This window comes from Peromyscus californicus, unplaced genomic scaffold (genome assembly GCF_007827085.1).
Source record: "Peromyscus californicus insignis strain IS unplaced genomic scaffold, ASM782708v3 Scaffold_23__1_contigs__length_62951481, whole genome shotgun sequence".
Classification (NCBI taxonomy): Eukaryota; Metazoa; Chordata; class Mammalia; order Rodentia; family Cricetidae; genus Peromyscus; species Peromyscus californicus.
The window spans coordinates 38657147-38945504 of record NW_026294534.1 but is presented as its reverse complement, the minus strand read 5'-3'; the positions used below and the strand labels follow the sequence as shown (position 1 = coordinate 38945504).

The 288358-nt window shown below is 45.8% G+C and overlaps 3 protein-coding genes across 4 annotated transcripts; 1 reads left to right on the top strand and 2 right to left on the bottom strand.

Annotated features, from left to right (window-relative positions):
* Positions 1–56145: 56145 nt before the first annotated feature.
* Wwc2 (WW and C2 domain containing 2) lies at positions 56146–237106 on the top strand. 2 transcript variants are annotated; one of them, XM_052752268.1, is made up of 24 exons: positions 56146–56670; positions 127815–127924; positions 147979–148182; positions 149372–149448; positions 161241–161320; positions 165805–165934; positions 169718–169864; positions 171313–171386; positions 174639–174881; positions 180630–180719; positions 182187–182803; positions 183745–183849; positions 186663–186792; positions 187514–187594; positions 187667–187753; positions 189732–189924; positions 191965–192129; positions 204751–204881; positions 207271–207448; positions 214453–214617; positions 215780–215872; positions 218797–219039; positions 230939–231066; positions 235003–237106. In XM_052752268.1, exons 1-24 carry the CDS (start codon positions 56540–56542, stop codon positions 235067–235069), a joined length of 3669 nt encoding a protein of 1222 aa, XP_052608228.1. In that variant the 5' UTR covers positions 56146–56539; the 3' UTR covers positions 235070–237106. The 2 variants fall into 2 exon arrangements, with proteins under 2 accessions (XP_052608228.1, XP_052608229.1); XM_052752269.1 differs by lacking the exon at positions 183745–183849 and having other exon boundaries at positions 56147–56670.
* Positions 237107–237338: 232 nt separating this feature from the next.
* LOC128119106 (claudin-22) lies at positions 237339–240158 on the bottom strand. The gene has a single exon (XM_052752270.1). It carries the CDS (start codon positions 239411–239413, stop codon positions 238754–238756), a length of 660 nt encoding a protein of 219 aa, XP_052608230.1. The 5' UTR covers positions 239414–240158; the 3' UTR covers positions 237339–238753.
* A 188-nt stretch (positions 240159–240346) lies between these two features.
* Positions 240347–241737, bottom strand: Cldn24 (claudin 24). The gene has a single exon (XM_052752797.1). It carries the CDS (start codon positions 241669–241671, stop codon positions 241009–241011), a length of 663 nt encoding a protein of 220 aa, XP_052608757.1. The 5' UTR covers positions 241672–241737; the 3' UTR covers positions 240347–241008.
* Between the last annotated feature and the right edge of the window lie 46621 nt (positions 241738–288358).

Sequence of the window (288358 nt, the reverse complement as noted above, 5' to 3'; positions counted from 1 at the left end):
TATCGACAAATAACTTTCTGATAAGGGTTTTAAGACAGGGGAATGGGGGAAAGACAGTTTCCAAGAAAAGTACTAGGAAAGTGGATGTGTACATTCAGAAGACCCTTAACAAATAGAGTGCACAAAAATCAACCTGAAATGAATCAGAGACCTAACCTATTATAACACTCATAGTGATTATAATAATAAAACAAGAAAGCAAACAACGAACCAGGAACTGGAGAGATAGCTCAGCCATTAAGAGCACTTTCTGCTACTCCAAAGGACTCTGGTACAATTCCCAACACCCACCAATAGCCATCCATATCTCCAGTTCCAAGGGATCTGACATCCTCTTCTGGCCTCTCTGGGCACCAGGCACCCATGTAGTGCACAGACATACATGCAGGCAAAACACCCATCACACATATGCAAAAAATAAAACAACAAACAAACAAACAAATAAACAAACATCAAAATCTTCATGGATTTAATTTGGACAAAGATGTCATGTATATGTCACTAAAGCATAGACAACCAAAGGAAAAATCCAACAAGTTCAACATAAAAATGTGTGCATCAAAAAACAGTTCCAACTGGGCAACAGTGGCGCATGCCTTTAATCCCAGCACTTGGGAGGCAGAGGCAGGTGGATCTCTATGAGTTCAAGAGCAGCCTGGTCTACAGATCAAGTTCCAGGACACCAGGGCCACCAGGGTTACACATAGAGAAACCCTGTCTCAAAAAACCAGAGCAACCAACCAACCAAACCCCAAACAACCCAACTCACAAACAAGATGTACATGAAAAGACCCTCGGCACTATTGACCATTAAGAAAATAATGAACACTGAGGAAACACCACTTCTTACCCATTCAGTGGCTGCTATCAAAAAAAGATGAGCCATGCCTAGTGCCACAGGCCTAGAACCCCAGCTGCTTAGGATGCTAAGGCAACAAAACTACAGATTCAAGGTGTGTCTGAGCTACAGAGTCAGTCAGTTCAAGGCCAGCCTGGGCAGCTAAGTTAGACCTTATTTCAAAACGCATACCAAAAGATAAGGTCGGAATACAGCTCAGTGGTAGAGGACTGGGCTAGCATGCTTGAGCCCTCGTGTTTAATCAATGCTACCACAAATAATAATAATAATAATAATAATAATAATAATAATAATATTAAATAAAGTGTTGAAGTCAGCTTCAGTTGCCAACTTGACACTTGGCACCTTCCATGGAGGAATGGTATCTCTTGGATTGGCTTGAGGGCGTGTCCGCAGGGCAGGGCATTTTCTTGATTGCTACCTGATGCAGGGGGGTTACACTCACTGTGGATGGTGCCATCCCAGGGCAGGTGGCCCTGGGTTGTGTGAGGAAGGTGGCTAAGCAAGCCAATGAGCATTGTTCCTCCATGATCTCTGCTTCAGCTTCTACCCCTGGGTTCTTGCTTTGAGTTCCCACCATTGCTCTCTCAATAACAGACTAGAACCTATAAACCAAATAAACCCTTTTCTCCCCAAGCTGTTTTGGTCATGGTGTTTTATTACAACAACAGATAAGCAAACCGGGACATTAGAAGAGCAACAAAAATTTTAAAAAAATGAATGACCAATAACAAGTAGGGTTGGAGAAATGGCTCAGTGGTTAGGAGCACTGACTGTTCTTCCGGAGGACCTGGGTTCAATTCCCAGCACCCACACGGCAGCTCACAACTGTCTGTAACTCAAGTTCCAGGAAACCTGACACCCTCACACAGACATACATGCAGGCAAAACACCAATGTACATAAATTTAAAAAAATTTAAAAAGAAAAGAACAAGAATTGGCAAAAAGGTAGAGAAGCTGGAACGGTGTGTATTGTTATATTGTTACTTCGGAATGTGAAATGGTGTATCCGTTGCGAAAATGGTGGAAATTCTTCAGAGAATTAAACAGTACGTCACTCTCTGATCCAACAATTTGAAAGGAGGTGCTCAAAGAGTTGTTTGTTCATCTGTGTCTGTGGCAGCATTATTCACAGCAGCGAAAGGTTAAGAGCAGCCCCAGTGTCCACTGAGGAAGGGAAGCAAAGCACAGCATGATAGAAAAGTAAGCCACCTTTCAAAGGAATGGAATTCTTGGCTGGAGAGGTGACTTAGCCGTTAACAACCATTGCTGCTCTTCCAGTGGATTAAGTTTGGGTCCCAGCACCCACATCAGACAGCTCACAAATGCCTGTAAGCCCAATTCCAGGGAATCTCATGCCTCTGGCCTCCTTGGGCACCTGGACTCATATGCACCTACCCATACACAGGCACATTTAGGGACACATAGTTTTACAAGTGAAAATAACTATTTTTAAAAAGGAATGGAATTCTGGCATTTGCTATACTGTAGGTGAACCTTGAAAAAAGTCTGCTAAGTGACAGAAGCTAGCCACAAACATATAAATGCTATGTGATCCCACTGACAGCAAGTACTTGGAACCCAGGCATGAAGACAGGGAGTAGAATATTTGTTGGTAGGGGCTGAGAGGCAAGGAAGAATAAGGGAGTGTTTAAGGCCCAGAGAGTTTCAATTTTACAAAATAAAAATGGACAATGGCAATGGTTGTAGAACAGTATGTAACAGCAGCATTTAATATCCCTTAAAAATGGTTAAGATGGTATGTGTACTTTAACACAATAAAATAACAGAAACAATAGAAAAAAGCATCCGGATACATACTACAACACGGATGAACATTGAAACCATGACAACACAATTAAGCCAGACACAAAAGAACAATCACATGTTCTCGTTCCCTCAAGGCACCTGGAAATAGCTTCATGGGATGTAAGTGGAACAACGGTTCCCAGGAATGGAGGAGTGAGGGGGGAGTTTTGAGCTAATATTTCTGGTGGGGATGATGAAAAGTTCTGGAAATGAACGGTGGGGATGGTGTCATAAGTAAGTGTAGGGGTAACTGTCTGTACTTTACCCTGAAGCATCACCCCTACTGAAGCAACAGGTAACTGCTAGGTACCTGCCCCCCCCCACTCCCGGCGTGGCCCAGATGGGGACCCCTTAAGACCTGGGAGGAGTACCTGTTCGCTCTCTCTACACAACCTCATGGTCTTGGAGGCTGGTGCTGCCGACCAAGGCAGAGCTCTCCTGAGAACCATGTTGGACCGCACCCCACCCCGCCTGGATTCCGAGACCAACTCAATTATTCTTGTTGTGAGTTAATTTCTGAATAAACTCCTGTGACCTTCAAATAGACTCCGTGGAATTTCCACATTAACGAAGTGTGCATACTTTCTTTGTTTGCACCGTGTTGCCTAGGCTGGCCTCGAACTCACAGCAATCCTCTTGTCTCAGCCTCTTGTCTGAGGTCAGATTACAGCCCTGTACCACCGAGCCTGACTTCTAAGTAAATGTATTTAATATCACCAAGCAGTGTACTTAGATCTCATTAGAGTGGTGATTTTTATGCTAAGTCCATAATGAAAACAAGAGATTTCTCTATAGGATTTAGAGTTGGTATGTAGAAGGTATGAGAGAATAGCCAGGCTGTAAAGAAGAGCTTCCTTCTAAAGAGACAGGTTTATCAGACAATTATGTTGCTCCTTCCTATAAAAGCCAGGAAGGAACTGATGTGGGGATGTGAAACACTCTCACCAGCGTGGTGGGACATTACAAGGAAGTCACTGTTATCTTGATCCCTGTACCTGAACAAATCTTCCGCTCGTGTTTGCCGAGACACTTTGATGTCTGCCCTCAGCCAGCAAGCCCTCCATGGCTGTGTAAACTTCTCCTCTTGCCCTCCACCCCGGGGGTGACCCAGCACGCTAGGGACTCCTCACTGAGGTAAATGATACAGCACCGCAATAATGGCAACAGCTAGATCTTTCCCTTTCATCCACCTCCTTCCCCTGTGAAGTGATTCTCTCTAACTCCCTCCTACCAGGTATCAAAACCCCAGATGAAGAAGAAAGCTGTTACCTGAAGCATTGTGTGCCTCCTGTAAGAAATCCAATTATTTATGGTCACAGGAGCCATTTTTTTTTTTTCAAGCGCGTTCGTGAATGACCTAAATGGACAGTTTTCTTCCTGCGATCAACAGCGGTCTTCCTTTATTCTGAATTTACAGTCTTATCAATCCCTTCCCTCCTTCAAGATGAAAATAATGTTGGACCTGGTTACAATCTCAGGCTAGGCTCAGGACTTCTCTTCCTCAGGATTTCCTTCTTTTATTTTTTATTTAATAGTTCCTAGGACTCTAGCTGATGCAACTTTTTTTTTTAAAAAAAGATGGCTATAAATAAGACCATAGTTCCCAAAGATTTCTGCCTTGTCTGTGTTCTGTCAAGGGTAGGGAAATAACAAAAAACAATTCCATCGTTGCAGCTGCTATCACTGTCCTGTGTATGTGTCACAGGATGGAAGTCTTGAGTTGCAACGTATAAAGCCTCAAATGTCACATGAGTGGAAGAATTCGTTGTGTTTTCTGAAGAGATGTCACACTGCCCTACCCTGGTGCCAATGACACCCCCACAGCTGGAGCATTCTACACATGACCTGCTCCAACGAGCTCCATGAACAAGAGAGATGGCTACTCTTTTGAGTCCTTGGAGGAAAGGGCCGCTGTTCGCTTTCTTGAAGGCTTTCTGCCATTCCTGTGTGTGAGACAAATCCACCAAGGGATCCTGAGGAGTTAAAGAACAGAAGATGGAGAGGAGACTTGGCGGTAGGTTATGTCTATTAGGTGTCGTCTGTTCCTTTTCTGGACTTCCACATTCAGGAAGAACAGGTGGTGCCAGGAGCCCTATTATAGACCACACAAAGAGGGGGTTGGCCAATTCACTTAACAGCCACTCCTGGGAGAGCCAGGATCTTCTTTTTCCCTTTGCCCGACAATGCTCAGCCTTAAAAATAAAGTTAACTCCCACTATCAGAAGAAGGTTCTTAGGCATTTCCCCCCAAAGACTCCCACCTCCTGTGAAATTTCAGTGCTTCCAGACTACTGGATATCTCTATTTCTGCTCTATATTAGTGCTTCATTACAATGCTAAGATTTCTGCATCTTTCCAAGAATCAATTTTAGCCCCACTGAGGACAATGTTGTCCCCACTTGAAGGTACTTAGAATAGATGTGATGAAGATGCCGATATGTGGCATCTTCCTGTGGCCAGTCTGGCAGAATGGGAAGGCACACTGACTCTGGGCTGGAATACGCCAGGTTTCCGTACAGGTTCCACTCCTCCCTAGAAAGACCAACTGGCTAAATTCAGGAAATGTCACACTTTCTCGAGGCTCAGCACGCTTAGCTAGAAGATGGGAACCGTGCCCCTCTTTCTTCAGGATTGTGATGGCATGTGTATTACAGCGACATGCACTTGTCTCTCTGAAATACGCTTCCATCTGAAACACAAAATTCTGAGCCTAGGGATGGAGTCAGTGGAGTGCTTGCCTAGTGTGCATGAAGCCCTGCGTTTGGTCCCCAGCACCACATCAAACTAGGTATGGTGGTGTACACAGCCGACCGCAGCCCTGGAGGGGCAGGGGCAGAGGACCAGACAAGGTCATCTCCAGCTACATCGCAAGTCCAGCGACAGTCTTAGCTACATCTGACTCTGTCTCTAGAAGAAGGAGGAGGAGGAAGGGGAGAAAAAGGGGTGAGGAGGAAGAGAAAATACAACATGCTGCTTTATGAGATTTGCTTCGTGTTCTTAACGCCATTCATTTCCTTTCCCAGAAACACATTGGATTGAAATCTAATTTACAAACGAATGTAATGGTGTGAAATGTTACATACCAGGAGCGAATGAGCATAATCACGCATCAGGGCAAAATAAAAAGTTACACACGTGCTCAAACTTTACGACTCACTGCGATTCCTCTGCACTCGAGAAAATCCAGACATTAATCACTCTCTTCTCCGCACTTTCCTTCTGTGATCGAGTTTTATTATTCTTTAGTTACAGCTCCATGGTTAGGATACCAGTGAGATAGAAATTGGTTTGTTTTCTTTTTTTTTCTGAGAGAAGGCTCCATCAGGCTCCATCAGGCTCCATCAGGCTCCATCAGGCTCCACGTAAAAGAAATTTAAACCAACCTAGCCTCCTGGGTGAAATTTCAAAGATGACTGATTTCTCTGGTCCTTTCACCTATATGTTACTGTCTATCTCTAAGTCGGGGTTAGTTTTCTTCATAGTTTAGCCTATTGATGGTGACGGTGTAAAGCATGGGAATGTTTGAGGCAGTCAAAGTGAGACAAGAAGGACTTCATGAAAAATACATACGTATGTATGTATGTATGTATGTATGTATGTATGTATGTATAAAACTTCAAAGCAATGTGTTTCCAGGATATTCACCTCCCAGGGAGTACAAAATGTACTTTCATACATGCTCACAATGAAGAACATCAGAGTCATTTTACGTAAATAAATAGTCAAGATTGGATGACACTAAGAATCAAAAGCTAAGCTGAGCTTCTGGCGTCACGGCCCATGCTTCCTTCACAAGTGTGGGTGGTGAGTGACAGGTGTTCTTGAATTGGGTTGTCAGGAGCCTTTAGACTGTGTGTGTTGTCTGCCACCACCACCCCCCCACCCCCACCCACCCACCCACCCCTGCCCTGGGAACACTGAATGGTGAGCCAGAGTCCCTCATGGAAAACATGCCCCCCTGAGAGAAAGCGCACAAGTCTCCTGTGTGGTGGTATTGTGTTCCCCAAAATATTGTGCACCCTAATAAACTTATCTGGGGTCAGAGAACAGAACAGCCCCTAGACACAGAGGCCAGAAAATAGTGGCACTCACACCTTTAATCCTAGCATTCCAGAGGCAGAGATCATCTGGATCTCTGTGAGTTCAAAGCCATACTGTTAACAGCCAGGCGTGGTAACAAGAAGCTTTAATCCCAGGAAGTGATGGCAGGAAGCAGAAAGGTATTTAAGGCATAAGGACAAGGAACTAAGCCTGATTAAGCTTTTAGGCTTTCGAGAAGCAGTGCAGCTGAGATCCATTTGGGTGAGGACTCAAAGGCTTCCAGCCTGAGGAAACAGGATCAGCTGAGGAACTGGCAAGCTGAGGTAGCTGTGGCTTGTTCTGGCGAGGTGAGGTAGCTGTGGCTTGTTCTGCTTCTCTGATCTTCCCGCATTCACCCCAATACCTGGCCCTGGGTTTGTTTTTATTAATAAGACCATTTAAGATTCATGCTACACTCCTGTGTCCCTTTGTGCGTCCTAGGGCCATGATGTGTATTGATGTGTGGGTTTGTTCTTGCCCTAGACAGAGATGAGCAGTCTTCAGTGTGTGCAGGGTGTAAGAGCAATGACTGATACTAGAGGATATGACCATAAGGTTCATTTCCAGTTCCCACACAGTCCAGTATGGACTCAGTGACCATCCAGGGCTGAGTCTTCCACGCCCTTACACCAGGTTGTTTACAATGACTGATGGAACCTGTTACACCTGCAACTTCAGTTCAGAAGTGACACCCATCTCTGCTTCCCTTCCGCCTAGAACCAGTCGCTGCCCAAGTGGGTGGGGGACTGCCCACTGTGCAAAGGAGTCTGAGCGGCCAGCATGGTCCAAAGGTGGGTTCTTCCTCAAAACCCTGGGGGAGGGACTAATTGCAACCTTTTAGTAAGGGTCTAGAGCCTACTTCTCCTCAAATGTACAGGCATAAAACCATTTGTGCCCTGTCTGCTTTTGAGGATAAACTCTGCACTCTTGGCTCCAGCAGTAGGAACTATGAGATTAGAAAGCCGTGGTTCTAGCAGATGGCTGTAAGCTGGCTCCTATTTAAGGGATAAATTTTAAGCTTCAGAGGCCAGTCCATACTGCTTGATATAACAAATACTCAGCGCTGACCACTTATGCCTCTTATCTACAAATGACTACTCCTTTTTTTTAAGTATTTCTGGAATCAAATAGGATTTTGTCTCCCCGAACTGCGCTGCTTTTGGTAAAGGCTAATATCCAAATCCAAGATTATCTGGAACGTCCAGGCACCTGGGACCACAGATAGTGACAAATGAGACTGTCCCCGTAAGCGCAGATGGCTGGTATAAGCTTGTGGTACCAGGGACTCGTTTTCAGGTATGTGATCAGGCATGATGGAGCCAAGTTATTTTCTTTCATGAACTTTTAATGTTTTTGGCACACTTGAAAAGTGCAATAAAAAAACGGGAAAAGCATTCATCAATATTAGCAGATCTCGGTAATCCTACCGTTGCATAGTAATATCATCAATTATGTACGGTTCCCACAGGGCAGTGGGTTTCAGGGGACTGAACATGGAATGCAAAGACTTCTTGCATTTTCTTCAACTCCCGTCATTAGTTCCCCAGCATGCCCCACCCCCGTCTCTGCCTGCTCTCAGCAATCTGCTGGCAAGCTGAGGCGCTAGACCTTGAAGGACTAGGTGGGCTTCCTCCAGTTCCTGGCAAGCGATGCGTGGTCTTTTAAGAGGTGACTTGGTCCAAAATAGCCACTTGTTCTTCGGCCCATGAAGCACAAGTTTGTTTTGAGTGTGACATACGTGTTTGACCTTTTCCCCCTTTGGTCTGATAGAACAGCTTGACATTTGGGCTACCATCACACACACACACACACACACACACACACACACACACACACACACACACACACACAGAGTGTAGAGACAGAATGAGACAGCCAGCTAGGAGACAATATTGTACTTTTGCATCTGGGCTTCTCCTCAGCAGCTGGGCTCAGGTCTTGACACGTCCTGCTTTATCACGCCCTGAAGGCCAGACAGCAAATGGAACCGGCTTGCAGGGCTGTCTCTCTCCTGAAGGTGGCAGTGTGAGAGCCTCAGCCTGAGCAAGAGACTGGCCTGGCATGAACACTAAGACATGTAGACCAGTACTGGTGGAACAGGACAGGATGGGGGAAAAGAATAGTGCTGAGTCCTCTTGCCTGTTGTGCACAGGACGACCAGCCCTTGTGTGCACGTGGCTGGTGGGTTCCCACATCACCGAGCCTGTTCCCAAGCAGCCCAGGAGCACCTTGGAAATTAGTTGTCCCCCACCCCCACATTCTTCTCAGACTTTCTTCAGGTTTTAGCTCTTTCTCCTTTCTGATGAAAGCATCTCAGGTTCCTGGTGGTGGAAGTGTGTGTGTGACACAAAGGATTAGGAATTAGAGACCCCAGACCGGAAATGGGCAGCGATAACACACCCCCAAGGACCTGCCGCCCAGTGGCCCACTTCCCTCAGGTGGACCAAACCTTCCAAAGCTCCACAGCCTCCCAAAACAGCACCGGCCGCAGAAAGCAAACCACACAAAGCATGAGCTTATGGGACGTTTCAGATTCTTCTACCGAAGCATCTTTTCATCGTCTGGACCACACTCCCAGTCAGCTGGATTGGCCTGAGGGCAGCACGGAGGTTAGGAACCCAGGCCAGACTTACTTCAGCTGTGGCTGAGATCAGCCAGGCTGGGAAGGACTCGGGGCCAGATTCATAACTAAACGTCAATAGGTGGTCAAATCAGGCAAGGACTCAGCGTGGTCTTACAGCTCCTAGACACTGGTAGAAGCTTTATAGGAATCATCATCATCATCATCACCATCATCACCATCATCACCATCATCATTATCATCACCATCATCATCACCATCATCATTATCATCATCATCATCACCACCACCTTCATCATCACCATCATCACCATCATCATCATCACCATCATCACCATCATCACCACCACCACCACCATCATCATCATCATCATCATCGTCATCATCACCATCATCATTTAAATTTCCCAGGACACTTAGAGCACTGGTTTACACATTCAGAGTGACAAGGTTTCTGCAAATGGAAATCTTACAAGTTGCCCTCATCATTCAATGCATTTTGCTGTTTTATTGTTAAGTAACCAACCAGAATGAATCCTCCTTACAAGAAGTTGTGAAAGGTGTGGTGCCAGGTAGAATTCTTACCAGCCAGTCCCACAGCAGAGGGACCCAAGCTAGTCAGACCAGGTTAAACTTATCAAATGACATCATTGACGGAGTCTCCTGTGAAGACACTGAGCTGCTCTGACCCTGCTGGCTGGTGTCTCTGCTGCATCCTCTGGTCTCTAGTCTTCCTCTCTGTGGTTCTTTGGACAGAGCTGGCTGTGTGACATGATGAATTTGGACTCGGCACACTCAGCAGTTTCAAACGTTTCCATTAGGTGGTGACATTCAAATATCGTGAGACCTCTTTTTTTTTTTAAATCTAGATTTCCATCTTCTCATTTAAAAAAAAATCAGATGTGGAGGTGCACGCTTGTGATCTCAGCACTGGGGAAGCGAGGCAAGAAGGTCGGGATTTAGAGGTCAGCATGAGCTGCACATAGCTAGCCCCTGTCTCAGAACAAACAAACAAAAAACCAGAAGCTACAATATCAGTGTTCAGCATGAATGACTGGGGGCAACAGGAAGCACACAGAGTGACCATTGGTGGTTTGGGTAAGAACAGTAGGAACAGTCAATCACATGGTCACAGCCCCTGTGAGATGTTTAGAGTATTTAATTCTCACTCCATCCCTACGAGGTGGAGGTTCATAGCATTACCCTGTGACAGTTTCTGCTTTGACTCTTTTCTCCCCAAAGGAAAGAATTCAGCTGAGAGACAAAGACAGTTACGGTAGAAGCTTATTTAACAAAGCAAAGTGGATCACATACTCCAGAGAGGTTGGAGAGCACTGTCCAGAAAGCAGGCGAGTAACACCGCGGGTCTGTGATGCGGGTTTTTAGGGTGTTTATGAATATTTATGAGACGAGTGGCATATTCGTGGAGTAAGATTACTGTTTCCCTTCTCAAATCGCAGTGAACTGAATCTCACTTTTAAGATATTTCTTCCCATGATCCTCTTGACAAGTCCATAAAAAACAGGGAAGGTCAAAACCGTGGTGCAAATGGCATCGGAATAAACGTGGGGCTTTTTGAGGATGAGGACCTCGGATTAGTACACGTGTGTAACTGAAAAGGTGCCCTGACCCCTTGATTCCTGAGGCAGTAGGAAGAAGCAAAATGAGCTTCAAGGATATTTATCCTACAAAGGGGCATTCTGAACATCGGGAGATACAACTACCAAGATACAGCTGCAGTCACCTTGGTCCCTTCACATCGAACTCCCTGCCTAACCGGAACGCACAGCTCCCAAGATTTACCTGCCATTGTCCTTGAGGACCTCATACCCAACTATTTGCCTACCCAAATCTCAGTCTGACAAATACCTCCAATTTCTAAGTGTGGCAAAGGCACACTGCTTTCAATGGCAGAGCCAAGATTCCAGCCAAGCAGAACCAAGTGGTAAGGACCAGTTAGCAAATATGGCCTCCCAAGTGATACTGAGTAAGAACAAATGACCATTGGTATGTGGAAGTCTGGGCACACGTGCCTCTGTAATTAACCACACAGTTCAAGATAGTAAGGAGTCTGTGCTCAGACCTTTGAATGTTTCTACGCCTTCTACAAAGGAGGACAATGACCCATGTCCCTTAGATATTCAGACTCTACACAGCTCAGTGAGGTAGTAAAATATCATACATAGAAATGCTCAGTTGGGGCTGGATGGATGGCCCTGCAGTTAAGACCATGTATTTCTTTTGCTAAGAATCTGAGTTTGGTTCCCAGCACCCACATCAAGTGACTCACAACCACATGTAACTACAGTTCTAAGGGATCTATCTGATGCCCTGTTTGGCCTCCAAGAACACCTTTTCTAGTGCATATACTCTCATACACACACACACACACACACACACACACACACACACACACACACACACACTTAAATAATAATAATAATTTTTTTTTTTTTACAAAAGAAATGCTCAATTATATTCACTGTTATTCTGTCAGGCTTGCTCAGACTTTATTGTGAAAAGTCTTAAACTGATGCAGTACACTTTCTCAGATGTCTGCCACTTTTTAATTTTAGATAGACACTGGTTCTTGGCCTCATTAATAGTCCTCAGCAAAGACTGCTTAACTGGACGGCAGCATTATATATAATCAAGCTACGCTTTAGTTTTGGTTTCTGTCCTTTGGCAAATATCTACTGAGCATCTATTAGGGTATATTCATCACAGTAGCTAATGCTTTTAGCTGGTTTGTCGTAGGCATTCACATAAATACACGCAGAAAGGCAGAGGTAACTTCTGTTGGCAGGAGGTCAGAACTCAGTGTGAAAATCAGTTCAAGTAGAGTCAGCAAACCAAAGCTTATCGAAGACATTTTCCTTGTTCAAATCAGAGAGCATCAGCACTAATGAAAACAAGATGCAGACCACGTCTGACATATTTTAGACCATTTAAAGGCAAGCATTTGTATGCTGCAAGCTACAAATGAGTTGGTACTCCAATGAGGACTTTACAAGCCATCTGCTAGTCGCCTAATGAAGCTAGTAACTATCATTGTTTACAGTTAGGCACCAGGGGTCACGGGTATTTGTTTATAATGAAAGCTTCAATGCGTCACTGTAGACGCTAACGGAGTCTTTCTTCACCAAGGCTAATTACAGATATAATAAAACATGTTTAAAAATCTCTTAGAGTCCATAGAAGAACCTGAGTTGGCACAAGTACAAACCACAGTACTCAGTCTGTTTTCATCTAGTGAATCCTGATTATGGAAGCCATCCATATTTAGCCACTAACAGTCCCAGGCTACCGACGGGTCCTTTGCTCCAGATCGCTTAATCACAAGATGCTTTGTGAGCCATCTGGATCCAAGGATGTTTGCACTGAAGATCTGTGTGTGGAGTATGCAAACTCTCAGCAAGGCACACAAGAGGTTTTGAGAATGCTTTGCTTTGTTTCGTTAAACAAGAGGGTACTTGAAAGTTCTGCTCTCCCGGTACCCAAGCCGAACCTTCCGGCTTAGTTAATTCAGAAAGAAAAAGGTGGCACAGGAGAAACACTTTGGCTTAGGATCATAGAAACAAAGAAATTGAAGGGCCAAATCAAATTTGACTTTTCAACCAACATTAGAGACCTAAAGATGTAATCCAAATTACATTGGCTTTGGTCTTCACACAATGGCAGTATCTCCACGGTCCATTTGGAGGAAAATTGTGGCCTGTTGCATTAATAGATGGCAGCCTCCTCATTGTGGCATCGTAACTAGGAAGCCTTAGCCACAGTACGTTCATACACGGTTTACTACCGGTCACACTGCCAAGGCCTGAGGTGTCACAGATGAGAAAAGACTTTCTTCTTCGTTATAACTGCCTGGGGGTTGGTGATGCAGTTCACAGGTATCCCGTTCATAAGCACCCAGGTCTGATCCCCAATACTATGAGGGTGGGGGGGAGAGAGAGAATATACAGCTATTAATAGGAATAAGAAACGACCACAGGAAGAAAAAAAATATCCGTACTCGTGAAGTGTTTTTTTTTTTTTTGGTTTTTCGAGGCAGGGTTTCTCTGTAGCTTTGCGCCTTTCCTGGGACTCACTTGGTAGCTCAGGCTGGCCTCGAACTCACAGAGATCCGCCTGGCTCTGCCTCCCAAGTGCTGGGATTAAAGGCGTGCGCCACCACCGCCCGGCATCGTGAAGTGTTTTTCACTTATTCCAAAGCTTCCTTCGCGTGTCAAAGCTAGCTCACAAAATATATCCACGTCTTGGGGAGGAACAGGAAATTTGAAACTTTGAAAATAGAGGCAAAAGACAGGAAATAGAGCCGGCGTAATCCAGGGCTGATCTAAGGGGTCCTCCAAGAATGTACTGCAGACACAGAAGACAGTGTGTGTGATAAAGCTGGTGTTTAGATAAGTGAAGAAAACCAAATTATTCAAAAGTAATGCTGATTATATTCATTTTCAGGGAGAAGCGATATCTTGGAATAGTGCGTTAAAATAAAATCTGAAGAACTTAATCATTTAAAGAAAAAAACTTGTAAAATCCTGGGCTACTATTTATACAATCTAAATATCCCTTAACTGAAATACCTGATAATAGAAGAAGTTCAGATTTTGTGTATTTTTTGAATTTGGGAACATTTGGCACATACAATGAGCTATTTGGAGAGTGAAAACAAAGTATAAAACCCAAATTAATTTATGTTTCACATTCACCTTTTGAATATACCCTAAGCATAATACTATACAGTATTTTTAACCATTGAATACAGGCAGTTTCTTAGGGTAGGATTTTCCACCTGGGGGCATCGTCATGTTGGAGCTCAAAAGGTTTCAGATTTTGGAGCATGTCCAATTCTTAATTTTCGGATTAAAGGTGCTCAGTCTTTATGACTTCTGAAGATGACAGAAACCACAGGACAGTCTGTAATTCAGACCATAAGTCACTTCTAGAATTCTGTCAGGCTACAGGCAGCTACAAGCTAGCTCACAAAACACAAATTTAAAGACAAAAGAAAGACTACAATTTTCACAGAAATGCCTAAAATCGATGGGGTTTCAAGACTGCATGTAGCTATAAGCTCTGTTGATCATTTTGATGGATATTAATATCCAATAAATATGGCATCCAGTTTTCTGGCTTATGTGCTTCCAATTAACTTACACGATACCGTTTATTACATATGCTTTTTAATTTTAATTCTTGCCGTCCATTTTACCTTCATTTCACGAAAGTGAGTCGGTGGCCCAAAATGGTCTATTGGAGCATAAGAAACAATAACGGAAACATGCCGTCCCTATTGCAGTTCAGAATAGCACCCTCCCTGTGAGTAATCAGCAAGACTCTGGTGCATACGCTGGATGTGAATTCGTGCAAGCCAGGGCAAGGGACTCTGACGATTCACACAATCACAGAGAAGGAACAGGAGGATAGGATGCAGGATGACAATTATCTGAAAATTAGATTGCATCCAAGCAGTCCTGTCACTTTTTATTTTTTCCATGTATTGTCTGGATCAAAATCACCTAATGACACAAAACAATCCAAGCATCTGCATCATGTTCACACAAACTAGGTGGCCTTTCTAATACCCGCAGGAAGTTTTCAGACGTAAAAATTAAGTAGTGTTTTCCAAGTAGGAGATAATCAATTGTCTTGTGGAAAGCAAGGAAGAAGAAATATCAGGTCAGGGTTATGACAATTAAAAATCAGGGTTGGAGGGATAACTCAGTGGTTAAAAGCACTGGCTCTTCCAAAAGACCCAGGTTGGATCCCCAGCACACTGTGGAGTCTTACAAAGGCCTGGAACTCCAGTTCTAGGGCATCCAGAACCACCTTCTGGCCTCCGGAGGCACCAGGCATGAACACAGTGTGCATGCATACATGCAGGCAAAACACTCAGACTACTTTAAAAAAATGAATAAATAATTTTTAAAAGACAGCCTGAGTTTATAGGAATATGACTTAAACAGACAAACAACAACCAAAAAACAAAACAAACAAACAAAATCGAGCATAAAGCCGGGGTCTGTGAGATGGATTAGAGGGTAAACTCACTCCACAAGCCCAGTGACCCGAGTTAGCATTCCTGAACAGAACCCACATGAGGATGGAAGAAGAGAATTGACTCTGTGAGGTCGCTCTCTGATTCCCACATAGGTACTGTGGCATGAGAGCCACATACACACATCATACACACAACAACAATAATAAATACAACTTATTTTAAAAGAATCATGAAGCCAGCTCTGAAGTTCATGGCTGACATTATATCCTAGAAGCAGAAAGCGAACAACTTTTGGCAAAACATCTGTATCAGAAGCCACTGGGTGAACAAGACATGGAATGGTGAAGTGAGAGTAATGAATTCCACGTTCTACTGCGACAGATCTTACTCCTCTCTGTGAGAGAAAAGGGGAGTTGAGGCATAGGACAGGAACCCTCTCCTTGTATATATATATGGTACACCTCAGGAATCTATGGCTTTTAAATGTATTTATCCCTAAAGATCCATGTTATATAACGCAGACATTTTCTTGTTTCATGAAGGGTTATTTGGGAAGCTGAATGGTCTTTAAGACCACAGGCATCAAAGCTGATAGAATACCAGATGTGCATGAACCAGAGAAGCGATATCCTAGGATTCCGAAGGGGTGTACCCAGGACTGGGGCTGTGGCTCGGTGGTAGAATGCCTGCCTGCCAGGCAGGAGGCCTTGGATTTGATCCCTAACCCTGCTAATGAATAGAAAAGGAAAGAAGCACCTCGAAGCTAATGCATCCACTGTCTTAGTTATGGGGCAAGTGGTTGAACAAAAGCTATTGTTGGCTCCCAATGAGAGTTGAATGAAATAATGGACAATGTCAGCATAACCAAACTGTCACACTACCTGTCCCCTGTGTGAAGAAAAGGACAGTGAGTAGGGCCTACTTTTTCTTTTCTTTCTTTTTTTTTTTTTTTTTTTTTAAGATTTATGTATTTATTATGTATACAGTGTTCTGCCTACATGCATACTGGCAGGCCAGAAGAGGGCACCAGATCTCATTACGGATGGTTGTGAGCCACCATGTGGTTGCTGGGAATTGAACTCAGGACCTCTGGAAGAAGAGCCAGTGCTCTTAACCACTGAGCCATCTCTCCAGCCCCGGGCCTTCTTTTCTAAGCTGAGGAAGGCTGGTAACTTGGAGAAAAGATGACCACACAAAATTTCAGCCTTTGGACAACTTTGATAAAGTCACTGTCATCCATAATGACCCTTCTGTGCTTGGCAGGGACTTCCTGCCAGTACTTCAGTGGGAAAACATTTGCTAGATCTCAAGTCCAAACTCTCTGTCTTGCAGCTTTGACTTGACATAAGTGTTGGCTTAGGGTTCTACAGAGCAGTGAAGACACACTGTAGCCAAAGGACTCATCATCTTTTCAAGGATATCCCCCAGCATGCAGACCAGCCGACAAGCCATTAAATACTCCCTGACATCCTGGGAGCCGGAAACACAATAACAATACACTAGCCTGTGGGGACATTGCAATAGGGTGAGACAGCGAAAGTGGACTCTAGGTCACTCCCTCACAGGTTCTCCTTCCCGGTTGGGTTCCAGATCAGTAACTACCGACCACGTGCCAGGTCGGGGTTACTGGGTTCTGATAAAGACATCGGAGCCAGAACAGCAACTAGAACTGAGTATGGCGTGGCTGCGTTTGTGACTGTCCGCTGCCACGTGCCACGATTCATTCATATTCATTTTTACTTTCTAGGAGCCAGAGCGAAAAACGAGATGGCATTATGAGGAGCCCGTCTTTGAACCACATAAATTCTGAAGGCTGTCACTAATCCCGGCTATCTCAGTCAAGAGAGAATCGTGTTAGGAGCATCCATAGGGCTCTTTCTTTTCTATTTAATTTCTCTTTTTTCGTGTGTGTGTGTGTGTGTGTGTGTGTGTGTGTGTGTGTGTGTGTGTGTGTAAACCACACAGATGTGAAGGTCAGAGGACTGCTTGCCAGAATTCTTTCCTTCCTTCCACCACGTGAGTTCCAGGGCTAGAACTCAGGTCATCAATCTTGGCTGCAAGTACCTTTACCCACGGAGCATCTTGCTGGCCCATGTGGTTTTTTTCTACATAAATATTATTCTAGGATTCAAGAAATTCTTGTTCACAAAACTGGTGACGGGACTCTGCTAGCTCTCTGGCGTGATCAGTTTATGTATTATGTATTCTAGAACCAAGGCAATGACACCTGGGATTGGAGGGGGCCAGGATCAGTAGAAGAATGTTTCTGGAGTTGATAGGACCCAAGGATTCAATGTAAGATGTTACTAAGGACCTGTATGTATGTATGCATGCGTGCATGTGTGCGTGTATGTGAGAATATATGCTTATACATATGGAAGTGCCTTATGGAGGCCAGAAGAGAGTGTTGGGTCCCCCAGAGGTGGAACCATCAGTGGATGTGAGTCGCCCAATATGGATGCTGGGAATCAAACCTCAGCTCTTTGGAAGAGCAGCCAGTGTTCTCCACCCTTCAACCATCTCTCCGGCCTCCTGGTCTTGGTTGTTTTGTGAGTCTCTTATCCTCAGTGCTGTTAAATGGACGAATTCTATGACACCATCTCATGTCATTTTGGACCTAAGAAACAGTACACTGAGTTTCTTGATGGCCCTGGTACCCTCACCAGGGCATCCACATCTCCTTCATAAGTGAAGTGTCTTCCCAAGACGCACAGTCAGCTGCTCTCACAGAGAGGCCTATGCTAGCTCCTCTATTTCTCTGAACCTTTTGTTCTTTTCTCAGAAGCCTCAAAGGCTCTGTCTTAGCGTCACTTCAGGTAATCCACTGCATTGTTCTGAGGTACAGAGTTACTCAAGCAATGTGCTAGACCCGCTGCCTGGGACTCCTGCTAGGGAGCTAAGTCGTCAACCTCCTTCTACTCCAACACTTTGCTCCAGCACTGTCGTGTTTATCAACCAAACATACTCTCCACTTCCAGAGCGTGCTAGACACAGTCTGAGCTGCTCGGTGTCAGCTCTTCCTCCCTGAGTCGGGTTACATTGACATTTGACCCTGATTATGGGCCTGTAGCCAGTAGATAGATATGCTGGCAGATTCCACGAAGGACAAACACTTTCCTGGAAGGTATTGTCTTACTCCAGACTCTTCAGAAGATGGGAAGCTAGTATATTCTAACAAGGTAGTGAGGGCCACCTCTACAGCTCCAGAGTCTTTAATACAGCAATTCAGAGTTTTCACCTAGAACCCAAACATGAGCCATAAGGTCCTGATCTTTGCCTATCGAAGTCCTGAGTTCACCATTCCACCACATCACCTCCGCTGGTTCTTTCTCCTTCAGGTCATGAAAAGAAGCCCTTATGAAGCCCGGGAGCCGGGATGCTGAGGTGTAAATGTGACTAGTGTCTACCTACTTTCATGAGACTTCAGTGTACATTGGCAAAACAGAGAGTGCACATGAAGATATATAAATATTGGGGTGATATGGATGGACTAGCAAAAATCATCCTGAATGAGGTAACCCAGACCCAGAAAGACAAACACAGTACGCACTCATTCATGAGTAAGCATTAGCTGTAATGTAAAGAAAAACCAGGCTATAATCCACAGCCCCAGAAAGGCTAGATAGCAAAGAGGGCCCAAAGAGGGATGGATGTGATTCCCTGAAAAGAGGAAATAGAAAGGGTGTCCTGGGTAAATTTGGGGTTGGGGTAGGAAAGGAAGTGGGGGATGGGAACATGAGGGATTGGGTTGGTCTAGTTGGGGGCAAGACAGAAGGGGAGAGTATTGAAAGAGATATCTTGACGGGGGCATTTTGGGGGTTAGGGAGAAACCTGGTACCAGGGAAACTCCCAGGAGTCCACACGGATGACCCCAGCTGAGACTCCTAGTAGAGAGGGTGCCTGACTGGCCTTCTCCTGTAATCAGATTGGTGACTACCCCAATTGCCATCATAGAACCTTCATCCAGTAAGTGATGGAAGTAGATGCAGAGATCCATAGCCAAGCACCAGGCTGAGCTCCAGGAGTCCTGTTGAAAAGAGAGAGGAAGGATTGTAGGAGCCAGCAGGGGTCAAGGTCATGACGGGGAACCCACAGAGACAGCTGACCTGAGCTCCTGGGAGCCCACGGACTCTGGACCAACAGCTAGGGAGCCTGCATGGGACCAACCTAAGCCCTCTGCCTGTGTGTGACAGTTGTGTAGTTTAGTCTGTTTGTGGGGCTCCTAGCAGTGGGATCAGGACCTGTCCCTGGCACTTGAACTGGCTTTTGGGAACCCATTCCCATGCTGGGTTGCCTTGCCCAACCTTGATGCAGGGGGAGGAGCTTGGTCCTGCCTCAACTTGATGTGCCATGCTTTGCTGACTCCCATGGGAGACCTGCCCCTTTCTGAACAGAGACAGAGACAGAGGAGAGATGGATGCAGGGACGTGGGGGAGGGAGGAGATGGGAGGTGGGGAAGGGAATGAGAGAAGAGGAGGGAGAAGAAATGGAGGCCGGTATGTAAAATAAATGAAAAATTTTAAGAAATAAAAATAAATATTGGGGTGAGGTGTAGCTCAATGGTAAGAGCTTTTGCCTGGTGCTGTGGTCTACATCTAAAATGTCCCCTCAAAGCTAAAAGCTTTGTACCTGATGGTGGGCTTTGGAGAGTGATTGGATCATGAGGAATCTGATCTTATCAATGGATCAGTCCACCAATAGGTTTGTGATTGGGTTATTGCTGTTTGTTTGTTTGTTTGTTTGTTTGTTTGTTTGTTTGTTTGTTTGGAGGCACAGTCTCATACATCTCAGGCTGACCTCAAACTCCAGCGCAGCCTAGGATGACCTTGAACCTGTGATTCTCGTTCCTCCACCTCCAGAGTATTGGGATCCCACCACTCCTGGTTTTGATGAGTCTTTAATTTGCCTGACCATTGAGGAGAGGTGGTAGAAACTACAGAAAGTGGAGCCTGGGTGACCTTGGAGACCATCTCTGCTCCCCCTCTCCATCTTCCTTCCTGCTTACCAGGAGGTTTTTCTCTACACCACCACCATGATGCCGTGCCCTACAGCAGCTCAGAAACCATGGAACCAAGCGACCATGGAATGAAACCTTCCAACCATGAGTTAAAATCAACCATTGCTTATTATTTTTCTCGGGGATTTTGTCACAGTGGTAAAAAGCTGATTAACACGTCTGCTATGTTCAGTATAGTGCATAATAGATGCACAGATAAATACTACACAGAGAGAGAGACAGAGAGACAGAAAGAGAGGGAGAGAGAGAGAGAGAGAGAGAGAGAGAGAGAGAGAGAGAGAGAAAGAGAGAGAGAGAGAGAGAGGAAAGAGAGAGAGAGAGAGAGAGTGTTAAGGCAAATATCTTGTGAAGTCACAGCCCGTTTCTACAGCTCACATGGAACACTCCTCAAGGAGCACAACATGGGTTTCAAGGTCCCGTTTCCTTTCTCGGTAGCTTCTCCCTTGCCCAGTCCTACTTTCCCATCTCCAGGCCACAGACTGTGCTGACTGTAGAACAGCCACACCCAATTCGCTGTGGCTGTTCTAAGTATGACCCTTCTGGTCATAACTGCCACTCTCGCACCGTCTCAGCTCAAATCCTGGATCTGTGAACTCTGGAGCATTCGTCTTTAGCTCCGGACACCTTGGTCTGGATTTGATAATAATAAACTCAGAACCAGAGAGCCAGCTCAGATTCAAAGGAGAACAGACACTTAAGAAGCCAGAGCAACCGGGAGGTGGTGGCGCACGCCTTTAATCCCAGCACTCGGGAGGCAGAGCCAGGCGGATCTCTGTGAGTTCGAGGCCAGCCTGGGCTACAAAGCGAGTTCCAGGAAAGGAGCAAAGCTACACAGAGAAACCCTGTCTCGGAAAAAAAAAAAAAAAAAAAAAGAAGCCAGAGCAAGGAAAGATGAATACAAATTCTAGGCTGGTCAACACAGCCAACCAAAAGATGCCTGTCCCCAAGTAGAGGTGAGGAGCGCCACATTGATGTGGATGGTCCTGCCTGTGGGTGCTATGAATATTCCTTGGTGCTCCTGGGATCTCCTCCGGCCCGGTTTTCTACATCACTGGGGGCAGGGGGATGGTAGTCTGGCTCCTTCTCTATATTCCACATGCCTTGAGAGCCAGAAACTCTGTTTATGCACCTCCCCATGTCCTCTTGACCCCACATAAGGACTAGATATCCTCCTTATGCAGCAAGGCAGGAAACGGTGCTGACTGGGAGTATCCGTGGCTCAAACCTACATGACTCCAGGATTAGCCAAGGAACCAGGCCAAACCAAGAGAAGCTGAAAAGTAGAATATTATCTGCCAGACAGCTCCAGGAAGCTGCCTGAACGACAATGCTCAGAGAGAACTGGGCGGGGACTCTGAGTTCAAAACCAGTATGTGTTCAGGAACCCACAGATTACAGTGTCCATAAGGACACTGGGGTCCGGCCTACCGCTAAGACCCTGTGCCCCGAAGGAAGAGGGCTGGAAGCCCCACCACTCCAGGTTTGAACCAGTAGGATTTGGTGTTTCCGAGGAACTCAAATATTTGCAAAGGACCAAGTCTCAGGACTGTGAAAGTCTGTGCGCCTCTACTATGCAAGTACTTGCATACTTTCTTTGCTGTTATTTTTTTTTTCATAACAGAATAATATAATGGTGTCGTCTTTTAAGTCTCAATCCCCCAAAGCGTAGCGCAGTGGCTGAAGGAGGCACAGCTCAGCATACTTTATTGAACAAAAGAATGTAAGTTGTTACCCAAGATGCTTGAAGGTTCGTTTTCCTTTGTTTGTTTTGTGTGTGGGTTTTTTTCTTCTTGTTGCTGTTTTGTTTGTTTTTTTGTTTGTTTGTTTTGTCCAGTCTCTACGTCATGTGGTTTTGGAAACATTATTCCCAATGTCCGTTAGAAATCATTTTTTTTTTAAAGATTTATTTATTTATTTGTTATGTATACAGCATGGACTGCAGGCCAGAAGAGGGCATCAGATCTCATTATAGATGGTTGTGAGCCACCATGTGGTTGCTGGGAATTGAACTCATGACCTCTGGAAGAGCAGCCAGTGCTCTTAACCTCTGAGCCGTCTCTCCAGCCCCTAGAAATCATTTTTGCACCCGGCTTTGGTGGACCCGGCATTGGTGGCACACCCTGTTAATCCCAGCCCTCGGGAGGCAGAGGCAGGCAGATCTCTGAGTTCAAGACCATCCTGGTCTACGGAGTGAGTTCCAGGACAGCCAGGGCTACGCAGAGAAACCTTGTTATGAAGGAAAAAAAAAAGAAAAATCATTTTTGCTCCAAGTCTACCTAGAAGGCTTATGTGGTACTGGGCCTAATTGCTTGTGAGAATGGAGTCACTCCGTCAAGTTAAATACCATTTTCCATCACACTGGCCCCATAATTAATCAGGAGCTCAGGGTTAAGGATTTAACTGAACTGAAAGCAAAAGCATGCTAAAAAACACTGAGGTTTGTGGGGAAGAAGCCCTTTGACAACCATTATTGTCTCAGATCCTCCAACAATGCAAGGGTTTCAGTCACTTTCTCCTGCAGCATCTTGGTGACCAGTATGAGAAACCCTGAGTGTCACTGGGGTCCTGAGAAAGGTGTCAGCATCAAGGGAACCCTGGGAGAAGAGAATGCTGCTGAGAGGATTTCTCTCGGGCCAATGGGAAGCCATGCTCAAATGGGACATCCTGCCTGTGTGAAACAACAGGATCGCACCTCTGTGGAAATAAGGCATTATTTTCTCATGGAGCAGGTTCTAAAACCTACACCGACGGTACCGCAAAATCCAGGCCTGCTTTGTAATAATCTGCCTCACTGCTTTATAGTTTACCTGAAGAATGGTTTATGTCATTGTATTAGCTTCCCAACTTGATGGGTGGATCTGTGAACCCAGGTCTTTTCCTGGTTAGAATGGGTGTCTGTAGAGGGCACTCAATGTGTGCTTAATACATTGACTGAGTAGAAGTTAAATGATGACCAATTACATGAGAATAAACAAAGGCCATTAATTCCAAGGTTGCTATAGGCAGGAGTCACCGCTGTTGGCTTGCATCTTGCAGAGACTCCGAGGCAGAAAACTAAAGTAAAAATGTTATAGTGGGAAAAGAGAAGGCCTTGGTATGCCTTGCTTAGGCCTCTTGGCATGGGAAGCTGCAAGCAGGCTAAGGAAAATGGGGGCCTCCTCTGAGTTTGCTCAGAGATGCGTATTTGACTTTTTTGTTGATGCTACGTGGGAAGTAGGGATTAAAATTAAGGACACTATAATTTATTAATCACATCTTGGCTATTCAGGCCACTAGTCAGAGAGGTTATGGTTTGGCTCCCTGGATTGTAAGCAGGTACCAGTTGTTAGCAGTTGACTTTCTGGTAGACTATTTTGTGGCCAACTGGCTTCCTAAGCTAGGGCTACAGTTACAATTAAGGTGTTCTATCTATATATGCTCTACCCTTGACTGCTTAACTAAGTCTCTTAATTAAATATTCTTTTCCCCAGCTTATATCAAGGAACAGACTTCCCCAGAATAGTTGGGAAATTGTCATTCTTGCTAAAACTTTTTTTAAAATGTCTCTAGTATTTTTGTTGCCTTGAGGGCTGATTCAAATCCAATCTGGGTTTGGAAAACCATATCCAGTCTGTGGTGATATTTAAGACAGGTTTCAAAAAGAGAATAACAACTATACAATAATCAATTTGGAGGCTATACCTGGTGATAAAAGAAAGCTAGAAACTAGAAAGGTGTGTCTCAACCTGTGAGGTGCATCCTGCGGAGTTACTTCATGCAAAATTGGAATCTTAGTAAGGATTAGGAAGGTAATCATTGGAAAAGTATTGATAAATTTCACATATTAAATAATGATAAATATGAAATAATGACTTAGGTAATAACATTTATAGGTATTATTATTCTATACCTTTTAATCTTAGTATTAGTCTTAATAATTGTTATTAACAGTTGATATTAATTGGTGGGATCCCATTCAAAAAATTATATATATAAGTATGGACAAATAGAGCCATATGGTCGGTTCTGGAGCCTTACGGCAGAATTTGAGACTTGAAAAGTGCACAATAAACTTAGCAAAAAATAAGACTCTAGAATAAGTGTATGACCTTTGTTAGGTTTGGTGGTACACATCTGTAATAGAGGCACTCAGAAGGCTGAGGCATATAGATTGAAAGTTCAAGGCTAGCCTGGGGCTACATGTTAAGTTCCAGGTGCTGAACTACATGGTACAACTTTGTCACAAAACTCAAGTAAACTAAACATGGAAGACTTGCTGTGTGTAGTAGTGCCTGTCTATAATCCAGCTCAGAAGAATGAGTCTAGAGGGCTAAGAGTTTGAGTCCAACCTAGGCAAACAGTGAGACTGTTTTGGTTTGAATGAGATATCCGGCACGGTGTAGGACATTTGAATAGTAGATCCCCAGTTGATGGCAATGTTTGGGGAGTCTTGGGAGATGTGGCCTTATTGGAGGATGTTTGTCACTGGAGGCAGGCTTTGAAAGCGATAAGATCCATACCATTTTGAGTTTATTCTCTCTGCTTCACGATTGCTATTCAAGATGTGAGCCCCAACTGCTGCTCCAACAACTGTGTCTACTGTCACACTTCTGCCAAGATGGACTCTAGCCCTCTGGAAACTTTTGCCCCAATAAACTCTTTCTTCTATAGGCTGCCTTGGTCATGCATTTTATTACAACAGTAGAAAAGGAATTAATACAGACCCCATTCAAAAAATTAAATTAAAGAACAAATAAAAAACTTATTAACAAGAACTGCTCCCGATCATCAAGCTGACAGTTCGGAGCTACATCTTCACAGTATATGTTCATAAACTTTAATTACTACTATTAAAAGGGAGCGCCACATATGGTTAGACTACCCTAAACTGTAAAGTGACAGATGTCTATAAATATTAAAATCCTGTAATTATCAGGACAGTTCATTAATTATCTGTCATTTGGATCTTACTTAAAAATAGGACTGATATTTATTCCCAAACATTCAGCCATTTAATGAAGAGGCCCTGTGTGAGGGAAATAAGATGTATCGAGCTGAGGCCTCTTTCAGGTGCTATCTCACTTCAATAGCCAGAAGTATTGTGTTGATTTCGAACACACCTTCCTAGTTTAAATACTGAAAAGCAGAATTTAACCTGAGCGGAAGTGCACTTAAGTCCTTTTTTCTGTAAGTCTGTCCTTCTAGATTCAAACTGCCATGTGTTTGTTCCTATTTTCACTTCCATTATCCTCTCACTATTTCCCCATTTTTTATTCCTTGTAAGCTTTCATCTTTCCCTTTTCTGTTTCCCAAACCTTTGAACTGTTTATTGCCCAGTCCATCTCTAACTGTGAGGGCAACGGGAGCCTCCTCCTCCTATTCTGTTCCTTACCCACTCAGAGGCTTAGGGATATGGAATAAGTGAAATAAAGTAACTTATTAATAAGCACTGTCTCTGCCGGTGGTGAACTTGGAACATTTCTGCATGTTCTGCACAAGGCCTTAGGAAAATGGGATTAACTTCAGAGTTACTCTATCAGAAATTTAGATAAAGATTTGCAGTTGATAGATTGACATCTGTTTGCTGATGGCCTCATTATAGTCAAATTACGTTTTAAAAGTTTGATTTCTGAAACATTGCCCAGTTTAAGTATCAAAGGGAGTGTTGTGGGGGGGCATTTCAAATGCATTAAAGTGAATGGCAAATTTTTTTTTAAAATTTCATTACTGGGGCCAGTGAGATGATTCAACAGCTGAAGGTGCATGCTGCCAAGCCCAATAATGAACCTTCAGAGCACTGTCGTATATGGACACCACACAAACACACACACACACACACACACACACACACACACACACACACACACACACTAAATAAGTAAATGTAAAAGAAACAACTTTAAATAAAACCCCATTATTCGGTTAATCTATTTACATTTTTAAATTTACTTTTTAGTTTCTGCATACTTATTAAATTTCTGGTGAGGTGTGATGGTAAACACCTTTAATCCTAGCCCTTAGGAGGCAGAAGCAGGATCTCTGTGAGTTCAAGACCAGCCTGATCTATATAGTGAGTTCCAGGATAACCTGGACGACACAGAGAGATCCTGGTTTTTGTTGCTGCTGTTATTTTAAATTAATCTTTTTCTTGAAATAAAAAATCCCTTTTGTCAGCTTTTAAAAAAAAATTTTTAACAATTCTTTCCTATTCTTTCTCCAGTGTCCCATCTTATGCAGCATCATTACCACTTCCTGTATTATTTCAACTCTATTTCCATTTAACATCTAGATTGTCTAAAACCAAACAATACAGTTCTATAAATGCTACTGCAAACTCTTATCCCTGAAATTTTCCTTGTCATCTCCTCAACTTTGCTTTGGATTCTCATTTTTTGTAAGGGGGGGGGGGGGGCAGGGGAAATATCAGCAAAGGAAGTCCTTGTCACAATTTAGTTGAAACAAAATGGTGCCATGAACTAATGTTTTTGATTTTATCAGATACTGTTTCTGAATGTTCTGAGATGCACTCATTTCTTCCCCTATTAATATGAAAAATTACATAAACTCAGTCTTCTCATCTCAGACGGTCTCTACACTCTGGGACAAGTGCAAATCGTCCAGGAAATACTTTTAATTCTGTGTTGCTGGACTTCATCTGTCAACATTAATTAAGGTTTTGGTGACTATTCATAAGTGAAATTCATTTATCATTTTTCTGTCACTGGCTATCCTGGTTACTGGTATAGTTCATAAAGTAATTTCAGTAACTCTCACTCTTTTTTATTTATTTTTTAATCTTAAAAACAGGTTTAACCAAAAAAAAAAAAAAAAAAAAAAAAAAGCCGGGCGGTGGTGGCGCACGCCTTTAATCCCAGCACTCGGGAGGCAGAGCCAGGTGGATCTCTGTGAGTTCGAGGCCAGCCTGGGCTACCAAGTGAGTTCCAGGAAAGGCGCAAAGCTACACAGAGAAACCCTGTCTCGGAAAAAAAAAAAAAAAAAACCTAAACCAGAGAAATACAATTGGTATCAGCCGTGATGGTGCACACTTTTAGTTCCAGCACTCGGGAGGCAGAGGGAGGTGGATCTCTGTGAGTTTGAGGCCAGCCTGGTCTACAGGAAATCCCAGGACTTTGAGGACTACATAGAGAGACCCTGGAGAGAGAGAGAGAGAGAGAGAGAGAGAGAGAGAGAAGGAGGAGGAGGAGGAGGAGGAGGAGGAGGAGGAGGAGGAGGAGGAGGAGGAGGAGGAGGAGAAGAAGAAGAAGAAGAAGAAGAAGAAGAAGAAGAAGAAGAAGAAGAAGAAGAAGAAGAAGAAGAAGAAGAAGAAAAGAAGAAGGAAGAGAAGGAGGAGGAAGATAACTGCCATAATCTCTACTGAGGAGAGTTTGTGTGTCCATCAAAACTCACAACTATCCACACCCTTTGACTTAGCAATCCCACCAGAAACTCTAGGGATTTCTTGGAAGGTGACATTCCCCATACCATGACTTGTCTTAACTGTTGCTTATTTTGTTTGCAAGTAAGGACATTTTGTATAACTGCATCCTTGGAACAAACAGAGTTCTGAAAAGGTGACGCTCCTCAGAATTCTCTGAGTGTTGGTGGATGTGTTTGTGGCATCTTTGGGGTTTTACAAGCACCACTGCCTGAAAATGCTCTACACTTGAATCCCCATTTAAATGCATTGGGAAAAAATCACATTATTTAGAGTGCATGATAAATTACTCTGGGAAGTAGCAAATATTTTTTTCTATTATAAACAAAATAGCCACTGATTTATCTGTTTTTCAGTTGCAGAAAATGGCCTCGCTGAAGTAGTCTACATTTCTAAAGCTTTTAAGCTATTTGTTCAAATTCAGAATAAATTCTTCCCCCAAACAGTTTTATTACTAATGATTATGTTCGCAAACACCCTTAAGAAGGCTGATTTAATCCACAGTGAGTCGAAATGATTTGAATATTTATGATAAAAATAGTAAAAAGCAACATTTATTATTTCTAGAAAATTGAAAATGGAAGAGACCAGTCAATCTTTTTTTCTTCTATGTCCGTGCCTCAAAACAAAGTGTGTGGAAGACGCGCAGGCAACACGGCGAGATGCCAAGGCGAAAAGAGGTTTCTGGAGGCGAATTCTGGAGTCTTCTGAGGCGTTTAGAAGTTAACGGGAAAAAATCATAAAGTTTAGGATTTTCGTTGGTCTGGGGAACTGTCTAGCAGCATAACAACACTTATGCTTTAAAGTTGTGGGTAGTGTCGCTGATGGCACAAAAAAAAGGAACCTCGAAAAAGGAAAAGGCAAATTAGGGAGCCAAGCAAGGATTGGAAAAGACGGTGGGAGAGGGATTAGAGTGTGAGTCCCAAGAGCGGAACTGTGTGGGGAAAAATAAACTTGACTGCAAACAGTCAAAGAGAAGGTGGCATGTATGTTCCCTGACTAATTGTCGCATCTCCTGGCCTTCCTAGGAGTTCGGTAAGAGTTCATTAAACAGAGCAGAACCCCGCTGAACTCCAGGTCGGATGCTCCCGAGGGGTTGGGGGCAGATGTTAGTTACCCATATTGACCACCAGGTGGCAGCAGCAACTCATGGCCCCTCTGTGGTCCCAGCTAAAACCTGGGCACGCAGAAGCCCTCCTACAAATAAATACTCCTGACTTAGGAAGGACTGGTATGGTTTTTCTCTCAAGTAACCTCGTTAGTAGAATTTGTTCCCAGTGCAATCGCCACATCCTACCTACCCCCCCCCCAAATATTTCTGCATCTTTAATTATTAATATCAAGCTAAACACACGTGGAATTGGGTCAATGAGATGGCTGAGTAGCAAAGGAGCTTGTCCTCTAAACTGGTGACCTGAATTGGATCCCCCCAGACCTACGTGGTGGAAGGAACCAGTTCCCAAAAGTTGTCCTCTGACCTCTACAGGTGCTCCGTGGTACATGGGTACACACACACACACACACACACACACACACACACACACACATACACACACACAATCACGCACGCACAAACAAACACGTTTAAAAATTGAATTAAAAAGCACATGGAATGGGTGAGACAGCAACCGTTTTGAGGGTCAATGTTCAGAAAGAACTATTGCGACACCATGATGACTTTTAATTGCAGCCATGAATTGACCTATTTCCCCAAAATACAATTACTCCACGCTTTATTAGTTCAGGCTTAGTCACATATGAATATTCCTCTAGGTATTGCTAAAATAAAAAGCAAGTAAAGCAGATTAAAAACTATACTTACCAGCCCCCAAAGGAGTCCTTTCTTTAAAACCTTCCTCCCAGTCCATGCTGAAGGAAGGCACCAAAAGAGTTTGAAAGTTGAAGCAAGTAAAGCAAATTAGGAAGCAAAATGAATCATTCTCAGGGCAGGTTGATGGAGATTGGCAGAAGCCATTAGGAAGACAAGAAACACAACCTGAGAAAGTGTTGTGGTTGTTTTCCTTGTGTGTTGCTGGGGATCAAACATATGGCTTCACACATGCTAGGTCATTTCTCTACCAGTGAACTGCACCCGAGACCTGGGTGTGTGGCTTTTGTTTCTGAGTGAGCTTAGTGTTAGCCGCTGTGAGCCTTGTTCAATGCAGTCGTGATGACTTTCCATATTCCCCATTCTCTATGTTCAAGCACTCCCTTTCTCCTCTCCATGGCCAACTGTGTTCCCATCAGCAGGGTTCCATCTATCTCTTGACCACGGGAAGCTCTGGGTGCACAGCCCACACCGATCTCTCCTTCACCAGCTCAGCCCTCTGTCTACTGAACATCTGTGACGACAAACGTGTGAACCCCAGGGCTCCCAAACCTTTCAAAGTAAGATTCCATTTCACGTTCATGTGGCTAAGGATGCCACACAAGAATGCTGACAATTTAGGCACAGGCCATCAGCCTCGCTGGACGTGCATTTGATCGCAATGGATTAGTTCGTGTGCTTCTGAAAGCTTTATGAGTGGCCCTTGACGTGGACCATTAGGAAAGGTGAGGAGAGGGCATGGCAGCCTTGACGTCCTAAGCCACGGTGCCCACGGATTAAAGACACCCAGGTGAAAGTCATCAACTCCACAGCCATTGTATAAAGCTGATGAGAGTGAATGGAGGGAAAAGCAGTGTCTCTGTGCAGGGCATGGTGATACATGCTTTTAATCCCAGCACTCAGGAGACAGAAGCAGGCAGATCTCTGTGAGCTCAAGAGCAGCCTGGTCTGTATAGTGAGATCCAGGCTATTCACAGCTACAAAATGAGACAGACCCTGCCTCAAAAAAGAAAAAAAAAATAGCTATCTTAGGGTTTTATTGCTATGATGAGACACCATGACCATGACAAATCTTTTTTGTTGTTGTTGTTTTGGGGTTTTTTGTTTTGTTTTGTTTTGTTTTGTTTTTCGAGACAGGGTTTCTCTGTAGCTTTGGAGCCTGGCCTGGAACTCGCTTTGTAGACCAGGCTGGCCTCGAACTCACAGAGATCCGCCTGGCTCTGCCTCCCAAGTGCTGGGATTAAAGACGTGCGCCACCACCGCCCAGCAGACCATGACAACTCTTATGAAGGAAAACATTTAATTGGGCCTGGCTTAGCTGGCTTAGAGTTCAGAGTAAGTCCATTATCATCATGGCAAAGAGTACGGCAGTGTGCAGGCAGACATGGTGCTGGGGAGGGAGCTGAGAGGTCTGCATCTGGATTGGCAGGCAACGGGAAGAGAGAGTGAGCCACTGGGCCTGGCTTGAGCTTCTGAACCTTCAAAGCCCACCCCCAGTGACATACTTCTTCCAATAAGGCCACACCTACTCCACCAAGGCCACATGTCCTAATCCTTTCAAATAGTGCCACTCCCTATGAGCCTAGGGAGGCCATTCTCATTCAAACCACCACAATAGCATTTGTGTAGAAACTCAGAATCTCCTTTGTTATATTTACCATATGGATACAGTTTGAAGGGACATCTTGTCATTTGCAAAAAACAAGGACAATCCATTCATAGAAAAAAATGGTTACCATTTGCAGGGGCAGCCACCCCACCGGCTTTGGAATGTCTTTCATGGAAGCAATGTAAAGTGCCTGGGGGATGACGTAAAATCAGAATTGGTTTTTGTTGTTGTTTTAGTGTGTGTGTGTGTGTGTGTGTGTGTTTATGCGAATGAGTGTTTTGCCTGCATGCATGTATGGTGGAGACAGGGAGAGGGCATCAGATCCCCTAAAGTTGGTTGTGAATCACCATGCAGGCTCTGGGAACTGAACCCAAGTTCTCTGCAAGAGCAGCAAGTGCTCCCAACCCCTGAGCCCTCTCTCCAGCCCCATTGTTTTACCGGTTTTTTGTTTTGTTTTTTTTAAATATCCTGTAAAGCTGAAAAGGAAGGGCATTTAGCAGATCATAGGAAGCCATGAGTACCAATGGAAGTAATTCCAGCCTTCCCTTGTAAAATTAGGCAAAGAGTTACACCAAATTTCAGAGGGGAAAATAATACAATTTGTGCTTTGGGGGAACATTTCTGAAGGGTGGAGATTTAAAACCAAAGATAAAACAGGACACAATTGCAGACTATTGAGCAAGAGGTGCTGAGGGTTGGATCCACGCAGTAACTGAAAAATGGGGAAAGGTGGAAATTGAGAACTGAAAAAATGAGTTCCATATCGTAGTTAGGGACAAGAGCTGATGAGGGAGGGTCATGAGAGATGACTGAATTTCATAACTTTGGTCATTAAAGGAGTATGGAGCCGGGCGGTGGTGGTGCACGCCTTTAATCCCAGCACTCGGGAGGCAGAGCCAGGTGGATCTCTGTGAGTTCGAGGCCAGCCTGGGCTACCAAGTGAGTCCCAGGAAAGGCACAAAACTACACAGAGAAACCCTGTCTCGAAAAACCAAAAAAAAAAAAAAAAAAAAAAGAGTATGAGAAATAATGACTGATTTGGCTGCTGTATTGGCTGTAACGTACCAGCTCTGGTGTTGAACTTGGACCCTCACACATCAACATTGAAGAAGGTATGCTGAAGCTTTAAAAAAAAACAAGCTGATGCAAGCTCTATATGCAGATTTCAAGATGACCCAAACCAGAGCTACAGGTTTAGGGTTCCTTGGCATAGAGAGGTCAGTGAAAAATAGTATGGGAAAGAAAGAAAGAAGGGAAGAAAGAAAGAGAGAGAGAAAGAAAGAAAGAAAGAGAAAAAAGAAAGAGAGAAAAGAAAGAAAGAAAGAAAGAGAGAGAGAAAAAAGAAAGAAAGAAAGAGAGAAAGAAAGAAAGAAAGAAAGAAAGAAAGAAAGAGAGAGAGAGAGAAAAAAGAAAGAAAGAAAGAAGAGGGAGGGAGAGAGAGAGAGAGAGAGAGAGAGAGAGAGAGAGAGAGAGAGAGAGAGAAAGCAGGCCAAGAAAGGGCTTAGAGAGCCCAAGGCCCTCCCACCCTGACTCCACCTACTCTAATCTGACCTCTGGTGTTTAACAGGGCAGGTCCTGGTTAGTATTTAGACAGGCAAGCCTAGGAAACATTTGATTCTGGGTCAGAAAGTGGCAAAGGGACCAGAGACATAGCCTGAGAAGAATCCAGAGAGAGAGGAGAATCAAGCGTCCATGGACAAGGAACCTAAGGTCAAAATCCGTGGTTGCCAAGGTGTTGGGTTTACCAAGTCGGACACAATGAAGGACCAAACCACGAGTCACTAAACAGAAGTTGACTGTCTTAGCATTCTGGAGAGAGAGGTCCATGATCAAGGTTGCTTTCTTCTTTTTTTTTTTTTTAAATTGAATAATGTATTTGTATGTGTGTGTGTGTGTGTGTGTGTGTGTGTGTGTGTGTGTGTGTGTGTGTGTGTACTAGTGCATGTGTGCCACCGCATTATGCAGAGGTCGGGACCAACTTTTGGAAGTCAATTCTTTCCTTCCACCATGTGGGGCTTGGGGATTGAACTCAGGTCGTCCGTCAGGCTTGGTGGCAAGTACATTTTCTTACAAAGACATCTTGCAGACCCAGATTGGCTCTTCCCAAAGGCCTCTCTCCTAAGCTAGGTGCTGCCTTCTCTATTGTGGTCTTCCTGGTGTGTATGACAGCATAGGAACGCCTCCTCCTAGAAGGAAACCAGCCATATTGGATTAGACTTTTGCAGTGGTTCTCAACCTTCCTGATGCTGCAACCCTTTAATACAGTTTCTCACGTGGTGGTGACCCCCAAGCATAAAATTATTTCCATTGCTACTTTGTAACTATAATTTTGCTCCTGTTATAAATCATAATGCAGATATCTGATATACAGGCTATCTGATGTGAGACACACACACCCCCCCAAAAGGGTTGCAAACTGCTGGATTAGAATGACCTCATCTAAGCTTAATTTCTTCTTCAAAGATCCCAAATGGTCCCATTGTGATGCCCTGGTGATTAGGAATTCAATGTGTGGACTCAGCAGGGGACACATTCACAGGACACATTCACACTATGACAAGTTATAATGTCTAGAAAATCCTCTCTGGTCAAGCATATGGGTAAAGCAGCAACAGCTAGCCCTTTCTGCGTAGACTGAATGCTGGACCAAGTCACAAGTACTTCACGTAAGCTAAATCACTGAACACTTGCTATAGCGTGGGTATTGATCAAAGGCTTGTGTGTCAAAGGCCAGATCCCTAGCGCAGCGACTGGATCATGAGAGCTCTAGTCTTGGGAATGAATTCGTCCAGTCACAGGGTCATAGCTGAACGGGCTTGCATGGAGGGTCTTTGTTACCCATGGGAGCTGGCTCTCTTGGCTTCCTCACTGCTGGAGGTCAGAGGTTATCCTCCATCACGAGCTGACTTCCTACTCACATAAAAAACAACCAGGCCTATGGACAATGGGCCAACATCTCTAAAACCATGGGTCGGAATGGACTTATCCTCTTTCAAGTTGATTTGCCTGGAGTATTTTGTCACCATGACTGGAAGCCGACCGCCACAACACTCAACTTCATGAAGTAGGTACTGTCGGGTTCAGCACATCCTCATCCAGCAGAGGGCACAGAGGCACTGAGACCCTGAGTGACATCTCCACTGAGGACACCCAGACAGTAAGTGGCAGAATCTATCCACTCAGCTTCAGTCCCTGAGTGTGCTGTTCACAGCAGAGCCCTTGTCTTAGTTAGGGTTTTTATTGCTGTGAAGAGACACCATGACCACGGCAACTCTTACAAAGAAAACATTTCATTGGGGTGGCTCGCTTACAGTTTCAGGGATTCAATCCGTTATGATCGTGAAGGGGAAGCGTGGCAGCGTGCAGGCAGATGTGGTCCAGGAGCGGAGAGTGCTTCCTCTTGCAGGCAACAGGAAGTCAACTGACTGTCACACCGAGGGAAGCTTGAGAAAAGAGACCTCAAAGCCCGCCCCCACAGTGACATACTTCCTCCAACAAGGCCACAGCTCCTAATAGTGCCACTCCCTTGGGGGGACATTTTCTTTCAATCACCATGCCCTGAAGGCACGATGTGACTGAACACTAAGTGGACAGAAGCCACTGACTATTCACACTCACAGGTTTTAAGTGAATTATGGTAGATAATATGGCAGCCTGAGGAGAAAGGGGGGAAAAGATGAACTATTATTAGATGGTCCTAATGCCCTGTTGAAAAATGAAAAGAAAGCAACTCTATTAGTACATACATTTACTCCAGTTATAATTCTAACCTTTGGAGTTGAAGACCTCCCCAAAGATACAAAATGCAAAGAAAACATTCAACAACACATTTTTAATGCTTAAAATAAAGATTTTCTTTTGACTCCGGGTTAGCCTCAAATACAGGCCTGAAGAGAAGGCTGCTCATACACAGACAGATACACAACACAGACAGACACACTTACATGAACCTCCACATGTATGCGCAGAAGTAAAATGAGAGGAAAAGAAATGAAACCATGCATGATACGGGGCTGGAGAGATGGCTCACTAGTTGGAATCACTGGCTGCTCTTCCCGAGGACCCGAGTTCAGTCCTCAACACCCACATCAGGAGGCTCACAACCACCTGTAACTCTACAGTCAAGAGATCAGACACCCTTGGCTGGCCTCCTGGAGCAAGTGCAGGGCCCACTGCTGAGCTCCGGAGAGAAGCCTGACACTCCGGAGAAACATTGTCGGTCACTTTTATCAAAGACAGAAAAATTCTCAAGAGAGTAGCACAAAAGCTGGGAAGTGGTTCTAGAAAGGTCCGAGACACGCGTCACGTCTTAGATCCCTCTTCCTAGAGAGACAAAAGGCACATAAACCTGGCTGGGCTTGTCTGCGGACAAGCGAGGGTCTTCTGCAAAGACAGAGGTGAACGCCCACGGTGCACAGGTGGGCGTGGCTGCGGCCTTCCTCCCCTGGGCCATCGATCACCCATAGGGAGTGCTGATTGGCTGAATCCCGTTCAGTCTCACCCACGAAACATCCAGTTAGCTAAACTCACATCCCTCCCTGCTGAATTCCTTCTCTGTTTCCTCCCTTCCTCAAGACTCCAAGGTACTCTTATCCCAAGCTTAAGAGCCAGGAAACCAGCTTAGATGTTGGGAGGAAAAAGAAGTTCTTTATGATTTTCAACCGTTACTAGCCAGAGTGGTCCAAGACACCTGGAAGTGAGCATGGCCAGTGGAATCAACTCAGCGGGCATCATGGGGCTCACCGAGACCGAAGCGGCCATCGTGGAGCCTGCGTGGGTCTGCACTAGGTCCTCTGTGTGTATGTTATGGTTATTAGCTTCGTGTTTTGGAGAGACTCCTCACAGTGGGAGGAGGGTGTCTCGGACTCTTTTGCCTGCTCTTGAGACCATTTTTTTCCTCCTACTGGGTTGCTTCACCTAGCCTTGATTAGGAGGGTTTGTGCCTGGTCTTATTGTGTCTTGTCGTATCGTGTTCCATTGATGTCCCTGGAAGGCTTACTCTTTCCTGGGGGGGAGAGGCGGGGGAGAGGGGGTATGGATCTGGGGATCCATGGAAGATGGGAGGTGGGGAGGGGACTGGGAGGAGTGGAGGGAGGGGAAGCTACAGTCAGGATGTACTTACTGTGTGAGAGAAGAATAAATAAAATTTTTAAAGAAAAGAAATGTTGCTGGGCGGTGATGGCGCACGCCTTTAACCCCAGCACGCGGGAGGCAGAGCCAGGCGGATCTTTGTGAGTTCCAGGCCAGCCTGGTCTACAGATCGAGATCCAGGAAAGGCGCAAAGCTACACAGAGAAACCCTGTCTCGAAAAACAAAACAAAACAAAGCAAAAACAAACAAACAAACAAACAAACAAACAAAAAAGAAATGCTGAGAGGTTCTATGTCATGACACTTCTGAATTAAAAAAAAAATAATTAAGACAAATTTTTAAAAAAATATGTTGCCAGTGAGATGGTTCCGTGGACAAAGGTGCTTGTCCTGAAAGCTTGGTGATCTGAGCCCAGCCCCCAGAACCCAGGTAAGGCTGGAAGGAGAGAACTGAGACCGCAGAGTCACCCGCTGACCTTCCGCCTCCACGCATGCCCATGGTGGCACACTCACCTCCACACACAGTAATAAAGAAGATTTCAAAACATACTTTTCACCTGAAGCTACTGTAAATGCCATGTTGGGGTAAGGAGATAAACAGAGGGGTGGCAAAGAGAGACAAGACTGTCAGAAGACTGTCAGGGGTGTGGAAGGTGAGGGCAAAGAAAGATGGAGGGGGCCACCCAATTCTAAATGGTGCCTTTGGTCAGGCACACCCAGACACGTGATCCCAACACCCACATAATCCCGGAGGTGGCTGATAAAAAACTGGGAAGCAAGGTGACTAGCCACTCAGCTAGTCTAGTGGAACCAGGGACCAAACAAAGATCTTTGTGACCCTAGACTCCAGGATCTTCCCTAAGCACCAACCCCAGTGGGCCATGGTATTGTGTCACACAATTGAAGCTTAGGAGTAGGTAGGCATTGTGGAAAATGTGGCAGCCTTTAAGTAAAAGGTTGCTGAATACACAAAAACAAACAAACAAACAAACAAACAAACAAAAGTGTAACAAAGCTGAGATGTGTTCTCGCAGGGCTTGCCCGTGGTGCACGGTGTGACTTCACTGCAGCCCTGATTCCGGACTGCACGCTAGAAAAGCGCATTGCGCATGAGTCGCCCCTAGCATTACCACTGACTGCTGCCTGATGCAGTTCAGCTCGCACTGGACCGTTGAACGTCATTGGCTGCAGTGTTTTCACTGTGTATGGAAAGTTCTCCGCTCTCACAGGAGGAACATAAACAATTTCATTTCGTTCATTTCAGAAAACCACGCCTTTCCTCCCTACACATCACTTCTTATTGGCATGTAACGAGTTAGGGTATTTGGGGAGTTGTGTTGTGTCAATAAAAGGTTTTGTTGTAAAACTTGATCTTGGAGCGGCTGATTGGAGTTTCATCTCAAAAATTATGAAATACATTTTCTCTTGAGATGAGGACAAAATTTCCAGTGATGTCTGAATGGCTCTGAATATACTTTTGGGGTTTTCGTGCTATGGATTTATGCAAAGTGGTATGCTCAACATTGCCAGTTATAACATCAAACTATCAGCCAACTATGAAAAGTGTTGACGGTGCTCTGCCCTGCAGAACCCAATACTCAGCTAAAACTTCGTTCTTGATATAAAGCTAAATGGACGTCTCGTTGGTGGACAGATTCCCTTTAATCATGAACAAGTGGTAAAATTATATGTATGCCAACAAGTTGTTTAAAAATAAATTTCTGTATGAGTTATTATCATTGTTTAATTTGTATTTCCTATAGACCAAGGGTCATATAAAAATTCCTCAGCTACACAGGGTTACTCAATATCTCCTTAGAAAAAAATTGTTGGGCACATGTGCAGAAAAGAAAATACACCCAGAAAAGGAATGAAAGGGGAGACTACACAGACATACATTTCTATGTGTTCCAAATGTGTGTGTGTGTGTGTGTGTGTGTGTGTGTGTGCGTGTGTGTGTGCGCGCGCGCGCGCGCGCACGTGTTACCTCTGTGTCATTAACAGGGAAAGAGGAAAGGAAAGGATATGGCAGGCTTTGAAATAATGCTCAGGCTCTCCAGCTGGTCTCTGAGCAGGGCTTCAAGAATCCGGATGTCAGCCCTTCCTGTGGCTAGTCAACTTTACAGAGCTCTCAGCAGCATGCCCGCATCATGTGGTGGTGGAGCTGCACACTCACAGAGACTCACAGATGAGCAGTGAAGGCAGAGGGGCAAGGTGTGAAGCCCGAGTGGCAAAGGTCTTCACCACTCAGAAGCAACGGGGTCAAAGGCTGGACTTAGCTGACAGGTCTCTTCCTCTGTGGTGAGAGTCTCTAGCTTGCACCTTGAACTTTTCAAGAGGCCAAGAATTCTGCCTGCTAAGAAGGAACATGTAGTTGTTTCTACTAGATCTCTTCTCCATTCTTTATTCCCCCCCCCCCCCACTGGGTAACCAAAGCAAAACACACCAGTGAATATTGTATCCATCTTCCTCCAATGTACAGTCAGATTGTGAAGAATGTGACAGTGATTGGATGGCTGTCTCTGTGAGTGACAGATGCTCGTGGCCACTCAAGAATACACATGAACATGAATTTGGAGGCCAGAGGTCAACCTCGGGTGCCATTCCTCAGAACCTGACTGGACCTCTCCCCAGTCCTCCATAGCTATGGTTTTTAATTGCACTTTTGCAAACGTTCTTATACATTGCCTTGTATGAACTGGTATGCAAAACGGTTTTGTTATGGGCAATCTCTATACAAGGCAGTGAAAATTAGTCCTGGTGCTCTGACATGTGTATCTGCTCTCTCTCAGTAAGCTAGAAACCTACCAAGAAGTACAGCTGATAGTGGATCTAGTGTACCATTAGTCACAGACATCCCAATCTGAGACTTCTCCGGGCATTGAGTCCAAATCAATTCTGTGATGCTCAGCCTCTTGCATTTGTTTTATTGGATGCTCCATAAATTCTTATTCTTATGGTCCATGATACTTTGATAGATCAAAATATAAGAATGGACCAACATGGTGGCACGTATCTGTCATCTTGGTATATGGGAGGCTGAGGCAGGAGGATCAGGAGTTCAAGGTCATCTTTGGCTGTACAGTGAATTTGAGGCTTTCCTGGTCTGCATGAGATTCTGTCTCAAACAAAACAAAATGTATTTTTCATTATACATATATAATATATATATTCATTTTGTGTATATATACAAATATATTTGTGTGTATGTCATAAAGTTATGTATTATATTTCTATCTATCATCTATCTAAAGCATAAGATTATAGTTTACAATCACAATAGCAGAAGATATAATTTTTTATTAGTTACAATATAAGAGCCAAAACAGACAGGAGGATTTTCTGGCCTTTATGGCAGGTCATCGGCCATCTGTTTCCTCTGTATTTAGCTGTCTGAACAGTTGGACTTTATTTCCTCTGCATAATGCTTAACTTTTAAGACCAAAAAGTTCTATCTAAGGATGGTGCACAGATGTGCTGCATTGCAAATTTAAACAGGCATTTATAGGCGCCTCAGTTTTATGTCTGAGATAGCTGATGGAATTTGGTCTAGAATTATATTTTTGGATCATTTAACCCATAATTGTCCCCAGCTTGATTAATATACTGTGTAATCTTGCTCAAAAAAAAGCTATTTAAGAATACTGGATTTTTAAAAGATATTATCAGCTCATACAAGCTGTAAAAACAAACAAAATTATTTAGAATTAGTACTATTAGATTTTTTTTCTGGGCTTGGGATGTACTTCAGAACACTAATCTACTATGGCCCTGAGGTTGACTCTCAGCACAATAGAGAAGAAAAAAACATTGTCTGTGTGTATAGTCTGAAACTCTAATAACTATTGTTTGACAAAAAAAAATGTTATTTAATGAGGTCTGTATACAATACAATAAAGATTATTGTTGCATACTAAATAAATAATGATGTTTCAAAGTAGCCTGTGTGACCTGTATTTTTTGGTATTCACCTGTGGTGGTTTGAATGAGAATGCTCCCCAATAGGCTCATGTGTTTGAATGTTTGGTTTCCGGCTGGTGAACTGTTTGGGAAGGATTAGGAGGTGTGGCCTTGCTGGAGGAGGTGTGTCCCTGGGGGCTTTGAAGTTTCAAAAGCCCACACCAGGCCCAGTCTGGATTTCTTTGCCTGCTTCTTGTGGATAAGATGTAAGCTACTGTTCCAGTGCCTGCTTGCTACCGTGTTCTCCAGCATGATGGTCATGGACTCACCCTTTGGAACTGCAAACAAGCCCCCAATTAAATGCTTTCTCTTGTAAGATGTCTTAGTCAAGGTGTCTCTTTACAGAAATAGAAAAGTAACTAAAGACATTACCGATGCTATATAAATTGAACTCAATCGAATGCCTATCAAGGCAGAATCATGGGCCTTGAAGAAATCTCAAGAAACAAAGGCCAACTTCATCACAGGTGAAAGAATTACCCTTCTCCTGAAAAGAGAGAGAGAGAGAGAGAGAGAGAGAGAGAGAGAGAGAATTATCTTCATACATTTAAAGATATCTTCCAACAAGGAGGGTTCATATTGCATCCTTCTTAGGCTGGATGGATGTTTGCTCTTTTGAAGAAGTTGTCTCCTAAATTATTTTCCTTTAGAGAAGCCTCTATTAGGAATAATTTTGTATCTGTGGTGAATGGTGTGGAATGCTAACACACAAGCTTCACCCAATCCCCCATAATATTAAAAGCCTTCAAAACCATTTGTCCCTGTAAGAAAATTAGTGTTTTGCCATCCACTAAATTCCAGTTCAGGGAACATTTAGTCCTCAGACCACCGAGTCTACTCTGGCCTTGATGGCTCCTCAGCCTCCTCTGTTCTTTCCTGACTTGTAGGCTGTTCCTCAGTCTGGGCTTAACTGAAGTTTTCTCATGGTTAGATGGAGTCAGGGACTAGGGGGAAGTACTCAACAGGATGGACTTCTCTTCCTACCATCGTGTATCCGGGGACTACGCTAGCCATGTATGACTTCTCACTAGTCATGTTAACCTTGATCGTGTAGTTTAGGGAGTGTTTGCCACTATGAAGTTACCTCGTTTTAACGATGGTGTCACTACCTCCAGGCCATACTCAAGGGGTGAAGGATTAGGACTGTTCCTCTCCTACTCATTCATTCATTCATTCATTCATCAACCAACCAACCAACCAATCAATCAATATTTTGCATTTGTACTCATGTATAATTTTATTTTGTATTATAATCCAGTATGTCTGGGGTTTTTTGTTTTGCTTTGTTTTTTGTTCAGACAGAGTTTCATGTGGTAGCCTGACATAGCCTTGAGCTCATAGTCAAGGATGACCCTACAATCCTGCTTCTGCCGTCTCCCCCTCTCGAGTGCTGGGACTATAGCTTGGTTTATAATCCAATTCTACGTTACTTACTCTGTTTCTCAAAATATCCCAGTAGTGAGATGGTTTAGTGGGTAAAGTGCTCCATGTACAAGCGTGAGATGAACTGGGGGCCCTGGATCCCATGTAAAAGCCAAGTACAGAAGAGGTATACATCTGCAAAGGCAGAACTGGGAGGGGGAAACAGGCACGTCTCTAGAGCTCACTGGCTAGCCCGTGTAGCAGAAATGGCAAGCTCCAGGTTCAATGAGAGACTGTGTCTCAATATACAAACAAACGAATGAACAAACAAATAAAAAGGGTAAGTATATAAATAATAAATAATAAGACAGTGGTAGATAAAGACACTCAATATAACTTCTGGCTTGCACACATGTACACCCAGGTACATGCACCTGGACACACACATGTGTGCACACACACATGCACTCACACACACAATAACATGAAAACACAATAATTATGGTGTTTTCACACCTGTACCCAACATGCTTCTCTCATGTCTAGCTCCATGACTATGAAGCCCTGCAACATTGCTCATCGTTACCCTCCTCACCTGCCGCTCTGCAGAGACGCAGCTAAAAACACAGCCGTCTTCCAGACCGGTCCCTTGACTTGAGTCCTGGCTTCATTACTCACCAGCCCCATGACTTGGGTCCACAAGTTCAATCACCTGTGCTTCAGTTTCTTTGTGTCCCCAAACAGTTGTGCCCAAGAGGCGGAGGCAGGTGGATAGCCGCAGATCCAAGGCCAGACTGGATCATACAGTGAGTTCCAGGACAACCTGGCTTAAAGAATGAGACGCTCTTGTCTCAAAAAATAAAAAGAGTCCAATACTGACTAAATGAGCTTATACAAGTCGAGCACATAAAGTTGTGCCCTGCTCACAGTGAAGTGCTCAATAATTAACTTTGTAAAAAAGTCTCCATCAGATTTATTTGACAAAAATAATCAATAGCCAACAGGAGCCTGATGACTAAGTTTTAAAGGTGTTTGTAAATACTCAAGAATCGTTATACTGCATAAAAGAAAATCATCCCAGTATGGAAAAAAATCCATTCATTTATTATTTATTCTCCAAGGGTTACTGTGTGCCTCTGTGGCAAGTCTTTTAACCATAGCGTCTCCACACTGCACCCGTCCTTCAAGTGGAATGTGGTAGGGGCTGCTTTCACTCCCTCTTACCAATATTATTTTTTTTTCTGCTGCGCATATCTTCTTTATGCTTGAAACCTGAATTTTTTAAAAAAATTTACGTCAAGTCGGATCTTCCTCTGGTTGTGAAGTTTTCATTTTACTGTGTAGCATTCCATCATTTTAATATTCCCAGTGAGAAAGCGGTGCAGCGGTGTTGGTATGCAGCTTTGGCATTTTAGGAATATTTTAAATCTTTGAAGTGACAGTTCCTTTAAAAATGGAAAAATATCTGAAATATTTAAGCTTGACAAAGATACGAACGATCTGTTCTGAACCCATCATTTATGCTTATCTCTCTGGGACACTCTGCAAGTTCTGTAGGGCAGCCTGTGCTACTTCCTTTGAAATGTAAGCCTATTGGTTCACAGGTAAATGAGGTCTTACATAGTCAGGAAAAATTAAATTATTTCAGAATCTGGAGAGAACATTTAGAAAACCCTCTCGACCAAAGAAAGAACGTGGAGTGTCTTAAGTTTGGTTTCTATTGCTGTGATAAAACACTGAGACCAAAAGCAACTTGGGGAGGAAAAGGTTTGTTTCGGCTTACAGTTTATAATGAGTGAAAGGTGGGGCAGGAGTTTAAGGCAGGAACAAAAGCAGAGGCCACGGGGGAGTGCTGCTTACTGGCTTGCTCTCCGTGGCCCACTCAGCCTGCTTTCTGATACCATCCAGCACCGCCTGCTCAGGGGTGATGCTGCCCACCTTGGGTCGGATCTTTCCATCAATTATCACACAAGAAAATGCCCCACAGACCTCCCTACTGGGCAATCTCAGGGAGGCATTTTCTCAGCAAGGATTCCCTCTTCCAAGATGACGCTGTCTGGAGTTAAGCTGGCCAAACAACCAGCCAGCATGTGGATCTTATTCTAGAAAAGCTAAAGGCCATGGCTAAATACGTAATCTGACTCTCTTTCCCCAAATCGTCTAATGTAATAACCCAGGCCTGTGACGAGGCATTTTAAACAATGATTCCAACTGACTTCTAACCAGGCAAACGCAGGGAAACTGATACAATGTAAGACCTGATTCTCTGCAAGGAAACTAAGGCCCACGGTAAGATGATCCACCCATCCCTTATGTGTTAAGCCCCTAACTTTCTAGAATACTGGGGAAGAATAACAGGACTGTACCCGAGAACTGGGACGATGCACTGAGCTGTACATGACTGGTGGGGTTATAAATTGGCACAACTCTTCTGGCAGATAGTTCGGCAATGCATGTCATAGTCCTAAATGTCCTTATTTATTTGATTCAGTAACTTAGGATGGAAAAGGCATTTATTAAAAAAAAAAACAAAAAAAAAAACCTCTTTAACATTTGTTTGTTTATTTGTGTGTATGTGTGTGCATGCAAGATCAGGTCTATGGAGTTCAGAGATTAACTCAAGGGAGTTGGTTCTCTCCTTGTACCATCAAATTCAAGTCATCAAGTTTGCCACCAAGTGCCTGGACCTGGTGAGACATCTGTCCAGCCCACAAAACTGTCGCACTGACCACTTGAATCAGAAGCACCCGGGGTTGCTGGGGAGGAGGCCGACCTCAAGGCTCCACTCGGATCAGCTGGAGCAGATTCTCTGGGGTGGCATTTGGCAATCTGCATTGGTAGACGTTCGCCATGAAACGTTAATGTTCACTAAGGGTTAGACAATGCTGTCCTAACTAACAGGTGAGCCGAGCCTTAAAAAGGGGAGGGGGGGTAACAACATAGAGGGATACCCTGGAGCGGATATCAGAGTCCGTCTGTGTGGGGAATGAGATAACCAGGGTAAAGACGGATTTCTTAGAGAAGAGCTTTGGGTAGAACTTCAGAACCCAAGAAGATGACAGGATGAGGGGACAGGATGCCCTGGTGTGGGGAGTTTGACTCGAGGGGTGGAGGGGACCCCTGTGCAGATGTGAGGAAGGTTTTGATGAGGGAGTTGGCCTGAGTGAAGGGAAGTGACAGTTCTGGGAGATGGTTCTACACAGAGGCATTGATGCAGGCGTAAGTGCATTAGGGTGAGGAGGGTCAGTTTCCCACTGCTGGAGAAGGCGTTCCAAACGTGGGAAGGAAACAGAAGCGCACTGGTACTGAGCATTGGGTTTGAAGTAAAAGAACTGTGTGGTTTAGACAGTCAGACAGACAGACAGACAGACAGGCCTGCAAACACATCTAAACACCACAGTGCATCCGCCTGGCTGTCCAGCCCTTCTGTCTAAATATTTTTTCCCTCTCAGAGGAACCAGAGTCCTTAGAGAAATAGGTGATGTCAGCTTTGGGATGGAGGAACTGAAGAGGAGTGTATTTGTTACTTTTATAGTTGCTGTGACCCAGTGACTGTCAGGAAGGTGGGGTGGGGTTTGCTCCGACTTACACTTTGAGGGGACAGAGTCCATCTTGGAAGAGATGGCAGGGTAGCAGGAGTGTGAGGTGGAAGGCCACGTTGCACCAACAATCAGGAAGTAGAGAAGAAACAGAAAGTGCCACCAGTCCCACCATACCCCACCTCCACCCCCATCCCCCACCCCTAGTGACCTGCTTCCTCTGGTAAGGTTCTACTTGCTACATAGTCTAAAACCTTTTGAAACAGTGCCATGAAGCAGGGGTCCAAGTCTGTAGGGGGCATCTCACATTCAAAGTACAAGGAGCCTGGACCCTTTCTCATTATTTGAAGCAGGGAGATCCCACCACCCCCAAATGTGAGTGGACCTTCTGGTGGAAGCCCAGATAATGGACATGGAAGAAGGAAACTACCTTTTGAATGCTTGTCTTCACTCTTGTTGACAAGCTCACCTCTCTTATTTCTGAAGCATTCCTTCACTGACGTTAGAACCTACTTCCAGCTGGGCGGTGGTGGCGCACGCCTTTAATCCCAGCACTCAGGAGGCAGAGCCAGGTGGATCTCTGTGAGTTCAAGGCCAGTCTGGGCTACAGAGCGAGATCCAGGACAGGCACCAAAACTACACAGAGAAACCCTGTCTCGAAAAACCAAAAAAAAAAAAAAAAGGACCTACTTCCAGATACTTGCGGTAGCACCAGCCATTAATCTCAGCTCTCAGGAGGCAGAGGCTGGAGGATCTCTGTGAGTCTGAGGCCAGCTTGGTCTACATAGAGAGTCCCAGACCAGCCAGGGCTACATAGCATAGTGAGACCTGAGACCTGAGACCTTGGAGAGAGAGAGAGAGAGAGAGAGAGAGAGAGAGAGAGAGAGAGAGAGAGAGAGAGAGAGAGAGAGAGGGAGGGAGGGAGGGAGGGAGAGAGGGAGAGAGGGAGAGAGAGAGAGAGAGAGAGAGAGAGAGAGAGAGAGAGAGAGAGGGAGGGAGGGAGGGAGGGAGAGAGAGAGAGAGAGAGAGAGAGAGGGAGAGAGGGAGAGAGGGAGAGAGGGAGAGAGGGAGAGAGGGAGAGAGAGGGAGAGAGGGAGAGAGGGAGAGAGGGAGAGAGGGAGAGAGGGAGAGGGAGAGAGTTCTTAAGGTTTCCATTGTAGACTGAAGACCAGGACTGTTGAAACATCCAGCCTCATGGACTGGACATCTGCTGGGTCCTTGGCTTCTCTTCAGTATGAGACAACCGTTGTGGGACTACCCAAACCATATCCTGTAAGTCAATCCAATAAATCCCCTTTTTAATGTGTGCATGCACACGTGTGTATGTGTGTATGTGTGTGTGTGTGTATGTGTGTGTGTGTGTGCTAGTCAGGGTTCTCTAGAGCAGCGGTTCTCAACCTGTGGCTTTTGACCCCCATAAGTGTTGATATCAGATGTCCTGCATATCAGATATTTACATTACGATTCATAACAGTAGCAAAATTACAATTATGAAGTAGCAATCATGCAATTTTATGGTTGGGGGTCACCACAACATGAGGAACTATATTAAAGGGTTGCAGCATTAGGAAGGTTGAGAACCACTGTCCTAGAGGGTCAGAACTTATAGAATGAATCAATTTATCTATCTGTCTGTCTGCCTAGGTCTATTTATCTATCTGATTATACATAAAGGGGATTTGTTAGAATGGTTTACAGGCTGTGGTCCAGCTAGTCCAGCAATGGCTGTCTACCAATGGAGGATCCAAGAATCCAGTAGCTGTTCAGTCCATGAAGCTGGATGTCTCAGCTGGTCTTCAGTCTACACTGGAATCCCAAAGACGTGGGCTCTAATGCCGGTGAAGGAACGGACTTGCTGGTGAGATCAAGAGCAAGCAGGTAAAGGGAGCAAGCTTCCTTCTTCTACGTCCTGATATAGGCTGCTGGCAGAAGGTGTGGCCCCGATTACTGGTGGATCTTCCCACCTCAAAAGGTCTTCCCGCTTTAGATGATTTAAATAAGACAAAAACATCCCTCACAGGTGTGTCCAGCCATTTGGGTTTTCCTTAATTCCAAATGTAGTCAAATTGACAACCATAATGTGAATACACACACACACACACACACACACACACACACACACATCAGTTCTGTTACTTTAGAAAACCTGACATTCATTTTTCAAAGCAGGATAATATTCAAATAGAAAGAGACTAAACACGTGAGAACAAAGAGCCATGTGACAGTCTTGACTGGGCCCTGTTTCTAATAAGCAGCAAAGAGTTTCAAAGGAAATTGTCTGTCTGTCTGTCACATGCTCGGATGTCTCCTGTGGATGCGTATAAATGGGAGCTAGGAGAAGACGTCAGACATTCTCCTCTATCGCTCTCTCAGGTTGCTGCCTCTTTCAGGGTTGCTCAGTGCTGGGGTTAGAGGCGTGCGACCACACCTCGCTTCTTTACTTGATGGCTAGGAACCGAACGCGGATCCTTAGGCTTGTGAAGAAGTTGCCGCCACTACTGGATGCCAGTGGGACAGGTAAGGCCATTTGTAAACTAAGGTTATTTAGTAGTTAGATAAAGTCTATTTATTTATTTTACTTACTGTAATCCTAAGATTTAGGAGGCTGAGGCAGAAGGATTGCTATGAGTTCAAGGCCACACTGGGCAACATGGTGAGTTCTAGGATAGCCTGGGCTACAGAGCGAGACCCTGTAGCTCTGGTCTGGGCTAACAGTTTGGAGAGATTGAGCTTTCTTTTGCAGCATTACCATGAGTGGATTTTATTTGTCTACGTGTACCTATCAACTAGCAAGAGAACTACTGGATTCTTTTTAGAAGAATAATCTTTAACAAAGTATTTGCCTCTACACTAAATGTGCTAACGGTAAGCACAGTTTCACTCATTAAAGCATGTTTCCCCATGTTGGAATAGGTGTTCAGCAATCTTCACACTTTAAGACAATTCTGTAGCATTTGTTTGTGTGTGTGTGTGTGTGTGTGTGTGTGTGTGTGTGTGTGTGTGTGTGTTGGGTGGGGGGTGGCCAGTTCAAGGCAGGAGCCTGGAATTAGGAATTGTGGAGGAACACTCCTTGCTCTCTGGTTCCCTAACATCTTAACCAGTATCATTATACAGCTCAGACCCATCTGCAAAGGGATGGTGCCACCCACAGTGGGCTGGACCTTCCTGCATCAATTAACAATCAAGAAAATCCCCACAGACATGCCTACAGATGGATCAATCTGTTCAAGGCGTTCCCTCAGTGGAGGCTTTCCTCTTGGATGGCCCTAGCCTCAAACTGACAGATAATAATAACTAGGAGAAGCACCTTCCCATTCTAATTGGCAAAATATTTTCCTCTTAACTTGACTGTCTCTCAATCAAAATAAATTTGGGAGATTATACTATAGCTAGGTTTCTTTCAATTATGTATTTTGTTGTTGGTGGTTTTGGTTTTTTCTTTGTGGTGATGGTGGTGGTGAGTAGAAAGTCAGTGCTTTTTGTAGCCCAGGCTGGCCTTGAACTTGTTATGTAGATGAGGATAACCTTGAACTCCTGACAACCTGCCTCTATCTCCCCAGAGTTTGAGGTCATGGGTATGTGTGATGTTGTTTTCGAGACAATGTCTCCTTATCTTAGGTTGTCTTAAAATCTCAGGTTTGTTTTGGTTTGTCTTTCTTTCCCATCCCCCTCATGACCTCCTTGCTGGGTTTACAGGCCTAGGCCACACTTCTCTTAGAGATGGGTTCACACCATGAAATCAACATCAGGAGAGAGACAGAGACAGAGAGAGGAGAGACAGAGACAGAGAGAAAGAGAGAGTCTGCTTGTCTATTTCCCAGCTTCCGGCAATGTATTTGTCAAGAGTTCCTCAGTGGGTTTTGTGTGGCTGTAGTTCAACTGTCTACATTGTATTCCATTGACAGAAAGACAAGCTCACATAGAGTAAGAATATATATTTATTATTACATTTACATAATGTGTGTAGGGGTGGGGAGTGACAGCTGTCAGAAGAGAGTGCGCTGGAGGCTGGTCTCTCCTTCCACGGTGTAGTAGTCCCTAGGAATCTAACTCGGGTCATAGGCTTGGTGGCAAGCTTTACAGGCTGAGCTTCCTCATTGGCTCCAAGATAACAATTTTAGGGAGAAATTCAGAGGGAGAAAAAAGAGGCAAAATAATTTTAAAAGACTGAGATGAACCAGGTGGCAGTGGCGTACACCTTTGATCCCAGCACTCAGGAGGCAGAACCAGGCGGATCTCTGTGAGTTCGAGGCCAGCCTCGGCTACAGAGCAAGATCCAGGACAGGCACCAAAACTACACAGAGAAATCCTGAGATGAGGACACACAATTTCAGTGTGTGTGTGTGCATGTGTATGTGTGTGTGTGTGTGTGTGTGTGTGTGTGTGTGTGTGTGTGTGTGTGTGCACGCGCCCATAGGGAGGTCAGAGGATACCTTCTGGTGTGGATCCCAGCCTTCCATCTTGTCTCTGGCTGGGCGTGGTGGTGCATGCCTTTAATCTCAGCACTCAGGAGGCAGGAAGATCTCTTTGAGTTAAGTCTAGCCTGGTCTACACAGAGAGTTCCGGGACAGCAAGGGCTACATAGAAAGACCCTGTTTTGAAAATAAAAGACAAGACATGAGATCGAGTCTGTTTGTTGCTCATTGTTGCATAGGCCACGCTGGCTGATCTGTGAGCTCCAGGACAGTCTCCTGCCTCTGCCTCCCACCACCAATAGGAGTATTGTGATTGTGTGAGTACAGACATGTGCCTGGCTTTGTGTGGGATCTGGGGATTCAAACTCAGGTTCTTTTGAGTGCATGGCAAGGGCCTTACACAATGAGCATCTCCCTAGCTTCTACAATCACATTTTTTTTTTGGGGGGGAGGGAGTGTTTGAGATAAGCTCTGTGTAGCTTTGGAGCCTTTCCTTGAACTCACTCTGTAGCCTAGGCTGGCCTCGAACTCACAGAGATCCACCGGGGATCTGCCTCCCGAGTGCTGGGATTAAAGGCGTGCGCCACCACTACCCGGCTCACTTTTTTTTTTTTTTTTTTTTTTTAAAAAAGAGGTTGCTTTTCCATACGGATGAAAAGCTGCAAATTCAGCCTGGTAAATATGAAAAGAGAATGCCGCACTATGTCTACCCCAGAGTATGCACATGGATCTTCTGACAGCCTTACACAAGCTCGTGACATCTGAGCAGCTTTTCTTCGTAAGATGAGTTCGTTTCGGCTTTCGATGGAGGTGAGGGTTCTCTGGGTGCCAGGCAAGTACTTTACCATCGAACCACACTCCCCACCTGAGACAGGGATTCTTGGTCATCACAGAGCCTGCTCAGTGGGGTCTCCTGTGAGTGATTAAGGTAAAGCCATTACCTGGCTGGCGTCGCTTACTATTGAGTCAAAAATGACTGTTTTGGCCTAAGGTGTTGGTACAATAATTAACCAGAAGAGAAGTGGTTAGTTATGGTAATGAGAAATTCCAGTTTGGCCCAGCACTGGGAGTTTTTAAAGATCAGCATACTTAGCTTCTGAAAGACTTTTTAGATGCTCAAGTTTAGGAAATGTGGATTAGGTTACCTATTTATAATAACTAAATACATTATTTAACTAGTTTGGTTGCATAAGAATTTAAAAAAAAGCCGGGCGGTGGTGGCGCACGCCTTTAATCCCAGCACTCGGGAGGCAGAGCCAGGAGGATCTCTATGAGTTCAAGGCCAGCCTGGACTACCAAGTGAGTTCCAGGAAAGGCGCAAAGCTACACAGAGAAACCCTGTCTCGAAAAATCCAAAAAAAAAAAAAAAGAATTTAAAAGAAAAAACCTTATAAGTTTGATTCAGAAAAAAAAAAAAAGAGAGGGTGAGCATGTCCTCTTTATTTAGAATTTCCGTTTATATAATCCTTGATCTCCTTGAGAAAACAAGGAATATTAAAATATTGAAACCAGTTCATCTTGCCTTACACAGAGTCAATTCACTAGCAGAACAGGAAAGGCTGTGGACAATGGTTCATTCGAAGTCGGTTTCCACACTAGCAACTAATTCTTACACACCTCACTGGAAGTGGAGGCCATAAAGAAATAAACAAAATCGTATCACATTACCGAAGAGGTCCAGGCCAAGAATAGGATTATGGACAAGCTACTTAATTCCGTTCCACTCACATTACTTCCTCCTCAAGACTCAATCCTGTAGCTTCAGCAATCTACAAACTTCCAGCAGGTATTCGAAGTCCTGACCTTTTCAATGAGCTCTACCTTCTTTGCCAAGTATCTCTAATTTCTAAACTCAAATCCTGTATCAGATTCCCCTGGGGACTTCCTCATCTCCCCTCATCCACAGTTCTGGGTTTCTTTCAACTGCCTAAAAACTTGGACGCATCCCAGATTCCTCCTTCCAGTCTCCACTCACCTCCCTCTTCTTAATCTAATCAGTTGCAAATTCTTGCCAGGCCGTTCCTTTGCATCCCCCGGAGCCTTATTCCTAATCCTAGCTCTTGTCTATCTCAAATGTGCACTATCGCCGTGACCTCCCTAACTGGACGGCTCCAGCCAGTCTTGGGTTCCCTCATGCCAGGTGCATTTTTGAACTGGGCTTGTCCGTTTCTTTCCGCAAACATGTCCCCGCCGTGCCTGTCCATTTTGGTATCACATCTTGTGCCCTAACCCTTCTCATGATCATTTACCTCCTCTATGATTCTGTGATGGGATCTCCCGGACCCTTCTTCTCTCATGACAATCTGCTCTTCTGACGTGGAGCTAGTGTTTAGGAGACTATGGGGGTCTTTACCTTTTCTCTCCCCAACCCCAACCGCATTATAATGCCACTGAAGTCACCTAGCAAGTGTCTTTTTGCCTCTTGATTTTTCCCTCTACTTCTTATAGCTGGGGCCACTTTCCTTTTAGATAAGAACGTAGTTGTGCTTATCTGATGCTTTTAAAATACTTGCTGTATATAAATAGTTACTGACGGCCGCCAGTGGGCTTTTCTGGTTTTATTAGTGTCAGGTAACTTCCAGTACACATCCTTGTACACCTTTGGGCGCTTTAGACTCCATAGACAGATATCACTGCAGTGGGGTGGCTGGATTCAAATTATGTCTATTTCAAACTTGGGTGGAATGACAATTTTTGAAGTATTTTAATATTTATTTATGTGCTTCCTTATTTATTGTGTGTATGTGCATATACGTACATTCCTGTGTGTGAAAGTGGGTACATGTGTAGAGGTCAGAGGTCAACCTCGGGTCTAGGTCTATGTCTTTTATCTAATGTGAGACAGTCTTCTTGTTTTTCTTCTATGTAGGCCAGGCTAACTGGTCCAAGAGTCTCCCCTCTGATCTCTTGGGAGTGCTGGGGTTACAGATGTTCAAGCCCGCTAGCTCTGTACGTGGCTTTTTAAGAAGATGCTGTGTATTCGAACCCATCTTCACATTTGTGTGGAAAGCACTTCTCCCCATCGGACCAGCTCCACAGCCCTCTTTTAAAATGTGTGCCACCACGTCTGATTTCATATGGTGCTGGAGACTGAGTACTGGGCTATGTCCGCCTGGGCTAGATCCCTTTGTGTTTGTGGTTTGTTTGCTGGTTTGTTTTTGCTTTGTTTTTGAGACAGAGTCTCATGCAGTCCAAGATAGTCTCAAACTTACGATGTAGCCAAAGCTGGCCTTCAACTCCTGGTCCTTCTGTCTCCTAACTACTGAGGTTACAGCCGTATACCACCCTCCAAGTTTCTTTATTGCACTGCATCCCCACAGACTATTAACTCTCGTGACAACGTAAAACCAAGAGAAAGAGAAAGTGAATAGACTCTTCGGTGGGCAGTTCACGGTAATCTGGCATTCCCCAACGCAGCCTGCACACCTTTCCTTGCCAAGGATCGTCTGAAGCCCAAAGCCAACCGAAATGTGCCCATCCCTGAAAGGGGGTGAGCTGTAAATTTCACAGATGTGACGTTTCATTGCTTAACCCTTAGGGAGTCTCCAAAGGAATTAGATGAACTCAGAACTTGCTCCAAACAGAAAAGGCCCGAGAGCCTAAGCCATCCTCTCTGTCATTTCAACATTTTTGCCTGATGTCTCCTGGGCCAACCATTAGAAGTGAGCCTGTTTCTTCTTGCTTCGAAGTTTTGTTTATTTAGTGTGTCTTTTTGAAGTCTGATGATTAATGGGACAATAAATGCCACCAAATGCTCTGAGCCACTTTGGATTCCTCCCGGTCTTTTTTAGAAATTGAATAATATTTAGCCGAAAGCTTACCAAACTTTCCTGGGGACTCCTGTGCAGTATCCGTCCCCGGGAAGCAAACTGAACAACCCTAACACCAGTGTGCGCTGCTTTTACTTTTGAGGTATAAGGTGTTGATGTTAGTTTTTCGGCTGCGTTGTGTTCTTACCCTGCAAGGAAATGCCACGAAACACGACAGAATCCGCTAACAAGAGTTTTATTAAAGGGACAGAGAGTGAACAGGCCTGCGGGAAACACGTGTGTGGAGAAGAAGGAGGAAGAAGAAGAAGAAGGAACCGGGAACATGGCGCCGGATTTTAAAGGCTGGGCGTGGACAGATCAGCGTCACTATTACACGCAAGCGCGTAGATCACATGGCCACGTTGCGCGCCTACGTAGCCAATGGAACGTCACGGATCTTGGTCACGCAAGATGCCCTGACCCGGAAATGGCTATCCTGACCTGGAACTGGCTAGGTGGAAGTGTCTGTTGGGCATATGCGAACACGCCCGACCGTGGGGGCGTGTTGTAAACCTTTCAGTTGACACTCTAGCACAATAAATACTTCCAAATTCTTTAGGGGAAGGGAGAAACTCACTGAGCGAGACTCAAAGGAGGGTGGTTGGTTTTAGTTGCTGATTACATTTTGGCCACGCGAATGGGCCAGTAGGGATAGAGCGTTACACCTCAGTAGGGTAAGAGGTTAATTTTAGACAAGCTCCCTCTACCCAACAGGATGTCATTCCACTGAGGACTAGAACCTTGACCGACCATCTCTGGATTAATGGGCCGAGGCAGAACACAGGTTAGGGAGTGGAATCTTCCCTCAACAAAGCACAAAGCCCAGCTTCCACAGGCCTTGGCATGGGGAAGACTGAGAAAGATAAAGTGAGCTGTTTTTCTTGGGAACCTCTGTTCCTCTCTGGTTGTCCTTCCAACTCAGTGCTCCTGGCTTTCCCGTTTCTAGGGGATTTCAAATTTCTGCTGGTGCACAAACTGCTTCATTCCGATTCCTAAGATCCCCTCCAGGGATGTCCAGTCCCCTTCTGAAAGCTTGTTTCAAGCCTCGGCCCTTACCGTCTAGGTCTATGCTCAACTTCTTCAGCAAATACCCAGACACAGAAAATGTCCCGGCTGACTCCAGATCTCGACAAAATGAGAAGTTGTTACATTAGCAGGTTATTACATTGTTGTTATATCAGCACGCAGGATTCACACCACGGGACTGAAGAATGCCTGGACTCTGGGGCCTTCCTTCCTAAGGTGCTGCCATTTCCAAAGAATCTGCTTAGGGACCCGGGTGGTGGCGCACAGCAGGCTGTAAAGGTTTAGGGGCAGAAAGGCTGAAGGACAAGGGACCTTGCAACCTTAGTGTCCACTCTGCCAGGGCTTTGTCTTCTTAAGAGTCTGATGGCCTGCTCCTTCCTACTCAGTGCCGACCAGCACTTAATAGCTGAATAAATAAATGCTTGTGAGCGACCTCCATCTCAGACCAGATGGACCCTTGATCAAGGAGAGGGTGGTCTCTGCCACCATCCCCGGCGCCCCCAACTTCTTCCCTTCGGGTGATAGTCAACCCCTTCTGGGCCCCGTCTGGGATCGAGATGGGGAACTTCCCGGGACAAACAGCTGGAAGGAAGGGACTAGAATACTGGACGCGGCCATGTCCCTTGGCCTCAAAGCCAGCCGGGGATCGCCAGATGCAGAGGGCCCTGGGGTCCCCGCCGGGTGCAGCGCCCCGACGCGGCGGGGGTGGGGGTGGGGGAAGGCGCTGGTGATTCGGATCCCCGGGGCCCCCGCGCGTGGCGGCGGGGTGGCCCTGTCGCTTCTTAGGATCAAGCCACAGTTCCCCGCCCCACCGTGGGCCCTTAGGGCTGACGTGTCGCGGCGCTCACGGATCGGGGAACCCGCCTTTACTTTGCTGCCCGAGGCCCCGCGAGGTCCCTGGTGAGGTCACCGAGGGCCAGGCTCGCAGCAGAGGGCTGGGGAGTGGGGGGTCGGGTGGGGGGGGCACCGCGGTGCCGGGACACGCCCCGGACACACTCCCAGCGCTTTTTGCACACTCGCCCACCACCGCCGCCGCGGGGAACCGCCAAAGGCACGGCGGGGGGGGGGGGAGCGCAGCATGGGGCGGCGGGAGGGGGGGGGTAGGGGGGAGTTTCTGTGCCCTCGCTGTTTGTTGGGACTTCTTCCCAGGACAGCACGCCCCACCCTTTCCTCTCGAAAGTCTTGTGGTTTCCCTAGAAGACCAGGGAGAGAGAGAGAGAGAGAGAAGTGGAGAAGAGTTTGCAGACTTTTTCTTTCTTTTGCCGTCTTTCTCGTTCCGAAACTCTTAAAAAAAAAAAAAAAGAAATCCCTAAAGGGTCTGTCTGGGCCGACGGGAGATAAGTCCGGGGTGCTGGAGAGGAGGGAGCAGAGCCGTGCATTCCTTCGCCCTCCCGGCCTCCCCACCTGGCCTCGCCGCTCCCTCCCCTCCCCCGCGCGGGGTGGGTGTGTGTGTGTGTGCGTGCGTGCGGGGTGTGTGTGTGTGTGTGTGTGTGTGTGTGTGTGTGTGTGTGTGTGTGTGTGTGTGTGTGTGTGTGTGTGTGTGTGTGTGTGTGTGTGTGTGTGTGTGTGTGTGTTCCCTACCCCCTCCACACACCCCCCGGCAGCTGCAGGGTTAAGCTCAGGAATGTGGCGGCGAGGAATGTGCATGCAGATGAGGCGAGCGCGGGGCGGGGCCGAGGGGGCGGGGCGTATGCTAATCGCACGCAAATGAGGAGGCCCGCCGCTGCCGCCGCCGCCGCCGCCGCCGCCGGGCCGTTGCTCCGCGGAGCTTCCCGGATCCGAGCCCAGACGGCGTCGGCCGGGGCAGCCTGGGCGCCGCGACCCTCGGCGGCCGCAGGGGGACGGGGAGGAGGAGGAGGAGGAGGAAGAGGCGGAGGCAGCGGCGGCCAGGAGGAGGAGGAGGAGGAGGAGGAGGAGGAGAGCTCGCTCGCCCGTTCCGACGCAGACATGGTGGACTGATCCCCGGCAGGGCTGAGAGCAGGGATTCCCGAGGCTTTTCCCTCCGCCCCGCCGCCCCGCGCGTGGCCCGCGCCCCGCGCCCCGCGCCCCGCACGCCCCCTCCGCCGGTGCCCGCGTTCCCGCCGCGTCCCCGCGCCCGGTCCCTATGGAGGCGCCGCTCGCCGGCGAGGCCGCCGACCATGCCTAGGAGAGCCGGGAGCGGGCAGCTGCCGCTACCCCGGGGCTGGGAGGAGGCCAGGGACTACGACGGCAAGGTCTTCTACATCGATCACAACACCAGGAGGACCAGCTGGATCGACCCCCGGGACAGGTGGGAAGCCGGGCCGCCCCCCTCCCCTCCGGCTAGCCCCGGGGGTGGGGTGGGGTAGGGTGGCGTGTGTGTGTGTGTGTGTGGGGGGGGACCCGCCTCGGAAGTGTGGCGGCGGCTGTTGTCCGGGAGACCTGGCGGGGCGCGGGGGGCGTGCGTGGGGCGTCGCCGGCCTTGCACCCCTGAGGTCTCTAGGGTTAGGCGCGGGACCGCCGGCCTTAGGCGCGGCTCTATCGATCTGCCCGCCAGGCGCCCCTTCTTGGGGCCCCATTGCCCACTGCCTTCCCCCACGCCCCTCCAGGACTTGTAAGACACTCCCTGCCCCCAAGGGAAGGGCTGGATTGGTGCTCTGGGCTGGCACCCCAAGTCCAGTTAGCCGGCTCAGGGTAAGGGATACTTGAGTCCTCTGTAGACCTCCCGTGCGCTTTAAAGTTGGTCGGATGGAGACAGAGGGCACCTTTCGACCTCTGCAAAGGCGCTCTGGGCTTGGGGCCTCCCGGAGGCCTAAGTGCACAGTGAGCCACTAGCCATCTGGGCCACCTGTGGCATCTCTCCAGCCATCCTTGCTTGGCTCCTGAGCTTTGACGGCAAGTTTTTGCTAGGACGCACCCCCAGCCATGCCCTAGGTCCCCGAACATGGAGAGGGGTCCCAGTCCTGGCTGGACCTTCGTGGCTTTGCCCCTCGGATTTTCAAAGCACTGTTTTTGGAGTTTTACTTCTCATTCCTCACCTGATAACTTGGTCAGATTTCCTTGTTGAAGTGGAGTGAACGAACCCTAGACCTGAACCTCGGCCGTGGGTAGCCCGGACCCGAGCTCAGACCGATTTTGCACAGGTCTCTCAGTACAAGCGTTTCGTTCCTTCCTTTTACCTGGAGATCTGAAGCAGCAGACAGACATCGAAGAAGTTCAGGAGTTGAAGTTTTGTGGAGTGCTCCCAAAAGTTTTGTCTCCCAACTTTCTTTTCACTCTGAGGAAGAACATTTCTTAGGATTAAAGTTGTTAGAGGACCACTAGGAGGGCGTGGTGTGTTGTCACACATCTGTATAAACTCTGCACGTGGGAGGGGAAAGGAGAAGGAAGATCCCGAGTTCAAGACCAGTCTGGGTTATGGGAGACCCTGTCTCAAAAAAAAAAAAAAAAAAAAAAAAAAAAAAAGAAGAAAAGAATACTAAGGAACACTTTTACCTGTAAATTTGAAAACTGACCATTAAGGAGCTATTCCTTTTTGTTTTGTTTTATATTTCTAGACTGTCTCATACTGTATGTAGCTCAGGCTGGCGGGCTTGGAACTTATTATGTAGCACAGGCTGGTCCCAAGCTCACAGCAATCCCCCTGCCTCAGCCTCCACAATGCAAGAATTACGGGTGCCAGCCACCATGCCGGATTAATATAGCCTCAGGGATGCCCCTGTCCTGTGCAGTTTTATCATTTCTAGAAGGTCTTACTGGCTTTTTATGCAATGGGGTCTGAGGCAGTTACGGCTGCTTTTCCTGTTAAACAGCCCCCCCCCCCAGTTTGAACTCGAAATACTTTTTCACTTAATATTCCCAATCACTCTTTTTCTAGAACTATTGTATTTGAAAACTATTAAAGAGCAGTTATAAGAAAGTCCCAAGCAGCATACATTTATGGAACAATCCTTGTTAATTATCCATGAAGATACGGGTTCAGATTTCCCTCCTGCTGAGGGAAGACACCTGTACCCAGGCCCCACCTCCCCACAGCCCCACGGGCCAGTGCTGGCAGATGAAAGTTAGGACAAGAGTCGAGCCTTCACAGTCTCTCCAGGCACACCAGTTGTCATAAACTCCGTGCCCCAAGCCGGTAACTTACACTGTTGCACCTTGAAACTCCTTAACAGATAGTAAACGTCGGTGCCGATGGTGTGCACACAACAGCGGTTTGTGAGGCACCTGTATAAATATTTGACTTTTACGGTTGTGCGTCGGGCAGTCCGGCAGTCCGGCAGTGCTCCGCTCTCGGATACCGGGAGTCTCAGGTTAGCTGCAGCACATGCTTGCTCTTTCGAGGCTTTCCACATCCTCTGCTGCCTCAGCTCACAAATGTTTCATTACTTCATCTCACTTGCCCACCAGAGGGGATTATAAGAATAGGCTGGGTGAGGCAAGTGGGAAGCGGGGTTTTAGGACTTGGCTTCTCTGTATTACTACTTCTTACACAAGCCAGACATGCCTTTTCCTTTAAACTGGAATGAATCGTCAGTTGCTGGGAATGCATTTTTTCCAGAAAGTGGGAACCAAGGACTATATTGGGGACAAACAGTTTTGACTAAGTTGAATTGTTTTTCCCATTTTCCCCGCAGCTGTTAGGTCTTTAAATACTTGGAGATAGGCATTTGAATTACTGGAAATATTTCTGAATTTTGGTATGAGAACTTTAAAATCAGCCACTGTGACATGCTTTCTTTTCGTGCAACTAAGCAACAGTATGTCTTCCGACATAGTGTTAGAACCGATTAGGAAAGATATTTGGAGTAACCACTAACTCTTGTTAATTTTGCTACACAGCAAACCTATAGAAAGACCAGTAGGGAGTTCATGGATTCTTCTGCACCATCAGATTACAAATCCTGAAAGAAAAAAGAAAAATAACTTGCGATACTGTGGGTCCTCGGCGGTTTGGGATCTTTAAGGACACTTAACTAAAGTGGTTGGAATGATTTCCCCATTCATTGTTGTGATTTTCATTCCGTTAAGAGTGAAGATTTCGCTCCTGATAGTTCATCATAATTTATCTGATATTTTCTGGTTGGACAGAGAATTATGCTGAGTGAATGGGAGGAGGCTGGGGGATTTTACGGCAGCATACTTCCAATAGTCCAATCCAGGAGTACTGGAGCTAGAGCACGGGGACCGTGTTTTCAGGTACTTTAAGCTTTTGGAGCTAGGTCACATGATGCAGACTTTGCTGGGATGTATTAGACCTCTTACTGCTCTGTCATGTACTAAGTTGGACTGAGTGTCTGCGTCAACTCTAAACTGTGGATAATGTCACATCCTCATAGGGATGTTTTCCGGCTCATGGGTAGGACTCAGCCATAACACTTTTTTTTTTTCATTAAAAAAAGTGTGTGTATGGATGCATTATCTGTTCCACGAGTGTGTAGTGCCCTTGGAGGCCAGAAGAGAACGTCGGGTCCCCGGGGGTTGGAGCTGCTGGTGATTGAGAGCTGTCCTGTTGGTGCTGGGCATTGAACCCTGCCCGGGGTTCTTTAGATCAGCCAGTGCCCTTAACTGCTGAGCCGTCTCCAGCCCTCTGTTAACACTCTAACTCAGAGACTGGGCTGTAGTTCTTGGAAACCCTGCTAACAGTACAGACCGCATCACATTTACTAGGCTCTGTGAAGGTGATCTCATTTGATTCTCCCATCCATCCTCTGAGGTAGGTTTTCTTACCTCACAATCATAGATGAGGAACCAGAACCAGAGAAGTGTGGAGTCAGGATCTGGTACTAGACAAGGTGATTCTGTAGAGCAGTGGTTCTCAACCTTCCTAGTGCTGTGACCCTTTAATACACTTTCTCATGTTGTGGTAACCCCCAACCATAACATTATTTCCCTTGCTACCTCATAACTTTAAATTTGCTACTGTTATGAATCTCAATGTAAACACCAGTGTTTTTAGGTGGTCTTAGGTGACCCCTGTGAAAGAGGGTCATTCAACCTCTCACAGAGGTCAAGACCCACAGGTTGAGAACTCTAGAGCCTGTGCCTTGTTCCTTGGCTTCATGGAGGCTTTGCTTCCTGGGGGTGTTATTTTGTGGGTTCTCTCTCCCACTCCCCTCTTATTTTGCTCACCGTGAACACTCTTTGACCACAGTAGCTAGTGTTTATGGTGGACCATAGCTCATGGCCAAATGGGCCGGTGTTGTAGAACACTACATTCAGCACAGAAGAAGGGATGGGAAGGATCCATTGCCTGTTGAGTAAGAGGGCTGAATGAGCAGGCATTATGGTTTTGCATGCTTCTCGTCCTTGTGCTGGATGCTAGCCAGAGGCGCAATAAGTGTTGTCCGGTGAAGCTTGCAGGTTGCCATGCAAAGCAATTTTGTGTGAAGGCTGATGGACCCTACTCTGTAGCTTATAACTAGGGTCATCTGATACAGAGCGATTGTAGCTTCGAAGTGAAGAGAGACTTGTGTGGTGGTGTGTGAACGGAGGAGGAAGAAGCCCTCGCTGAGTGCACCATCGATGGTAGAGCAGGCTGTCCTTTGCACTCGGTCGGCACACAGTTAGGATCCCAGGAACTCTCTGAATCTCCTTTGCTTTCAAATCGGACGAAACAAATGGACCAACCCACTGCGAACATGTAAATTTCTCAAGTCTTAATTTCACATTACTGCCTTATGTGGCCTGTGTGTGTGGTAGATGTGAACTGAATTTTGGTTAGGTCAGTTAATTGAAGGCCAAAAAAATCAATGAAAGAGTGTAATTTGAGCTACTCTCCTATTTTAGTTTCTTATTGGGCTTTCAAAAAAAAAAAAAAATTATAGCCTGAGCTACCAACAGCCAGAGACAATCAATTTTCCAGTTGGATTAGAAATAATGAGAGAAGTGAGCTGCTCCATTTCGAAGAATAATACACATATGTGAGTTACTTATTAGAGCAGAAAACCCACTGTCAGCTCCGCAGTCTTGATTGTCCTGCCGTGGTCACAGGTGCTGGATAGTGTCCCATCCCAGCAGGCTCAGCGTCCGTCAGCCATGATGCCGAGAGTTAGCTGAGTGGTTATGGTGTTTGAAGTTGTGGAGGGGTCGCAAAGAGTTTGGGTTTTAATCCCTCGAGGAAGCGTTAAGCCAAGCTATGAGGTCTCTCAAGAATCCCCATGGAAGTATTTCTGGTTGTCAGCACAGTTTGCTAAGATGCTTGCCAGAGTGAGCAATGCTTGCTTGGAATATTCGAATGACCCAGGTTTCTCCTGTGGTTTTAACGGTCTGCAGTTTGCAGTTTAATTTCGCTGTGAGATTCAGGACAATAGTTGGTTTTTCTAGAAAGGCTGGTATTTATAAACACGCTATTTGTTTGGAGCTGAAAATTGCTAAGTTGTCAGAGCTCCAGTCAGCCACTGTGACATGTGGTCTCCAAGCAAGTGCTATTTAAATGTAATGAGAGGAAGCCTGGTACATTGCGAAGTGTGGAAGCTTCCTGCAGGCCCTGCTGTGCCTTGTAAATGGGACTTTCTTCCCCTTCTTGGTAAAATCCTGTATAAAAGGAGGCTTTCTCAGTGTAGGGGTGTGACCAGCTTCACGTTGCTGATGTGGGAGTTGGTGATACTGTGTATCACCTCATGTGTTGGCTTGAAACCAGCGGCAGTCCTGGGAGTCTGGTCGGCTCTACAGGCCTGAAGTAGAGATTATTTTTATCGTATGCAGGTATGATAAAGGTTTAGTTTGGTAAGTTACCAAATACTAGACACCTATCAGATTTATTTTTTTATCATTGGTATTACCACTACTACTAATGTATTTATTTTGGAGACAGTCTCTAGCCTCGTTTGGCATTCAACTTTCTGTGTAGTTGGGGATGACCTTGAATCTCTGATCCTCCTGCTTCCACTTCCAAGTCTGAAGAAGAAAGAAGAAGGAGGAAGAGGAGAAGGAGGAGGAGGAAGAGAAGATTGATGATGATGATGATGATGATTTTGTGTATACACATGGGTGTGATGTGCGTTCGTATGTGTGTGTTTAGTGGTGTGAGTGCACTTGTGTGTGTGTGTGTGTGTTTGTGTGTGTGTGTGAAGGACTAAAATTGATGTTGAGTGTCTTCCTCCATTGCTTTTCACCTTATATACTGAGGTGGGGGTCTCTCACTGAACCCAGAATTCAGCAATTCCAGGTAGTCTAGCTACCAGAAACTCTTGGGACTCCTGAAGTAGGCTCTAATGCCAGTGAAGGAATGAACTGGCCAGGAAGAGTGAGGGCCAGCAGGCCAAGAGCAGGCATGTCCTTCTTCCCTGTCCTTTATATAGGCTGCCACCAAAAGGTGTGGGCCCAGATTTAAGGGGGAACTTTCCACTTGAAAAGACCTGGTGTAGGGTGGGTCTCCCCATCTCAAATGATTCAATCAAGAAAAATCCTTCACTGGTGTACCCAGGCTGCCTTGGGTTTAAGTTAATTCCAGATGTAATCAAGTTGATGACCAAGAATAGCCACTATACCCTGTTTCCGGGTGGTCTTCCGTGTCTACCTGCTTTCATGTGGGTTCTGGAAATCCAGTCTCTGGTTCTCACATTTGCACGGCAAGTGATTTTTACCCTCTCAGCTATCTCCCAAGGCCCTTTCTATTGATTTCAAAAATTTCAAATTGTAATGCGTGACACCACACACACACACACACACACACACACACACACACACACAGAGTCTTGGATACCACAGCCTCAGTGTGGAGGTCAGAGGACAAGGTTTGTGAGTTGGTTCTCTTCTCCCATTGTGGGAGCGGACTCTGATCATCAGGCGTGATTCTCTGGCCATCTCATTGGTCCACTGAATTTTCTCTGTGGGACAGAACCTCTCTCTGTTAGCTCACGGCTGCTCTGACCCCTTGATTCTGCTACTTCACCTTCCCTAATGCCGAGAGTGCAGGTCTGTACCACCTTATCTGGCCTTAGAAAACTTGTAAAAACAAGCAGATCTCTGTGAGTTCGAGGCCGGCCTGGTCTGCAGAGCGAGATCCAGGAAAGGTGCAAAGATACACAGAGAAACCCTGTCTCGAAAAACCAAAAAAAAAAAAAGAAGAGAAAAGAAAACTTGTAAAAAGAATCTTACATAGGAATATGAGAAAAACATCCAACAAAAAAATTACCAAAATTTAAAGGCACAATAGCAATTCACTGTAGGAGCTATAAATATAGTATTATGTCTTGATATATGGAAATACTAGGTTTTTAAGTGTGTGTGTGAGAGAGATGCATGTGTGTTTGTGTAGATATACATGAACGTACGTGTGTGTGTGTGTGTGTGTGTGTGTGTGTGTGTGTGTGTGTAGGCTAGGGGGCAACTCTGGCTGTCATCCCAGAAACACCATCCACCTCTTGTGAGGCAGAGTCTCTCGGTTGGCCTGAAGCTCAGCAGTTAGGCCAGATGAACTGGGCTCTGAGTCCCAGGGATCCTGCTGTCTCTGCTTCCTTAGGGCTGAGATTATACATGTATAACACATATAGCATTTTACCTAGTGTGCTGGATAGATTTATGTCAGTCATCTGAGAGGAGGGAACCTCAATTAAGAAAAATGTCTCCATGAGACGGGGCTGTAGGCAAGCCTGTAGGCCGTTTTCTTACTTAGTGATTGATGGGGGAAGGGGCCAGCCTACTGTGGTCGGTGGGTGATTGATGGGGGAAGGGCCCAGCCTACTGTGGGTGGTGCCATGCCTGGGCTGGTGGTCCTGGGGGCTATAGGAAAATAGGCTGAGCAAGCCACAGGGAGCAAGTCAGTAAGCAGCACTCCTCTGTTGCAGAAAAATTGTCCGTACAGACATTCCACTGTGCCAATAAAGCAACCTTGAATCTAGGACGGAGTTAGCGATTGGCTGACTGGGATTAGCCATAAAGTTCTTGGAGGACTTTGCAGAGCAGCTAGAGAGGGCAGGAAGGGGACTCAGGAGGAGTTGGGCAGGGGGCAGTTTCTGGCACTGGAGGTTCCGGAGAATGTGGAGAGAGGGTCCGCCGGTTGCTCTGCTTTCCTTGGATTCTTCGGGTCTTTATTTCAATTTCTGACTCCCGAGTTTTTATTATACTAGAAGAAGTGAGGTAATAATTTCACCAAGCAGATACACTCCTCCACGGCCTCTGCATCAGCTCCTGCCTCAAGGTCCCTGCCCTGCTTGAGTTCCTGTGCTGACTTCCTCTAGTAACGAACAGTGGTATGGAAGTGTAAGCTGAATGAACCCTTTCCTCCCCGAGTTTCTTTGGTCATGGTGTTTCCTCCCAGCAACAGTTACCCTAACCAAGACACGTGGGTTCTGACCATTGAACTCAGGATCTGTTGCTTGCAATGCAAGTGAAGTACTGAGTGAACTCTTCTTTAAAAATTAATATAAATATATTTATATCAAATATAATATAAAAATATTAACTTTCTATGGAAGACTGGTATTATTTATACCAGTCACAAGCTGGTGATGATGTTCAAACAGAAAATAGTCCCATCTATTAACCCTGCTATGTACAGAGCTGCAATTTTTATAGTCAAGGGTGTCCCCCATATACTGTATTTATTTTTGTTTTGTGAGTAGTTTTTCATGTATTGTTAGCCTGCTTTTAGTACATAACTCATAGTTCCAAAAGTATTAGTGAGAATATTTGGGGGCTGGAGAGATGGCTCAGTGGCCAAGAGCACTGGTTAATCTTCCAGAGGACCTGGGTTCAAGTCCTGGCACTCACTCGGTGGTTCATAACTGTCTGTAATGCCTGTCCTAGGGGATCTGACGCCCCCTTCCGGCCTTTGAGGGCACCGTATGCATGTGGTACACAGGTTGCAGTCAAAACACTCACACACATTAAAAAAAAAAAAGTGAGAATTTTTGGAACTAGAACTACCTAGGTCGTTATAGGTTAGCAAAATTAAGCTTTGGGGACTGGTTCTTCACCCCATAGCTTATGAGGAGTTACAGAAGTCTACTCTTCTCTGCCTCTGTGTGTGCAGAGGCTTGCCTTTGTGTGCCCTGGCCTGTGCTGCTTAACAGTTCTGAATGTGAGCATAGGTAGCAAATGTCGAGCTGCAGAAACTCGTGCCGTAAATTCCCGATTGAAATTCTGCCTAGCTAATAGACCATTTTATTGATGTTTCTCTGTTATATAAGAAGGCCGTTTTATTAAGTGGCAGTGATCCTCAATAAAATTTGAAACATTGGTAGGCAACTTTTACTGCAGAAGATTTGAAGGACACACAATTTCATTTAGTGTAAAACTCTAATCCCCCCGTTTCCTTTGCAGGTGGTAGTCAGCAGAGGTAGGAGTTCAGGTTTTTTCTCCTTTGAAACTGGGAGGAGAATGAATGGTTGTGTGGAATCTGTGTGGTCACCGTACCGGCCAAGGTGAGGTTTTGGATGGTCAGTAATCCTGTCCCACACTGCATGTTTTTCTTTTTCCTGATTATCAGGGAATTTGAATTTGATTCAAACAGTTCTTAATTGCTTTCCTCTCTGCCTCCCTTCGTTTCTGCTGAGCGGTGGAATTTATGACATTTCTCTTTAGGCAGTAAAAACGTGAGCTGGTATTTGACTTGGGAGAATGTCTAGTGCCCTGGTTTGCTATAGATACCCAGAACCGGTGTGGGTGTCTGACTCAGGCCTGTCTCCCCTCTAACAGTACGCCTGGAGGATATGTGCATTCTTGACGGGTTTCCTAATGTCTCAGATGCACGGAGCACACCTGCGTGTCTGCATCACTAATGATTTCATAAAACCCATTCCTGTCCACTGAGGATAGAGACCTGCTTTGTATGGGTACCACCCCTTTTTGCTCCTCCGAAGGTTACCTGTGCCCACCGGGCACAGCACTGCGGAGCTCTGGATCCACACAAATGAGATAGAAGCATTTTGAGGGCCTTTGCCAAGATTTTCCAAGGTGCAACCATTTGCCCCTGGGGAGTTTATCTGGCACGACCCCGTCTGTAGTCCTTGACTCACACATTCACACATTCATCAAACATGCATTGAGATCGCTCTGCAGGCACAGAGATCATGGGACGCAGCGTTGAACAAAACAAGTAAGGTCTGACTTGCATAGATTTTCGTATTCTGGTTTGGGGAGGGCAAAGGAATTATAGCCTCAGCAATGGTGAAATGACAGTGGTGTCATTAGAAGCTGCTTTGAGCTGGGAGGGCCTTCGCTTTTGAGAATCTACATTTAATTAAGATCTTTCATCCACTTGGAGATCTTGGGGGAGAGTAAATGGTGCCGGCCTAAGAAAAGGCCCCGCAACCACAGTTTAAGTGTGCCGTAGACCTGGGTGCAGATAGAGAGCATTTCCTGCAGTTTAGAAGGTCCCGTCGGGCTGCCTTCTCTCAAACAGATGTAGTGGTTTAAGAAGCTGAGCTGAAAGACTGAGACCGAGGGAGAAGGGATCTGACCATTTCCGCCTTGTAGAACACCACACTTCAAGCTTTTTGGGAGTCCTTAAAAGTTGGAGAGTTTTAGTTGGGCATGGAGAGTGCTGTGATCCCGCCTCTCAGGAGGCAGGAACAGGGATGTGAGCCTGAGGTCAGCCTGAGCTACAGGCAGGTTAGTGGTAGAGCTCTTGCCTAGCTTGTACAAGACCTTGGGTTCAATCTCCAGTAAGGGGAAGACTGAATAGAGGTCTGATGAGACCCCCGTGTTTTATATGTAAAGGTGGCTCAGGAGGAAAAATCACTAGCCTGATGACCCAGAACCCATGTATCTGCATTTCTTTTTTCTTTTTTTTTTTTTTTTTTTGGTTTTTCGAGACAGGGTTTCTCTGTGTAGCTTTGCGCCTTTTCCTGGAACTCACTTGGTAGCCCAGGCTGGCCTCGAACTCACAGAGATCCGCCTGGCTCTGCCTCCCGAGTGCTGGGATTAAAGGCGTGCGCCACCACCGCCCGGCTGTATCTGCATTTCTAATCCCAGCACTCCTACTGCGAGATGGGAGCCAGAGACAGGAGAATCACCTCATGCAGCCGGGGAGGAGAAACAGGATGTGCATGAGGTGAGGTGGAGGGCGGGAACCAACTCCTGACCGCCCACTGTATCGTGTGCGCGTGCCTGTGCGTATACACAATACGTGAAATAAATACAAATAATTGAAAGAGACCACTCCTCTCTGGAGAGGGGATCGTGGATGCTACTTTGGTGAAGAACTGTTGGAGCTTGAATTAAAACAATGGCTTTTGCAATAGGAAACAGTGAATGGATTTCTCTGTTTTCAGGTTAAAAGGCCCGAAGCTTTTCTGACTTACTGTTGGGCAAAGACCAAGAGGGGTATGGCTGGCTGTACCGATTGCATTGGAAATCAGAGTTCTTTTTTGGGTGTCTAGGTCTAAGGTGTTCAAAAATGATAACCTAGTGGACATCTGGACGTAGAATCTGGACTGTTACACAGAGAACCCTGTCTCAAAAAACAAGACAAAACAAAAAGCAAGCTAATACACCTCCAATTTAGGAGCCGGAAGCTTACAAGGTTGAGTGTCTTGTCTTGAGACCGCAAAGCTCTGAAGGGGTGGCAGAGTTAGACTTCAAGGCCACACTTTAGCCATATGCTGTCTACAAGTTACTCCTCGTACGGCCTTTGCCCTCCTGTCTGGGACTTGGGAGTCATAGCTGCTTTTCAGGACTTAGCCTAAATTTCATCATTTGAAGCGTCCTCCAATCTTAGCCCCACGTTACGTGGCAGGATCTTAACTGTTGGACTTGATTCTAGCTTCGGTGATGTGTACAGTGTTTGCTGCCTCCAGCTGAACTCCAGCCCTCTCAGAGCGTTCCCCAGTCTTCCCAGGTGAGTGGGTAGGTACCACTGAGTCAAACCATGCACAGCATCACTTATTTATGTCCCCCTCAGGGCCCGTAGCAAGATACCCTGCGAGGATTAGTTACACAATTTCAGCCTAATTTGGTTCCGTCACTTCTGCCTTATTCCAGTGTTGAGCTTCTTTCAGCGGCTGAGATCTGACATGCTGTAAATCTGCTTTATCCCTGACATCATCTGGTCCTAAAACCCCGTTGCCCTTGGATCGCAGGCTCCTCCCGACTAGGCTCAGGAACCGCTTTCCGCCACCTGCACCCTCCAAGCTGTGCCCTCCCTAAACTGTCATGGAGCAGCCCTTGTTCTGGTAAAGCCAGAACTGCTTCCGGTCCTTCCTTCCCTGTGCAGCTCTTTTTATCAGTTTCAAACCCGGTGTGATCTGCTGTGTGAGCGAGCCTGGGTCCCACTCCAGAAGTGTGAGTTACAGACCTTGATTGGAATGCCTTTCTACCCTGTCCTAAATCTTGGGTGGGGTGGGGTAATGCCAGCATATTGTTCATCTCAGCCATGTTATAGTATGTATGCTATAAATGTCTTAGATTTCGATCCACAGTGAAGAGCAAGTGGCAGAAACTCAGTTTTTTTTTTTGTTTTTTGTTTTTTGTTTTTTATGGTGTTTTTGCTTGATTTGCTTAGCTTGGTCCATATGAACCTCACCTGGAAGGATCCATTTAGAAAGATGGTTGTGTATTCCCTTTTCCTGTCCCAAACTGGACTTCGTTTGGTGTTTGTGGTTATTGAACAACATACCATATATCTGCTTCTCTTTGGGCATCTAGTGTTTCTAACGCTTCTATTGTTTACTTCCTCAGAGAGCCAAGTTTGTGAACTCTAATTAAACGCTTGGATTATGCATGCAAAAAAATCTTTTGTTGCTCTGTTGCTATGAGCAACAGTTGGAAAAGTTAACCTTCCCTTTCAAAAGAAGTTGTAGACAAATATGTGAATTTTAGCAGATTTTTAAGAAGTCATCCTTCAGTGTCGGGAGTTTTACCTATGACATAAACTGCTACTGGACCATAATTATGGTGAAGGAAGAATGCAGTAGATGTGAATATTGACAGAACATTCCTAAAATACTATTCAAATGAGGCGAGGCTTTGCTGGGTTGTGGCAGAGTAGCCAAGCATTGAGTATTTTAGCCACTTGTCTGACTGGATTTGCTGTTGTGGTCTAAAAGAAGCCTTGCGCTGTGGTTTGCCTGGAAAGACCGTGTGTGACTTACCTGAAGTCTCTTGACTTATTAAACAGTCTTTTCCTTTCTTCCCATACAACACTGTCTCCTTTTCTCTCCTTCCCGGCTGTGGTTGTCAGCGCTTCCACCATCTGGTCCAGATTTGACCGACTCCTTTCTGATGACTGCTTAGACTTGTTATTTGATTCTGTTGTGTGATTTTTTAAAAAAATTATATTTCTTTGTCCTTTTTACACTCACAGTGTTTACCTAAATTAGGGTCGGTAGTGAAGAATGCAGATTGGCCCATCTGGGTGAATGCCTTGAACCCCGCCTTTGAACACGGATAGGTATTTATGTATTCTCTCTCCAGAAGCCACTGGGAATTAGGCTGGACTGTGGAAGTCAGGTTCACAGCAGTGAGGAATACCATATAGTGGTAATGTGATGACTTCTCTGTGCCAGGATCCAGCACTCACTGGAGGGGAGCATTTTGCCCTCTCCCTGCATGCTGTCCTCTATCCTGAGAGCAAACCCTGAGCTGATAGTCTGACATCATTTGTGAGGGATTCTGGAAGGGCCAGCTGTGTGTCCATCTTCAGGACTGCTGGCTCTCACACTTGTTGCTCAATGGAACTGTAGACTTTGCCCATGTGTGTTCCAGGGATTTAGAAAAAAAGTCTTATTGTTAAGGTCAAATACTTAAATTACATTTTGCATATCTTAATAAGATGGTAGTTCCCCCCACCCCTTTTGGTTTTTTGAGATAAGGTTTCTCTGTGTAGTTTTGGTGCCTGTCCTGGAACTAGCTCTGTAGACCAGGCTGGCCTCAAACTCACAGAGATCTACCTGCCTCTGCCCACCAAGTGCTGGGACTAAAGGCGTGCGCCACCATGCCCTGTCAAGGTGGTAGTTTTTAAACTACAAGGATAATCTTAGTTGTTAATTCTAAAAGACTCTGGATTATGCTTAATTGACCGTTCAGCAATCCATCCATTGATGCTTGTTGATGGGCTTTTAAAGAAAGGAGATCGCAATGGAAATGGAGACATCTGATTTCATCCAGATGCCAGAAGTGATGTTCTAGCTCTAGAAGAAACATCATTTTTACAAGTAAAGAAAGGAAGTTTTGCTACTTGTGATTAGATCATTCCAAGTTAACCAGCAATTTGGAGATTTAAAAAACAAAACAAAACAGGAAAACTGGTTTTTCTTTTCTGGTCTTAGGACAATGAGAAATCAGTTGGAAAACCAGTTAGTTATCTTAAGAATTTTAGGGTCAGCTACTTGAAAGAGTGTTTATTTATACATTTCATTGAAAAACTCCTGTATTCATGTTCATGAAATCATGGCATAAAGAATGACATATTATGAATTGATAATGAAAAAGATATTTAATTCTGAGATACAAAGATCTCCACTGTGGTTTCATTTGGGTTAAAACAAATGCATAAAGCCATAGCTTCTGACATTTGTAAACTAGTCATTTTGAACAAGGAATCTTTATTAATGGCTATTCTGGGAGGACATAGAAGCAGATTTCAGGAAGTTGAAGTTTATTTAATAGTTATAGAGGCCATTTCAAATGTTTTTTTTTTCATTTTTCTTTATTAAGAAATTTTCTACTCACTCTACATAGCACCCACAGATCCCCCCTCCTCCCTCCTCCCAGCCCTCCCTCCCTAACCACCCCGCATCCCCACATCCCCCAAATCAAGGTCTCCCATGGGGAATCAGCAGAGCCCGGCACACTGAGCCTAGGCAGGTCCAAGCCCCTCTCCTTGAAATAATTCTGTACATAAATGAATAGAACTGTGCCTTTACAAGAAAGAAGAAGTTTAAATATTTCAAGTTTGTAACTGAGTGCAAAAATATTTAATATTCTCTAACTTTACTGTGCTTTTATCTGCATAGTAATTGTCTGACCTCTTCTGGTGCAAGATAGACTTGACTATATAAAATACATGAGCATTTGTTTTTTATAGCATTGGAAGCGGAACCAGGGCCACATGTGGCAGGCAAGCGCTCTGCCTTGAGCTGCCCCACGGTTCCCAAATCATGGTTTAAACAGTGACGTTGCTGGAGACCGTGATGAAGCCGTGGATGTGTTAATCTCTTGTGATGACTGTTGACTAATGCAGAGGTACGACGTAGTCTGTGGGGGCAGGACTGTCAATGGAGAGGATGCGTTTCGTTTCTCTGTCTTTTAGTTGTGCTGGGTTAAAATGGCACCACTCGGTTCCCTGATTTAGTTAAACATTAGTCCAAGTTAAAAAGTTTTATGCAGGTGAAGATCATCTAAACTGAAAATACCTTGCTTCTTTTTTTCCAATGACTTGAAAATGCTGTGGAGTTCAAACGTTAGCGTTCATAACAGAGCCCGCTCACTCATTTACAGCGTGCCTGTTTTCCCACTCTGATGGCAGAGCTCAAGAGGGACAAGAGAGCATGGCCCACAGAGGCTAAATTAGTCCTCGGGCTCTTTGCAAAGACATTTAGGAAGCAGCCTAAAGAGGAAAGGGCTTATTTGGCTCACGGTTTGCAGGGTTATAGTTTATCATGTTGGGGGAAGCATGGCAGAGTTCATGCTCTGTGTGTGTGTGTGTGTGTGTGTGTGTGTGTGTGTGTGTGTGTGTGTGTGTGTGTGTGTTTATGTGTGTGTGTGTCCTCACATGACTCCCAACTAGGAAGCAGAGAGAGAGAGAGAGAGAGAGAGAGAGAGAGAGAGAGCTAGAGGGAACCAAAGGCAAACTCTTAAGCCTCAAAGGCCCACCTCAGTAGCTGTACCACAGCAGAGTCTCAGATAGCATCACTGGGACCAAGTGTTCAAACACAGTGGAGGACTTTTTAGAACCAAACTATTGCAGTGGAACCCCCCCCCCCCCCCCACCACCACCACACACACACCTTTTTTTTTGTTTTTTGAGACAGGGTTTCTCTGTGTAGCTTTGCGCCTCTCCTGGAACTCACTTGGTAGTCCAGGCTGGCCTCGAACTCACAGAGATCCACCTGGCTCTGTCTCCCGAGTGCTGGGATTAAAGGCGTGCGCCACCACCGCCTGGCTGCAGTGAAGCCCCTTTGAGATACTGCTTCTCTTAATAAGCTGGCCCACCTCTAAGTAATACATCCCACGGTGTGGTGTTGGCACCCACGTCAATCATTGGCCTCCTTGGAGCCTTTTTCCGGGCACCTGCTTTCTCTGCCCCGTTGGTCAGTGTGTCTGACTTCATGCATTAGCAAGTTCTCGGACTAGCTTTATCCCTGTCAATGGGAAAGCAGGCTTGTTTGGGTTAAGGACAGTGTATGTGTGTTTTCTGTGTCTGCTGGTAAGTTATAATTTAAGTGAAAGTGGGCATGGATTTTGTGTGTGTTTTCCTAACGCCTTCACTTAAAGGCCAACTAGGAGTTGGTATATATAATGAGTGTAACCTCAGTCATCTAACATTTGCAGTAGCTTTTCATTCATACAAATGTAAACAGTTATCTTGTCCTTAGTATTTTCTATGAGCCATGCATTTTCTAAGCTTCCACATACACTTTTTTCATATAATTCTTTTAAATTAATATTTTTATTTTATGTGTGTGTGTGTTCCACAGGTCGACTTCAGCTGTCTTCTTTACTTGCTCTCCACCTCAGTTTTGGAGACAGATAGCGTCTCTCACTGAACCTGGAGCTCGCTGATTGGCTAGGCTGGCCGGCCGGCGAGTCCTAGAGATCCTCCTGTCTCTGCAGTACCCGGACCATAGGCACGGATGACTGCAACCAAATTTTTATGTGGGTGCTGAGGATTCGAACTCAGGGCCTCATGCTTGTGTGGCTAGACTGACTGAGGCACCTTCCTGCTTATCTCACTTAATTGTTAGCACACCATCTTGAGGTGGATATGTTCAGTTGCCCTAGGGTTAGACTCCCAATTTCATTGCCTGTTGTATTCATTAAACAACAACAAAAAAAATTCTGTTGCTTTATTATTTCTGCTGACTCTCCTGAGCTCCGAAGCTCTCTTCTTACCATGGTACTGTCTTCAGAGCACGGTGAGATGCGCCCTTTCCCACCCCACTCCGGAGTGGAAGAGGCTCTGTTGTTCCAGCGAGGACAGGTTCTGCCCACCACTCTCTTCCCTTAAGTGAGTTTAAATTTATTGCTTTTGAAAGGGTGATAGCTGTACAGGTGACACAATTCCAATGAATAAGGGCATGCTGCTGCGACTCAGACCTGGCTTCAGCGAGTCTCCCCAGGGCTCATGACTGTGGCCGAGATCTCCAGTGTGGCTGTGTTTTGGGGTAGTGGGACTGTTCAAAGGTTCGAGTCATGGGAGGTCCTTGGGTCAGGGGGACGCTGCCATCTGAAGGGAGTAAGGTAGTTCTTTTGGGACCTAGTAGTTCTTACCAGACCGAGTGGCTACAGAAGCGGGAGCTCAACCCTGTCTTTGGTGGCTTCCTGTCTGGCCCTTCCTCTCGCCCAGGCTCCTGCCATTGTGATTCTGTTCCCGTGAGATCCTCACTAGGGCCCAGCTGATGATGATGGCCTTGAACTTCTGAACCCATGAAGTGTCTAAACCACTTTCCTTTATAAAGTTTCCCAGGCTCCGATATTTCATTAAAGTAATAAGAGTTGTACTAATTGATATATTCAATGACAAGAAATCTTTCTTCCGTTGCTCCTGGAACCCCATTTTTCTTCCCAAAGGAGCCACATATGGTCGCTTTCTTATGTGTTCCTCCAAAGATAATTTCTGCATATACAGATCACATGTATGTGTGATGTGCATGCTTCTACTTGCAACTTAGCTGCAAAAGTTGTTTTTTTTTTTTTTAACACAACTGTACATTATTTTCCACTGACTTTTCTTCTCCTGGTAGGTCATAGAGATTATATAATCTCTTTGTATATATAGGTTTGCCTATAATATTCTCATTTTATGAGTGTACTGAACTTTAAAAAAAAACACTCATTTATGAACATGTCCGCTTCCTTTTTTGCATTTATTTATTTATTTATTTTGTAGCACTGCGGATTGAACTCAGGGCTTTATACATGCGAGGCAAGTGCTCGGCAGCGTCCCCTAACCTAAGGACCTCCCAGGACATGAACCTTTGAACAGTCCCAGTCCTTCAAAGCACAGCCACACTGGGAGACCTCGGCCACTGTCACGAACCCTGGGGAGTCTCGCTGAAGCCAGGTCCAGTCTGCGCAGCAGCAGACCTTTATTCGTTTGAATTGTACCACCTGTACTGCTATTACCCTTTCCAAAGTAATAGAGAGGTGGAAGCTGTGCTCCAGCCTCCGGTCTTTATTTTTCTTTTCTAAAGAGGCTTTGTTGACACTGCCATGTGTCTCCGAACTGCAGATCCGGGTCTAGGCTTGGAAAGGCTGCCCAAAGATATGTGCATTTTAAGTATTGATACGTTTCTTGCTGGCGGTTGCTTTCCATGGAAGTCGTATCAGTTTCTAACCCTAGAAACCTGTGAATTAGTGCTCGTTCCCCACACTTCCACGTTTGGGAAGATTAGATGTTTGTAATGGATATGAGAAATACAAGCACTATTACAGTGAAATAGCATTTTTCATCTTTTATGAAAAAATGAGTGAGGTTGAACTTTCCCCTCACTTGTTAAAAGCCATTTATTGAGAAACAGAGGAGGCAGGAACTTGAGGTCAAGAAACAGCTGGGTGGGTACCCGGGGTGGGATTGCCACCATCCAGCTGTTAGCGCAGGTCCTGGACTCTGCAGCAGAAGGGTGGGCGGGACACCTCTGGTGTGAAGCTGGGGGGAAAGGCAGGCTGGAGACAGGCTGATGAGGCTGAGGTGGCCTCCTTGAACTGTAGGATCGAGCTGGTTAAAAAGGAGCCGGACTCTGTTCCAGGGCACCTTGCCCCTGTCCTGGAAAGCTGGAGGGAGCGGGAAAAGCTACATCTGCCAGTGAGAGAGGCATGAAGGTCACTGAAAACCCGGCCCTAAAAGATGCAGGGTGAGGGGCGGCGGTGGCGCAAGCCTTTAATCCCAGCACTCGGGAGGCAGAGCCAGGCGGATCTCTGTGAGTTCGAGGCCAGCCTGGTCTACAGAACGAGTTCTCGGGAAGTCTCCAAAGCTACACAGAGAAACCCTGTCTCAAACAAACAAACAAGATGCGGGATGAGCTCCAGGAAGCTGAACTCTGAGCAGCTGAGCTCAGTGCAGAACAGGTGACTTGAAAGTTGGTAGTTAGGATTGTTGAAGGAGACCTAGACCCATGGGAAGGGTGAGGTAAGCTGGCAGACCTGCTGTGGTGAGCTGGATGAGCGGATCACACTGATGGACAGGACCGTCTGGGCACTGCTGGAGAGGAGGATCCCCCCAAAGAAGACAAGTAGTAGGGAGAGTTAAAGAGCCTGACTGATGGACTCAAGGAGGCAGAGACCCCCACAGGGCTTGCCGAGGGTGTGGCGGCCACTCTGGAAAAGATGACTGATGGTTTGGAAGATAGGCACGGAAGAGGAGCACCCACTTCCATTTAGGAAGGATGCTGAGCCAGGCTCTGCTTCCCCTCCCCCTGACCACGATCCCTGAGGCCACACTGCTGGAACTGACTTTGGAACTGAGCTGATCTCTTAACTTGATGCTTTCCTTTACCTCTCTACCCTCCACCCCTCCTGTCTTTCTGACCGGCCTATCTCTGCCTCTTTTTAAAGAACCCGCTGGGCTGGAGGCCGAGCGCATTTGGGAACCACACTTAAGAGACTGTGAGCAGCCTGTCAAGTGTCTGTAAAAGCATGTTGTGATGTCCGTGGCTTGTAATTACTTTTTGCTGCTGTAGTAGCAGCTCTTTGCAGGAGACCCCATGTAATCGCACGGCTCTTGCAAACAGCAATCTACTTCCTGCGGGAAGGTGGCTTTTTATACCAAGTGCCTTCTGCATAGTGGAGGAAACTCAGGCTATGGAGCTGCCTTGCTGAGTTCCAGATAGAGCCCAGACAAAGACTTCACCAAGGGAAAACCTCTTTAAACTGTTCCCAGGTACCAGTCAAACCTGAAGGAGAGTCTAGGAGGAGTTAGCCTCCCCCGAAGAGTAATAAAATAAAATACTGCACTGGGAAGGTTTTTAGCTGTATGCATCTTTAAACAGCTTTACCTTTTTTTTTTTTTGGTTTTTCGAGACAGGGTTTCTCTGTAGTTTTGCGCCTTTCCTGGGACTCACTTGGTAGCCCAGGCTGGCCTCGAACTCACAGAGATCCGCCTGGCTCTGCCTCCCGAGTGCTGGGATTAAAGGCGTGCGCCACCACCGCCCGGCACAGCTTTACCTTTTGATTGATTGATTGACTGGGGAGGGACATGCAAAATGTGCTTTGTCCAAAAAGGTCTCTAATCCTTCATGTTTCCAAACCTAAAAGTAAATGGCGGAATATCATTACTTAAATCCTGGTATTATGGACATGGATTTTCATTTGTCTTTATTTTTAAATAAATATAAAGCATGTATTGACTATTTTTGCATGTTTCTCCCTATGTAGAGATAGTTTGTGATTTAAGGCATCAATATGATAAATTTTACTAATAATAGACTTCCTAACTTTGAATTTGGATCTGAAGCTCATTTAGCTCTTTAGAAATGTGTATGGCTAGATCCTGTAGGTTCTAGGGCTAATGTTTTACGACTCTCTGTAACACAAATTGCTAAACAGTCTTATTAATTAATAAAAACCCAGGGCCAGATACTGGGGTGAAAGCTGAAAGATCAGAGGGATAGAACAAGCCAGCCACAAGTTCTTACTACTGAGAAATCCTCAGCCCAAGAGAGAGCTACTTCCTGTATACTCACACCTATATACTTTTCTGTGCCCTGCCATCTCACTTCCTCTCTCCGCCCAGCTACGTCACTTCCTCTTCTCGCCCACCTCTATCACTTCCTGTCAGGATAGACCTCCAGACCTCTATGGTTAACTAGTGCTGGGATTAAAGACATGTGCCACCACATCTGGCTCTGTTCCCAGTGTGGCCTTGAACTCACAGAGATCCGGATGAATCTCTGTCTCCCTCCTGAATGCTAGTCCCTCCCGAATGCTAGGATTAAGGGCCTGTGCTACCACTGCCTGACTTCTATGTTTAATATAGTGGCTGTCTTTTTCCTTTGATCCTCAGGCAAGCTTTATTTGTTAGAGCACAAATAAAATATCAGCACAACTCCCCACCCCCACCCCAGTGTGGAGGACCAAATGTAGCAAGTGCTTTACCACCGGGCTAAGTCCCCAAGTACATACATATTGGTAATAGGTGTTTCTGAGACGGGTCTAATCCCGCCACACCTCCCTGTGCTCTGTCCACCAGATCGTGGTTGTGATTTTATGTTTGGATTTTTCCATCCTTCTCTTGTTTTGGAGTACTTGCGCTGTTCCTTGCAGTCGGGTGTACCTGCGATCGGGTGTCCCCATGGTCGGGTGTTCCTTGCAGTCGGGTGTCCCCGAGGTCGGGTGTTCCTTGCGGTCGGGTGTCCCCGAGGTCGGGTGTCCCCGAGGTCGGGTGTTCCCGAGGTCGGTGTTCGTGCAGCTGGTGTTTGGTCTTGAACTCGTTAGGGTCGGGGGAAGATTCCCACTCTTTTTCTTCTCATTGAAGCGGCTTGTCTCTGGCTTTTCCTTCCCCCCTCGGCTTACGTAGGTTACTTAATTGTTGAGTTATTTCTGTTATTGTCCCCTAACGTAGCTGCTATCTCTTGGATATCTTGGTACTAATAACTTTTTAAAATTTTTTTCCCCAGACTCAATGATTTTTTACTTTTTGCCTTTAATTTTTTGGAGACAGGGTTTCTCTGTGTAGCTTTGCGTCTGTCCTGGATCTCACTCTGTAGCCCAGGCTGGCCTCGAACTCACAGAGATCCGCCTGCCTCTGCCTCCCGAGTCTGTGATTAAAGACGTGCACCACCACCCAGCCTTCTATGTTGACTTTCAGTATTTGAAAACTTGATGTTACTTTGAGATTTTGTTTTCATTATTACATTTTATTCATTTTAATTTTAATTATAAGATGATTTATTTGTTTAATATGAAAAAAGTTACTTTTATTGTACTTCCAAAAAAGCTAGATTTATTGTTATTTTATGTGTAAAGGTGTTTTGCCTGCTTGTGTGTCGACGCAACACACGTGTGTCTGGTGCTGGCAGAGGCCAGAGACAGTTTTGGATGCCCTGGGACTGGAGTTGCAGATGGCTGTGAGCTGCCCTGTACGTGCTGGGAATTGAACCCAGGTTTTCTGGAAGAGCAGCCAGTGCTCTTAACCACTGAGCCATCTCTCTCTCTAGCCCCTTTACTGTACGTTTTAAAAGATTTAGTTTGTTTTCAATCGTCTATATCTGAAAATCTGTCTAATTGACTCTGCCTTGTTTAGTGCTCGTGTAAAATCTTGTGCGTCTGGTTCTCCGTGCTCCCTCCCTTCCCCAGACAGCATCAAGCCTGTTGAAAATGTTCGATGCTCAACTTAGTGTGCCGTCTTAGGAACCGTTTGAATTTCAGAATAGCAAGCTGTGCCGTCTCTGTCGGTGTTTTATTTACCCCTGGTGGTCCCGGAGAATCCGGAAGGATAGCCCCGTTCCCTGTTCCTAAGGGCACAGTAGGGACATGCTGACTCCTCTGTGTGTGCACGCTGCCGGTGGGATAGAAAGTTGGCCTTCCCGGGGCTGGTCCAGGGAGAGACAGGCAGTTCTCTGTCACTCCTGCGGAGACAAGGTCAGCACTGCCTGACTCTTAGAATGGGGGTTCCCTGTGGTTTTGGGGGCCCAGGGTCCAGGTTTTCCTGTTCCAGGTGTTGTTCATCAGGAACCACACACCTTGTTTTTTTTTTTATATAAGGGTCTTCTTCTGGGACCTGGGGCTCCCAGATTAAGCTGGGGTCACTGGCCAGTGGTCCCCGGATACCAGCCCGTTCCTGTCTTCAGGACTGGGATTATAAGCATGTGGAACTGCCCCATTTTTAAGTGGCTTGTGGGGATTGAACTTGGGCCCTTGGGTACTTTACCGTCTGAGCATCTCCTGAGCCCCCCCCCCGGGTTGCATTTGCGTTATGTACAAGATTGCATGGTACATGTATGTGGTGTGTGTGCTAGTGATTGCTATGTGACAGCGAGCTTTACCTCGTGGCGTCTGTAGGTTCTTACTGGCCAGATTCTTTCACACTGGAATTTCTTCAGAATGCTGTACCCCATTTATCTAGTCCGAGTGGCATTCTCAGTGTCTGTGGAACTTCAGGCTTTCCTCTCTCCCCACCTGCAGCCTGCCCCCCTTCTGTGGCTTTAAGACAGACTGAGTTCTTCTCCACCTTCCTCTGAGCTCAGTCTTGTTTCCTTCACTGTGGCGCACATCGTCTGTTTCTGTCTTTCATGATGCCGGCTGACGATTCTGACAAGCTAGATCAGCATGTTCTGCCATGTGGGTTTGTCTGATGGCACCTTATGGTTTGATTTTTTGGTCATATATCTCACCACAGCACTACGTAAAATAAATTACATCCTCATGTACCACATCTAGGGGCACGCCATGTTCCTCTGCTCTTTCCTGGATGACGTGTCTTTTGGTTGCCCGTGAAAGATGTTTCGTTGTTTTACATGGTACAGTTACCATTTTTGAATCTTCTAACTCAAACCCAGTGCTGGGGGCTGTCAAGAAGCTCAGTGGTGACAGCGTTTGTGGTACAAGGCTGAGTTCTATCTCTGGAACCCGTTTAAAAAGATCAGTGGCACACATCTACAATGCCAGCACTCCTACAGGAGAAACAAGAGAACCCCCACCTCCACAAGGTGGGTGAGAGCTGACTCCCAAACATCTGTGACTTCTGTGTGTGTGCCACAGCGTGTGTGTGCTCATGCCTCACACACACCATACACAACCCACATACACACTAATGAAAAATAGAGAATTAATAACCCAAATCAGGGACGTTTGATAAGTGGTATTATTTGAATGAATTAGTGAATACATTTGTAAGTGTATTTTTGTCCTTTCAAATACTTTCAGGATATTCTGTATTGGCATACAGATGTCATCTTCAAACAGCATGCTTCAAAATAATCTCATGCAATTGACATAGTTCACAAAATGTGAACATCTTAAGCATTTTTGTCGAGCATGTTAGTAATTGACCTAATTGTCTTGAGTGCATGAATTCCTAGTGGAAATGCGAGGAAAAAGATTGAAAAGTTTGAATTCTAACTCAGACTCCACCTGGGTAAAAGATGTGACATGGTTTCTGCTAACGTGATCTTCTGTGACCAGAGGAATAAATCCTGCATTTTCTTGTGACCTTAAACCTGGAAGGTCACTTTCAGGTCAGGGACACTAGTTGCTTAGAACTCATTCAGAGCAAGGACTTAGAGGGTTGGTGTGAGGCTGGAAAATCTGTAGCAGGAGGCGTGGTTGGTGAGTGTTTCATGAAATGAGGCACTGTTTCAAAGGGGGGGGTGTCTTATAACTACATGATTTTATACACACACATACATGTATATATATATATATATATATATATATATATATATATATATATATATATATATTTCTTTTTTCTTTTGAGACAGGGTTTCTCTGTGTAGCCCTGGCTGTTCTGGAACTCACTCTGTAAATCAGGCTGACCTTGAACTCAGGGATTGCCTGCCTCTGCCTCCTGAGTGCTGGGATTAAAGGCGTGCATCACCACCATCCGGTGATGATCATGTATTTTACCACCTGGGCTAAGACTCTTCAGGAGTCTGGGATAAAGGCATGTTGATAATTAATGTTGAGATCATGTGCCTAGGCTAGGATTAGCCTAGATTTTTGAAAGTCTGTCATGTGAACAAAATACTAGGTTTCATCTGTGGGAGAGACAGGACCAGAGGACACAGAGAAGGAGCACACACTTGCTAATAGTCTTCCAGTTGTTGAAGAATGGAGTGGTGTGCCTCACAGGGTGATGTGCGCTTCATCACTGTGGATGCCAAGACCTTGCACAGTTGCCTAAGGCTTGATACTGTGCAGGGTAGGCGAGCCGATCTATCCCAGTCCATCAGATGTTTGTGTGGTCTTTCCACGTGTTCCGTAGATGTCCATTTTCTGGTTAAGTGTAGCCCAGCCTTCAGTGTAGCCCAGCCTTCTACTACCGAAGGTTAGAATTCACTTCTTTGATAGCTTTCATGAAAGGCCTATCTCCCTGGTCATCTGATCTCTCGTACCAGCTGCAGCATCTGTCCATTCTGTATTATGCATAAGCCCTGCCTCCTCATTCAGCAGACTGCAGGGCTGTCTTTTTTTTTTTTTTTAACCCTTTCCACACGCTTGTGCTCTGTTCTTTTCTGGGCATGTCTCCATACAGGCAGGACCCCGTCTGCTGCTGCTGTATGGTCTGTTAACAGTCCCCTCTCACGCGTCCTTCTTTGTTACTTTTATTTTAGTGTGTGTCTCTTTCCTGCTCCACAAAAGGTGTTTTGCTTTCCATGGCAGAACGACCTTTGAAATTGGAAGGGATACAAACTTTGGGCCCGCCCACTTGTTGCTGTAGTAATGGTACCGGTGGCCATTCCTTGGCTTCTCCCAGGCACCGATGATCTGTTTGATTCCTGGGTGTTTTGTTTAGCTCTTTGTAGAACTCCAAGAGTTCTACAGGCATGACTGTTTGCATTTAACGAGGAGGTGTAAGAAGGTTCAGTGATCTGTCTGAGGTGACCCAGTCGGTAGGTGTCGACCTGGCTCCAAGCCCAGGTCTCTCTCTGTGTGTGCAGGCACTCATTCAGCTGATGGCTGGATGCTGGCAGCCCGCCAGACATTGTGCCCGATCAGGAGACGTTACCTTTGCCTTTCCCCACAAATGCACATTCTAGTCATCTGGGGCAGTTTTCTGTTCTCATGGGTGCCATCCTACACAGACTGAGCTACACCTTGTGGAGTCGGGAGTCTAGTTGGACAGAAAAACACAGTAGTTCTGCCTTAAGCCTCATGAATATTTAAAGGGGATGTAATGACAATGTGTTCGGTGGCCCTGGAGTTACTCTTGGAGTCCGGGAAGCCCTTCTGGGGATCGACAAGTACCATTTACAGGGGCTGGAGAGACGGCTCAGGGGTTAAAAGTATACTATTCTAGTAAAAGATCCGTCTATTTTTTCCAGCACCCACATCAGGTGGCTCACAGACACCTCTAATTCCAGCTTCAGGAAATCTGCCATCACCTTCTGACCTCCTTGGGAACTATACTCATGTGCACCCCCCATACACGCGCACGCACACACACACACACACACACACACACACACACACACACACACACACACACACAATTTAAAAACAAACATTAGGTCCTAAGAAATAAAGACGAGTTCACATGGGAACTTGAGGATGGTAGGAGGGAGCTGGAAAGAGGCTTGGACAGGACCATTTCCAGGGTCTGAAGGAACGACCCTGTGTAAAGTCTGAGTAGGGAAAAACTTCATGCCTTGAAAGTTAAGAAAGGGGTCGGGGTGGGCAGGCAGGAAAGCTTGATCTTAGATTGGACACATTGGCAAAGTTAGCTCAAGGTCTTGATGATTTATCACTGCAACAAGATATGTCTTTCTTTGCTTTTGTTTTTCTTTATTGTTGACTAGGTGTTGTAATCATTCTGTTGCTGTGATAAAACACCAACCAAAAGTTCCTTGGGGGAGGAAAGGGTTTATTTCAGCTTACACTTCTAGGTCATCATTCATCACTGAGGTAAGCCAGGGCAGGAGCTCCAGCAGGAACTCGAAGGCAGAAACCATGGAAGCATGTGGCTTGCTGGCCCATTCACAGGTTCATGCATAGCTAGCTAGCTTTCTTCTAGGACCCAGGATTAAATGCCTAGGGGTGCTGCCTACAGTGGCCTGGGCCCTCCAACAGCAACCAACCATCAAGACCGAACGCCATAGGCGTGCCCACAGGCCAGTCTGGTGTAAGCAATTCCTCAGTGGAGGCGTCTCTGAGATGACTGGAAGATGTGTCTAGTGGACAAGCAAGGCTAACCGGGTGGGACACTAGGTAAAACAGTTACATAACTTGATATTCAGAAGCTGCTAATGTGTACAGCTGTGCTACAGACTTCCTCTGTCTCCTCCTCATCAAGTTCCTTCGCCTTGAGGTAACAATACTTCCTTTTCTTGTGTGGCCTCCCATCGTGATTTTATAAACTGACAGGTAGACACAAAAGTATATATTTTTCTCACCTGTTAAAGACCCCAATACAAAATATTGAATAGTTTTTCTTCACTTTTTTTTTGACTTAATGTATTTTGGATACCATTTCATGTAAATATAAAATTTATTTCATTCCTTTTTATGACAGTATTATATTCTTTTATAATTATGAATTTTATCTAATTTATCAAACCAATGTAGTATTATTTACTTAATATATCCAATCAGTTCATGGGACATGGGAATGAGCTGAGGAGGGAGGTATAGTCTAGTCACTAGACTCTCGTGGGAGATAACCACTAAGTGGTCAGTAGCTCGGGGTGAGTGGACTTGAGTTCAGATAGTGCAGTGGAGGTGGGTGGGACGTGGCTGTCTATAAAGAGGGTTTAAGAGGGAACTGCTGACTGCTGAGACATCAGGAGTGGAAGTGATAGGCGACTCCTAGGCTCCCTGGCGTTAGTATTTGGGAAGATAGCGATGTCATTTGGCAATTTGAGTTTAAGGTATTTGGGAGGCACTTGGGTGGAGGTGCTAGAGGGGTCATTTGACTTGCTGTCCTGAGCTCAGGAGACAGGATACAAATTTGAGAGGTGTCATGGCATGGTTAATGTTCATTTATAATAATAGTAATTGAAATTTTGGCTCAACTGTGGCTGTGGTAGAATGTGCCCGGAAGCATGCCTCCACTTGTTTTTTAATCTTTGAGAAAATGATACATCATCTACAGTAGTTAGGAAATTCTGCTGGATCCATTTGCCGAGGTTGTTATTTGATAACAAAATTAGCATATTCATTTGTTGAGTATTCTGCCAAGATGTTGACTGCTGGACAGCTTAGCATAGTGTCTTTTTGCACACACACACACACACACACACACACCAGATTGTGGAGTTCTGCAGTTTTCTTTCCCTCCTGCATTTAGTCATGAAACGCACACCGTTGCCCGCCTTCTCGAGGGCAGTGTTCAGGGGCAATGTTTGTGTTTGGAGTAGTCTCTGTTTGCAGTTCCTTCTCTTGAGCACGGGTGATTAGTTTCAGTTACCTGTTGTGTCTGTCATTTAGTTCTAGGCTACTTTATTAACTCAGTGTTGTCACACACACACACACACACACACACACACACACACACACACACACTTACAAAAGTGTGTTTAATCCATACTTTCCCAACAACAAAACTTTACTTAAACCTGGAAATTGTGCTTAAAATATGAGAAACTGCAGGATGTCATACCATATGCCTTTAATCTCAGCATTCAGGGGGCAGAGGCAGGTGGATCTCTGAGTTTGAGGCAAACCTGGTCTACATTGTTGAGTTCCAGGCCAGCTAAGTCTACATAGGGAGGCTCTGTTTTAAAAAAAAAAAAAAAGGAAAGGAAAGAAAATCCGTGTATGTTTATTAATTAAAATATTTACTTACAGCCAGGCAGTGATGGCTCACACCTTTAATCCAAGTTCTCAGGACACAGAAGCAGGTGGATCTCTGTGTGTTTGAGGCCAGCCTGATCTACAGAGTTCTAGGACAGCCTTCAAAGCTACACAGAGAAACCCTGTCTCGAAAAACAAACAAACAAAAAGTACTTACATACATGTATGTATATATACTTATCTACATATCTGTGGTTTTGTATATGAATATATATATATGTATGTATGTATGTATCTCCTTCATAGACTTTTAAACTATAGCTGTTAGTACTGATTTCTTATACCACAAAAAGTAGAAATGGTCAGGTAGGTGGGCTATGAGGCATTTAACTCTTTAAAGTAGAATTCAGTCAAAGAATTTTTGACCCAAGCATTAGCTTAAAACAATGTATGCCCCTGTCCTCGGACATGTACTTATTGAGGAAAGATGGAAACAGAGCAAAAACATGATAGTAACCACTGGAAACTCTGCATGCTAGCAGGACATACTGGTAAGTGTGTCAGAAAAGCTGTGTGGTAGATGCAAAGCCTAATAGATGGATTCCTTCTATTTAGATTTCTAATTTAATAAAGTCCTCTGTTTTAACCTCATTAAAACTGAATTCTTTTCCACAATTCAATCTTAGGGGAAAAAAAAATCCATAAAAATCAGGCACAAGATTTGGATTGATTCTTGACCCAAGGGATCCACTGATGGAGAGTAAATGTATGTTAGCTGTTCAGCTTCTGCAGGAAACCAGCGTGCTATTGGGAATGAGCGTAGCTGAGCTCTGGTGATGGAATGTGCTCCTTCCGTAGGGAGGAACTGAAGAAGCCCCAGCACAGTGTGACATGGCCGTGTCAGTAGGTGACTTAGTACACCTTTACCACTCAGGCCAGCTTTCCACTCCAGGGCTTTCTTGGAGAGAAATTGCAACATAACCCCTTCACTTAATGAATAAACAAGCTGACATTTCCACAAAGGAGCAAACTACCAATGTATGCAACAGTGAGGATGAATCTCTCCATTCTGCTAAGTGTTTCTTACACCCACACACACACACCACACACCCTGCCTCCCCACTCCTCACCCTCTGGTCCTTTCAGATACTTCTTCCCCAGTTGCCCCTTCCTCTCCATGGAATTTGAACACTACAGATACATAACTCTTTATGGTCTTTGGGAGGATCTCTGCTGATGCAGTATCTCAGGCGTCTTCAACTCTATTAACTAGCTCGTCTTCCTGGAAGCAATATCATGCTCCTTCCCCCATTTAGGATGCCTGGCATAAGTGAAGGACCACATTCAGGTGACTCCATAGGGTATAATTCAGTATATATGGTAGTCTTGAAAAGCTCTAAGACAGATTTGCCCCATAGAAGGATGCATGGACTTTTGGAGATGATGGAAACTGTCTTACTTTGGGTTTCTATTGCTGTGAAGAGACACCATGACCACGGCAACTCTCATAAAGAAAACATTTCATTGGGGTGGCTCACTTACAGTTTTAGAGGTTCAGTCCATTATCATCATGGTTGGGAGCATGGTGACGTTCAGGCAGATGTGGTGCTGGTCAACACAGCGCTGAGGTTGTGAAGCCCGGTGGAGGGGGCTTTCCGAGCTTAGGAGGGGCCTGGGTTTGCCGCAGCACTCCAAAAACTAAAGACAACCTCCAGCCAGTCTCGGAGCGGTTCTTATGCGTAGAGACATGCCGAGTCACAAATGTATATGATGAGCAAGTGCCAACCAACTGGAATGGAGAAAATAATTTTATAAAGGAAGGATGAAGCTGGCTGGATTGTACTCTCCAGTCATGATTTCTATTTTCAGAAACAGTAGCAGTCAGGATTCTCCAGAAAAGCACCATGTACATACAAACAGAAAACGTGTGTGCATGTTTATGCACTTGGACCACAGGCCTGTGGAGTGCGGCGTGTACAGATTGACAGTTAAACAGTTGGGACAATTGAACAGAGACATCTGAAAAACATGTTCACATTGTATCCAGAAATTAAAACAAGATGACTCCTAGCCCAAGACATGAAATTATAAAAAATTGAGAGGAAGTATTTATGGCCTCCTATTGTGAAAAGAGTTCTCAAATATGCCACCAAATGCCTGATTCTCTTAAAAAAACAGTTTTCGGCCAACTCGAATTCTTTCAGAGGGATTCTGCTGAGGAAACGAGGCTGACCCACTTTCCTGTTCACAGCCATTTGGTTCTCTTTCCTTTGCAATTCCTGGCATGGCTTGTGTTGGCTCGTCCAGTTACTGGCCAGACTTTTATTGATCCTTAGAAGTTCCTTACATAGTTTAGAAAATTTCCGGTGGGTTCTGTGTGTATCAAGTACCTTCCTAATTTCAGCTCCCTTTCCCCCCTTTCCTCCCTCTCGAGCTCAGTTCCGTTCTCCCTCCCTCCCTCCCTCTCTCCCTCCCTCTTCCTCCTCCCTCCCTCTCGAGCTCAGTTCCTGTTCTCCCTCCCTCCCTCCCTCCTTCCCTCCCTCCCTCCCTCCCTCTTTGCCTCACATCTTAATGGAGTTAGATTTTAGTCTTTAGAATTATTTATTTTATGTGTATGACTGTTTTGCCTGCATGTATATCTGGGTACCATGTGTGTGCCTGGTGTCCACAGAGGTTAGAAGAGGTTGTTTGATCCCCTAGAACTAAAGTTAGGGAAGGTTTCGATCCACTGTGTGGGTTCTAGGCCCTGAATTGAGGTCCTCTGGAAAAGCAGCGAGGACTTTAAGCCACCAGCCCTCCCTCCAGCCCTGAGGTGGTTCTGTTTTTACACGCAGGGCAGTTCTTAGTACAGGCGGATTATCCAGCCTCTAATTTATGATGGTGCGTGTTTTCTTGCTCAAGAATCTTGTGTTTTTTATCTCTTTGCAAAGATTTGGAGTTTTATTTTTCACGTTTGGGTCACTAACTCTGGAGGACTTGGTTTTGAGTGTTGTATCGTGTAGGTAATGGCCCCTCTTCCTGCTCTGTGGCTCTTGGTGCAGCTCCATGTACTGAGATGCCTAGCCTTGTAGCTAGGCATGATGATGCCCTGTGACACCAGTTCGTACAAGTGTTCATCTGTGTGTGTGTGTGTGTGTGTGTGTGTGTGTGTGTGTGTGTGTGTGTGGTGTTGTTGTTGTTGTTATAACTTCCTTTAGTCTGTTTAGTTCAGTCTTTTGCTAATGTCATGTTTTCATCAGTATTTCGGTTTTATTAGAAATCTTGACATTTGGTAGAGAAAGTCCCCAGATCATTTATGTGACGACAATAATACCATTTAAGAATAATGGCTCCTTGTTCTTCCTTGCTTTCCCTTAGTCCCTTTATCTCTTTTCGTTACCATACAGTTCTAGCTCAGAGTTGGAATACAGGGTGGAACTGAACTAGAGATAATGGCCGTCTTTGTTTGGTCCAGATCCCACAGGGAGAGCTGTCCACCTGCATAGGTAGTGTAGACATCCGTTATCAGGCCAGGGAAGTTAGCGTCTGGATGTGAGGGTGATCTGGCTGTGACAGCTGTCACCCTTTTTATTGGCAGGGTTGATTCAGTTGACCTGTAATGTGGGGATTTATCATGGCAACTCCACGTAGTTAAAAAGGAGGTTTATTTTGGGGTAACTTACATCCAGTAAAGGGGTTGGTTACAGGATCTGGGAGAGGTGAGGTGCAGTCCAGCAGGGTTCTCTGGAGAACTCTGACGCAGTCTGTTTTCCAGCATCCAGGATCACCAGGAACCAAGAGGGCTGGCACATCTGGATCTCAGGTCTTAAGGGCTCTGTCTTGGCCCCACCCCAGGGGCTGGTCATAGGTAGGCGTGGTAGTTACCAGAAGCCTCACTAGGGGTAGTACTTCCAGGCCAAAGCTGGAACAGCTATCCACTACAGACCTGTCATCAGTACATGTGTCCTTCTCTGGGAGAGAGGGTGCCCCTGCCTCAGCCTCCAGCAGGCTGTCATGACCGACATTCCCTTCTGTTTACAGTGCACCATGGACATTTCCTAAATAAGCAGTTGCTGAATTTTATATTGAGGTTTTTCTACCTTTTGATATACTCACATGGTGTGTGTGTGTGTGTGTGTGTGTGTGTGTGTGTGTGTGTGTGTGTGTGTGTAGAGAGAGAGAGAGAGAGAAGCCCAAATTAGTAAATACATGAATTCATATTCCAGTGTTAAGCTGGCCTTGCATTCTTTGGACAAATTTGAATTGGACTTGAATTGCCAGTTTTTGTCGTATTTACTAGGCTTCAGTTTGCTAGTGCCTTATTTTTCCTTACTTGAAGTAAGGTATATCCGTTTTAGGAATACACCCCCCCCCCCAACACACACACTTTAAAGTGGCTAATTATAGTGTGCCATAGATTATTAAGATGAATTCTGGTTTCAGAGTTGTTAAGGTGTTTTAAGATGTATGTCTTAATGCCAATCAGGAGTTTTATTGTTTTGTATTTTATGTTTATGAATATTTGCTTCTTGTCAGATTTTGTCATTTACTTATATGCATATGTGTGTCTTTGTATGTGTGTGGATGTGGTGGTTTAAAAGAAAATGGCCCCCAAAGGGAGTGGTTCTAATGGGAAGTGTGACCTTGTTTGAGTAGGTGTGGTCTTGTTGGAGGAAATGTGTCACTGTGGGAGTGGGCTTTGAGGTCTCCTACGCTCAAGCTACATCCAGTGAGACAGTTCACTTCCTGTTGCCTTTGGATCAAGATGTGAGGACTCTCAGGTCCAGCACCATGCCTGCTTACCTGCTGATTTGCTTCCCGAGATGACGATAATGGACTGAACCTCTGAACTGTAAGCGAGTCACCCCAATTAAATGTTTCTCTTATAAGACCTGCTGTGGTCATGGTGTCTCTTCACAGCAATGGAAACCCTATCTACGACAGTAGGTATGAATGCTGTGTGTGGAGATGAGAAGTCAACCTTGGGTGTCATTCTTCAGCAGTCCCCCCACACCCCAACTCCCTTGACCAAGTGTCACGGGGATCAGAGGCACTCTAACTAGCCTAGGCCGGATGGCCTGTCTCCACCTTTTCACTTCTGGGATGTGGGGCGTTTACCTACCAACCCCACAGCTCTCCAGAGTTTTCTTGAGTGTGAGCAGCAGGAAATATTAGATAGAAGGGTTTATTGCGGAGAATCTCGTGGAGATAAACAGATAGAAAATAAAGGATAGCCTCGAGAGGGCCTGGAACCTTTTCCAACGGCCCCGACTGTCTCTGCCCCAGGGTTTTTATAGAGACGCCAAGGGGTGGCGCAAAAGACCTCCCCCAGCACAGCCAAGTGCAGACCATCTCAGACACCCGCACTCAGGCCCGTGGTCCTAATCATCCTCTATGTGGACCTGCTGGGTAAAGCCACGAGGAACCCGAGAACAGGCTCCCACACTGGGATTACAGGCACATGCTATTATGCCTAGCCTTTTACATGTATGCTGGGGATTGAACTCAGGTTCTCAAGCTTGCAAGGCAAACACTTTACTGACTGGGTTAGCTCCTCAGCCCCTGGCCTCCCACTTTTCCATCCTCCTGCCTCATCCTTCTGAGTGTTTGAAGTATATCCCACTGTACCAGGCTGTACTGTTGTTTTCAATGAGACTCTGCACATTTTAACTTTTTGAGGTCTGACAAATGAGGTTCTTTAAGAAAAGATTTCTGGAATCACATTCTATAGTTGTGGGTTTTCTCATCATTGTTGTTGGGTTTTTTTGCTACTATCAAATCAAACCAAGGTATTAGATCTGTCTGAAAATTGTATTAATTATTGGGCGTTAAGTCTCTCCACTTGGTGCTTAAGTTTGGGATAGTCTGTTCCTTGGCTGCCTCTTAAGGGTCTAGGTAGGGTCACTATCAATTTGTTCTTAAAAAGAGTCTGGTCTTCAGCATCCAAACTTAGTGGCAGGGTTTTGCTGTTAGTTCCTAACCTTAGTCACACTCCGAGTGGAGTCCTACACTCACCTTGGTCACACTCCGGGTGGAGTCCTACACTCACCTTGGTCACACTCCGGGTGGAGTCCTACACTCACCTTGGTCACACTCCGGGTGGAGTCCTACACTCACCTTGGTCACACTCGACTATAGAGTTCTAGACTCACCTTGGTCACACTCCGGGTGGAGTCCTACACTCACTTGGTCACACTCGACTATAGAGTTCTAGACTCACCTTGGTCACACTCAGTGGAGTCCTAGACTCACCTTGGTCACACTCAGTGGAGTCCTAGACTTATCTGGAAAACTCATGCTTAATTCAGGACTCAGCAGAGTGGTCTGCAGACCGAATTTGACCCAGGCCCTTCATTTTATAAGTGGCATTTTAATGGAACACAGGAGTCCCTGATGTTTTACATACTGCCTATGGCTGCTTTTGTTCTTCAGCTGCAAGGCTGGGTAGTTGCGACAGCATTCAGGGAAAGCTGAAGATACTTGTGTGGTGAAATTTGTTGACTTCTAACTCACTAATTTCCTGATACCCTGTTAATGTGAATACCTGTTTTCAGGCCCTACTGTCTACACTCTTTCAGTTCCTGGCCCAAATCTTTCTTCTTGCTAGCTCAGAGACAAAGGTTTTCATGTGGTAGGAAATGGTCTCTGTGTATGCATATTCTACTGTGGCCGCGGGACATTTCCTGAGGTCCTACAGTAGTGGCTGGCCGCATGAATTGACTCAGTGGTACCTCGTGTTCCTTGTATTGTGACTTGGACATGGGACTAGAGAGTGTGACAGCTTACTGTAGTTGGGGTTATCACAGTAATGGGGGACAGTAATGTAGGAGTCTGAGTGAACACAAGCAGATGTAGGAGGGCTATGTATGTAATCTAGTTTTAGGATCGGAGTCATGACTTCCGCTACCTTTCTCTAATGAAGTTTCACTCATTAGGAGTGGGTGGCTCAAAGTTCAGAATCCTCATTATTCCCATATAAGCAGGGGAAGAAGGGTGAGGACAGACGTTCCTTGGTGGTCTTAGTTACCTGGAGGTTTTCATGTCATCTCTGTCTAAAGAATCTACAGTTTACATCATTGGCTTAGTCTCTAGACTCTGACTCGGGAGTGAGAAAACTAGGGTCTGCTGCTCAAATCTCACTCAGTGCTTTCCTACATATGAAAGCAAAGCCTGAATGGAGCTCAGCGCAACCTTTTGACTGTGTGCTGTGCAGCCAATAAGAGTCGGGCGGTTGATGCTGTCCCTTCCCTTTGTACAGTAGCCCTCATCCCTACAGTGTCCACAGCTGAACTCCAGATTTGTTTTTTCTCTTAGTAAATACCAACTCCATTTCCTAATAGGCCGGAAAGTATTTCTGCTTATTTCCGGTTTCCATCGGCCAAAACCCCTAAGTGATGACGGAGTACGAGGCCCCGTGCACGGGCTGTAGTGGACGGGGGTAAGAAGGGACCGTGTCCTTTTTAGCTGTTGAGATTTTATACTTGCTTCTGATCCTGGAGTAGCCTATCCTGCCCTAGCCAGGGCAGTTTATTATGCCGTGTGTACTCACACACAGCCGTCCACACATTTGTGTGCCCCCATGTGCCAGTTGTGAAAACATGGCTTATTTTGTGTATGCTGCACTCCCAGGATATGTAGGTACTCAATAAGTTTACAGAGGTGAATTGTGGAAGTTGGAGCTGCTCAGGAGTATACAGCAAAGAGGCCCAACCCGCCTCCGAACCATCTAGATTACTGAGAGTGGGCGTTCTGTGTCTTACCTAAGACCCACAAAATCGAGATTTCTAAATGTAGGGTTGGGAATCTTCTTTTCAAGCAGTTATTGCGGGGCTTGTCAGGCTGCTGGCTGAGAAAGACGCCCTGCCGGGTGCTGGTGGCGCACACCTTTAATCCCAGCACTCACGAGGCAGAGGCAGGTGGATCTCTGTGAGTTCGAGGCCAGCCTGGTCTACAGAGTGAGATCCAGGACAGGCACCAAAACTACACAGAGAAACCCTGTCTTGAAAAAAACCAAAAAAAAAAAAAGAAAGAAAAAGAAAAAGAAAGATGCCCAAGCACAGATTTCCTCATTCCTGTGGTGGTATACCGTGGAGCACACCTTTCTGTGGACTGTGAGATGTTTAGCATGGAGGGGTGCAGTTCTGATATCTTCATGAATTATACAGGATGTTCTTGGTAAGCAGCCAAAGAATGGCCCTTAATGTTAGAGTCATAGTTTTTGGAAGTGCTCAGTTAATGTTTGGTTTTACTCTTAGATAGTTGAATAAGCAGCACCGACTGTTTACAATAAGCAAAATTGTCTGCCCCAAATAGACTTTTTGTTATTGGACATCCCTCCTCAGGCTTTAGTCTTACTCTGTGCCTGTGAATGGATTAATGATGTCGTTGTAGAGTTTTCACTGGAGCATCTTAATGCAAAGAGTAGTGAGCCCACAAGCCGTGTGTGTGTGTGTGTGTGTGTGTGTGTGTGTGTGTGTGTGTGTGTGTGTGTGTTGTGTTCAGGCCCTTTCAGATAAATGACAAGCTTTTTAGTACTCTGTCTTCCTGTTCTAAAGATTCACCCCAGTTTTGTCTTCCTTTAAGTAATATACGTGTGCTTATTATAATACGAAATGATATCTAAGAGGTGACTTGGGCAGTGTGCTCTCCCTGGTTTGTGGGTGAATCCCTTCCCCTGGACACACTCCTGGCCTGCATCAGTGTGAGGAGCCCTGGAATGGAGCCACGTGGTATGTGTTCTGGCTCAGCATTCAGCAGCAGGCTGATGTTACCCAAGGGGACTAGGGTGTGGGCTGGGTGGTTTCACTGTTCGTATCCTGTGAGGCAAAACACAGAAATGTTCAGTTTCCTTCCATAAATTATATGTGAAGTCAAAACCAAGAAAATGCCAGTTTCTTCCCAGAACGAGCACTATAAAGAGAAGCATAAGAGAAAATTCAGTATCCAGGCCAGAAAGAGCAGTGAAATTCATCTTGTCATCATCAGAGGAGGAACAAAAGTTGGAAAGTACGGTGATAATCCTTTCTTCAAATCACACTTGTATTTCATTTTGAAATTCTTTAGCAGGCCGATTTCTGCTGTCAACTGTGTTTTATTGGATAAATATTCCATCAACTTGGTAGCCTCTGGTTTCCACGAAGTCTTCATTAATAGTGAGTGGGTGACTTGGCCATGGCATTTGGGACCAGAAGAGAGACATCCTCACCACATCTAGCGGACAGAACACACTGCAGTGGATGGCGTAGACGTGCAGCCTGGGACTCAGTGCCTCTTGGCTTGCATTCTCGTGTGTCTGTCTGCTGCCCCAGAATCCTGCCCAACAGTTCTCTAAGAAGTCATTACTAATTAATTTGAGTTGCCTGGAGATGAAATGCGTTCGGTAACTCCATCCTGCTAAGCAGAGATGAACTTCATTTGGATAATTGGGAACTGTTTATAGAGTAGTGAGTTCTATCATTCTTGGAGGTTTATGTATTTTTAATAATATACAAACATTTTTAGGCAAGTGTTATGTCACTTTATTTCTAGGTTATTAAATGAAATACATTTCAAGTTTTACTAAAATTGAAAGTGGTGTATGTTTTGAGTTAAGTGACGATTTTTCATCGTTTGGTGTTCCTAGCTTGAATTCTTTCTTTTTTTTTTTTTTTTTTTTTTTTTTTTGGTTTTTCGAGAAAGGGTTTCTCTGTGTAGCTTTGCGCCTTTCCTGGGACTCACTTGGTAGCCCAGGCTGGCCTCGAACTCACAGAGATCCGCCTGGCTCTGCCTCCCGAGTGCTGGGATTAAAGGCGTGCGCCACCACCGCCCGGCTTGAATTATTTCTTAACAGCAATACCAGGCAGCGGCTAGGGAATATGCTGGAACCTCTGGTGGGCTCTCCTTTGCCTTCAGTCGTGGGAACAGTTGGCAGGCCACTGCACATCTTCAGAACCAACCCCAGCACTTTCTCCTCTATTTGAATGACCTCATATCCGAAAAGGGACAAAGAGAAATTCCTTTTAGATAGTAGGTGAGTTGATTCATTAGTATCCCATTAGTTGACTCAGTTTCCTCTGCTGTTCAGACAGACCCAGAAAGGAAGTGGCTGTAGAGACGGTGTGAGGTGGGAATTTGGGGAAATATGACTATTTGGGTGGAATCTTTGGCGAGCACTTACTAGGAAACTTTAAAAGCCGGGCGGTAGTGGCACACGCCTTTAATTCCAGCACTGGGGAGGCAGAGCCAGGCGGATCTCTGTGAGTTCGAGGCCAGCCTAGTCTACAGACAGAGATACAGAACAGGCACCAAAACTACACAGAGAAACCCTGTCTCGAAAAACCAAAAAAACAAACAAACAAAAACCAAAACAAACAAACAAACTAGGAAACCTTACTGTTTGTCTAGCATTCTGTTTTGGAATTTGAGTTGCCAGTTGAAAAGGAAGTTACAAAACTGAGAGCATCTTGATGGAGCTGGATACTAAGATGTACATCCTGGGGTCAAGAAGACTGCTTGACATTAATACCGAGTCTTGGAGCGTTGTTCAGTCATTCATTTGAAGGTTAAAATTAATATCTGAAAGCAATAATTAAGTCCATGACTGCCAGGACTAATTGGAGAGAGAAAACGTGTGATCCCAGACGTCATTACTTATTCCTGGTCTGTCTTCCTAATAAGAGGCTCTGGTTTCTGTTGTTTTCATACTAATTGTTTGGAACAGGACAAGATGTGTTTAATGAAGCTCATTGTACATGGAATGCTATTCACTGTAATTAGACGATAACAACCAAACAAACATGATTATCTTTAGCAATCGGAAACGGGCTTGTCTCAATAACATCATTTTTGAAGCCACGGCGCCTCCCCTTTCTCTTCCGATACTGCCTAGATCTGGTTTGGCTTAAGTGACAAGCCCTGCCAAGAGTAAAACCCCAGGACGATGGCAACAGGAGATGCCGTGCCCCATAGTTTCCCAGGGGTTCATCTGCAGAGGAAGAGAAGGGCTAGTCAACTCAGACATGCAGTAGAATGATGAACGGTTCAGGGCAGGGCTTTAAGCTTGGCACTCTGCATCACACTGTGCAGCCCTGTGGCAAGGTGCTGCCCTCTTTCTCCCTCAGCTGTATGTTATTTGAAAAACGTTTAAAATCGTAGCTGCCTCCTAGTGAGAAGTGGCTTAAAAAATTCTTACCAATATTGATTTTCGTTATTTGGAAATAAATCGGACAGGCTTTTTTTTTTTTTTTAAATTCCTGGTAAAATGTGTGTGTGTGTGTGTGTGTGTGTGTGTGCACGTGTGAGTGTGTGCCTGTATGTGTGATTTGTATAAGTGTGAGTACAGGTTCTATGGAGGTCATAGGACAACTTTGGGAGCCAGTTCTTGCCTTTCTCAGTGTTGAAGCTGGGTCTGTCTTGTTTCTGCTGTATTGTGTACTCAGGCTGTCTGGCTGGTGAGCTTCTAGGCAATTCTTATGTCTTCATAAGCACAGACCAGAGCATCTGGCTTCTTCACATGGATTCCAGGATCAAACTCAGGTCTTTAGGCTTGAGTGACAAAGACCTTTACCCACTCAGCCATTTTGCAGGTCCCAGAATTTTTTTTTAAAATTGTTATTAAAAACAAGATCAGCAATATTAAAGAAATTTAAAAGTAATTATATTTAAAAATAACATTGTGTATGCCTTCTGAGTATAATTTATACACATGCATATTTGATATAATTAAAATATAACATATGTAGCATTCACTATGGGCCGCTGAATATGATTTCTCAGTCTTGGCTGGATGCTGAGTAGGCAATGGGTTGGACATAATGGTCCCAGTCACAGCCATGTGGGAGAAGGGAGGCGGGCTTCCCTGAAGAAGAGTTGGATGCTTAAACTTTGAAGCAACAAAAAACTTCACTATAGTGAACGTGGGATTTCTCAGGTGTAAACCATCTCTGTTGGGTAGGCAGAGGAACTGGCCAGTAGGGATTCAGTATTGCAAAGGACTGTTCTTTTCAGAGAGTTGACCTGACTCGTAGGAACTTGGTAAAGGAAAGAAGGAGTCAAGACGTGCATCAACCTGTTTCCTTTTCTAGATCAGTGGTTCCCAAACTTAAGTGCTGTTGGGGAATCCCTGAGACAGTTTCCTGGGGCCATCTGCAGCTCTTCTCGCGGACTCAGTTGCTCTGGGACCATGCCACAACTTGGTGTTTTCCACAGACCCAAGGGTGATGCCAGGCCTGCTGGTCCTGGTTTGTTGGAGGTTCACTGTACCCCAACACTTTCCCAACCCAGGCCATCCTAACATTGCTGGGAAGCAAGCCAGCGGCCACTGGGATCCTAGGGACACCGCTGACTTCTCGTGAATGGTACAGGAGAGTTTCCACGAGGCTGCTGAGATCCAGATAGGCCGAACATCAAGGCTGGTACAGCTGGTTTTGTTTGTTTGTTGTTTGAGGTCATGGCAAACCACGGGTGTGATCCCTACTTCATTTATCTACATAGCAGTGTAAAGCTTCTGGTTGCGGAACCCTTCACACAGTTAGACCACTTCATCTAGTTATCATTCATCACTACTATAGATTTTTAAATTTAGCTCCACCCAAGAACTCGGCCGTTGTCCTGAGTGAACGTCAGAGGCTTACAGTTGCTAAAAGCATTTTACTTCTTGCTTCAAGTCCATGAACACAGATACTGGAAACTAATGAAATTGAACATGTTTGGGATCGTGGAACATGGGACACAAGTTTCTGGCATATTTCACTTAGGATTTCAGTTTACATTTATTTGGTCATGAGCGATTTTGAGCACAACAGGGTTGTGACACTATTTTGAGTTCGGTGTATTCAGACGTAAGGACACTGTGAAAGCGTCTCCAGGCCAATGGGAAAGCAATCATGAGACATGCTTTTCTTGGTAAGATATTCACTGGCACATGGTTACATATGACATTCTCATTGTTCAGTATGAATGGGAACAGCTTTTATAAAATACATAGTGACTGCCGACCCTAAAGCAGGCTGTGGGAAATGTTAGAGCTCCGGGAAACTTTAGCTCTGCAGTAGATGATCTTACAGAAACCCCCCTTAAGCTCTGCTTCACCTCCCCGAGCACAAACGTGGACGTACGTGTGAGACTGACTCTCCCACACGGCTTTAGGGGTGCACCTTTCAACTACATCTATAAATACCTGTACTTTGGTACTTCTCCCAAACAGTGGGTTTTTGGAAGATAAAATACTAATGAAGAAAACTGTTCAAAAGTTATCCAAGGATTAATCTGGTGGTATTATCCCGTTTTCATATCGCTCCTAACGAATCTTGAATTTTAATAAGCTTAGAGTAAGAAGCATGTTTAATGTCTTTAAATTAGATCAGATCTTAGCCATGACTGAATATGGTTTGGCTTGCATAGTCTCCCATTTAATATTGTATAAGACATTGCATAAGGAACAGTGAGGCCCATCTCTGATTTCCTTGGTTAAGCTGGCTGAATGATCACTGGACTCTGTATGTGTGGTGTGTGTTTCTGCATGTACCAAAGGTGTTGGTTTTTCTTTTTCTTTTTGAGATGAGTTCTTGGACTGTCTGTAGCCCAGGCTGTCCCGATCACCCACCTCTGTCCTGTTCTGTACAGGAATGACAGGTGTGTGCTGACATGCCCAAGTTGGTACTCTTCCTTTCTTAAATTGATACTGGCTTTCAGAAGATGGACACGTTTGCTTCTTTCTAAACATCTGGCTGTAGCTGTTAGCTATTAAAGTGATCATCCACGTTCGTGTACAACTTCTGGTCCCAATTTGTATCTCTGCCATGCAGAGTATGGCAGTGCAGACCTGTAGTCCTAGCAGCAGGAGGCTGAGGCAGCAGGATTGCCAGTTTGAGGCTAGCTTGGCCTACATAGTGAGCACCAGGGTAGCCTGAACTACATAGTGAGATTGTATCCGTTTCCTTTGGTTGCTGTGATAAAAGACCATAACTAAAAATGCATAGCTCCCCTGGAGCTGGAGTTATAGACCGTGGTGAGCAGCCTGAGCCACGTGACCTGAACGCTGGTCCTCAGCAAGAGCAGCGAGTTCTCTCAGCTGGGAGCCGTTTCTCCAGCTCCCGATTCTCACCGTCTGTCTTGTGGGTTCTGATGACACTCGGGTCATCAAACTTGCCAGCACACACTCTTGCACTCAGGGCCATCTCTCTGGCCCTGGAGTCTTTGTTTAGGACTGAATTAGTAAGTACATAACCAGAATAGTTGTCCAGTACCCTTTAAATTAGACTACACCCCCCAAATTAATCTGGATGGATGCAATTAAAATACTGTATTTGGGGGGAGTTCCTAATTTATTTGTCCTTTTTAGGACCACATTTGTTTTGTGTAGTGCATCACAGTATAGACTGTGCAGACAAACTCCTGCTGTGTAAGTAACTCCAGCCTAGTCAGTCCCCCCGGGATCAGTTTCTTATACAGAAGGAGTCAGAAGTACCTCATCCAAAGGCTTATTCAGATTCACTGATTTGATACCCGCCCAAGATACAGTAGCAATTGCTGACTGTCTTCAATTGGGAAAAGTGTATTTAAGTTCCATGCCGTTCTTGAAAATTATGGTTCCCAGGGAATGTCCTGGAATGAGTGAAGCCTTTGGATGTAAAAAGAGGAAGGAAGGACTGGGCACAGCCTCCAGGTTTCTCCTCCAGGATTTCGGTGTTCATGGTGTGCCCACATTTTTACAATGGCTGTATCTTCCAGAAAGATTCTTCTTCTTCTGTGCTTTGGACCTGTCCAATGATGGTATTTAAATGATTTCTGTGGTGGTGTTGTCTGCTCATCATCCGTCTTTCCTACCCACCTCTTCTGCTTGTAGAATCAAGAAAGACAGTAGATATGTTGCCAATGGCAATCAGTGTGTTGGAAGCACAGCCCTGCAGTGCGGGCAATGGACTCAGAACTGTCCTGGTGCCCTGGCCTCGCATGCAGAGCACAGACACCAGGCTTCACTTTTATAATTCCCCCCCCCAACTTTCATTCCTTTCTTTCTTCACAGCTACTATATCCCATTGTATTATAATAAGCATGTGCATAGATACCTGAAGAACAGCAGTAGTAAGAAGAAAGGACAAAGGAAAGTAAATGACTAGAAGGCATGTCATATGTGTTTTATATGTTAATGGCACAGTAGTTAACTGATACTGATAAAAGGAAAAATTAGGACTTAGTGGGACAGCCATTCTGTCTGTCCGTCCATCCATCCATCCATCCATCCATCCATCCATCCATCCATCCGTCTCATCTAACTACCATGGAAAAGGAGGTACTTGAGCAAGTGAGAACAGGCTTCTTGAGTCATTGGATCCCTAACTGGGCTTTTGAGTTCACTAGGGAAGAGCTGGGGTCAGCATAGTCATGGTAGCTGGTTTTAGCATAAATGAGATTTGAGAACCAGCAGAGGATCTTGGATATTATAGGAGATGTCTGATCCTCATTTTTTATGTTATTAACACCTTTAAAATGGTTTTGGTGAAGGGATGGTAGCATGGAAGAAAGATCACAAGGGAGGCTGGGTGGAGGGAGGTAGACTAGCTTGGACAGTAATAGTGTACCCTATGGGAGGTGAGAGTGTCTGTGTAGTGTTGTTCTCAAGATAGAATCGTCTGGTAGAATTACTACGTTATGTTTTCCTCTGTTAGCAGTGTGGGCTGGAGAGTAGCAAGAGGGACTTTTAGAAATGTCACCCCCTCACTTGGTGCTTCTTGTGGGTGTTGGGGACCTATTTCCAGTCATTGGCACAAGCGTGTCTGGTGAGGGTAGGCTGAAATAGCCTTTCCTGCAGCTTGCTGGCAAAGTTGGCGATATAAATCACCAGTTTTCAACCTCTATCATGGAGCCAAATTCTTCCTGTGTTTGTCACCCCTGCCTGAGTTCAGACTTAAAATGGTGTAGTAATGTTTTTTGGTTTTTCGAGACAGGGTTTCTCTGTGTTGCTTTGTGCCTGTCCTGGAACTCACTCTGTAGCCCAGGCTGGCCTCGAACTCACAGAGATCCGCCTGCCTCTGCCTCCCGAGTGCTGGGATTAAAAGGCGTGTGCCACCTCTGCCCAGCTAGTAATGTTATTTATGAGTGTACAGTTCTCCATGTCATTTGTTACCTTGATTCTCTTCAAACCTTTAATTGACAAATAGTTTTGTTAATCCAGCCGATACTCCAAGACGTTATTTCAGCTTTTAAAGTTTCTTGTCATCAGTGGCCTTTCAGACAGGTGATTGAGAATGTGCATTTCTGTGGCTGAACTTTGGAAGAAATACAGCATTTTTCATACATTAGAAAATATTCAAGCACCCTAGTGGGAAGTAACCATGTAATAGATGCAGTGTGGCAGGAACTTTGACCACGCTGTTCCGGTAGCATCACCAGATTTGAACTGAACGTCTCCGGAACTGTAGAGGGAATAGCTGCCTGCAGGAGCGTTGCGTGGACACCGTTCCAGACCCAGAGCCACAAGAACTTAATGAAGGCAAGCTTTTCAGCCTAAAACGGTCTCAGAGGCAGTGAGAGGACCGAGTACGTTCCTTTAAACGGGCGTCTTAGACCTCATTCATTCTCGAAAGCACCAGGATGAAGCTGTCAGCATCCAGTCCAGACTAAAAGGGAGGGTTGCGGCTCCCCAGGGGTGGGATGCGGTGGGGAGGGGGTGCTCCTACCCTCAGGCCTGCAACAGGAAGGAAGCAAACCTTCCTTCGCTTGTTCCTTTTTCTAGAAGAAGTAAACACTACTTCTCAATGCTTCTAATATTTTAAACTGTAGTGCGCCATGCTGACTCCTTGCTGTGTTTTTACTTGCTTAATAAATTTATAGAGAGTTTTGAATGCTTTGTTGGAGATTCCCAACGGTCACTGAACAGTTTTAGTGTCTTCTTATCAGTTATTAAGGTGACTCTGTGTAGCCTCGGCTTGCACAGTCATTTGTGCAGTGCTGCCGTGTTGGACGGGTGGCGGTTCCTCACTGCCATCGCTGTCCTCAGCAGTCATTATCCACTGTTCTGTGTCTCTGTGTAGCTCTGTTCCTGGACTTTCGGTGACGGGATTGCGCCGACGCCCATACATCCTATGCCGCTCTCTCCGAGCTTCTCCCCAGCCCTTCCTCCTGGACTCCAGCATCTGCTCACAGTTCTGAACTCCCGAGCTTTGGCGCCTTCCTCAGATCCTCCCCCCTCTGGCATTGCCTCTGTTTCCCCAGATGTGGTTCCAAGTTGAAAACCTGACAGCTGGTTTAATTTGTAGAAATTTAAGTTGTCAGTTTGCAAACCAAACTAGACCACAGTCTAGCCGTGTTGTCTGTCCCGTCTCTGTGTCCCCGTGTCCCATGCCCCCCAACGGGGACACACACACACACACACACACACACACACACACACACACACACTCTCCCTAAGCATCATGAGATGTCTGCCCATCTACTTACTAGAGGTCAGTGTTTGGTTTCTGGAATGTGTGCATGGCATCTTCTCTGCAAATCCAGGGTCTGATCAAGTCCTCTCTTTTTTAATGTATTCATCCCAAGAAACCCTTAGCATTTCCTGTGTTCTTCTTGTTTCCTTTTTGGTGGTGGTTGTTCTTTTCTAGAGCACTTTGGTGGGTTGGGATGGACTCAAAGGAGTGAGCTCTTTTACCAGTTTCGCAGTAATAATTCTTTTTTTAAAAAATTATTTATTTATTATGTATACAATGTTCTGTCTGCACACATCTCTGCAGGTCAGAAGAGGGCGCCAGATCTCATTACAGATGGTTGTGAGCCACCATGTGGTTGCTGGGAATTGAACTCAGGACCTCCGGAAGAGCAGCCAGTGCTCTTAACCTCTGCTTAAATATCATGGTGGTGTGTGTAGACATAAAAAGAGGGGACAGCGGAGCTGGAGGCCGTTTCCTCGGTGGCTCCTTCCAGAACCTCGCTGGGTGCACGAGGAAGTGGACAGAGTGAGCAGGAAAGGTCAGAAAATGAGTGCCTGGGGAGAGGTGAGCCGGGCCCACTGTGAGCAGAGGGTCCTGGGGACTGCTGGTGGCAGGGGCTCCCTCTGCAGCAGTTCTTTAACTCCCTTGGCTTGCTTCTGCCCAAGGTGCATGGTTTACCACCCTTCAGTGCCCTGGAGCAGGGGCGGGGGCCGGGAGGGCCGGGGGACTGGGGAGGGCTGGGGAGGGCTGGGGGGCTGGGGAGGGCTGAGTGTCAGCCTACAGGAGAGGCCTGGAGCCAGCAGCCACAGGGACTAGCTGTTTCATAGTCCTCCTGCCGGTCAAAAACAAAACAAAAAACATACCTTGTGTAGGGAGGACACAGGGCTTATCTCTGTGGCTTGGCTTGGGGCCGATCTAATGGAGAAGCTGAGGGCTAAGATGGTATTTTTGGAGCGAAGGCCTGTCAGCTCGGGTGTGTCTGCTTTTCCTTTATTCTTTTTCATTTTGATTCTCTGACTTAACCCCGTGAGGGGCCATTGCTCCATTACTTTGGAAGTTCCCCTTACCTTTCGCTACTCCATGTGGATGGTACTCAAAGTTATTAAAAATCAATTTAGATACTTTTCATTCTATGAAGAGATGGTATTTTCTAGGTCACAATACAAAAGTGATTTGCGATCTCGCTTTTGGGTGCCTTATAATTTTATAACTTAATTATAAATAGAATTGAATTATCAAATAAGGTGGCAGGTGGGAGTGGCTTGCTTTAATGTTCCAGGATGTATTAATTTTAGATAAAATGAAATTAGTATTCCTATGGACAATTGAACGAGGTTTCTGAATTACTCTATTCAGTTGGGATTGACTCAATTTTGCAAAATGGTACTTTTAGAGTTTTTGCAGCTAATGAGAAAATGGAACTGAAATTAAAATTCTCTCACAGTGTGGGCAAAATAATTTCTGTGAGCTGCAATTAAGAAGGTCCACGGAAGAGTCACGTTGTGCTCTAATTTCTTTCTGTCAGATTACATGGTTTTTAAGTTTCTCCTTACTTTATTTGGGCAATATATGACTTTGTACAAGTCAGGTATTCTGCATTACATGATTTTGCACTTTTTTTAAAAAAGTGATTAAAAAATCTCAAAAGACAGGGAATAAGACAAATTCAGTGATTTCTCTTATTTTCTTAATTTTTATTTTTTCAAGACATGGTTTCTTTGGTAGCTTGACTGTCCTGGAACTCTCTATAGACCAAGCTGGCCTCGAACCCAGAGGTCCGCCTGCCTCTGCCTCCTTAGTGCTGGGATTAAAGGCCTGCGCCACCGCCGCCGCCGCCGCCGCCGCCGCCACCACCACCACCACCGCCAGCTTTTTTTGTTGTTGTTAAATCAAGAATAGCTTGAGAAAGCTTTTAAGCCAAGTCTACACTGGGTGAGAAATCTTGTCGTATGCCTGTCTTTGGAACCAGGAGACATAAGCCCTTTTGGTGGGTGAGGGTCTCAGAATGGCTTGGACTGAGGCCAGCTTGACTCACTATTATGAAAATACTCTTTGGTGGAACCAAGAAGTTCCTGGACATGGATTGGCTTCTAGAAGCATGGGCACATGTTTTCAAGTGGGGAGGCCAATTTCAGCTGTCTGTGGGCCCGTTCTGTGTGACAGCCTCCAGGGTGATGTACCCATAGCCCAATCACCATAGTAGATTTTTGGGGCCCTAGATTTCTGCAGAAAAGGCATGTTCGTAGCAATTCATAGAGAAAGGCACTGCAATCCGTTACCTGGTGCTGGAACTGAGGTGCTAATGACCAAGAGCTGCTTGGCTCCCTGAATGCTGTACTGTCTTTACCTCTGACACACTTCAGACATTCCTGGGCCCGTACACTGTACATTCTGTTCGTTTCGGTCTTATATTGACGGGGTAAATGCCTACGGGAATTCAAGCCATGGCTGGGCAAAGTTGATTTGAGGGTAGGTCAAGGAGTGGGGGCTGGGGTGGTGGTGGAAAGGGGTGAAAGGGCCTCTTCTGACTTGGGTGTTCCCCCACATTCATGTCAAATGTTGGGAGGGCCTCTCGATCAGGGTTTGGTATGTGGAGAATGGGAAGCTGAGTTGGTAAGATTTCTTCTTTCCCTCCTAAATTCCACCCGATAACACCAGAAAAGCATATTTGACCTGTGTGGCATTGAGGTATTTGAGCATTGTGAGTCAGGTGCTAGGCCCGAGAAGCTGCTGAAGTCGGAAAGGCAGCTGTGGTGTTGATGTGGTGTCTAACGTGACTGAGGAGTAGGTACACTGTTTTTTTTTTTATTAGTAACTAAAGTTTACTGTTTGAAGAACACAACAGGCCTTTTGAAAGCACTTTAAGGAATGGGTGTGGAAGGGGGTGCGGAGGAAGGAGATCTCAGCAGAATGCTTTAGATATTTCCTGTTGTATAAATGCTACATACTTCTCATGCCTTCAGACTCCTAGCAAATGGGAACAGAGCCCACTGAGGCTTAAATTTAATTACTGTTACAAAGAATGTAGAAACTGACAGGTAGTAAAGGAACCTTAAAAACTGGCACAGAATGTGAGTTTTAATTTTTCACCACGTATATGTATTTGGATGTAGTATAATGAAGTACACTTGGGCCCAAAGTGTTTGATTTTTAAATTGCTTTTGTTTAGTTCACAACTTTTAGTAAAAGCCATAGAGGTTGGACACATTCCAGACGTTAACGTGCCTTGGTTATAGCGTCTCCAAAATACCTTGGTCATTGCAGCATTTTAATTGTCAGTTTTTTGTTATTAATTTTTTTATTATGAAATGCTGCACATTTAATAATGAGGAAGAGTCACACTGTCAGAAGCTCTTTTAGAATCTGCATTTAATCTAGTAAGCTGGGTTTTGTGTTAGAAGCTTTCTACTTCTAACTTCCCAGTTCGCTAAACTCTCCCGACCCCACACCTTTCTCTCTGTGGGTGAAGCTCTATGCTTTACCTATCCTGTGCCTGAAAAACAACAGCCAATGAAAGCGTTTCTTTTAAATCTCCCTCGCTTTTAATAAACAAAGTAATAGAATTTGGAAAGACATTTGGTACAGTTATTTTAAATATTTTCTTTAATTTCCTTTTTTTTGGGGGGGGGGTGGTGTTTCAAGACAGAGTTTTTCAGTGTAGCTGTTGGAACTCACTGTGTAGACCAGGCCAGCCTGGAACTCAGAGATCTGCCTGCTTCTGCCTCCTGAGTGCTGGGATTAAAGGCATGCACCACCACTGCCCAGTGTAAATATTTTCTTTAGATAAGTGCCACACCCATTTAGGTCATTGCTGTATTGCTGGGTGGGTCAAGCTTGTGTTGACTGGTGGGCAGAATGTTTGGGTTCCAGAATAACTACCCCTTAATAGCTCGCTCTGAACAGTGCTCTTTATTTCTGTGGACTGTAGTGTTTTGTAAACTCATTATTTCTACCTCATAGAGTTTTGTATATTGAGGAGCTGGAATAAATAAATGAAGCAGGGCCGAGGTGGTGTCTATTGGAAGCATGCTTCAGCATGACCAGAGAATTTCTCATTTCCGTCAGGACGCAAGCTCGCATCATTTACTCACAGCTTTCAAAATTAACTCTGAGTATTCATCAAATATTTCTGGTGTTTATTATTTATTCTGTGTGCTCTGCAGGATGCAAAGGTCATTGCAGACAGATCTGGATCCCCAAGTCTTGTCTCAAGTACATAACAAAAAAATGATCAATGGCTTATAAAGAATACAGATTAAATATCTTGGGCTCCAGGGTAGTCAAAACTGTTGGATACTAAGTAACCCCCCAGCCTTCTGTCCAGAGAGCTAATGTTCTCTGAAGCTCCATTAAGAGCAATGCTTTCCATGATACATCTCACGGAAGCCCAGAGTTCAGTTTCTCTGGTATCAGAACTTAATACTGTCATCGTGGCTCCAAGGGACTGGGTGATACGTTTGTGGCCTAACTAACATCATGTGACCAAGGAAGTACGTCATAGTGAACACAGGACATCACCGAAGGAGACAGGTTTGTGATGTAGCCAAGAAATATGGTTTCTTCTTTTTTCTTTTTGTTTATCCGTGTGTGTATGGTATGTGTACATGCACACCTGTGGAGGTGCCTGTGGAGGCTGGGGGTGGATGGCAGGGAATCTTCCTCCGTTCCTCTTCGACCTCATTCATTGAAGTAGGGTCTCCCAGTCAAACCCGGGACTAGCCATTAGGCTAATCTCCCCAGCCAGCTTGCTCTGGGGATCTCGTGTCTCTGCCGTCTGGGCTGTAATTACAAGTGGGCCACCGTGCTCCCCTGACAACTGTGGATACTGGGGATCTGAACTTCAGTTCTTCTTCTTGGGCAGCAAGCACTTTATCCGCCCACCCTCAGCCTCTTGGCTCCTGTCTGTGTGAACTGTGTTGCTGTTCAGAAGAAGTGTCCTAACCTTCTGAAGTCAGGCGTACTTAGGAGATCATCCAGCCTACTACATACTAAGCGTTGACGGGAGCGTAGTGTTGAATCACAGCGTGACTCAGACTGTGTGAAGCAGAAGAGACTTTCCTACACATTGCTCAAGTGTGTGGCAGAAGTAATAAGTGAAACGCAATACAAATGTAGCAGAAGGCCCGGTGGAGGGGTTTGTTTCCTTTGAAGTGTGAATTGGATGGGTTTTCTGTGGAGCCTTTCCTTTCCCAGTCCGCGAGGGCAGCTCTCTTCTGGTCTGGTCATCTCACCCCATAGACGTTCCTCTCAGGGTCAGAATTGTTCCAGTTGGGATGATAAATTGTGTGGGCTCCTGAGAGTTAGTCGGTCCTGAGGTGTTAGTGTGGACTAACTAACAGTCTAGCTAATGATAAGTACTGTAAGTTACACACACGGGCCACAGGCAGCTTCAGGGGCTTAGGGAAAACATTTTCAGTAAGACCGTGGCTTTGGGAACAGTAAAGGAATCTCTGGAGATGAAAATTGGAAGGTGAGTTGAGGTCAGAATGTTAGCAACCCGAAGGCTAGACCTCACATTTTATCTAGTTGGCCATGAGTGATTTTTTTTATTTTTTTTTTTTAATTATTTTAAAAGACCCATGTATTTCCTGCCAGATAATACTAAAGGGTTCTTTTGGGGCACAGAGGTTTAAAACAAAATTGTTAGAGCCTACTGCCAATTAAAAGAGGCATTTAGATTTCTGTAAGTCAGTGAAAAAACATGACATGAATTACTACAACCTGAAGAGAACCTAAGAAACCATTAAGTTTTCTAGCATGAATTAACCTCTGCGGTTTGAATCCGATTCTATTGTTTTGCAGATGAAAACGCCCCCGGCAGTTGGACATTGTTCAAGGGCAGAACCTCAGGAAGTTTCAGGGAGATGGAGTTGAACCCCACCCCCCTTTTATTTTAGTTTTTCGAGACAGGGTTTCTCTGTGTAGCTTTGGTGCCTGTCCTGGAACTCACTCTGTAGACCAGGCTGGCCTCGAACTCACAGAGATCCGCCTGCCTCTGCCTCCCGAGTGTTGGGATTAAAGGTGTGCGCCACCGCCGCCCAGCTGGACCTTTCTTTGACTTCACTGCAGAGCCTTATTTTGGGAACTCTCAGATTCACTTTGATTCTGTGTCTTGGCTTTGTTGTGATGAAGATATATCTGCTCTATTTAAAGGACGATGAAGCTTAGGAGTTCTGAGGACAGCAGACACGAAGGGAGCATGCAAGGTTGTTCTTGTGTGCCCTGGAGTGCCCCAGTGGATACTGGGGGGTAGACGTCATTAAGAGAACAATGGAAGCCGGGCGGTGGTGGCGCACGCCTTTAATCCCAGCACTCGGGAGGCAGAGGCAGGTGGATCTCTGTGAGTTCGAGGCCAGCCTGGTCTACAGAGCGAGTTCCAGGAAAGGTGCAAAGCTACACAGAGAAACCCTGTCTCGAAAAACCAAAAAAAAAAAAAAAAAAAAAAAAGAGAACAATGGAAAAGAGAGGCCATAGATATCATTCCCACACATTGGAAAGGGCTTTATATTTTGGCATGTGTTAAACAATTTCAAGATAAAAAACTGTCTTTAGGCATGAAATATTTTATGGCATGAAAGAGAGAGTCTATGTATTAAAAATGGAAATAATGACTATAACAAAATGACCAATTATGTGCAAGCTTATAAATTAGCATGTGAGGAGTTTATTTTACTGAATATTTATTGAAATATGCATTACTATAAAAGTTTTAAGGTTTGAGGAAGACCACACAAATGTAACTTACATGTTTTTATGCTTTTATGGACAGTATTTAACTATTATCTTTTAGGTGGCCGTCGGAGAGACACAGTTTAGAATGCCCATGGAGTGCCCATTGGTGGGATGAATACTTTATACATACTTAACACTGTTTACATGATACAGTGTTACGCTAAAGGAAGCAAGTAATTTTGGGGATTCAAGACAGTATGAAGAAGTATTATACAAAGTCTTAAAACTTTCCCCTCCTAAACCAGCCAATTACTGTCTTCACAACTGTATTATTAAAAAAAAATATTTAAGAAAATTTGTTAGGTTCCAGCAGCATTTTAAAAAGCCTAATCCCGTGTTACTTAATGTCACTGAGAGGGGAGACATTTACCTAAGTTGACAAGTTCCTATAAAGTCAACACTTTCTCATGGACACTAATTTGCGCTTCAAAACAGGGTAATTAAAGGATGATTGCTTTCTTTGGGAAACAGTCTCACATTATTTAGAGAATAGTAGGTGTGTTGGGCCAATTGAATGTAAAACTGCCGCAGAGGATTAACGTTCCAAATGCTCATTAACCTCAAAAGACAAAAAACGTCAGATGAATGGTTGCTGTGCCCTTGGTCAGATTCCTTCTAGAAAAGACCGGTTTTGGTCTGGCTTAAAAACAGCTTTAGGGTGCAGATGGCTAACAACTCAACGGGACCGGCTCCCAAGCCAGCTCAGAGCAGAGACAGCATTCAGGCTACCTGCCTGTGGTGGGCAAGGCTGGAAAGGAGAAGAGGTTTGGGGATTTGTGGACTGTGTGGTAAGGTCTGACAGAGGGTGGGTGCTGGAGGTGAGACCTGTGGGTGCACTACAGGGGTCTCACTCTCGCTATTCTGAGAGCAGGGTGGACGGAGAGGTGCTCATCATGGACTGCCGTCGGACGGCATTTGGAAGGAGTGGTTGGCTTAAATTAGTGTTTTTGCTTCTTTCTAAAATGAGGAAAAGTGGCTGAGAGTTCCCTGGGCCGGCCACTTCAAATACAGCCACTGGGACATTTTCCCCACCAGTCACCTCCATTTCTTCTCTGCTGCCTTCGAGGTGCCCAGCACCTCCTGCCTGCGTTAGAAACAGTTTTGGTATGCTTTGTCTTCCCAGTGGACTGTAACCTCCTTGAGGGCGAGTTCATGGGTCTCTTAACAGGATGTTGAATGTAAAAAGACATCTCTCAAAAAAGGCTAAACAGCTAAGGTTCCAGCATTTTAGAGGCTGAGACAGGAGGGAGGTTGATGAGTTTGAGGCCAGACTGGCCGGTTTTGCAAAAAAAACAAAAAACAAAAAAAACAAAAAAGTAAAACCAGGACTGGGGAGATGGTACAGTGGGTAGGAGTGCTTAAGGATCTGTGTTCCAGTCTCCAGCAAAGCCGGGCGTGGCTACATGCTCCTGTAATCCCAGAGCGAAAGGCCACCGAGGCTTGCAGGCCACCCAGACAGTGGGAAAACCGCAGACTCCAGGTTCAGTGAGAGACCCTGTCTAAGGAAGGCAGAGACACGCAGTAAAAGGAGGCAGCAGCACAGTGGTGGGGACCCGTGGTCTCGTTTGCGCCCATCCACATGCAGACACCACACACGGAAGAGCAGCAGAAGAGGGAGGTGTGCCATTTATATTAACTATTAACCGAAACCTCACTAGAACGTACGTGCCTTGTACTCAAAGGCACGTGTATGTTGCTAATATCGTTATGTTTCACTTTTTTTTTTTTTTTTTTTTTTTTTTTTTTGGTTTTTCAAGACAGGGTTTCTCTGTGTAGCTTTGCACCTTTCCTGGATCTCACTCTGTAGCCCAGGCTGGCCTCGAACTCACAGAGATCCGCCTGGCTCTGCCTTCCGAGTGCTGGGATTAAAGACGTGTGCCACCACCGCCCGACCCTATTTCACATTTTTGTATTATTTTAGAGTCCTGGAAACTATATTTATATTTAGGAAAATTTTACCTTTAAAACTTTCTATGAGACTTCTTTAGGGATGAGTTTGCAGCCAGTGAACAGAGGCAGCAGGAAGTTTGACTTTAAAATGAATGTTGGGGAATTATTTTTGAAGAAAGATTTTACCGTTTCCTATTAGTTGTATCTGCACATGATGGATGTGCACACAGTGGGTTCCTACCATAAGGTTCCTACCCTACTATTTGTCCTCCGAGTCTTTCTCGGCAGGGTGACCACATAACATACGTGACAGGTACTTTTAGTGTTTGTCTCTGTTTTTTTTTTTTTTTTTTTTTTTGGTTTTTTGAGACAGGGTTTCTCTGTGTAGCTTTGCGCCTTTCCTGGAACTCACTTGGTAGCCCAGGCTGGCCTCGAACTCACAGAGATCTGCCTGGCTCTGCCTCCCGAGTGCTGGGATTAAAGGCATGCGCCACCACCGCCCGGCGTTTGTCTCTGTTTTAAAGTAACATTTATGGATTGATTTCCCAGTGTTAGGGCTTTAAATTTTTTTTTTTCCTACTTGTGTATGGAAGTCAGAGGTGTGTGTGTGTCTGTGTGTGTGTGTGTGTGTGTGTGTGTGTGTGTGCGCATGTGTGTGGGGAGGTCAGAAGTGTGTGTGGGAGTGTATGAATGTGTGTGGAAGTCAGGGTGTGGGGGGGGGGAGTGCATGGGTGTGTGTGGAGGTCAGAGGTGTGTGTGTGTGTGTGAGTGTATGAATGTGTGTGGAGGTCAGGGTGTGTGTGGGGGAGTGCATGGGTGTGTGTGGAGGTCAGAGGTGTGTGTGAGGAGTGCATGGGTGTGTGTGGAGGTCAGGGTGTGTGTGAGGAGTGCATGGGTGTGTGTGGAGGTCAGGGTGTGTGTGAGGAGTGCATGGGTGTGTGTGGAGGTCAAGGTGTGTGTAAGGAGTGCCTGAGTGTGTGTGTGTGTGTGTGGAGGTCAGAGGTGGAGGGGTCAGTGCATGAGGTTGATATCTGGTGTTTTCTCTTTTTGCTCTTGTAGGATTTTTTTTTTTTTTTGGATAGGATTACTTTGACTCGAGTCTTTTGTGCTTTTATATGAATTTTAAGATGATTTTTTTTCTGTTCCTGTGAGGACTGTCATCAGTATTTTGATGGAGATTGTGTTGAATCTATAGATGACTTTCAGTCCGTTTCACGGCATTAATTTTGTCAATCTGTGAACATGGGATGGATGTCTTTCCATGTTCGAGCCCCCTCAGTCTCTTTCCTCAGTGCTCTGTAATTACTGTTGGTGCTGTCTTTCACTTCGTTGGTTAGGTAGTGTGGTGGTGAGGCTCCTGTGAATGAACTGTTTCCTGATTTCATTCTCCTGGAGTTTATTATGGGCCTGCACAAAAGCTACTGATTTTGTAAACTGATGCTTTGCTAAATTTGTTTATTGGCCCCAAGAGCTTTTTGGTGGAGACTCTGGGTTCTCATATAGAATCATATAGTCTGAAAATAGGGATAACTAATCTCAACAATCCTGGTCCTTTTTTTTCTGGTCAGATCCAGCAATTAGCTTCTTTTCTTACCCGTAATTTACTTTGGCCAGTGGCTTGAGAGCAGAAGTGATGTGTGTCTCCCTCTCTGATGTCTGATGCTTGTGCTGGGTTGGAGACCTTACACATCTCAGATGTAGTCAGGGATGCTGAGCCCCACTGGGGGCTGCTGGAGAGGCATCAGGGATGCTGATCCACACTGGGGGCAGCTGGAGAGGCATCAGGGATGCTGAGCCCCCTGGAGGCTGCTGGAGAGACATCAGGGGTGCTGATCCACACTGGGGGCTGCTGGAGAGGCATCAGGGGTGCTGATCCACACTGGGGGCAGCTGGAGAGGCATCAGGGGTGCTGATCCACACTGGGGGCAGCTGGAGAGGCATCAGGGGTGCTGATCCACACTGGGGGCAGCTGGAGAGGCATCAGGGATGCTGAGCCCCACTGGAGGCAGCTGGAGAGGCATCAGGGATGCTGATCCACACTGGAGGCTGCTGGAGAGGCATCAGGGATGCTGATCCACACTGGGGGCTGCTGGAGAGGTATCAGGGATGCTGATCCACACTGGGTGCTGCTGGAGAGGCATCAGGGATGCTGAGCCCCACTGGAGGCTGCTGGAGAGGCATCAGGGATGCTGAGCCCCACTGGAGGCTGCTGGAGAGGCATCAGGGATGCTGAGTCCCACTGGGGGCTGCTGGAGAGACATCAGGGGTGCTGAGTCCCACTGGGGGCTGCTGGAGAGGCATCAGGGGTGCTGAGCCCCACTGGGGGCTGCTGGAGAGGCATCAGGGGTGCTGAGCCCCACTGGGGGCTGCTGGAGAGGCATCTAGGACAATGTTGGACTTGCCTTGAGGGAGAACGAAGTGAGGTTTGGTGTTTTTGCTGCAGCGTTTCGTTACTTGAAGTATCATGGCACATACAGCTGTTAGTCATATTTAAGAAAGAGGCACAACTTCAGAAGTGTGTGGCAACCATGTACTAGTGAGTGAGTGTGTGGCAGTGATCAGGCACAGCCTGTGTATCACTAGGGCACTCCCAGCAGTCCGCCTTTCCTCTTGGCCTGGTTAGCACTCCATGGTACAGCTCCACCAGTCACCAGCCTGACATGTTAGCCTAGTTCGCTGGGTTCTCTGCAAGTGTTAAAAAGGGCACCGGGGAAGCTTGCTGGTCAGTGAGTTCATAGTCCCTTCATTTTTATCTCGTTTTGTTTTTAACAAGGTACTTTTTTGTTTAGCTGCACGGTGCTTGTCTTAAAGTCTACAGTGCCTCTGAGTGAGCCTCTGTGGAGAATCAGTTTTTCAGTTTCTTCCAGGATTGGGTTTGGCTGTCTCTTAACAGGCTGCGAGGGCCTGCTTCACAGGCACAGCCTTCTGTGAGGTCTGTGACGCTGGAATCCCATTCCAGGCTGTTGCAGGAGGGGTTGGTTTGTTTCTGGGCTTTTTCTTTGGTGACTTGTGTTCCTCATTTTTCCCCTAAAACGTTAGTGTATATATACTATGAACAGAAGTATTCTCATAGAGAACCATGTTATCATATAGACAAATTTTAAAAATGGTCCTATAATGTCATCTGACACCTGTGTGTAAACCAGTCATTTAAAAACTTCTAATGTCATTTTTTATTTCCCTTAATAAGTTTGTTTCCCTTCATAGGTCAATTAAAGGGAGTGGTGGTGCGCACACCCTTAATCCTAGCACTGGGGAGGCAGAGGCAGGTGGACCTCTGAGTTTGAGGCCAGCCTGGTCTACAGAGCGAGTACCAAGACAGTCAAGAGAGACCTTGTCTTGGGCAGGGGGGTTCAGTTGAGTTAAACACACCTCAGTTGACATTTGCTTTTTGAGCAGAGCAAATCCTTCAATCTTTTATTTCATTGTGTTTTGATTTTGGGGACTATTTAATCTTGAACATACCTGCACCTATAGAATCGGCTTAATTCCTAGAGCTGTGGCCCTGATAAGGAGGAGCTGGTGAGAGCACATTTTATTGTACAGCAGTTATAGTGGCTTTCGCCCTAACTCCTGAACTGCCAATCCAGAGCTCAGCAAAGCTCTGGTCTCTGTGGTTCATTGGCTTTTCTACTAGAGAAGCAGTATTTCTGTTAGCAGTGATGGAGAAGTATATTTAGAGCTCCCCCAGCCTAGCCCGTGTCACCTTGTCCCCTTGGCCAGCCTTAGGTCTCATGACTTTTGTTTGCCTCAAATTGGATCTGAGGCTAAGCTCAAAGGGCATGCATTTGTGTGTGTGACTCAGGGCTAATCTCTGGAGTTATCAGACATTCCTCACATTCCATATGTCTAATTTTTAGTGCTTGATGGATCTGGTGGTATACCAGAAGAAAACAGGCTAAGAGGAGGAGGAGGAAACACCAGAAAGAAAGTCTCCACAGAAGTAGAAAGATCCAGCCATATGTTTAGCTCGCAAAGCGAGCTCATGGTATGGAATTGATTTGTAGCATGTTAATGCCATTCCTTAGGCTGCTCAGGAGCATTGCTCAGTTTTCTGATATTTGATTCTTGAAATTCCAATCTAGGAGCTTTAGAAAAGTCTGTGATTCTTTCCATCTGTGTGTGTGTCGTACTCAGGGCCAGCACACGGAGTTTTAGTAAAATAAATACTTGCAAAAGCTAGTAAGTATTGTGGGAGTGACTTAGTGTGACTGATGGGAGCCGTCAGTACAGATGTGGTCAGCAGAGTCAGATGCGTTGAACATACTGAAGGCATACCAACCGCTGTTTAGTCTTCCCAGGACTTGGGGGGTTATAGGGGGTAACAGGGAGGAAGACGGTATTGGTAAGACATGAGGGGTTCTGTGACAGACAGCACACTCAAATTGGTCAGAGCTGCTAGGGAAATAAGCAACTCGTAAACTCCAGTGACCTCTTGCCCATACAGTAAGTCGGTTGATGATTCAAATGGGGAAGCACTCATGTGAACCACGAGTGTCAGGGTTGGGGATCAGACATGGTCAATCAGTCACTAGAATGTGTGTTAAAAACTCAAATCTGATGGGGGGTGGGTTGGGGGAGAAGGCTGGGGGGCGGGAGGAGGGAGGACAGGGGAATCTGTGGTTGGTATGTAAAATAAATAGAAAATCTCTTAATAAAAAAATTATTAAAAAATGAAAAAAAACCCTCAAATCTGTCTTGGTCAAATATTTTGCATCTACTACAAGGATGTCAAATTAGATTCTCATGTTGATAACTTAAATATAGATTTTGTAAGTTTAATAGGAAATCATTTGAGACACAGACATTGGAGGATCCCAGTCAGAAACTTTGAATGTAGGTTGTCTCCTTTGTTCATCAGGATCCAGGAAATGTAAATAAGTAAGGTATCCTGTATAAAATATGTGTACAGACGTTCTGTAGATCTGAGTGTAATATAAATATAATATAATTGCATTATATCTAAATTTAAAAAACTATCCGGTGTTCCTAAGAAAACCAGTAAGTACCATGTACGGGTGTAGACATCATTTTCTGCATGTCTATGGTCTTTGAAGTAGTAAGCACGCGCTGTCTGGATATGAGAAGCTGGAGGTGTACAGATGTTGTCCGACTCACTTACCTTCTCACAGCTGTCTTTGGAATAGTCAGACTGGGTTTGGTTGTCTAGGAATCTGCTCTGATGCCTCTGTGGCCTTCAGTGCCGGAGTGCCTGTATCTCGCTGAGAGGTCTCTGCTTCAGGGCCCAGGAAGGTCTCTGGACACCAAATGCTCGATGAGACGTATCAGTGGAAGCTCCGGCTTTGCCCACTGCTGCGCTCCAGCATGGGAGGTCTATTCAGGAAGTCTGACAGGCGGGCACCGTTACTGGAGCCAGACCAGTGGGTGCAGAGTTGAGATTTGCTGAAACTCTAGCTGTACGTTGTGGGCAGTGAATTCCAGTTCACTGTGAGATTTATCTGCTTTGTCTCTGAAGGCAACAGCAGCCGTGAGACCATGAACAGGTAAAAACCATGGAGTGGAGTTGAAAGCTCAGACGCTTCCCCGGGGTCATCAGGTCTCAGCTCTTCTGGCTCTTTCTATGCCTTTAGGCTAGGAGCCCTGACTAGCTAGATCTCTATGATGTAGTTGAGCACTCCTTTCAGAAAGAAAGGCTTTCGGGCTGTGGCAACCCGGAACTTCCCCAAATCCAGCACCTTGCTCCGGTCACTGGCCCGCATACTTTGTGGTGTGTGTAGCTGTGTGGCAGGAGACACTCTTCTGAGGTCACCTTTATAAACCTGCATCAGACGCCATGCTAGTCAGTGTCTAACCTAGAGCTTATCAAAGGATACTTGATACGGTATTGTTTGGGAACAGTTAAAATTCCCAACAACACCAGATTGTGCTGGAACTACCAGAGTCTGTGGTCTCAACAGTGAAGGAGATAAGATAAGACGTGGAAAGTCTAAAGCATATCACTGGGTGAAAAGTAAACTGAAGTGTGTTGCTTATGTAAAAAGCATACCATGTGTTTTCCCGGCTTCTTGTAAAGTCTAGAAAGACAGGAATTTGTTGTAGAAGGTGCTTTCTAGGAGAAGAATGTGGGAACTTAAGTATTAGGCACAACACTGCAGTGTTTTACAAAGATGATGTATTCTTTTAATTTCCTACTTACATTTTGGTTTTTTTGTTTGTTTGTTTGTTTTTTGAGATAGGGTTTCACTATGTACCTCTGGTTGTTCTGGAACTTGCTTGTAGACCAGGCTGGCTTCTTGAACTCACAGAGATCCACCTGTTTCTGCCTCCCAAGTGCTGGGAGTGAGGGTCATGCCGGGTTCCTACTAGTATTTTGCATAACAAGAGCTTCAAAATCGTTTTGAAAAGCCTCAGCTGCTGTGTGGAGAAGTTGGCGCAGAGGGATGGGGATGGAAGCACACTAAGCCTGGGTGGAAGTTCAGGCCGCACACACACCAGGAAGCTTTGATTAGAGAGGCGGTGGGGGGGGGGCAGACAGCTGGATGAGCTGTGTCTGTTCTGGAGCGGCAGCCTGTAGGACTTGGATGAACTCAACCAAGGGACATTGGGCAAGGAGGCCCCTGGAATGCCTCCAGGGTGTGACTTGAGCATCTAGGGTGGCGATACTACCACCTTCCAAGACTGGATTATGTGGAGGGAGAGATAAGGTGGAGGGATGCAGTTTTGGAGGGGAAATCAAGTACTGCCCTTTGTGGGAGTTACATTTGCTGTGGTACTAGACAGTCGCGTGGCATGCTGTGGTACTAGGCAGTCCCGTGGCGTGGCTGTAGTAGTAGACAGTCCCATGGCGTGGCTGTGGTACTAGACAGTCCCGTGCCGTGGCTGTGGTACTAGGCAGTCTCGTGGCATGGCTGTGGTACTAGGCAGTCCCGTGGCGTGGCTGTGGTACTAGGCAGTCCCGTGGCGTGGCTGTGGTACTAGGCAGTCCCGTGGCGTGGCTGTGGTACTAGGCAGTCCCGTGGCGTGGCCGTGGTACTAGGCAGTCCCGTGGCGTGGCTGTGGTACTAGGCAGTCCCGTGGCGTGGCTGTGGTACTAGGCAGTCCCGTGGCGTGGCTGTGGTACTAGGCAGTCCCGTGGCGTGGCTGTGGTACTAGGCAGTCCCGTGGCGTGGCTGTGGTACTAGGCAGTCCCGTGGCGTGGCCGTGGTACTAGGCAGTCCCGTGGCGTGGCTGTGGTACTAGGCAGTCCCGTGGCGTGGCTGTGGTACTAGGCAGTCCCGTGGCGTGGCTGTGGTACTAGGCAGTCCCGTGGTGTGGTGTGGTACTAGGCAGTCCTGTGGCGTTGTCAGGTGGAAACAGCTGGCTGGGAATCACACACCCATTGTTTTCCCTTAAGGTATGTCTGTCGCTTGGCAAACAAAGATGAAAAACCAGTAGGACTTCTGTGGATTGAACAAACCAAGAAATGCAAACACTGAAATACCTGAATGGGAGAATGTTTTGTGAAAGCTTATAAAATGTCACTAATTAGTGTCGTCGCAGAGATGAGGATGGCTTCCTCAGCAAGCTGTTTAAATTAATACTAAGGATAATATTGAATCTTAAGGGACAAACGTGGCGGGAAAGAGAAAAGGGCGGAATATTGGAGAGTGGGGGGAGAAAAGAGGCCGCTGTGAGGAGACCTCTGTCAGGGAACCCTGCTTTTGCTGCCTGCGTCTGAGGTTTGCTGGGTTCTCTTGGCCTCTTCTGGGCTCCTTATTGGTAGACTTTCCAGTAGTTGGCTTTGTGGATGTCTGCTCCTGAGCTGTGAAATACTGGAGTATTCCTGTTCTTTGTGGTCTTATCGCATGCTTCTCTGCTGTTAATGAAGGTGTCTTGTGGGAACTAGAGGATTTTTCTTCCTTCCCTGACATTGGATATTTGTAGAACCCTATGCCGATACTTTTTGGCAGCCATATTAAATGCAATGTTAGAATTCTTAAATGGTAACATGACTAGTAATGGGCCGGACCAGGAAACTTTCTTGTAGGTAGAGTCATCAGGTGGACTTTGTGTATGGAAGGTGCCTGGGAGTGTGGACTCGGGCAGGTAGATTTCCTTACCTCTGAAGATCACTCCCCTTTAACAAATATGGAGTCTTCAGATAGGTAAGAGGAAAAATCAGTGATGTAGCTTTTAAATAGTGTTCTGTTTTCAAAGGAGCACAGATTAAGCTCACTGTCCCTGGGAGTTTCAGCACATGGCTAGCTGACTGTTGACTTTAGGAGCGTGGCAATACAGGAATACCTTGGTGAACGGTCTGGTACACGTCAGGGCTCACTTCATGGCAGCTGGGAAGCAGAGAGGAGGGAAAATGGCTGGTTTTGTGTAGGATTCTAACACTGACACTGTGCCTTTATAATGAAGATTGTTTTGTATTCAACCGAATTACCCACCTCCTTCCACCCTCCCCATGACTACCTCATGGGCATGACATGGATAATTTTCTGATAGTGTGATAAGAAGATGCAACAAAACATCATTTGTTTCCAAAGTGAGCATGTAGGTGCCACTGTGGAAGCACTGTCCACCAGGAGAGGGTAACCGCCAGAGGCCGCCATCGTATACAGGACAAAATGCCAGAGGGGAGAACCGAACTCTGTGTGTCTTACATCTTGGTGCCGCGGCAGAGGGAGCTTGCTTCCGGCTTCTCTAATGGAGTAGGTTTCTGGGAGAGGAACTGGATATTTTGCATCGCCAAACAGTCCAACACGCAGAGCTGCTAGACTCGGGTTCTTCCGTTAACGGCTACTGGGTTCTGCCGTTCCCTGCTGCAGTCCCAAAAAAAAAAAAAAAGGAAAATCAGTGTCTGTTACTGGTCAAGGAAGTTTTATTTAGCCTCACAACCATCTGTAAATTTTATTTTGTTTGGGGAGTCTTTAAAAAAAAAAAAAAAAAAGATTTATTTATTTATTTATTATGTATACAGTGTTCTGTCTGCACATATTCCTGCAAGCCAGAAGAGGGTGCCAGATCTCATTACAGATGTTGTGAGCCACCATGTGGTTGCTGGGAATTGAACTCAGGACCTTTGGAAGGACAAGTAGTGCTCTTAACCTCTGAGCCATCTCTCCAGCCCTTGGGGGAGTCTTAAAACTATATTTAGCTGTTTAGTGTATGTGCACATGTGGAGATCAGAGGACTATTGTAGGAGTCAGTTCTATCCTTCTACCATGAAAACCTTGGGAATTGAACTCATATCATAGGGCACAGTGACAGGAGCTCTCATCATTTGAACCACCTCACCAGCTCTGTGGTCTTCTGTGCTCTAAGACCTTGTTCTGCAGCATGGGTTTACTGAAACAAGGTTGCAGTATAAAATAACCTACAGTCATACATTTGCCCTGTATTTCTTTATTTTATCCCTTTTGATAAGCCAAGGAGAAAATGTGTTCCGCTTACAAGCCTTGAATACCTTTCTAATACTTATTAATTACCTTCTTGGCTGTAGCAAGGGGAGAAATGCCGTAAGCTCGAGCCCCTGCTGAATCCTAGAGTACGGTTTTGTTTTCCCCGTGTTTCCTTTCTGTGGCATGTGCTGGTGAAGGACAGTCGTGGGAGCACCAGGGTCTTTCAAGGGTTCTTTAATGAACTTTCTCCTAGTAGGGGCACATTCTCACCCTCTTCCAGTCAGGTTCATTTTTTTCACGTGACTTGACTTACCTGGAATTAATTCTGCTGTAAGGAAGAGTTAGGATTTAACTTTTATCCTCGCTGACTGGCTAGTTAGCCTTCCCAGCATTTTAAATTAACCATCCCAGCTGGACGGCGGTGGCGTACACCTTTAGTCCCAGCACTGTGGAGGCAGAGGCAGGCGAATCTCTGTGAGTTCGAGGCCAGCTTGGTCTACAGAGGATTTCCAGGACAGCCAGGACTACACAGAGAAACCCTGCCTCGAAAAACCAGTAAGTAAGTAAGTAAGTAAGTAAATAAATAAATAAATAAATAAATAAATAAATTATATATATATATATATATATATATATATATATATATATATATATATATATATATATATATATATAAACAGCCCTTCACTCATCAACAAAGTTAGGAGATAAATAGTATCTTCATGAAATACTTGCAACTTCAAGAGATTAATATTCAAAATGTGTAAAAAGCTGCTGTAGATCAACTTTAAGAAGAAGAAAATCATTGGTATGTAAAATGGACAGAAAATTTCTTAAGAATAAAAAAATTTAAGAAGAAGAAGAAGGAGGAGGAGGAGGGGAAGAAGAAAAAGAAAATGAAAATCAAAGGCTGAAGGAGCTGGCCACCTCCCTACAGGTGCATAGTTCAAGTCTGAACTTGCTGCAGAATGCTGCAGAATCCAAACGCTTGTGAGCCTGGGACATAACACCACAAGTGAAAAATTCCACACCATGAAATCTTATTTCATGCATGCAAGTATTAAAATTATTGTATAAAATTACCTTTAGGGTATGTGTGTAAGTCGCATATGAAGCATAAATGAATTTCATGTTTAGACTCGGGTCCCATTTCCAGACTATCTCATGTACTTTCAATATTTAAAAAAAAAATCCAAGCCAGAAGCAGGTCTGGTCTCAAGCATTTCAGATAAGGCATCCTCCGTGAGTAGTAATTAGATTACCCCTACCCTAGACGATCTTCAGGCTGGTGGGGTGTGGAATGTGGGTACACATGAATTCTCTTCTGTTGTAGGAACAAGTATAGTGAGGATATAAAGGGGGCTTTCTCTTTTAAAATGTGTATGGTATTTTGCCTACACGTGTGTCTTGGCATCTTGTTCATGCCTGGTGTCCTCAGAAGCTAATGGACATTGTCTGATCCCCTGGGACTGGAGTTACAGGCAGTTGGGAGTCACCGTGTGGGTGCTGGGAATTGAACCTGGGTCCTCGGGAAGAACCATCAGTGCTCTTCACCACGTAGCCATCTCTCCATCTCCTAAAGGATGTGTTTTTAAAGTCGAGATTCAAAACTCTGGTGTATGTATAGTTTATTTAGTATGATCTCAACTTTGTAAAACCTATGTATTTTTAATATTTATACGCATGTATGTGATTATTTATAGTAAACAGCCTGAGGAAGCATCACATTGTTAACTGAGATTACTCTTCTATAGTAAGGATAAAGGGATTTAAAAAAAATCCTCTTAGTTCTGCAGTTTTGGTAAAAGTCACACAAGTCCGTTTTAGCCATTTCTCAGCCTTTTTACAGGAGGTGTAGCAGGAATGTCTCCAGATGGACAGTGGGTTTGTGTTGTCCCGACAGATCCCCTGTGTGAGTGCTCACGCTTCTCCATCCACTCTTCCTCCCTGGACAGTTCTTACCTGGATGGGCTCCGTAGTGTGGCGTTGAGCCGCAGGTTGCGGGAGGAGGCCATCTTGGCGCACTTCCGTTTGTCTGGACAGTGATTGAACAAGTCCTCTTCATCTTGCTGACGGTCCTGCCTTCTTGGCTGGCACGGCCACTTACATTCACGAACCATCTTTCAAAACCAAGTCATCTGACAAGCAAATATTTCTTGGCTCTTAGCGGAGAGGAGAGGTCAGGTTAAAGTGTTTGCTTGACCAGTCTGCTCTCTTCCTTCGGTGGAGTAAAAGCACAAGAAAGATCAAAAGCACTTGCTCAATTACTGGAACCCCCAGGACACATTTTGTTATGTTTTCAAAGTTTTCTGTTTTGCTTTTCATTCTGATTTATAATATAACTATAATAAATAAAGATAAATCACAAATTTTGATGCAGTACTGGAAGATTTCCTCTCTTCTGTCCCAGTTCAGGCCATATATCGAGTGTCACCTTGACGCCAGTCTTCTTATTGTCATTTGCTCAAATGCACTTACTATTAATGTGTCCAGATGGACCTTTAAAAAAAACAAACAAAACAAAACAAACACAAAAAAACCAGGGTCTCTCTATGTTTCCTTGGCTGTCCTGAGACTTGCTATGCTGATCAGGCTGGCCTCAAACTCGCAGAGATCCTCCTGCCTCTGCCTCTGCCTCCTTCCCAAGGGCTGGGATTAAAGGCATGTGCCTGCTGTACCCAGCCATAAATGGAAATTTTCAAAAAGGATAATTTATAATCCCTAATCCTTCCTTTCTAAATGTCATTTATTTAACCAGCGTTTATTACATCCTGACTATGCTCTGAGGCAGGCTCTGTGCTTAGGGACACGGGGCAAGAGCAGGGCTGAGGGGGACCTGGAGCACAGAGCGTGCTGTGGGTGGTAACTTCTGTACAGGTGAGCAGGTAGCCGAGGATTCCTGGTCTGCAGAATGGCATGATGGGGAAATTAAACCAACATTTAGAGTTTTTTAAACTTTATTATTGAATGTGTGCAGAGAGAGAGAGAGAGGGAGGGAGGGAGGGAGGGGAGAAAGGGAGGGAGGGAGGGGGAGAGGGGGAGAGAGAGAGAGAGAGAGAATGAAAATGAATACCACGGGGCTCCTGTGGAGATGTGGAGGACCGAGCACAGTCTTTGGAAGTCGGTTCTCATCTTCTTCCACCAAGGGTTTCAGGAATTGAACTAAGTCGGCGGTTGTGAACCTGCGAAGCTACCTTGCTGACCAATTCTTTTATTTATTTTTTTGTTTATTTGCTTTTAATACTGCCAAATTGTTTCATAAAAGCATTGCATTTGACTGAAGTAACTGATTTTTTTCCTATATTATCACCAGAACTGAGTTTCCTCATGCAGACAAAACAAAACCAAGCCAAACCTTGATAGCTTCATAGGCTTAAAATGCGGCCTCAGTATTGTTGCACTTGGCGTTTCTTTTTATTATTAGGGATGTCGAATGTTTCCTCGTTTTTAATTATTTATTGTCTCCTGTGAAAGGACTTTATTCATTTGGAGTCTTGGCTTTGTTATATACTTGTTACTACCCTTTAAAACAACTTATTGAGGCAACCTTTATGTAACATGGATTAACAATTATTATGTGAACAATACAATGGCATTTAATACAGCCATAGCACTGTGTCACCCAGACCTGTATTTAGTAAGGTTCCCATTTCTCCACGGGACCCGTAAGGAGTCTGAATGTTCCACCCTCTCCCTGTCCTCTGGTAACCAACTGTTAGTCTATCTGTATTCTGCTCTTATGGATTATGTATTAACTGTATGAGATGGAATCATGCAATGTTACTTTTTGTGTTTTTCTTTCACGTAGCCTAGTGAGATTTGTTTATTTTGTTTTTGTAGTAGTACAGTTACTATAGGCAAAAATTTACCCCTTTTTTAGACATAGAGACTTTGTTAGGGTCGGGGGGGGGGGTGTGTTTTTAGACCAAAGGAAAGACGTTACTCGTCTATCACAGTGATTGTCCATTGTCAAGGTAGCAGGAGGGCTGTCGACTTGAGTTTTGGATGCTTGTCCCTGGGGATAGTACTCTAATCTGATGGTTCAGTCTTTAGACTTTGACATCTGTACATATATGCTTAGTGGCTTCACTTATGGATAGAGTACTCAAAAATTATGCTGTACAGACGCAGAAAGTAAAGCATGACATTTACTTTTGAAGTAACTGTAAAGAAGATTGTGTATTAACTTTTTCATGAATGAGAACTTCCGAAGGACAGGTTCTCTGAGTTCACGGTCAAATTTATACCTGTCAATGTCATTCTGCTCCTACAACGGTGGCAGTTAAATACGTGCATATCAACCAGTTCAAAAGGAAAACGCAGAATTATTTGTAAATGTTAGCGACGTCATCACAGCTTGTGGTCACAGCACACTTCCTGAAACTCTTGAATTTTTTCGAGAAATGACTATATGCGTGCCATACTCAGGCTTACATGTGTCGATTATTTGGTACCAGGTATAAGACCTTCCTCTTGTCACTGAGCCTTGCCTCTCCGTCTCCTTCCTCGTCTCTTCAGGCCGCAGTGTGCCATGACAGCCTCCATTAGATGGCAAGGGACGAGAGTCCCCAGATCGAGGTGGACAGCGCACACAGGTGCTCTGGACACACAGCTGTGTGGAGGTCAAGAGGCGTTCTTTAGGTGGTGGGCGTAGACACGGTCTCTTTCTTTGGCACGAGAACTTTTGATATGGTATATAATCCCTTTATCAAAAGAAAAATGTTATTTTCCTGGGCATAAGGCATACCTTATGACATAAGGCAGATTTTGAGAACAAATCGAACAGCGTGATTTTTTAAAACTCAAATTGAGTCCAGACTTCCTCTGTGATTATACAGTAAGCTCGGCAAATGGTTGCATTTGAACACATTGCTTTTAACATCTTTGAGATTCCTTTAACTTAACACAGTTTTACTGTTCACCGGGCCCTATACTGTCTAGCTGTCTTAGTTAGGGTTCTGTTGCTATAATTTAAAATACGAAGAGCAAAATTAGTCGGGGAGGAAAGAGTTTATTTCAGTTTCCATTTTTTCCCCCTTCAAGGAGAATCACAGTCCTCCATGAAGGGAAGCCAGGGCCAGAACGGAACCTGGAACAGGGGCTGATGCAGAGGCCGAGGAGGAGTCTCGCTTACTGGCTTGCTTCTCCTGGCCGGCTCAGCCTGCTTTCTTACACTCCCAGGGTCCCCAGCCCAGCCGTGGGGTGGGCCTTCCCATATCAATCATCTGTTAAGAAAATGGACCACAGGCTTGCTGCCAATCCGGCTGGTACATTTTCTCAATTGATACTCCCTCTTCCCAAATGACTCCAGCTTGTTTCAAGTTGGCATAAAACTAACCAACACACTAGCCCTTGTTTAAATTTTACTTTCCCCCCCCGATGTCCTTTTTGGGGAAAATAAATAAAAATAAAAATAAATCAGAGACTGGGGCTCTTGCAGTAAGTAACTTGCCCCTGGTAGTATAATGAGTTTGTTTCAGGACAAGGATTTGGACCCGGATCTCTTTGGTGCCATATTTTAAGCTCTTAAACTTCTAGATGAGAGGCTCCTAAACTTTAGCATGCAGTAGAAATCCCTGAGCGAAATCCCCAGAGAGTTGCTAGGACCCAGAGTTTGTAGATCTACCACAGAATCCAAGATGTGTGTTTCTGTTGATTGTGCTGGTCCTGGGGGCAGTGTTCAATAGCTTGATGATTCGGAACACAATTCAGTGCCACTTAGGAGCAAATGGGAGAATTCATGCCAGCTTGTGTCCATACCCACTTACGATAGTCTGGATACCGCTCCTGTATAGTCCTTTCTGTCCTCACATGAATCTTAGGGGAGGTAGTTAGTTTCAGGAAGGGTGTGTGGAGACAGGGTGATTACCACCTTTAGAGAGAAGTCAAGGAGAGAGAGAGGCCCGGTTAGGAAAGCTCTCGGCATGGCTGTGTTAGAGCTGGTTACCCTCAGTATTGATTTCTGTGGGCCTCAGAGGCCAGTGCTCTCGAAGCCATTTCCAGATTTCATGCCACAGTAAGGCTGAGTGAAAAAGGTGTCGGGGCTTTGTGTCCGTGAGGGGCTGTTGGGAATTCTCATGCCATTTCCCCAGCTTTCTGAGGCATAGATGAAGAGCTTTGCTGTTCTGATAGATGAACTGATGGGGGAAATCATCTGTCTGAGGTTTTGCTTCCCCTCAGCATGGGGAGAAGGGACCCTGACTGATTTCATATGGAAGAGCCATGCCAATGCCGTGAAGTCATACTCAGTCAGAAGACTTGGTGACCGATGGTGGCTTTCCCGCAGCAGGGCGGTCCCAAACTGCAACCACAACCTGCCATGGCTGCTTCGGCAAAATGAGGGCTGTGAGGGCAAAGGTCAATCTGGAATTGTCTAAACCCCGATCCTGCGGAAAGAAGACTATATAATCTCCCCCATCAGCTTTAAAGAGAGAGGCAATAAGGCAGAGCTAGTCTTAAAGAGATTATGTCTTGAGAAAGTCCTCTTGAGAGAAAAGCGTAAGGCCGTTTTGAAAGGTGACACCATGTTGGCACATGTCTGAATACCGGATGTGCCTGGTTCCGTCAGATGTGTGTCCTCCCTCTCTGGAAGACCTTACAGCAGATGTCACAGTTAGACATTTAAATCAGTCAGACCATCCGAGTCTGAAATGGGAGTAGCCTGAGATGTATGTACAAAGAGAGAGGTCACCACACACACATACACACACACACACACTCACTCACTGTGGTGTGAGTGTGTGTTTGCATGCCGGCATGTGTGTGAAGTGTGCATGTACTTATGTGTACACGTGTGTAGAGGCCAGAGGTCTTTCTCGCTTGTTTTCCATTTAATTAACTGAGCAAGGACTCTTGTTGAACCTGGACCTCGTCTATCCCATGGTCCAGCCAGCCAGCTTTCCAGGGGAGTCCCTCCCTCCCCTGCGCTGGATTACAGGTGGTCTGCTCCCTCCTCAGTTTCCATGTGGGTGCTGGGGATCTGAACCTCACCAGTGTTTTGTCCACGGACCATCCCCCCCAGCCTCTTGTTGCGTATTTTTGTTTCAGAAGTGCTGATATCATTTCTAGAATGATAGCGTTTGGATCCTGGGGCAGCTTTTATTTCTGTTGGCATATCTGCGTTGCTCCAGTGTTCCCTCCAGATTCCAGTTCCCCTCACGCTCAGCTTGGGATCATGTGACTGAAGATGGCCTGCTTCACCTGTAGAGATTTATCTTCTAGTTTTAGGAATGATCTGCTCTACATTTTTGAATATTTGCTTCTTTTATTTTGTTTTTGAAGAAAAATGAGACAGTCCAGAGGTTAAAAAGCATTTGTAGCTCTTCCAGAGATCCAGAGTTCGGTTCCCAGCACCCATGTCATTTGGTTCACAACTGTCTGTAACTCAGCTCCAGGGCAACTTACCTCCACACTCACTCGAATGCTCCTGCACACGTACACAAATAAGATTTGGAAATAAATTTTAGATGCAATAATGCAAATTCTAGGGACAATTGAGAACTCGACGAAAATGCAACCTGGACGCTTAATTCGCAGTTGGAATTAACGTGTGCTCTGACGTGTCTGGTTTGATGGACACCTTACAGTGTGTTTCTTCCTGTTCGTTGTAGGTTAACGAAGCCCTTGTCCTTCGCTGATTGTGTCGGGGATGAGCTGCCATGGGGATGGGAAGCAGGGTTTGACCCCCAGATTGGTGCCTACTACATCGATCACATCAACAGTAAGTTTTCATTTTAGTGAAATAAAGTATATCAAAAAACAAACCTCCAAAAACCTGCATCACTCATACAGAACACTGAATGTTTTACAAAGTCAGTTGCCTTACTTTAAACTGCTGTTTTTTTTCTAATGACTAGTATTCAACTCCAGTGACTACTTAAGTACCTGGGTCATATATAAAGAACTTTTCTTATGGAGACAGAGGATGAGGATGTCTGGGCAGTCTGTTGGGCAGGCAATGGTTTATAATCCAGTATAGGTTAAGGGGGCTGTGGTCTACAGCCACAGGGTGCCTCTATCTATGACCCTTCTCCTCTGATTGGAATTCTCTTATGCTTGTCCCAGGAAGAGTAGAGCAAAGTCCAAGCTGGTGTGGCCTGGTGGCTGGGAAGGGGTGGACACTCATCTGGACGTCAGCATAGCTGTGTGGAAGTGACCCAAACCCCTGGCCTTCTGGCTTGCTGAGGAGGAACTCTTGCCTTTAAGTCTGCCAGGGTGCTGCCAAGGCAGAGAATTGTCATGGCCATGAACTTTTTACAAAGACATTTATTTTTATTTTTTAATAATGTGCCTGTGCATGTGAGTGCAGGTGCCTGTGGGGTTCAGAAGAGAGCCTCAGATTCCCTGAACCGCTCGAGCTGGAGTTACAGGCAGTCGTGAGCCATCTGATACGGATGCTGGGGGCCAGAATTCGGTCCTCTTCAAGCGCACTGTGTGCTCTTAGCCGCTGGGCTTTCTTTCTAGTCCCCAACCCTATACTTCTAAAACAACATACTTGGGGGCTGGAGAGGTGGCTCAGAGGTTAAGAGCACTGAATGCTCTTCCAGAGGTACTGAGTTCAATTCCCAGCAACCACATGGCAGCTAACAACCGTCTGTAACTCCAGTTCCATGGCAAAACACCAAAGCACAGGAGGGGAAAAATAACTACATTCTTGGAGGTTTTTTTTATTCATTTGTGTGGACGTAAGTGCATGTTTACATGAATATTTATGTCTCTATTGAGCCCTTTAAAAGTTTATTCCAATTGTAATACACAGAAGTCAGGATGATTCACTTTATTTCACTTAAAACTATTTTATAGACCTGAGGGAGTCCATAGTTAATTGATTGCCTATAATTGTAATACACAGAAGTCAGGATGATTCACTTTATTTTACTTAAAATTATTTTATAGACTTCAGGGAATCCATAGTTAATTGATTGCCTATTATCTTATTTTTCTTAAATCAGTTCTTACATCAAAAGATTTACAGACAGTGCTCTTTGATATCCTTAGGAATTATATCTCTATAGAATATATCACTTAATGCCCACCAGTGATGGTTTATAGCTGCCCTATGTAGGTATGTAATAAATTAAAAATTATTTATCATATTTTATGTGTGTGGAAGTTTTGCCTGTATGTATGTATGTGTACCATATGTGTGCTGGTGGCCACAGTGGTCAGAAGAAGGCATCTAGTTCTCTGGAACGGAAGCTGTAGGGGTTACCATGTGGGTACTAGGGACCCACAGTGGGTCTTCTGCATGCTCTTAAATGCTAGGCCAATTTCTTTGAGAGGCCAGATAGCTTAATATAAGTGAATTCTTACAGAGAGGTGAGATTCAGGAGCAGAAAGAGCAGATACATTAATGTACCAAGTCAGTTTTCCAAAGAGCACAGCGTGTGTGTGTGTGTGTGTGTGTGTGTGTGTGTGTGTGTGTGTGTATGTGTGTGTTACTGAGAACTCAGCACCTTGTGAGTGCTAAAACTTTGTGCTTTGTTAAAGTTAACTTTTAATTTATGGGGTCTTGAAGTTTTACTTGTTTATTTTTAAGTAAATGTTACGTGTGTGGGTATTTTGTCTGCACGGGTATCTGCACCTCTTGAGTGCCTGGTGCCCAAGGAGGCCAGAAGAGGGTATTGGAGCCTCCGGAACTGGAGTTCCAGATGATTGTGAGTAGCTTTATGGGTCCAGGACTCAAACTGGGTCCTTTGAAGGAGCAACCAGTGCTCATAACCACTGAGTTATCACTCCACCCCAACTTTGTGTTTTTCAAATAAGATTTTCTTGTATTATATTAGTATTAGTATTATAAACAGTTATAATAATATCTATCGCCTGCCTCCATCTAATGTACAGTTATGGTTTATCAGTGGTTAACCATCAAAAGCCGTGCTCTTTAAGAGTGGCAAGGATGAATTTTAGTAAAATTAAGTTCATTTTAAACAGTAGGGTACGTCCTTACATAACTGCAAATACACAATTCACTGGAATATCTGAAAAAGCTATTTAACTTTGTAATACTTTAGATGGATAAAATTAGCCTTCTTCCCATCAAGTAAGATTTGGGAAACCAAAAGCCAACCAGTTGTACAGGTTCAACAAAAATAAGCTGTCATGGTAACCAAGTGGGAACTTGACCTGCCCCAGCTGCCCTTCACCCACCACAGCCCTTTGCTGTGGAAGCCTCCTACAAAGCTATCTTTTCTTTCTTTTTCTGGACCTCACTCTGCCCATGGGTACTGTTTAACGTCTTCTCCATCTAATCCTTCTCTCCTGTTCAGTATCTTTGCCATTTTGTACTGATTTTCAAAGTTTCTTCTAGCGCGCCTGCGCGTGAGTTTGAGACATAGTCTTATGTAATTTCATGCTGGCTTGGAACTTGTTTTTTAGACCATGCTGGCCTCAAAGTCACAGACATATGTCTGCCTCTTTAGGATTAAAAGCACTGGCCACCGCACCCAGCCCTTCAGTGTTTACTTTATATTTTTCTGTCTTAATATATAAATACTGGAAACTCTCAAAATGACTAAACCCAAACTACAAATGAAGAAGCAAGTAACGAATTTCTCCTCAAACCTATCCCTTCCAGATGTGTCCAGCCTCTGCCTGCTCACATGCACCCCAGGAGAGCTATGAATGAAGCCCAGCCCAAAATTATTACTTACATAGACATTGCGTTTTTGTGCATGTGACTTGTTTTGTGTGTTTCTTGGGTGCAAATCTTGTAGATGCTAATGTTGTGTGTCAGCATGTCAAAAGATTTGACATGCATGTATCCCTTACTGGATGCAGTCCTCTTCGTAGCCAGACTCCCTGCAAGCCATGGCCTCAGGGAACTTCACCTCTTTCACCGTTTCCCATCATTTCCCAGAGTCCACTCTTGCTGAGGCCGTCGGAGACACCACAGGATGGTGACAGCTAGGCACCGCTGGAATGCTGACTGCTTTGGTGTGTCACCATGGGTCATTCCTTTTTCCTGGCTTCTCTGGATTGCGTGGGATCTTTCTCCGAGAGGTCCATTTTCAATACCAACCATACCATTCTAGAATTGGTGTGTTCGGATGCCTCTGTTCCCAAGAGGTTTCGTAGGGCCCTCTCCCATGGATTAAGTGCCGCAGCCCATTCGTTTCTGTAGTTCTTGGTACACAGGAAAATTTAAATCATTGGCATCTTGTACTTGGATTTGTTTACACTTTGATTCTTCACCTTTGTGAGCCTCATGGAGGCAGTAACCGCATCTTACACATTCATCCTTGGATTCCTGTCTAACGGTAAACTCAGGAAGGGAGACCTGTGTTAATGGAATTCACACAGGAAAAGCTGACTTTTTTCTGAAGGAAGGATTTGAAGTACGTTTCGAGCATATGTTATACTTCAGGAAGCAACATTCTGAATATATAAAACCTTGATTATCAGAGCATGAATTTCTAAGCCCACCACCACTTTGCTTTATTATATAATTGTGGCTTCGCGGCCTGATGGATTTACTGTGCCTCGAAGGACCCGAGTGAGCAACAAGTAGTCTCCTTACTGAGAAGGAGCTGCTTGCTATCTCATTAATCTTTGAGACATTCCTGCAAAGTAGTTTATCGGGAGCAAATGGTATTATCTCTTCTTAGCAGCTGCTCCACACATATGTTGTGTTTTGACATTGTATAGTTTCAGCATTATTTCCTCTTACTTGGATAAAAAAAATGCAACAGTGAAAGTTTGGTTGCTTAATAGTATTGCTGCAAAACCCTCTTAAATATTAGCGGTGAAGGATTTGACCTTAACAGTGAAAGTAGCCTTGGGGCATGTTTCATGTTTGCGTTCTACAGAGGTGGGTGTACGGCTGCCCGCCGTAAGAACAGGCTATTTGTGCTTACCTAGAAAGCGAGTGTAATGTCTGTGAAGTGTTGATATGACAACCAGGAGGGAGTCACTCTTAAAAGATTTAGTTGTGTGTGTGTGTGTGTGTGTGTGTGTGTGTGTGTGTGTGTGTGTGTGTGTTCGTGAGCCTGCGTGAGTTTATGTGCATCGTGTGTGCGCAGAAGCCCGGGGAGTCAAGAAGAGGGCACGGGATCCCCTGGAACTGGAGTTACAGGAGGTTTGTGGTGCCGTGTGGGTGCTGGGACCACACGGGTCCTCTGCAAAGCACAGTGAGTTAGCGCTAATCCCTGGGCCGGCTCCCCGGCCCCAGGAGAACACTTGCCATAGCTCAGCGCTGCCGTGACTTTTCTTGTAGTGATGGAAGTGTTGTCAACACACAACTGTGCAGACACTACATAGTTTCTCAGTGAACTTTGACCAACGTGTGGTGAATTTGGTCACCTCTGTAGCTCTCAGCCCAAGCAACACAGAATGTTTCTGTCTTCCAGTCAGCCCTTCCTTGACGCTGCATTGTTCAGATTTGCACCAGCACAGCTTAAACTGTAGAACTCACTGTAACAGGCTGCCGTGGGATGGTTTAAGATGCGAGAACTCACTGTGTAGCCCAGGCTGCCCTGCTTGCTCTGTAGCTCAGGCTGGCCTCAAACTCACAGACCTCCTCCTTCCTCCGTGTACCACCTTGCCTAACTAGAAGTAGATTCTTTTATTTGACATGTTTTTTAAAAAAAAAAAAAAACAAAGCCGGGCGGTGGTGGCGCACGCCTTTAATCCCAGCACTTGGGAGGCAGAGCCAGGCGGATCTCTGTGAGTTCGAGGCCAGCCTGGACTACCAAGTGAGTTCCAGGAAAGGCGCAAAGCTACACAGAGAAACCCTGTCTCGAAAAACCAAAAAATAAAATAAAATAAAATAAAATAAAATAAAATAAAACAAACAAAAAATCCTGTCCTCCTTAGGGCTGGAGGGATGGCTCAACACACTAGATCACTTGCTGCTCTTTTAGAGGACCAGGCTCCGTTCCGAGCAGCCACAAGGGGAGGCTCCCAGCCACTTGTAACCCCAGTTTCAGGAGACCCAGCACCCTCTTCTGGCCTCCCATGGCACAGGCATGATGCATATACATACGCTCAGGCATGTGTACATCAAATCACATAAAATAAAGCTTTAAAAATAGATTGTCCTTGCAAAAAAAAAAAAAAAAAAAGAAAAATAGACTGTCCTAATGAATTGAACAATGGCATGGTAGAATATTCTTTAGAAGTACATTTGGCAAGAAACTCATATTCAAAATATGTAAATAGTTTGCCAAAAGTGAATGTTAATGAGAAAAACTAAGTTCAAAATAAACAGCAAACCTAGAGACTTCATGGCCTCCTTTATATTCTTCTATGACATCAATATATTATATTTCTTTTTATTGCTTATTAGTATTCCATTTAAAAATCTATTTTGAATTTGAAATTGTTCCTAGTTGGGGCTATTAGTAAGAAGGCTGCTGTGAGCATTGTTATAGAAGGCTTTTTTGGGGGGAGGGAGGGGCATTTTGAAACAGAGTTTCTCTGTGTAGTTTTGGTGCCTGTCCTGGATCTTGCTCTGTAGACCAGGCTGGCCTCGAACTCACAGAGATTCGCCTGGCTCTGCCTCCCGAGTGCTGGGATTAAAGGTGTGTGCCACCACCACCTGGGGAGAAGGAGAATTTCTATTTCCTCTTTAAATGTTAAAAATGTATCTTTATTTTGTTTTTTTGAAGAAAGTCTTACTGTGTAGCTAGACTGGCCTTAGATTCCTGTCCATTGTGAGTTTCCTGAGTGCTGGGCGCTTGGGTCACGAGCATTCACACTGTCCTTAACTCCAGCTCCAAGGGTTGTGACACTTCTGGACTCTGCAGACACCCACACTCTCACACACACAGAGACACACACCATACACAATTTAATAATGGTAACAACAAATATATATATATATATATGTATATATATATATAAAACAAATATATATATATTGATGAAGCTCATTACACACCTGTTTTTCTCCTTTATGGTTGATAGTTCTGCCTGAGAAATCTCCACAGGTGGTAAAGGCTCCCATGACTGTTCCTAGGTTTAAGGGTTTTTTGTTTTTGTTTGTTTGTTTGGTGTTTTTTGGGGGGGGCGGGTCAGTTTCTAGACAGGGTTTCACTGTGTAGCAGTTCTGGCTGTCCTGGAACTCACTCTGTAGACCAGCAGGCTGGCCCCAAACTCACAGACATCCACCTGCCTCTGCCTCCTAAGTGCTGGGATTATAGGCTTGCACCACCACTGCCTGGCTCTGGACTTAAGTTTTTATGGTGCAGTATTTGTGTGATCCCTTTTTATTTTCTTCACTGAGTTGATTTAGAGCCTAGGTCAGAAGTGGTTTACTATGGTGTGACTACTTCATTCCACTTAACTATGTATTTCTCTGTACTCTGGCTATCATGCCTCCGAGGACTGTGAATGTTCAGTGAGTCGTGAATGAGAGACCTCAGGCTCTTGTTCATTTTCCAGTGTGTATTGGTGATTCTAGATCATGATCATAGGTTCATAGGTGTAGTTACTTTAGAATCAATTTGTTAGTTTCTCCCAAAGGAGCCTCTTGGACGTTTGATACCATCTATAGGTAATTTGGGAAGAGCGATTATTATGATACCATGAACATGATAGAGTTTGCCATTTATTTAAAGTGTTCAGATTCTTGGGGTTTTCAGAATGGAGTTTTTTGTGTGGTGCTGTTGTCTTTCCAATGAATTCATATAAGTTTTTTTTTTTTTTTTTTTTTTTTTTTTTTTTGGTTTTTCGAGACAGGGTTTCTCTGTGTAGCTTTGTGCCTCTCCTGGAACTCACGTGCTAGCCCAGGCTGGCCTTGAACTCACAGAGATCCGCCTGGCTCTGCCTCCCGAGTGCTGGGATTAAAGGCGTGCGCTACCACCGCCCGGCTTCATATAAGTTTTTTTATGGATACAATTACAGTAGTATTATACAATCAACTTTTTTTTTCTTTTTTTGAGACAGGGTTTCTCTGTGTAGTTTTGGTGCTGTCCTGGATCTCGCTCTGTAGACCAGGCTGGCCTCGAATTCACAGAGATCCGCCTGGCTCTGCCTCCCGAGTACTGGGATTAAAGGCGTGTGCCACTACCGCCTGGCTACAATCAACTTTTATGTACATAATGTACATTTTAAGTATGCTGCCGTCTCAGTAAAGACCAAGTTTTAGTCATAAGGGAGTTCTGTCTTTGCCCTTGGCAATCAGCCTGTCGGCAACACAGTGGGAACTGATCTTTGCCACCAAAGATTAGTTTTGCCTTTTTCTAAAGGTTCTAGGAACGGCACTTCAGATCCGTTCACACTGTTGTATAAAGGTGTTCCCTAGTAGTATATGGCTGGGTGGCTGTATCTGGGAATGGATATCTGGGGTTGCTTTTTGTGAATGAACCTTCTGTGAGCTGCCTGTTGTGGACAGACACCACCATGTATTGTGTGAAGACCCGAGACACGTGTGAGCCTGTGATACTGTCGTCACTCGGTCCTGGAGAGTTCCGGTTGCCGTCTGCTCGTGTTCTGTTGTCCTCTTAAACTTCCTGGTGCAGGTGTGTGCAACAGTCTCTGTGTAGTTGTGGCTTGTGTCCTCCTATTTAGTCTTATCAAAAAACAAAAACAAAAACAAAAAAACCCGGAGTCAGATACCGAGGGTGAAAGCTGAAAGATGAGCGAAAGCAGAGCCACAGCCACTAGAAATCCTCCAACCAAATGGGGGGCCGAGATCCTGTCTCTCCCTCCCGAGTGCTGGGACTAAAGGTGTGTGCCACCACTGCCTAGACTCTGTGGTTAACTAGTAGCTAGCTCCGCCCCCTGATCTCCAGGCAAACTTTGTCAGAACGCAAACAAAATATCACACAACAGCTAACGATGTTGAACATCTCTGAATGTATTCATTGCCATTGCTTGTGAATGTGTGTGTGTGAAGAATTTGCTCATATATTTTGCCCATGTTTTTAGTCATTTATCCAATAATGAGTTGCTAGAACTCTTCATGTTCTCTACATTAAAATCTTGTGAACCTTTTTCTTCTTACCCATGGCTTCTCTTTTCAGTTTCCTTACAGCAGATTTGAAGAGCTGAAAATTTCAAAAGTCCAATTAATTTTTAAAAACACCTCCTACTTTTTGAGTTCTAAGAAATCTCTTTTCCTTTGAGAAGCTGTAAAATGTTCTGCTTTTGACTGTAGATCTTTCCTGAAGCATTTACAGTTTAGATTGCTGCTCCACACCAAATTATTTTCGAGCTTTGTGTGAAGTAAAATTGAGGTGCTTTCTTTCCTAAGTAGATATATCATTCCAGGACCGTCTCTTTCTTTTCTTTCTTTAGTGTGCACGTCTGGTTGCATGCATCTTTGTGCACGTGTGGTGTGTGCATCTGTGTATGTGTGCATTCATCTGTGCATACGTGTTAGAGGCCAGAGGTTGTTGTCAGGTGTCTTTCTTTGTTGCTGAACCTGGAGCTCACTGATTTGGCTGGCCAGCAGTGCGCCCCGGGGATCTGCCTCACTCGCTAGCCCTGGGATTATAGAAGCACACTGTTCCCAACTTCGTGTGTCAGTACTGAGGAGCTGAACCCAGTCCCTCAGGCTTTCACAGCAAGCACTTACCCACTGGGCCATTTTCTTACGCCCCACCTCCCCAGAACCAGTTCTTGGGTGGGTACTCTTTTCCTACCGAGTGGTTACCTTTGTTGAAAATGTATTGGTGTATGTCTCAGTGACTGTTCTAGTTCTGTGAAGAGACACCATGACCAAGGCAACCTATGAAAAGAAGCATTTAACTGGAGGCTTACTTACAGGTTCACCAACTCTCTGGAGTCAGTCCATGACCATCATGACAGGGTGTGTGGCAGCCGCAGGCCGGCATGGCGCTGGAGCAGCAACTGAGAAATTACACTTTGCAAGAAGATGGAGGCAGAGAAGGAGCCAGACGGGGCCTGGAGTGGGCTTTAAGTTTTAATAGCCCAGTGACACACAGCAAGGCCGTACCTCCTAATCCTTTATAAATCGTCCATTAACTGTGAACCAAACATTCATATATATGGGGCGTGGGGTGGGCATTCTTATTCAAACCACCACAGAGTACATCTGTCTATTCCTGAGTTTTCTGTTCTATTCTGTTGATCTGTGTAGTGTCTTTATACTCATAGCATACAATCATAATTACAAGGCGTTCATGTCTTGAAATGGGTTGATGTATTTTTTTTTAGGGTTTTTTTTTAATTTATTTTAATTTATTTTGCAATACAATACAGTTCTACATATCAGCCACAGATTCCCTTGTTCTCCCCCCTCACGTCCCCCTCACCTTCCCCCCAAACCCCCCCCCCCCCCCATTCCCATCTCCTCCAGGGCAAAGCCTTCCCCACAGACTGAGGTCAACCTGGTAGACTCAGTCCAGGTAGGTCTAGTCCCCTCCTCCCAGGCCGAGCCAAACAATCCTACATAGGCCCCAGGTTTCAAACAGCCAACTCATGCAATGAGCACAAGATCTGGTCCCACTGCCTGGATGCCTCCCAAACAGATCAAGCCAATCAACTGTCTCACCCATTCAGAGGGCCTGATCCAGTGGGGACCCCTCAGCCATTGGTTCATAGTTCATGTGTTTCCATTCATTTGGCTATTTGTCCCTGTGCTTTATCCAACCTTGGTCTCAACAATTCTCGCTCATATAAACCCTCCTCATTCTCGCTAATTGGACTCCCAGAGATCCACCCGGGGCCTAGTCATGGATCTCTGCATCCAGATCCCTCAGTAGTTGGATGATGTATGTTTTTTAACTTGACTCTTTACTAAAATTGTTTTTCAAAAACCACAAATTTTTATATTTCCTGTGTAGATTGTAGAACCAACTTCTTCAGCTCTTTTTTTTGTTTTGTTTTGTTTTTTTTGTTTTTCAAGACAGGGTTTCTCTGTGTAGCTTTGCGCCTTTCCTGGAACTCACTTGGTAGCCAGGCTGGCCTTGAACTCACAGAGATTCACCTGGCTCTGCCTCTGTGCTGGGATTAAAGGCGTGCGCCACCACCGCCCGGCCTAGAACCAACTTCTATTTTAAAGTCCACGGTGGAATTCTAAATTTGTCTAATTTGCTGGCAGCTCCAGGAAGAACTGACTGCTGCTGAGTCTTCCAGGGACTGAGTAGCTCTGGGTTAGACCCCTGGGTCTGCACGCCCCCTGCTGTGTACCCCACTGAGTTCTATTCAGGTGTGTTTTAAAGCTCCATCTTACAACTCTTTTATCGGCAAATGACGCCTTGTGTAGAAATTCCTTCTCTTCAGATGAGAAGAGCTTTGTCTTCTGTTTTCCAGTCCAGACTTCTCTTTTCCCTAACTTCTTCCCATCTTTTTGCTTTTTAATTTCGGCAGCATTTTAGAGTCTTTGGTGTTTTGAATTGTTGGAAAGTGGCAAGAACAGACATTTGTACTTTCTGGTCTTTCAGTAGACATGACGCTGCCCGTCCCTTTTGTTCTGTTCTTTTGTAGATGTCCTTGATGAGGCAGAAGTACTCTTCAGTCACAGTCCCTGAGACTTCATATGCAGGGCTCTCTTTATGAACGAGTGCTGAACTAGTAACCAGGGTTTTCAGTATTTCTTGAAGTGACTGTTTCTTATTTTTACTAATGGAGTGTAATGTGTTTATTTTTAACATTAAGCCAAATAGACTGTAATTGATAAAATATACAGATGTTTTCAGTATCTGCTGAGATACTTATGTAGATATCCCAATTCCTCTCTCTCTCTCTCTCTCTCTCTCTCTCTCTCTCTCTCTCTCTCTCTGTGTGTGTGTGTGTGTGAGAGAGAGAGAGAGAGACAGAGACAGAGAGACGGACAGACAGACAGACAGAGACAGATTCACTGTATAGCCCTGGCTGGCCTGGAACTCACTATGCAGGTCTGATGGTTCTCAGACTCAGAAGTGTGCCTGCCTCTGCCTCCCCAGTACTGGGATTAAAGGTATGCACCCGCACACCTGGCCTCAACCCCCTTTTAGAAAGTGGCCTGGTCTTGGCATATACTCTGTACATCTTCCTGCACGCTTTAAATCGTCTGTCGATTACGTATGATGCTAATGCGATATAAATGGTTGTTCTGCTATCTGTTTAGACAATAATGACAAGATAAAAAAGAATGCTGATGTTGAATTCTGTTTAAAAAAATCACATTTTAAAAATTTGAGCAGGTGCCTGTGGCAGACAGAAGAGGGTGTCCGGTCCCCGGGCGCTGCAGTTAAAGGAGGCTGTGAGCTGTCCAGCATGAGTGCTGGGAATGAGCTTGGGTCCTCAGCAAGAGCAGCAAGCACTAAGTCACTGAGCCATCTCTCCAGCCCGTGAATTCTGTTCTGTTCAGATGAAGACTCTGCTTTGTTCTTTAAGCGGTCCTTCTGTCATTTAAATTCTTATGTGCAAAAAAACTTCTTAGGGCCAGCCAACTGTGACCAGTTCCATCCCTGAGAAGGTGGCCTGGACTGCGGGAGAAAGGTGTCTGAACGGGAGCTTAGGACCCAGCCAGGAAGCAGGGCTCCTGGGGGTCTCTGCTTCTGTCCCTGTCCCCGCGTTCCTACCTGGGCTTCCCTCCATGATGGAGTGTGTGTGACCTTAAGTCAAATAAATCCCGTCCTTCCCCAAGTTGCTTTAGTCAATATCTTACCATAGCAAGAGAAACCAGGCTAGAACAGGTGGGTCGCTATGGCCTGGGGCTTTTTGCTGTTTACCTAGGATGCCCCACCCCACACCCCATCCCAAGAGCTTTGTCTGGCAACAGCCTCTTCCCCACACTCTTGACAAGAAGTGGATATTTGTTTTGGAGTTTGTTCTCTCCAGTCCATTTGCAGTCTTGTGAGATCTAGGAAATCACAAGAGGTGTCAAACACAAAACCAGAAGTTTCTGTCAGAGTGTTTTTATTTCCTCCCCGGTCCTTCCCCTTGCTTTTCCAGTCTTCCTTTGATTGGGCAGTGGATTCTGCGCTCTGATTTTGGTTGTAATCTCTGGAGTGATGGATGGCATGTGCTAACTCCGTGGTACTCTGAAACAGCCTCCTGGGTAACACGTTTTGTTGGGATTTGAAGAAAAGTTCTGGTATGTGTGATGCTTTATACAGTATCGTTTTCTCTCAACAGAGCACATGATTCTCAAGCCTTTCTGTTGCTTCTCTGTCTGCATCCTCCAAGCCCCCTAGGTAGACAAACTATTTCTTAGAAGGAAGAAAACAAGGAGATAGATTTCTTGGTAATTGCCATAATCATGTAAAACCTAATATAAATGAGACAGATGTGTTGGGATCTACCTCTTCCGGATACTGCTGGAGCCCTGTTAAATTCTTTAAATCCCTATATTGCTGATGATAGACCTTTATTGTAGGCATTCCTTTTAGTGTTAACTTTCCTCTAAGCTGTTGGGAGCCTAAGATAATCTGGCTCCCTGACTGACACAGTTAGACCATTTGCTGACGTCCTAACTGTATCGAGTGGAGGAGCACCAGCCGGACAGCGGGCCAGGCTGCTTGGGTCCTAGGACTCAAGCCTGCCTTGAGGAAGTTGTGCTGCTTGCTGCTGAAGCACAATTTGGGCTCCAGATGCTGTTACCCTTGCCATGACTGTTTGGGACGGTGTGGGCTACATTTGTTTTTCTTTCTGTCACAAGCCTCAGTGAAGCGTTCTCCCAGGCCAGCCAGAGAGCAATTCCCAGGGTGGTCCAGCAAAAGAAATATAATTTGTGTAAATACTATCCTTCATTTGCATAAAGGACTGATCTGGTTGGTGCGAACACAGCCCTTTGTTTGTATGAAAGTGCCACGCCTGGTGTCTCACCCCACTGGGGCTCTAGGAGGCTGCTGAGCTCACTTTTCTAGCCTGCCTGGAGACATGTCCTGGTTGGTCTTTTGTCAACTTGATACAAGCTATCTGGGATGTGGAGCCTTGATTAAGAAATGTCCTTATCAGATTACATGTAGGGAAGTCTATGGGGCATTTCCTAATTAATGATGGACGTGGGAGCACCTGGCTTACTGTGGTGATACCGCTTCTTCAGCAGGTGGCCGATGGCCCTGGGTTGTACGAGAAAACAAGCTAAGTAAGCCATGGAGAGCAAGTCAGTAAGCATCCATGGCTTCTGCGTCATCCTGCCTCCAGGTTCATGTCCTGACTTCTGTCCTGACTTCCCTAAGTGATGAAATATGACTTCAGAATTGTAAGAAGAAATAAAAAACAAACAAACCCTTTTCTCTTAAAGTTATCTTTGGTCATGGTGTTTTGTTATAGCACTAGAAACCCTAACTACGACAAAACACCCCCCTGTGCCACACTGGGTTTTTGGCTATATATATGAATTCTCTTGAATGGATGTTTTAAAATTACTATATTTTTATTAGTTCTTTGAGAACTTTGTACATGCATACAATGTATTTCGATCATATTTATTCCCCTCTCCTCCTGACTTTCCCCAGATCTCTTCCCAACTTTATGCCTTTTTAGAAAATCTCATCAAGACCAGTTTGTGTTGACCATATATTCAAGGGTACGGGATCATCCACTAGAGCATGGTTTACCTACCATAGGTAGCCACACTCTTAAAGAAAACTGACTCTCCCTCCGCTGTCAGGCATCCACGTGTCAGTAACTCCTTAGGACGGGAACTTACGATCCATCCCCCCCCCCCCCCCCCCCCCCCCCCCCAGTCACGAAGATAGCTCCTAAGTGCAGGGCTATTGGGGGTTCAAGCCTAGAGCACTGAGCCTCATACTCAGTACCCTGGTTTTTGAAGCCTGGAATAACTGGCCCCCAGCTCTCCAGGCACGGAGGCTGCCAGCCTCTGGCCCTGTCCACTCAACTCTATATTCATTCCTTTTCTGTTGCTGTGATGAAACACCAGGACAGAGGCACCTTATACAAGAGTTGATCTGGGGTTTACAGTTCTGGAGGGTTAGAGTCCGTGGTGGTAGAGCGGAGGCAGCAGGTGCAGAGATGCGGCTGGAAAGGAAGCTGGGTGCTGAGGTGTCACATCTCAAGCTGCAGGAGAGAGCTGACTGGGAATGTCGTGACTCTGAAACCTCAGAGCCTGTCCTCTGTGACATACTTCCCCCAGGAAGACCACACTTCCTAAGCCACTCCCAGCGTCAACAACAACTGGAGACCAGGTCTCCAAATGCCTGAGACTTGTGGGGGATGTAGCATTCAAACCCCCACAAGCCCCCAGGCCTTGAATAATTTGGGACCCAGGAATGTCAGTACTGAAAGTGCTTCTCACTCATTGGCGGCTAATGCCCAGTTATAGCCGATAGACCCAATGGCTGATTGGCAGCATGGGAGGAGATGCTAAGTTGAAATGATGATAATTTATATATTCCACATATTTTGCCAAATTCAGGAACTTTTCGGGTCCCCCCCCCCCCCCCCGCACCTAGATGTACATTTGACATAGATTCTTCCGCCTTCTGAACTTTCAGATTTTCCTTCTATTTTTTTATTCTTTCCTCGTGTGTTTAGCTTATATTCCATTTGAAGATCCTTAAACTTTGTCATTTCCAAAGCTGTGACCTCCCCCTTTCCTTAGTGTGTGCCTCTTTATCTGCCATGATGTTTTTCTTTGCGATTACTATCAAATGTCTCTCTTGTCTGTTTCCTCCCGGTTGTCTTCACTGTGATCAAACTTTACCTCTGAGAAACTTCTAATCAGCGTTGTCTCCAAAATCTTAAAAAAAGATTTTTTTACCCTTTTATATTTTATCATCTCAGACGCACTTGGGTTCTTAGGAGTACTAAAGGAACATCTTTCTTCGTTTTTCTCGTTTGTGCCTTGGCTTTCTCTCCTGCCCTTTGCCAACTCGGCCATCGCAGCCTTAGCATATATTTTGTAAAAGTCATGCAGACAAATAGGAATGGAGATAAAAGAAATTCACGTTACAAGAGCTAACGTTAACTAATTTTCTGATTCTCGGCTGTACATCTTCTCAACCCTCTTCCGGTCAGGGCACAAACATACTCATACTTGGAGTTTTCAAATTCCGTTATGCTTTCCAGTACAGCTGTGGTGTTCCCTGAATTTCTTTCTTTCAGTTGGTGTGTAAATTTCATTACAAAAGGTTCCCAGGCTGCCATATCGACCCCTCCGGCAGTGGAGCCTCACGTTTCTGCCAGGTGGTCTTCTAAAATAGAGTTAAGATCCTTGCGTGCGTTTGCGTAGACTCCTCCGTGGCTTCCGAGGTGAGTCTCCCACTTGGCCTGAGAAGGATTGCCATTGCACAGAGAGCAGGGGGGCCAGGAGGGAGTGCCTCCCTCCTGCAGCGTACCCATGCTGCCTGTCGAGAGCGCTAGCTGATCCTCAAGGCTTGGCCGACTTCACTGGAGAAGGGTAGCCTGTGGCGGAGTTTCGGGGAGGGAAGAAGGAAGACCACAGGTAGAGCCAAGGTCTTCAGCTGGCTGGAGAATGCAGCCTGGTGAAAGAATGCAGGAAACTCTGTGTCGGGGCCGTGGGAGTCCTGACTGGAGAAGTGCGCTTGCCTGGGACTCTTTGGTATCCTGTTTAACTGCAGCTGGATTCGCTGGCATCATACCTTTTCAACCAGAAGAAACCCTGCACTCTCTAAATTGCTATATACTTCCCCATCCTTCTCTAAAGACGGTATCTCATTCTGGTATAAATTTGTTGGATTTTTTTGTTTGTTTGTTTGTTTACTTTGTGCATAATGATTTCCTCCAACATCTTATTTTGTCTAATGCATCCAATTGGGGCTTAATAATTGTACATGGAAGAAATAGGCAACAAATAAATTTTGCAGATACTTTATAAAAAAGGAAGACAAGAAAAGTTGTACATATTTATTTCATTCATTCTTTCGAGCACAGCAGGAAAAACAGAAATCTGCGTTATAGACAGAAACACAAGTCTCCGAAGTATAATGTTGTCCATGCTAAGCTTTTGTGTTCCCTATCTGTAAAGTCCCACATCTATGAAACTAATGGGATGTGAATTCTCTTGAGATATGTAATGTTTTAAAGCATGTAATATATTACTTCTTTAATATAGCAGACAGCATGCAAATTACATTGCATTATGATATAGTGATCTCCCAAGGCCAGAAGGTCTTAATAAAAAAAAAATACCACATTTGTAAAACACTCTTCTTGCATGTTTACATTTAATAAATATTCTTTTCAAATCTATTCAGCAAATATAACAGATGGAGATGAGCCTAGTCCTGCTTTATGAAACCTTCGAAGATGCCTTTGGGAGTTCTCTTTGTGGTTTATATTTGAATTGTGCAATATTTCAGAAATATAAATGTTTCCTGCCTCTCTTGTAAACAAATCCAAACCAGTCTACTCGGGGGTTTCTTCAGACTCATCCAAGACACATTTATTATTATCGCACAAAGTACTAAGAGTTCGTTACCATCTTTCATGTTGTTTTAATTCATTAATCTGAGTGTTAATGTTGTAGCAGGATTTCATGGCCTTTTAGCTGTTGACAAATATTTATTTAAGTACACCAATTCCCAAACATGGGGACAAATATGCCTAGCTGAACCTGAGGGATGCCTGCTTACTATTCTAACTAAAAACATCCATGTGTTTGCATCTCTTTACTTGATTGGTTTAATAGTTACATATCTCAGCGTGACAAATTACTAGTGTTTGTTGTCTTACAATTTCTGTGGGCCTTGAAGCAGGTGAGGCTTAGCTGTCCTGGCTACGGTTTCTATAATAAACTCGTAGCCAGGATGCCAGGCTGCAGTCATCCTGCGCTCTGCTCGAGAAGACGGCTCAAACTCGGCCTGTGGTTCTTGGTAGTGTGCCTCTGTGTGGCTGGCCACAGGCCTCCTCACCGCCAGGGTGAGCTTCTCCACAGGCCTCCTCACCATCAGGGTGAGCTTCTCCGCTGGGCACCTCACGCCACGGCAGCTAAGGGTGGAGGTAGAGAGAGGACAGTGCCGCCCAATCCAGAAGTGCTGTCCTCTCCAGCCCGAGAAAACTTGAGGACCATAATTTCCTATTTGTCATGTGACAGTTTCTGTCCTTTGAGCCAGAGTACAGTCATATGTGTATGAATACTGGAAATTAATCTGAGCACTATTAGAATATTAAAGGCCCGTGTTACAGTGAATATATAAATAGACAACTGAGCATTTTAGGCCCTTACTCGGTGATCTCTGCACATCTTCCATATTCCCTAGAGGGCGGCGCCATGCTGTTTTGCCCTTGAAGATTCCGATGTGGAAGGTCTGCCCATTCAGGACAGCTCCTGTGCAGACAGTGGCTGTAGCATGTGTTTATTCCCAATAATTACATGAGATGTTTATCTTTTGTGTATTTAAATATTTATATCTTTAAAATGAGTATTTCAAAAATGGTGCTTTGGAGAAAGCTCAGCTTTTAGTAGTCAGTGAATATGAAGCCAGAACTATAGGTCTGAGTCAGTGGTTAGTGTTTTACTGAACTAGACCATTTTGTGAATCACCCAGGGCCTCTCTTAGCCCCAAGAGGACCCAGCCTTCCCGGGCCAAACTGTCAGTTTAATATCATGCCTTATACCCGGAGGTCAGGTCACACATTTCCAGGACAGTCTGGCCTCTGAAAAGTCAGTTCCATGGGCCAACATAGACCTCCTCAGTTCTCTCTTAAAGTTTTAAAATTTATTTCATGCATGAATGTTTGCCTGTGTGTGTGTGTGTGTGTCTGTGTGTCTGTGTCTGTGTGTCTGTGTCTGTGTGTCTGTGTGTCTGTGCCTGTGCACTAATGGTATTGTATGGCCAGCAATCCACGGAGTCTATTTAATGAACAAAGGAGTTTATCTGGGGTTAATTCACAAGACAGAATAAAGGAATTTGTCGTGGGATCTTGGAAGGGTGAGGCTATTTTCTGGTGAGATCTGCCCTGGTCCGTTCCAGCATCCCAAACCACGAGGTAGCAAAGAAAGGAATGAGTTCGTGCATCCCGGGTTTTAAGAGTCCCTTGGCCACGCCCCGGGGCACGTACCTCAAGGTCATAGGCAGGTGTATCAGTTACAGCTGCCTCACTGGGGACGGGGCTTCTGGGCGGGGCTCCTATAGCCCCCTGCTACAGTGCACCGTGTGTATATGTGTGTGCATGTGCACCATGTACGTGCCCGGTGCCCAGATCAAAAGAGGGCATCAGATCCCCCAGAACTGGAGCTACAGATGATTGTGAGCTACCATGTGGGTGCTGGGAATTGAACCCAGGTCCTCTGCAAGTGCAACAAGTGTTTTAAACCACTGAACCATTTTTCCAGCCCAACATCTCCTTAATGTAGTAGTCATTTCTCTGAGTTTTAAAAGTATATGTAATCAACTTTAAATTTTGTTTATTAAAGGTAGCTTTTTCTTTTGCACTACTTGGGGGAGGAGGGAGTGTGTGTGTGTGTGTGTGTGTGTGTGTGTGTGTGTGTGTGTGTGTATGTGTTAGGCACTCTATCAGTGAGCTACACTCATAAACCCTTAAGCCAGTTTTATTAAGGTGTAACATACAATGAATGAGTTGCATCTATTCTCAGTATACAGCTCATAAGCTTTGACAGGTATATATCACATAACCTTTGTAATAACCAAGCTATGGAATGTTTCTGTCCCCTCGAAAAGGACATTAGCTCCATGCTAGTTCTTTGCAGGCAGCCATTGGTCACTTTTCTGCCATTGGGTTTGATTTGCCCTTGACCAGGATTTCATATAAATAACTATTGTCTGGGCTCTGATACAAACCTGCATATTGTCTCTCTCTCTTTTTCTTTTTTCTTTCCAAGTAGTATTTATTGTATGGATATACCAAGATTTAAATATTTGTGTATTGTGAATAATGCTGCTAATGAATATTTGTATGCAGGTATTTCCGCCAGTCCGTAGTCTCATAGCTCCTGAGTAAGTAAGTTGCCTCTTCACCTACTCTCTGGCTAAAAGTGTGTATTCTTCTGTGACTTGTCAGTACAAACATCTCGCAGCCAACTGTATTGGCATCCTTGTAGATTCACAACCCCTGCACTTGGCCTTGTAACCGCCATTTACCCCAAGACAGACACCAGTACATGGCAGCTCCCTGCTCCAGTATGTGGCCAATGCGTTTATTATAAATTAAAATGGTTAGGGAGAGCAGTCCCAGGGCCCGTCTTCTGAGCAGAGGTTATAATTGGTTTGGAGACTTTCACAGTCACTAAGGGACTTTCTCCTTAGAGCAAGAGCAAGGTGGCTTTGGTTTTTAATTGTTTTAAATTTTCTAATCTACCACAGAGTGATTGATATTTTTTTAAAATAAAAATGAATTCATAGAAAAATGAAATGACCATAAAGAAACATAAGCTCCAATATTTATAGATTCAACAGATATATAATAACTGAATAAAATTGCTATGAAGACTTAAATGTTCTCTTGATTTTCATCTTTATTGCTGTGGGTATGAAGTGACTCTGAGGCTGGTGATGGTCCATGGACTAGGCAATGAGTAGTGCTGATGTACCAGGTAAGAGGGCAGGAGTCCTGTGTTAAGTCAGTGGAAGTGTGGCCCTTCAGAAGTCCATTTGGATCCGAGTATCCATGGCCCTGGATGCTGATGGTGATGTAACTCTTGTTTCCTGGGTATTGGGGAGCCCGAGAGTTCTCAAAAGGATGATCGATGGATGACATGTGTGTGACAGGCTTATAATTAGGATACATTGCTATCAACGTCTGCCAAGAAAGGGCCCGGGCTGATTTTGGAGTAAATAGAATAACCCCATATCCAGATTTTAGACAAGTCACGCTATAGAAGTTTCTGGTAGATGCTTTAGAGGATACAAGAATTTAAACTAGCTAATCCCTCAATGAATAATCCCACAAACATAATTAAATCCCAACACAGATTCCCACCTACTGTCTTTTCAGAAACCACACAGATTGAAGATCCGAGAAAACAGTGGCGGGGTGAGCAGGAGAGGATGCTCAAGGACTATCTCTCCGTGGCCCAGGATGCACTCAGGACACAGAAGGAGCTGTACCACGTGAAGGAACAGAGGCTGGCCCTGGCCCTCGATGAGTATGTCCGCTTAAATGACGCCTACAAGGAAAAGTCAAGTTCTCGCACAAGCCGTGAGTACTGCGTGGCTGGTCACACTCTAGAATTGAAGATGAGATTGTAGAGAGGTGAAGGTCACTCACACTTCTGTGGAGTTACATTCTGAGCCCCTTTCCCTCCCAGGCAAGAACTCCTCCAAGCCACGAGAGAGGAGGGGTTCCCAAGAGATTACTCAGAGAAATACCCCATCCCCTCTTGAGATACAAGTCTCCCCATCTGGGCATCGGGCTTCTGTTTCTCCAGTTACTTATGCCTGGCTGCCTTTTGTTTGAGTAAATCTCTGTCAGAACAAGGAAAGGAGGCCAGAGGCATCTGATCCCCAAGAGCTAGAGCCACAGAATTGTGCGCTGCCCCAATGTGGGTGCTCGGAACTGAACTCAGGTCCTCGGGAAGAGCAGCAAGCACTCTGCAGCCCCAATGTGAGCCTTTTAAAGGTGACTTCTGCCCACTGCTGTTCCTAGGGAGGAACTGAGACTGTTGGATCTCAAGCCCCTCCATCTCTACTTGTGTGTCGGTCATCTGGGGCTGGCCTTATTTAAAGAAGCAGCTATGCCGGTCTCAGAACATTTTAAGTCATAATCCCCTAAGGAGCCGCACAGCAGAACTCTTGAAGGACCCAGGACAAGTTTCTTTCAGTATTTTGTATCCTGAGGTTTTGTTTTATTTTGTTTTAATATGACAAAGGCTTTGAGAATCATATCTGGTTGTTCATGCCTGTAATTCTTGCGCTTGGAAGGCTGAGGCAGGAGAATCCCTGCAACTGTGAGGCTGCATAGGAAGACCCTGTTTCAAAAAATGAAATAGGCTTGAAATAAGTGTGAGAACCTATCTCCTAAAAGAAAAAACAAAAGCAGTTTTTTCAAAAGAACATAAATCTTGGCTCTGTGTGTGTTGGTGTGTTACAGGGACCAGAAAGGGCCTTGTTGCATGCTAGGCATGTGCTGGACCACTGAACTTTATCTCCAAACCTCTTTTTATTTTGAGACAGGATCTCACTAAGTTGTTTAAGCTGTCCTTCAGCGTGTCCTTTAGCCCAGGAACACTTGATTTTGCAATCTTTCTCCTTCACCCTCCCATCTAACTGGGATAAAGGGCTGGCCTGGAATACCGGAGCCTGCCCATAAACCTTACTTTTAAAATGAGTAAATTCCAAGCTTACAATTATTGCAGCTGATAAGTAATATTTTTTTTCTCTCTTAAAAGTCTTCTCAGGGTCTTCATCTAGCACTAAATATGATCCTGATATTTTAAAAGCTGAGATCTCCACCACACGATTAAGGGTAAGATTGTTTTCATTGTGATTCTTCATTGAACAGACGCGCAGCTCAGGCTGTGGAGGAAGCATGGGTGCTCGCCTCCCCTCTCTGCCTCTGAAGGGTTAGGGTTAGGAAACTTCTCCACTCCACCCTGCTGGATGGTCTTTCTCCTTTGTTTGAAGGATGGTTGGGATTGTTTTTGTCTCCCATCCAAGTACTAACAGGGCCTGACCCTGCTTAGCTAGCTTCAGAGATCAAATGAGATCGGGTACCTTCAGGTAGCGTGGCCCTAGACTGGGATTACCTTTGTTGCAATTGTTGGCTTTTCTTTTCCTTCCTTCCTTCCTTCCTTCCTTCCTTCCTTCCTTCCTTCCTTCCTTCCTTCCTTCCTTCCTTCTTTCCTTCCTTCCTTCCTTCCTTCCTTCCTTTCTTTTTTGTTTGTTTTTGTTTTTTTGAGACAGGGTTTCTCTGTATAGTTTTAGTGCCTGTCCTGGATCTCAATTTGTAGACCAGGCTGGCCTCGAACTCACAGAGATCTGCCTGGTTCTGCTTTCCCGAGTGCTGGGATTAAAGGCGTGCGCCACCACCACCCGGCTTGTTGGCTTTTCTTATTAGCACTTAGTATATGCAAAGGAAATCTGCATCCTGATAATTTACTTTCCCTCTTTGTCTTCCAAGACATTGTGCTCTTTCATCGGACGCCCTGGTATAAAGGGCATCTGCAGCTTCCACCGCCTTATCTGTCTGTCCTTCCTTCTCAGAAAGGATTATTTCCTGATCATTGCTCTAATTATTTTGACCAAATACCGATCTTGTTTCTCCTGACTGGGGGATCCCATGGGCTGTTCATGAGCAAGTTGCATCGTATGTACTAATGACCGTGGTCATGAAGCAGGTTATCATCCTAACCACAGACGCCTCCAATGCACCCTCTCGTATTTTCTCTCTTCGCCGTTCTCCGCTGGAAGCAATGCTCACCTCGCCAGCCCTGAGTCTAACGCTTTCATTAGCTCTGTAAAACCGGAACGCTTCCCATGTATGTGGTTCCCTGGCATCTTTTTTCCAGCATTATTTCAGGATTCATCCACATTCACTTTTAAAGCTAAATAGCTACTGCTTAAGCAGACACATTTCTCTGTTCTACCACTGACGTGTGTCCGTTTGCTCCACTTCCTGATCATTAATAACTGTCTTTATGTATACATCACACATATTTTTGGTGCATACAGGTACACATTTTTGTTTTTGTCTGTCAAGACAGGGTTTCTCTGTGTAACAGCGCTGACTGTTCTGGAACTCACTTTGTAGACCAGGCTGGCCTCGAACTCACCGAGATCTGCCTGCCTCTGCCTCATGAGTGCTGAGATCAAAGACGTGTGTCACGGCCGCTGCTTGGCTGCATGTACACGTTTTTGATACAAGAGGGGAATTGGTATGTCAAAAAATGAACATAACTTTTAGTCGGGCTGGCTTAGTTGGTCGAGTACTTGTCTAGCATTCTGCCTCTAAACAAACAAACCCACCTCCTGTTTTTTGGTGGATATCACCAAAGTTTTAACCATTCTTGCTTCCAGATATTTGCATTAAGGCTCTAAGTCACGTAATACCTACGACTTTTGCTTACATTCTATAGGTTTTGAATTTTGAATCTTTACTATCATGTGCTCCAAATCCTTTCCTGCCTCTCTGAGAAATCAAAGAGTATATTGCTTCATTTTCAAACAACTGGAGATTTTTACCATTGTTACTTATTTGTGCCAATTCTACTTACTGTTTCTTTTTCAATGGTTTTATTTATTCATTTGGTTTCTAGTTCCTTGCCCACATTCTGCACATTAATATGTATATTTTTGACCAAAATAGCCACAGTGCTTTACATTCCCAAGGCTTGACTTATCCAGGGCTGCATCTCCTGTCTTCTGGGTCCTTGGGTATATTGCTTTTCTGTTGGCTTTTGGTCAGTTCTTGATCCTTATAGTTGTTTACTTCTTAAGAGCCATATAGTACATGTGCGGTAGTACAAAGATAATTTTAAACTTTGGGCAATCTTGCATTTTTCAGAGCACTTAACTTTGTTTCTTGTAGGCGTTTGGGTCGGGAGCAGATGGTTTAAATCCAGGCAGAATTGGAAATGACTGAAATCCAGTCTTCAGGCCCTTTCTTAGGGTGGGTCTATCTCCAGTTTACCCCCATCTCTTAGGGCAAAGCTCTCAGAGCTACCCATGAGCTCATGGAAGCAGTTCCCCCCACCCCCACCCACCCCATCAGCTTCATCGAGACTGAACTCCCAGCCTCTCCCCTAAGTTGTGTGGGCCTCACTACCCATCATTCTGTGTATCCAGAGCCCGATTGGGTATCCCAGCTGCCCTGCTTTCTGCATAGCGGGGGTCCTTAGGAAGGAGCGCCACATATGGGTCGTGGCTGCTCTCCCTTTAACTTTTGGGCCTTTAACGTAGTTCTGTGGACTTAGTGGTTCTCCAGTATCTTCAGACAGACGGTCTGGTTCGGTTTTCCTTACAGCTTACTCAGTGCTTCTCAGGAATAAAACAAAACAAAACAAAACAAAAAACATGAAAAAAGTTCACTTGTGGGTTCGTGTGTGGGCTGAGGTGTAGCTCAGCAGTAGAGCTAGGGCCCTAAGTTCAGGCTCCAGGACAAAGCAGAAACCAAACCCCTGAAGCCCAAACTCAAATTCCATCTGTGGAAGTCTGAATTCTCTTCATTAAGTTTATAAAATCATGTGTAGAAGTGGTCTGTGTCACCTTGTAGTAAATAGTCTTCAGGGCATCATGGACCCTCTGGTCTGTGAAATTGTCTATATTTCTCAAGACTCCTGTTCAGTGGGCTCGACTGCTTTGTGCTGTGTCTGTAGGTTACTATGATTTACTTATTGTTAGATAACTCATTTTGAGAACGTGGAAATGAAGGCATTTTTACTAAAACTTGCTCTCCCCAAACTCTACTACCACTTCATTGTGATTTTTCAGGAAGTTGCTACTGTCCTTTGAAACATTAACCACTTTTCATAATTATCTTTAGTGACACAAGTCATAGTCACAGCAGACTACTGTAGACTGTACCTGCAAGGGAGGAAATACCGAAACTTTGGGAGGGGGATAAAGGTAAAACCATATTAAGGTCTCTTATACAAATAACCATTAAGGAATCTGTCAATCAGGGATCTCAGGACACCCCCGTGTGGTCACATCCTATTTCCCAATGAGTCTGTGACAAGACTACGTTGTGCCAGGATTTCTGGTCTTAATTAGGGGCATTATATATTATACCTGTTCTGCCACCTTGTGACTACATGGTAAGCCAGAGAGATGCCCTCCTTGGGAAGGTGCGCCTGTGTAGATGAGGATGTGAGACATTCTCTCACTGTGCCCTTATCTCTGTCGTTAGATAGATGGACAGTTGAAATGCTTTTTAGAAGCAGGCGGGCTCCCGACTCTGCTGCTGCTGTGAGGCAGGAGCCTGCTCTGAGCACTTTAGCTCTGCTAACTCGTGGCTGGGTAGCACTCGGGGAAGGGGATGGCTGTCATTATAGAGTCTCCGGGGTCACACGAGCTCCTTGTAAGTTGATGTTCGAGGGTGGTAATTGATGAAGGAACTACCTGCATAGCTCTGGACACCCACCTGCATTTTAAGTCAAACAGAGTTTTTAGGTATAAACAAGCACTCGTTACATACTTCATTGCTTTGATGGAGCAATATTACCAAGTTACTGTAAGAAAATTGGTTGCAACTCCGTGGGTTTGGTCCCGGATTTCGGCAACTCTGGGGAAAGTGTCCTGACTACCTGGGGCATCAGGCAACCCCTTGAGCTGCTTAGGACCGCTCTGACAGCTGAAGCTGCAAGGAAACAGTTCAGCCCTGGAGGGTGAGGTATCCCGGACACCTGAGCTGCTCAGAATAGCTCTGCCCTGGAGGCGTCCTGGACATCTGGAGCTGTTTAGCACAGCTCTGACAGCTGGAACTTTTCCTGGGGAGATGTACAGATGCCTATCCACTCCAGATAGGACATCAGTAGGTCAAAGAAGCTACCCTTCCTTGGTCCATCTTGGTGATGTAGGAGGGTTACTAGCATCTTGTAGTAGGAACATGGGTTTTAAAGGGTTACTTACCGAAGTGTGATACATCTTAGATAGATATATCACCAAAAAGCCCAGCCCAGCATGACTGAGGACTCATGACAACTGTATCTCTGGAGTCTTCTGTGCATTTCGAGATTTGATTTGTAATTGAGAATAGAGTTGAAATAATTAATATAAAATATTGTGCTTTAAGCAGTGTTCTAAATAATATAATAAAAGTCATATCAATGTGCTTGAAATAAAAAATATGCCATATAATATGAATTAGTACAAATAAGGATTGACTTTTCACTACATACAAAAGATCTTTGCATTTGTGTTTTGTGTAAACTTTAGTTTAAAGTGGTACATGCCTATGATCCCAGGCTGGTTGGGCTCCAGAGCCAGCCTAGGCAATCCTCTTAGATCATCACAGACACACAGACACACAGAGAGACACACACACCCCCATCTTACATTCTGAGTTCCAGATGTTCCTGATCTTACTTCCGAGATGCGGGAGCGACCAGCACTATTTTGTAAACCCAGCATTTGCATTAGATGCTTTAGTCTTCAAACGTTTAGATCGATTTGTTTATTAATAGTTGGTGTTTGGCTAAAGAATACAGTACAACTTTCTTAGTGGTTTTGAATGAAATTAAGAATTATATGGCTAAGAAAAAGGAAACCAAAAGAGAAATCGAGAGAAGACTGTCCTGTATAAGATCTATACTCATACCCTGCTAGTAACTTCAAGGTAATTTCATAGCACCTTTGTGCCCTTTTTTTCCTCCTCAAAAAATCAGTGTCAGGCCTTGAAAAGATATAACAATCATTCCATGGGTTTAACGATGTTTTATTTCTGTTTTTCTCTAATGATTTTGACCTCTTTGCCTAATTTTGAAGGACTCTGTACTGCAGGCTAAATAATACATGCAAATGAATCCCTTCCTTGACGTTGTGTTGTTGAGAGATTTGTAGATTCTTCTCACTCATATAAGTCACCAGCCTCTCCTGGCTCTCAAACACTCTGGTTTCTACTGTGATCGGAGCGTTTTACACTGTTAAATGCAGGTGACATCTCTAGGAAAGAATATAGTGTCTTCCTATGTTAGACACACACACACACACACACACACACACACACACACACACACATATGTATATATATGTGTAAATAGACAGTATCGGCAGGGGAACAAATACATTTGTAAATGATCAGTTTAGATGGTCAACCAACCAGCCAGAACAGGAAAAGAAAATTTAAAGCAGACTAAAGGGAATTGTCTTAGATGAAAAACCACTTCATTGGGATTAGGGAGGGAATATGCTGGAAATACATTGCATGCCTGTATAAATTCCCAGAGGATAAATGCAAGTACATGTAAAAACTTTAGTGTTTTTCCTTTTTTGAAACAGTGTTTCACTGTGTATCACTGGCTGAACTGGAACTTGCCGTGTAGACCAGGCTGGCCCTGAGTTCATAGAGAGAGATCCACCTGCTTCTGCTTCCTGATCCTAGGAGTAAGGGCATGCACCACCACACCTAGATTACAATACAATTATAGGAAAGATTAGACTCCTTTTATGGATAAGGGAGAGCAGTCTAATTATCTTTTATGTTTCTATAATGTGCCCCGTTTCTATTCCTTTTCTCATTTTTAATTAAATATTATTTTTAATAAGCAAAGCATTGAGTTCTGTTATGGCAATTTGAAGCATAGTTTGTTTCTGTTGCCCCCACCCCCCTTCTTTTCTTATCCCTTCCCTGTACCATCTGATCCTTTTGTCTGGTTCTATATCATTTATATTCTGTTACATTTTCCCTCTCATAGTTCCCTTTCTAGTTTCATGACATATAGCCCCTCACTTAGGTACACATTAAAAGCTAAGCTCTGGGCCGGGTGTGGCAGCCGTGGCAGCGGCAGCGGCGCACGCCTTTAATCCCAGTGCTCGGGAGGCAGAGGCAGGCGGATCTCTGAGTTCGAGGCCAGCCTGGGCTACAGAGTGAGTTCCAGGACGGGCACCAAAACTACACAGAGAAACCCTGTCTCGAAAAACCAAAAAAAAAAAAAAAGAAAAGAAAAAGAAAAAGAAAAAAAAAGCTAGGTTCTGTTGAGGGGCCAGAACATGTAGTATTTGTTTTTCTGAACCCCCTGAAAAGAAACGTGTCCCCATTAACAGTGACTCCTCATTCCACACACCTCTCTTCTCCAATCACCCGAGTCCCAGACTTTAACCGTTTCTCTCTCCCTCCCCAGACTTGTGTGATGTGACTGTTTCACACAAATGTCAATGTGGTGGTGTGAGTAAGAATGGCCCCATAGGCTCATACATTTGAATGCTTAGTCATAAGGGAATGGCACTGTGTGAGAAGGATTGGGGGTGTGGCCTTGGAGGAGGAGGTGAGTCATGGAGGGTGGCCTTTGAGGTTTCCAAAGCCCATGCCAAGCCCAGTTCTTCTCGATGCCTACAGATCAAGTGTAGATCTTTCAGCAACACCCAGCTCCATGCCTGCCTTATGCCACGCCACCATGCTCTCTGCCATGATGCTAACGGACTAAACCTCTGAAACGGTTAGCAAGCCCCCAGTTTAAACGCTTTCGTCTGTAAGAGTTGCTATGGTCATGTGTCTTTTCACAGCAGTAGAACCCGGACTGAGACAGTCATCTCCAATACTCGGTCTCCTTTATTGGCGTCTTTGTCTCTGTAATGTCTGCAGGTCCCTCTGTGTGGTGGTAGCACATGTCAAGACAACAGCCCTTCCTAGTGTTGAGGAGCATGCTCAGTCAGTGACTGAGTCAAAGTTGTGTCCACGTCTGTGAGGCATGTGTACATTTTCATTTCTCTGGATATTTGCTTGGAGTGGAATTGTTATCTGATAACTTGCTGCTTAATTTTATGTGTTTGTAGAGAATTTTTACATTATTCTATTATTTTTATCTTCAGACAGTATATTTCATAGATGTTAATGTGCTTTTTCTCGTTGGCTTTCTAAAAATTTTTATTGGAGTTTAAAAATATTTCATTCAACCCTCTTGTTTCTTATGATAAAAATCCGTTAATTAGCCATCACAAATGGCCCTCGCAGCATCTGGGGTTCTGATTTCTTTCTTTCTTTTTTTTAAGTTTAGAAGCGATGACTTTGGTCTTCTGACCATCTGGAGTTGATGAGCTGGGTGGTGCAGACTTGGCGCAGGGTAGGAGTAGTAGTCAAGAGAAATTTCCAGAAGGAGCGGGTTGACAGTTGCCCTTTCCTGTCTTATAGAGGAGCTCCCCGCAAGACAATGGAGAGCCCGCAAAAGGGGAAGGTACTCATTAGTAAAATACCATTTTGCTCATTATAGCTTTAATGCTGCCGGGTTCGCCTCAGGGGCGAGCCTGGGAAACCTGCCTGTCTCCTGATCTTTCCGAGGCTTACAGGTCTCGGATTTACTTTTATTTCTTGTCATTCTCTCCTTTCTCCTGCTTTTGAAATAAAACAGTGCACTAGGACTGTGCGGAGTGAGGAGAAGTGCTGTGGCTTCCAGTCACACACATTTGATCACAGTGTCTTCCTCGTTTTCAGAAATAACTTTGAAATCAATTTAAAATGTCAGTTTCTTTAGCTTAGTCAGTAGCGAATGCGGGGAATGTGCCAGTCCTGGGTCTCTCGCCTCTCACTTCGTACTCTGGGTTGTGAGATTTGATTCCGGGGAAACTGATACATAAAATTAGGTGGTGGTTATCGCTGCAGGAAGTTCAGGCGTAGAGAAAGCTCCAGCCCTGGGCTTCTGGGCTGTCCATGTCTTCCGTTCTTGGCCAGGGAGTATGGACACTTCTAAGGCGGAAGGAAGGGTCATAGGTTTCATACAGGCCACTCTGCTGTAATTCCACCCTGGTCCCTGCGAGGTCCCCGCTGTTTTGTGTTCGGGTCCCATACCCCTCACCTATATAGTAAGAACTGGAACTCTGTCCATATCATACGTGATTGTGAGACTTGAAGATGGGTGTGATTAGCATGATGCCTGGAATAATAGAGCTGCCCGTTATTTCTTCATGGAGAGTGTGCTAGGTGTGCAGACGAAGGCCGCCTTAGTCCTCCGGCTGTGCTCCAAACTCGGGTTTTTACATTTTGTGCCCTGCACTTGTGGGTGGCTTGGAGTGGGACACAGAAACAAAACCACGGTCTTCCTATAGCTAGTGGAGAAAGGTGAGTGAGCTATAACGGAAGTCCCTACTCAAAACCAAAGAAGAATTAGAAAGAATGTCTGCCTGGAAATCAGTTGTATTCTCGTTTGTCGTTATAATGGGAGTGAATTGTTTCATTATTAAGAAATAACCCGCCGGGCGGTGGTGGCGCACGCCTTTAATCCCAGCACTTGGGAGGCAGAGCCAGGCGGATCTCTGTGAGTTCGAGGCCAGCCTGGGCTACCAAGTGAGTTCCAGAAAAGGCGCAAAGCTACACAGAGAAACCCTGTCTCGAAAAACCAAAAAAAAAAAAAAAAAGAAAAAAAAAAAAGAAATAACCCATTTTATTTTGAAATTGATATTTGGGAAATGAGAATCATTCAGGTAGTGTACCAGACTCCCTACAATAGGAAGGTTTGTGCTTACATTGGATGTTAGGAAAGCTAAACAATGTGAACATAAAGACAGCTCAGGTTGGCGTCCTCTGTCGCTGTCATCCAGTGCACAATAACATCCAGGGGTCAGAGGTTACTTTTAGATTTTTTAAATTTCAGGTTTTTTTTTTTTTTTTTTTTTTTGGTTTTTCGAGACAGGGTTTCTCTGTGTAGCTTTGCGCCTCTCCTGGAACTCACCTGGTAGCCCAGGCTGGCCTTGAACTCACAGAGATCTGCCTGGCTCTGCCTCCCAAGTGCTGGGATTAAAGGCGTGCGCCACCACCGCCCGGCAAAATTTCAGTTTTTATTACGTGTGATAGGAACATTTAGCATGAGCTCTAACAGGTGTTGAGTGTGCAGTGCTGAAATGTTGATGTGGTGCCCTGTGCACAGTATAAGTGGAAATGTATCAGCCTTTGAGCAGCAGCTCCCTGGGCCCTCCCTCTGCCCCCTGGAAGCTGCTCTCCCTCCTGTGAGGCTGACTAATTTGAGTACTTCACCTAAGTAGAATCGTGTACTATTTATTCTTCTTTGGGTGGCTTCTTTTAATGCAAAGTCCTCAAGGCCCATCCATGTTAACACATATATATTGCAGAATCTTCTGACTTCTTTGTGAGCCTGAATACTGTTTCATATTGTGGGTGTCTAGATGTTTCCTCTTTTTATTTGTTGTTGGACATTTAGTGTTTTCACCTCCTGAGTGTTACTGCAGTGAATGTGAGGAGTGCTGATATCCCTGAGATATGGAATATTTGAAACATTTAAATTGACCTGCCATTCTATCCCAAATGATTCTAAGTACAATACTACTTTTTGTCAGTGGGAGATACTGATTGGTTTAATTTAGCAGTTCTACATGGTCTCAATAACAGTTCTTACCGACTCTCTTTTCAAAGGTAAAGGGTTTCAGCCCATCTCTCGGAGTTGCTATTGACTTTTTGATAAACTTCCTTTTTTGTTTTAAATAGAAGGGTTATTGTCTTTTTAACAAAAAGTACGGAAAATGCTGTCGGCTCCACAAGTACACAGGGAATGAGCTATTGATTACCCGTGGTTCATTTGACATGCTAATAGTGAATGACTTTCCGACTCTTCTGCGTCTCCCACCCCAGTCCAGCCCCCTCCATCTCCACCAGGCAGCCCTCACCCAAGTCAGCTCCCTCTTCTCTGGTTTCTAATAGCACCGGCCTCACTTCTCTTTGAAGTTACAAATTGAGCCTTGACATATAATCACTTGTATTATTTTCCCTGGTAAAATAGAAGTGGACACAAAGTGAATCGTCAGATGGAACTCCAATACATCAAATACTGGACAGCTACTTTAGTCCAGGTACTCTGCTTTTCCACACAGACGTGACTTCCACAGCTCCTCCTTTTTCTCTGGCCTGTCTCTCACACCACCGTGCTCTCCCTCCTACTACTCTGCCTGACACTCTTCCAGTTTATTTTGTCTTTTCTCTGGGATTTCTGGATCATGAAGGCATCTGAGGCTTTTGCTGTCGGGGTGATCTCATATATTCTCAGACGTCTCCGAGGGTCTGTCTGCTTTCTCTCATCTAGATGCTTTTCTGAACGTCGAGTCCTTATGTTCCACTTGACCATCAAGTTTCCCCAGGTTTCGTCCTTTCGTCCCCCCTGGGTGCCAGGCCGGGTACTTGAAAGGGGTCTTTGCTACCTGTCTCCCTCACCAGGACACTGAGTCTGTCACTCAGTCCCCTGGATTTCTGCCTCTTCTGAGCTCTACTCTGAAGCACCTACCATACAGCCCCCAAAGTGTCCTTTAAACTCATAAAGCAGGTCTTGCTTTCAAATCCCTCCCTGATTCTTGTGTTATTTAATGTGCTTCCTATTGGGGTGATAAAACACAATAACCAAAAGCAACTCGGGGGAGAAAGGACTTCTTTGCCTTACACTTCCATTTCACAGTCCATCGCTGAAGGAAGTCAGGGCAGGGAATCCCAGGCAAGAACTGAAGCAGAGACCATAGAGGAAGACAGCTTCTTCCTGTCCTGCTCTCCCCACTCATCCCGGCTCGCTCAGCCCGATTTCTCCTACCACCTAGGACTACCTTCCCACGGGTGGCACTGACCCTCCCATGTCAGTCATTAATCAAGAACATGACTTGTGGGAAGCCATCTGGGAGTGGACAGAAACCTAACCAAGACAATTCTCAGTGCTCTTTGCGTCTTATTCATCTTCAACATGGCTCCAAGACTATCTCAGACCTTCCTTTGTAGCCCCAAGCGTCCTCTTCCTTTGTGACCCAGCCACAGGAGGGTCACAAGAGTGAAGGTCCCGAGAGTGAAGTCCTCCCTGGCTGTAGGATTTGGGCGCTTGTCCTACTCTGAGACTCTTCCCTTCCTACCAAGTGAGTGCTCTCTCACTCCCCCACTTCACACCTCAGACGGCCTCGGTCCAGTCCCTCACACTGACTTGGGCCCCACACACACCTTATATTTCATGATACACTGAACCTTCCTGCACAGAACCTCCAATGTCTGGAAAGGTTCGTTTCACCGGGTGACTGTATTTCTACAGTACCCGACTCTGGGATTCAGTAAGGACCACGAGGGTGGGAGGAGTAGGAGGTTGTGTCTGTCTGTCCATGCTTCAGGCCCACACCGGGCCATAGTGGAAAGTCAATAAGTACTTTCAGGATGAAGAAAATGAATAGAGAAGGTGACGTGGGAACTAACTCAAAGAGACACGTGGGAGGAGTCAGCCTTGAGAGGCTTGGGCAGAGCCTCGGGCAAAGGGATAACCCCTGAGGCGTGTGTCAGTGGGCACATGTGAGAAACCAGGGCGTGCCTGGCCAACCGGAGCCCAGTGAAGGAAGGGAAGAAGTCCAGGGTAGGTTAGAGATGCATGGTTACAGGTTCTAATGTGACCCTGACTGGCTGGGCCACAAAGCAAAGAGCGGGATGGTGTCCAGCTCTTCACAATGGTAACTACGTGACGGTGACATCACTGATAATTTAAATATAAATTTAATAAACTCATAGACCTCCCCTAGAATTTATGTGATGGAGAAGTAGTAAAATGTTTCTTAGCTTATTCATGTATGATCTTCTGAAATAATGTGCTGTTACTAATTATTTATATAAACACTAATGGTCACACTGATTTCTCATGAAAGGTTAAAAAGCTGAAGAGAGAACTCTCCCAGATGAAGCAAGAACTTCTCTATAAAGAGCAAGGCTTTGAAACACTACAACAGTGAGTATTAAAATACTAAAATTGACTTTACAGCAATTCAAAGCTCCCTAATAAAAAAAAAATAGATATACCAATTACATAAGAGACTTCTCAAAGAAACATAGAAAGTAAAAGGCTTAAAGCTGTGTGCCAAAAGTCCAAAAGCAATCAACTTAAAAAAATACTGGGAAAAAAAAATCTATACACTTTGAAAAGGTCTCAACTTTTTCTTAATCATTGAAGATGAGCCCAAGAAACCAAAGTGAAAATTTTCACTTGGTGTCCTGGACCACTGCCGGCCTCAGATTGTGGTATGGGTCTGCCTTGATGGCTGGACTGGGTGGACTGGACAGGAGACGCTCTGAGCTCTCCCTGGGACTCTGTCCACCTTTCGGTCTGTCCCGGAGACCATGTGGAGTCCAGCTTGACCCATCTCTAGAGAGTCAGGGCAAGTTAGTTTCTGTAGAGGAGCCTGCCGCTCCTCATTTGCCACATTCCCTCTGGTTTTTTTTTTTTTTTTTTTTTTTTTTTTTGCTGCACTCTGGTTCTAAATGCTGGCCGGCCCCTGGGGTAGAGTTAAGATGGGCCAGATTAAGGGGAAACGTAGATAAGAAAAAGTGGCCAGTTCTGGGAGAACCCACGCCGCCGCCGTTCCCAGCCTATAGAAGCCCCTGTTCTCTACTGATGGGGCTAATGCTGACCAGACGGTGCTGTGCTCATCTGAGACATTGTCTCCCACAGTCCCCAGTGCACCGATATCTCCTGGAGAGGAAGAAGCCTGTGCTTTTCATAACCGTATGACCACAGAGAGCGCCAAAGCTGTCCTGTACCAGCATTCAGGCGCTTTGTGTGTTCTTCTGCCTGGGCAGGGCTGGGTGCCATCAGCTACGGGGCAGTGTTCTAGGGATTTTCCTGGCCAGGTTCATGTTCGGATAGGTTTCACGTTCTTCCCAGCAGCTTCCTCAGCAGAGTGTTAGCAATGCCAGGCTAACACGGGAACCACCTCTCTGGGAAGTACCCGGCTCCGTTCCTTTTGCCTATGAAATCCTGGTCTGCCTTCTGTTCTTAGGAAATCTGGTGCCATCCAAGGCATTACCCCCATTAAGGCTCATGAATGTCGCTGGCCTGACATGAGCTGATTGTTCTTTGTGCTGAGTGGTGACTTGTATCTTGTGATGCCCACCCACCTACTCTTGCCCGGCCGTCAGACACATGACTGTTTTCTCAGACGTTTGTTGTTATGATTCAGTCGTCTTGCCTCATAGATTCGGGGCACTGACACCCTTGTAGGTCCATTCACCCGAGTGCTTCTCAAACCTGACTGATACCTGAGGATGTCTGAAGATACCTGCTCTAGGGCTCCATTGCCAGGAGTATTTGATGGTCTCTCAGGAAGTCTCCAGTTTAGACTTGCAGCGACCTCAGCTGGCTGCAGGCTAGAATGACCTAGATGTGTTATTTAGTAATTGTGTATCAGCATAAAGCAGGGCTTTGTGGGCAAGAGGGGATCAGACACACTTTTAAAGAGTGCCATAAAATTTTTAGCCATATGGTAGGCATTTTAAGACACATGAAATGGTAAGCCGTGTCACCACCCCAGGTTAAAGGTTAGCCAAACTTGATGTTTTTTGTTGTGTTGATGTGACAGTACTCTATTGTCTCAAAGCAGTTTGCTTGCAAACCCTTTTCACGGGAATCTAAGGCATGTCTAAGACTGTGTCAGTGACATTCCGTGGGAAAACAGCGGACATCTGTGTAGAAATCCGGCTTCCTCTCGGAATGAACCGAGAACAGAAAGATTCACTATCTAAGGACAGAGACCGCTCCTGTTGCTCTTAGGTGTAGACAGAGCAAAGCCTTTTCCTCCGCTCTTGTCCCCTCCCACTAAAACACTGACCGATAGATAGCTGCTGGGACCAGAGACCAGACTTTAAAAACAAACCTCATGGCTAACTCCATGGAAGACTGTTTCTTTGCTGTGGCTGTGACAGGTTCCTGGAACATTTCACTTCTTCACCATAGACAGGGATATTTTTGCTGAATCTTGAATTATGATGTGATTTATCCTTGAGATTTCATTTTACTTGGCACAACAGTTTTATGCTGGGTGAACAAATACCTTTCTGTCTGTTCCTTCGGTTTATGCCCTCAAATTTGACTGCGGCCTAACAGTGGTGTGGCCTGTGTCTGGGAGGATACCAGGAACACCCCTCTGCTGCCTCCCCAGGTGGGAAGTGATAGCCGTACTTAGCAAATCCAAAGCAGGTATGGTTCCCACGAAACTCTGGCTCCCAGGCACATTTTCCAGATGTGCAGGTGAAAATCTCTTTCAGATATAGAGTAAACGTTTTAAAGTTTAAAAAAAAAAATTAGAGAAAAATAAAGCTTCTTTTCATTCAAACACAGAAAACTAACCGCGTGGCTCTTCATTTTAAGAGTAGAAGGTGGTTAAGCCTATGGCATTCTGACGAGAGCCACCCGGAAGTGAGTAAGCCACCAAACCACATCATATTTTTATAGTCAGGTCGAAAGAGGCAGGGAAGCGGGAAGTGAAAGGTGGAGAAAGTGAAAGCATGGAACCAAACATGGAAATGAACATTTGGGTAAAGCAGGGAGGCCTGATGGAGGGCCCCGAACACAGGAAGGTAGTCGAGAAATCGCCATCAGAATGTACAACTCTGTGAAGTGTGAGCTGCATTCTAGCCTGGCACAGTGTGTTTCTGCATGAAGGGCATGTTTTACCCTTGCATGCTGAGGGTTTTCACACGGGGGGAGAAATCATCGGGCTTTGGAGATTCCCTTTGACACAGTTTCTGTTTCATGTAAGCTTCTTTGTGAAATTCCGGTGTTTGTTGGCTCGCTTTTCATTTATAAGTGCCGTGCTTGAAAATGCTAAGACAGCCGTCGGAAGTGGCATTTCTTTAGTGAGTGAGCCTTCACCTGTAGTAAGCTGGTGGATATAGTTCTTCGAGGAGCCGGAGGTTGCATCCATGGATTCCCTTCCCAGAGAAGTGAACCGGAGCAATATTCACGATGTGTTTTCATGAAACATTCTAGATTAGTGGTCATAAGATTCCTCAGCCAGGGTCTGGAACTTTGGGATAGCCACCCTACTTGCTGTTTTATGTGGTTGAAGAGTTAAATTTGCATAAGCTTGGTCCCAGTTCTTCATTTAGAAAAACAACGGGACCCCCAAGGCCCCTTCCTACCCTAAACGCTGTGTGTGTGTGTGTGTGTGTGTGTGTGTGTGTGTGTGTGTGTGTGTGTGCGTGCAAGTAATTCTGTGACCCTATTGCCTGTACTTAGTTATCAAATGACTTATAATCAAGTTTATTTTGCTAGGCTTTTAAAGGCTTAATTGCTTATTCAGTAGCATAAAATATTCACTAAAATAGTACTTGGGGAGATGCATTATCTACACGCTGTACTTGTTTGAGTTAACTTTGTTTGGCATCGTGATTAAGATGGCATTGTGTTCTATTCAGATGCACCTTTCACATTGAAAGTGCGTATTAATTATTAAATGGCTTAAACCAGATGAGCTCTGAGTCCATTTCCTCTGATTTAGTGTCTGCCATTTCTCTGGAGGGTCTGTAGATAAGTCCTAAAGCTGGTCTGAGAAACTGTGTGGAGCTGAAGGCTGGTGGGGCAGAGGCATCATCTGTAAGTAAAACCCAAGTCGTAGCCATAAGGAACCCTGGAGGGACCATAACTGAAGAGAACAGGGTGCTGATCATGGACAGAAGACCCAACAGTTTTCTTTAAAAAAGTAGAAAATTTGATTGAGTCCTTCAAAAACAACGAGTCTCCAAGTCCACTACCTACAGTAATAATGATGTAAAATAAGTACATCCGTGGGGACCCGGGACAGATTGACCCACTGAAGAGCTGTTTACTCAATACACACTGGCAGAGGGGCACATCTGCCATCTGTCTTCTTCCTAAATTCGAATTCATTCAGCAAGGCAAGAAATTTCATCTCAGTTCATAGCTTTAATAAGTACCTTTTAGATATTTGACAGAAGAAGCCACATAATCCAAATATCATAAGCGATTCTCTAGCACAGATAAGCGTTTGTCAGGCACTTACTAAAGACTCGCCACGCTGCCCGTGCTGCCCACACTCTGCCAGGTGTTGCTGGGGCGTCACGGCTGTGAACTTCAGCGTCTGCGGCTGCATCAGCAGTGTTGGCCTCTGCCAGCGCTCTCTCTTGGCTTACAGACAAGGCTGAGTGTGGTGAAGACTGGCTTCAGCCAGCATCAGGAGCAGCCGAACATGGGTTTGTGCCTGAAAGTGGTTGGGAAGGGGTAAGATAGGATGTAGTGGGTGGAGACGTCTAACCTGAGGAGAAGGGAGAGGCACTCAGTCCATGTGGGGTCCTGGGAGAGCAATGATGCAAAGTCATCTGCCGAGGAAGGGACCCCGAAACCAGCGGCTCCTCTGCACTTATTTATTTATTTGTTTATTTAAATTTCTTTTCCTTCGTCTCCTCCTCTTTTAATAGAATTGATGAAAAGATGTCTGGAGGCCAGAGCGGGTATGAACTCAGTGAAGCCAAAGCCATCCTGACGGAACTGAAGTCCATCAGAAAAGCCATCAGCTCAGGAGAGAAAGAAAAGCAAGATCTGATGCAGGTATGTCGTGGGGCTTCTGTGTCCATCTGCTGGGGGCCCGGGAAGCTCTCCCTACTCATACTGATCATGCCCACCGTGGATGGTTACAGACTCTGAGGAACACACGCAGAATGAGTTGGTTCTCAGCTTGTGGTGTCCCTTGTGAAGGCAGGACTCAGATGTCCTTTTAGACTGAGTGGAGTCGGGGGAGATGGAACCTGGAATCCAGATGGAGAGCTTAACATTTTGGCACACCCCTAAGCCCCTTGGAAACTTCATGTGGGACCTAGATTATCAGACTTCCCCCTACCAGCGACCCTTACCCAGGGTACATGGGAGTGTGTCACCGTCATCAGCAGGAAGTGGGTATATCTCTTGGGCTGGAGGAGGTTGACCCAGCCAGGGGACAGCCATAGTTACCTCCAGGAAAGCTGCTAGTTGATCTCTTTGTTCTCACTGTACAGTTTTCAGCCTACAGATCTTAACTCCTCAGGTCCATCCTCGTACAGAGGAAAACCAAAACAGCAGCTGGATAATGAGCATTCTGAATATCTGCACCCATCAGGGCCATGGATCGTCTTGAGACATCTCCTTCTGTCCCTTTTCCTCTACCTCATAATTAAAAGCGGGGAGGGGATTAGGAGTTCATCACCATCTAGTCAGGCTTCAGTCTGGGTCTTTGACTAGTGTTGGAGCCAGCAATGATACTTGGGTGCTTAACCAAACCTCCCCATTTAAATGTGACATTCAGCATGTTGGTTTCCAGATGTTAGCTGAACACGGTAGTCTCATGTCCATGGGATCTTTCATTTGGGGGATTTTAAAATAACTTGCAAGAAGTGATCTGATGGAAAAGACACTAGTGATAAAGGCAGATCCTTGGAACTGTGGCTTGTGCCAAGTTGCCTCCCGAGGGCCCTGCTCACTCACATGTAGTTCCCTTAATCCTTGCTGATGTTGAGGTAGTTAGTATGGCCCTCTTTTTAGATGAGTTATAGCCTAGGCAACCCAATACGTTACTAAAGCTCACAGAGCCAGTAAGCATAAGATAGAGGTACCAGCTTAGCTAGCCTTAAGCACGTGTATAACACATGCAGAACTTTACCCACATATTTTACCATTGTCCCACAATTGTCCTGCTAATTAAATTGGTGACTTCTGAAGTCGCATAGTAGTTCTGTCATTGGAACCTGGAACACTTCTGCATTGGAGCCTGTGATTGGTCAGGTTAGGATCCCTTTTGATTCTTCTGTAAACTTTGGTCCCATCCACAGGTCAGAGTGAATTCTTTTAGCTACGAAAGTACAAGGAATAATTAATTAGTAGTTGCTGAGCTCAACAATAGAACTAGAAGGGAAATCAGATATTGGCTATGACTTTCAAACCTATTTGAGCACAGTAACAAATATTTTACATAAAAACCCAATAACACAATTATGTACACCTAAAGATAAGCACACAGCCACTCAGAACCAATTCCACAGCAATATTCCTTCTCTTCGTGCTGATAATATGCTCTCACTTTATTTTACAGTATCTTCCATTTCATTGAAACGTATTAGTCACAAGCTACCAAACTGGTTAACTATGTCATCATCACAGCTAAGAAAAAAAAATGACTCATCTTTCCATTTACAGAGAGAAAAATAGAAAAGACTTGCTCGCATTCACTGAAATGTTCCTTTGCTCCTTTCTACAATACATAACTTGATGTGTCTGTGTGAGTTGTATTACAGGCACATATGTGTGCATATAGTGTATGTCTGTTCCTGTGAAAGGTGAAAATTAAATATTACATGTCTGGTATATCCTTCCTTCCTTCCCTCCCCGCCCCCTCCCCGGCCCCTCCCTGCCTCCCTTCCTCTAACATGACGACCTCCTATCACCCAGGTAGGACTGGACCCTCCCCTCCTCCTTGCCGTAGCCAGGGCTGCAGATGTGCACACCAGGTTCATAGCCTCTCACAGCTGTTCTCTTAGCATGGAAATTCTGAACACCAGGTTAAATCCGGCCCTTCGGTTACCAGTCATAGGGGTGTGTTGTTTGTTCTTTACTTAGTGCTGCTATAGGATTCTCAAAAGGCAAAGGCACGTTCGCTTTTGATTACCCACTTTCCTAAACCAGGTATCACCGCCACAGGCAGCGCCGTGCAGGCTCAGGTCGATGGACTCAAAGGAGGCCAGGTCTATCCCGTGACAGCTTCTGGGTCTCAGTTTCCTAATCTATAGTTTTGTCTTAGTTAGGGTTTCTACTGCTGTGAAGAGACACCATGACCATGGCAACTCTTAGAAAGGAAAACATTTATTTGCGGTGGTTCTATTTTCAGAGGTTCAGTCCATTATCATCATGGTTCAGCACGGCAGTATGCAGGCAGGCATGGTGCTGGAGCTGAGTCCTGTATCTTGATAGGAAGGCAACAGCAAGTGGTCTGAGACACTGGGTGGTATCTTGAGCATACATGAGACCTCAGAGCCCACCTCCACAGTGACACACTTCCTCCAACAAGACCGCACCTACTCCAACAAGGACACGTCTCCTAATGGTGCCACTCCCTTTGGGGGCCATTTTCTTTCAAACCACCACAAGTATTAATGTAAACTGAGTATTGGGTCTTGCCTAGGTGTGAAGTTGTGAATGGTAATCTTTACTCTAGATCTAAAGTGAGAGATCGCATTATAAATAGTCCATGGGTCCATCATTTCTGTTAAGTGAGCAGTTCTGTAGCGTTCTGCTCTCTGCTGCTGTAGTAGAAGGCCTAAGTCAGGGAAAGAGTCTTGTTTAACTCAGTGTCAGAGGCTGAAAGCCCAAGACTGGCCCCGTTTGTCAGTCTGTAGCAAAGTCCTCCTGTGGCTGGTGTCGCAGTGACAGGCTGCCCCTTAAAGAGATGGATGGCAAGACAGGAAGCCAGAGCCACTCGGAGACTAAACCTGCACTTTTATAACAACGTGCTTTCTTGGGAATGAAGCAGGGTCTTTTCATAACTATAGTACCATTGTATTGACCCTCCTCTTACAGGCTCTGCTACTTCTAAGCATTGTTACACTGAGAATCTTCCACACCAGCTTTTAGGGAATGCATACCCCATATTCAAACTACAGCAGATTCCCATTGGAAGAAAGTTGGCTTAATAAATTGCTTAAAAGTAAGAATTGCACATACTATAGAGTCAAGGCTAAAGACTGGAGAGACGACTCAGTGATTGAATTCTTGCCGCTCTTGCAGAGGACCTGAGCTCCATCTCCAGCACCATCCCAGGGGGTCCCCAACTGCCTGTAACCCCCGCTCCAGATCGGACACCCTCTTCTGTTGGGTGGTCCCCAACTTCCTATAACCCAGTTCCAGATCAGACACCCTCTTCTGTCAGGTGGTCCCCAACTGCCTGTAACCCCCGCTCCAGATCGGACACCCTCTTCTGTTGGGTGGTCCCCAACTTCCTATAACCCAGTTCCAGATCAGACACCCTCTTCTGTCAGGTGGTCCCCAACTGCCTGTAAGCCCCGCTCCAGATCGGACACCCTCTTGTGTCCTCCATGGGCGCCTGCACACATGTGGCTCTCACATGCAGAGACACATACAAAATACACATATACTAAATCAATACAAAGCTAGATCCTAGTGTCCACAGGAGAAGGGAGGCCACCTGCTGAATATGCTCTCACACACTTCTAGAATCACAGACTTGTGCAAAATATACAGATAACGTCATGGTTTTCATCGGCACGGCTCCTTCCATTTCGTGATGCTATGGAAAGGGACCGCCCTCCTGTGCATTAGTCTTAGGAGGTGCTGTGTGTTTCTTGGCAGAGTCTTGCTAAGCTGCAGGAGCGCTTTCATTTGGATCAGAACATGGACAGTTCCGAGCCAGACCTGAGATCTAGTCCTGGGAACTCTCACCTCTCCCTGTCCAGACAGACCCTTGATGCTGGGTCACAGACAAGCATTTCTGGAGATGTAAGTAGCCAGAAGGCATCTGCTGCCCCAGTACTGTCCTCCGCAGGGGTGGTGTGGTGAGGGAGGGTAGGAGTGCAGGGGGAGGGGGGTGTGGGGTTGGTGGTGACAGGGGATGGGGGTCGGGGGACTGGAACAGGAGCTGGAGAGTAATCATTCGGTATCTCATCCTCCAGATTCATTTGAAAAACCACAGCCTCGTCTTTTCTGTCAAAGTGCCAAGGGCACACAGTAGGAACTTTCTCTGGCTGCATTTCTTTATGGATGCTACTGAAAAGCTAGACTACAACCCAGTTTAACTTCTCCCTGACTCAGTTTACAGCCTTGTGAATTAGAGTCACTTCACATGAACATTCAAAGGGCATAAGGAACAGGAAAGTGCTTCTTTTTTTTTTTTTTTTTTTTTTGGTTTTTCGAGACAGGGTTTCTCTGTGTAGCTTTGTGCCTCTCCTGGAACTCACTTGGTAGCCCAGGTTGGCCTCGAACTCACAGAGATCCGCCTGGCTCTGCCTCCCGAGTGCTGGGATTAAAGGCATGTGCCACCACCGCCCGGCAGGAAAGTGCTTCTTAAAGCTAACACGAAGGGACTGGAGGATGGCTCAGCCTTCAAGAGTGTCTCTTGCTCTGCCAGAGCCTCCCAGTCACAATCTATGACTCCAGCTCGAGGAGATCTGACAGCCAGACCTGGCTGCCCCGGACACCCACTCACAGCATACTCACACAGACACACAGACACACACAGACACACACACACACACAGACACACACACACACACACACACACACACACACACACACACACACACACACACACGCATGTGCATGAGTTTTTGGTTTTGTTTGTGAAAAAGAAATTGTTTTTATAAATTTGAAGTTGAGTATTTGTGAATTATAGCTTATGTTTGAAACTGTTTCCTGTGACCTGTATATCACTATTTCCCCCCTCCCTCGAGAGAAGCCATCCCAAGTATTTAGTTTTGTTAGGTCCCGGTTAGATTTATGCCTCTTAGGTGCGTGTGCTGTGAAAAGGGAGCAGATGCACGCTGACAGTAGGTCTTACCTGTTTGAAAAATTAATTCCTGAGGTGACTTCATTTACATTTCGTGTAGTTATGAGTTAAATAATGGAAATTTTGGCAAAGAAATCAGTTCCATTTCATAAATTTCATTGACCTATATACCCTTCATGAACTCTCAGATACCAGACCCATTTCCCTGATATTTTTGTCTTGGATTGAATCTGTGGGGAAAGTGGTGTTAAAGTCTTGGGCAAACAGATGAGCTGGGATGAAAGACGCCTTCCCCCTGCTGAGTAAGTCCTTTTAACGGACGCTTCCCCATTTCACAGCCATTTTCTCCAGCTTTTCAATTACTTGGGCTTCCCAGAAACAAAAGCAGTTTACTTCATTCATTAGCAGAGTTAATTGACTTTTTTCCTTCTGTTTTTACTAGATTGGGGTACGGAGCAGATCAAATTTAGCTGAAAAGGTCAGGCTGAGTCTCCAGTATGAAGACGCCAAGAGAAGGTGAGGGCCGGGGCTGTCTGGCTGTGGTCGATGGGTTCCAAGGATGGTCTCTTTCTCCGAATTAATATTTGCTGTTGTGGTGACTCATGTGCCCCCCCTCCCACCCTCACCCCCCAGTTCTCCCCAAGCCTGACCTTGCTGCTCTGACCTGCAAAGGTTACTTCCCATCTTCCAGCTCTCTCTCCTCCCTTCAAAGCTGAAAAATGAAGAGAATTTTATTTTATTTGTTTATTGGTCTTTTGAGACAGTGTTGCTCCATGTAACACTGACTGTCCTGGAACTCGCTCTGTAGACCAGGCTGGCCTCATACTCACAGAGATCTGCCTGCCTCTGCCTTCCAGGTGCTGGGATTAAAGGCACGGACCACTATAGGGAGACTTTAATGAGAAGTATGGGGATAAAAGTTTCCCCTTCCCTTCTGTGGAAAAAACTTTTGAGCTTGTATAATACATCCAGTTGAAAGTGAGATGGTTGCTTCCTAGCCTGAAACCCCATGCAGTGGGCCAGCCTTACACCTTTGCTGGGGACTTACCTCTGAGTGGCCTTTTGTCCCGAAGGCTCCCTACTGCTACCTAGAAGGTGCTGTGTGTCTCTTCTATGACAGGTCAGGGAAGGAGGAAAGGATCTCTCCGTTACCTTAGAAGCTCTGGTGTTCACCTCTTTTTAATTCCTGGGTACAGCACAAGAGACCACATGGTCCTAATATAGCAGGTGGATACTCAAATTACTTCCTTATTGTATCACACCTCATTCTGAGGGTGATGGCCATTCTGATACTATCAATTTCATTTTTTTTCTTTTAAGAGCTTAAAAATGCCGTTGTTTCACATTATTTAGGAGACATTAAGAGAAACTGTATTGTCAGCATACAGGAGACCAAGAAATTTGTCTTGTTCCCTCTCAGACCATGAGGCCCTCCCAGAGTGTTGTGGCTCCTACCATAAGGAGGACCCTCGGACATTCAAATGTATCCATTATTGCTAGAGACGATCAGATTTTAAAGTAATTGACCGTAGGTCTTAGAGATTATCTGGCTATAACAAAGTGAGGTGGATATTACTACAATGTTTTCCTGTGTGTTAGCCAGTGTTCAAATAGTACTTGAGTCTTCAATTTACTGAAGAGAAACGTAAGCTTCATTCCACCAATGATTAACCAGATGACTGTGAGTAAGTCCGTTGGTCGTTCTCAGCAACATTTAACTCAGCTCATTTTAATGTCTTTCACTTCCCCCAATAGATTTTAAATGTCTTGGGGGTAGGAAAGCTTTTTAAATTATGTTACCTCCTTTCCAGGAACAGAACTGGAGCTTGCCTTCAGTAGGTTTTAAGGGTTGATCTTTGGTGTGCCCAGTGATGTGACTTCCTGGGTGGATTGTTCCAGGGTCCTCTTGCTGCAAGCAATCCAACCCTGTAACAGCCAGAACTTCTTGGTTCTGCCGTGGACAAAGCCCAAGATTCATGCCTGGTTTCCTGCAGGCTAATGACCGTAACTCAGAGTTAAAGAGGACCAGGGCTCACAACAGGGCTTCTCACCAACTTCACCTTGCTGCCTTTGGGTCACCTTGAGCTTTCCCTCGATAGTGACCAACTGTGACAGTTAGTTACCTCTAGAGCTTAGGTGACATTTCCCTTCCTAGTTCCTGGAAGTCCCTCCCCATTCTACCTGCCAGATCTGAGTGCCCATTCCAAAACAAAATCCAATGTCTACTCGTGTGCCCTAAAGTAATAAACGGATACCTCTTCCCTGTATCTGCTGCTACCCCCAGCTCAGCTGGCTACTTTGGTCACATCAAAACTTAGACTCCTGCCTCTTTGCCATCTGGCTGCCCTGGTGTGTTATTTGGGCTTGGTTTTAGGTTCAAGGTGACTCTCAGGGGATTTTGCATATGTTGAAAATGCATTTTCCTCCTCAATTCTTAACGAGGGAACAAGGGGTGAGTTATTCTTCCCTTAACCTGTTTTTGTTTTATATGCTCAACGAAGCTAATAATATGCTTATTTAGCAATTTGATGATTAATTTTCCAGTGTGTGGAGACAGTTATTGATTGTTTTGTAGTTAAAGCTGAAGAATAGCTGATGTTCTCTCTCTCGTAAGTCCAGACAGGAGGAGGAAAAGCAGCACGCTGGTGTGTGTCAATCTGAGATAGCTTTTGCTTTTTAAAAAACCACAGTAAGAAACTTAAGCACAGGGTGTAGACCTACTTCATTCACATCCTTGTTCTGAGCTGTTTTTTCATAATAGTTTCTTCCTTTGAAATAGGAGAGACGCAGCCCTTTTGCTGACTCTTTCTTATGTGGTATGTGCTGCCGCAGTAGCCAAAGCAGCCATCCACCGGTGCATGCCAGGATATGGGTTCCCTGTGTCAGTACCAGTTTGCCCATAGTTTATCTGGGTCTTGCGCCATCTGCTTTCATCTTGTGGGAAGTCCTGATTGTCCTCACAGTGCTGCTGGGCAAGTCATTTCATCCAGGAGACCGGACGTTTGTGCCGAATTGGGAGTTCTGTAGATTTGACCATCTATACCTGGACTCTAGACAGAGGGAAGTCCCCGGTCAGGCAAAACCGTGACACCTGAGGCTTTACCGAGCGAGCTACTTTTCCCTCTTCTTCACCCGTGTCTCTGTGGTTGCCACACCAGCCACCTTTGCTTTGCTGGTTAAGGTCCACCGTGCCTGCTCCAGTGCAGCCACATAACCAGATAGGAGCATAGGTCAGAAGCAGTAGCGCCTGCGATGGTACAAGATTACTCAATAATTAATGCTTACCCTGCAAAGGCCCCAGTGGAGGGGAGATTTCCCAGTGTGAGGTTTGAGAAAAGTGGGGTGGGAGGAGGCAAGGCCCTGCCCATTGTCCTTGGTGATGTGAAACCTTAATGAATTGATTTTGCCTTAATATGAGTTGACCAAGGTTCCTCTCCTTTCTCATCTCTTCCTTCTGTAATCTGCTACTGCCTCAGTTTCTACCCAGCTCTGGAAGTATCATTTGACTGGGGGGATGGAAGCTTTACCCAGAGGACTCTAACTACAATGGTGGCATTTTGGGGCACCCTGACTAGCCTTCCCGTTACCCCACACACATCGGGGATACCTGCCTGTGGTACCCTACTTTAGATGCTTCTGTTCACGTGACCTGGAGTGTGTGGCTTGCTCTCTGGGAAGATGTAGATTGCAGTTGCACCCAGACGTAGCCTGGACTTGGATTCCCATTTCCTGGGAGGCCTAAACGCGTGTGCCTTCTGTGTCTTTTAGCATGGCTAACTTGAAAATTGAACTGTCAAAGTTGGACAGCGAGGCCTGGCCCGGGGCCCTGGACATCGAGAAGGAGAAGCTGATGCTGATTAATGAAAAGGAAGAGCTCTTGAAAGAGCTGCAGTTCATCACCCCACAGAGACGCACGCAGGACGAGCTGGAACGCCTGGAAGCCGAGCGCCAGCGGCTGGAGGAGGAGCTGATGTCCACGCGGGGCGTGCCGAGCAGGGCTCTGGCCGAGAGGTCTGGTTTGGTTTGGTTTTTTTCTGGGAACAGGGTGACTTGAACCTGTGCTTATGTCTTATGGTGACATATCTAGGTCTGGATATCTTAAGCAACTTCTGCTGTTAGTGGACTCAGAAACAGCGCGAAACAATTTCCTTTTCGCAGAGCAATACAGCTCCCCCTCCTGTACCCCGGAGTAGCAGTTCCTCTGTGTCTATTAGGGATGTGAAAGTGCTCACGACAGACCTCGAGTAACTAAGGAACGTTGACATAAAATCAGGAATGCAGCACATCATGGAGCAAGTCTGATAACAATAGCTATAAACTGTTGCCCTCTGAGGAAGAGGATCTAGACTGTTCATACAGCAAATGAGCCTTCCTAGGCTCGCTTTCAATACTGACAAGAAGTCGTGTTTATTGCTTTTAATTTCAAAAGGAAAGGAAAAGACAGCTTGCTCTCTTTGATATCTTAATCAGTCACAAGATGTTCCTTATATGTGACGTGTCAGTTGAAACCCGCTTCTGAAGCAGAGGCAATCATTCTGAGCAGTTTCCTGACTTTTCTGTGGGAAGGTGGGAGTTCTTTATTCTAAAACATCCAGGGCCGCAAGCAGATGGGCAGGAGTGTTAATCGGAGGGCACATGTGTCCCGTGGGTGTGAACACACCTGCAGCAGAGCCCCGTGCCCAGATAGATCTTGCTGGCTGCTGTGACTGCGTGCTTGTTTGGCGACAAACTGGCCCTTCAGAACCAGTGTGCATCACAGCCCAGCAGCACAAGAGGAGCCGTGCCTGCCCTGAGTGACTCCACATGTGTCTCACATATAAGTTCAAACACCCGTCCAGAGCCCAGTTTCCTTTCTTTATTTCATTCTTTGCCTCTTACCTTCTAATCCCTATTTCTCAGTAAATGTCTGAGTTTTAAACGTTAAACTATTTTGAAAGTATGGGAACGGTGGGGCGGGAAGGGAAAATCCTGCCATTCCTGATTAGGTCTTAGCATGTGCATGTTTTGAGTGTGACCATTTGGGGGAGATGCTCCATGTGGCCGCAGCATCCTCATTTTAGGGAACATGAGCAGGTATCCCAAGGCAAATCCTCTGCAGACTGCATGTATTCAACCAAATTCTCCCTGTGGCCTCCTTTCCACTTCTGGCCCACCTTCCTCTGCTCTCTCTGTCTAGTGCTGGTGGAGGGTTAGTTTTGGGTGTGAGGGAGGACCCCGGTCACAAGCACTCACAGGCACAAGAGTGAGTGACGAGAAGAAAAGGGTGAGTTCCCCTCTCTGCTTTCGTATCATTTAAATTTCCAGCAGAGACTCATTAGTGAATGTAATGAAGCGGGTAGCCTTTGTGGGCTCCCCGTGTAAAATGCCAGTGCATTCTACGTTTCACGACACTTACTAAATACCACGTACTGTTCCCTTGCTGTCCCAAGGGGTTGGTTTCAGGACCCCTCCCTTCTACCCAAGCCATAATTCCCCTGTACAACGTGTGTAGTGTTAACAGAAAACATACACATGTCCTGTCATAAGCTTTGGACACTTTCTAGATTACTTAGAAATCCTGACAATGGAAATGTTATGGAAACAGTTGTAATACTATGTAGCTTAGGGAACATGACCAGGTCAAGTCCATATGTGATCGGTACAAACTCAGGGTTTTCCATGGTTGGTTGAATCTTTGATTATAGGACCAGGTTGTGGAGACTCCTCAGGATTCATGTTCCTCTGACCTGCTAAGTGTCTCTCTTCTCCTCCGTAGCCTCTGGTCCTCCTTTAGCTTTGTTGCCGGGAGACAGGGAGCATCTTCATCCTCTCCACATTTACAGGGGTGCATGGCATCCTGCTTGTCTTTTTTATTCGGGATGGTTTGTTCATGGGTGACTTTTATACTGTGTCTGCACACACATCATGACTGTCAGATTTCTAGTGGCAGGCTGGGACTCAGCAGAAGCAGGAGCTATGTAGTACTTACATAAAATAATGATAATAGTTAGTGAGAAGCAGCCGTGGGGTTTGTGCCACATGGGGAATAGGCAGTGTGGTTAGCTGACTTCTCCTGCACAGCCCGTCTGCCACTGACCTGATAGGTCTGTGTAATATACTGGTTTTCGGAGTCCTCTGGAAGTCAAGGCACTTGGCATACCCAGTAAGTGCATAGCAGTTGCCTTGGGTGTCTGTGGTCACTATGGTGCAGTACGAGGCGGAGGGACTCCAATGAGCGCCAGGTCCTCTGCTCCCCGAGAAGACGCAGCCCAGCAGGGCCTGGCTGCTCTTGGTAATGCGTGTTTTCTGTACCATCGCACTCCGTCTCCTTGTCCTGTTCTTTACCCCTCATCCTCGCTTCCTCCTGTATATGCTTGTGTTTGCTAGTTGCTCCGATCCAGCTGTCCTTGAACCTTGGTAAGTAAGAGCCTGCTTCTGTAAGCCACATCTCCGCAGCGGTAGAGCAGGTGGTGGCCAGCAACACCCTAGGAAGGAGAATTCACAGTTTCATCATGGAGTTCATTGTCAACAGCAGACCCTTTGTTCCGACGCAACCAAAGAAAGCTTCTTGCTGCCTTGCCTTACACTTTCCTCTTTCCCATCCTACTGTGGGTTTCTCATGAGTTCAGGGGTGAACTCAAACTTTGGTCTCCAAAGACACTAAACTCCCATGAATTCCCGGTTAGTCATCCTAGGTATCCTTCCAACCTGGGTTTCTGCTGCCAGGGTCTGGCTATAGCAGGGATCCCCGCCGCAGTGGCAGAGGTCTCCCTCTAGTGGTAACAGAGCTTATCTGCGTCGATCAGACCAAAAGAGAAAATAATGGCTCTCCCTTCTTGTACCCCTTTAATACTCCCACCCACAGCATTGGCATTCCATGAGCTGTGACTTCCTGTAGCTGACAGACCTTTGCTGCTTCACACAAATTCAAGGGCTCACCCGGGAATCATCAATGTGCCTGGCTTACTTATATGTTTTTTTGCTAAGGCATCTGAAGATTATTTAAAACAAATGGGCAGGGCACGTGAGCGCCATTTATTTTTATTTTTCAGTGGAAAGGAGACTGATTCACTGTATCGATGGCGTGAATGCTTTCCTGGGTGCAAAGCTGTGAGTTCGGGAGAAGCAGTCTCTCTCTCCCCAGGTGCTGAGATGGAGACAGAAAGAGATGATGGCCTGATGTGTTGCTAGGGCAGCCTGAAGGGCGATGAAGAGAAACAGGATGGATACAGGGGGCTCTTTATGAGCCCCTGTCTCGCTGAGGAAGCCAGAAGGGCAGGACTGAGGAGGGGCTTAGAGAGCCAAGCTCAGGAAAAGGACCATGTTCATAATTCCCTGGGTGTGGAGGACCTTGTCACCTCGAGCTGCCCTCAACTGACGGGCGGAAGCTGCTGCCTCGCTACGAGATTTCTGTGGCTTTTCACAGTTCCTTTATCACCCTTCTAGTGACACCAGCAAGAAGTTTGTATAGAGGAGAGAGGGAGAGCCAGTGCCCGCCTTCTGAGACCTTAGTGTCGTTTGGGAGAGCACATGAAGAACACCCACGTAGGGGCCTGAGGAGATGACTAAGTCAGTAAAGTGTCTGTTTTGTATGCACGAGGACCTGACTTTGGACCCATAGACCTGCATTTAAAGAATCAAAAAGCCAGCCGGGCGGTGGTGGTGCATGCCTTTAATCCCAGCACTCCGGAGGCAGAGGCAGGCGGATCTTTGTGAGTTCGAGGCCAGCCTGGTCTACAGAGCGAGATCCAGGAAAGGCGCAAAGCTACACAGAGAAACCTTATCTTGAAAAACCAAAAAAAAAAAAAGAATCAAAAAGCCAAGCATGGCTACAAGTGTCTATTCCTGGTGCAAGGGTGGCTGGCTGGCTCCTGGGGACTAGCTGAGCAGACAGTCTAGCCAATCCCTAAGTTCCAGGTTCAATGACTCCAGTGTCTCAAAAGATAAGGTAGGGGCTGGAGAGCCGGCTCAGTGGTTAAGACCACTGGCTGTTCTTGTAGGGGACATAGGTCCAGTTCCTAGCACCCACACATTGGCTCACAACTGCCTGTAACTCTAGTCCCGGGGGATCTGACAACCTCTTCGGACCTCCACAGGCAATGCATGCATGGGGTGTGCAGCCATACACACAGGCAAACCAGCCATACACATAAAAGAAATAAATAAGGTAGGAAATGTTCTCCAAAAGATACCAGACATCCACATCAACCTCTGATGTTCACAGACACAGACACACACGCACACGTGCACACACACACACACACACACACACACACACACACACACACACACACGAGAGTACACATGAGCACAAACGCTGAGCACCGGCAGTTGAGAGCCAGCCTGCAGGAGTTGGCACAGCAGCCCTAGAGCATCATCATGGCCTTGAGAACAGAGGACACCAGCCTCCATGACATGTCACATTAGAGCCCCTTAGGACACGAGGAAATGCCTTTGTATTAATAAAAGTGATATTTAGTTTTAAAATATTACCAATCTCTCGAGTATTTCTCCTGTTGCCAGCGACATGTGCTTTGGCAGGGTTTGGGGCTATCTCCAGACCTTTGTGCCTTCCAGGTCAGTTCATCTTTACGTTAATTTTTCTTCCTGAGTGAGCGATTTGTTAGAGAGATTTTAAAAAGTAGACTGCGCTTCTTAAAAATGGAGTTATAAAAGTTATGAAAGAATTGATCGTGCCGGTATTCCAGGAAATGGCAAGGATTACTTTTTAATTGTAACAAATAACGGAAACTGTGGTTGGCACATCAAAGGGATAGGTACCTATAAATAAAATGAGTGCATCTCCTCACTCCCCAAGACATGCATACAATTTCAAAGGGTTGGAAACTGGGGAGATTTTCTTTTTCTCCAAAGCAATGTGGCTAATTGTGTATATCACCACCTTGCAGGGCTGTGAAGAGACGTGATTGTTCTGTGGTCTGTAGAGCACTTTCCCATGCCTTACTCCGTTTGATCCCTCTAACTGCCTTATCAGGTAGACACAGAAGGATTGTAATCAGTGTTCACAGACAGAAAGGTGAGCCCCTCCAGCTGGTGGCTTGATACTGGGCTCACAGACAGCAAATCCCAGACTGGGCACCAGGCCCTGCCCTCCTCAGATGACGTATCAGGCCCCTCGGCTGATGCGATTTGTGTAGGCACTAGGCTTATCCTTGGATGTGTGACCTATGTTGAAACGAATTTGCTGTTTCGAGATAAAATTCTCCGGTACTGTAACTATGATAATCTGCTCCAGGTGATGAGGCAGGATGGGGCTAGGAGCGCGCCGACACTCTTGGACTTGTTGAAACTCTAACGGCAGGTTTAGCTCCCACAGTATCCTGAACCAATCTTTCTCTGCTGTTAAACCTCCCAGGAAGTCAGTTTTCAGGACGAAGTGCTGTTTTACAGCAGCGCTTGCTAAATTCAGTACTTCCAGTGGCCTTTTACACTTCCTTATTATTGCCACCTAATGTTTTCCAAACGAGAGCCAACCTACAGTCCTTTAAGATTCTCGGCTTTGTTTAGGCTTTTGTTACCAACTTGAGAAAAGTTCACACCGTCAACTTTTTAGTTTTCCTGGCTTTGGGACTGGATATACGTCTCCAGCTTCATTTATCACGGCTGTAAAGCTTTGCCTCTCGTCTGTTTTCCCTTTATCAAGTTTATCCAGATGTCCTCCTCTTACCTGATTCTGGGATACTGAGTTTTTCTGTTGTTTCGTTTTGGTTTCTACATTATCATTTGAAAATTAATTTCTTTGGGTTTTTTTTTTTCTAGATTGAAATTAGAAGAGAAAAGAAAAGAGCTGCTACAGAAACTTGAAGAAACTACTAAGTTAACTACTTATTTGTATTCACAACTGAAAAGGTAAGCTTGCCAGGTCCTCGAAGAGAAATGTCTTCACAGCATCCAGGCAGGTCCTGGGTCCTCACTGGTTGGTTTTAGCTGCTTAAAAGTAAACAGTTAGGGCTGGAGAGATGGCTCAGAGTACTGACTGCTCTTCCAAAGGTCCTGAGTTCAATACCCAGCAACCACATGGTGGCTCACAACCATCTGTAATGAGATCTGGTGCCCTCTTCTGGCATGGAGGTACATATGCAGGCAGAACACTGTATACATAATAAATAAATAAATAAATAAATAGTAAACAATTAAATTACGCCCGCTCAATTGATGTTTAAGTTACCAAATTTACAAACAGTTTTCCCCCGATAAACTCCATGTTTAAGTTTAGAATGCATTTTGAAAATATCCTCCAGAAAGAGGGTTTGCTTTTTTCCACCACTTAAAATTTAGGGAAATAGTGTATTTCTGCCGCCATCCCGCCTTTTACCAAAGGAGATAAGAGATCTCCCGTGAAATAGCTGCCGCTGATTTCTTACACCGATTCGAATAGTCACTTTACATGAGTGAGCTCCTGGGTCTGCTGCCTGATGTCTTTATAAGAGCTTTTCTTCCTAGCCACTGTAGCTACAGTGACACATTAGTCTTTTCCAGTATTTTTAAAGTATAAATTTGCTGTGGATGGCTCTGCATGTTGACTTACAAATAAGCATTTGATTTGACTTAAACTCTTGCAAAAGATGTATCCCTGGTGGTGGAGACAATGATCTCACTGTGTAGCCCACACTGTCCCAGAACTCACTCTGTAGACCAGACTAGACTCGAACTCACAGAAATCCACCTGTTTCTGCATCATGAGTGTTGGGATTAAAGATGTGCGCCACTTTACCAGCCTTTAATGGTTATTTACTTACTCATTTATTTATTTATTTTGGAGACAGGGTCTCTCTGTGGAGCCCTGGCTATTCTGGAGCTGGCTATGTAGACCAGGCTGGCCTTGAACTCACAGAGACCCTTCTGTCTCTGCCTCTAAAGTGCTGGGATTAAAGGTGCGCACCACCCTCCTGGCCATGTATCGTGTATTGTTTAAAAAGACCAGAACTGGGGGCTGGAGAGATGACTCAGAGGTTAAGGTTAAGGACCCGGGTTTAGTTCCCAGCACCCACATGGCAGCTCACAACTGTCTGTAACTCCAGTTCCAGGGGATCTGACACCCTTACACAGACATACATGCAGGCAGTGTATGTACATAATAAATAAATAGATCTTTAAAAAAAAAGACCAGAATTTCTGAGGTGTATGAGGAGAGAGCAGCGTTGCTAACATTACTGAGTGAGTAGGGAAGTGGTTGTTCCAACAGCGAGCTCCCCTGCCCGGGCTGTAGATTTAACTCAGGCATCTCCGTTTCCATTCCCTTCCTGTCTGAAGGAGCCTGTGCTGTAGCTGTTCTTCTGTGTAGTCAGGTTTGACAGTGGACTGTTCTTCTCCCAGCCTCTCCTCCAGCACACTGTCCATGTCATCTGGCAGCAGTCTGGGGTCGCTGACATCCAGCCGGGGCTCTCTGAACACCTCCAGCAGAGGATCCCTCAACTCGCTCAGTTCCAGTGAACTCTACTACAGCAGCCAGGGCGAGCAGATGGACGCAGATTATCAGTATAAACTGGACTTCCTTCTTCAAGAGAAGGGTGGCTACATTCCTTCTGGACCCATCACCACCATCCACGAGAATGAGGTGGCCAAGTCTCCCAGCCAGCCCGGGCAGAGTGGACTCTGTGGGGTGGCAGTCGCCCCAACCAGCCACACTCCCCCGCTGACCGAGGCCTCCAAGTCAGTGACGTCCCTTTCCTCCAGGTCCTCTCTTTCATCCTTGTCCCCTCCCGGCTCTCCTCTGGTCTTGGACAGCGCATTTCCGGTGTCTTCTCATGACGCCTCTCTGCACCAGTTCACTGTGGACTTCGAGGACTGTGGATTAAGCAGCCACTTTGCTGACATTGGCCTTGGTGAAAGTCAGGTCCTGCTGGATTCAGATTCAGGAGCGTCCCAGTCTCTCTTAGAGGATAAGGGCCTTGATGAGTGCACGGGAGAGCTGCTATATGAAGGGACAACAGGTAAGTGCAGAGCTGTGCTTTCCCACCCCCCACCCCCCAACCCCAGCCGTTTTAGGAGGGATTAGGTCACTCTTTCCACATATAAAGAAAGGGTATGGTTCCCTTCTCATTCTCCAGGCTGTTCATTTAAAGAGCATTTATTCTATACCTAGACTTCGTCTCTGTCAAATAAAGGTTGCCATTGCAGACGGGGGGTGGGGGTGGGACGTGGGGGACGGACATATTTATAGCTCAGTGATAGACAGCTTGCTTGTCTCGTGTGTGTAGATCCTGGGTTCAGTACCCCAAAATAAAAACAGGGGCTGAGGAGATGCTGAAGTCGGAGTCCAGATCCATCACTGATGGACGAGCCGCTGTGGCAGCTCACACCGGCAATCCCGGTGCTAGGGAGGCAGAGCTGGGAGGAGTCCCAGGGCTTCCTGACCAGACAGCAGAACCCAATCTGCTGAGCTCCAGCTTCAACCCTGTCCCCAAGAGTAAGGTGGAGAGTTACCGAGGAAGACAGCACCTGTTCTGTAGTCCAGGGGTCCTCTGTGGGTGGTAGATGCCTAGGATGTATTTTATCAGCAGTCCACACTTCCACCTGGACTCTGGTTCAGAAATAGCAAGGAGACAAGGGCTTTCTTTTTAAAATTGCCCTGAAACCGATGAAAACAAAGTCAATTAGCGTGTTGGCTAGTTAGCGCAAAGGCTCAGTGGTTAGCTTGCTTGGGGAGTTCTGTATAAACACCGCCTTTGGTTTGTGCCCAGGCTCCCCTTCTGCCTCAGTTCCTCAGTTCCTTGGTGGCTGTAGTCCGGTGTCCAGAGTTACTCTGCCATCTGCTGGCTGCTCTCCCAGCTGCAGGTCCAGGAAGAGATGGGCCGAGTGGTTCCTTCCTGACAGATGCCGAAACTCTGGAATGGGCCTGCTTTCGTTAACGTGGCTTTCCTCCGCACTGCGGAAGCTGTCCGTGAATGCCATAGGTGTGAAGAGCAGATGGCACCCTTGCTGTACAGTGCCTCCTGTGTTCCGGGGATAGTCCACTCTACCGCTAGCTTGAAGCAAGGTGCAAAGCGAACTCTGTGCAGTCAACATGTGTCAGCGCATCCCACCATGCAGAAAGGGCAGCCCCTGTAGACCCCCGTCCTTGCTGTCTTAAGGAGTGTTTTTTATGTGTATACACAGGCCTAGGAATTCTAAGTATTAGTTGATTGGTCGATTGAAATCTTTAAAGATGTAGAATCCAACTTGATTTAGGAGTGTCTGGTACTGAATAGTGAAGTGCTGTGTTCTCGTTATCGACCGGGGCAGAGCTGGAGTGGATGAGACCTTCCTACGGTTTGTATGCCCTCTTTCAGGGATGTGCCAACATTGCAGGCCATTCTATTAAAATACTGCCCACACACACACACACACAAATAAGCACATGGAGATGGGTCCATAATGGCTCTCCACAACAGAGAGCCACTGTGGGCCTCACAATGGCCTGTGGGAAGAAGTACAACGGAGCACCATTGCCTTGACTCTCTTCTCTAGCCTCTTTGGCCGTTTTGGTGAGCAGCCTATCCTGTCTTTTAGACCCATTCCTCATCTGCATAGTCACCCTCAGAGAACGCCATCCAAGTGTGCCTGACACATGCACGCAGTTTGTGGTAGTTGTTATCCTGTGTGCTGAGGAGAGCCCGTAAACGCTGGTGTGCCCACTCCCTTCACACCACACTCCGGTTTAGGCGAGGAGAGAAAGCAGAGCACTTGTGTGGTTGTGCCATTCTTTTGTGCCTTTCGGGCCATGAGACTCCCTGAGCATCTGTAACTGACTCCGCCCGTTAGGTATCTGGAATATCCTCTAGTGAGCATTTCTCGACATCTCATCAAGTGGTGAACCCAGGCCATCAGGGTAGATGCTCAAAAAGCAGCAGGGTCCCAAAGCCTTCAGCATAGGGGCTGTCACCGAGTGCTCCCGGGCCCCCAGTTACACAGGCTGGTGGCGCATGGCTGCCGAGTTCCTAATGCTTGGGTTTGCTGGTGACTTTGTTGAAGATTTGCGGCTGGAGACAGGTGCCTGGAGAAAGTTCCCATGAAACCATTTTTTTTTTTTTTTAACCTCTTAAGTGTTACACAACACTGTTGTTAAAAGGGCACCGTAGGCCTGGCTGTGGCTCAGTGGCAGAGTGCTTGGCTAGGACATCTGAAGCCCTGGGTTCGAACCATCTCCAGTACCTCAAGACAGTCACTTGGGAAAATGCACACAAGGCTTTGTTTGCAGCTCGCTTTCAGCTTCCTGTCTGGAAAACAGCTTAAGGCGTGTGTCTTAACCGTCAAGACTAACTGTTCAGGCCCCAGGAACATCTTCCCACCTTTAAGGGCGGGGGCATGTGGAAGGACGCTGTTCCTGTCTTAACATCCTAGGGCCTTCCACAGGTGAAGCCAGGCCGTTTGCTCTCGGCACCAATCCCTGCCGCATGACAGAAACCGAGGTGGAATAACTATGAAGTCTTGCCACAGTCAGTGGCTGTCATTGTCAAAGTCAGTTTCCAGACTGCTGCGGTTATTCCTGGGGGTAATCAATAAATCATGTCATCACCTTCACCCCTCACAAAGGGGGGTGGGCACAGAGAAGGCACTTCATCATCAAGGCAAAAGCATCCCCACTGCCAGAAATAAAAGGGAAAATGCCGCAATCAATCCTGTAATCTGAAGCCTTAAAACTTAAACATCTTAACAGGATGTACAGTCATGACTCAGAGGGGGGCCGCGTGCATACCAATCCTGCTCCTCGGGCTCACTCACCGGAGGATGAAAGCGCTCCACGGGCTTACAGCTTATTACAGTACAGAGCACAACTTTCAATGAATGCTCCTCGCTCCCTGCAGGATGCTGGTGTATGAATATGAGTTAGAGATAAAAGTTAAGTGGTAGCTGCTGCTAAAGATTCAGTAGCACACAAAAAGTTTTTTGTGGATTTTTTTTTTTTTTTTTTTTTAGTGGTATTAGCTGGTGAGAATTCATGGAAATCAAAGATGCTTTCTCTTTAGTTTCTGTTAGAAGAGGGGCACAGGAGAAGGAGAAAGGGGCGTGTTGAGAGACGCAGGGGAGTGAAGTCTCCTCTGTGGAGTTGCTGGAGTTCCTCAAGTAGGGCTAGCGCGAGTGTTTGATGGGGGCACATGGTTGCTTAGCCAAGGCCTGTGGTTGTTCATGAAAGCTTGAAGCAAAGGAGCTGGGGATAATGGGAAATTATGGATCCCTTGCCTTAAAGTATCTTAGGGCAAGGACCTGTGAGATGGGTCAGTGGATTAAGGTATTTGCATCCAAGACTAACAACCTGAATTCCATCCCACAGGATGGAAGGAGAGAGCTGTCTCCTGCGAGTTTTCCTCTGACCTCCACATGTCCCCCCCCCCCCCCCCCCCCCACACACACACACATTTTTTTTATTCTTTTTTAATTAGGGAGATGGTGTTGAGAGCTGGCTCAGTGGCTAAGAGCACTTGGTGCTTTTGCAGAGAACTTGAGTTCAGTTCCCGGGACCCACAGGGTGGTTCACAACTGCCAGTAACTCCAGACCTGGGGATCCAACGCCACCTTCTGGCCTCCCTGGGTACTGCATGAATATGGTGCAGTTATATAAATGTAGGCAAAACATTCAATGCACTTAAAATAAATCTTTTTAAAAAATTGTTTAGGCAAAAGCAAAGACAGTTTTTCCCAACTAACCAAATCCCAGACCCTCTGAATTCCAGCATCTTCTCTCATCCCGTCTGTTAATACAGGGAGTAATGTTCTCGACTTTAAGACAGAAATTGTACTTTGGGCGTCTATGGTGTATTTTACACTTGTCCCAATAAGAAACGAATGATGCTACCACTTTCTCTACCTTAGATGTGGAAAAATCATTACCCAAAAGAGGAGGGATCCATCTGCGTGGAGACAAAACTGCTTGTGTGTCAGCCGCTGCCTCTGATGAGTCTGTGGCTGGAGACAGTGGGGTCTATGAAGCTTCCACAAAACAGTAAGGAACCTGCAGGGTGGGACACGTTCAGTCCCTGCATGCCCGTCAGCCAGGCTAGTGCACACTGTAAAGTGTGGTCCCCTGCATGCCCGTCAGCCAGGCTGGTGCACACTGTAAAGTGTGGTCCCTTGCATGCCCATCAGCCAGGCTGGTGCACACTGTAAAGTGCTGTCCCCTGCATGCCCGTCAGCCAGGCTGGTGCACACTGTAAAGTGTGGTCCCCTGCATGCCTGTCAGCCAGGCTGGTGCACACTGTAAAGTGCAGTCCCCTGCATACCCGTCAGCCAGGCTGGTGCACACTGTAAAGTGTGGTCCTCTACCAGAAACCTCCTGCCAGCTAAGGAAATCACAAGCAGATTGGTGTACTCAGAGGCAGCTGACCTGAGATTTCAGACACTGATTTTCCTGGGAATTTTGGTGATTGGCCAACGCTTGCTTGACACATGAATACCTTGTTTAGGTGTCTGAAAGCCCCTGATCCAGTGGGATAGCCTCACCGGGCTCAGGAAAGCCAGATGTCACAAAGTTTGTTCCCTAAGCTCAAGTCAGACTCTCGATGGAGTTGAAGAAGCCCGAATCAGTAGCTTCCACAGGGGTCTGCTCCACAGCAGTGGGATGGAAAGGCTGTTAATTCAGGTTCCCTTTGAAATGAGAGAAAACGAAGAGTAGCCGTAGCAATCAATACCCCTCTTAACCGACTGTCCACCTGCTCCTGGCCTAGGCCTGGTGAAATGGAGGACACGCCCTATCATGAAGAGGATGTCACCATTGTGGAGACCGCCCAGGTGCAGATAGGACTCAGGTAAGCCAGTGAGGGCGGGGGTGCGGCCAGCGGCCGAGGTTACTCTCTTTGATCCATTGTCTCCTTTGACAGATACGAGACCAAAAGTGCCAGCTTCATGGTGATTATAGCACAACTCCGGAATCTTCATGCCTTCTTGATACCTCATTCTTCAAAAGTGTAAGTAAAGTCAGTAAAAAAAAAAATAAAAATAAACAAGTTACAATAATTCTGCCTATGAGCCAACAGTTCATCAAAATGAAGGCATGGCGGGAGCTGGGGGGTGGGGCAACTCGAGATGTGCTGCTCGTCCAGGGGACCCATATTTGCTTCCCTAGCACCCACATTGGACAGTGCCCGCCCGACCACCCATAACTACAGTTCCAGGGCACTGCTGCCCTCTTCTGACCTCTGCAGAGACCTGCACGTGGACACACACAGATACACATAGTTAAAAACAAAACAGATCTTTTTTTAAAAATGAAGGTAAGGGGAGAGATAGCCAGGCTGGTTGTGTCCGAAGCAACCGTAGGGAAAGAAGAAGAGACATGTGAGAAAGGAAAAAAGGTTAGGTCTTTATTCAGATGGTTATTGTTAAGGTTAGGAGTTAAGTCTCTATGGTTCCTTTCTTTGACCAGAGGCTGTGCTGGGGCCTGATTGCTGGAAATATGATTTTAATTTTTATTATTGCATACTAGTTACTAGTATTAGTTTAGAGAGTTTTTTTTCTGATGTCATACATGAATATGTAGTGATTACATTACACATTGCCGCAGAAATTTGCTCCATGAAAGAGCCTGCTTTTACCTCTCCATGGTCACGTCCAGGGACCGGTCATTTCTCAGGTGCAGTTACATCACTGTGTTAGACCAGGAACCCCAACGAAGTATTGATGTAATTCTTCACTGCCCATTGCCTCTGGGCTGTTTCCTAAGAGAGCTGCTTTCTCAGCTCTTTATCACAAGTCTACCCTAGAGCCAGAGTCTCAGTGACTCCCTTAAGAAGGGCTCGGGGCTGTGTGACACAGAATACCAAGTCTGTGTGTCTCCTCTGCCCTGAACCTCCTTTCTGGACATGGCAGGACAGAGATGGAGTTAAAACAACAGCTGAGTGGTTCCCATGACTCCATGTCAGCCAGGCGGCTGTTTTCCTAATGACAGTGTCGTCCTCAGAGGCCAGGACTTCCACAGAATATGTGTAAGAGTCCTGGATGTTTACTAACAGGTTACCGTTAAGTTCCTCATAGCCAAAGGGGGAGGGGCATGCAGGGGCAGAGCTGGATGGAGATTCTTTATAATTAATGTCGATATAAAATAAAAAAAAATAACGTGAAATTTTTAGTTATGGGTTTGAATTTACAGATTTCCCTAAATAGAAAAAAATATTTTAGAATATCCATTAGACAAGAATGGGAACGGGAAGTGGGGAGATTTAGTGGATTTCTCTTTCTGAATTAGGGAAACACCTCAGGCTGCTCCCGAGAACCGTGAGTCTTCCTTGGGTGTCAGATGAACCCCTGAGGAGCACTGGGAGCCTCTGCTGTCCCACACTTGCCTTTACACGTACACAGAGTGAGATCCTTCTGCAAGTTCGTCTCGTCTGTGCCGGCAGAGATGCTAGACAATGATATTTTTTTGGAAGTGCCGCTTCATCTGTTTTCCATCTTGTTAACAATATGCTCTTAGCCTCTCTTTGTGTCTGGTAGGGGAATATATCCCGTTCATTGGCTTGTTCGTCAACAGTCTGTCCTTGGATGCTCAGGATGAGGGTTCTTGGAGAGAAAACCACCAGTGTCCACGTTAGCGTGTCTCCACCTTCCCCGGCTCAAAATCCACTTACTTTCGAGTTGATGTACGTGGGGAGGTCAGCCCTGCAGCCCTGCAGACTGTTCCTCCTCACCTCGCCTTTGCTGCAGTCTCCTGGTGACGGCAGGCTGCGTTTTTCACGTGGAGGGGCCCAGTGGGCACGGGTGGGTTAAGAACAGAATGTCTGCAGCTGCACTCGCATGGGCCCGTTCTGGCCGCGGCACTTTCATCCGATAATGCTCTCCATGTTTCCTCGTTTCCTCTCTTTTGCAGCTAATTGCACATGATGGCGGCGGCGGATCCACGGTCCCTGATGTGCCCATGAGATTTCGTTCTGTTCTTGTTCTTTGCAGGTATTTTAGGGTTGCCGTGCTTCCCTCCTCGGCAGAAGTGAGCTGTCTATTTCGAACAAAAGTCCATCCACCCACCGAGTCTGTGCTGTACAACGACGTGTTCCGGGTGGTCATTTCTCAGGCAGCCCTGCAGCAGAAGACCCTCAGAGTGGACCTTTGCTCCGTCGGTAAACACCGTAGAGAAGAATGCCTGGTAGGCGCCTTCGCAGTCCCTCTCAGGGAACACTGTGACCCTGTTCTGCAAAGCTGTTTTCTACTTACGCTTTGCCAACAGTAGCTACTGCTTAAAACAAGCGAACAACAAAAACATTTATTTATTTATTTATTTATTTATTTATGTATTTGGGGGTGGGTGTGTTCATGTGCCAAGGCACGCATGTGAAGGTGAAAAGGTAACTCGGGGAATGAGTTCTCTTCTGTCGCCATGTAGCTTCTAAGGAAAAAACACAGGTCGCCTGGCTGGGTGGCAAGCACCTTTACCCGCTGAACCATCCCACCGGCCCGGTTTTTTCTGTTTTTCTAGAATGTTTTTCCTCCCATTCCAGATTTTTTAAATCTGCTTAGAAATTTTAATGCCTGTAAAGCTTGACTTTCCAATGCTACTCTTTGGGTATGGAAGAACTTTTGCCTTTGCTCCCACTAGCTCTGTGGCGTAAGCTTGCGGTTCCCAATGCCAAACGTGTGTGTGGAGCCCTTTCTATAGTAAGCTCCTTTACACCGGAACAATTACACGGAAGTTTGATGATGGGAAATTTGGTCACCTATTTTGGGATAAACAACTGCCGGAAGTGGGTTATGCTCATAGCAGGTAATGGAGCTGGATGTCAAAACTGTCCCATCCAAATTCACGGATTCAAATTGAAATTAAACCCATTTGCCTTTCCATGGTATTAGATCATCTAGACAGAATTATTACTGTTTGGAACAGTATGATTAAATGTGATAAGTGATAGAAAGGTTTCATACTGAACTAACTGTGTATTTAGGATGCTGTCATGCCCAGTTAGGCCGCCATCTCCCTCTGGACAGCCTGCTCAAATACGGCCGTCCAGACAGGAGCCCACATGATCAAAACAGCTGCTTCTCTGTGGTCCAGTAGGAGACGAACACATGTTTAATATGACCACAGGAAAAAGGAAGATAGTTTTCCTCTTTTCTTCTTTATTTGAAAAAAAAAGGTACTGTCTCATAGTAACATTAGGATGGCACCGAGGTGGTTGTTGGGCATCAGACTGTAGATACCGCATTACCACGTGCCAAAGGCTCCAGTAAGATCGCTGAACATGTCCACTGGCAGCCTCTCGGGAGCAGTGGAGTCGGGATTAGAATCTGGCTGTGGCTAGGTGGGATCTGAAGTTGCTTTTATCTTTCCTTTTTTTGGCATTCTAGTGACCCACAGAGCCAAAACAAACAAAAACAACAACAACAAGAAAAAACTTGCTACATTCTCCTTTAAGAGCAAGACAGAGTCCCAGTCTTTAAACGTCTTTCTGAATTACGATGTATTGTCATATTCAAGGCACTCTTCTGACATATTAAAAGAAGTACTTTAGTTTCTAGTTAACCATTTATTTGTTTATTTTTTTAAATTTCATTTAAATGTAATTCCATGTTTAGAAAAAGTTGCATGCTTAAGTCATTGGGGAAATTAGTTGGGAAAATTTAAGGTTACAAAATAATCCCAGGATTGGCAGCTCCATTGGGCATTATTTCTTACTGAGCCACAGCTGAAGGTATCAATATGCCCAGATTTTAAAAAACCCGCCAGTCCTGAGCAGGGGAGATGGTCCATGGGTTAAGTACCTGTTATAGGAGCATGAGGATCTGGGTTCAGATCACACACCAATGTAAAAGCAGGACTCTGTGGTGCATGCCTAACCCCAGCACTGGAGGGGTAGAGGCGGGCGGATCCTAGGGCCTTGACTCTAGATTCAGTGAGAGACCCTGTCACAAATAAACAAATACATAGTGGAAAAGAAATTGAGGAAGGTATCTCAAAGTCATCCTCTGACCCCTACACATACATATGGACGCACATGAAAGTACATGCTCACACACAGGCACACACACATGCACACGCACATGCAGAGCCAGTGTATTATGTCACCAGTAGTGTGTTGGTTCTGCTTTAAGACAAGCTCACCCGGTCATCTTTGTCTTACCAGGGAGAACAAACAATCATTTAAACTTTTCATTTCTCTCTCTCTCTCTCTATTTCTTCCTTTTCCCATAGGCTGGGACTCAGATCAGCCTGGCAGATTTACCATTTTCCAACGAGATTTTCATGCTGTGGTATAATTTACTTCCTTCCAAGCAAATGCCTTGCAAAAAGAAAGAAGAAGAAACCGAGGCGCCTGCAGTTCAGTCAGCCGAGCCACAACTGGAGTCTATAGACTTGGTGAGTTACAGCTGGAAACGAGCGTGCCTGAGAGGCCGTAGCGCAATGCGGACGACAGATGTGGACGACAGATGTGGAAGACCGCGGGCCCGGCTGTCATTCACGAGCTTGTCTTCCTCCTTTCTCAGCCCCTCTTTGCTCCCAGCATCCTAAGAAAAATCATTTCCAGCTTAGATTCAAGTGGGACTTATAAAGACATCATACCTCTCCCATAAAAATAATTATTAGAGGCTTTGGTTTTTGGTTTTTGGTTTTCTGTGACAGGGTTTCACTATGTAACAGTCCTGACTGTCCCGGCACTTATTCTATTGACCAGGCTGGCCTCGATCTCACAGAGATCCACCTGCCCCTGCCTCCCGAGTGCTGGGATTAAAGGTGTGCGCCACCACCTTGGCTAGAGGCTTGAGTAGAGTATGGTCATTGTCCCAGGAGAAGCCCCTGTGCCTATGACCCGTCACTGTCCTTTCTCCCTGCTCTGTATGTTGCCCGTTCTGGGCATTGCATATCAGTGAAGGAACGCGAGGTTTGCTCTCTTTTGACTCGTTTCTTTCACTTAACATAGTCGTATCAGGTCTGTCCCTGGGGCACAGTGTTGGTGTTTCCTTCCTGCTTACTTCCAGGCAGTGTTCTAGTGCAGAGTCCCACTGTTTGCTTACCACTCCTGCGCTGATGTGCGTCTCAGTTCTTTCTACATTTTGGCTGATGTGAGTGCTGCTGCTGTGAAAACCTGGATCCTAACGTTGGTGTGGACATGTGTCGAACTGTACTCACCAGGTTGCATAGTAATTACACTTAACATTGTGAAGGATTGCAAACTCTTCTTGATATATAGAGTAGTTGCCTTTTTACTATTGAATTATAAAAGTGTGTGTGTGTGTGTGTGTGTGTGTGTGTGTGTGTGTGTGTGTGTAAGAAAGAGAGGGTGTGTCAGGGTCTCACTATAAGCCCAGGCTGGCCTCTAACTTTGCCTCAGTTTTTGTGGGTGCTGGAATTATAGGTGTGTACCACCACACTCAAATTTCTGTCTTGGTACAAGTCCCTTTTCAGGTAATTTTTTTTGCAGAGATTTTTTTTTTCTTGTTTTGCAAGGTGTCTTTTCATTCTCTTGTTACTTTGATAGAAATACAGCTTGTCTCTCTCCCAGCTCATCTTCTGCTCTTCTATGTTCTGTTGGTGCCGTATCTAAGACTAGCGTCCTCGCATAAAGGGTTCTCCACTGTAGTCCTTATGAGTCTTACAGTCTTCTGTGTGGACATCTGATCCATTTAGGTTATTTACACAGCCTATGAGGGGGTGGGGGGGATCCCGTTTCATTCAGTTGTGTATGGACGTTTAGTTGCATTTCCCGGAGCTCCCCCTGTTGGGATTCCAAGAGAATGCCATGAAAACTCGGGTCTTCATGCTTTCAAGACAGCACCTGCCCAGCAGAGCTCTCTTGTGTGGTATGTTGTGGCCAAGGCACATGGTCAAGAAAGCCATGTGACCAGAAAGGAAATAGTAACCTGCAGTCCCAACAGGGGCAGAGACAGTCCCTGGGCTTCCCTGGCCAGCCAGCCTCAACTACCACGGGCCACAGGCCAGTGAGAGACCTTATCTCAAAACAGCAAAGGCCACCAAAGCCCTGTAAGGAATGACAGCCAGGACTGTCCTTTAGCTCTGTGAGGGCTTGCACACACGTGTGTACCACACAAGGAGTGGTAAACGCAGACATCGTTATCTTATTCCTGACTTTAAAGATGTGTGTGCGTGTTTGTGCGTTTGTGCCCCCACCGTGAGTCCATGAGTGCATGGTACCCGTGGAGGCCAGAGGAGGGCATCAGATCCCCTGGAGTTGTGAGCAGCTTAATGTGGATGTTAGAGACTCTGGAAGAGCAGCAAGCAGGCGCTCTCAGTCACTGAGCATTGCTCCATTTCACCGTGAAATCATGGTTTCCAGAAATCCCCTTTGTCAGATTGAAGAAGACTTTTTTTTTCCTAGATACCTGCATGTTTTGATCATTAAAGGCTGTTGAATTTGCCAAGTCCTTTTTTTTTTTTGTAGCTACTTAGGTTTCCATATATATAGTTCTCCATCTTTCATTCAGTTGCTACTTTTTAATTTTAAACATTAAATTAATCTTGCATTCCTGGGGTAAATCTTACTTGATTAAAAAAAAAACATGTAATATGTGGTTCTTGTTTGTTTGTTTGAAATAAGCATGTTAGTACTTCAGCGGCGATTGCTTTCTTGTGTCTATACTCATTGTTTTTCTACACCGTCTTTGTGTTTTTCTGTATGTGTGTGCATATCCCCTGGGTGTGCATGTGTGTGGAGGCCAGAGGACAACCTCAGGTGTCAGTCATTTTACACATGATCTATCTTGGTCTGTTTTGGTTTTTACACAAGGTCTTTCCCTGGCACTGGGGCTCACGAACTTGGCTAGGCTGGCTGAGCAGCCAGCTGGGAGATCCTCCTGCCTTTGCTTCCCCAGTTCTGGGGTTCCAGTGTGAATCACCACACCCGGACTTTGAATGGTGGTGGGGGTCAAACCAAGGTCCTCAGGTTTGTCCCGCAAGCACTCTACAACTGAGCCGTCTCCTCTGCCCTCCCAGAACGGGCACTGAAGCACTCCCTCCTCGTCTCCACTGAGGAGGAATTTGGAAGAATATGGCTACTAATTCCTTAAAAGTCTGGTGGGTCCAGCAGCCATGTGGACCTTAGCTGTGAGAGGTCTCTGGTTCAAAATCCCATGTCTTGTTTGTTCTGACTCTCAGAACTTTGGTCTTGCATTTGTTTTGGTATCTATGTCTTTTTAGGAGCATACTCATTTCAACGAGATCATCTTAATTTGTTCAATATAACTGTTCATAATGTTCTCTCAAAATGGAGCTCGTACCTGGAAGGCTATCGCGAGGTTCAGCCATTAAAAACGAGGCACATAACCAAAACGTCAAGAGACCCCACCTTGTTCATTCCAAGACTCAGTATTGGTAACCTCCTCACTGGTTTTCTTGATCAGGCCAACTGCAGGGTTGTTGACGTTCTGGGTATTTCTGAAGAAGCAGCTTAGATTTTACTTGCCATGTTTCCTCCTTGGTCTGCTACTGCCCAGCTTCTGCTTGCTCTAGGACTACGCTGCCCTTCTTTTCATGCGTTCTTAAGGGGGAAAGTTAGGCCCTTGGCCGATGCCTTCCTTTTCCTTACAGCCCTAGTATCCTGACGGCTCTGCTCGCACATCCCAGACATCTCTCTCCACTCAGCTCAGTGTTTTCCCAATGCCTTGTGCTCTCCCTAAACTTCTGCTTGCTTAGGAAGGTTCATTTCTGCAGATTCCTTAACTTCTCATATCCCCTTCTGTTGCTGGTCTTTAATTTCATCCCAGTGTGACCAAAAAGCCACACTTAGCATGACTTAAGTCCTTTTGAATTTCCTGAAGCCACTTTTATGGCCTAGTATATCCTAGAGAATGTCTTATGTACACTTGAGAAAAATACTTGTTCAGAGTGTTCTACGGATGTTTGTTAGTTCTGTCTGCTTTATAGTGCTGTTACATGAATTTTATTTCGCTTTTTTATCCTCTTCTAATCTCTGTCTCTGGTTTTATTTTGTGGGAAAGGACAATGGAGAGATTTATAACAAAGTGCACAAATCTTACCCAAACAGTCTGAGTTTATTGCGAAGCAAAAACACCTTTGTAACTGTGATCCACATCAAATCACAGCGCATTGCCAGTGCCTCAGAACCTTGCCTTGCGCCCCTCCCTGATGCTACCACCGTCTCCTCAAGGTAACTTCCCTACCCCTGTGTCTGTCCTACGTGACTTTGAGTTTGATGTGATTATATCCGGCATCTTGTGAAACTCACTTTTGACTCTGTAATTACCCTCATTCACTCTCATTGTTAGGCAGTATTTTATTGTATACTTGTATCTCACTTTATCTGTTCTCTTGCTGTTGAACATCTGAGTTGTTACGAATCTGGGGCTTAATATACTGTTGCTATTAATCTGTGTACATATAATTGATAAAAAAAAAACTGCTGTCTTTTCTCGCTGTTCTCTCGCTGTGCGTGCATAGCTCTAGCTTAGACTTTTAATTTTCACTTCCTTGATTATAATATGCATACCACTAAATGGGTGTTATCTTTTATAAAGTAGTGTATATTCTAGTTTTTAATTCATTGTCTTTTGTATTTTGTTTGATCAGAATCCATACGTTTGGAAATGAGTATTTTAAAATAAATTTATCACGAGTGTCTGATACTTTCTGTGACTTTTCACTTGCGTTTTCTTAACGTCATCTTTGGGTGAATGGACACACTCAGTTTGAATGAAACTTTGCTTCTCAGTTTTGCCCTTATGCTCCGTACTTTCCTTTTGAAGGACTGTTTGCTACCAGGGTGTGAGGGGTTTTGTCTGTTTGCTTTGGTTTTTTGTTTTTTTTTTTTTTTTTAAGACAGTGTTTCTACATAGAGAAACTGACTGTCCTGAAGCTGGCTCTGTAGTCCAGGCTGGCTTTGAACTCACAGAGATGTGCCTGGCTCTGCCTCCCGAGTGCTGGGATTAAAGGCCTGTGCCACCACCACCGCCTGGCTAGGTTTTTTTTTTTTTCTTCTTTCGGATTTAGTGTGCAATCCCTCTGAAACTGATCTCTGCATAGGCTGCGAGGGGTGCAGGTCAGGGCTCCTCTCAGCCTCCTGGTAGCTGATTCATCCCGCATCATGTGTTAACATCTTCCTGAGCTACACCACGGCTGTCGTCTTTGTCACGGTCCAGGTGACCTGTGTGTGCTCGTCCACTCTGTCCCATGTTGTTGGGACTGAGTTGTGGGCCTTTGTCTCCAAAGGCTTTCAGTAGTTCATCATCTAAGGTGATTTTTCTAGGGATGTTCATAGGTGATCGTCATCAAAGGGAGGGGGTTGTCTTTTCATTTACTGCCGGTATTTATCATACCGAAGTGCTGAACTTCATCAGACATTTTACCCTGTATCTTAAGGTGATTATTAGATAGTTCTACTTATTTCTCTCTGTGCCATAATTATTAATTAGCTTAAGTTTGTGTGTGTGTGTGTGTGTGTGTATGTATATATGTATGTATGTATGTATGTATGTATGTATGTGTGCGTGCGCGCATGCGCGCACACACACAGGAGGAAACAAGGGCATGCATACCACGATGCTCAGGTCTACAGAGGTTAGAGGCTGGCTTTCTGGGATCTCTTCTATACCTCCACTGTGGGTTTCAGGGATGGAACTCAGGCTGCCAGGCCTGCCCGTGTAGTAAGCACATTTACTCCGGGGCCGTCCTGCCAGCCTTGGTTGACTTTTGAATGTTAAAGTATTAGAATGAAGCAGGCTTCACCATGGTACATTTTTTTTTAACATATGTCCTGAATTTGCTTAACTGATTTTTTTCTCGTCTATTTTCTTTTTTTTTTTTGGATTTTTCGAGACAGGGTTTCTCTGTGTAGCTTTGCGCCTTTCCTGGAACTCACTTGGTAGTCCAGGCTGGCCTCGAACTCATAGAGATCCGCCTGGCTCTGCCTCCCGAGTGCTGGGATTAAAGGCGTGCGCCACCACCGCCCGGCTTTCTCGTCTATTTTCATGAGAGCTATTAGTCTTTTTCTCAGGATGTCACTGTCGCTTTGACATTGAGGGCTTGCAGACTTCATTGGGTGTTGGAAAATATTTCTATTCTACTTACTGCAGAAACTGTTGTAATTAGTTATTTCAATAAAATTTTAAAACTTGACACAACCTGGTAAGAATGCATAAAAGGCACAAATTACTGATATCAAGAATTAAAAAAAAAAATAATGACATAGTCCTTGTCGACGTGAAAAGTAATAAAGTACATCATGGCAATTTTAAAACCCATTTCTTCCTCAATTATTTGGGGGAAATCCTAAAATTTAAAAAAAAAAGTATCAGTGACGTGTCCAGGGCTCTGCAAGAGAAGTAGCCCCTTCAGAAAAGTCAGGTGACAGCTTGTAGAATCCCCCGGAACGACGCAGCTCCCTCCCACCCTAGATGCGCCATTTTGAGTTAACGCTGAGGGTTTGGGCTGGAACTCAGTTTCAAAGCTACTTGTAAACTAAAGGTTCGGTTTCTTTCCTAGCCAGGGCTGCTCTGGTTTTCTCTACTTGCTGTAGATTTTCACAGAATTGGTCTATTTACTCTGTTTTTATTAGCACCATTATTATTGTGGCGGTGCTGGGAACAAACCCAGGGCCACACGCACGCTTGCCAAGCTCTGCCGATAAGTGGTACTAGCAGATCTGCCCAGCATGAGTCAGCCATAGTACCTTATTGGCTTCCATACCCACAAGGACTTTTTTAGTCCTGATATTGGCAGTCTGTGCCCTTTTTATGCACTCTTACCAGAGATTTGAGTTTTCTAATTTTATTAAATAACTAATTTGGGCTTGTTGATTTTCACTATTATTTATGTGTGTGTTTACTGTTCTGCTTATTTCTGCTTTCATTTTACTATTTCTTCGATCCACCACGTGGGGGTTGGTTAATTTGGGTCTCTTTTTCTTAAGAGGGCGCTTAGGTAGCTGTTTGGTTGTCTTTGCATGTGGGGCTGAAAAATGCTTTTTACACGTGCGGTGTGACAGAATTATCAGGAATTCAAAACACTTTACGGTCTCCGCTGTGACTTCTTTACTACTCGTAAGTTTTTAAAGGATATTTACTAGGTGCTGGGTGGTCGGAGCTCTTTAGTTGTGTGGCAGATTTCGGGTTTGATTTTACGGTCTTCAGAGAACAGAACATGCTCCATTCAGCCATGCTTGCTTTTGGCGCGGCGTGGGCATGTTTGGGATAAACATTCCACTTCTCTGCGAAGAGTCTGTGTTTTGCTCTCAAGCTGCTAATTTTGTTTTTAGAGTGTCTTACACGTCGTGGGTTTTTGATTTGCTTGTTTATCACTCACTGACAGGAATATTAACTCTCACTGACTGTGATAGCACTACTGTATTTTTCCCTTTTTAGTCCAGTAATCTTTTGAGTCTGTGTTAGTAGGTGAATATAAATTTAGCCTCATAGTGTATCTTTGTGTCCAACTATCCTTTTATTGTTAAGAACTATCTCTACTTCCAGTAATACCTTTTGTTTTAAAGTCCACTGTGTCCGGTGGTGGCAAAGCTGTGTTAAGTCCTTTTGTGATGAACCGTCTGCATGGTTTATCATTTTCCATCATTTTTCTTTTATCATTTCAATTGTTCTGTTTGAAGACAGCATGTAGCGGGTGTTGGTTTATTGCCCAGTCAGTGTCTTTATCTTTTAATTGAAATGTTTGGTGCGGTTACAATCAATCTGTTCACGTATTTGGATTTGAATTTGCCTTATAGTTGGGTGCTGTTATTAGCCTCAGCGTCGTCCCACCCACCCCCTTTGGATTGGTCCAGGCTTTTACATTTCCTTTTCCCTTCCAGTAGCTCAGCAGCAGCACAGCTCCCCAGCCACCGCTGTCGCGTACCTGGCAGATGTGTCCGTGACCGCCTAGTGTGGCCGTGTTGCCCTGCAGACGGCACCAGCCCTTCCGTGTGCTCTCTGCGCTGTGTTCCTAGACAGCGGCAAGGCCTTCAAGGTCTCGGCATCTCCAGCCACTGCGGCTGTAATTTTTTTTTTTTTTTTTTTTGTAGTTCAAAATGTGGCAGCAACATCAGCATGTCTGTTTTTTCTCACAATTTCACAAAAGGTTCACTTTCTCCGGAGATATTTACAGCTCTGCACATATATGTTTTTTTCCTTGTTAAGTTGAGTACTTTGGGGAACTGAGCACTTTACAGCTTCCCCATTGAAGTGTTGACCTAGTTATTCCTCATCCGTAAAACCTCGGGAGTCAGATGTCAGGGAGAGAACATGAATGGTCACAGAAGCAGCTGAGAGCAACCAGTGACCTCTCTCTCTTTCTCATTCCTTGATCCAAAAAGCTGAGACTCTCTCTAAGCCCCTCCCTCCTACTTCCTGTGTCTCTCTATCTGTCCTCAGCCCTCCAAAACCTCTGTGGCTAATTTTGGTCAGCTCGGAGCTAGCTCCGCCCTCTGATTCAAAGCAAACTTTATTGTCAGTCTCGGGGGCGCCAGAATACGAGCAAAATATCTCACAATAGCACCTAGTGCCAGAATCACTGCTCTTGTGCTTTGGAGTTGCTATAACTAGATGAAGGGATAAGCCCGTCCTCTTCCTCTGTGTATAGTATTCCTTTCAGAATTCCCAGCCGTGGTGGCTTAGTTTAAATGCTTTAGTGTGTGTGTGTCTTATTTCCCCACAAGTTTTAAGCAATAACTGTGCTGAGTATAGCAATCTCTCGGGGACAGTAACTTTCAGGGTTTATATCATTCTGTGTTCTCCTGGGTGTAGGTTGCTCACAAAATGTCTGATGTTTATGCCTTTGCATTCAGGTTGGCATTTTTCCCTTGCAGCTTTTAGTGGCTCCTTTGCTGTGTTTCATTCGGGGTGTTCCCCTTTGTGTGCATGTATGTTGTGTATGCATGTGTTCATGTGTGTGCATATGCACTTGTGTGAGCATACCTGTGCAGGCCAGAGGACAGCTTCAGCTCTCATTCCTCAGGTCTCTCTCACTTCATTTTTGGAGACAGACCCTCACTGGCCTGGACCTCACCTTAGTGGTCAGGCTGGCTGGCCAGCAAGCCCCAGGTATCCCAGCATCCTCAGCTCCCCAGCACTGTGTTACAGATGCACGCTGCCACGCCCTTCTTTATACACGGGTTCAGAGAATCACACTCAGGCCCTCATGCTTGCAGGGTCACAGCTCACTGACTGACTGGGCGTCTCCCCAGCCCCTTCCATGTACTCTTGGTCCCCCGACTTAAGGAGGTTCTTTCTTCTCTGACTGTGTTTACAGTCTAACTGCTTCCTGTGTTAGGAGATCTATTTCTTCCTCTTAGGTTTGAGGGATTTTTAGCTCTAATCTCACTGAATAGATTGTCAAAGTCTTTAGAGGTTATCTCAGCTCCTTATGTGGTGGTTTGGTCTCTTGAACACATCCCAGGGTTCTTGGAAGTTTGGGTCATAGTCGTTAAAGGGTTTTCTCATATGTGTCTGTATGTACTGCCTCGACCTTGCCATCCTCCCTGAAATGTGTTCTTGTGTGATCTTGTTTACTGATGCTGTACTCGGCTGTATTTGCTATTTAATTGATTGATTTTTAATTTGCATAACTTATGTTTGGCTCTCTCTGTTTCCTCCATGCTGTGCATGTCACTGACCATTTCACACGCGTGGGTGACTGTCTCATCTGGGCCCTGAGATGATTTCTTTGCTTTATTGATCTGCTGGTTTGAATCCTCTACGTGAACATCGTTTCCTTTCAGAAGAAGGACACTGGAGTCCTTTTCTGGCATGTCAGCTAACTCATCTTATTTTTCGGGTATTGGGGTGTCTTGGTGGAGTGCTGTCTCCTAAGAGAGGCTGGCTTGTGCTTTTTTATTCCATCCTGTTTTATACATCTGTGGGTGTGCCCCACATCCCTCCTGTGTTACACACCTATGGGTGTGCCCCACATCCTCCTGTTTTACACACCTGTGGGTGTGCCCCACATCCCTCCTGTGTTACACACCTATGGGTGTGCCCCACACCCTCCTGTTTTACACACCTATGGGTGTGCCCCACACCCTCCTGTGTTACACACCTATGGGTGTGCCCCACATCCTCCTGTTTTACACACCTGTGGGTGTGCCCCACATCCTCCTGTTTTACACACCTGTGGGTGTGCCCCACACCCTCCCGTTTTACACACCTGTGGGTGTGCCCCACATCCTCCCGTTTTACACACCTGTGGGTGTGCCCCACATCCTCCTGTTTTACACACCTGTGGGTGTGCCCCACATCCTCCTGTTTTACACACCTGTGGGTGTGCCCCACACCCTCCCGTTTTACACACCTGTGGGTGTGCCCCACACCCTCCTGTTTTACACACCTGTGGGTGTGCCCCAATCCTCTGTTCTTACGGTTTTTCCCCTCCTTCCTCACTGCTTTGTTCGTTCATCTTACATAAACACTCGTGGTGAGTTGTCATTGGTCAGGTGGTGCTGTGAGCAGTGGGAGGGAGCTGACCGAGGGAACCGGTGCAGTGGCCTGCCTGTCCCCCTGTCAGCTGCACCAGAGGACACTTGAGCACCTCATTGTGTCCCAGGTAGGTCCTTATGATGCTGGTTGAGGAAATGTAGTTTATAGGTTTTGGGAGCTGAGTATCCACACTTAAGTAGTGAGGTGGAGGGGGGGATGGGAAGCGGACCGTAAAAATGAGAGGCAAGTATATGGTTAGAAGGATAAAAAAACAGTAGAAAACATTGTGTATATAAAAGCTTGTCCATGATTGTACATACCAACTACAACTAAAGTACAAAAGCATAAACACAATAAAAATGAAAAATTTAAAGCAGCCTTCCTGATGCTGCGTTCCTTTAGTACAGTCCCTCATGTGGTGGTGACCCCCAACCATAAAACTGTTTTCATTGCTGCTTCATAGCTGTGATTTTTCTACTGTTACGAATTGTAATGTAAAAATCTGTGTTTCCAGTGGTCTTAGGCGACCCCTGTGAAAGGGTCATTTGACCCTCCAGAGGGGTCATAACCCACAGGTGGAGAACCACCGCTTTAAAGGATTGCTTTTTTTTAGACAAAGTTTCTCTGTGTGACAGCCCTGGCTGTCCTGGAAGGATTACTATTTTTGAAATAAAAAGGCAGCAAGATGAACTAGAAAGTTCTAGCCCTTTGTGTGTTTCCCAGTTGGAGAAGTGTGGGCTTCCCCCCCCCCCCCCCCGCCCCCCCGTTTGTTTTTCTGATCAGACTCCACAGGTTGCAGCAAGGACAGCCGCTAGTCCCAGGAGTTCAGCCACTGTGTCCTCCGGAGGAGTTCTGTGCCAGACTGTTTTCTGCCAGCCTCCCCCAATCTGATTTCTTCGGGCCGAACAGTACAGTCCTGCCTCTGGGGTTTGGGGGCTCAGTTGGTGTGCAAAGCCCGTGTCTCAGGCTCCAAGAGTGTGCAGAACCCACCTACCCGTGTTTACTTTGTCCAGTCCATCAAGATACCGCATCAGGTCCTGCCACCAACTTCCTGTGGCCCTGACCTGAGGGCCCCCACATAGCTCATCCCGGCAGTGGCCGTGATAGCGGAGTGTGGAGGGTGTCAAGACTCTCGGTTTCAGACTCTTTACCAAACTGGATCTCCACAGTCTGTGCTGATCCTTTGGGCACTGCTCTTCTGTGGTGCAGATCCTTTGACCTTCCCAACAGGGGCAGGGATTGAGGGATGGTGAGCTTCCTTGCTTCTCTCTCCACCTCAGGCTCCCATAAGGCAATGTGCTCCACTTTTCCCCACAGCACACTCAGCTCAGTCTCTGGTTTTGGTTTCCAGTGGTGCAGACCATTCTTCCAGTTTTCTGTCCCCCCAGCCCTCAGGGTGATCCGTGCCCAGAGTCCTTGAACACACTTCCCTTGGTGTGACTGAGTGCCGCACAAGCACCTTGGTGTGACTGGGACACCAACTAACCTGTCTGTAGCTCTTTGTCTTCTCCATTGGTGGCTGTTTGTCATGAATTCTCTCCCATCCATTCTCATAATCTCACAGGCCTTATAATCTGTCATCTTCCCGCCGACCCACGCTACAATGTAAGGATTCCTACAATCTCACATACCCTTTCTCCTTCCACTGCTGGCCCGGGTCTCTTCCTTAACTTGCAGCAGCTTTGTTCCGGCACCGATGCACTTCTCTTTGTGTTCATGCTGGAAGAATAATCTGTAATTTCATCAGTTTTCTTTATACGAGTTGTAAAAGCTTAATTTCTGTCTGAAAATCTGCAGTGTGTGAATCACTTGTGGGTCTGCCTCTGTTGTCTGTTGTTTCTGTTGGCTTTGCGCCATTAGCTGTTAGTGGAGTGCTGGCTGTATTGAATGAGGGATTGTAAAAGCTCCAGCTGAAATGTTCTAGAGATGAGTTGATGTTCTTCTGGAAGGCAGGTGGCAACATGGGAAAGTTGCCTGCATCACCTGGGGGTTCTGAATTCCAAGTTTTCTCTCTCCTGAACCCTGCGAGGCATGAAATACCGGCTTAACTGTTTAGGCTGCTAGCAGCTGGTTTTGGATTTATTTCTCAGTCTTGCTCTGTACAGATGCAACTTAGGAAAGGCAAAAGCCTGGCTAGAAACATCCTGGGTGATGTAGGACCCACTTCCCCATTCATTTCCTCCAGCCCCTCTTATGTGGACTGCCTTGGTGTCTGCACTCCGTGCTAGCCTTTTTATACAGTGAACTGTGGGGCCGAGACCCCAGGCAGCCCATCTGTTTAGCCTGCAGGCCTCACGCCTAGGTTGACAAATGCCTTTAGAGGAAACCCTGGCAGTGATGGTCGCCCCTCTGTGTCTTTGCTTTCCCTGGGACCTCAGCCCTCCAGCCCTGACAGCCCCTGTCAGTCTCGCTGCTTTAGAACATCTGGGAGTTTGTCTTTGTTTTGGTTTCATTTCGTTCAGCATTCATATTTGTTCTCAGCAGGAGAGCTGGGTCTGGTACAAACTGCTTCTTCACAGCTGGAAGTGTAAGTCTGCGTCCAAAGAGTTTCTGAATCATGTTTGGAGTGTCTGGTGTTAACCACCGCATGGTTTCTGTTCTGCAGGATGCCGTGTCCGCCTTACTTGCAAGAACTTCAGCCGAGCTATTGGCCGTGGAACAAGAGCTGGCCCAAGAGGAGGAGGAGGAGGAAGAGGAGCTGAGGCCTGAAGAACAGCGGGGTCCAGGGGGAGATTGGTAAACAGCCACTGTCGTTCTTGGGTCGGGGGGGGGGGGGGGACTCCATTCTCAGTTTCTCAGAAGCTTCTGGGCCTTTGCAGGCTCATGTCTTAGTTTGGAACTATGGCAAACAGTGTGACATCGGGGGCGCTGGCTGTAGAGTCTCCTCCTGGTCTTTAGAGTGTTAGAGGAAGAAGTGGCGAGACTGTGGCAAAGTCAACGCGTGGGCTGTGCTGTTTGCTCTTGCTTCCGGTGATGCTGTTCATTGCTTTTCTGTGCTGTTGTTGTCTAAGCTATCTGTTTAAAAAGCTATGGTACCTTATTATAGAGCAGTGGTTCTCGAGCTGTGGGTCAGATCCCTTTGGGGGGCCAAACAACCCTCTCACAGGGGTCGCCTATCAGATATCCTGCTTATCGGATATTCATAATGATTTCCTAACAGTAGCAAAATTACAGGTATAAAGTACCAACAAGATAATTTTATGGTTGGGGGTCACCACAACATGAGGAACTGTATTAAAGGGTCGCAGCGTTAGGAAGGTTGGGAACCTGTCTTTTTTCCATTTCTTTCTCTTTTGACTAGGAGTATCATTTAGGCCATTCCTAGGCAAAGTTACTGTTTAGGAAAGAGCATCCAAGTAACCATTGCAGCATTGGTCCCTCCTCTAGTCCTTTTTCTCTCCTCCTCTGTATAAATAGCCCATCCTTTAAGGATGCCCATGTTGTATATGCCCATATGTCTCTGCATGTGAAGACCATCTTTGCAGGCTTTCACTCTATTCTCTAATAAATTTTAGTGAACGCTTCCCTTTTGATTGTCTTCCGTAGATAAACACATCTGGATTAATTTTTGTGAATAGTTGTACTGTTAGGTGTGGTTGGACTACTGTTATCAGGTATGGTCTGCACGTGTGTGGATGTGTGCATGCAGAGATGAAACCTGTGAGAAATTCAGAGTGACGAAGGTCACAGATGGTCCTGTCAAGGGCCTTTGGAAGGAAGGCTCCTGCAGTGAGATGTGAAAGGCTTGGAGACACCCGGAGAGGGATGTGAAGGTTCATCATAGTGTCTCAAGCACTGGGCTTTTCTCATGCTTGGAAAGCACAATGTACCTCACAATTCCAGGAATGTACTTAGTAGGTTAAAAGGGGAGTGGGGGGCGGGGGGGTGGGGGGGTGGGGGAGGATGACAACGACAACTTCCAGTTCCCTGTAGTCCTCACTGGTTCCCCTTCGTGTTCATTTCACAGCTAGACATTTAATAACTAGTCTGTGTCAACCGGCCAATATGTCACCAATTGCAATTAAGCCTTGACATTTAGAAGTCAGTGAAAGACTTCCTTTCTATTCTTAGGACATGAAACTCAGCAAAGCCTGCCGTGTTTCGAGCCTTCACAATACTCCTACCGTGTACACTCTGTATAGACTATGGTCGTATTCTTTTAAAATGTTTTCCGAAATTTTTATTTGTTTTTATTTTATGCATTTGGGTGTTTTGTCTGCATATACATGTGCACCGTGTGCATGCAGTGCCCTCAGATGCCAGAAGAGGGCGTCTGCCCCTCTGGATCTGGAGTTACAGAGGGTTGTGAGTCACTACCCAGGTGCTGGGAACCTAAACCTGGGTCCTCTGGAAGAGCAGCTAATGCTTTTAACTGCTGGGCCATCTCTTCAGCAATGTGGTGAGTCACATTCTTATCACCACCCAACTCCATCCGCAGCTTTTGATAATGAGCCTGTGAGACCGTGAGTCATCTGATAGCCCAGTAACAAACACTTTACACAGGTCTCTGCCTGATGATGAACAGTTAATAATGGGTAATCCTCATGTCTTAGATAAGAATAACGAACTGTTACATGGTTAATTCTGTAATCAACTGAATAGTACCAAGTTAGTGAATGTCATGGTTTTATATGCTGAAATTAAAATTTGTATGTGGTCCCTGAATATTTCTATTGAAAATCTGGGGACTTGGTCAAATTTCATCACTTTTAACTTAACATTAACATTTTGAGCCGGGCGGTGGTGGCGCACGCCTTTAATCCCAGCACTCGGGAGGCAGAGCCAGGCGGATCTCTGTGAGTTCGAGGCCAGCCTGGTCTCCAAAGCGAGTTCCAGGAAAGGCGCAAAGCTACACAGAGAAACCCTGTCTCGAGAAAAAAAAAAAAATAGCATTTTTGTACCATGCTGTGGTGATTTTGCTCTGGATTCCTGGAACATACAATGAGAATTTATTTTTCTTGATCTACTTAGTTAAGAACTTCAGCCGTCACAGTATGTCTTGAATCACATGTATGAATCTTTTATTTCTCCGGTAATAGATTAACACGCCCAGTCACACTGCATGGAGTACGCCTGCCGGACTGAAAATAGCTTTTGGTTTTTGTTTTGCTTTGTTTCTCCATAGCTTAACAATGCTAAGAGAGGCCTCTGATGAAACTGTGGCTGCTAAAGAGGCTGAGGGTCACGTGGCGGAGGGCAGCCGCTGCACAGGAAACCCGAGTTCATGTACACGTAGGCTTGATACGAGTGAAGGCGATCGTGCTGAAGACCCTGGCCAGCCACCAGCTGGAATTCCCACCCTGGTAAGTGTTCTGCTACCCTCTGCTAAGACAGAACCCTGGAGATGCATGTGCTCAAGGGGTGCTTGTCTTCTCTTTCTAAATCGGGATTTGGGCCCCAAAGGCTTCTATGGGAATATCACCAAGAGCATTGAAAACGCTTTACAGTTTTCACATGGGCTCAGAATATTAATTTTTCCTTTATAGTTGGCAGAAACAATGCTCACTACCTTATAGCTCTATAAATGGTATGTGAGTGCTTGTTAAAAGTTGTCTGGGGCTCAAGATGGAGCTGAGCTGGTCCAGTGCTTACAGCCCTGGGTTGGATCCTCAGCACAGCTGTAACCCTGGCGCTCAGGAGGTATAGGCGGAAGGATCATCAGCTTTGTAGTGAGTTCAGGGCCAACCTGAGATATGCAAGGCTCTGTTTCAAAAACAACAACAACAACAACAACAAGATAACAAGTATTTTCTGCCCTGGTGTGGGGTTCCTGTAACCTCAGCCCTCACGAGGCTGATGTTAAAAGATCACGGGAGCAGGCCAGCCTGGGCTCCACAGCAAACCTCTGTCTCAAACAAGTGTTCTTCTATTTAGAGAAATCAGGGAGCGGGGCGACTTAAAGGTATCAAGTTTCAAAATCTATTTCAGTGTTAAACATAAAGTAAGGATTTGAAGTTCATCCTGGCTGGCTGGGGTTCCAGCTGAAACCCGCTCTGAAAGACGACACTGACCTGGTTAGGCACAGGTGTAAGGAGTCCTTCTCTGTCCCTCCAGCCAAATAACGACAAATAAGACACAGAGACTTCTTACTAATTATCAAAGCTCGGCCTATAGCTTGGGCTTGTTCCTAACTAGCTCTTATAACTTAGATTAGCCCATATTTTTAATCTACATTCTACCACGTGGCTTTTACCTCTGTCCCATTCTGTGTGTCCAACTTGTTCTGCATCTGGCTGGCTTCTCCACCTTTCTTCTTCCCAGAGTCCTCTCTGTCTCTGGAAGTCCCACCTAAACTCTTCCTGCCTATCTATTGGCCATTTAGCTTCTTAATTACACCAATCACAGCAATACATTTTCACACAGTATACAGATATCCAACAACATTTCCCCCTTTTTGTCTAAATAAAAAGAAAAGGTTTTTAATTCTGACATAGTGAAACTATATATAATAAGAACAATTATCAGGTAAGAATTACATTCACAATGTCTAGTCCATTTGTATTTGGCAAATTTGGAGAAAATACTATCTATCTTATCTTGATGAATTTAAAGTTTTATACCTAAACCATTTTTTATCATAACTTGTATTACCATCCTAAAACTAGCTTTTTAGAACTCATTTTTCTTAGATAAGCAAAGCTTCTAAGACTCTTAGCCTTATATACTTTATACCTCTTTTGTGAGTTTATTTTCTGAATTTGGTAACAAGGAAAACTGTAACTATAACTATCTATTTTCAATTCCATCAGAGGCCTGAGAAGAATATAATATTACTTGAGTAAACAGGAAGTACAGAGCAAACAACTTCCAAAACTATAGAAATGATGGAAGCAGCTGGCTGCCTGGAGAGTCACCCAAGGTTCCTCTGTAATGTTAGGGCATCCATCTTTAGCCTACAGACCTAGAATATCTGATAGACTTTTCTGTGAAGCAGGAATTTTGAAAGACTGTCCTGTCTTGTCTTGGCAAAGTTTGGCAGTTGCTTTCTTTTGTGTCCTGCTTATCCAGTTTGGACAGCATTCTGTCAGCAGTTAAGACAAGGGCAGTCTTTTTGCCCAAATGGCTAGCCTTGCCACATTGAAAACAAACTCCATCTGGAGGTTCTTCGATGCCTATCATCCTTTTTTGAAGTAAATTGGTGCTGCCAGGAGCAGACATGTCTCACCGTTGTGAAAAGCCTTATGTTATTAAAGCATTTTAAATGCCATATTCTGTAGGTTTTTGAAGTGTTTGAAGACCATCTGTCTATCTAAAATATATTTCTATATGACCTTCGAAACATACCTAATGTGACTACAAGTTTGATTGTTATAGATGACTACTAACCTTAGTTTTCCTAAATGGTTTATAATAATAACTTTTAAGGAATAGAACTCTACATTACATTTTTAAATGAGCTGCATGGGTACAATACCTTAAACAAAAGTAGAAACATATATACAGTATAACAAAAAAACCTTAAATTGTATCAATATGTAAAAACCCATACCAATGTAAAATATTTGAGTCTAATGGTTGTTCAAAAGTAGATTTAATGATCCCATCATTTCTGTGCTATATCCCTTCCTTTTCCCTTCAGAAGGAGATCCCTGAATCTATTCTCCTTTGTTCAGCTTTTTTCCTGACCATGACCAGTAACACTATGTAACCAACCCCCCTAAACCGTGGCAAACATCTATAATCTATCAAATGACTAAAATCCACCTACCCCACCTCTTGAGAATGTGGGTGTTGTGTTCTCTAGACTGCTTCCTGTTATCTGGGGGCAATGGCATCTTTGGGGGACCCTGAGAAAATTGGGATAATGGTCAAGTCCTGGAAGAGCTAGCTGTATCATTCATTGTCCAGTCTCTGTGTGATGGTAGAGAAAGTACAGGGCTGATCTGAAGTCCTGACTGGAGTAGTCTGTGAGGCTGGACCACCTCAATGAGCAGCTTTGAAGTTGTTCTGAATGCAAAATTTTGAGGAAACTGCAACAGAGGCTTCTGAGGCTGGATCACCTGGGCTACTTGTTTTCATTGATGTCTGGTCCTTTTTTTCTGAAAACACAAACTTTTAAAGGTAACATATATATCTGCATTAAAACAAGTATGGAATGTGCTGTGTGCACAAATCAGTTAAAGATGATTTTTTTTTGTTTTATGTTTAAGCAGGTAAAAGGCATCTGTCAATTTTATAAATCCATTTGGAGTGTATAACTAAACCTCTATGCATGCCATATGAAAAGATGATATGTAATAATAAGTCATGAGGATTCTGTAGCCACCAAGATTTATCATGTCTCATCCAGTCTCAGAGCTGTTCCCATATTTGAGGGATCAGCATATACATCCTGATATATGCTGTCCTGTAGTCTTTCTTGGTTTCTTTCTTCATGTCTATAGTCAAGATTTTCAGGAGGTCTCCCCCAGTCAGATCTGATCTTCATTAAGTTGAGGAGAACTGTAACTTTTTGTTTCCTGTGGAAACAAAGGTGTAACATCTCTCCCAATGCAACGTATTTCCCGACTTCCATTTTGAAACCAAGACATTTCTGAAGAATGTAGCTGGGTTTTGTAGCTTGAGTTTTCCTGCCTGGCCCACAGTCAGGACAAATCTCTGTCACCTGCCAGTCCCACAGCCTCTCAGACCCGACCAAGTAAACACAGAGACTTATATTGGTTTCAAACTGTATGGCCGTGGCAGGCTTCTTGCTAACTGTTCTTACAGCTTAAATTAATCCATTTCTATTAATCTATACCTTGCCACATGGCTCGTGGCTTACCGGCATCTTCACATGCTGTTTGTCATCGTGGCGGCTGGCAGTGTCTCTCTGACTCAGCCTTCTACTTCCCAGAATTCTTTTCCTCCTTGTCCTGCCTATACTTCCTGCCTAGCCAATGGCCAATCAGTGTTTTATTTATTGACTAATTAGCAACACATTTGCCATACAGAACATCCCACAGCACTTGCCTTTTTTTTTTTTTTCAAAAAGGAAGGTTTTAACCTTAACAAAGTAAAATTACATATAATTTGGGAATTTGGGCGTAGCTTCTCTTACTACTTCCTGCTGGAGGGGGGCGCTGTGTCTTATGGGGATACAAAGAAAATTTTAGGATTATGGAATAGTCCATGAGGCTGTATTGTCTGAGCCAGTTGCCTTCAAACCATTCTGGATGTTGGATCATTTGGGCCATGGTGTCGTCGGAGACCTTTCAGGGGGTCTTGGCTGATCAAACCTGATGTATCTTAATCTGGAACAAATCCATAGCCTTTGGGTTTCTGTGGAAATAAAAGAGACTCTTTTCCAAAGCAACATATCCTTATATCCAAATTTTGAAGTCAAGGTATCTTTAAAGTATACATATTGGTTTAACTCAGCTTCCTTTACAATCAAATATCTCTCTGCAGTTAAGAATCCCAAAGACAACACAATGCAGATTCTCTGTGTAATATCCATTTTTACATGGCTTATATTTTATACCACCTTTACTGTCTCTTTGAAGACTTTATTTTTTAAAACTATGTATTTGTTTCTGTAACTCTATATATCTTTTTTGTCTCTTTCAAGCCTACGCATCTTTTACACACATTGTAAACTATTACATCTGAATCTGTCTTATTGTGAATCTATTGCCTTAAACTGCAGCAGCTGTGGCTGCTGGCTCCACCCACCTCAGCTTCCCAATGTGGCGTTTTCCACCAGCTCTGGGAGCTATCGTGGGTCTCTATGCTTTTATCCAAGCAGTGTATAGCCCAGAAACCTCTTTTTTTGTTTTGTACCTGCAAAGGCTAAATCCACCACGCAGCTTAATGTGCTACTTGCAGAGGACTCATTCCCGCCATACTGCAGGTTACTGCAGGTCGAGCACGTACGCTAGGAACCCACCAGTAGCTCAAACCGGCAGCTGCCGCTCATTTGAGAGAGACAATTAGGAACTGTTTTTAGCTCCGTTTTAGAAGATTTTTTCAGGTTTTAGGTGGAAACTCTTGCCACCACGTTGGACGCCATTTGTAGCTTGAGTTTTCCTGCCTGGCCCACAGTCAGGACAAATCTCTTTCACCTGCTAGTCCCACAGCCTCTCAGACCCGACCAAGTAAACACAGAGACTTATATTGGTTTCAAACTGTATGGCCGTGGCAGGCTTCTTGCTAACTGTTCTTACAGCTTAAATTAATCCATTTCTATTAATCTATACCTTGCCACATGGCTCGTGGCTTACCGGCATCTTCACATGCTGTTTGTCATCGTGGCGGCTGGCAGTGTCTCTCTGACTCAGCCTTCCACTTCCCAGCTTTATTCTCCTCTTTGCCCCGCCTACACTTCCTGCCTAGCCAATGGCCAATCAGTGTTTTATTTATTGACTAATCAGCAACACATTTGCCATACAGAACATCCCACAGCAGGGTTTAGTTCAGCAATCCTTTCCATAATCCAACATCTCTCAGCAGCTGCCATTTACTCATCAGCATTCAAAGATTCAAAGTTAGCAAATCACCATACAGGATCCAGATGCCTTGTTTATATTTCTCATCTTTATGTGACTTATTCTTTTTATATTACTTTACTTTTTCTTTAAATACTTTATGATTTTTAAACTTTTTTATGACTGTCTATAGCCATTTTCTTTTCTTTCTTTATTTTTTAAGCACCTAAGCCTACTTAAACATATTGTATCTGTTTAGAGGTTTTCTCCATCTGAACCTGACTTTTTGCACGTTGGCAGCCTCCTCTGACCGCATAAGCCAAATCTCAAACTGCTAGGCTCCAGCCGCCTGGCTCTGCTTGGCACATGGGATGCTGGTGGCTGGCGCTGCCCCCCTCGGTTCCGTGAGAGCCTGTCCTCAGGCCTGCGGGTTTTTACCTGCCCCAGCTCTAAGAACGTTGTGTCTGCCCGAGACACAGAGTTTGTACCCAATGTCAGCTGCTCAAGTGTTCAGCTGCACAGCAGGGCCTCTTAAAAGAGCCGAGCCTCCCCAAGAGACCCAGGAAGCCGCTTGCTCAGAACTTTTAATTTTTTTTTTGATCCATAATTATGAATAGGCAGTTTGACCCCTTGAGTAAGAAATACATCAAGTGCTGTCATTAGCAGGGTGTCCCCCATCAAGATTGCAGTGCCCGTGGGTCAGTGAAGGGCGTGGGGATAAATTACTCTGGAGATGGCTTCAGGGAACAGCGTCTGCTTTATCGCGCATGAACAACCACTTACATAGTGGAGCCTGTCGACTGTGATTGGTTAGCACGTTACCTCGGACTGGGTGGTGAGAGCTCACGCCACCAGGGTCCCTATGCAGAAGGAGATGTGGAAAGTGCAGACTTGTCCACCAGCCAGCTACTCAAGCGCAGTGTGCCGGGTAGGCTCACCACCAGGTTATGCCTGTGTTTTCTGCTACAATCAAGACATCCGGAATGGGGATACTTCCTGTCTAAGACTCAAGGATGAAGACACACTAGAAATAAAGAGAGATGACTGCTTGCTGATAGAGCTGGTATTTGGAGACACCTCTTCAGTCATGATTTTGTTGTATGTTCAAAGATCCAGTGAAACTTCATGGTCCTTCACAGCAGTTGTTATGTTCATCTAGTCTGAGTGCAAATTCCACTTATCAACAATTTTATGTCATTGTTTTTTTTTCCATCTATATTTTATTTATGTTGATGGGTGTATTGCCTGCATCTGTCTGGGCACCATGTGCCTGCACTACCCACAAAGGCCAGAAGAGGGCGCCAGATCGCCGGGAACCAGAGTAGTAGACAGTTGTGAGCTGCCATGTGGATGCTGGAAATTGAACCTGGGACCCTGCAAGGGCAGCCAGCACGCTTAACTGTGGAGCCATCTCTCCAGACACTATAGTGAATTTTTAATCATTTTTTATCATTATACCTTGTTCTGACAACACTACTCTTTAAAGACAATGCATTTCCAAGTAGGAGTCTTCACATAGAAAGCCTCCCTCCCCTCTCTCCTTATGAAACATGATGCTCTGTAGGGCAAGCCTTGCTCACAGGGCTAGAGGAGTCTCTGCTTAACTTTAGCTATTTGCTCACTCCCTAGAACAGTGGTTCTCAACCTATGGGTCATGACCCTGCAGGGGTCACATATCAGATAGTCTGCATATCACATACTTACAATTCCTAATGGTAGCAAAATTACAGGTATGAAGTAGTAATGAAATAATTTTATGGTTGGGGGTCACCACGACATGAGGAACTATATTAAAGAGTTGCAGCATTAGGACGCAGCATGAGAACCACTGCCCTAGAAGAAGGGCACACATAGGAACATGCACCTGCCAGCTGCTGACGAATCACCCACTCTCACCGTAGGTCGATAAGGAGACGAATACCGATGAAGCAGTGGATGGCAATATGGCAGTTCGCCCCAAAGACCGTAGCAGCCTGAGCTCTCGACAGCATCCCTTCGTGAGAAACAGCATGATAGTGCGCTCACAAACCTTCTCCCCAGGCGAGCGGAGCCAGTACATCTGCCGGGTAAGGAGAGCGGCGCAATGGCGGCCTCTTCCCCTTCTGTAGTGAGTGGCCCGTGCACAGGGGCTGCAGAGCTGACTGGAGACAAGAGGTGTAGAACGCCACACCCCGGGGGTCCTGATTTTCAGGGGCTTTGTTTTCCCGTGCACCCAACGTCCTGCTGGCTCTAGTGTAATTGACTTGGCAAAGAAGTAAAGTTTAAGGATTTAGATGTGAAGAATTGTTGAACTTCTGTGTTTAGAAACATAAAATGGCTTAAGAAATGTATTTTGAATATTTCGTATGCCGTTCTAAGCATGTTAATCTCGCCAAAGAGAAAATGTGAATTGGATTTTACAAAATTATGTTCTAAGACCTTGCGTCCCTGAATCAGACTCATAGTCCCGGGAAGAAAATTGTGAAATTCACATCAGTTTCCCCAAAGTCTACCTTAGGAATTATTTATAAACTATAGTAAATGGATTTAATATTACATACAACTAGATAGGTACTTTTAAAATTCTGAACTTATTCAGGCAATAGAATACTTACTGAGCACCTTCCTAGAAACAAAGGCTCCGCCCCCTCCTCTTTTGCACAACTTCTGTTCTTGTCAATGAGCCAGACCATAATAATAAGCATGCTGAAGAAGCTGTGAGTTGCTATTGGTGGACTCAGTGCCCTGGGAAACAGAAGAGCAGGCTAAGGGGGTTGGAGTGGACAGGAGGGCTCTGGGTGGCCTTTCTTGATAAGGTGACCCCAGCAGAGCCTGAGCCAGGGGAGGCGTGAGCATGCGCGTTGTGGACAGCATGGCCCTCAGCACTGTGCTTCAGAGAAAACAAACCACTGTTGGCTACAAGTCGAGAACTCGTTGTATCAGAAAATAGTTCTCTTTCCATACAGATTCGATCCTTGCTACCAGAAGCCAGCTCTTGAAGTTCTTTCAGAAACTTAAGTTAAGAATGGGGAAGAAATGATTTATGAAAGATTTTCTTAAAAGTATAGTTCACAGGCTGCAGGTGTGGCTCTGTGGTTGATCGGTTACCTTGCGTGTGAGGCCCTGGATTTGATCCCAGCACAGCAGTGAAGGGCAGAGGTGAGGGTGGTTCACGTGGCTCACACTACCTGCTTTGTTCCGTTGGTTATTTTGTGATTATTTCCTTTCCTGTCTGTCTTTGGTTACCAGTTAAACCGGAGCGACAGCGACAGTTCAACCTTGGCCAAAAAATCATTGTTTGTGAGGAACTCCACGGAGCGGCGCAGTTTGCGGGTTAAAAGGGTGCGTATTCCCTGAGCCGGACTTGAGGAACATAAATCCCAGAAGGGGCAAATGTCAGCGTTCCCAGCTCTCGGGCTGGTGACTGAAGGCGCCGGGCCTCTTGGAGCTGCGGCTGTGAGTCCCGTGCTGTGCAGGGAGGATGTGTTGGGCCCTGGTTTGGCCCTGTGCTGATGAAGGTGGGAAGCTGGTTTGCAACGTCTTTGGAGAAGGTGGTTGCTGGGTCCCCGGTGTTAGTGAGTTGAACCACCACCATCTTCAATGGGGGCTTCAACGTCTCCACCATGTCCAGCTCTTGAGTGATTGTGGGAGAATTTAAAACCAGGCACCTTCTCTGAGGGAGCAGATTTTCCACAAAGGAGTAGCACATGGGTGCTTTGTGCAGGGTTTGTAGAGAGAAGGGGGTGTCTTTTTTATTACAAAGTTTATAACTTGCATAAACAGTTATTTTTAGGCATTAGAAGTGAACATGGAGAGGCCACTTCTCACTTCTTTCTAAGTCACCTGCCTTCCAAAGCAGCTCTTGCTTTTAGGGGATGGTGGCTTTGGGGAATTTTAACTGCAAGTGTTCAGGACCTGAGTGGAGCTAGGTTACTCATAGCTTGGTTAAAAGAACTCCTCGAACTAGACATAGGTAAGTCCTGAAATGTTGCTTAAGTTGAGGGTTTTAGCTGGCTTTTAAGAAGGCAGATACGGCTCAGTTAACTGCGAGGGTGGCATTCTGACTTAGGAGTCGCAGCATGAAAACTATGGAGAGGTCTTAAGAGTACAGAGCACTGCAAAGATTTACCGGTGAGTCACGAGGTCGGAGAAGTCCCCTTGAAGCACACTGGCCCTCGAGCCGACTCTGCCAGCTCTTCACATGGTCTAAACCAGCGAGGTCTACCCATCTGTGCTGCCCAATTCTGTGATCACTGTTGAGCATCGATTGCCAACACACCACTGCACACTAGTCCTTATGGAGGCTTCACGCACTTTTGCTGAAGTGCCTGTGTGTGTGTGTGTGTGTGTGTGTGTGTGTGTGTGTGTGTAACGGGCGTGTACATACCACAGCATGTATGGAGAGTTGGTTCCTGTCTTCCGCCTCGCTGAGGCAAGGTGTCTTGTTTCGGCTGCTTCACTGTGCACTCTAGCCTACCTGTGAGCTTCTGAGTAATTCTCCCATCTGCGTCTCCCAGCTTCTTATGTGAATGAGACGCATGCTACCACATCTAGCTTGTTGGCTTGGGTCATCTGCCCTGTGTGGCTAGCATGGTCACAAATGAGCCGTCACCCTGGGGTGGGAAGAATTTCTGGCCCTGAAAAGCAAGTCATGTAGCCGAGGCACATGCACATCTAGGTATTTCTTTCTGTGTGGTGCATGTGTTGGAGAAGATGGGGATTGAATATAGGAACCTAGTAACAATGTTAGAGAAGCCTAAATATTTAGTGATGAGATATAAGTCGGACAAAAAGGAGAGGGACCAGAAGTCAAAGCTGTTTCAGGCTGGGCCGGGTGGTAGAGGCCTGTTATGTGACACTATTCCTGGGCAGACATCAGTGAGTACCCGTCTACTGTCCCAACAGACCCAGTATGAATACCACCAAAGGCCAGCTCTTTAATCTTGGAGGCACCTGCTCCAGAACCAGGCCCTCGTTTACTCCCAGGTACTTGAGAGGCCAGCTAGGAAGATCACAGTTCAAAGACGGTATTCAAAGCGACTCTGGGGCCAACCTGGAACTTAGTAAAACGACCTTGAAATAGAAAGAGGGCTGGAGGTATAGCTCGCTGGCAGGATACCTAGACTTACAAGGTCCCGAGTTCAATTCCCAGTACGATTAAAGGAAAAATAAGTATTCCAGTTTGGGTGAGGTCCCAGTAGAAGAGGACAGATAGGTCCCCTCCGTTGTTATGACCACCCTGGTTACTCCAGGTCTGCAAAGCAGAGTAGTTGTGTATCACATAGTACCCGTTCTCGGGAACTTCCCAGCTTCCATCCCCGCTCCTTGTAGCCTTCCTTCTGTTATTAGTCAGCCTAATGGAAGTTCTTTTCCTCAAGTCAGTCTGACTCGCCCCTGGGCCCTCGGTCTCTCACTGGCCTTTTGAGGTAGTGAAGACACAAATTCCCAGTTCACTGCTGCATGCAGCCTCATACCATCCTTCGCTCCAAGTCCTCAAGGCCAGAGACTACATTCTATTCCTGATACTCTGCCCATCACACACCTGCCAGCAGGCATTTGCTCCTACCTACCCCAGAAAGTAGACTGTGCCCAGTGGGAAGTCAAGGAAGGAGCTGGACTGTAACCATCTGGAGTCAATCCGCCCTCCATTCTGGCCAACACTCACAGTGTGGTCGCAAAGGACTGAGCTGCAGGGGGTTCTGTGTCCTGAACGGGAGGGTATATAAGTATTTTGTAATATGTTTTTCGTTTAGCATGGGCTGTGCTATCCACTTAAAATGGTTTTAATTACGTTTGTTTGTTTGTTTGTTTGTTTGTTGGAAGGGGGTGCCATTTCCTGTGTGGGGATCAGGGGACAACTTTGAGAAGCTAGTTCCTCCTGTCCATGTGGGTCCCAGGGATAGAACCCAGGTCATCAGGCTGAGCCCTCTCCCCAGCCTAGTGCCCACTTTTTAGATCTCCGTAGTTTAAAATGACCCAGCTTTATTTCATGCTCACCTACTAAGCGGCAGGCTGGCCTGATACCAGTTCCTGCTGTCCTCACTGGGACCCAGGCTGAGGGAGCTTCCATCTCGGGCTCACTGCTGTGTCCCCAGTAGGAGGCAGAAATGTACAGATCTCACAGCGCCTTTGACAAGCGTCTGCCTAGAGGCGATACCTCTCCCACCACCCTGCCATTGGCCAAAGCGAGCCACGTGGCCAGTTATGCCTGTCATGTGAGGAGGAGCAGAGATAGTAACGGGGGATCTGCTGTGTCCCCTCCACAGGCAGTCTGCCAACCCACCCTCAGGAGGACTGCTCAGGAGTGCCCGGTGCGCACATCTCTAGACCTGGAGCTGGACCTGCAGGCCTCACTGACCCGCCAGAGTCGCCTTAACGATGAGCTGCAGGCCCTGAGGGACTTACGGCAGAAGCTGGAGGAGCTGAAGGCTCAGGGAGAGACTGACCTTCCCCTGGGCGTGCTGGAGGATGAGAGATTCCAGAAGCTTCTGAAGCAAGCAGAGAAGCAGGTATGGAGCTCCGGGTCACACACCAAGAGGGGCTGGTACAGAAACATCCTTGGGGTGGCGGGCACCTTGGAGCAGGGTCCCAGCATAGGCATCTTCCCATCCTTTTCCTAGGACTTGGGGCATGGCCACCCCACCATTATAGTGTCCTTCCTACCCAAATATTGCTGTGGTAGTGGTTGTCCACTCAACCCCAGGCAGCTCTGTAGTCTCCTGACAAGAAGGGAGCATGGCGGCATTTCAGTGTTTCAGCAAATGGTACACAGTGTTTACATTTCAGTTAGCCACCGTAACTATAAATACATTGCTAACTTTCATGTTTCTAAATTTTCACTTTCCTTCCTTGAGAAAAGATTACATTTCACTTTAATAGCATACATTTGCCTTTCACTCTACAAACGTGAATAGAAAATAAGATAAGATGGCTGAATAAACAAATACTTTGTTTTGTTTGGGGGGCATCTCAGTATGTAGCCCTGGCTGGCCTGGAACTTGCTGTGTAGACCAGGCTGTTTCAGAGATTCACCTGCCTCTGTCTGCAGAGTGCTGGGATTAAACCACACACAGGTTGTATTGTCGTTATGGCAGGGTTTTGTTTTGTGGAGTTTTGTTTGTTTTTTTCAGACAGCTTCTCACTGAATAGTTCAGGCTAATCTTTAAAAACACCTTTAATCTCAGCACTCAGGAGGCAGAAGCAGGTAGATCTCTGAGTTTGAGACCAGCCTTGTTTACATAGTAAGTTCTGGGACAGCTGGGGATATGTGGAGAGACCCTGTCTCAAAAATACAAACAAAACAAAAAAAGAGAACATGTAATCCCCCTGCCTCAGCCTCCCAAGTCCTGGCATTACAGGCATGCACCATTCCCTCCTAGCAAAAATCAAATAGTTTAGAGGGATTTTTTTTCTAATGTGCCACCTAAATATTACTGAATCTGCCTCAGTATAATAATACTGATTTATTCTCAGGGTTAGGATTTATATTTTGGCTTAGTGCGATTTGTATTCATTTCTACACATGATCTTTAAATAGAGCTTTTCATACAGCTGAAATGTTACAAGTGCCTAAACATTATTCCTTTAATGTGGCCCTTTGGGCGGAAATCTGAAGCTCAGCAGATAATTCCTTGAAGTATCTAATAGGAAAGGATCCTCCATAACAAGTTTGTCTTTTGAACAGAAAGGCTTGGTCCCACCTGGTGGCAGTGTTGAGAAGCGACTGGGCCACAAGGACACTCAACTCCTCAGCAGAGGACCTGATAGCTAAAGGGGCTGTTGGAAGGTGGAGATCTGGCTGGGAGAGGGGAGTCACCAGGGTGCCTGCCTTCCTTCCAGATAAGCCTGTGCTCCAGCGCCCACCCCCACAGTCATTTCCTGCCTCTGTGCCTGGGTTCAGTTGTGACAGAGCCACTGGCTGGATCTGCAGCCCTGAGCCAGAGGAAACCTTTCCTCCCTGTAAGGCATTCTCTCGGGTGTTTTACTACAGCAACAGAAAGTGGTTAAGATGTTGAGGAGGAAAGAACAGCCCAGACAAATTTGAGATTTAAAAGAGTCAATTTAGACAATTATCTAGGAAAATACAAGAACTAAGAAAGTTGAAAAATCTTCTGTCTCTCAAAGAAATGACAGCAGAATTTTAAAGTCTATCCATAAAGAAAACATTAAGTCAATATGTAATTTCCACCCAATTTTTAAAGAACAAATTGTTTCAATTTCATGCACTCAGAGAGAACATGCCACCCTTAAATCTATGTGGCTAAATCTGTGATTCTAAAAGAGAAGATACTATTCAAAGGAGACTCACAGGCTGATTTCACTATGACTGCAAATGCAGACGTCCTCCCTACAATATCAGTAAACAGAATCTAATGACATATTTTAAAAACATTTTTACCGTATTGAACTGTGGGAGGATATTTAAATATTAAAAATTGTATTAGTACACTCACTTAGGAGACTTCCGAGGGAAACTATCAGTCAACTTGATGGGTGTAAGCAAATACTGATAAAATACAGTGGACATTAATATTTAAAACGCTTAGTGAGCAAGAAGACGGGACATTAACCTTATGAAAACTAACAGAAACCAAATGTAATCCTAAGCAAAACAAACACAAAGTCATCTCTTTAGAATCAGCTGAGTGAAGTAGTGCACGTCTTTAAACCCAGCACTTCAGAGGCAGAGGCAGGTGGATCTCTGACCTGGAGGCCAGCCTGGTCTACATGGTAGCTCCAGGCCAGCCAGGGCTACAGAGTGAGACCCTGTCTCAACAAACAAACAAAACAACAGCAACCAACGTAAAATGAGACACAGACTGTCTTAGTCAGTGTTCAGTTGCTGTGAAGAGACACCATGACCAACTTGACTCACGAAAGAAAACACTTAGTGGGGCCTTGCTTACAGTTTCAGAGACTCACGCCATTATCATCATTGACGGGGAGCATGGTGGCACACAGGCATGGTGCTGGAGCAGTAGCTGAGGGCTACATCCTGATCCATAGGCAGAGAGACTGGGCCTGCCTGGTGGGCCTGGTGTGGACTTCTGACCCTCAAAGCCCACCCCCGTGACACACTTCCCCCAACAAGGCCACACCTCCTGGTCCTTTCAAACAGTTCCACTCCCTGGTGACCAGCCATCCAAATACGTGGGCCTTTGGGGGGCATTCCCATTCAGACCACCGCAGATACTCAGCCCTCCTCGGCATTGTGCCTGCCGTGCTAGTCGGCGCCATTAAGAAAGCAAAATGGCTGGAAAGAAGAAGAAAAGCTCTTGTTATTGGCAGGTCAGAAAAGCAGGTTTTACAGATAGTAAAGAGCGTTTACAAGATGAGTGAAAAGGAGTGATGCCGTCTGTTCTGCGTCTCTCTACGTGAGTTACTTGGCACAGCTCTGGCCGCCATAACAGAACGTCCTTAAGGAGGAAGGTCATCGTTTCAGAGGGTTCAGGTAGCGGTTGTGTGGTCCCTGCACTTAAGCAGAGCATCCTGGTTAGGAGAACATGGGGATGGGGGACTCTTCTCATGGCAGACAGGAGGCAGAGAGCTGGGGTCAGGGCCAAGGTCTGATCTTAAGGCATCAGCTACAGCCCCAGTGAGTTCCTGCCCTCTGTCCTCTGACTGACATGTCTCTTGCACCACACAGCAGTGCTCCACACACAAGTATGCCTGTTCCTGGGCTCTATTTAATACAGCTGTTCTCAACCTGTGGGGTGCAACCTCTTTGGGGATCAAACACTTTAGGGCCCACTCCCTCCATGGAGGCCACACCACCCTAAATTTCTAGTCCTTTCCGAAACAGCACCACCACCTAGCGGCAAAGCCGCCAACGTGAGCGCTGGGGGACGTTTTGTATTTGACCCATAAGATGTTTTATGTACCAGCTAGAAGCAACTAGAAAACTTCAGTATTGACGTTTATACCATGAACAAAGAATAGTATCAAGTATTAAATTTGATATGCAGTGTAGGGAAAATTACAAACTTTTGTCAGTAAGGACAAAAGCCCTACCGAAATATACCACATTCATATAAGACAGGGTTCAAGATGCCTTCCTGTAAAGGGCTAGTTACTAAATATGTTCAACTTTGGGGCCATCATGTGGCCTAAGCCACCATTATAAGGCTTTGCTATTTTACCACAAAAGTAACCACAAAGAATTCTAAGTAAGGGTGCTTCCTGCTCTTCCAGAGGATCTAAGTTCAGTTCCCAGCATCCATGTAGGCAGCTCACAGCTGCCCGTAAGTAAGCTGGGGTGGGGCACATCTGACCCCTATGACCTCCGTGGACCCTGTCACTCACATGCATGTGCCCACCAACAGACACATACATACACATAATTAAAAATTAAAATAAAAGCATTAAAAGAGTTATAAATACATGACTATGGCAGTATTCTAACACAACTTCATTTAAAAAAATAAATGACAGACCATAGTTTATCAATCACTAATATAGAAAAATTACTATACAGGGATTGTCTTCCAAAAATGTACCATACAGCCTCTTTCCAGGCAGAATACCTACTTGCTTTTTCATGGATATTAAAGAAAATTCTGAAGAAGGAAAACAAGGGAGGAAATTCTCTCTACAGAAGTCAGGATTTATTAAAATAGTCAAGAGTAGTTTAACAGTGTGAGATTCAGAAGAGGCAAGAGACTGACTGGTCATGGTATTAAATCAGTGGTTCTCAGCCTTCCTAATGCTGCGACCCTTTAATACAGTTCTTCATGTTGTGGTGACCCCCAACCATAAAATCATTTCATTGCTACTTCATAATTATAATTTTGCTACTGTTATGAATCATAATATAAATATCTGTGTTTTCTGATGGTTTTAGGGAGACCTCTATGAAAGGGTTGTTTGATCCCCAAAGAGGTTGCACCCCACAGGTTGAGAACAGCTGTATTAAATAGAGCCCAGGAACAGGCATACTTGTGTGTGGAGCACTGCTGTGTGGTGCAAGAGACATGTCAGTCAGAGGACAGAGGGCAGGAACTCACTGGGGCTGTAGCTGATGGCAGAACACTTTCAGGAGGTTCATGAAGGCTCGAGTTTGATTCCAGCACCAGGAAAGAGATTATCCACACAGAAGATGGCATTGCAGCTCTGCTTGGCATGTGTGGTGGTTTGAATAAAAATGGTCCCTATAGGCTCATGTATTTGAATGCTTAGTCATCAGGGAGTGGCACTATTTTAGAAGGATTAGAAAGATTAGGAGGTGTGACCTTGTAGGAGGAAGTATGTCACTGGGGATGGGCTTTGAGGTTTCAAAAACCCATGCCAGGTCCAGTTTCTCTCTGCCTATGGATCAGGATGTAGCTCCTAGCTACTTCTCCAGCACCATGCCTGTGTGCCACCATGCTCCCTGCCATGATCATAGACTAAAGCCTCTGACACTGTAAGCATGCCCCCAGTGAAATGCGTTCTTTTATAAGAGTTGTGTTGGTCGTGGTGTCTCTTCATAGCAATAGAACAGTGACTAAGACAGCCTGTAAAACTCAACTCTAGAACATGAACTTGAATGTGGAAAAGGAAAACATACACTAACGGTAGAAATAGGACTGCTTCTTTTCATGTTTTGATTGTGTCTCTCCCTGTGGCAGGGTCCTGTTGTTCCCTTTGGGGGGAGGGGCCAAGTAGGTGCAGAGTCAATGACACAGACTCTGGGAGAATGTTGAAATAGCAAGTTCAGTTTATTCAGGAAGAGGCAAGCCTTATCTACCCTCCACCCCTCCCTGGGGGGAGGTCTGATGAATATGCATCTGCTGGTGTGACATGGCTGCCTCTGATTGGTCCAGGTCATCTCAGATCGTGTTTCAGCTGCTGTTGCTAAGGCCCTTAGGCAGAGCCAGGTTGGCTCTCAGAAAGTATCTTTTTTACTGGTTTGGGCCCACTGGCCCTCAAGCCTGTTAGGGATGAGTCATCCCACATCTCCCACACCTATTCTGTGCCCTATCTAGTTGGAGCTAAGTCAAGCTGAGGTAATTGTTGAGAGTCTTGAAGGCTGAGTGAAGTAGAGCCCTTGTGGACTTCTAAGAGATGCTAGTTGAGGGGGTGGTATGGCAATGATTGTGATTGTGTGTGTCTGGCACCTACAGTATGAGGCTCCTTCCAAGCCCTTTGGGTCAGGCATTATCCCACAAAACAGTTAGAGGGGCTCTGACAAATATGACCAGTATTTCTGGCTGATTACAAAGCAGGATGAAGGTGCCTTTCAAAGGTTAGAGTCACAATGCACTGTTTTCCGATGCGTACACATTGTGTTTCACTGTGTGATTCTTCCGGGTTTCCCCTGTTGGTGGATGATTTGGGACTAGAGGGCATTAGGGTATTTCATCTTCTCCTTCCATACCCATGGAAAGTGGAGGAAACATAAAACCCAACAACCAATGAACTGAGAACCTTGAATAGTTCTTCCTGGAAAAAACAAGTCACGTGATATAAATGTTCTCTCTTGGTGCCCTCAGCCTAGGTACAGACTCCAGCATCCTCGGGTGGACCCCCTCTCCTTATCATAGTGCCCTATCGGTCCACCCCTCCTTGGCAACAGTTTCTATGGCTCGTTAAAGCTTGCTGGCCGTTTTCAAGTGACTTTGAGTTTCCCTGACCCTGCACGCTCTGAGACTCGAGTATTGCGCCTTCATTTCAGGGTGAAAGATGAGTGCCGCAGAGGGATGAGGAATGGACTGTGGTGTGAGGACCCTAGTCCACCTGCGCTGGGGCTGGGGAACAAGCTCTCGGGGTAGCAGCCGCGTGTGTTCCCGACGTCCTTGTGTAAAGCAAGGCGCTGTACTTGTCCCTCAGTTCCCGTGGACTGTTCTGAAATGGAGACTTCCTGTCGCTTGGTTGCCAGCCTCTCAGGGTGTCACATCTGGGAAAGTCATGGCCGTGAAAGGACAGGAGTCGCACTTAGCTTCTCCCGGGTCCCAGTGCCCGAGACTCCTTGTTGGTTTGCATTTTCCCTACATCACACCAGCCTATTACACGGCTCTTAGAAACATCAGGCAGTTCTGCAAACAATATGAATTTGAAGTAACTCCATCGTGCGTGACCGCCTTGGAGATTGTCATCTGGTGTAACGATTATATATATGATCTAGGAGGTAATTCTGTTTGTAGAATTACCTAATTGTTAGTATTTTATTATCTGTATCACAGGTTCCTGTATAACACTGGGTACTGGCTTAAGTCCCTGCCTGGTGTATTCCCAGCAATGCTCAGTACCAGTTGCCACCCAGCCATAACTGAGAACATCCGAGTGTGGTTACCTCGTCAACAGTTATCTAACGTTGCATTGCGTGTGTTTCCCTCACAGAACAGGTCCTGTGCAACACACAAGGTGATGTCCACATATATGAGGCAGATCTGATCCCTGGAGCTCAGAACCGCCTGGAGACCCTGGAGAGCATACCTTTCCAGTTTGGATTTAAACACTCCAAGGGGTGCTGGGATGTAGAGTGAATGAGGCCCTGGCCTGAGGGTGCACACCTGTAATCCCAGCGCTAAGGAGATAGAGGCAGAAAGACCACAAGTTCCAAGGCTGTCCTCTGCTACATAGCAAGTTCAAGGCCAGCCTGGGCTACATTAAACCTGGTCTCAATAAAACGAGAATTCCCCAGAGTCAAGACATGAGTTGTAGCTCAGGGTTGAACACTTGCCTAACACATGAGAGGCCTTGGGCTCTGTACCCTACGATAGGGGAAGAAAGTCAGAGGAGTGATGGCCAAGGTCTCCTGTGCTCTGCCAGGCTTCCCCTTCCAGCTTTGGAAACTTGACACCTTAGAATTCTCTTTAGTAAAATGATACTTTATCTCATCACTAATCTGTGGTCATTTCACTATTTTTTTCGAGACAGGGTTTCTCTGTGTAGCTTTGGTGCCTTTCCTGGAACTCACTCTGTAGCCCAGGCTGGCCTCGAACTCACAGAGATCCACCTGCCTCTGCCTCCCGAGTGCTGGGATTAAAGGCATGCGCCACCACCGTCTGGCTTCGTCTCACTATTAAGTAATGGCTAGCATGTGTCTAGTCCTGTGGTGTCTGATGGTGGCTATAGTCATTGGCATGGAGAGGAAATGCCATTATCTTACCAGAATCCCAAGCTGTACTTTGTGATGGGCTAGGTTTCCTTTTGCAACCAAGATAATGAGGGAAGGAGGGGGAGTCTCTGGTGATTGTGGTGGAGCCCAAGATAAAGACATTTTCACTGATAGAAGTGGGAATAGATGCCAAGGCCCTAAGGCCGCCCGCATGTGGGCAGGTCCTGTGCTCTGAGGCCCCTCAGAGGCCCCGCCCCTTAATGTTGTTTCAAGGGCAGTTAGATTGCAACATGAGGTTTGGAGGCCAGCGTTCCCCTCTCAGTCAGTGTCGGCCCCTCTGCCTTGGGACAGCGTTACAGCGAGTTCGGGACTCACCAAACAAGGCACATTTATACTGCTTTGAAAACGACGCGAGTCCCTGAGCACAGAGAGTTCTCGTCTTTATTTTTACCAACTCTGTGGGTAGATAAACTATTTGTATCGTGTACTGTTTTTCTCGACAACTGAACTTGGAAGTAAACAGCTCTGAAAATCCAGACTGTTCAGCTGTGACCCTTTCGTTATAGCTGCAGAAGTGTGCACTCACCTCTGGGACATCTGCTGCTGCTTCTTCACCTTCACACCCACTGGGCAGTGTGCTCATGGGCACAGCAGCCTGTATACACACACACACACACACACACACACACACACACACACACACACACAGCCCTTTCACTTCACCGGGCAGTGTGCACATGGGCACAGCAGCCTGTACACACACACACATGTACACACACACACACACACACACACACACACACACACACACACACACAGAGCTCTTTTCTTTCCACCATTTCCCTGCAGTGCCGGGGATCTGTGATTTTTGTCAGGCCATCATAAAGTACCTAACGACGACCCTGCCAATCGCCACAAAAATATATGCCTCCTGGAGAAGCAGCGGCTGAAGCCAGCAGCAGCAGACCCTGGATCGGCCTCCCGTAGGCTCCCGGGTCGTCCTCCCTAAGCCGCCATGTTGGCAGTGGGAAGTCTCTTTTATAGCTTTCAATAAAACCAAATGTCGGTGCCTCAGACTGTACTCCTCCTGAGGAGGCAGAGTGGGAAGCAGGGGCTGTAAATTAGACAGCTGCGTCCCTTGTCCAGTCAGGCTTACCATGGCTGTGAGTGAGTCACTGGACCTTTCTGCAGGTCAGGCCCTCTCGTGTACACTGGAGTCTAAGGCATGGAGGGTGTGGGGAGGACTCTGTTCTTCCGAAGAAGCCTGTCTTATCTTCCTCGGAATGTTTCCCTGTCAACATGCCGAAGTGCTGGAGGATTTGGGGGTTTTTTGTTTTGTTTTTAACTTCAAGTGATACATATCTAACACTTTTGAAAGTTAGGCTACACTGAAAAAAATTGCAAAAGATATTTTGTTAGCTCTTGTTCCCCTTGAAAGTCCCTGGTGCTCTGGGGGAGGCAGAAAGCAAGCAAGTCCCATATTGGCTGTTGAGGAAGGAAGGGCGAGGCAGGCCAAGGCCTTGAGGCGACTCCCTGAGGAGGGGAAGGGGACTGGTAGTCCGGAGATGGACCAAAAGACGGCAAGAAGCTGAGTGAGCAGTCCCTGCGCGTGCACAGGGCAGTGTGTCTGTCGCTTGGTGTGAAAGGAGAGGGAGCCCGTCACAGTCCAGGCAGCTCCCCCAGGCGCTGCTAGATCAGCTCCACTCCCCAGGCCCTGGGGAGACGGGGAAGGAAGTTACCCTGGAAGGACAGCGTGGAAGCCATCCTCTTAAAGCAGCTTTAAAGAAAAGAAAGCCAAATCCAATCCACACACCATAGTTTCCCCGGTCCACAGTCACGTACATGGTCTCAGTTACCATTAGCAAACGAGAAATGTTAAATAGAAAACTGCAGAGATGAGGGACTGGTAGCTGCAGGAATTGTAATGACTGTTGTACTGTTACTAGTTCCTGCTCATCTCTCATGAACAGTCATCTAGTTCCTGCTCATCTCTCATGTACAGTCATCTAGTTCCTGCTCATCTCTCATGTACAGTCATCTAGTTACTGCTCATCTCTCATGTACAGTCATCTAGTTCCTGCTCATCTCTCATGTACACAGTCATCTAGTTCCTGCTCATCTCTCATGTACAGTCATCTAGTTCCTGCTCATCTCTCATGTACACAGTCATCTAGTTCCTGCTCATCTCTCATGTACAGTCATCTAGTTCCTGCTCATCTCACTGTACAGTCATCTAGTTCCTGCTCATCTCTCATGTACACAGTCATCTAGTTACTGCTCATCTCACTGTACAGTCATCTAGTTCCCGCTCATCTCTCATGTACAGTCATCTAGTTCCTGCTCATCTCACTGTACAGTCATCTAGTTCCTGCTCATCTCTCATGTACAGTCATCTAGTTCCTGCTCATCTCTCATGTACAGTCATCTAGTTACTGCTCATCTCTCATGTACAGTCATCTAGTTCCTGCTCATCTCTCATGTACAGTCATCTAGTTCCTGCTCATCTCTCATGTACAGTCATCTAGTTCCTGCTCATCTCTCATGTACAGTCATCTAGTTACTGCTCATCTCTCATGTACAGTCATCTAGTTACTGCTCATCTCTCATGTACAGTCATCTAGTTCCTGCTCATCTCTCACTGAACCACAGTCATATTTTCAGCTATATACTCCACTGTGTTTGGTCCAAAGCCATACATGCAGACTCAAAAGAGAAAGCGAGTGTCGGGCGGAGGCGACTCCGTGACTCTAATGCTTGTCAGTCAAACATGACTCCCTGACCTTGGATCCCCAGCACACCTGTAAAAAGCCAGGAGTAGAGGCATGTGTGTGATCGGCCATGCTGGAGTAGGGCTTTATGGGGAGCCCTTCTGCTCAGTTTTGTTACCAACTAAAAGCACCCTAACTTTTTTTTTTCTTTCTGGGTTTTTCTCCCTTGTTTTTCTTTTTATTGGTGTGGGTATTATTACTGGTTGTTATTTATTGATGGGGTGGGGGAATCTTGAGCTTAATGTATAGCTCAGGCTAGCCTAAAGTGATGGCAACCTTCAGAGTACTTGAATTATAGACAGAGCTACCTTGTCTGCCTTCTTATTTTTATTTAGTTATTCATTAATTCAGTTGGTTTGTTTTTGAGACACAGTCTCTGTATATACTCCAAGCTTTTCTGCAGCTCTCTATGTAGCTCAGGCTGTCCCAAATTTACAGTCTTCCTAGTCAGCCTTCCAAGCTACTGTGCCTAGCTCTTAAAAATAGTTTTTAATATTAAGTTGAAAAAAAAACTTGTTACCCCATAAAAACATTAACATTCTTTTCATTTCTCCAATTATTACACTCTCTAGTCTTTCCTATTGTTTTCTCATTCATTAAACGTGATCTGTTTTGCTCACAACTCTCCCTTCTGAGAGAGTGCATAGTCCACAGGAATGTACCGGGAATGACAAAGCACTGAGGTAGTTAGTAGGCTTAATGATGTGTTGACTCGGACTCCGAGTGATTGGCGTCTATTAGCCCATTGAAGTACTTACGCCCAAAGAAACAAAGGCCCAAGGGCTGCCACATCCCTCACTCAGACTCATAGCCAGGAAGTGCTCCAGAGGGAGTTTGAAGTCAGACAATCAGCCGCAGGGTCTGCCATCTTCATCACTAACATAGACAATCCCTACTGAAGGCGACCACATGTATTTGCTGATTCGGTGAGCAGAGGAATGCAATGCAGAAGCAGCCATTAGTGAGCAATGTTATTGGCCTGTTTGTATTTTTATATATATGTAATATATATATATATAGATATTATATATATATTACAAAGTATCACAGTGAGAACTCAGTGCCGGAAGGGGACTAAGGGGACGTGGGCACTGATGGTGTTCCCTCTGTCCCTTCACCTGTGGCAGGTTACACGTGTGTTCCTGTGTGAGGGTCTCTGTGCTCTACACGTACACGTGCCATTGCCCAGTAGGTCGGATGCCCTTTAGTGAAGCTCATTAACTGGCTAACATGGGCAGAGGGGGCTGAGAGGCAGGAAAGAGTTGGCAAGCATATTTGCCAAAATGTTACCAGTTCAATTTCTTAGAGAGAGGCTGGTAGGTTTTCAGTTTTATGGGTTTGTTGTTTGGGTTTTTTATTGTTTGGTTTTTGAGAGTTCTCGGGTTTTCCAGATGTAAACATTTTAAACGTGATTAAAATAACTCACCTCTGGATTAGGCAGCGCCTCCTCCCCTCGGCATCCGCTGAGCATGTGGGTGTTGTCCCCACTGCCCGACAAAAGACATGCTTGGCTGCGCGGCCTGGCTTCCCAGCCTTGCAGCACGTCTCCAGGTTTCTAATGCAGACTCTTCCCTGTTGCCCGATTTGTACCTCCTTTGCCAGGCTGAGCAGACAAAGGAGGAGCAGAAGCAAGACCTGAACGCCGAGAAGCTGATGAGGCAGGTCTCCAAGGACGTGTGCCGTCTGCGGGAGCAGAGCCGGAAGGTCCCCCGGCAGGTGCAGTCCTTCAGGTAAGCGGCTTCGTGGGGCCAGCTTGTGGGGTTGCCCTCACGGGGTGTGACTGCACAGCTGTTCCCCTCAGGACTAAGGGAGAGTGGCCACTGTGTCTGTCCCTGGCGTGAGTATAGTCGCACATGCGCTCCATCCTGAGGTGACGCCCATTGAGCCGGTCTCCCCAAGAACCCAGAACCTCTCATCATCATGTATGCATCTCATTGAGAAAGCTTTGCCCAGGATATAGAAAGAACACAAAAGTCATCCATCTTTGGGGGACTTTGTCCACTCATTTTCTGGACATTCCTTGGGTCCCATTCTCCCCCCCCTCCACACACAGACACACCTTGTACTGTGCTGATCCCCACAGTACAGCCAGAGAACACACGCTTCCTGCTCCTCCAGAGGACCTCCAGTCTGGAAGGACAGAGTTCCATAATGTCCAGTGTCGTGTGGATAAATACGGATCATGAGAGCACATAGGAGGAATTTCAGTCTGTGGAGGCCAGGTATACAGGCGCTAACAGGTCCGCTCAAAGGAAGGCATCACTGGAGTCCATGGTGGCAGGATCCCGTCAGACCTTCAGGCAGTAGCTTGGCGGCTGTGAGGAGCAGCACAGACAGAGCCACCCAGCCTGGGGGGTCAGGCACAGCCCCCCAGCTTCACAATGTGTAGCAGAGCTGCCCCAGGCGAGCTCGTCAGGTAGAGTGGGACTCAGACTCCACAGGGCCTGAGTGCCACACGGAAGGATTTCAGCTGTGGCTTTGGGTTCTGAGGGAGCCTGGGGGGGCAGGTATTGTCGGCACAGAGGAGAGCGAGACTGAGGCAGAGGGCAGAGGGGAGGAGGAGGTTCAAGTGAGGACTTCCTGCATCCTGCGTCCGTCCGCATAGCCTGGGCTAACCATGCCCTAGTACAGCCCAGGTAACTCCATCCAGTGGATGGTCAGAAATCAAACTCTTAAAGTGGGGGTAAAGGGTCACACAGAGAGAAAAAGAGGGGCCTGCAGGTTCAGTGTGGTGGCCCCCACGGTGGAAACGGGCAACGCACCCAAGCAAGTGGGGGAAGGTGACCGGGAGAGGCACCGGTGTGGTCCTGGAGCTGAAGGCCTGGAAAGGACAGACAGATGGACACTGAACCAAAACAGAAAAGAGTTCAAATGTCCCCAGATAGTGTGACACCGGGGCCTCAGAGACCGTATCCGTTGGTCAAGTGATAGGAAAATCACAGGGAAAGTTTTTCTTTGTTGGTTTATGTTCGTCTTAGTTTGGGCTTAGGTTTTGTGTAGAGAAGTCCTTAGAGAGCGTCTCGGCTTGGGCCAGCAAGATGGTTCAGTGGTCAGAGGTGCTTGGAGCCACGCCTGCCCACCTGAGTTCAGTGCCTAGAACCCACGTGTGGAAGGAGAAATCCAATTCCTGTGAGCTGTCCCCTGACCTCCTCACACGTCACCCATACACAGACTCTTCCCTCCCCTTCCCTCTCCTTCTCCTCCTCCCTCTCACATTCAAACACACACACACACACACACACACACACACACACACACACACATACACACACCACACACACACACGTGTACACAGGCTCTCACACATGCAAGCACACACATATACATGCGCACACACGCACATACACACACGCACAAATAAATAAATGTAAAAAAAGAGAGAAAGCTAGCTAGCTTTTAGGTTGTGGAGAGAAATGGGGAGAGAGGCAGTTAGGGAGCGGGAGAGGAGGGGCTCCTGGTGAACGGGGAGAGCTTTGAAGGGTGGGTGCTGGGATCAGGCAAGTGAGGTTTCAGAGCAGGGACAAGAAGCTGAGGTGCCGAAGGCCCTCATGTAAGGGTTTCCCTGACCACTGTGCTAGACGGCCACTGTGGCTACCTGCAGGAAGTGCTACTGCTTGGTTCTTTAGCTACGGCGTGGGTGGCAGGAGCCCTTCCTGCCCAGCATGCTGCAGTCTTCCACAGAAAGCAACGTTGTCAGCGGTGGAAACCGTAAACTTCCAGTTGTTAATGTGAAGAATGCATAAACACTCCTGTTCCCCGTAAGAAACCCACCTGTCCTGGTCGCATGGCGCACGCCTCTTATCCCAGCAGGAGAAAGGCAGAGGCAGGCAGATCTCTGTAAGTTCAAGGGCAGCTGGTCTACGTAGTGAGGTCTGGGGCAGCCGGGGCTACATGATGAGACCCTCTCTCAGGGTGGGGGTGAGAAACCAACCCATTGATATCACAGGCAAGTGAGGAGAAGGAGCATGATGGAGTGAGATCAGACACACCATGTGGGACTGCGCAACACCTGTGAGAGCTGAATGTGCCCCCTTGCTGCCTGGGTGGTGAGGGTCAGGAGTGTCAGCGGGTGGGCACAGGCACAGCCCTACCACAGCGTCTTGTTCCATGTGGAGCCAGGAGCCCAGAGTCCCTGGGCATCGTGGTGCTCAGGCAAGTCAGCAGGGATTCCTTGTGACTCTGAGGCAGGCGCTGTAACTGACCATGTAGTTAAATCCCTGTGGGTTTCAGCAGCGTGTAGCTAGAGTTTTCCTGCCTGGCCCACAGTCAGGACAAATCTCTCTCACCTGCCAGTCCCACAGCCGCTCAGACCCAACCAAGTAAACACAGAGACTTATATTGGTTATAAACTGTATGGCCATGGCAGGCTTCTTGCTAACTGTTCTTACAGCTTAAATTAATCCATTTCTATTAATCTATACCTTGCCACATGGCTCGTGGCTTACCGGCATCTTCACATGCGGCTTGTCATTGTGGCGGCTGGCAGTGTCTCTCTGACTCAGCCTTCCACTTCCCAGGTTTATTCTCCTCCTTGTCCCGCCTATACTTCCTGCCTGGCCACTGGCCAATCAGTGATTTATTTATTGACTAATTAGCAACACACTTGACATACAGACCATCCCACAGCAGCAGCGCCTTGTGATCACCCATCATGACGACAGTCTCTGGCCTTTTAACATCTTTCCTCATCTTTTAGGGAACCAGCCAGTCTTAAAGGAAGCTGTATCATGAAATAACTGTCCAGGGTCCTGCTTCTCACTCTGGCTTTCGTCTTTCCTTCTGCCCTGTGTCTTGTGTGTTGGAGGAGGGAGCTCAGTCCTACCTCTTAGCTGCCAAGTACAGCTCAGTGTGGAACACACCCTCATGTACATGATTGGTAGCATGCTATGTGTATGATAAGCTGTTGTCATCGGTGGCCACTGTACAGTCCTGAAATCTGATTTTTCCCATCCGTCTCCTCACATGAATGCCATTCCGCCCCATCCTGGTAGGTCTCCCTTTGGCTCATGGGGTGGTTTTCCTCCTGAGATAGTCAGAGGGGCTGGGAAGATGGCTCAGTGAGTCATACTTGCTATTCAGGCTTGGAGGCCTGAGATCAGTCCCCCCATGACCCGCCTACGAAAGCTAGATGACCTGTAAACCGCAGTGCTGAGGGAGCCGAGACAGGAGGATTTCTGGACCTTGCTGGCTAGCCGATCTCGCCAACTCAGCAAGGTCCAAGTTCACTAGGAGACTGTCTCAAAAACTGAGGTGAAGAGCTGGCAAGGTGGCCTGGCGAATAAGGACACCTGTCCCCAGGGCAGGCAACCTGAGTTTAATCCCTAGGACCTACGTAATAGAAGAGAACCAACTCCAACCTTTACACATGTGCTGTGGTGCGTGCGTGCGTGCGTGAGCATGCACACATAAATCAATGTAATAGGAATTGTTCTCTGACCTCCCACCAACACTGTGGCATGTGCATGCGCGCGCGCGCGCGCACACACACACACACACACACACACACACACACACACACACACTAAAAGTGGCTCTAAAAAGAAAACATTAAAAATGAAGGCTCCTGTGATTTTAAGTGCAGTTTCTGGAATCGTGGAGACAGCCTTGGGGCTCTCAGAATTTCCGGGTCACACTGAGAGGTGCTCTCCCTCCCTCTCTCCCTCTAGGGAGAAGATTGCCTACTTCACACGAGCGAAGATCAGCATCCCATCCCTGCCAGCTGACGACGTGTGACCTCGTGGCTTACCGTGGCTTCTCACCTGCGCACCGTCCGAGGGAGGGTCCAAGACTGAACCTTTACTGTTTTTGTTCTTTTCTATTTTTTGTCGGGGGGGCGGGGCTTTTGTTTCCTGTAACACAACTGTCAACTCTTGAAGAACTTTCATTTCACACCGATCTCATCAGGTTAATTTGTAAAGTACTTTGAATGTAACTCTTACATGCTTTGAGAAGGACAAAACATTCACAGAATGAATGAAAACGGGGTAACCTGGTCCACACGTGTTGTACAGTGTGTATGTGTTACCCCTTGGGTTTCACTGTGCAGAGCGGAACAGAGGCGGCGGGTGCCCGGGGTCGGCCTGCTGAGCCAACTGCAGGAGCAGCCATCCAGGAGCTGTGGCGCTGGTACTACATCATACTCCTGAGCTAGAGAGCCACACTTTCCGTCGAAAGTGCACGCGAGCAAGCGTCGCTCTGCGTCCACCCCGTCCCTCCCGACGGCTGTGTCTGGCCCCCTTGTTTCTGCAAGACAGTTCTTTCTGCTCTCCTAAACTTGTCCAAAGAAAACCAAAGTATGAAGTGCTGAGTACAAGAATATGAAAAACAAAGGTATATTCCTACTGTAGAGAGAAAAGGAGGGGCCCCCAGCTCCCAAAAACCACACTCAGGAAACTCACCTCCTGCTTGAGTGGCCGCTAGTTCTAACTCTATCTGAACCTGCGGGGTTTTGTCCGTCTCTGGCCTACACCAGGTTTTGTCCTAGGGATAAAGACAAAGCCAAGGAGAAGCATGTGGTGGCCCTGGGCTCTGTTGACAGTGCAGAGGGGGCACACTCATAGGGAAGGCCCAAACGGGAGTTCCTGAGGTGCAGAGAGGACACACCCATATTCATCGGGTGAGAGCGGAGGTCAGGGCACATCTTAATGAGACCAATCTTACTCGACCTTATTCCTCAGCTGTCATCTTTAGGGGACTCTATCAGTGACGCATAGAAAGCAGTCGGAAGCAGAAACAAAGGGTAGGCCTGAGGGGACCCGCAGCGTGGACTGCATCATTTACAAATACATATTCTGGGGGAGCAAGCTTGAGATAGAAACTGGTCGGAGTGCCCTGTTCTCCGGGTTAGGTTTTAACTTACCAGGCCCGGGCACTTCTTTAAAAGAAAGAAAGGAAGAAAGAAAGGATCAGCATAGCTTTGCCAGCATAAAAGTGTTAAAATACATAGTTTTTAGGTAATTGAAACCATACTTACTTAGTTTGTCATACTGGAAGAAGCCGTGTTTTGGTGAGCCATCTTATATAGCAAGCTAAATTATTTTTATTTTTTAATGCAAAGTAATTTTATAGGAATTTTAAAAAAAAAGAAAGTTAGGCAAGAAAAAAATCTGCTTAAAAAAGAGTTATGTTCTGCTGGAATCCCCATTAGTAAGAATTGTTATCTTCCTGAATCTATGCATATTTTAGAAAGTTCATTCTATCAGAATCAAAATTTACACTTAGCCAGAACGTCAATTATCAAGTTACTGCACCTGAAACTTCAACCGTTTTCCCCCTAAATGTTCCACAGCTTATACCCAAGTTCTTAGAGGATGTAACTGGACGTGCACTACTTGGAACAAAAAACAGCCTAGTGGCAGACGGAGCCCAGTCTTCCAGACTGCCCAGTCTGCCCTGTAGGTGACTGGAGGAAGCTGGAGTGCCATCCATCCTTGTCAAGGTCAAATGTGAACAGCAGGGTTTTATTTAATATAGCACTCAATAAAGGTCAGCTGTCTTCAGCATCATAGTTTGACCCATGAAAATGTTCATAGAACTTTGTGTAGTTGTACCGTACGATTTTATTTTCATTTATTTATTTACGGTCTTATTTATGTTCTGTTTAATATATAGTTTGGTTCTGGCCATCTTAAATGTTGGGCTTACAAGAGGCTATATTGGAGTATTTACAGCTTTATGATCTTCATCAGATTTATTGCTAACTTTTTGTAATACAAAAAGTCTCAGATGAGTATTAAAGAATAAAGTGTGTCTCAGGCTGGTAGTTCACAATTGTGACTGGGGGACTTTGATTTTATTTTTACAAAACATGCTCATTTCGGACATGAGAGAGAAACTCATTCTAGCTGAAGCCTTTGCCCACTCTCTGAAAGTCAGCAATAGTGGTATGTACAGGCAGCTTTCTGTAGGCTGACACATTTGTATTAACCCATGACTCCAAAAGCATCTTACTAACTCCATCATAAAACCATAGGGACACATAAAAATTTTAATATTATTAAAGTATTTTTAAAGGTAGAATTTATTCTGCACAGGAGAAAAAGGATTTACTATTTAGCTCTCACATTTGGATTATCAGTATGTTATTACAGTTTTATAGATCAGACTCCCAAGTGTTACAGGCACAAGAAGGGTATTACTTGCCAAATGAACAAAGTTTAACTGAGTCTCCGTAGCATACAAATTAAATACATTTAAAATTTTTGCTATGAATATATGTTATATTAAATATGAGAATCTCAGGACTGAACTAAATATTTCATCAGGTTCAATTCTGAATATGTTTCTGTTTTCACTTCTGCTGTTTGTAAAAATGTGCAAATACATCGCACAGATGACCTTGCGTGGCGGCACTTATTTTCCATGTGTTTCTGGATGGAAAATAAGTTCAATGATTTTTTTTTTTAAACAAAGATACCTATTTCCAAATACTGTATTTTAATGTTTCTTATTGTTCGGTTAATTTCCCTGATTGGCACAAATACAAGAATCTACTTGAACCATGTACCAAGCAAATATAAAATGTTCCATGAAGAATTCCTCAAGCCAGAAGTTTGTCATGAATAGTTCTTGTTTAGACTGTGTACATCAGGGATAAATGAGATGGGGTATTTTCATTTCCCAAGGAAAACAGGGACTGACGAGTATGTGGTCCCCAGTTAAACTGCCTGAGCTGGCAGAGTTCTTCAAAAGGAGGCAGCCCTCCCAGAGGGCACTGTGCCCACACACACCAGTCCTGTCCTCTGCCACAGAGCCAAAGCAGGCAGGACATCCCACCCCGAAGCACAGGGCACAGAGGCAGGTGCACTTTTGTGTGGCAGATTCTACCTGAATTCCCAGGACCCAAGGTGACTGCCCAGAGGCAAGCATGGGTGTTTGTAATGTGGGAAGGACTCTCTAGAGACACTGGGGTCTCTGAAAAGGGGGTGTCCCGTTGAGTCCCTTAAAGACCAAGCAGGTGTTTTGTGTTGTTGTTTAAGTATCCACTGAAACCTTAGTTACGTAAGTTATCTTAGACACCTGAAAGTACATGATCAGCCATCACATGTGTTTCCCACATGGCTCCTCTCCACGTGAATGATCCTGTCAGAGTTACAGACGTGCTCATAGAATGCTTTATTTCCTGTTCCCTGTGTGTGTACAGTCACAGCCTATTTTAAAGGTTGATGAAGCGCTCAAGCTCATTAATGACTGATTACATCAATAGGTCCTGATTCATTTGGCCTCCAAAGAGAAAACAGAAATGCTTTACTCAGTGGTAGAAAGAAATGGTATTGGAAGAAGTTAATAGTCACAGAAAGGAAGTAATGCATTTCAGAAAATCAAAATCACAGGGAGTGGGGGTGGTTATAGCAGGAGAGCCTACCAAGTCCAGCTGGAGCAAGCGCCTGCTGTGGAGAAGCCACTGGTCCCTCGGGCTTAGATTTCTGGGTTGGCGTGTTTCAGCTCCAGTTGCTGACAGTCTGGTAATCCTGCCACTGCATAGTGGCCCGAGGCTGGAGGAGCTGGGCTTGAGCAGGCTGCACAGTGCAGCAGACACCCCCCTAGCACAAGGCAGAAACCAGCAAACCAGCCCAGGAAGAGGGCCTCCCCAAACTCCCACCTGGGCACAATCTCAGGCATGGTCTCATCCCAGAACTCCTGAACCGTCATGTGGGCCACCCAGGAGACAGGAACCAGGACCATCACGCCCGAAGTCCAGAGCAGGAGCCCTCCCAGGATGAGCAGTCTCCTCTTCAGACCCTTCTGTGTCTCTCCAAGCCTCGAGCAGTCCAGGCCACAGCCAGAGGCCAGCAGCCCCAGCAGCCCCAGCCCATTCGACAGAGACATCAAGATCCTGGAGCTCTGGAGTTCGGCTGGCAAAGCCAGGAAGGAGTCAAAGGCCTTGCACTGCCTTCCCACTTCCTCCTGGATGACGCAGGATGTCCAGAGCCCCATGGTCCAGTTCTCCATCTCGTTCAGTTCCAGGTTGAGGGTCTTCCAGTGGGGCAAGTAGTTTGTAAGGCAGGCCAAAACCCATCCCAGCAGGGATAGCAGAAGCGCAGCACACTGCGCAGCCGTCCGGAAATCTAAGCCCATGAGAACGTCTTGTGAGCCCGGGGCCAGCCCGACTCCTGCCCCGAGCTTGCAGTAAAGTGTGACACTTCTCACTTGCAGAGCTCAGACATACTTTTGCATTGTGTGTCTAGGAGGCCGCCTGCCAGGTTTACCATTGTTTGATTCCATGTTGAAAAGGTTTCAGGAGAGGACAGGGAAACGCTGCTATGAACCAGTAACGCTAAGGTGTGGCCCGGGGCCGTGTTTGTGTCCTGTGGACTGAAGTTTGTTCCAGAGCACTTTGTCAGGGAACCCCTGAGGTCAAGTTGTGCTAATCCTTCCTTTGTGAAGCTTTACCTGGCTTTCACATTCCCGAGGCTCCTAACAAGTCAGAGAATTAAGTCTGAATGTAAAAAATGTATAATTGAAGGTTTGGGTTCAACTCCTCCTGCTTTGTGCCGCGCTAATTACACATGTCAGATTTTCATCTGTTAAAGAGTTTCAGGTTTCAGTGCGTGTGGTATGATAATACTGGGTGTTACCATCTTTGCAAAAAAAGAAAAAGAGGTTCAGAGAGAAGTATTTCTTAACCAAATAAATCAATCTTATCAGGAATCCCTCTAGACTTGAAGTCAGGCCTGTTTTGAAAAGTCTCTTTGGCTGCACATATTGCAGAGCACACGAAACAATACTGAACTGAGTGTAGGGTCTCACTTATCTGCATGCCATTGTGTTGAGCCCACTCACGTGCATAAGCCATAAATAGTTGTCGAGCTTTGAGAATGTGAATTTGGGGGAATTTTTCTTTTTTCTTTCTTTTTTTTTTTTTCCTTTTGCTTCTTTGCTGAAAATAGCTTCCTAGGCTGTAGGAAAAACAAGCAAGAGGGCCTTTGGGTCAAAATCAACATCGTTGCTCCCCACTCCACGGTCTATCCCCACGTTGGTCATTTTTTCACTGAACACAGAAGTTTTCCTTCTGACAAATGAACTGATACTCTAAATAACAAGAAAACAATTCCCCTGGGATTTTTTATTTTTCTTTTTAAACTTGAAGCTTTTGAGTAGAGAGATGAGGGCAGAGATTGGCTACCACTTAAAAATCGCAGAGGCCCACAATGTTCTGGTCGTTCATCCAGAACATCCAGGCACATCCAGCTTCCTAAAGTCCTGGGAGAGTTCAGCAGTTTCCTGGGAACATCTAAGCAGGAGCAGAAACACTGGATGACATTTGGCCACTGGCTTTAGCCTGTGGCTCTCCTAATGCTTGAAAGAGTGCAGACTGTTAGTTTCTTTGGGAAGTGGAAAGTAATTCTTTCCCGCTACAAACAGCGACACAGCTTTCCCACAAAGTGAATACGTCAGAGCACTGGACTGACTGTACTGGACAACTCCCAGCACACACTGGATTAAATAACCAAATCAATGACGTTTTTTCCACACATAGCTACATAATGTCATCATCATTGCCTTATAGACTTCCTTTCATCCTTCCGGTTTGAGAGGCAAACCTCTTGTATAGCCCAAAAAGAAAAAAACAGTTATTGAATTAAAAAAAAAAAGTGAGCAGCACAATTTAGTTACATAACAGAGACCTTTCAGTCAGCAGCTGAAGGACATGACTGTGCCCTGTTGGTAGCTTACACTTCAGGCTGTGCAGTTCCGTTTTCCAGGTATGAACCATGGTCTCGAAATCCTGCCACTGCATAGTGGCCCAAGGCTGGAGGAGCTGGGCTTGAGCAGGCTGCACAGTGCAGCAGACACCCCCCTAGCACAAGGCAGAAGCCAGCAAACCAGCCCAGGAAGAGGGCCTCCCCAAACTCCCACCTGGGCACAATCTCAGGCATAGTCTCATCCCAGAACTCCTGAACCGTCATGTGGGCCACCCAGGAGACAGGAACCAGGACCATCACGCCCGAAGTCCAGAGCAGGAGCCCTCCCAGGATGAGCAGTCTCCTCTTCAGACCCTTCTGTGTCTCTCCAAGCCTCGAGCAGTCCAGGCCACAGCCAGAGGCCAGCAGCCCCAGCAGCCCCAGCCCATTCGACAGAGACATCAAGATCCTGGAGCTCTGGAGTTCGGCTGGCAGAGCCAGGAAGGAGTCAAAGGCCTTGCACTGCCTTCCCACTTCCTCCTGGATGACGCAGGATGTCCAGAGCCCCATGGTCCAGTTCTCCATCTCGTTCAGTTCCAGGTTGAGGGTCTTCCAGTGGGGCAGATAGGTTGTAATAATGGCCAGAACCCATCCTAGTAATGAGAGCGAAAGCCCTACAGACTGCATGGCCGTTCTGAGGACGAAAGCCATTGGGACAGACGTCGTAACTCAGCTACTCTATAGGATCTGCTGCCCTGTCTGGTTGACAGTGGTGTGATGGCCCTGATTCTATGCCACTGGGAATATAAGCTTTGCCCGTTAACTCTCTGGGCACTCTGAAATACGTGTTTGTTCCTCTTGAATATAGTGTTTCATGTAAAGGGTAAAGGACTCTGTTAAAAGCTATGAGTTAGTCTTTCTGATAAGGATTTGATCTGTTCCCTTCCAATTTGCTTGGTAAAATTCTATCCCCAACGCTTGACAAGTATAAGTCTAAAGATGAACAAAGAGGTCTCTGTGACCCCTCACCCTAACGTACAATGGAAATCTTTGTGCTTCAATATGGATTAATTAGATTTTAAGTGGTGATAAGAGGTCAGCTCTTTCCACAACAGGACCTCATTGTAATAGCTGCAGCTGAGATTTCAGGGATGTAAAACAAGGCCTTGTAAAGAAAGGTAGACTGTTTCCCTATAATCTATTCTCGGAGTTCCTTAACCTACACAAGAGCTGGGCCCGTGTTCCTGAGTGTCACAGGGATTCGCTTGAGACTTGGCATGAAGCTTTCCTCAGATTCCTTTGAAAGCTAGAGACTGGTTCACCTCGTTAATTAAAATGAAAAGGACCTGGGTTGATGCCCAGAGAAACTCGGTGAGGAAAGGGGCATTGTGGGAAACTCCAGCTCTCCTTGACTCTTTCGTCCATCCTGGGTAGGCACTGGGTAAAGCCTGATGTCTCCAGCAGCGGTTTGTGGCTCAGATCTCCATTTTCCTTGTCCTTTCGGCTGCAAAGGCCGAGGAGCTGCAGGCAGGAAGGTGTCTGTCTGCTTCAAGACAGAAGGCTGGTATGAGAACAATAACCACGATGGGCCCGACCTCTGAGGCCTTATCTTGTTGTTTTGGTTCAGGACACACCTTGAGAGCATACCTCAGGCGAGCGTGACCCCCTCAAAGAACACTGGGCCTCCCAGGCCAGGACAAAAGGCCGCATGCTCTAGATTCCCAGCACTGTTCCGGCTCTGGCAGGGCCCAGCCCCTCAGAGCCCACAGCCTGGATGAGTGTAGCTCAGTGAAGGAAAACCACCGTGCTTCATGGAGCACAAAGCAAGGCTGGTTCAGGACCGGGGAAAATCACTCACGACGCTGATACAGACTCCAAAACCCAGTGTATCCACCGGGAGCCGAAGAGTAGTTTTAGAGGGTGGTGTTCATTTATTTATTTATTTATTCAGCTTTTTTTTTTTAAAGGTTGACAGACTGAAGGTGTGACTCAATGGTAGAGTCCTTGACCAATGTGCAAAGGGCCCTGGGGTCCATTCCCAGCGCTTCAAAATTAGGTTTGCCAACACGTGACTTTTTTCCTTCCTGGGTGCTAGGCTCAACCCAGGGCCAACACACACTAAGCAAGCACTCTACCATGAAGCTATCCCAACCATTAGTTTCCTTCTATTTGCCGATTTTCAGGATCCCTTAGGCTAGGTCGATGTCCTTAGTGTACACATAGAGGCACATGATCCAGAAAGGACTGGCACTGGGCTGGGGCCTGTCACCAAGAGATGGGATAAGGCGGAGCCCAGACTTCCTTTGCAGAGACTATCAGGGTGATGGAGGTCCAGACAGCCACCACTGTTGGGGAAAACACGGATGTCCCACTGAGACATCCTTTTTAAAAACAGAATGAAAACCATTTTGTGAGATAGTGAGTTCTCTGTCCCAGATGTGTTTAAGTCAAGAAGGATGCCCTGCCTAGGGCAAGCTCTGCTATGAGGTCAGTTGGACCTTTAGAATCTCTACACACCTTTCACACTCGCTTCTTACAGCTTTGAAAACGATGTTGGCTGAGTGTGGTCTGGCCTAGAACCCAGTACCTAAAATGTAACCAAGAAGAGTGGTACAGTCCCACCAGGGCCCTGTGGGGTCCTCGTTTGAGTGGGGAAAGATCACTGGCAAACAACTAAATCAGGGGGCCGGAAAAAAATGAAGAGCTTTGGGGCAGGCCAGGTTGCTCAGTGGTTAAAGACACCTGCTCCCAAGCCTGATGACCTGGGTTCCATCCCCAGGTCCCACACGGTGGAAGGAGAGAACTAACTCCTGGGCATCATCCTCTGATCTCCAAAAATATGCAGTGGTGTGGGAACACTACACACATGTACCTAAATAAAAATATTCTAGTTTCTTTAAATTTATTTTTACCTTGTTTTTATGCATATGGGCATTGTACCTATATGTATGTCTATGCACCACATATGTGGGGCCAGAAAGAGGGTGTTGGATCCCTTGGAACTGGAGTTGCAGGTGCTTGTGAGCCACCATGAGGTGCTGAGGAGTCCAACCTGGGTCCCCTAGAAGAGCAGCCACTGAACCATCTCTCCAGGTCCTAAAATAATACGTTAAGAGCCAGGGGCTTAAAGGCAGATACCTGGACCACAAGGCACAAAGGTCCATGAAGGAGCCAGCAAGTGGAAGGGAACCCCAGATACAGATCCAGGAAGGCCTCCCACCTCTAGAGTGTGGATGGAGGGGACACTCAGCCGGAGGACAAATACTTCCACCCACTCACTATTCCATATATGTTCATTCTGTCTCAGGGGGGAGAGAAAGACAGACAGACAGACAGACAGAGAAGCAGAACTCACAAAGTCAGCATGCACTGAAAGAGAACATGAACAACCATCCCAGTTGACCATCCCTGTCACAGGTTTAACACTAAGAATCACACTCCAGGAGAATGCACTTGGTCCAGGGCGTCGATAAACATGCCGCAACCAACCGCCCCGATACGCTGTTATTTAAGACAATCCTCTCCGTGTATTTTGTGACTCTGCCATTTGAGCGACATGTGAAGACACAGAGGTGCTGAAAGAGGCTGGGTGTGGTGGTCACACCTTTGAGCCCAAGGCTTGCGAGACAGATGCAGGCTGATCTCAGAGAGTTTGAGGTCAGCCTGGTCTATGTAGTGAATTCCAGGCCAGTCAAGGCTACAAAGCATCTCAGAAAAAAAGAAAATTGGAAGAGCGTGTTACTCATGACTGACGTAGGTAGGTATGTTAAAGTTATTTTACTGTAAGAAAATACTGGAGACAAGTTTCAAAGAAGGAAGGAACAACATTTGGTGAAACAGTCTGTAATCCCAGTACCACTAAAGCAGAAGCAGGATTCTGACTTTGGGTCCACATAGTAAATGCCTGTCAATAAAATAAAAAGAGGGAAAATTGTTTTGACTTAGTTCTGATCTCTTGGCCCATTGCTCTGGGGCCTGAAGTGAAGCAGCATCGCATAGTGAGAGCAGCTGGAACTCAGAAGAGCAAGGATGACCCCGAACGTGAGGCTTCAGGGGTGGCGGGCAAGGATGCCCCGGGAACGTGAGGCTGCAGTGGGCAGTGGAGTGTTTAATACCAAGTGCCAGGATTTCAATATAAAGATAATTAAGAACCTGGAAAGGTTATAAGCAAGCATGTGGCGTGATCACATCTGCATTTTATAAACTAACTGGTGGTCCCAGGGCCCTTCTTTGTATCACCGAGATCCAAAAGTCACAACCAAACTGTCTACAGACAAGCAATGTGGCCTGACTGTGGCAGGGCCCGGGGCCTTGGGCAGGGCTGGCTCCGTATTCCCATTCCGACAGCTGGCGGCAGAGGTCCTGCTGTAGGGACCGGGGCACAGAGAAAGCAAGACTACGGAGCAGAAGACACTGGCAGGGACATAAGACAGCACTGGAGGACTATAGATCTTAGCTAAGGTCAAAGGGAAGACGAAACCTCCTGTTGCCAGAATAATCTTTAAAAAAATCCCTCCGTGATTGGTGAGACGTCTCAGCAAGTAAAGACCTTGTTGTCAAGCCTGGTGACCTGAGTTTGATCCTCAGAACCCACATGATAGAAGGAGAGAGTTGACTCCTACAAGTTGTTCTCTGCTGTGGTCTGTTCACATACATACACATATATCATACATGATACATGATAGGTAGGTAGGTAGATCATAGATAGATACATAGATACATAGGTAGGTGATAGGTAGATAGTAATAGATAGATGATAGATGATAGGTAAATAGGTAGATGATAGATTGATGATAGATAAATACATAAATAGGTAGGTAGATGATAGAAGATAGATAGATAGATAGATAGATAGATAGATAGATAGATAGGTAGGTAGATAGACAGGCAGATGGACAGATATAAAAATGAAACATAATTAAATAAAAATAATTCCTCCAGCTCTAGAGTTCCAAGCCTACCATTCCATGGTGTGTGCTCAGCCTGGGCCAGGTTACAGGTCAAATGTTAGGCACAAGATGAAGTCTCTGTCATGGTTGGAGACCTGGCAAGAAGGATGTCCACAGTGGAGCCAGCTATGGGAAAGGCCATTTTACGCCTCTGTGGCCAGCACCTTGGGTGTGCGCTCACCGCAGAGACTGCCCTTTCTCCCAGTCACTGTGACATGTCAGAAAAGACAAAGGGATTCTTCCTGCCAAACACAGCTCCACTTGATTAAAGAAAGCCTGTAGTTCCAGAGACTGAAGAAGCAGGAGGAACACCTGAGCCTAGATGTTCCGGGCCGGCCTGGTCCAGACAGCAATACCCTGTCAACAAAAAGGAAAAGAAACAAAGAAAAGCTATAGTTTATTTTGTTTTTAATATACTCTTATCCTAGTAAATAGTAATTCTCAGCTCGTTTATAAGGCCAAGGCTCCTTGGTACTCTACCCTACAGTACCATGCCTTGTGTTTTATACGTACTCCTCAACATGTCTGTGCAGTGGATGGATTTGATAGCTCCTTCTAGAATAAAGACAGACTGTCAACACCATGGATTCTGTGCCCAATGCCATACTGATGATGACACCAGCTGTCCCTACACCTCTGGTGTTACCAGCTGCAGTGGGGCAGGAAACATTGCTGAGGTCTCTTGGGTTGCAAACAAGAACATCCTGTTTCAGGATTGGTGGGCATGGGCATTCTTGAGGTCTAGGGAAAAGACTAGAAAGTGCAGGAACATCGCAGTGCTCATAGGTATTTTTGAATTGTTCTGCAAAGAACACATAGGAGTGAAAAACTAAATTTTCTGCAGAGAACATATAAGGTGAAAAAATAAATCTGTAAAAGAAAAAAATAACCTGCTGGGCTGAACTCCCTTCTGTCAATCACCGTTCCAGGTAGCGATTGGGAAAGCACCTTTTGTGTGCCAGACACTGCGCAGAGACCCTCGTACCAGTCAGTGGTCTAAAGCACAGAAGGGTCACGTCACTCACAAACGGTGCCAGGGTGTGTCCAGATCTTTGAAGCCCAAACACGAATTCTCGGAGCCCAAAGGTGACCTGGGATGTCCCTCCATCTCTGTTAGAATGTTGTCCCTCCTAAGGAAGCCACCCAAGGAGCTTATTCCAAGAGCACTTTGGATTCCACCCCATAGCTGGGGTGGTAGGTTCGGCCACACTCTGCAGTGTGAGCATTCCCGTTGTGATCCCTCTCAGATGGCTGACTGGGAGCTAGGGCACAGCAGCCACCGTGAAAGGATTTTGTCACACAGAGACCATGGATACAAATAACTTCCAGGCATACACCATGGTAAAATGAAGCAAAATAATTAAAAAGTGTTAAGGGGTTTTGTGTGTGTGTGTGTGTGTGTGTGTGTGTGTGTGTGTGTGTGTACGTGTGTGTGTACACCAAAGGTTGTCTTCAGGCATCAGGTTCAAAGCCACCTACCTCCTTTGAGACAGGGCCTCTCATTAACCTGGAGCCTACCAATTAGGCTAGACAGATTGGCCATCTGAGTTGGGGGCATCCTCCTGTCTTCACATTCCCAGCACTGGAATGACCACTGAACACCATCACTCCCAGCATTTTTACATGGGTTCTGGGGATCAAACTCAGGTCCTTTAGGCTTAGGCAGCAAGAATTTTATTGACTAAACCTGTCTCCCAAGCCCAAGAAGTGATGTTTTGAGAATTAAAAATATTTTTTGTTTTTAATGTAACTTACACACATTTACATATAATTCCATATTTAATGATGGTTGTGTTCAATAACCATTTCCCAGTATCCCCAAGACCTTCAGCAGGTGAGACAGACCCAAAACACCACTGTGATGGGCCCATGTGTTCCAAATCAGTGTCACCAGGGAGCTGGGGCTGGATTCTGCAGGCTAGAAAACCCCTCTGAAACTCTAATGAGTCCCAAGCACACCAAACTTGACCTTGGGAGCACCATGGCCCTTAGGCTCACTGCCTAGAGTTCAGGTCTCAGAACTCTTGGGATCCAGCATACCCACTGAAGCTAGCCTCAGTGGCAAGTCAAAGGCAGAATTGGCTCTTCAGTTTCAGCCAGTGCCAGGGTCAAGGCAACATCAGCTGGTGGGACTCCGTCAGCTCCCAGCCTGTGACACGTCCGACTAGATTTGTGCTGTCTCTCTCTAAGGTTATCTGAAACTGATGAGGCCCCTGATGGTCTGTCCCAGCCCTCCAAAGTATGCCAGCTTGCCTCCGAGGCTGAGGATGTTAGTGGTTAGGAGAAAAAAAAAACAACCACATACTACCTTTAAAGCCATTTACTTCTAACTTGCATTAATTAGTTCAAATTTATAGCTAGTCTGTGTATTAATTCAGTGTCCTTGAGAGAGATTGATGATAGATAGATAGATAGATAGATAGATAGATAGATAGGATAGAGAGAGATATGATTGATAGATAGATAGATAGATAGATAGATAGATAGATAGATAAATAGAAAGATAGATGATAGGTAGATAGGTAGGTAGATAGATGATAGATAATTAGATGATTGATAGATAGATAGATAGATAGATAGATAGATAGATAGATAGATAGATACATGTGGTATAAACACGTGATAGAATATTTTTTGGTTCAAAAAAATAAAATCCCAGTGCTGAGGAGATGGTTCAGTGAGTCACAGAGCTTGCTGTTCAAGCATGAGAACCTGAGTTCAAATCTCCAGCATCCACATGAAAGGCCGGACATGGCTGCTTGAACCTGTCAGTGCACAGTGGAGGTTGCTTTATTCCATGATGCAAACACTACCATCACCTCCATTTGACAGATAAGGAATTGGAGATTTAAATAAGGCAACTAACTGGCTTGGGAACAGTATCACAAAGAGACAAGTCCGGGCCTGTTCGTGTCCCGCCTTAATCTTTTACATCATTGGTTATTGTCACAATAGCTTCCCCATTTTTTGTCTTAAAGCTTGCTTGCTGCCTGTCGGTGCACATTCTCTGTGGTGATTTCTTGGACCAGAGTCTGAACTCCAAGTGTGTCCTCCAGCGACGGGCGCTGACACTGTAAGAAGCATCTGCTGGCCTTGTAGATGTAAAGTTAGAAACTGCAACGGGAACGGGCTTCAGCGGGGATTAGGAGAATGGTCCTAAGTTGGGACACAGTCTCCACCTGTTCCACAAATAGGAGTGAAAAGACCTCCCGCTCGGGATTAACTGGGTTCTTTACCTTGTAAATCCTCTCTAAATATTAACCTAGGCTCTCGGTTCTCTGACTAAGCTCATTTCCAGCTAACAGATGGGGAAATCATCACAAACCAGGATGGAGGAACAGCCTTTGGCACCTGTTCCCATCAAGGTGGGTGTCTAGTGACTCATGGGATCCCAGAAGCGGCAGATGCCCCAGACATCGCAGCAACTCCCTTTCTGAGAAGCTGCAGCCTGAGAAGCTAGTTGAAGTTCAGGGTCGGGGCTTGAGCAATGGCCCCGGGACTCGATTCCTGGGCTCTTTTCACTGTTTCATAAGGTGGGGACTCAGCAGGAATCCACAGCCCCATTTAAGCCCCGACCAGCATGATACTTGTCCTCTTCTCCAGGTCAGAGACCGAATTCCACACCAGTATCAGCCAAGCACATGTCACACACTGGAAAGTGTGCTGGGAGTGGTGGCGGAGGAGGGCTTGGGGGATGGGAACACGGGGTTCCGGACAGCACAAACAGGAACCAAAGGCAAGGCCATGGTGGGGCCCAACCTGGGAGAGGGGGTGCCACAGACATCCTCTGTGTCTTTCATCTCTATTCTGCTTTACCACAAGCCTCCTCGGGGCCTGAGAGTAGTAAAGACTCTCCAGCCAGAACTGAACACCAAGGGCTTCTGGGAACTAAAGGTGGATTCTGAATTTGCACCATTCCCCACGCCAAGTGTGCATTGGGCCCCTAAATGCACCCGGCTCACACGCGTTCCCAGGAGTGCCCATTCCATAGTCGGTGATGAAAACGCTACCGCCCAGCACCACCCAGCACCGCGCAGCCCAGCACCGCGCAGCCCAGCACCGCGCAGCCCCACAGGCCACTCCATTCTGATTTTTCCCTTTCACCAAAGAGACCTGCTGTAGGAAACCTCTAGTGTCGCCAGCCAGTCACCCAACACGTGTTTCTGTGTACGTGTGTGGCGCGCACTACGAGCTCGGGAGAGTGTGCATGTGTGTGTGTGCATGTGTGTGTGTGAACATACATGTGGGCGCGCGCGCATGGCAGGGCCAGAGCTCCGTCACTCTCCATCTCTCATTGAGCCTAGCTGATCCATTCAGCCGGGCTGACTGGCCAGGGAGGTCCAGGGGTCTGCCCGCCTCTGCATCCCCACCACCACCACCACCACACCAGCCTTTTACACTGGTGCTCGGGCCCTGAACGCTTTGGGGTCCTCATGCTTGTGTGGCAAACACTTGTGTGAGCATCTCCCCAGCCCCTTCAACACAGGCAAGGCCCTGGGCATATGGGGGTAAACAGATCTTTCTCGTCCCTGCTCGGGTCGCGTGGAAATGGAGTCAGTGTAGGTAGAAAAATATGCATTTGGTGGCTAAAGGGAACCGTCTATGGGAAAGAATTTAAATGAGCATCTATGAGCCTCCCTACCTGTCCTAATTGACTGTAACCCCCAGTGTGACACAGCCCGGAGTCACATGAGAAGGGAGTCCCAAGTGAAGAACTTCCCCTGATCAGAGTGGCCTATGGGCATGTCTAGTGGGGGGGTTGTCTTGATTGTTAATTGATGTTATAGGGTCCAGCCCACTGTGGGTGGCACCATTCCCTGGGCTGGTGGTCCTAGAATGTACAAGAAAACCAGCTAAGCAGATGCCTACTAGGGAGACAGCATGCAGCATCCCTCCATGGCTTTTGTTTGTTTGTTTGTTTGTTTGTTTGTATTGGGAGAGGGCGTTGTAGCTCTAGCTGGATGTCCTGGAACTCGCTCTGTAGACCAGGGTGGCCTGGACTCACAGAGATCCACCTGCCTCTGCCTCCCGAGTGCTGGGATTTAAAGGTGTGCGCCACCACCGCCTGGCCTTGTTTGACTTTTATTTTTATATGCCTATGTTTGTGTGAGTTTAAGTGCTCTGCATGAGTACAGGATCCCAAGGAGCCGAAGAGGGCATCAGGTCCTCTAGAATTGGAGTAACAGATGGAGTAACAAGTGCTGGGACTTGAACCCAGGTCCTCTGGAAGATCAACTAGTGCTCTTAGCCATAGAGCTGTCTCTCCAGCCTCATTCTCCATGATTTCTGCTTCAAGTTTCTGCTTGAGTTCCCACCCTGATTTTTTCCTCAATGACAGACTATAACCTGGAACGTTAAGCCACATAAACTCATTCCTCAAGCTTCTGGTCAAAATGTTTTATCACAGGCATAAAAGGAAGCCAGACCAGCATCCACATTGGGATCCCCTAGCCTGCCAATCATTGACAGGCATCCTTGGAGGCCGAGGAGGGGAAGCCCTGTTTAAATTGCTCCTTGACTCCCCAAGCCTCAAAGATCCTGAAACATAGTGGAGGAATTCAGATCGCATGCCCTCCAGACCTTTCTAGAGAGTTCCGGGGAAAATCCCCTGAAGCAGCACACTGATCCTGGCCCAGCCCGGGACTCTGGCAGATCGGCAGTTCCACACAAAGCAATGCGGAGCAGCCGAGCCATGTGCAGCTTGGTTGGGGTGGGAGGGAAGCGCGGGTCTCCCACCCGGTCCAGGTTCACTTGCTGCTGCAGGAACACCTGCATCTGTCCGCAGACACAGTGTTGTTTGTTCTCTCCGTGGGTGGCTCCATGTCCGCTTCCGGAAAACAATACACTAAGGAAGGCCGAAGTTTTCACTCTTCCGGTTCACTGAGAAAGAAATCAGGCGCTGCATGGTGCTTTCAGTGGTAACCTTCTCCTTTGAAAACTCGCCGCCTATAACACCGGACTCCTATTTATTCAGAACCGGCCTTCCAGAGCAACAGATCCCCCCAGCTATGGGGGGTTATTCGGGATCAAACCCACCAGCCCCAGAGCCAAAAAGAGACACTAGTCCATCCAGGCTATGTTAGCTGCTTTCCTCATTGCTGTGGCCAAACCCCTGACGTTAATCAAGTTAGAGGAAGGAAGGCTTGCTTACTCTGGCTCGCAGTTTGAAAGGATGCAGCCCATCATGATGGGGGAGGCAGGGGTTGGGGCAGCTTGGTTATGTCTCAGTGGACCAGGCAGCAAAGAGCTCAGGCAGGAACCTAACCAAATATGACTCACCAGCCCCGCATCTATGGCCCTATGTCTGCCAGCTAGACCCCGTGTGCAAAGGGTATCCCAGCTTCACAAAACGGTACCACCCAGCTGGGGACCAAGTATTAAACACACAGGCAAGTGCGGTGGAAGACATTTCCTGTTCAAAACATTACCTCTGAAAATTCCCCCGAGTATTCACTTTTAAATGGTATCATTCAGAAGTTTCACAAAGATTTCCACATACGCCTCCACTAGAGTAGGCTCTTTGTATATCGCAAACTGATGTAAGGGTAATGTAAGAAGTTGGGCTCTAGAGTCAGAAATACCTGGGTTCCAAGCTTAACTCTGCTACTTTGAAATATGCAGCCTTGGACACCTTAACATGCCATCTAGGATAGATAATAGAACATCGGTTTTCACAAGGTGAATACTGAGAACACAGGTGGCCATGTGTGGAACCCCACAACACACAATGGGCTCTCAGTAAATGAGTAGCTATTTTTACCTTGGAGTTGGTTTTTCCAACCTGCCTTCAGAGAATGTGAAACCTCAATGCTTCTGCAGTTAAGTTCTTCCTTACTGTGCATGACCTGAACCAGACGCCCTTGTCCAAAGTTATATACAACTTGATTCTTCTAAAATTGGGGGTTTGTACCATGGGAAGGGCCTGGCAGGCAAGCTGGGCTCAACAGCCTGCTGTGAACCCCATTGTTTCTCCCAAGACGTAACTGAATGGCTCTGTCTCCCACACGCTCTCTCACAGGGTACCATCACATGCTGCTGACCCACTGGCCTTTAGGTTAGAGGAACAGACTCTGGTCGCTGAGCATGGTTCCTGCAACCACTGGCCCATCTGTTCTGTTACAGCTGTAGCTCAAAGGCAGGATGCTTTCCGGCAGGTGTTACCCAGCCCTTGCTGTGGGAACAGGGCTGAGGCTCTTATCAACACAAAGATTTCTGTCAGCATAGGCAGGAAGGAAAATTTCACTTTCAAGAGGAGACAAATCCATGGAAGAGATTACAAATATGAAATACTTTATGCCTATCCCTGAATGTTTTCATTCACCCATCCATCCACCCTCCTACCTATCTACCCATCCATCCTCCCTTCCTATTAATCCATCTAACTCACCATCCATCCATTCATCCATCCATTCATCCATCTACCAACCCATTTATCTACCCATCTACCACTCATCCACCCACTAATCTGTTCATCCATCCATCCGTCTACTCATCCATCCATGAGTCCATCAATCCCTTCCTACATTAAGGTACTTGTGTTGAGTACTCGTATAAGATCAACCTCCTTAATTCAAAAATCTGAAATCTAAAATGTTACAAAATCTTGAGCTTCTTGAGTGCTGGCCTGACATTGTAGGGTGGTTTGAATGAGAATGGCCCCCAAAGGCTTACATATTTAAATGCTTGGTCCCCAGTTGGTAGAACTACTTGGGAGGGACTAGGAGGCATGGCCTTGTTGGGGTAGGTGTGGCCTTTTTGGAGGAGTTGTGTCACCAAGGGTGGGCTTTGAGGTTTCAAAAGGCCATGCCCCCTGCCCCACCCACCCCACTTTCTCCCTGCCTGCAACTTACAGACATGAACTCTCAGCTTCTACTCCAGCACCATGCCTACTTGTCTGCCACCATGACCTCTGCCATGATGATCAGGACTAATCCTCTGAAATAAACAATGAAATGCTTCCTCTTGTAAGTTGCCTTGATCGTGGTGTCTCTTCACAGCAATGGAAGTATAACTAAGATGCACCACCAGTGGAAAATTCCACACTGACCTCAGATGATGAGGCTGACTCAGATCATAAGTGCAATGAAAATGTTGTACAAAATTGCCTAGCGGTGTATAAGGTGGATATATAAAACAAATTAATTTCATATTTAAGCCTGGGTTCCATTTCCATGATATCTCATTACATACAAGCAAATATTCCAGCACTGGAAAATTCCAGGTCAAGTGGTTTTGTTCCCACCTGTTTTGGCGTGAGGAATACTCAGCCTGAAGTTTTCATTCCAGATACATGATTCATGGAGGACTGGAAATCTGGGAAAGGGGTCTTCACTGCCGAGTGGTTCGTAGACCTCTCAGATGAAGTACTTGCCAAAGATGCCACAGTGGAGGTGCTTAGCTTTCATAAGAGTGCCAGGCAGGGGTTCTTTTTCTCAGAGAATGCCCCCAAAGCCAAGGGAACTCTGTGCTAGCCCATTTTCCCTAAGCACTGAGCTTGGCAGGCTATGCCCAGCCTCCTTCCAGAAAGGTGTGTGACCAGGACCTCAATGTTCAGAAGTGCAGGTTAACATAGATTGTTCTTAGCCAGGCGGTGGTGGCACATGCCTTTAATCCCAGCACTCAGGAGGCAGAGGCAAGTGGATCTCTATGAGTTCAAGGCTAGCCTGGTCTACAGAGTGAGTTCCAGGACAGCCAGGACTGTTTCACAGAGAAACCCTGTCTCGAAAAACTGTGTGTGTGTGTGTGTGTGTGTGTGTGTGTGTGTGTGTGTGTGTGTGTGTGTGCAGAGGGAGAGGGAGAGAGAGAGAGAGAGAGAGAGAGGGAGGGAGATTGGTCTTGGAGTCTACCCTCAAGGGCAAACTCAGGGAGCCTGCAATCAATAAGCATCAACTGTATACTCAAACATGGCTTATGTGAAGGAGAGGCCACTCTTGAGGGAAGGTGACGAGTCCGCTTAGGCAGCCTTACATTCTCTTCTGAACGTGGCCTGCTGCGTTCGTTTATGCTGGGATCCTTACATAGACCTGCTGTGGACATCTGGTCCTGGGCCAACTTGATGGCCTTCACACCCCATCGCTGACAGAAATGTCAACTAAAACAAATTCCCGTCAGGCCCCGGCGGAAAAGGCTAAATAAATAAAGCTCACGCTCACGCTCACACTGGTGAGATGTCAAGGAAATAAGCACAGTGGACTCTGCTCTTGGCTTGGGAGAATGTTTTCGCTTTCTCGAGAAAAGGCACAGGAGGCTGGCAAGATGGCCCAGCAGGTGAGCTCACTTGCCACCAAGCCTGATGGCGTTTAAGTTTGGTTCCCAGGACATCGTGGAAGGAGAAAACCATCTCCTAGAAGCTGTCCTCTGACCTCCACATGCATATTGTGGCACATGAACACCCAAACACACACAGGCATGCATGTCAACACACACACTCACACACAAATCCAATATATCTTTTTAGAAAGACCAATGATTGGCAACAGAGGAGCCCTGTGGCCGTGACCAGAGGTGATAGCCAGGCATTGACGTTTTCTTTATTTTTCTTTTCTTTTATTTGGGGGGGGGCAGGTGATTCAAGACAGGGTCTCACTATGTAGCTCTGGCTTTCCTGGAACCCATGCTGTAAACCAGGCTGGCCTTGAACTCAGATATCTGCCTGCCTCTGCCTCCCAAGTGCTGGGATCAAAGGTATGCATCACTACACCCAGCTAACGTTGATGTCTCCTAAACACTGGCTCATGACATCTGCCTTACACATCATGCCTGCCTTACACATGTCACTCAGACAGGAAACACTTGGCCCTTTTCTCTGAGCTCCAGGCTAGCGTGACATGGGAAGGGCAGTCTGCCTCCTTTGTGCAGTACCCAGCAAGAATAGACCAGATTTATACTGCAAAAGGTCCTCTCCTCTGCCTGTGCTGGGCTGGCATTTGCTGTGAAAGGGAGTGAACCATGGCCTAATAACTAAGCAGCCAGAAGTTTACAGCCACTCCTGGGCAAACAAGAGACAGTCACCCCTCATGCTTTTCCGGGACAGAGTCCAACCCAGAGACTATTGCTCAGAGGAACACCAGCTTTGCTGAGCTACATCCATGTACCACACAGTTCATCTATTTAAGGTATAAAATGCGGTGGCTTTTACATATTCCATCTGGGCAAGTCAACTTCAGGGCATCTGCACAGCCCTGAAAAGGAAATCCTCAGCCTTCAGCCACTGTTCCCAGATTCACCCCTAATTCCTAGTCTAGCCAACCACCATTCTGTCGCCATGAATTTACCTAAGGTGGTTGTCACATAATGAGATCATACAATATGTGTTTGACTTCCTTCACTGGGCATCGTGCTTTCACATTTAATCCCTGTGGGAGCAGGCACTTGCCTCATTTTGTCATCAATTATCATATTATATAGTATCTGTCCGCTCATGGCTTGACAGACGTTCTGGTCGGTTCCTCTTCTTGGCTAGCCTAGATATTGCTGTCACTCTGTTCTCTGCCGTTCTTTCTTACCCCAGCATGGGCTGTCCCCAACCTCACCCAGGCCTCTGGTCTTCAACACTCTGAAGTCCTGCCTGCTGTCGAACTAGTGATGTAGACCGGGCTGGCCTCAAACTCACAGAGGTTTGTCTGCCTCTGCCTCCGAAGTACTGGGGTTGAAGGCATGTGCCACTGTGCCCATCTTGCCTTGCCCTTCTGATCTTGGCACCCTGGGTAGGTCAGTCCATTTCTGCCATGGTCTATCCACACGTAGGTCTTCAACTATAGGAAACCAAGGCTGGCTGGACTCCAACTCAGGGCTCTTGGGATTTCTCTTTCTCTCCCTCCTTCCTCTCTTCCCCCAACTCTCTCTCTCTCTCTCTCTCTCTCTCTCTCTCTCTCTCTCTCTCTCTCCTTTCCCTTCTCTTTCCCTCTCTTTCCGCTTCCTTCACACCCCATGTCTAATATACCTACAGCCGCCATCTTCCATTTGCATTCTATGGCTCCCTTCCCTACCCCATCTGCCCTCTACAGTCTTGGGAGTGGAGGGGCATCTCCAGCCCTCGTGTGACGGTCCTGACATGGTCTCCCTGAAACGTCGTGGGTTGGGAACTGGATCTCCAGAGTGACGCTGTTGGGCAATGGGGCCCAGTGAGAGACCTGTAGGTCACTGGGGCCCCTTCTCTCAGAAGAGACAGTTGGGACTCACAAGTGTTTCTTCTCTGGGCCACAGTGTAACTATGGCTTATTTCTTGTCCTTGCTTTTGCTGTTGGCTTTCTTACCACAAAATGCTGGAGCCCAGGAGGCCCTCGTCATGGAGCCATGCCTTGCTATTAGAACTTCAAACTACCCAACACAAGCCAAGTACACCCCTTCCCCTCATGAGCAGCCTGCGTCCGGTAGAGCGGGGAAAAAAAAAAAAAAGCTGATTAAGACAGCGCCGCCCCTCCTTGAACAAACCAAACACTGCAGCATGTCTTCTTTACTGACTTCTACTTCCCACATCCTGATGTGGGCCCGGTCTCCAGCCACACCTGACCACACTCAACTAGCACCTTCCCACCCTGGTTGACACACACGGTCATGTCGTAACCCTCCAGGGTTGCACAACTGTGGTACACATCTGGTTTTATGTACGAGGAATACGGCCAGCTGCATCCCATCCCCCACCATCAGTCTCTAACCCAAGTGCCTGTGTATCTCCCTGGGCACCAGGAGGGTGGTCCTGCAGAATGCTGGGCTCTGGGAAGGACTGAGAGAGAAGCTGAGAACCAGAGCTGGGAGACCCATTTCCAGACCCCAGACTTTTAAGAAGTTGGCATGGAGTTGGGGGGGGGGGGGGCTGTTTGTTACTTAACTAAAAGTGTCGTTGCTTCCATAATTTACATTTATCCACCATTTCTTACAGAATTTGCATTTATTAAATGTGTCCTTTTTTTTATTTCAAATCACTGACAACATGCAAAGTTCAAGTCCTCCTGTCCACACATGTTCCAGTCCTTCGACGATCTCAGCGGCGTCCATTACGCTGAAAATTTCCTCACTGTCTTCTTTTGAGAAGGGCCATGATGCTCAAATAGCGTTATTAGAATCAAGATGAGGAACTCTGTATGAGGACTGACAGTTTCTACACAAATGTACACAGGCAAGCACGCATACACATACAAAGGCACACTTCACACACATACACACACACACCCCAGAAGAGGAGAGAACTCCATGCCATAGAATGGTAGACATAGCAGTTCCCAAACCAGGCTCCACTGATTCAGACTAGCCTATTCATAATGCTTGGTTTACATTTATTTGTTTGTTTGTTTTTATTTAGTATTGTAGCATGTATACATATATGTATGGGCACACATTTATCACAGTGTATGTGGAAATCAGGACAACAAACTCTCCCTCCATCTTGTGGCATGGGATGAAGTCAGACAGTCAAACTTGGTGGTAAGCACCTTGGCCTGCTGAGACCTCTCACCAGCCTTGTGATGGTTCAATGTTAAACGTTGGCTATATTGGGCTAAGGGGTGCCCCGTGGCAGCGAAAGCATCATTTCTGGTGTGTGTGCGTGTGTGCGTGTGTGCGTGTGTGCGTGTGTGCGTGTGTGCGTGTGTGCGTGTGTGCGTGTGTGCGTGTGTGTGTGTGTGTGTGATTTCTACCAGAAGCAGACATTTGAATAAGCACACTAACATCTACTCTCACAGTGTGGTGGATATCCAATCTGTCCAAAGACCAAATAGAGTAAAACAGTGAAGATATTTCTCTCTCTCTCTCTCTCTCTCTCTCTCTCTCTCTCTCTCTCATCCCTTTCCCTCCCTCTGTCTGTCCCATCCTCCTTTTATCCCTGTCTTTCACACTCTCATCTCATCTCTCATCTCTCTCCCTCCCTTCCCATGAACTAGGACATCCATTTTCTCCCCTCAAATATCAGAGCCCCTGATACTTGGGCTTCTGGACTCAGGGGCTTATACGCAAATGCCAACCCAACCCGATGCCCTGGACCTCCTGTTCTGGATCTTCAGTCCTGGACACCAGCTTCCCTAGTTCTCTGAATGGCATGCTGTGTATCTCGGGACTTCCTACGGGATCCAGTTTCTAGAACGAATCTTGTCTACATCCATGCACATAACCTACTGGTTCCACTTCTCGAGACGCTAACACAGTTGTTCTCCCACACAACTCTTTCCCCTTGTCTAGTCCTTAAGCTCTTTGGAAGACGTAACAGAGCAAAACAGGACTGGCAGTGAGTGGCCAAGGACAGCTAGGGACATCCCATCTCACTTCCGCCACCCTCCCTTTCCTGTCCTGACTCTGGTCCTGCCTGGATTATGCCCCCGGTGGATGCTGCTGATTTCTGAGGCAGATGGACAAGCAGCATGTATTCCAAAGCATCTTAAGGAGGAGGCAAAAGGACAAAAAAACTTGGTGTCCTGCCACCCCGCCCCCACCCCACCTGCTGGTAATGCCCTGTAATCTCCGCTCTCACTGAAGTTCTCCGGGTTCCATATTTTCCTCATTCCCTTCCAAGTCTAGCTGGATTGCAGAGTCAAGTTTATGATTATGAATGAAAACTAAAGAAAGGAAAATATAGATGTGGAATTGGGCATGGTGGCGCATGCCTTTAATTTCAGCACTTGGGAGGCAGAAACAGGTGGGTCCCTGAGTTTGAGGTCTACAGAGAAAGTTCCAGAACAGCCAGAGCTACACAGAAATACCCTGTCAAGAGAGAGAGGGAAAGAGAGAGAGGGTGGGGGAGGGGGAGAGGAACGGGAGAGGGGGGCGGGGCAGGAGGGGGAGAGAGAGAGAGTGCGTTTAGAAGTGGACTCAAGTCTACGGCCATACCACCCTGAACACACCCAGTCTCGTCTGATCTCAGAAGCTAAGCAGGATCGGGCCTGGTTAGTACTTAAATGGGAGAAGTGGACTCAAAATGAAGCCCAAGGACATCTGTTAGAGCTTAAGAGAAAAAAAATACAGCACAGGTTAGGTAACAATCCCAACAGTCACCAGATGGAGAGATGGAGAAAAAAATCACACTTTTTAAGTTAGGCATGGAATAAAAATAGACAGATCATTTTAGACAGATCATTAAGGAAGAAAAAATAAGAGGTAGAGAGATAGCTCCGTGGTTAAGAGCACTGGCTGCTCTTCCAAAGGACCCTGGTTCAATTCCCAGCACCTACATGGCAGCTCACAGCCATCTGCAGCTCCAGTCCCAGGGGGATCTGACATCCACTTCCGGCCTTCATGGTTGCCAGGCACCCACATGGTGCCTTAGACATACATACCCATATGTCTAAAATAAAATGCCCGTACACCTAAAATAAAATAGATTTTTGAGAACAAGGAAAAGCACTCTCAGGAATGACAGTGGACTAGTGAGCTAAGGAGAGCCCCAAAGCATTGGGCCATGCATAGGGTTCTCTCTCTCTCTCTCTCTCTCTCTCTCTCTCTCTCTCTCTCTCTCTCTGTTTGCATTGACTGTTTTGCGCACACTCTGTTTCTTAGATGGCGATAGGGTCAGTACGGATTTCCGGTCTTCATCTGCAAACAGGCTGCTTTGACGTGTTAATCTTGATGTAGCTCTCTCTGTTCCCACTCTCTTATCACATTCTGAGTTATTTCATGTATCAAACGTTACTAATCTCTGCGGTATCTGAGGCCCTAGGGATCCCCCATTACCCACCAACTCCCCCAACAACGGGGCCTGAAGGCCCAACTGCAAGATGAGTGACCTCAGAGGCCCAGCACCAGAACCAGAAAGAAAGGCAAAACAGGTGGGAAGCGTGCCGAACCAGAACAGCTACGGAACCAGAAGCGGTGGCTCCGGTTCCCGTGAACGCCTTGTCTAAATAAAGGTCTCCCCTGTTTGAGGTATCATTTGTAATCAACACACACCACTATAATTGCAGCATCTTTCTGTTCTCTGGAATTTGTGTGAAGTAGGATTTATCAATTTTAAATCACTTGTGATGCTTCAAGCAGAAAGGAGATGCGTGCTTCATGCATCTGAAGTACTATGCTAAGTCTTGGGGTGTCTAACACAACCCCTGCCCTGATGAAGTCTGGCACCTTCTACAAAATTGTAGGGACCCAGTGAAATAACCCAAGGACACAAGTGTTCCCCGAGGCAAGACTGCACACATTCATCTGCCAGCTAGGGGACCGCGTTTCATCGGAATGCTATTTGATTTCATGCCTGTGCAGACGGAGGCAACAGAGCAGTCTGAGATGCCGGCCAACGGCTCATGAGTATGTCTCAATATTGCATTTCTCGTCTTAAAGTAAAATCTAAAATTGTGCCTGTTTCAGGTCCCACACACCTGATTCTGTCTCTGCTTGGTACTTGGGTCTCCAGCCAAAGTAGGGGAAAAAAAAAAGATAAATGAAGAGGGAGACACATTTTTCTACCAATGAAACAAAACGAAGTAGGAAAATGTGTGTTGATTTTGATAAGCTCCCAATGCAGTCCTACCCATTTAAAATGGAAGGCAGGCGTGTCTGGATGGATGTTTCTTTTTCTTTCTTTCTTTTTTTTTTGTTTTTTGTTTTGTTTTGTTTTTTCGAGACAGGGTTTCTCTGTGTAGTTTTGGTGCCTGTCCTGGATCTCGCTCTGTAGCCCAGGCTGTCCTCGAACTCACAGAGAACCACCTGGCTCTGCCTCCCGGGTGCTGGGATTAAAGGTATGCGCCACCACTGCCCGGCCTAGATGGATGTTTCTTGCATCACTCATTTGTATTATTTGCCTGACCCCTGTGAGTGTGTAAGTCTGTAATCTGAACACTAGAAACTGTGGGTTTGAGTCCGAGGCCCATGGCAGACAAGGACAGTTAGAAGGAGCCTACAGCCACTGCTGACTTATGCAGATTCTTGTGTAAGCTGGAGACAAGGGATAAAAACTTTGCAGAACAGAACAGCCACCTCCGATCACACAGCATCAGGCTGGTCGTTAGTCATGTAAAGGAAACAGTTTCAGATAAAAAATGAGCTATGTTTGCCTTAATCATACTGTTTCACTTTCAAAGATATAAATACACATTCACCCACTAATCTTGCAACGTCAGGCCAGGCCTGTGCTTAGGCTAGGCCTTCCGAGTGTAGCATGGCTCTGGCTTTTGTATAAAAGCCTCATGTGACCCCTGTTCCTGCCACTTGCCCTCCAGGGTTAAAGGTGGAAGACAGATGGATGGCATTCCAGCAATCCAGGAGCAGAGTGTGCCAACCTTCGTTAATACATATATGTATACATACATACACATGAATATATATACACACACACACACATTGTTCCTCCTGTCCCCCACTACTTCACCCTAAAAATACATAAACATTAACTTTCTTTTTGTGTGTGTGTGTGTGCGCGTGCGCGCGTGTGCATGTGTGTGTGTGTGTGTGTGTGTGTGTACATGCTTGTGTGTATGGGTGCCCACAAGAGCTACAAGAGGCATGGGATCTCATAGCGCTGGACTTACAGGCAGCTGCCTAACATGGGTACCAGGAACTGTACTTAGGTCATGTGGAAGAATCATGAATGCTTTTAACCTCTGAGCCATTTCTCCAAGTCCCACTTGTGATTTTTTAATAATTGCTTCACCAACACCCAATGTGAGAGTCGTTTCAGGTGATTTCTCTAGTTTCTCTTAAGTTATAAATGAATCTTCCTCAAGACAGCTCTTTAGTCCTGCTCCTATTTGATCAGTGAATGTGACATTGAATGGAACTACACTCTGCCAAGGACGCTAGGATATGGGGGTGCAGAAGCAAGCAACCCCATCCTGGACGGATGCACGCCATTGCTCCAGAGCAAAACAGCCAGAGAGCAGTCCCAAGGTGACGCCCACACTGGTCAGAACTGGAGGGTCAGTAAGTCACCAAGTGAATGATCTGGAGCTCTGGTGGGGACAAGGTAGGTGAAAAGCCACATTCCAAGGATCAGAAAACCCCTAACATTAATTTGCCTCTTCCCTAAGGACGTGACTTCAGGAAGTCCTTCCCCTCTGCTGGTCCTCTCACCCATCTCACTCACCCAAGGGACAGAAAAAGAGTCCCATGCCTGTGCTTCCTATTCCACTGAGTGATCAGATGTGATGGAAAATGGCGCCCGGGGCCACACCTGCCCATGCACACACACCTCAGTCCATTGTCCCCTGTGACTATACAGTGTGTTACTCGGGTGAAGCAAATGACATTCCTGCCCAGAAAGCTACTTCAGATGTCTTACATGCTGCAGTTGAAAGAATAAGAATTTAAAGACAAAAATAACTTCTCTTTTGTCTATGTATAGTATCCAGTATCAAATCCAGGGCCTTGAACACGACGGGAGCATTTTGCCACTCTGCCCTAGCCCTGAGATAACTTAAATACTTCCTCCTAATGGGGCATGAAATCCTTGCATCCATTAGGAGACGGTTTCAGGAACTTGGACATGACAGTGTATGTAAAATAATCCCAGGGAGGGAGAGTCCCTTCTGATGGGATGTGGAACTCCTACAGGCCGGCCTGTAGAAGAATCAAACGAGGGATTGGAAGTTCCCACCTTCTGCTCTGCTCAACCCTTTTCTATCCTGCTGCTCAAAGAAGGTCCAGAATTCGGAGCCCTCATGATGGTACTCTTATGTTCAGTGTGCAAAGTGCCCAGCTTCTCCCATCCCAAAGCTATGCAGGACAAGAATCTGCTTTATGTATTTATTTAATGTGTATGGGTGTTGTGTCTACATGTATGTCTATGTACCATGTGCATGTCTCATGCCCATGGAGGCCAGAAGAATGCATTGGATCCCCTGGAACTAGAGTTATAGACTAGTGTGAGCCGTCACATTGCTGCTAGGAATTGAACCCAGGTCCTGAGAAAGAACAGTCACTGCTCTTAAACGCTAAGGAATTTCTCCTGTTCCAGGGCTGTGTATTGCTACTAATCTCATAATCCTTTGGTTTTATTTTGACTCTTTAAAACTTTTCTTAAGGTATGAATATTATATCAAAATTTATAAGATATATATATATTCAACTTTTTGTCGTGATATTAATGGTCATATAGCAAACTAATTCTAGAAAAAGGCCTCATCTAGCTTTGTGTACATGATTTCAGGTTTGAATCTCTATCAGGTAACTAGGAGTTAAATTTTGTGCTCTGGATGTACATAACAAATTATGGTCCTTTAACCTCTTTGAGATCTGCTGCATATGACATTTAAAACGTTTAAGTTTTCTGCCGTGAACCATGACCATGTCTAACAGTGACCTTTGAAGTCTCCAAAAGGAGGATGGGGCCCCACAATTCCACCTGGCCTATGATAACGCCACTAAGCTGACAAACACCACCTAAAGATCAGCTTTGGACTACACACTGCTCAGGATAATTTCGAGATGGCTAGCCGAGATGATCCAGACTCACAGACTACTCTAGCAAGGACTTGAGACAAGCCCTGCACTTTCCCATTACACAGAGACGGGATAACCAATGATACAGCTAGTTCTCCCAGGACTTGACAATTATCCCTTTTTTTTTTCAGGATCCCCTAAAGATGTTGTCACCCCCAGACAGCAGGAAGTAATTTTAAGAACACGATGCCCACATTCCCAAGAGGTGGGGTAGGTGGGTTTTGGTCATTTAGTGGGTTATGGATATTTGTCATCATTTAGGGTGATGAGTTACAAGTTGTTATTGGTAATAGTTAGGAAAACAGCTAAACAAAGGAGATTAGATTCAGAGACTTTGTTTTAAAAAGAAAGCCAGCCGGGTGGTGGTGGCGCACGCCTTTAATCCCAGCACTCGGGAGGCAGAGCCAGGCGGATCTCTGTGAGTTCGAGGCCAGCCTGGACTACCAAGTGAGTTCCAGAAAAAGCGCAAAGCTACACAGAGAAACCCTGTCTCGAAAAACCAAAAAAAAAAATAAAATAAAATAAAAAAATAAAAAGAAAGCCATAGGGTAAGAGGGTAGATTATTGAATCTACTTTTAAATTTCTAGTCCTTGAAAGTTATTATTACTATTTAGGATAATAAATAAATGCAGGTCAGTAGTTAGTCACCTATTACCATCAAACTTGTGTCATGTTAGGTATGTTTTCAAGGTCAAACAGAGATTATTTTAGATAGACAGGTGGTCTTAAAACACTTCAGAGATCTACAAAATATGACGTTTAAGATGTCTTAATAACATAAGTTTTTTATGACAATGAGACATAACTCCTCCTGGCAGCACCAATCTACTTCAGAGAAGATGATGGGCATTGAAGAAACCTCATATGAAGTTTATTTTCTATGTGGCAAAAATTAGCCACTGGGCAGGAAAGTGCCCTTGCCTCGACTACTGACAATATGCTGTCCAAATTGGACAAGCAGGACAGTAAAGAAAGCGACTGTAGAACTTTGCCAAGACAAGGTGGGACAGTCCTTCAGAATATCCTGCTTCACAGGAAAGTCTATCAGATTGTCTAGGCCTGTAGGCCAAACGTGGGTGCCCCAGTGTGACAGAGGAACCTTGGGTGACTGTCCAGGCAGCCAGCTGTCTCTGTCATTTCTTATTTTTGGAAGTTGTTTGCTCTACACTTCCTGTTTATTAAGGTAATATTATATCCTCAGATCTCTGATGGAGTTGAAGACTAGATAGTTATAGTTATCGTTTTCCTTGTTAACAAATTCAGAAAAGAAACTCACAGAAGAGGTGTAAAGTGTATAAGATTGAGAGATTTAGTTTTGGGGTGGTGATGCAAGTTAGAATAGACAGTGAATTAGGTATACAACACTTTGGACTCACCAAGGTAGGATAGACAATGGAGTATTTTCTCTGAATTTGTCAAATGCAAATAGATTAGAAATTGTTAATAAAATTATTTCCTGTATATATTTGTATATATATATATATTATTCTACTTATTGTATATAGTTTTTCTATGTTCATTAAAACCTTCACTTTTTTGTTTAGACAGAAAGGGGGAAATGTTATATGATATTTTGTTTGTGTTCTGACAAATAAAGCTTCCCTGGAGATCAGAGGGCAGAGCTAGCCACCAGTTAATCACAGAGACCAGACAGTGGTTGCTCACACACCTTTAATCCCAGCACTTGGGATGATCATGCCTTTGATCCCAGCACATGGGAAGCTCAAGTCTTTGATCCCAGCACTTGGGTGGCTCAAACCTTCAATCTCAGCGCTAGGGAGGTGGAGACAGGAATATAATGGTGGAGACAGGCTCTCGGTCCCCATTTGGTCTGAGGATTGGTAGAGGTAAGAAGTTTCTAGTGACTGCTGCTCTGCTTCTCTGATCTTTCAGCTTCTGCCCTCAATCTCTGACACCAGATTGTTATTGTTCAAACTAATTAGGATCACGCTTCAGCTCTTGATCGTCACAAAAATTGCACTTAGGGTAACTTCTCTTGCCAATCTTGAAGGTTAGAGAAAGGAAAGGCACACACTTTTGATAAGTCCAGGCCCTCTGCACAGCAACTGGTAACCTGGAGAGACTGTGACAAATTTTGGAGCGATGCCACATGGAGCAGATCTCATCTCATTAGAAGCTGTCTGACGGTCAGGCTACCTCCTGAGGTTGAACTCTGCCAGGAGCACCTAAGGACTTCCACCCGACCCCAGGGTCCGTCCAGCATCAGAGCCAACTCTGCAGGATGCACACGTTAGTATGGAGAAAGCTCGCCCCTCCCGTGTGGCTGAAGGCCAAGTGTGTGTCAAAGCATTTGGACACCCGTAGTCATGGCATTCTCAAGCCCTCACTTTTTGGCTCAAGACAACAAATACAGTTAAAGCCAAGACGAAGCCTTTTTCTTTATTGGGAAGGCACAAAAGCTGGTGGTTGATGGCTCCACAGAACACAGTCAAATTGTTCTTTCAAAAAGAAACATAAATGTCTGCTTCCTTCACATCATCAGGAAGGGAGCCTGAGTCAAATTATAACATAATTTTATAATTTGACCACACTCAAAGACTGTATGTTCATTTTTTATCTAAATATGTGAGTAAATTTTTTTTTCACATGGATCATAGTGCTTGATATCAGGCTTTTAAATTTACTCTTACTTTTATTTTTATTCTTTCTCTCCTGTTGTTTGCTTTTCCCTTTCTTTTTAAAACTTTTTATTTGTGTGTGTGTGTGTGCAAATGTGGTGTGTATGTGTGTCTGTGTTTGTGTGTGTGCATATGTGTGTACAAGTGCTTATGCACATGCATGCATATAGAAACCAGACTGTCTTCCTCAATGCCTCTCCACTTTACTTTGGGGGGACAGGGTCTCTCAGTGAACCTGGAGTCCACTCATTCGCTAGACTGGTTGGCCACTAAATCCCCGGGTCCTCCTGTCAACACCTCCCCAGAGCTGGGCTTACAGGCCAATGTCACTGCACTAGGTTTTTTACTTGGTGCTGGAGATGTGAACTCTGGACCTCACATTAGCACACCTAGTATTTTACCAACCAAGCCATCTCCCTAACATCTTGTTATGCAACCCAGGCTGGCCTGGAACTCTAGGTCCTCCGACCTCAGCCTTCCTTCCAAACGCTAGGATGATAGGTGCAATCCACCACATTCAGTTTAGTTTTTACTTTTTCACACTACAAAACTAATACAGTACTAGGCAGCGGTGGCACACGCCTTTAATCCCAGTACTCAGGAGGCAGAGCCAGGTGGATCTTTGTGAGTTCAAGGCCAGCCTGGTCTACAGAGTGAGATCCAAGACAGGCACCAAAACTATACAGAGAAATCCTGTCTCAAAAAACCAAAATAAACAAATAAATAAATAAAACTAATACAGCATCATAATTGCACTTTCTTTTTTTTTTTTCAAAATATTTTTTAAATGACCATCCCCTCTAAAATGTGGAAACTACAAACAAATAAAAACCAAAAAAAAAAAAAATTTTGGTCTTATCACAGAGAGCAGCAGCATTGTGGACATATCTGGGCGTGTAATTTTCCTGTAGAAGAAAGGAATAAGAACCCGCTCACTGTTTCTTGTTCTGTACCCTTCTAGGTCCGTATTTGCCTGAACATCTTATGGCTGTACCAGACGTCAGTCGCTTGCCTGTATTTGATCATGCTCACCAGAAGATATCTACCCTGCCTCTAGGACGGTGTGCTTATTTGGAAGAAGGGCCTTTGAAGATGTAAGATGAGAAATCTTAGATTGCTGCTGTGGTCCTGAAACCCAGGGGCATTAAGAGAGAGTGAGCTCAGTGGTTAAGAGCCCTTGTTCTTGCAGGGGGCGACTTGGGTTCGGTTCCCCACACGGCAGCTCACAACCATCCACGACTTCAGTTCCAGGGGACACAACACCCACTTCTGATCTCCATGGGTACCAGGCACACATGTGGTGTGCAGACGTACATGCAAGCAAAACACTCATACACACAACATAGATAATTTTTTTTAAAAAGGAGTGAGGAGGAGTACAGAAGACAGGGAAGTGTGGAAGAGAGGTGGGAAGACCAGGTTTTCTCAGGCCACTTGACGCTGAGCTACTAGCCCCCCCGCCCCAGACTACATGACCTCCAATAGCCAGAAATCTACCTGACCAAAGGTTTTAGAGGTGAGAGATCAGGATTGAGGGCCTGTTGGGTGAGGGCCTTCTTGCTGCACCATCCCGTGGTGGAAGAGGAAGGAATTGGCAAGAGAGAGCCTGAGAGCCAAACCCCAGCCCCAAGCTCTTCAATAGCCTTCATTAATTCATTTGTGAGGACAGAGTGCCGTGGTCCATCACCTTTCTGCAAGGTTCACATCATGGGGCTGGAGGGACGGCTCAGCGCCTAAGAGTGCTCCCTGCTCCTGCGGAGGACCCAAGTTCAGTTCCTGCTGCCAGTGACAGACAACTCACAACTTCCTGCAGCTTCAGCTCTGGGTGATCTGATGGTTCTAGCCTCCAAGGGCACCTGCACACACCCACACACATATAGGTAATTAAATTAATAATAATAATAATAATAATATATCTTTTTTTAAATCTACCTTGTAACAATGTTGTATTAAGGATTGTTTGGGGGATGACACATTTGAACCATAGGACATATATACAAGCCCAAGAAATGCCCCAGCTTGCTAGAAAGCCACCAGGAGCAAGGAGAGGGCTGTAAAACAGAGCAAGACCTGCCAATACCTTCACTTGGGGCCTTAAGAATTAGTGAGGAGTAAATGTTTGTGCCCTGAGCCTCAGCATTTGTGGGAAGTTGTTATGGGAGACACACAAAAAAAACCTCATTCCCTAACCCCAATCTCACCAACCACTCACCTTCACCCTCCTCGGCTGCCCTCTGATCCAGATGAACGCCATTCATAGGGCCCATGCCGCTTTATGAGCGTGGTTAGCTCAGAGGCCAGCACTGAGGGGTGGGGGGTGGGAGGGGCCTTTATTTCCCCCCCAACTCTTATCTGTGAGGCCCTTGGGTTCCCCCCAACTGACTCTGTCTTTTGACAGTTGGCCACTCCTCCCAAATCTTGTTATAAATTTAGTGCCCCACCCCCCACCTCCCCATGTCCCTTTGGTCCAGTGGAGGAAAACAGCTTGGCTGATGTTTGGCCTAAGTTTTGGCTTTGTCTTTATATTTCTAACCCTGGCTAACAACTGTATCTAAAATCACTTTTCCACCACCACGTTAAACCAGTTCATTTGTGTGGTGTGTCACCAAAATGTATTCATAACGTACAAGCTAATTTAACCGCCCTTTTGTTATAATGCAAACAAGTGGTTCCAGCTTTTCACTCTTAAACGGTGAGCATCTTTGTTGTCAAATCACTTGATATAGCCACGATTCTTTAAGATCAATTTCTAGGCACACACTTATTTGAAAAATAACCTACAATATCGATAATGTATTGAATGCTAATAGTTAACGTAAGGTGATAACTCTTTAATAGTCTTTAGTAATTTTGGCCAGAGCTCCTGACACATAGGATCACGAGGCTCTCCTGCCATGCTGTATTAACTTACACTCGCAACAGTCGAGGATAAGACTACTGACTGGCATGGGGTCCAAGGTCCAGGGGCCCCAGGCTTTATTACCAAATGCAAATCTGTTCAATGTAAGTGAGAGGAGACATGAAATCTCCTTTCTGAGTGTCAAGCAGAGCTTTCTGGAAGGGAGAAGCAGCTTAAAGGGGATAGAGACAGTGCCACCCTCCTCCAGAGCTATCAGAAGTATGTCTGAAGCTCCTTGTAATGGATGGTTTAGGTCAGCGATGGGGTGATTCCAATTAAGGAATTTTAGTAGCAAGGAGAAAGCAGCTGCTGGGTTGAGTAGGGAATGGCTATTATTGTCTGAGATTAAGGCAGCAAGCCCTTCAAATAGAGCATGCATTGTTCAGAAGAACTGATAAAGAACCTGCTGGAAACAGACATCACTGTATATGGGAAGGTTGTTCTAACCATAGAGTTTGTGATTTAGTCCATGACATTGACCTTATCTTTAGCGAATTATGATATTTTCTGGGTCTCAGCCACAACCTCTCTCAATGAGCTGACCTCATCCTGATAAAATAATCAGTTCAGGTTCGTCATCACCATCTATCTGGACAGACCGAGGAAGCATAACAAATGGGCAAATGGGATGCTTAGATCTAATCTCATTAGGAGGCTTTATGATGGATGGAGAGAAGCTGGATCATGGCAAACTAATTCCACAACCTAGTCTGGAATCTCAGAGCGGGTCTCTACTACTTAAAAAGCACTTATGCCTAAAATTAAAATTCACCTGCTAGAAACAGCAACACCAGCAATTCTGAGCCCCCTGATGCTGGGTACATAAAGAGTTGGACAGAGGTACAGATGGTCTGCTCTGAGCTATTGTGTGACCTGAAAGGGCTCTTTAAAATCCCAAGGAGGTGATTTGTTCATTCATAAAATCCAAGTCCAAATGAACAAGAAAATTAGCATGAATTCAAGATCTAAAAAAGACAAGAAACTGTAGGAAAGAGAAGTTGAAGTAAAATTTGATATTTCCCTGCCTCCAACGATTAGGATTGAACCCATGACTTTGTGCACGTTAAGCAGGCACTTACCACTGAGTGACATTCCCAGCCTATGGAATAAAATTTAAAACGAAAACCTACCATTCTAGTGACCAGCTCCACTCTCAGAAAGAGTCCACCTTAGGGCTGGGGATATAGTCCAGTTGGCAGAGTTCTTGCCTAGCAAGTTTGATAGTCAGGTGTAGTAGTGCATGCCTGGAATCCCAGTATCTGGGAGACAGGGGTAAGAAGATTGAAGTTCACAGTCATCCTCATACATGAAATTTTGAGGCCTGTGTGGGCTATAAGAGATTCTATCTCAAAAAAGAAAGAAAGAAAGAAAAAAAGAAAGACAGAAAGAAAGAAAGAAAGAAAGAAAGAAAGAAAGAAAGGAAGGAAGGAAGGAAGGAAGGAAGGAAGGAAGGAAGGAAGAAGTGAGGGAGGGAAGGAGGGAGGGAGGGAGGGAGGGAGGGAGGGAGGGTTCATCCTAAGTAACCATGACCCATGCATGGCTCTGCTCACCTCTTCAAAAGCCGAACCCATGGATCCCTTCGTCTCCCTCCCTTTCTTCCCCTGTCAAACCCGGTCACCTCCTCTGCTGGCTTCTGACGTTTTTCTTTTCGCTCCTCACTCCCCTGCACTTGGTTCAGAGAAACTAATAGATCCTGGACGGTGGAAGTTCTAGAGCCGCTGCTTGGACGATCGTGACTAAGCCCCCGACCCCCCCCCCCACCGCCGTGTGTGTGTGTGTGTGTGTGTGTGTGTGTGTGTGTGTGTGTGTGTGTGTGAAGCACGGGTGGCGTGCAGCAGGCTGGAGTGGAGGGAAAGGGCATTCCCCCACCACCACCCCAAGGTGTTCCAAGGACAGGTGGAACTTATCATTTCTGGTTTGACACGATGAATAAATACCTACCCTGCTATTCTACAGTTTACCCGAGGGGGAGAGTTGATGATTGATCAATGGAACAAGACATCGAAGAAAAAGAGTATGACTGTGCTCCATGACACTGACCCCTCCCCCAGCCTGCCCTTCACTCACGACACATAGGCATTAGGGTCACTTGAATAAGGGCTTCTCTTATTTGTGAACACAAAACTGAAGCTTCTTCCTGTAGCAGACTTCTCCTTTGGGGCCACCAACCAGCTCCAATCAAGACACAGAGACATCTTATTAGTTATGAATGCTCGGCCTTTTCTTATGCGTGTCCCACTAACTCTTAAAACTTAACCTGTTTCTCTTTATCTACGTTTTGCTTCAGGGCTTTTTACCTTTCTTCTCTTCTAGATGTTTTACTTTCACTGTTTCTCACGTCTGGCTGTTGGCTGCCTGGCTTCTGACCTGGGCGTGTCCCTCGCTTTCTCCCTCATTCTCTCTCCTTCTTCCTCTCCTTGAGCACCCCAGTCTAGATTTTCTCCTCCTATTTATTCTCTCCGCCTGCCAGCCCCGCCTGTCCCTCTCCTACCTAGCTATTGGATGCTCAGCTTTTTGTTAGACCAATCAGGTGCCTTAGGCAGGCAAGGTGAAACAGCAACACACCCTTACCTAATTAAACAAAGGCAGCAGAAACAAATGTAACACACCTTTACGTAGTTAAATATTCTGCAGCACAAATGCAACACATCTTTGTATTATTAACAAAGGCAGCAGAAACAAATGTAGCACACCTTTTCTGGATGCTAAAAGAATACTTTAAAAAAAAAAAGGGAAAAAGTCTGGGGAGATAGATGGCTTGGTGGATAAAGCATAAGCCTGAAGACCTGAATTTGGATCCAGAGAAACCACTTAGACCTGGATGTGGCTATACTCATCTATAATCCCAGCATTCCTGTGGTGAGGTGTAAGGCAGACACAGGGGAACTCCTGGAAGTTCATGGGCCAGTGTAAGTCTGCTACACTCGTTGCCTTGCCTCAAAAAAAGTGGAAGGTGAGGACCAATTCCCAAAGTTATCCTATAACCCCCAGACAAACACAGTGACATGCACATGCCTACATTCAGGTGCATGACCACACAAGCATCGTATACATAAGCACTCAAAAGGTTTTTTTTTAAGAAAAAAAAAAAAAAAAAACATAGACTTTCTTAGTTAGGTTACTATGTCTGTGATGAAACACCATGACCAAAAAACTTGGGGAGGAAAGGGTTTATTCAGCTTATAGTTCCACAGCACTGTTCATCACTGAAGGAGGTCAGGACAGGAACTCAAGCAAGGCAGGAATCTGGAGGCAGGAACTGATGCAGAGGCCATGGAGGAGTGCTGCTTACTAGCTTGCTCCCCATGGCTTGCTCAGCCTGCTTTCTCATAGAACCCAGGACTGCCAGGGCAGGGTTAGAACCATCCACAATGGGCTGGGCCCTCCCCCATCAACTGCTAATTAAGAAAATACCCTACATCCAGATCTTATGGAGACATTTTCTCGATTGAAGACCCCTCCTTTCAAATGACTCTCGCTTGTGTCAAGTTGACCTAAAACCAGCCAAGACACAGACTTAGGAGTCAACTGTAAGGGTTGAATTCCTGACCTTAATACTTCCTTGCTTCTTACCTTGAAAAGGTTACTCAGGGGGTTGGGGATTTAGCTCAGTGGTAGAGCGCTTGCCTAGCAAGTGCAAGGCCCTGGGTTTGGTCCTCAACTCTGTTAAAAAAAAAGAAAGAAAAGAAAAGAAAAGGTTACTCAAATCTTTCATGCCTTCACTTTCTAAGCTGTGGGATGAGGCTACTACTAATCCCTGCATTAAGATGCTGTTGGGGGGCTGGGCTGAGGAGGTAAAACATGTGAGGAGCTTGAGAATAATGCATGGCACACAGTAGGAACTAAGAACATGTCCCTGGCTGGGTGGTGGTGGCACACACCTTTAATTCCAGCACTTGGGAAGCAGAGGTAGGTAGATCTCAGTGAGTTCAAGACCAGCCTGGTCTACAAAGATAGTTCCAGGACAGCCAAGACTGTTACACAGAGAAACTCTGTCTCAAAAAAAAAATGTCCCTGTATGTCCAAAAAACAAAAATGTCCATTTATTCCCTCTGATGGCCTATCACAAGGATGAGGTTCTGGCATGAAAGATGATCAGTACCAACCCTGGTGCCCGGATGAACAGGCATTCCATTCACATCAGTCTGGGGTGAAAAAATGAACCCAAGTGAAAACAATCTTTTGTTAGAAGAAAGACATAAGAAGGGGGAAGACTCCACGGAATGAGAAACATTTGCAGGTGGCTTGGCCTGGCTGGAGTTCACCGGAGACTCCTTGGGTGCAGAGAGCACACAGTCAAGCCAGGATGGATCTTTTCTGCCAGACCGAGGAAGTTGAATTTCATCCTAAATGCCACAGGAATCCCCCGAAGTATTTTAAAATAACCTGGCCTCAGAAGGGTTAACATCCCAGCATCCCCCTGCCCACCCTCACCCTTACTGTATCTGAAAGAAAACCCACTTGGTTTGCTGTTGAAATCTTGAACATATTTGTCAGAATGCTTGTGAGGGACTTGGGAACCATCTTTCCAGAAGCCGTCCCTATGATTCTGTGGCGGTAACTGGCCTGCTATTAAAGGCTGACTCCTGCAAGCTACCCCTAAGCCCCACACATATGCTCAGTCCGTTTTCATTTTGTGCAATCCTTTTCTGAAGGGGGCCCTGCCGACTGTATTTCTTCATCTGCAAACCCTGATATGGATGGGTCTTCTGCAGCGTTTGGAGTGGGCATGTCAAGCCGATGCGAGGGTAATCAGCAGATTTATTTGAGGAAACGTATTTATGGTACTAAATGGCTGTTCTAAATGGGGTCATTATCTGGCCTGTTCTGCTATTGCCATAAATGTCCCTCTAGAACACGGATACCCACAATAAGTCCATCGCACTTCCTGGACAAGACTTTGAGGCAGTATTTATGATGGCTCCAATTGTGTCTTTTGAATGCTTGAGCACAAACTCTTTGCCGGATGCTCCGTGAAATGTTTCCAGGGCCGTCAAAGGTAGAAGGGAGTGGGAGATCCGATTTGCTAAATTGTCAGGGGACACCAGAGGGTGAAGCCTGTCCCAGATCCATAGCTTGGGACATGAGAGAATAAGTCGTAACTAAACACCCTGAGGGAGTTTCAAAGGATGTCAGCTTTCTTCTGGATCTGCGGGTCCTGTCCGCTAGGGTGGAGCCCTCCGACCTGAGTGAAGCTGTGAGGATCCGCAAGGCCCAAACCTCTCAAGGAGAACTCCCCAAAAGACGAGGCTGTATAATATTATATTTTAGAGATTCTCAAAATGTATTAAGTCAGTCTCTCATTTATAGACATTTCGGCTGGTCTCAGAGGCTAGAATATTCCTTTTCTCTGTGCACTCACAGCAATGGATTATTCATAGATGTTTCTGCTTACTTTGTTATTACCCCATCTACCTGTAGGGGTTCAAACAACAACCCACCAGCATGACGGAATTAGGCTTGTCCAGGGTTTAATGTGTAATGGCCAGGCCTCCTGCAGAATGGAAACTTGGTTTCCATGGCTCCCAATTCTAGTCTGCAAATAGACTTTGGGACATAGATGGCTTTGAAATTTCTTACCAAAGTCCCTGTGCCAAACCCCAAAATACTTTGCCATGTGTTCTCGTTTGGCTTGTGTGACTCGGAAGCTCATGCAACAGCATCAGGAGCAGACTCTGAAGAAACCGACCCTTTGCAGTATTGAAAAACGGAACCTCGGATGTGCAGTCATAAGCACGTGTACACATAAATACAGCGAATATCGCACAGGTGTGGCAAAAATCCCATATTTGCATACATTTTAAGAGGAAGGGGAACCTGCTCTTTTTAAAGCTGGAGTTACTACAGAATTCTTACATGTGAGGGGAAAATGGATTATTCAAAGTAGCCGCACACGAGCTTAATGGACAGAGGCTAGAGAGACGGTTCCGTGGTTAAGACTGCTAACTGCTCTTCCAGAGGAGACTCAGTCCCCAGCATCCATACAACAGGTAACAAACATCTGTAACTCTGGTTCCAGGGGGTCTGATGTCCACTTCTGGTCTCCATAGGTGCCAGGTAGGCAATTAGTGCACAGACATATGTTCAGACAAAACACCCATACACATAAAACTATAGAAAGCTCTTTAAAAGGAAAACGTGGACTTTTGAGTGGTAAAGATTTCATTTCTCTAGACATTGGGAAAGATCTCAAGAAAGGCTGTCTGGACACTAAAGAGGTAGCCTACAGAAGGTTGGAGAAGTGTAGGAGTCTTCAGACAGCCAACACTAGGTTACAATTATGCATAAGTGTGTGTGTGTGTTTTTGTGTTGTGTATGTGTGTGTGTGTGTGTCTTTGTGTTGTGTGTGTATGTGTGTGTGTGTGTGTAGAAAGAGAGAGAAAGTCTCTATTTTGCAATGTTTAGTTTCATAGCTTTCCTGGGACTGAAACTGACAACTACAGCCCGTTATCATTTGAGTTGTGTTCTCCTCAGAGCTTGTATGTTGAGTCCCTTGTCCCCGATGTGAATTTGTAAACTGGTCCTTGACGGAGGCAGCTGAGGTGAAATGAAATCATGAGGGTGGGGCCCTTATCCAACAAGACCGTGACCTAAGAACAGGAAGAGACCAGAGACTCCCCCCTCTGCATGTACTGAGGGTCCTCAGCAAAAGCAGCAAGAGCTTTTAACGCTGAGCGATGTTTCCAGCTCAACACCCTACTTTTTAAAATTCACATACTTCAGAAACCTAAAGAAAGAAATTAAAACCTCATTTTTTTTCTCTCACAAAAATGTCACAGTAGATGTGCATGGCTTTGGGGTTTAGTTGCAGAGGTTTTAGTCACCTGCAGGCTTGCCACATCAACATCTTTCCTCGTCAATAAATATGGAGCAAACACCGTTTTAACTGGTTGCATAATATTATATTTTAGAGATTCCCACAATGTATTAAGTCAGTCTCTCATTTATAGACATCTCGGCTAGTCTCAGAGGCTAGAATATTCCTTTTCTCTGTGCACTCACAGCGGTGGATTATTCATAGGTGTTTCTGCTTACTTTGTTATTACCCCACCTACCTGTAGGGGATCAAACAACAACCCACCAGCGTGATGGAATTAGGCTCGTTCAGGGTTTAGTGTGAACGTATAATTGCAAAATGCTACTTGCATAATTGCCTGCAGTGACGCCTGAGTTTCTTCCACACCTCCAGAATATTGCTCACAAGTTGAACTTGGCCTTCTGTGACTTCCTTTGTCCAAACTTCCTTGACTTCTCTGTGTTCTGGGACACACGGCCCTGGTGGTTCCTTCCATCTGGGCCACGGCTGCTTCTGCCTGAGTCTTCTTCCTAAACGCTGTGTCTGAGAGTTCAGGGCAGGCAGCTGTACCAGGATTCGTGCCCGTTAATGTGTATCTGTTCTTGGCTCTGCCCCGAGTAGTGTGCACCCTTCAGTGGTGTTGTCTTTATCCCCCCCAGTGGCTGCCCTTTGAGCAACCGCTGTCCTAATCAGCAGCTCCATAGCTATCAGCAGCGGTTTGGCAGTGAGGGCTGCAGCCAGCGGGGATTCTGTCTCCTCAGGCACTGGCTCTCTCGATGCAACCAACGAAAACCTTATCTAGATCTCTACCCTTCTGTAGAACACAAGATTCAAAGGTTGAGGTGAAATCCTGCCCGCTCAGAGAGGCTGAAGAGCAAAAAGCTAAGCACCTCTCCTTGCTCTGGGCTCCCCAAAAGCAGCCCATCCTTCTGTTCCACCCCCACTTAAGAACCCTAGCTACACATGGCTCCACCCTACCACTTCCTGTCAGCTAGTTGCTGACTCAACCTCTTGACCACGGGTTAATTTTATTTAATTGTTTAATTAAAAATGTAACATGTCTTTGCATTGTTAACAAAAGCAGTAGGAAAAAATGTGACACACATTTAGATAATATTCCACAACACTCTGGAGACTTTGGGTGGGTGGGTGAGATGAGAGAATAATAAGGACAAAGGGGAGTGATGAGTCAGTCTAGGAGAACCTGAGAAGCTTGACTTATTAGCCCTCCTCCGGGCTACAAGCCCACCAGTTACACTGCTCAAAAATCCATCTGAGAAATCAAAGGCCTTCCAGTCACTCATTCAGCTTACATTTATTGAGTGTCTAGTCTGTGAAGCCCGGTACCTGGGGATGCAATGAGTATCTATAATCATATCATGATCATAAGTTATTGTCTATTTCAGTGGTTACATTAGCAGACCTGAAAACTTAGCCATTTTCCAGTAGATTCCGTCAGAAGCAAAACCATCCAATAGTCAGGGTCTGCATAGCAGCTTCTTCACATGGAAAACCAGGTGGAATAGGGGGGGCATTAAGGTAATGGAGCTCTCCTCAGATAAGGGTGAGACAGTGTGGTAGTTTGAATGTAACTGGCCCCCATAAACTCAAAGGGAGTTAAAGTGGCAATTCCACGGAGTCTGTCCGATGATCAAAAGGGATTTCTTCTGTGTTAACTTACAATAAACATAAAGGAGTTGGTCGCAGGATCCAGGAGGGGTGTGCAGTCCAATGAGGTTCTCTAGAGAACTCTGTCTTCCACAGCACCAGCATCCAGCATCTAAGACCACGAGGTAGCCAAGAGAGTGAGCACGTATGCATTCCAGGTCTTAAGGGGTCCCCACTTGGGCATGCCGGGGGTGGGGGGCAGGTACCTAGCTTTGAGGTCTCCTATGCTCAAGCTATGCCCAGTGTGGACAGATTCCTGCTGCCTACAGATCAAGATATAGAACTCTCAGCTTCTTCTCCAGCACCATGTCTGCCTATAAGTCACCATATCCCACCATGATGATGATGAACTAAACCTCTGAAACTTTAAGCCACCCCAATTAAACGTTTTCCTTTATAATAGTTGTCATGGTCATGGTTTTTCTTCACAGCTATGGAAACTCTAAGGCAGAAGTTGGTACAAAAAGTGGGGTATTGCTGTGATAGGCCTAACTATGGCTTTGTTTGGAGAAATTTGGACTTTGGGAGTTTGGGTTAGGAAAAAAGGTGGAATGCTTTAAGTGGTGTTTAATGGGCTGTACTAGCAGGAACATGGAAAGCAGTGGTGTTCAGCTTCTTTATTAAGCCAATCACAGCATCATATATTCACACAGCATGAAGGAATATTCTATATTTCCTTCTTAAGATGCTGCAAACCATGATTTGGGACCATTTCCTGGGAACCTGGGTATGGACTTGGCCAGAGCCCATCCTCCTGACCAGTATTTAATTAAAGCTTGCTTCAAATTTGGCTATAAATTGTGGTAGTGGTCTTGTTCCCAACCAGTGGGATTAACAACTGGTCTTATGTGTAGCTAAAGTTTTTCTGTGTCCCATTCAGTCCACAGCTGCTCAGACCCAAGTAAGCACACGAAGACTTATATTAATTAAAACTGTTTGGCCATTAGCTCGGGCTAACTACTGACTAGCTCTTACACTTAAACTCAGCCCATTTCTGTTAATCTATATGTTGCCACGTGTTCTGTGGCTTTACCTGTGTGCCATTACATGCTGCTCCCTGGACTGCAGGATGGTGTCTCCTGACTCAGCCTTCTTCTTCCCAGAATATTCCTTGTCTGTTTATCCCGCCTATACTTCCTGCCTGGCTACTGGCCAATCAGCTTTTTATTTATCAACCAATCAGAGCAACACATTCACACAGAACATCCCACAGCACTTATGATATTTTGATGAAAAATGTGACTGCCTTTTGCCCTTGTCTGAAGAGTCTGCCTGAAAGTGAAGAGATTTGGATTAATTCTGTTGGCAGAAGAAATCTCAAAACAGCCTAGTATAGACTCTGTCATGTGGTTACCAGTTCGTGCTTATAAAGATTTATAATGAAAAGGAGCAAGCTGAGCAGGGTAAATTACAAAATGTAAAATTTGAGGAGAAAAAGAGCACCAGGAAATGGAATGGAGCTAAGCCCTGTGTTCAAGGAGATAAACAGAGTATGAAATGGAATAAAGGGAGTAGTGGCCTCAGGGCAAGATCCCACCCAGCTAAGTTTCCAACTTGTGAAAAGGAATTAAAGAAAAACTTACAGCTGGGTGTGGTGGCACAGACCCTTAATCCCAGCACTCAGAAGGCAGAGTCTGTCCGATCTCTGAGTTTGAGGCCAGCCTAGTCTACAAATCCAGTTTCAGGACAGCCAAGCTTAGGCAGTGAAAGAAACCATGGAGAACAGACAGCTGGTGAAGATGTAATTGAATGAGGGGACCATGTTCCAGCCCAACCAAACAGCAGAACTTGGCAGCTTTGGCCATGTGATTCTGGCTTTAGAGTCAAGAACAGAAGAAACGAGTTATGGAATCTTCCTCTGAGACTAAGGAAAGACACTGAGGCCAGGCATTTTTGTCAGGGGTGTCCCTGAATGGAGACCTAGAGAGGCCATTATGTGAAGCTGGGAAGTTGAAGTCTGGATTGCCTTGGAGAACCCAAGATGTTGGAGATGCCAGAGTTGTGGAATACCTGCTGAGGAGAGCTGCTAACAGGGAGTGGAACCAGCCCAAGAGAAAGAAGTGTGTTGCAGTCAACAAAGCTAAAAGGAGCTGGAGATCTGAGGAGCATTTTGGCATCAGACATGGAGATGCAGTTGGTTTTAGTCTTGCTTTGGCCCAACGTTTCCTCACTGTGCTCCTTTCCCTGCATTTTGGAGTGTTAATGTATATCCTATGCCATTATATGTTGGAAATATGTGATCTGGTTTTGTTGTTTTTTGGTTTTTTTTTTTAATTTCATGGGGGATTACAGTTAAGAGATTGCATGAATCTCAAAAGAGACTTTGAACTTTGGACTTTTAAACATTGTTGAGACTGTGATAGACCATGGGGACTTTTGAAGTTGGACTAAATGCATTTTGCATTATGATATTGTTACAAGCTTATGGGGGCCAGGGAGTGGAATGTGGTGGTTTGAATATAATAGACCCCCATAAGCTCGTAGCGAATGGCACTTTTAGGAGGTGTGGGCTTGTTGGAGTAGGTGTGGCCTTCTTGGAGGAAGTGTGTCACTGTGGGGGCAGGCTTTGTGGTCTCTAATAGGTTTTCTACACACACACCCATAATAGGTTTCTCCACCAACACTGTAAGCCAGATCAAAGCCAGGTTGAAAGAATATATCAACAGGTTTGTTTGAGCAAAGCAACCCTTGGGTGGGTTCCAGTCCCAGAAATCAAGACTGGAGAAGCCGTGCCCACAACGAAAGCAGAGAGACTTTATAGGTTGGAGTTGAGAGGTGATGACATGCCCACAGCAAGCTGGGTTTGTGCCCAAGTATGGTCGAAAGCTAACCGCTTGGGCTGATGGCAGCAACAAGGGAGGAAGTTGCCATAGTTACCAAGACCTTGCGAATCCATTCCTGGGGGAGGCAGAGAAGGCAAGGTGCAAGGAGAAGGAATAGGCAGGTTATTATTACCGGCCCCATGAACAGGACTAGAATGGAATGGAGATGTGTTCTGGTTGTGTTGGCGAAATTCTTCAGACAGTTTCTGGAGTGGCTTGCTATTAGTCCAGATTCACTGACACAGTAGCAGCACTCTTTCCCCAGGAACATGTGGGTGTCTGTCAAACAGCTGGAACAGATTCACGCCTCGGTGTCATAGCGAAGGCTATGGCTTTGCGTTGAAATGCGTGAACACTTTCCCTATGTCTGGAGAGCCGGTTTTTAGCCTGACGAAACGCACCTTTAAGTCTATCCTTGGAAGGCAACCAAAGGAAATTTAAAATCTTGAGCTTGTGACCGAACAGTAAGTATTCAATGCCCCGTCCATTCATCAGAACTCCAGTTATCAGAGCTAAAACTCCGAACCTCCAAGATTCCAGTGTAACAGCAGCATAGAAAGAGACAGAAGTCTGAAACATCTTTATACACCTTCAATCATTTACCTATACCTTCACAACTTGGATTTATACATCTTAAATCATTTTCTGTGTTTCTTTTGTGGAACGTTACATCTAAAACCTTTTTATCCTTTACTATGAAGCCTGTGAACAAAGTCAACCTATCTGTATTCTTAACGAGAAACTTAACTAATGAACTACCAAGGTGGCTGTAGCCTTGGGCAGAAGGAGCTGTTACCGTGGTGAAGCTATTACTGGCCTTGCTGTCAAACACTATCAAACCTGAGAAGGATAAATTTCACCTGGATAAGCAGAAGTGCAGACCAAGCAGCTTCCAAATCTATTAAAATGACAGGGACTTACTGGCTGCCTGGACAGCTACCCCAGATTCCTCCGTGGTCATTGGGGGCAGAGGTCCCAGGGCAGCATCAGTATTCGGCTGCCAGGCCCAGAAGATCTGACAGACTTTCCTAAGGAGTAGGAATTTGGGAGGGACTGGCCTACCTTGTCTAGGCAAAGTGGGACAATTGACTCCCCAGTTTCCTGCCTGTCCACAGTCTGGACAGGGTCTTGGCAACAGTTGAGGGGAAAGGCTTTGTGACTGGCTTTGTCATGTTTAAAACAAGCTCCAGATGGAAGTTCTTCTGTGCCCAGCATCTTCTTTGGAGTGATGGGGTGCTGCTAGGAGCTGGAATGTCTCTACCATGAAAAGCTTTGTTATTAAACATTTTAAATGCCATATTCTCAGATCTCTGACGCATTTGAGGATCATCTAAACTAGACAAATGTTTGTTTCTAGTTACTTGTTTTAGTCTTAACTTTGAGAACACATATATAAGCTAAATCTGATCAAAGAAGTTGATCCTTTATAAGATGACTATTAACTTGTATGTTTTATAAGATTAGGATTTTATAACTTTATCCCTGTTAAGTTTAGCCTTAAAAATAGTAATTTCTGAATTGAAGTTCTTTTAATACCAAGATAAGACTTTTAACTCATAAACAGTCCACGAAGAGACTGGAATCTTTCCTGATCTGTAAAACTCTAAAGTTTTCTTTTAATGAAGTTTAAGATCTCTCAACTGTGTGTTCTGGTAATATCCAACTAAAGCACCTTTTTTTTTTTTTTTCAAGAATGAAGACAGAAAACACAACGTTAATTTGTAGAAAGCAAAACCGAGTTTCAATGAAATCAATACCAGGTAGATTACTCTTATGTTACAAAATCTGAGCTGCCATCAAGATACGTCCCTGTGCATGAACACACAGAGGTGCAGCTTTAATACCTCAGTAAACCAGTGTTGTTTTAAATCCTACTTTCATGAACTTTGTTTTCAGGACAGGACGGGAATGATCATACAAAATAAATCCTAATCACAAATACCTTGGAGACCTGTTGTTGCCTTCTTGGTAGGACCACTCCATGTGGTCACCTTTAATCAGGATGGTAGTGAAGTCACTTGATCTCCCACTCCTCCAACCCTTGTCAAAATGTCAACTGCCCAGGTGGCTGTACTTAGTTCAGTTAAGATGGTGGCTAACCATCGTTTCCCAGAACAGCTCCAATTCAGAGTTACAAGTTTTATCTTAATTTTTTGTTGCAGATTTTTAACCAATTCTCCTAGCTGTTTTTTAATAAAGTAGAACAGCATAAAGCAACTTTAAGATTATTTATACCCAAATGACATATAAATCTCTGTTAATACATCAGAGTCAGAGGCCAGAAAGCCCAGAGGCAAATTCTGAGCCCAGGTGGCCAGTTGCAACCGTAACAGCTGAGCTATCGCATGGAACATAGTAAACTCACACATCCAAGACCAGTCAGAAACACACATGCACTGGTCACAGACATGTATACATTTAATTGAGCCTGACACAATTTTGTGTGGCTCCGTGACTGCAGGAAGACTTACTGGCGCAGATCCATCCATCCATACAAAATAGACAAAATTTTCCAAGGGAAACAGACTTTGGTAACATAGATTTTAAACCATGCCAGATGAGCAACTTACAAATCCTAAGATAAAAGTTTACAGCATAATTTGAGCTATAGAGCACAGTGCAAAGAAATCATAGGGATAAAAGATTTTTAGGAATAAGGAAATAGAACCTTAGAAGTAAGGGACTTTGGTAGAGCAAGTTTAGGTATAAGAGATTTGGGGATCATTTGTTTGCCACTGTAGCAGTTCAGTTAATAATTTGTGAGAATTTGGAAATCATTTGCCAGTTTTGTCCACTGATTTGTATTGAGGCCAAGCTGTTGTAATAAAAACCGAGTCTGTGGAGGAAGAGAGACAGAGTAAGTTGTGTATCTCCCAGACTGCTGGGAGAGGGGAGAGAATAGGAGAGGAGATGTCCATGTGCATGCAAGAGGCTGCAGGAGCCAGACAAGCACACACGTGCCCACGTGGGTGGTAACACAGGGCAGAGGGAAGCAGCAGGTGAAGAATTGGACTCTAGAATTTGGAATCAAATTCGTCGACAAATGATCCATACATATCTTATTGAAGGCTAGATCAGTAGACTCAGCATGGGAGAAAAGTGTGTGCTGGGTATGCAGCAGCTGGCCTCTCCTGCTCTGATTCCCACGTTGTCACAAATGTATGGATGGGCCATTAACGCAGTTTAGGGTGGGAGAGCAAACAGAGATAAAGAGAGCGGATCTGTTTGCAGGTGGAGCGGGCAGGTAAGACCCCAGCACGGCCAGAGCAAATGCCAGGAGAGCCTAGTGAGTCTTTGGCACTAATAAAAAGGTTTTTTTAAAAAAAAATCAAAATGGGTAGCACCAAGGTGTCACTAAGAGAACCCACCAGGCACAGGGGAGTGGGTGCAAGAGGTTTATGGGGGATGGGGAGACAGTGAAAGAATGGAAGACCATCTTGTGGTGGGGACATGAGAGAGGCGGGCAGACAGACAGACAGACAGACAGGGAAGAGATGAGGGAGGCAACAGGAAGAAGAGAGGTGGGGGGGTGCCAACGACTTGGTCATCTCAGTTGGAGGGGAGGACTCAGGGTCAGTCCCTGGATGAAAAGCCATCTGGAGCCACCACAACCCTGGTCAACAAAAGCTGGGCAGCCAAGTGCTGGCGACAGAGAGAGGGGCAGAGATAAAGAAAGGGAGAGGAGCAGTCCCCCGCATGGCCAGAGGACCCAGGCCTCCAGGCTGGGAGCTCAGCTCCTCCTGGTTTCAGCACCAAGATAATAGGTGTTCTGCCCTCCACCCCGCAGTAGGTTTTTCCACCGATGCAGTAAGCCAGATCAAGCCAAATTGAAAAAGTATACCAACAGGTTTATTTGAGCAAAGCGACTGGGGGGGGGGGGGTGGAGCCAGGGGAGTGTTTCTCCAGTCCCAGAGATCGAGGCCGGAGAAGCTGCGCCCACAAATGAAAGCAGGGAGACTTTATAGGTTGTAGGTGAGGGGTGATGACGAACAGTCTCTTGTGCTCAATCTACGCCCAGTGTGGACAGACTCCTTCTGCTGCCTGTGGGTCAAGATATAGAAGTCTTAGCGCTTTCTCCAGCACCATGTCTGCCTGCACGCCACCATGTCCCACCGTGATGATGTTTTCCTTTATAAGAGTTGCTGTGGTCATAGTGTCTCTTCACAGCAATAGAAACCCTAAGACAGACTGTTGGATGCCTTCCACCTCGGCTCAGATGACACCGTCACACCTAAGCATCTCCCATGTTGGTGGAACAGCCATATATACTGTGTGTGTGGAGTGATTAACTCCACTGTAGATCTGAGGACTGGGGAAGTGTGGGGCATGCCTTTGATTCCAATACTCAGGAAGCAGAAGCAGTCAGATCTCTGTGAGTTCAAGGCCAGCCAGGGCCACATAGTGAGACCCTGTCTCAAAAGAATCTGTCTTCTGGAACTCTAGCTTTTGTGTATTACGTACATTTTCCCATAGCTATTTCCTGTTCTTTACCAAGGCCCTTCTGAAAATGCTAACCTGTGTTCTTTATTCATGGAGACATTAGGAAAGGAACTTCATTGAGTGTTCAATATGAACAGGCACCCAGAGACAATCGGAAGAGGAACTGAAGTCATGTGACTGTAGTGGGTATCTTTTTTTTTGTTGTTGTTTGTTTTGTTTTGTTTTTTTGGTTTTTCGAGACAGGGTTTCTCTGTGTTGTTTTGGTGCCTGCCCTGGAACTCACTCTGTAGCCCAGGCTGGCCTCGAACTCACAGAGATCTGCCTGCCTGTACCTCCCGAGTGCTGGGATTAAAGGCCTATGCCACCTCCCTGGGTTTTTTGGGGGGGTGGTGGTGGTTAGATTATCTTCTTTTGACCAACATCAATCCTCCCTCTTCCTTGTTTTCCTACTCCTTCTCTTTCTTCCTTTAAAAAAAAAAAATCTCCTTTCCCCCTTTTCTAGTCCAAGCTGAAATGTATCCAGATCTCCTGAGACCTCAGCAAGACACTATATAGACCCAAAGCTAAGACTTGACCTCCAGGGCTGCCAGCTAAGGGACTCACCAATGACGACAGGAATTTCTCCACCCTTCCAGGGCAAGAAAACCATTAGCAACGCCTCCCAGGAAGGAGATGGGCTAAGCAGGCCCCGTTGCTGGAACAGTGGATAGCATTAGAAGGGCAGTGTCTCGGGTTTTTAAATAATTTCAATACAGTTCCGTATCACAGTGTTTCGCTGTGGATTTGTAAATGAATGTTCCACTGGGCTGTTGGTGCTCTCCCTCTTACAGGAACCTTTGTCCACACAGGCACCATCTAGCACACCAAGCCCGAAACAAATCAAACACAACCTACCCCCACGCAAGTGGCTTGTGGAGGCCGCGCTGAGCGACGACGCATGCTCACACAGATCCCATCAGCCGGTGGGCGGGGGTGGGGGGGTGCTCAGACCACAGCTCTGATGCATGTCCTCTGTGGCGGCAACAAATGATTGGAATTTGGAGGAAAAAAATGCAACTGTGGGCGAGTTGCTGCAGCTTGACAATCTCCATTGTTTGTTCACTGCCTTTCATTTTTAGACTTTAAAATCGCTCCCGTTGTTAACCCCTCTGGGCACGTGTACGGTAGCAATGAAGTTACACAGCCAGCCGACAACAGCCAGGCAGCTCCGGAAACCGTTGCAAGTCGGTCTTGACTGTCACGTTCTCTCAGGTCACACCCAGAGTCAATGCCCATATTTTTTTGCCTTGCATTGCCCTCTCACAGCAGAGAGCCTTAATTACACTGGGTCCTTGAGAATGAATTAGCAATTGATAAGGAGGATCCATTCTTGTGTTTCTATCCTGCGGAGCAAATATCTGCCAACTTTCCTTTCGCTTTTGGACTATTCCCCAAGAGCACTCATTCTCCCTACGTTATTAGAATATTGCGTTATTAGAATAATAATATCTAATATTATTAGATATCTCCCATATCATCTCTAAGGCCCTCAGGAGCAGAGCGTTCAGTCAGCGTGCCTGAAATAACTGCTTCTCAGAAGCCCCAAATCAGGGAACCAGGAGGACCCGCACTGGAAGTAATGATCTTCGAATGACAATTGGGTGCCAAGGTAAAGGAGTCTGAAACTTACAGTGTAAGCAAATGTGAAAATTATCCAGTGAACTTTCAGCAACAAATGCGGATATTAAGAGTTATTTTATTTTTATTTTAAAAGATAACTCTCGCAATGCCGCGTGGTGCTTCAATCCCTAAACCGCCTCGTCTCCATCCATGAGCCTGAAGAACTAAGGATGTTGCAGTGTAAGTGTGAATTGCCCCCCATGGGCTCATGCGTTGGAGCCTTGCTTTGTATCTCATGATGATGCTAATTTGGACTGTTCTGGAAGCTTTAGGACCCTTGCAGGAAGAAATGGGTCACCAAGTGTGTGGTTTGGGAGGCCTTTAGTGGTAGACAACCTCCTCTTCTGTACACTGTGAGATTCTTCCCCATGGTGAGTCTAGACACAACAGGGCCAAACATCCACGGACAGCATGGAGCCCTCTGGAAGGATGAGAGAGAGAAGAGAAGCCTCCTCTTCTAAGTTTGTTTCTGCTGGGTGCTCTATCACAGTGATGGGACATGAATACAAAGGGAAGCAGAATTCAGAACTCAGCCTCCCACACTGGTTATCTGTCCCCGCTCCACTTCACTGGGCAGTGGGTAACCGCTCGCTGTACCCAGACCCTCTGAAGAACACAAGGTTAATAATTATGCAGTTCGATAGAAGACCCACTGACCTATGAAACTGTCCAAACGTGTTGGGGACAAAGTCACAAGATTTCAGATGCTATGGGATATTGCTGACGTTAGGAAATACTTCCTTGTTCGTAAACCGAAGCATTTGCTCAATTTCGGATTCTCTCCACGGAGCATGTGAGCATGTCAACCAGTGGTTTGTAGAGAAACCAATAATCCCCAGTTCAGGATGTGAAAAGCAACCCATCGACCCGCACGGGAACCTCGTTGGCGTGGTTGGCAGAAGGGTGCCAAGGGGCAGCTCAGACTCAGCGGGCCTGGACCAGCGGCTCTGGGGGAGCAGGTGTAGGATTCTGAAGGGACCGGGGGTTACATGGGCGCTTACAACACCCGCAACGATCAAAACGCACGCGGAGCAGAGTGAACGTACGCGTGAGAGCGTACGCGCTTTGTAGCTGATACTGATGATTTAGAAATGATGTAGCTTTCTTTTGTGAACTCGTAATTTCCCATAATCAAAGCCTAACTGGACACACCCTCCTAACTGGCTAG

Coding starts and splice junctions, on each gene's coding strand:
- Wwc2 (XM_052752268.1), top strand. CDS start 56,540: ATGCCTAGGAGAGCCGGGAGCGGGCAGCTGCCGCTACCCCGGGGCTGG. Junction 214,618..215,779: donor GGAGCCAGTACATCTGCCGG/GTAAGGAGAGCG, acceptor TTTGGTTACCAG/TTAAACCGGAGCGACAGCGA. Junction 231,067..235,002: donor CGGCAGGTGCAGTCCTTCAG/GTAAGCGGCTTC, acceptor CTCTCCCTCTAG/GGAGAAGATTGCCTACTTCA.
- LOC128119106 (XM_052752270.1), bottom strand. CDS start 239,413: ATGGGCTTAGATTTCCGGACGGCTGCGCAGTGTGCTGCGCTTCTGCTA.
- Cldn24 (XM_052752797.1), bottom strand. CDS start 241,671: ATGGCTTTCGTCCTCAGAACGGCCATGCAGTCTGTAGGGCTTTCGCTC.